Here is a 208,697-nt window from a genome sequence, read left to right as displayed (position 1 = left end):
GAATGCTGCACGAAGCACACAACATACCCCACAGCACACAAATTTGATTTTACCAAAATGGGCACCTCTGTCCTGAGAGAGGTGTTATGTAGGTGTAGTATTTGTACAGAACAGGCAAGGAAGTCTAAGGAGGAGAGTGCTGGGGACTTCTGCACAGCCCAACTCCTCCTCAGGGCAGTTAAGAGACCCAAGCTCCTCTGGGAGAAGTAAAGCTAGCCTTTCCTCGGGTCTGCCAGTACCCCATCTGCCCATAGCCATCCCACAGCTGTTGCCAGTAATGATGCAAGGGCCACAGACTGAACAGCATGTGGGTCCAGGTACCCTATTTTATCATTTATAAAGTGAGACAGTTGTCTTCCTTTTAAAAAAGGCCTGACTGAACAAACTCCATGCACTGAAAGGCAGAGCCTTTGATCAATTTTTCATTGAGTTTACAAGCTCTCCTGTAGTGAACAATACCAGACTTGCATGGAGCACAAAGAGGCACTGGTGAGTCTAGGGTTCCCAGGGAAGGATATAGGCATCACTTGTCAGCAGGGAGGAAAGAGCTCCAGCTTTGCCTCCTCTATCCTTGCTGTGTCCCAATGAAGACTGTCACATATGAGGACTCACCTGCTCCAACGGCCTTCAGAATGGCTTTCAAACTTGGGAACACTGGACATCAAACACATTGACAAACATGGACACATGCAGCTCTATAGCCTTCGGGGTGGCAGTGGGTCTGGCAGACTTCCAGAAACCCATATAACTCCTGAGCATAGCACCCAAAGTGGAAAGGCTAGGGATTTACAGAGACCAGGGAAAAGAATGTGTCAAAAGGAAAACTCCATTTAAAGTACTTTTTTATTGATTTCATTGAAAACAGAACAAGAAATGGTCTGAGCCAAAAGACTGCTCTTAAAACTGTCAAAAACATTTTAACAGAAAAAAATAAACATGACTGCATTATGAATGTTTTAGAAGAGTCACACAAAAAAAACCCCACTGTCGCTGCACTAATTACAGTATTTAGAAAGGTATATGCCAAAAAAAAGTACATGACCTGCCAGGCCATCACACAAAAGGTGACGGCAAGTTTATTCAACTACAAGACTAACATTTTAAAAAAGTTTTTCCTGCACTTTATTCTAAAATCATTTTGTTCTCTTTTTACAGTTGATAGTTTATTTTCCCATGGTGAGTAGAAACCACACCAGATTCAGCACCGTTGTCTGTGTTTTGTGTTTTTATTCTTTGTTTGTCCTAATGTTCGGTAATGGTAGAAAACAAACGAGTTTATCCATCATCATAGCATGTGGCTTAGAAATCAACAAAAGGTGCCTGCGTCAACGGAACTGGCTGGGGCCAGTGCAGGGTCTGCCTGCAACCACCAACCTGCTTCCTCGCAAAGAAACACCATTAAGAGGCTTGATATATAGGGTTAGATATACGATTTCTTTAAAAAGCAAACCCACATTTCATCAAAGTGAGTGGTGGGTCAGCCAACCTCTCCAAGGCTGTAAGGGAACTAGTGTCCTCTGGTGGCACCTGGGAGCTGGTGCCAGCAACACAGGCTGTGGGCAGCAGGTCTAACGGAGCAGCTTGTAGGTGACGGTGGCCTTGGTGAGTGCTTTATAGGAGCCTGACCAGACAGTATACAAACAAACCTGGCAGTGGAGCAAGGACCTCAGAGACTGGAAGGAGAAACGGGAAGCACTGCAGCGACAGAGCCACCACCAGTAACTCACAAGTTATGCAACATGGAGTCAGGTCTCTGAGGTGAAGGACCAGAGGAGTGCTCTGGTCTGAGCACTGGGCCAGCTGAAACGCCTCAGGCCCAGAACATTCCTGGTAGGTGTCCACACCTCCAGCTCCTCTTGGAAATCTTGTGCAGATTTTCCTCTCTACATTGTAGTCGCCAAAATGTGATTCTGAAGGTCCCAATGGCCCCACTGGCAATTCATAAGGGGTCAGCAGCAGCTGCAGAGCTGGTATCCGGAAGGCCATTCTCCTGAGCCTCCTGGGCTGCACTGGCTTGCCGCTGGGCCAGGGCTGCGCTGGAGTGTCGACACTTGGGAGAACCACACCGGCAACTGAAAAGCTTGCCCTTGACATCCCAAAAGCGTTCCCCATAGTCGAACCTAGGGAAGCAGAACTCAGCATTTCTGTGTGTTAGACACAAGTGGCAGGTGGACTATCCCAAGTGCCCCTGAGCCATCCCATCTAGGCCCAGAACCCTACATGTTGAAAGTCCATGCATGACTAGGAAGGCAGCAACCACACCCGCCCAGTCAGGGTCATGCTGTACATACCCAAGCTGCTCCCCAGCCTGGATCAGGCGGGTACTGAAGAAAGCGATCCTGGGAAAACGCAGGTCCTGGTGTGACATGAACACACGCACAGGCACAAGGTTGGGCTCGCAGTGATGGTTTATGAACCGGCTGACATTCCCATAGAACCGAGCATCAATGCAATATACCTCTCCATCCTGTGGGGTAAAAATGCGAAAGAGTCCATGATAGGCTTCAGCCAGTAATCAATCAAGAATATGTCTTTACCCTAGAAACCAGCACTGTAGACTTGAAAACCTGGACCTGAACAGTGGCTCTGCCAGGATTGAAGAACTTCCTTCTGTGGCTCAGTGACAACTTAGCTCAGCAAAGCAGACTGAAGGTAGCCACAGGCCATGCTACACTAAATCATGCTCCAGAGGTAGGAGCACCAACCTGGGACTCAAAGGAGTACAGGTTTCTATGTGTCCCTGTCCTACGACTCTGCCTAGATTCTGTGGTTGCTTCCCAGCAGACGGGGACTGTAGTATCAAGATTAGCTGAGAGGGTTATGCTAACTCTTGAGCCATTTAAACAGTTGTCTCACAGAGTTCCTGTGTGTGAGAAACTGCTGTGGTATGGTGACTATTTCATGGCAAAGCAGACCTTTGCTGAAAAGGGCAGGCCTAACATGCAGAAAAGACCTGAAAACTGTACCATGACTCTAAGGAGCTGCCCAGGATGAAAGGAGCATTTTGAGGCCTTAAGACATGTCTGGGCTGGCCACACTGCACATCCAGAGCTTGTTGTAGAGGCCATCCCAAGCTATGGTGCTTGGGTATGACAGTCACATAGCCACAGTATGTAAGAGGGAGAGTTAGAGAGGAAAGCCAGATATGCTGGAATAACTCTGTGAAGTATAAGGCCCAAACAAGAGCCTGCTACAGACATCTGGGCACACCCAGTAAACACACTCAGAGTTCAGGCAAAGGTCAAACACAAATCAATAATGGGAAAGTCTGGGTCTGAGATGGGTATCTGAAAACCTTCATTTTGTAACTTCAAGACCTGCAGAAGACAGAATGGTGGATATGGATGTGGATGAAGCTACAGAGAAGCCTAGCCTCTGAAGGAAACAGTTGAGAGCAGGCATCACACATGCTAAAGGTATTTCCACAGACAAAGAGTCCTTGGGCTTCCAGAGTGGGTCCAGTCTACACACTAAAACCTCTGGATGACCTGGCCCATACTGAAAGAAGACACTGAGCTGACTGAAAGCAACAGACAGTTGGACAGCGACCAGAACTGCACATGAATAGCAGAGCTCGAATCTGAAGCTGGACTTAAAAAAAAGTCAAAAAACAAGAAATCCTCTGTGTGTATGTGTGTGTGGCGGGGGGAGGAATAAAAAAGTTAACATTAAGAATACAAATGAGCTGGAAGGTGGTTGTGCACGCCTTTAATCCCAGCACTCAGGAGGCAGAGGCAGGTGGATCTCTGTGAGTTCAAGGCCAGCCTGGCCTACAGAGCTAGTTCCAGTCCAGGACAGGCACCAATGCTACAGAGAAACCTTGTCTGGGGGGTGGGGTGGAAGGCACTGGATGGTGGTGGCACATGCCTTTGACTCCAACACTCAGGAGGCAGAGGCAGGCAGATCTCTGAGTTCAAGCACAGCCTGGGCTACACAAAAAAACCCGCCCCCCAAAATAATACAAATGAGCCAGACATGGTGGCACACCTCTAATCCCAGGAAGCAGAGGGGGGCTGTTGAATTTGAGGCCAGCCTGGTCTAAATAGTGAATTCCAGGACAACCAGAGCTACATAGTAAGATCCTGTCTCTAAACAAACAAACAAATAAACAAGACTGAAAAGCCAGCTAAGTCTAACCTAAGACAAACCAGGGATGTATGCGACGCTACATACGGACAGGAACTGCTCATGTTCTATACAGCACAAAACCGCAGAATTTCAGATTGCAATCACTACAGAGAAGGGCAAAGTCTGGGCAAAGAAAAGGAAATAATGAAAGAATCAAGTGGGATTCTAATGAGGATCTACTGGCTATTTAACTCTCCTCTACAGAAAGGAACAAGACCCCAGACTGTAAACCACTGAACAGAAGAGCAACAGCAAAAGTAGCAAAGATGGAATCAGCCTCAATGTCCTCAAAATACTAAGAGAGACTCTATGTGCTGACGACTTCTGTACTATCCTGGCGAGTGAGGAAGTCAGGGTAGAGAAACTATGCCACTTTCTGCATAATCACAAAAGAAATAAGTACCTTCATTTTTTACAAACAATGGTCTTCTGTTGGGAACAGTACCATGACTCAAGAGTCCATCCCCCTTTAAAGGTCCTTATTTGAAATTCTCAGCCCACAGTGATAAAATCAGGAAGGCCAAGAGTTCTAGAAAGGTGACCGCGGCTGAGGCAAAGCCTGAGTGCAGTGAGTGCACTCACAAGAGAGACTCCCAAGAGCTCCTGCCTCACAGGGACGCAGTGAAGGCACTGGCTATGAACCAAGAGATGGCCTTCACCAGCACAGAGCTGTGAGGAACAGGGTAAGTGGGTGTCAGTGTTTGTGACAGCAGCCAGAGAAAAATCCAATATCCGGTAACAGAACACAGAACATGCAAAGAAGCACAGCTTTTCTGAGCAAGATTTTAATATAGTTTCTACTTTTAGAACACACAAGTCTCTTGCATAATGAAAAGTCTGATAAAATGCTTGGATAGCATGTATGAAATCCTGAGTCCAATCTTTCAGCACCCCAGTACAAACAAACAAACAAAAACCAGTCATTTTATTTTTGGGAGTTATGATGTTTAAGGTAAAAGGCACTGTCATCAAACCTTGCAGTTGTCCTCTAACAGCAATATGCATTATGAACACCACAGGTTTTGATTTTACTATGTGAGCCCAGACTGCCTTCAGCACAGGTGCTGAGATGGTACAGAAACATGTGTTGCCATGCCTGATAAAAACACAAATTCTTAAATTTCCAAATCTGCACTAAGTAAAACATTAACATAACTGCATATCAAACTGGTAATATAACTGAAGAGAAAGACAATTACAATACTTCAAGTCTTCAGTAGAATATATCCTAAGAACTAAACAACTGCAGAGGGCAGGATGTGCCCCCAGCATGTATGGGCCCTAACATTGGCAAAGCTATTCTGATACAAACTTTCAATAACCAAGATTCTATCTATAGGTAAGAATAAGGCAACTCTCAACCTGAGCAGAGAAGCAAACCACCTAATGGTCATGTATCACACTGGTGACTCCAGCTATGACTCCACAGTTGAACACAAATTTCAGCATCTTGGCTAGATGTGGTGGTACTTTTAATCCTAGCCCTTTGAAGGCAGAGAAGGATCTACGAGTTCTAGGCCAGACAAGATTACAGAGCGAGAACTTGTTTCAAAGGTCGGGGGGGGGGGGGCGCAAAAAAGAGACTGGAGATATTTGCCCAGTGGTTATGAGCACTAGATGCTCTTCTAAGGGACCTGGGTTGACTCCCAGTTCCCATGTAGCAGTTCACAACTGATAGCAACTCCACTCCCTAAGGATCTGGTACCCTCTTCTGATCTCTGAAGGTACCAGGCACACACACATACACACGGTGCACAGAAATACAATACACACAGGCAAAACACCCACACATATAAATATTTTTGAAAAAAAAAAGAAAAAAATGAACACCTTAGCAGATTTTCTTCTCTAAAATCTATTCTCATAAATAAACAGGAGTCTCATTAGAAAAAAGAGATTGTAAGTGTGAGGCTAGGTTAGACATAGGAAGGCTAATAGTGCCAGAAAACATCAAGACAGGTAAGAGGTCTGTAGGATTCAAAACAAGAGCAGTATACACATTAAAATATTAAAAAGAAGCTGTAACTGATCAAAACATTCCAAGTGTGTGTGTGTGTGTGTGTATGCAGAGAGAGAGAAACATGATTTATATCAATATTCAAAACAAAAGGGTGATGGTACACACCAGTAATCCCAGCACTTGGAAGGTAGAGGCAGGAAGATGGCAACAAGTTCAAGACCAACCTAATCTAGATAGTGCACTATCTCAAAACACACAAAAGGGGGGGAACGACAAATTTCCTTTACACCTGGCAAGTTTTCACCTCTGCCTCATTCTAAAAATCGACAAGCACCTGGTCAAGACAGAGTCTCTGCTTTCTCTCAAGGAAGAGCAAATGGCTAGAGATGAATGGGGGAAATATCTGTTTTCCCTTAAAAAAATAAATCTTGGTTGTAGAGATAGCTCTGTCAGTAAAGTGTCAGCCACACCGAGAATCTGAGTTTAGATCCCCAACAGACATGTAAAAGCAAGGTATGTGCCATTGTGCCAATAACCCCAATCTAGCTGCATCAAGAAATAAGGTAGAAAACAACAAGACACCTGATGCCAATATTTGGTTTCCCCACATATGCACATGCACACACACAACATCAAAAAAAAAAAAAATTCCTTTAACAGTCTAGAGAGATGGCTCAGCAGTCAAAAGCACTGCCTGCTTTTCCAGAGGTCCCGAGTTCAATTTCCAGCAAACACCTTGTGGCTCACAACCATCTGTGATAAGATCTGGCGTCCTCTTCTGGGCTGCAGGCATACATACAGACAGAACACTAAATACCAAACAAACAAACAAATTCCTTGAATGAATGTGAACAGCATGTCAGAAGTTGCCAGTGGTGCAGAGATGTCAGGTAAAAGGGGACTAGCCAAGATTCACAGATACCACAACTTTCATTAACACAGCTACAAGGAACAGCGTGCCAGCAGCTGAGTGTTACTGGGGCCTCATTAGACAAGTGTAGGAACATCTGGGGACAGACATGTCCAGATTGGCAGAACCGCTGCAGAGCAATAACTGGTGTTTTCAGTAGAAGAGACAGGAGGCTCTGGGAATGATGCTCTCTTTGGACGCAGCAGGTGTGAGCACAGTGCTGACTAGCTCGAAAGTACTTAGGCGAGCTGGGGAAATGTGGGAGAAAGCTGGCACCAACTAAGAGTCATCATCTATGTAGATAGGAGTAACGACAATGCCTCGGTTGTTCATGAACGTGACCCCACACAAAGACACACACCGGTGAAATGGAGTAAGATTTTTTTTTTTATATATTTAACATTGTATGGGGGGGAAAAAAACAAAGGAAATTAAGCATGGAAATGCTGACTCTGGTGGCAGCATGGGCTTCTACTTCTGGTCATCTTCACTTTTCTGCAGGTCAGAACATTCCCACAGCACACATCAAAAACAAGGCTGCCTTGAAACAAAATATCCCAAGAAATGGCAGCCAAACAAATGCTCTTTTTCCTTGTCTGCCCTTTCTTTTATCATCTAGATGAAAGACTTCTTTAAAATTAGGAAAAGGGCAGCAGAGAAAATTAAATCCAGGAATACCTGTATGAGGAAAGGCAATACCACAGGTGAGAAGATGTAGGTGGCAGGCAGGTGAGACAGGTGTGCAGAATTCCTACAACACAAACTAGGAGAGAATGAGGAATAGAGTGGGCCTGGGTGGGAGCGGGAGGATCTCCTTGCTCAGTAGCAAGAGAGCCTGGATATTTCATTGGAGCCTGATGTGGGATGTCCTTCTAAATATGTATTGCTTTTATTGGTTAATGAATAAAGCTGCTTTGGCCTATGGCAGAAATACACAAAAGGACATCCCATATAACAGGCCCACCAGAGGCCTCAGTAGTTCCTGGTTATCCCATTACCTGCGGCAAGAAATCATTTTTTTTCCACTAGGGTTTTGAAACACCTTGAAGAGCACAAACCATCCACAGAAGCCAAAAGGGAGGGTATTTCCCACAGGGGCCTGGTCAGTGTCTCAAGGAGCCAGGAAGGCTGGCTGGGAGCCTGTGGGCCTAGGAAGGACTCCAGAAGCCACTGTTCTCATCTAAAGATATTTCTGTCCAGAATTACAAGCCTAGATATGACTTCCATCTGGGAAAGCTTCTAACTTTGTACCAAACACTCCTAGGGAAGTTGTGGTCACCCCTCATTGTTGTTGCTCAAAGAATGAGCCTTAGTATACCCCAGAGAATGTTGCAACCAACAAGGGTACACTTACCAGCCCAGAACCCCAGAAGCTGTCCCCAAGCTGGAGAGCCTTGAATGTGCCACTGTTGGGTTTCTCAGAGGAGTTGTCCTGCACTACCCATGCCTGAATTATTTACTGCAAAATACTGAAGGATGAGGACATTGAAGCATGTTTGGTCACTGAACCCAGGTCAGAAACTCACCGAGGCCACCAGCTCAGGCTATAGGACCCAGAGATGAAGGGCTGCTCTTAGGCTTTCAACTCTGCCCTAGGTGCAAGCAATTGTCTATACCTAACTTTGACTCCAGCATACCAACTTCATGCCATTGCTATTAATGCCTGTCTTTTCCAGAACAAGGATAGTGTGGGACCACCATACCTTCTTTGAATGGGCCTCATCAAGATCATTTCTCCTGCTCAAACACACAGACCTCAGCATGAGGAACACATGCTGTGGAACACAATGCACTTGAAGGGTTATCAGGAATCATGTTCCCAGGGGTCTGAATGAAGCAAGAAGATACATGTGGATAGGTTCTGGTCTGGGGACAGTAAATGTGGTCATCAATATGGTGATCAGACATTGTGGGGTTTGATCTGAGCAGGTACAGCAAATAGAAGGTCTTAGTAAACATAACAGCTTTTATGTCCTCTGAATGGACAAAAAGAACCACTGACACAGCATTATTTAAGATACAGATATGTAATGTCGGAACTTGATAAGGATGACCACACACCAGAAGTGATAAGGAAAACAACAGAGGAAGTGATGAAAGAACAGGGGAAAGGCTGGTACTTTATCTGTTTCCAGGGGTTGAAAAAAAGCCCTGGACACTGGCCTCACCCTACAGCCAAGGAATGACAGGGATGACCCTCCTAAGAACTCCTGGACTAATACCCCTTGGTGGGGAAAGTAAATGTTTCCCCTCTAAAAGTATACCCAAGAAATAAGAGGCAAAAATTACACATCCTGGAAAGGGCGAAAGAAATTATCTTTATTCATATGGCACATAATTGTGTATGCAATAACTCCTAATAAATAACCTATAAAAGGTACAAAATTAAAAGGTGAATATGGCAAGGTCAACCAAAAACCCTAACCACTTCCAAGTACTACCCATAATCAGACGAGAAATGAAAAGCAGTACCATTTTAACAGCCATGCATAAGATTTATTACCTGAACAGTGAGGCTCTGCAGACAGAGGAATTACAGACCTAGTGGGTCTGGACACGTAGAGCTGCATTGCCACATTCCTGGGTAGACAAGATTCATGGAACTCCAGCCACGACTGCAGGGCTGCTGATCATGCAGATACCATGACTGACTCTCAGAACTAACACAATCATGAAGGGACAGTCTGAAGTCGGCTACCACTTGCACAAGTGACACTCTGCCACCAAGAGAGTGGCACTGGTGTAAAGGTCAGAAATCAAATAAGGAACAAAGAATGTTTCAGACACAGCAGCACATGAGTGAGGAGTAGGGTCCTGGCCAGCAGTGCCTGGCTGACTAAAATCCTCAGAGACACAATCCCATAGACCACTCACCAAGGTGGACTGAATGCAGGTACAGAGCCAAAGAAAGTTTCTACAGAAACACATGAAAGAAAAGTTTCATGATCTTAGGGGAGACAGAGATTCCTCAGGACAGAATGGACTGAACATTAGCAACACTGGTTGGAGAGATGACTTGGCAGTTAAATAACATTGGCTGTTCTTCAGTGGACCTAATATTGATTCCCAGTAACTATAGTGGTTACTACCATCTGTAACTCTAGTTTCAGGAGATCTGATTCCTTCTCTGGCCTCTGTGGGCACCAGGCACATACATGGTAAACAGACATACATGTAGACAAAATATATCATACACATAACAAAGTAAAACAAAAATTAGTTTTAAAAATACATCTGGTAGGAATTAGGGAGACAGTTCAGTGGGTAAAGAGCTTGTGCAAATACAAGGCACTATGTTCAGAACGTCAGGACACAGGTAAAAAACTGTGTGGGGCAGCGCACATCTGCAATCCTGGAAAAACATCTCAGGGGTATGCTAGCCAACTAGTCTAGGCAATCAGTGAGCTACATTTCAGTAAAAGATCCAGCCTTAAAAAATAAACATATATACAAACAGACATGGTTTGTATACCTTTAACTTCAGAACTCAAGGGGCACAGGGAAGTAGATCTCTGTGAGTCTGAGGCTAACCTCTACAGTCTACACAGCAAGCTCTAGGCTAGCCAGGGCTATAAAGTGAGATTGTATTAAAAACAGCAACAGTGACAGGCTTGGTGGCTCACACCTTTAATCCCAACACTCAGGAGGCAAAAGGCAAGTGGATCTCTGTGAGTTCCAGGACAGCTGTTACACAGAGAAAATCTTGGCTCAAAAAAGCCAAGACAACAACAATGACAACAACAATAATAGAAGGAGGAGGAAGAGGAAGAAGAGCAACAGAAAATCCACAGAAGCTATAAGGGTGTCTAAGAGACACAAAAGAAGTTACTCAATATTATCAACCATCATGAAAATGCAAATTAAGATCATAGTGCATAAATCAAGTATGGTGGTTCATGTGTGATATCCCAGCTTCTGGAAGGCTGAAGTAGGAAGAAGTTCAAGATCACCCTGGCCTACACAGAGAGAAGTAGGATGGATGGATGGATGCATGGATGGATGGACGGACGGACGGATGGACGGACGAACGGACAGATCAAAAGATGCCTAAAATAGTGTCTGGAGGCAATATGGTTATTATTACCTGTAATCTGAGCATAGGAAGGAGGCAGAAGGATCAGTCACTACATGTTTGAGGCAAGCCTTATCTATATTACATGTTCCAAGTCAGGACTACATAGTGAAACCTATATCCAAAAAAAATAAAAAATAAAAAAAAAATAAAAACATAAATATACTTACAACATGTATGTGCATATCAAAAATTTTTAAATAAAACAGTGTTGGGCCAATTAAATGACTCAGTGGGTGAAGATACTTGATGCCAAGTCTGATAGGCTGAGTTTGACTCCCAGACCCAGACCCACAAGATAAAAGAAGAAAGTTGAGTTATGAGTTATGCAAACTGTATGTATGGGTACACACACATACACACAAACCACACCAAAAAAAAATCCATTTTTTTATAAAGGGATTCCTTTGAAACCTCTTTGAAAAACTGGTAGTTTCTTATAAAATTATACGTGTTTACCATGTTTTATGTTGTATCAGATAATATGGTAAAGATCACAACTGCCCAAAGTGGCTGTCTACTCAATGCAGTGTTCATCAGATCCCAGCAGAAGAGTATGTAGAATTTGCCCAGCTGGTTTTGAAACTCTCCCCAAGGTAAGAGTCATGAATTACAGCAATTGAGACTCGGCAGGAGGAAGCCCAGGCACTGAGGACACTTACAAGTCACACTGCTAAGTGGTGGTGAAGAAACAAAAGTGTCAATATGGGAAACCAGTTCAGCACATTGACCTCAGTCTGTGCAGCTCTAAACTTGAAGACAAAACAATTTCTGGAATATTTGTGTTTTACAAAAACATAAATAGAGGCTACAAAAGAAGTTACTCAATATTATTAACCATCTTGAAAAGGCAAATTAAGACCATAGTGCATAAATCAAGCATATATATATATATATATATATATATATATATATATATATATATATCTTAAAGACTAGTAAATATAGTATTTAAAACAAACAAACAAAAACCTCTCATTGAAGAAGGAAGGGAAGGATGGAATGCACTCTAGGACCTGCATCCACACCAGCAACAAGGGAACTCTCACAATCAGTCCAGCGTGGCATGTATCATCTGAATGCCTGGAGCCCATGGAGGCCAGAAGAGGGTATCAGATCTGTTGGAACCAGACTTAACAGTTTTGAGTTGCCATATGGGTGCTAGGAATTGAACCAAGTGCTCTGGAATATTGGGCAGTCAGCTTTGCAGTCCCCACAGCTGTTTATAACATAAAACTGGCTTCACAAATGCTAACCTCTTAGGTAACTTAAAGAGTCAGAGTCTCTGGGAAAAATATTGCTGCCATGATTGACTGGCTACATTAGAGATGAGAAAACCATTATTTCTTTACCTATTCACAGACTGTGAGCTTTAGGATGTATTCACTTACTACTTACTATTTTTTAAAATTTATTTGTTTGTTTGTTTTGGGTTTTCAGGCCAGGGTTTCTCTGTGTAGCTTTGGAGCCTGCCCTGGAACTTGCTCTGTGGACCAGGCTGGCCTCGAACTCACAGATCTGCCTGCCTCTTCCTCCCAAGTGCTGGAATTAAAGGCATGGGCCACCACCACCTGGCTCAAATATTATTTTAAACATGGTCTCACCACATAACTCCAGCTGGCCTCAAACTCACAGAGCTCTGCCTGTCTCTGTCTCCAAGTGCTAGAATTAACAGTGTGCGCCACCATGCCCAGCTTTAGAAGTTTTAAATTAGCAATTCCTAAGTTCAGAAACAGTGATGGGTTGAGGTGGTCTTAACCACCTTTCCACTGTCCCCAGAAGCCACTGGAAAGCCTATTCCCAGAGCAGACCAAGCTTGGTCTTCTATTCTCTTCCAATATAGGAAGCTAATACCCTGAGATCAATGGAAATACAAAGGACACCTCCATCACCATCTGGACTCCAAGAGCTGCTCCCTATTGCTTGGTCTCAGAGGAGCAGCCTAGGAACTAGGGTGCACAATGAGGTATTCCAGGTAGGTGATTTGCTACAATAGCACAGAGATCTCCCAAATTAGAAGTCTATGCCTTGAACACCAAAATGAGCCAAGAACTATGTGATAAAATCTAACAGATCTGCAATGAGCATACACCCACTAGCAGCAGGGTGCTCATCAGAGTGACTCCAGGGCTGGCTACCTATGCCAGCCACTTTCCAGAATCTAACAGAACTAACTGTGCAAGTTTTACATTTTGCAATCATTTGCTCATAGGCTTTGGCTGTTCACAACACATTACCTTATTGTCAAGATCAAAGAGATAAGAGTCCTCTTCCCGAACATCAGCTTCAGAGTCCGAAATCAACTCCCCTACGTATCTGTAGTGAGAAAAAGACAAGACAAGACCTACCTCACCTCTGTGTCCTCAGACAAGGAACAGTGCCAAGGAAGTGAGGAACAGTGCCAAGGAAAGCAAGGATGCAGACACGGGACACTCTGAAAATGTTCTATGTGCTAAGATGGAATCTGGGTCTGGCCCCATGTGTCTGCAGTACAAAGTGAGGACCAAGGATGGTTTAGTAAATATACTAGTCCTGTGCAGGATTCTTGAAGCTAACACCTTTAGTAAACAACTGAGGTAGAAAATTTGAGCACAACTCTGGGGCTAGCAGCAAGAGGCTGACTACAGTCTGTGGGCCGCTTGAGCGACTGGTGCAATCAATAACTCCACTGTCTGACTTCTGTATGACAGTGAACTATATGTTCCCAGGGGCTTCTTAGAGCACAAACATGTATGAGGAAAACCAGAAAAGAAAAAACAAACAAGCAAACAAACAAACAAACAAACCCCACAAAATTATCAACAGAGCTGTGGGACTCTGTGCCCCACTTACTCGCAGACAAAGGTGCCCAGCGGGATATCCTGGAGGGAGCGCACACCCCAGCCCATATCCTGTGTCCGATAAAGCTGCAGTCTTGCCCTGGAAAACAGGTAGAGGGGAGGTGGACATGTACCTGATGGTCAGCAAACCAGCTTGTATCCATTCTGAAATGAGTGAGATGAGCAAATAGAGAAAAATGATGCAGGTTCCAAATAAAGAAATATCACAAATCTGCAGGTGACTGAAAGCAGTTCTAATCACCCGACAGATAGAGTACCAAACACACACACAGGAAGCTGAGAACCCAGGACTCGGACTGCCAAAACACAAAGTATAGCAGCCCTTGCTTTCCTCAACTCTACCTGGCCCAGTCTATGAGGTAGCAGTGAGGATTAAGGTATTTTCCCCATAAAAGTGCTTCCTTTAGAACCCAGATTTCTACTATTCTATTACATAAGGAGTATGTCAACAACAAGCAGTTAGGCAGACTCCTAGAGGCTGAGTGGGCTTGAGGTAGAGCATGCTTAAGGAATTTACCCACTCTTCAAGGTACCCTCTGATCATGCCCATCCTATTGGCCCATTTGAAAATATGGTGAATAAGGAATAGGAAGACAAGTGTGTGCACTTGTCTTTTGTGTCTTTGGTGAACTATGTACAGACCATAGCTACCAATGCTTAAAACTTGATTCTTGTTGTGACATAGGAAGTACAGGTAATGGTACAGGATAAGCAGTGGGGACCTAGTATCAGGAAGGAACCTAGCAGTCTAAGAAAAACCATTAAACACCACCTCTCAATGTTGGCTGGCTTTTCTCTAACACTGAACAGAAAAGGCTCAAGCACTAAAACCAAATGAAACAACTCTATTCATATCTAGCTTGGCTGGTTGTTCTCACACACATGCACGCACGCACGCACACCCAGACATTGACTCCACCCACAAATATACATGCTACTGGCCTAGTGTGACCTAATGCATCTACACCCCTCACCTGAGACCATTTTGCACCACACGATTGCGGCAGTTCCTCCAGCATGAGCAGGCATGATTACACTCGAAGATCAAGGGTGGTTCTGCCATGTTAAACTCAGGCAGGAGTCGGCCATCCTGTTAACAGATGGCCACAAGGGCCAGCAGATGTCAAGCAACGTTCTTTTAGAATGAACTTTAATAAGGTATTTTTTATAAAAGTACCAAATCTGGGCTTTAAATATACACAAACACAGTCATTTATGGGCTGACTTTAACAGCTGGAGGAATAACAGGATTAGGCTCCACATCTGTGGTTTAAGTAGAAATGTCACCAGATATAACACAGGTTGGAAGGACTCTTGGGAAAAATCACCCCTGGTCCCTGCCTGGCTATGCTGTTCTCCTAATATTCCTGCTGCCCTGCCTTGTCCCAAGTAGTTAACACCTTCTGGCTATTCCTAGAGAACCCAGCCACATATCCTCTTCTTTTCTTCAGCTCAATTATACCTACAGGGTGAACACTAGAACCGTGTGCATTTCTGGGACTTTAGGGAATCTTTTCCACAACTAGGACTATGATCAGAATGCTCCTAAGCTTAGTCCCAGCATGGACCATACTCTAAAGATATCTGATAACTGCCAGCCCTACTCCATACCCTAGGCACTGATCACAGTTCTTATTTGTGCTGTTTCATTCAGATGACAAGCACTCCAATCTCCCTGGCCTATCTACTTTCCTCTTCTAAATCAAGAAAATGCTGCAGCTGCCCTTTGCTGCCAGTTTTCTCTTCACTCAGGACATTCTAGCATCCATGACCTCTGAACTGAGGATTATGCACCTCCCCTCCCCATATACTCTGTCCTTGAGCTGTATCCTGGGCCTCAAAGTCCTAACTGTCTTATTGTCTCCTCCCACTAGCACTGCCATTTACTTACAAACCTGTGACCCTCACCTCAGGCCACTGTATCTAGTGAAACTCCATCTAGCCTAGCCCATGGCCTAGTCTTTCTACCAAGCATCTCCTTGAACCCTTGTGTATGGCTTACACAGCAGGGATTACCAAACAAACACAACAAAGAAGTTTCCTCCTATGGCTATGCCAGAACAGTCACTGTACCCACTGTCTGGATAGTTGCAAAGGACATGGACTCCAGCCTTAGGACTCTGGGAAGCTACACCTTAGTCCCACCATCTGCTTGGAATAGCCCCTCACTTTCAGCCTGACACCTCCTCCTACTTGTTTTCCCCAAGCAGCTCACCTCCACTGTCCTAAAGTCACTAGGACACCTTAGGATCAGGAACCATGTTCACAGACTCACTCTCACAGAACTCACCACATCAGCACATGTGCAGCAAACGTGCTTCCTCACCTTATCATACCAGCAGCGCATACTGAGCTGGCCACACATGCAGGTGCTAGAGGAGCAGTCATCGACGCAGATGCAGTACTGGAAACAGAGTGCACAGCATGTCACCACAGGCAACACTACTCCCCACTCCTTGTAATTTCCACTGAATACTCTGGAAAATCTCAATTGCCTTTCATTTGCCATAGGCTCTTTTAGGAGCAAGGTAGAAAGACTTGGGACATACTGAGAAAAACGCACCATGTTGATAGGGAGCAGGTGGGAGTTTAGGTAGGTGCAGCTGCAGAAAAGCTAAAAAACCTGTTGCCCTCAAAGACAGAGAAGATGAGACAGAATCTCACAACCAAGATAAAACTTATACAGTTCATCTTGTGAGAATTAGGGGACTCCTATAAGCACAATCATAAGGATTTCTTTTCAAATAGGTCTGATTTTAACCAAGAAAAAAGTCAGAGGTGGGAAAGTTGTTTGCTGGGCCATAGCTGCCAGACCTGAGGAGCATGCAGTGGTCTTTTCTTAGACCTGCATAGCCCCTCTTATTCATGACGCGAGGACCAGGCAATACCAAGGCCCCGAGCAACTCTGATCAAGAATCACTTAGGGCCTTCAGTAGGCCTTCAAGCTATGCTAAGAGAACCAGTGTCATGCCTAACACAGAACTTCAGATTTTTATAGTTCTTCCACCTCTTTCCTGGGGGCCAAGTGCAGAGAGAACAGGATCTCCTGGGAAGCTTCCACAGGCTTCTTCCAGAATGGTGCTAAGTCCTGGGACCCAGTTCTAGGGACCTGCAAGACCTTCTTCCCACCAACCTGCAAGTGAGTGATGTTCCTGTCAATGTTCATGGGGGACGTCACGCAGTTCTGGGAGACGTACTTATAGTTGGAGGGACATAACTCACTATCCACAGCATTGACACAGGGAATGGGAATGCGTTCATACCCTCGAGCAATGTCTCTGCACAGGAAAAGGGAGATGTTACTTGTGCTGTTTCAGCTTCTGCCTCATGGGAGACATAGCTGCCAACCAGTGCCCACATTAGGCTGGATCCTAGGGAAGAGCTTCAGAAATATCTGTTCCAGTCTCTTCCAGCCCACCGGTCAATGGTCTGCTAGCGTCACCTCAGTCTTAGAACCTTCTCACCTGCTCACCGTCTTCTCAACAGCAACAGGCTTGTCAGGGGCCGCGTCTCGAAGTGCTTTACTCATCTGCAGTGCACTCCACACCTGGGAATTGAGGCTTGCGCACTGCAAGGGAGTCTCTCCTTCCTTGTTTTTCAAAGTAACATCTGAATCCCGAGAAAGAAAGAGGCTAAAAGGGAAAATGGAAGTCAACAAAACATCCAGATCTGAATTTAGAAGAAACACAGCTACAACATGTTAAATGGCTAGATTTCCACTATGTAGCTCTCAACTTACAAGTTCAGTGACTCTGAACAAAGCCATGCCTCCCCAGGAGCATATCTGTCCCCCCCCCACCAAAACTTACAATGAGAAATCAGTTTTCTCATCTGAACATATGTGTAGGAGCTAAGAATGTTTATTTTTCTTAGACTTTGCTTTCAAATGTGCTGTTAAGGATGAATGGAACTGATAATGGAGAAAAAGTGTTGGGGTGTGCAGAAGGCCAGTACATCTGCCTGATGAAGGCTACATGGGTTGCCATATCCAGGCCAGAGACTTGCAAGTGCTACAAGGCCATGTCATCTCTCGTTTCCAGGTGATATAGGAGCGGCCTGCTCATCAGAGCAGTCATTGCCCTCCTTTTCCTCCTAAAGACACATAGCAGAGATGCTACACCATGCAGACCACTGCTAGATGAGAAAGAATTATGAGGAGCTTGCTTGCTTAAAATGGCCCTAAACAGCCTGAGGGGGAGTACCAACAGCACCCAGTCCCTGCTAGAACCTGGAAATCAAACTGACTCACACTGTTAGGCTTGAGACTTGGTCAAAATTCAACTAAGAATTTGGATGGAGTTTTTAGTTTGTTTCTATTTTCTATGATAATTATGAGCCCAAAGTGAACCATAGCTGGTCTGAGATGTCAAATGGCAAAGATACTTCTCCACCTACACTGCATTAGCTCTAGGTACAGTGTGGATAACAGCCATTTAGCAGCCACTTTAGGTAGCCAGAAAGCAAGAGCTATATTGGTGGTACAGGGCCATACTCACACAACACAGTCATAGCGATTCTCCCTGGCTGCGATGTGCAGGGGTGAGTCTCCATGGATATTCACAGCATGTAGGTCACACTTGGCAGCTAGAAGTATTTCAGCTATGTCCACACAGCCTGAGAATGCTGCCCAGTGCAGACAAATGTTCTCTTCCTTCAGAGACAAAATTGAGAGCACAGTGAAGATGGTTTCTGGCTCAGAACATAATGCCGGGGCTAGGCAAAGACAGCTTTTGTACTTGAGTACAGCTCGTTATTCCTGGCACAAGCTACACTGGAGAAGGGATCTGTAGTTCACCAAACAGACAAAAAAATTCCTATCCAAACTGCAGCATTTTTTTAAAAAACTTTTTTTGATTTTTAAAGTAATATATTATAGGGTTGGAAAGACGGTACAACAGTTAAGATCACTTGCTTCTTTTGGAGAGGCAGAGACCTGAGTCTGATTCCAAGTACCCATATTGAGTAGCTCACAACCATGTATAACTCCAGTTCCAGGGGATTCAACAAACACACACACACACACACACACACACACACACACACCAATTTTTTGGGGGGAAAGGGAAGAAAAACAATATAATCACATACAGACTATTCTGAAAACAGAATAAAAATATAGAATTATACCACCTTGAATAGGATGGTTATTAACATAAAAAGTAGTACACTTTTCCTCTACTTATTTTAAAAAGTGGTATTCAATTCTCAAAAGACCTATGTAAACTGTAACACTGAACAACACCTATGCAAGATTTGAAAATTACAAAACCAGGGGCCAGCAAGATGTAAGATCACTGAGCAAGTGAAAGCCCTTAATGACCTAAGCTTGATCCCCAGAACTCACATAAAGATGAAGAAGAAAACTAAGAAAATATTGACAGTTGATGACTATGGGAGGAGTCCCTTTCCTTAATGGCCCCTGGTAGATCAACCACACATCATAAGCCAATACAGTAGCACAGCTGGATTTGGCGGGTTATTTAAAATAAAATAATAGAGGATATTAAGATGGGAAGGGGTGAAGAGGTAAGAAGTGGATCTGGGGGAGTTGGGGTAAAGAGTAGGTAGTCAATATAATCAGATACCGTTTATGAAATTCTCAATTAATAAAATACTAAATATTTTTTAAAAGGCGGGAGCTGAAGAGATGACTGTGGCAAAGAACAGCTGTTGCTCTATCATGAGAACTTGAGTTTGATTCCTAGCACATGCATAACAAGCAAGGTATCTGCAAATAACTTTAATCCCAACTCTGAGGGCTCTAACATCTTCTGGATTCTGAGTACACACACACATGTGCGCAGACAGACAGACACACTCTTTTAAAACTCACAAAGTAATACTTACTATATTATCATCAGGACACAATAGCAATAAGCCCTGTTGACCTCTGCCCATCCTAGATGCTCACCATCCCTCTGAGGCTCACCTTAGCTGGGCCTGCAGCTATAACCTACATATGATAGAGCCTTTAGAGCTTCCAGTAAATCAACAGCCCACTTCATAATTTACTAACTCTTTAATTTATTGGATGGTCCTGGATTCTCCTCTAGAATGCAATACTAATGAGTATTCTTATTCTTTCCTTCCCCTCTTTTTCTCTCTCTTCTGCACTATTTCTCAAGGGTAACCCCTCAGAGGTAGAACTGTTGGCTACAGATATAAAAACATTGGCCTACAGTGGCTTCCCTTCCATGAGCAGGTCACTGTGGCTTCCTCCCCCTCGGGAATTCTCAGTAATTTTCACAACAGTCATAAACAAAAGTCTAGCTTAACCACCCCTTAGTTGCTGGAGAGCCCTTGCAGGGAAAGTCATCCCAGGCTCTACAGTATCAGATCTGACTTCTCTGGCAAGGGGAATGCCAAGCCACATCCCAGGCACCCATTCTGCAGGCCCTCAGGGGTCACACTCATTGGTAACACTCTGGTGCATTCCAACAATTGGACTATCTCCCTTCCAATGTCCACATGAAAATGTGCAGTCAGGGATTTTCAGTTCACTGAACATTGAAACATAAAAACACAACAGAAACAGAGTGTATTATCTACCATCCTCACCCACAAACTGCCCCCAAGCACAGGCGGTATTGTTCCATCTATTTCTAAAGGAAACACTAAAAGCAAACTCCTTTTAGTAAACATTAGTATTCTGTCAAAAAAAAAAAAAACCCACACACAACAAAAAACCTTAGCTATCTTGAGTTCTTTTCTGGTTGCCATTCTCAGTGGTTTTCAGCCCTCTGATTTTATTTGGTTACATCCCATACACATCTGAGAGCTCAAACAAAAGCCTTCCTCCCCAGGGCCATTTTTCCTTATCAGAAGGATCTGTGCCTTAGCCCGAACTGCACTGTTTTTAAATTCTAAGATTCTACTCTTAGGTGAATTCTTACTCTATAGAGCCACAATGCTGGCCTGAACTTCTGAGCAGCTTCACTTCCACAGAAGAATCGGCACTTATGACTGATCATACTCTCCCACCAGCAAGAAACGTGAAACAGAACGGTGTGAAATCATGGTCATCAATTCTACATGGGCAACAGAAGAGACACATAAAGAAGCTGGAGTTTCCTACTCAGTCAAACACTAAAGAAGCCAGAACAGAAGACGTTGCTACAAGAGTCTGTGGAGACTGGGCTTCCCAATAAGGGACACCAGCAGACCTGGGACAAAACACCCAAAGACCCTCAGTCTTTCAGCCAGGCAGGAAGCACCATCACTTACAGACCATAAGCAGAGAGCCAGGTAGAACCCACTTTAGCAAGGGCAGTTATAACCCTGCAGTAAGAACTGTTGTAGACTCACCAGACCAGACCAGAGAACATAACTGAATACAATCAGACAGACTTCACATTAAAAAAGAACTGAAGAGCACTGACAGGAAAGCAGCCATTAACAGCAAACTGATATCTGGCTTCAAGCTCTCGACACATAAACAGGCAGTAAAAATGACCACTGACAAGTCAGAACTGGTATGGATACTGAAACTTGCCATTAAGTACCTGGTATAATTGGGTCCCACACTCAGAAACTAAGTAGAGATGTAGCAGAAATTAAAAACAACCCCTCCCTCTCTCTTCCCACTAACACACAATAAAGAACACACAGAACTTTCAGAGCTGAATACCAAGTCTAATAAGGTGATTAAGCTAAGTCTAATAATGAAGAACAGTAAATTAGAGGACACAATAAAATCAGTTGAACCAAAAATTAGGTTTGTGGAGAACCAGTTTCCAGAAGCTGATAAGACCTTTCCAGGCCATCACAGGACAAGTTCCTACAGCCTAATTCATATGCAGCCAGAGTCCCTGAAACATAAGCAGAAAGTTCATCTGAAGAAAGGGCAACTACAAATTTCAAAAATTGACCAAAACCCTAAATCACAGATCTAAGAAATCCAATCAATCTATACAAACACAGAAATAAATAACACCAAGGCACATCACGAAGTCTTCAAAATAGCTTGAAGGAAAATAATGTACTATACACAAAGAAACAAGGAAAAACTACAACTTCCAAAACATCTTAATAAGGGCTCTACCAAGCAACATGTGCAGCATAAAATCCACTGACCAGAAAGAACTCTACACCTAGCAAAAGCATCTTCCAAAGATGGGGCAGGATAACGACTATTCTGCCATGAAGAATGAGGAGCTTGCCATGAGTGCCAGGAGGAAGGAGCAACAGGGGACAGATGTCCAGCAAGGGAGGGGCAGTCACCCAAAGTACGGTCTTCCCATAAGTGAACCCTGCTCAATCACAGCATGTGACCAAGACTCAAGATATACTCACAGATAATACAGAGAAAAATGGCCTCAAGTTTGAGGAGGAAGATGGAAAGAAAAAGGCTCTTTTGCCACATGTGCTGCAGTGGCTCACCTGTCTGTGAGGAGATCCTGACAGATGTTCTGTCAGCTCTATGAAAAAAGAACGACTTTCTCCACTTCAGACTGCCACGTTCACATGGTGGGGGTGGGGTGTAAAAAAGAGCCAGGTGGTGGTGGTGCACACCTCAATCCCAAAACTAAGAAAGCAGAGGTGGGCAGATCTGAGTTTGAGACCAGTGTGGTCTACACAGTGAGTTCCAGGACAGTCAGGGTATTGTTATACAGAGGAACCCTATCTCAAAAAACTAAAAAATTCATCCACATCTCATACCATATAAAAAAAAAAAACTGATTCAAAATACACCACAGTCTTAAATGCAAAGGTAAAAACTATATGCTGCTGTAAAACACAGGAGAAAATCATCTTTGGTTAAGCTGTGATTTTAGTTGTTGCTGTTTTTGTTTTTGTTTGTGTTGAGACAGGGTTTTATTTTAGTCCAGAAGAGCCTGGTTAAACTCATAACAATTCATCTGCTTCAGTATCTCAAGTGCTGGGAGTGAGAGGCATAAACCATCATGTCCAGCTAAGCAACCGGGTCTTAAACAGAATACAGGAAGCAGGATCCACAGCTACAGTAATGTGAGCAGACCAGTGTAGTCTACACAACAAGTTTCCGAACAGCCAAAACTACTCAGTGAGATCCTATCTTGAGAAGGGAGGAACAACAACAAAAACAAAATAAAGCAAAACAAAAAAACGACAAATGTGGTTTGTACTCTAGCAAATAAAGCTTGCCTAAAGATCAGAGGGCAGAGCAAGTCACTAATTAACAATAGATGGCTGAAGAAGTAAAGGCACTTGCAGAAGAAGTGTGATGGACTAAGTTTGGTCCCCAGAACTCACATAAAGATGAAGAAGGAAAAACAAACAAAAAAACAGAGTGACTCCTAAAAATTGTCCCCAGGCCTCTATATTGCTCTGTTATATGTGTACCTCATCCCTAAATATAATACTTAAATTTTTAAAAAAAGAAAATGCTAAAACTCAGGAATTTCAGCAGTACCCTAAAATAAATCCAGATGGCCCATGAAAAATGGCTGCATTATGGAAGGGTAGAAGGACTAATGTCTCCCGCTCATGTAACTGTACCAAACACCGCTTTTAAACACAACTCATATAAGTGATAAGATCTTTGCATGCTGTACTGGATCGTGCTAACATTTCTTTTTTAGTTTTTTGTTTTTACCCAACTTGAGTTTGCTTAGAATGGACTGGGATAGCCCTTAAGAGATTTTGTCCCCTCTCTGTAACAAGGCTTCATTATATAACTCTTGAGTAACTTGCAGATTTGGAAAAGCATCTGGAAGAACCATAAAAATAGCAGTTAAAAGAGTTTGAATGAGGGCACAGTGCATGAGTGGAAAAAGGCATTCTTGGAAGACATAAGGTTGTTAAATGAGAATATCATGGCCAGAAGTAGACTGTATTCCTAGGAGTTCCTGGTCAAGGAGAGGAGGCCCCTAAGGTCCCACAAGCTGCATACCACAAAGCCATCTATGCTGGGTAGTTCCTATTGTCAGCTTGACACACCTAGAGTCACCTAGGAAGAAGGAATCTCAGCTAAGGAATTGGTCAGATCAGATCTGCCTCTGGTCAAGACTGTGAAGCAACTGTCTTGATTAGATTGATGTTGGAAGTCCCACCCTAATATATTCACTGGTTTCCCAAAGTAAACTCTGGTGGGATCAGTTTTTCCTTGGGACCTTCAAAAAAGAAGTAGAAATCGCTTGCGTCTCCCTCTGAAAAAAAACTTTATATAGATGTGTACAACTGTTTCTTTGGTCTGTTATTTAGGTCTGTTGTTCAGCTATCCTCAGGAAAAGTCTAGAGGGATAACAAAACTATTTCTCTAACTCTGGACTCCTAGTCTAGTTTCTGGGGAAATGAACTGACTCCATAAACTAGGCATTCAGAGTATCTTAAATCAGTTCATTTGCATTTCTTTCTCTTTCAAAATAGCCACTACAGAGTCAACATAATCATGGCTGGGCTCCCCTTCCAGGTGAGTCAGGCACATGGACCAGCAGAAAAGTAGAGGACAGAGATTCACACAAGCCACATACCCCTCAGCTCCTACACAGTGGCCAGATTTGCAGGGACCCAATACAAGTTCCATTTGGGTCAGTGAATTATTGACTACAAAGGGCCAAAACAGCCATCATGGGCTAGAACTACATTTCTGAGACCAAAGGCCCATTAGACGGAGAAAGTTGCCCAGTGGCCTAGCCCCTCCAGCCTTCTAAGAGGCTGGGTCTTTAAGGTTTCTAAACCACCATGAAAAACTCACATTGTCCCGGATATTGATGTCAGAGCCTTTGGACAGCAGCAGCTTCACCAGGTCCACATGCTTGTACTCAGTGGCCCAGATCATAGGCGTCCAACCACCATCATCCTGAGCATAAGAGACAAGAGATACCATCAGACAGCAAACAGGAGAAAAACTTCATGCAGCTTGCTCAGGGAACTGTTTCCTGACAAGTCAAAGGTGGGACCTGGGTCCCACCAAAGGCACAGTCCCTTCACAATAGGGGAGGTAGGTTACTGGCTGACCTCTCTGTTCCAGCCAACACTGTTGTCCAGATTGAACATTCAGTTAGCCTGAACCAACCCAGGGAGGACCCAGAGCAAGGTGTGTGGGAAGAATGAAAACAATGTTTCACTCAAGCCTTTGGCCCTCCCTTTTGACCAAACAGCAGATGGACTGATGAGTATCAGGCACAGAGGGAAATGCCACTGCCTCTTTTCAAAGGCCAGGGTCAGAAAGACCAATCATGGCTATAAGGTCCATTAGGAATCTCATGAGTTGCCTTCCTACCACTATGGTTGAGATCAATGCATGTTAAATAGTTTCATTTCAATCAGAAAAGGTATTCTGTATGTTCTGTTGCCACTTAGCAATCTGGAGTTGCGAGACAGCCTCCTCCCCAACACCTCCAAAGCTTTTTCCTGTACATCCACACTTGCATGTCATTGTAGACACACATAGCCTCCACAAATGAAGATGATCTCTCTGTAGTTGACTACTGGCATCATCCGAAACAGTGGGGAAATAAGGATACTCATGCTGCATCAAAGGCCAGCCCAGGGTGACAAGGAATGGAATATCGCACAGTAACCCAACAGGATGAATAAAGATATAATGCTAGGGGCAGTTAAAATAAATCAGGCCATATTACTTTTAGATAATGAAAAAGCTGCTATTTTCTAGTCTATGTGGCAGGAGATCACACTAAAAGGCAAGAAGTGCCTGGGCTAAAAGGTTGGAGATAAGGGAGATGGAAATGCAGCCCAAACCAAAACTCAAAGGGCCTATCATGATGTGTGTGGACAGTCTCGACATTAGCTCTTCTTAGATCACTGCTGGACTGGCATGCATTTGTAGATAATCTACTGTGTGCTTGGCACAGATAAGGCACCAAAGGTCAGAGAACCCGTGACAGCAGGGGAGTCAGGTCAGTAAACACACACAGTGAACAATGGCAGTGCCAAGGAACAAATAAATCTAGGAGGGAAGCCTAGGTGCATAAAGGGAAGGCAGAAGCTATCCTGGACATGGGAGTTTGGGGGACACTAAAGAGATATGAGGAAGCCTGGCAGAATACCAAGGATAGAGCCATGAAGCCAAGTACATCAGAAAGGCCCGAGCAAGTGGAGAATGTGGGGGTAAGGCTTGTGCAAGCCATTTTTTTTTCCAAAGTCAACTTAACATAAATTAGGGTTATCTGGAAAAAGGGAACATCAATTCAGAAAAATGACTTCATCAGATTGGTTTTGCAGTCAAGACTGTGGGGGTATTTTCTTGTTTCATAACTGATGTGAAAGGGCCCAGTCTACTGTAGGCACTACCACCCTTGGAGCAAGTGGTCTTGTATAGGAAAGCAAACTGAGAAAGTTATGGGAAGCAGGCCAGTAAGCAGTGTTCCTCCATGGCCACCGTTTCAGTTCTTGCCTCCAAGTACTGACCCTGACTTCCAGAAGTGTGACCTATAAGAGGAGATAAAGTCTTTCCTCCCTAAGTTACTTTTGGTCATGGTGTTTATCACAGCACTGGAAACTAAGACAGGACTTGTGGGCCTTTAAGGAGCTGAACTAAGAGAAGGAGACGCCATGAAAAAGGTGGGACAACTACGCATGGGACGGATGGAAATGGCTTTACCTGGCAGTTGACATCCATCTGTCCATTTGACAGCAGATACTGAACCACATCATAATGGCCTTTCTTGGCAGCCAAGTGCAAACATGTAGAGCCCTCTGCATCCTGCAATAGAAATGCCATTCAATACAGAGAAACCACTTATGACTTAGTTCCTAGTACAAACCACAGGGAACCTATGCTCCTGGTCTAGGGGAGGAACTAACAAAAAACCCACCCAACTGAAGACAGGCCAAGAGGACCAGAGTCTTATCTCAAAGGCCCATGGTCCACAGGGAATACTAAGACTCAACCAAGTCCTTTGTTACAACTAAAGAGACCTTCAGATTGGAATAAATCCTGCTCTAATCACATATACCTACATAATCTGAATATCCTGATGAAAAACTTGTCCGTTTCTACCCACCCTGAACTAGACGGCCCCTAGCCTTCTAGTCAAAACCAGCATGATTTGCCAGCTCCTGTGAGGAACAGTTTTACCATGAATATGACACCTATCCAGGCCATAGCTGCTCCTTAAAGAACTTTGGAGAGCTAACTATGATCACAGAGCACATAGAAAACAGAATGGATTGATCAGTAAGATCCATCCACAATCAGAGAGTTCAAAACAAGGTGAAAAGAATACGCAATAGGTAAGCATGCCCTACAGATGCAATTCAGCTGTATTACTGCTTCTGTATCCTTCGGTGCTTAGCATATTTCATTAGCTTTTATTTCTGCTTCCTCCTGGGTTCTATACACATCATACTAAATAATAACAACAATAATAAATTAAAGACACTGACCAAGAAGTTCCAACAGCTGCATACAACCAAAACCCGAGTACATCCCAAGTCAAGCTCCTCGGCTCCTGTTTTCACTGGTCACAAGGATATAATGGCTATTGTGCTTAAAGACAAGTCTCCCTGCTCGCATCTTGGTACTGGCCTTATATTACTAACTTTCTCTCTACTTTCTATCTCAAAACCAAAACACTAGATTTTATCACATCATTAGATATTATTCTGATATTCTGATATTAATCAGAATGCCCATCTTCTGAAGGAGTCTGTATGTGTCACTCCATGTACTGATATTGGCAAACGACATTGGAAGACTGCTGCAGGCTTTTTTTGTTGTTGTTGTTGTTTTTGGTTTTTTGGTATTTTGAGACAAGGCTTCTCTGCAGCTTTGGTGCCTGTCCTGGAACTAGCTTTTGCAGATCAGGCTGTCCTCAAACTCACAGAGATCCGCCTGCCTCTGCCTCCCGAGCGCTGGGATTAAAAGTGTGCGCCACCGGCGCCCGGCTGTTGCAGGTTTTAAGAACAGTGATGGCATGCAGGGCAGAAAAAACTGGTAGCTGAATTACTTATTACACAGCAGGGAAGGCAGGCATGTGTGCATGCATGCATATGCATACCCATACACACATACACACACACTCACGCTTCATGATACCAAGAAGTGTGTATATGTGCTCCGGACAAGAGGCAGGCAGAGTATGAGGGGGGTTGGTTCTCACAGGGTGAAGACTGAAAAGATATTTTAGTCAAAGGAAACTCAGAACTAAGATATGGAAGTAGAAAATAGCAAGGCCTTCTAGCAGGGAAAGGCAGTAGTATACTGGTCAAAATAGTCAGTTGTAGAGCAGTCTCCAAGTACAACTGAAGTTTTTGTCACACCCATCATAGACACATTCACACAGCTTGCTTCCTTTTTCATTCATCTCCCCACCCCCACTCCCACCCCCTACTGAATTTAGTATCTAGTTTTCTGATGTATCTCAATACTTCTATAATCCAACAGTAGAGATCCACAAGTCCTCTACAACTCCTTTTTAGGTCAGTGTGGTACTTCTAGTTTTTCTTTGAGAATAGATAGCATTGAAACACGCATTTGTTGTCTTTTATTTTTTTCCAATTTATATATGTGTATGGACATGTGTCTTTATTGTGTGTGTGTGTGTGTGTGTGTGTGTGTGTGTGTGTTTTGGCTGCATGTAAGCCTACGTACCACACGCCATGGAGGTAGAAAGGTGCATGAGATTCCCCTGGGACTGGAATTACAGATTATTATAAATCAACAATGTAGATGCTGGAAATAGAACCCAGTTTTCTGGAAAAGTAGCCAGAGCTCTTAGATGTGAAACCATCTCTCCAGTACCTCATTGGTTGTGTTTAGCTGAGGTAAAACTAACCCTAGATTCTATATTCCTAGCCAAGGAACATACAGCTATTTCTTATCTTTTGCTATTTAAAGATGTGCTAAACAATACAATGTTTCCTTCACTGTCTGTGCCAGGGTCAGACACCTAAGAATTAACCAGGATTCCACTTTACTAGTATGATAAGCTACTACTCAGGAGATATTCAACTTACCCACTAACGCATGTGCCTTTAGCTCTGTACTTTGCCAGGTATTTTCAACATTACAATGCTATCTTAGTCAGAATTTAAAGGCTGAGTTATTCTTTTACATTTAAAACTGTTATTTCATCTTCAACGGGCTACTTACGTTCTTGTCAATTTTCTTTTCCTTTGTTTACTATGAAATCATAAAGATAATCTTCCCTTTTAGTTTCTGAAACTTCTACTTGTTCATCTTTTAAATATGGCCTCCAGGCTCACAATCTGCACAGCGAAGGTGTGTTTCACCCTGTCTCTCATACTATGTTCATCTTCATCCCAAGATGCCATGGGGGATGTGCACACGCACGAGGGCATTCATGCATGCACTTTCTGTCAGAGAGTTTCCTTCTGTAGCCAAAACAACTGACACAGGTGGTATAAATGTTCTACTTTTCTATGTTCTCTCTTGGTTTCACCTGGTTTTATGCACTTCCTGAATGGCACCTTCCTGATTCCGCCTTACTATTTCTTAGTACTTTCTTTAAAGAGTAAAAATTTATCGCTAGTGCTGGAAAGAGATGGCTTGATGGTTAAAATCACATATGCTCTAGAAGAGGACCTGAGTTTAGTTCTCAGTACCTATACCAGGTGGCTCATGACTCCCTGCAACTCCAACTCCTGGGAAATCTGATGCCCTCTTTGGTTGTTATCAGGTACCTGCACTCAAATGCATATACCTACACAAAGACACATCACATAATCAAAAATAAATCTTTAAAAATGTTCTACTAAATCAGCAAAATTATTAACTATATCCTAAATATTTACCCTTATACCCACAGTACTTCTCATCCCTCATCAAGAAAACTTTCTGCAACAAATGGAGACTACTAAACAAAACCCCAATACAGAGTTGTGGAGTCCAGTCCTCACTGATCCAACACAACCTAATGTTCAGGGCTTGTTGTGTGAAAATTCATTCAGCCAATAGCTTTTGAGACACCAGCCCTTAGGGCGTGATCTGAGGTGCTATGTGTGGACAATCCTCCTATCTGCATTGTGAGTATTGTGATTATGGCTTTTATTATCCTTCAAAGTATATCATTTTAGCTATTATGTTCAATTTTTTTGATCATTTTACATATACATTGTATGACCACATTTTTCTACACACGAATACTAAGATTTCCCAGCACCATTTGCTGAAAAGTTGCCTTAGACCAACTAACAACAGAAGAAATGGTTTATTTCTGAGATTTTTTTGTCATCTAATTCTCCTAGTCTGCGACTCCATCTTTATAACAGTACTACATCACTTTCCTTATTGTAGTTTTGTACTAACATCTGAAATAAGGAAGTCTAATTCCACAGAGACTGTTCTCTTTCAAATTTGTTCAATTATTCTTGGAAAATATGTATGAACTTTAGCCTGGATATTTCTGCATATCATTGGAATTTTGAAAAGGGTTACATGAATGCACAGACAGAAGATGACCTCCCATTTAAAAAAAAAAAAAGATAGGGTCTCATGTAGCCCAGGCTAGCTTCAAATTCACTATGTAACCAAAGATGACCATGAACTTCTGATTTTCCTGCCTTTTGCCTCCCAAGTGCTAGAATTAAGGTCTAACCCACCATACACAGTTTATGTGGTGCTGAGACAAGCACTCTACCAACTGAGCTATATACTAAACTCTGTCTCCTTTAACAATTGCTTGAGTTACCTGTAAGGATTTTTTTTTTCCTCTTTGGTTAAACATACTCCTGAATGTTTAACTCTTCTTGATATTACTATAAATGAAATTAACTCAACTTCCTTTAGGGAAAATTTAACTGCAAGAATATAGAAATATATGACAGACATGGTGATACACACTTATAACCCCAGTATTCAGAAGTCTGAAGCAGGAAGATCACAAGCTCTAAGTTCACAATATAAGACCCTCTCTCAAAAAAGAAAGGGAGGGAAGGAGGAAGAAAATTGCTATTTGTGTCAGTTTGGTACCCTAATATTAAATTAGTTCATTACTCTAACGACACTTTTCATGACCCTTTAAAACTTCTACCCATAAGATCACATCAAGTACGAACTGAGTCTTTTCAATCTGGGTATCTTCTATTTCTCTTCTTGTTTAACTGCTCTAAACAAATCAGGAAAGCACGATGAATGAAGGAAGTAAAAAAAATTTCAAGGCCAACTCCTTATTGGCTGATTTGTCTATTATTGGCACAACAGGTAAATCTAGTGCTTACAAGGGAATCTTTACTAATAGGCCAGGTCACCGTGTATTTATCGTTTGCATCAGAAACATTCCCAAAGGCTGTTTAAAAGTCTGATTCCCAACTTAAAACCTGTGGCATTTTCAGAAGGTGGGACCTGACTGCAGAAGCAGGTCACCATGGACAGACCTCTGCAGGTTAGACCTGCTACTGGACCTGGCTTACATCCTCTGCCTCTGATCTGTCAACACATTAAAAAGTTGCTACTGCAAGTACCTGCTGCTACTCTGTCATGCCTTCTGCACTATGAGAGACCTAAATCCCTCTGAAACCATGAGTCAAAATAAATCTTTACTCCCATAAGTTATTCTGTCAGGCATTTTATCACAGTGATAAGAAAAGCGACTAATACACCAAGTAAGTAAAGATACTATGTTAGACAGCAGGGAAAATGTATGACAGCAACAAGTTCCTGAAGGAGTTTCAAGGAGAAACTGTCTCTTGTTCATCTAAGAAACATCTACACATGAAATAGGAATATGAACCTGACTGGGTGGGTACCTTCGGGTCCACCTGTGCTCCGGCCTTGATGAGGTACTTCACTGCATCCAAGTGGTTGTTTTCTGCAGCCTCCATCAATGGGGTCCGCTGATCTTCTGAGCAAGTGTCAATATTGGCACCCGCCTAGTAAAACAGAGATTGTTTAGATGTGTTGAGGGCAATTTCTGAATCCTCCATCCCAATAAGTAAAAGAGCTATGAAGCTTTTGTATTTGTTATTAAGAAATTTAACAACAACTGAAACTCTTTTACTGACCAGCTATATCTGATTTTTCAAAACTGCACTTGAGACACAATAACTAAAGGTGTGGCTACTCAGTGGTAGAGTACCTGCCCCGCATGAACAAGGCCCTGGATTTGATCTCTACCGCCCACACAACACACCCAACATACTTGACACCCCACACACAGACAGATATAATTATTCTATCAAGCTCTATCTCAAGCAGAATATTCTTCCTAGACTTCATTTCTAAATTCATCTGACACACAGGCACAGCAGGATATAGAGATGTCTAAGAAAGGGAGAGAAAAGTGTGGGAGGGCAGATGACACCCATCTAATCAGCATGTTTCTCCAAGTGTTAAAATAGTTTCCAGAATAAACAAAACAAAAACTAGTTTCAAGTGATAAGAATTTTGGAATAATTTATAACTTTTTCAATAAAATAAAAGAGACAAATGAACTGACAAGTGCACACAGGTAAGGCCCCAGTTTGTTATCAGCTGTGGCCAAGAGGAACTGGTTACTGACAGCTGAGCCTTCTCCATAGGATTCTGTAACTTATAAAGTAAATATTTACAGCGATGACAGCAGTAAAAAAGCTCAAGTCCAAAGGTGCACTCCAAAAAGGAGGGCTGTCTTACAAGAGCAGGAACCAGAGATCAAGTGACCAGAGCAGCAGTGAGACGAAAACATGGAGGGAAAATACAGTTGGTTTCAAACACTAAACTTAAAGGTCAAGGTCTAGCTGCTTAAAATAAACAGAAAACAAACCAACAAACAAAAACACCAGAAGACAAAGGAAAGCCAAAACTCCGCAGCAGCCAATTTTAGTAAGTATATAACTTTTTTCTTTTTTTTAAAGGCCTTTGAGCCTGTCCTGGAACTCCCTCTGTAGACCAGGTTGGCCTCGAACTCACAGAGATCCACCTGCCTTCGCCTCCCAAGTGTTGGGATTTTAAAGGCGTGCACTACCACTGCCTGCCCGCAAATAACTTTAAAAAACACAGAGAATGAAGGTCATGCAGTGGCAGAAGTCCTGAGGAAAGGAACAAGCTGAACTATGAAGGCAGGATAAAGCTTCTATTTGTACAGAGCACATGCAGCTCTGCTCCCACACACACACACACACGTGCACGCATGCATGCACGCGTCCATTACAGCGGAAAAATAACAGATAGGTTCAAGAATACCTGTCTATCACTACTCTTACTTACAAAAGCCCATTCTTACTCAAGTCAAACAAAGAGCTAGGCCTCAAGCTGGACAGCACGACAGACAGAACCAAACCTGTAGGCAGCCCTGCAACACAACCTCTGGGGTGGGGGCCAAGGCTTTCTGGAGAACTCAGGTGCTGGTGACACCAGATCATGCCCATATATGCACATATATGATGAACATATATGCAGATGCCCTCAACAGATAGCCAGCAGCCCACCCCTCCCCCCAAAAAACCCTCTGATCATAGCCCAGAGGGAGGAAAAAAAAAACTCTCTGATATCATCAAGGCAGAGTGATGGGTGGGAGGAGGAAAAGTAAAGACCAGCAGGTGACTACTCAGATTTTCAAACAGAAAAGACAGAATTAAAAGAATACATTCTTCACTGATAAGCTCTACCACACCTCCATCATGAGGGACGCTGCTACAATCCTGGATGTGGTGTGATGAAGACACTGACATGACCTGCTTCCTAGGTTCCCAAGACTTCTCTAAGTGCAAAGGTGCAACCCTAAGAGGGACAGTGACAGAGGAGGAATGGCGCACAGGGAGAGGGGGTGCAGAATGTCTCTCATCTTCATCAAGCCAAGTCATATCTCTCTGCCAATCCACCAGTTACCCTTCAGAACAATAATGCTGCTTAAAAGAACAAAGTCTGGAAAACAGAACTCTGCCAGTAAACTGATACCCACAGGCTAATCCTTCTAAATAGAGCAGCCAGGCATAATGGTGCTTCTGTGATCAATGTTCTCTCAGTCTAGGAGCCAGACCACGGGTATCCACAGCACTATCAAAAGGTTGGGAAAACTCCAGATCAGAGGAGTACTTTCTGCAAAGCTAGAATGCTCTCCATTTATGTTGCCCAGACTACAGCCCCAAATACCTGAGGAATAAGCAGCATGCTGTCACTTTAAATCCAAACGACACACATAATGCTGCAGGAGACATAGACAATCAGCAAAACAAAAAACCGCATACACACAGGTAAAGAAAGGCATTATAGTAGCAAGCAAGTAAACATCAAAATTACTCTGAATAGGCCTCTGTGCTTATTGATGCTGGTTTCCTGGCCTAGGCTTCTAGGCATAAGCATTAACAATTCATTCTTGGCTATACATACAACGGGATCAGGTATATCAAGTTCCTGCCACTACAAGATTCTACTCCTTGGTTAACTTTAAGTCAAACTATAAGCAAATATAACATTTTCTTTAAGTTGCTTCTTAATTTTTAATTACAATATAATTAATTATACCTCCTCCCCTTCATTTCCCAACCCCCCCCCCCATTTCTCCTCCCTCTAACCCCTTCTATACCTCTGACTCACTTGTGTTAAGTAGCTTCTTGTTTAGGTACTCTAAGTCCCAAGCCCAGAGAATGATGCAGTCCTCCTTTAGGCTTGGTCTTTCCATGTCAATTAACCTTCAAGATAATCACAGGCATGCTCAGAGGCTAATCTAATTTAAATAACCCCTTATGGGTATACATGAAGGCTTGTCACCTAGGTGATTCCAGCTCTTCTTAAGTTGACAATCAACACTAGCAATGAACATACCACAGTATTGAGCCATATCCTCAGAGAGACCATGGCCAGAAATCAATCCACAAGGTCCTAACCTGATGGATAGGAACCCTAACAGGAAAACTGAGACAGAAGGGGATCTGTTTCTGGAGATAATATGGGAAGGAGAAAAAGTCATGACCCTGAAGGATTGAAAATGATTCTAACAGTAACAAGACGAGAATTCAGATCAAAGACAAGTCTTCAAAAATCCAGGAATAAGCAAAACATATAAAATGCCGAAAGTCAATAAATACATCAAGTTCAGAATGGTAGTAGAAAACAGATCCACTACCAGAGTCTTGATGCTCCAGGATCCATCACAAGGAGTGACCACAAGGCAAAATGCCAGTAAAGCACCTACTGCTATTAGTTGGGGAAGTTCTACAGTCTATGCATAGGAAATGGCTCGACCACAGCAAAAATGAGACAAAGTATATATAAACACACATGTACATTTATAAAAACAGGAACAAAAATACCTATGGACTTGGATACCATAAAGAGAAACAACAATTACATGTATAGTTTAGAAAGATAAGAGAAAAGGAAAAATAGAGAAAGCTTGTTCAAAGAAGTAACTACCGAAAAGGTTACAAACTTGGAGAAGATGAACCAGAACCAGGAAGTTATAAAGGATCCCAAAATATATTTCAACCAAAATAGATAGTCTTTAAGGCTTATATTAATTAAAAGCACAAGACAAAGTGAGAATCTTAAACACAGCCAGAGAAATCCTTAAGTTACACACAAAGAAATCCCAGTTATACCACAGCAGACTTGGAAACAGAAACCTTGGGGAAAGTCAAGTGGTATCTGCAGAGTGTAGAGAAAACAAAGACCGAACATCTGCTGCTGAAAATAAAGACCCCCGAAAACTATCGTCAAGAAATGAAGTAGGAACAGACCTTCAAGGCAGTCAATATGAGGACTCTGCCACCAGTCTAGTCATGTAAAAAAAAGTACAAGATGTCTAATATTAGGAAAAAAAAAGATAGCAATCATGAAAGCATGCAAATGGACTCACCCAGATATAATAGGATCAAATCCTTCCCATGAAGATTTCCCAAACTCACAAAGACACACAAGAGATAGAAAGAGAATGCAGAACAACGAACAAACTAGTTGACAGGATTGTGTCCTTAACAATAATGGCTTAAATGGAAAGAGAATAAATTCTCCAAATAAAAAAATACAGATAAAATGGATTTTTAAAAAAAAAAGGATCAGATGATTTGCTGACAGTAAGAAACTCATTTCAGAAACACACACATAGTTCAAGTGAATGGACAGAAAAAGATGTACTGCAAAAAGAGCAAGCTGATATACTTAGATAAGACAGATTTTAAGTAAAAGTAAAACCAACCAGGGGCTGGAAAGATGATTCAATGGTAAGGAACACTTGCTGCTCTTCTAAAGGACCTAGGTTTGATTCACAGAAAGTACATAGTGGCTCACAACTGTCTTTAACTCTAGTTCTGGAGGATCCAAGGCCCTCTTCTGGCTTCCAGTCACCAGGCATGCATGTGGTACACAGACATAAATCTAAGCAAAATACTCATTCACAACTAAAAAGAAAATTTTAAAGGTCACGCTATGACATAGTAGTCAATTTAATAAAAGAAAATAATAATTATAAATACATATTACTCAATATAAAATATACAAGAGGCTGGAGAGATGGCTCAGAGGTTAAGAATATTGACTGCCCTTTCAGAGGACCCAGGTTCAATTCCTAGCACCCCATGGCAGCTAACAACTGTCTGTAAACTCCAGTTTTAGGGAAACGAACACACTCTTCCAGCCTTCTTAGGCAGTGCACAGGCTTGTTATACACAGACTTACATGTAGGCAAACATTTATAGACATAAAATGAATTCTCACAAAAATAAATAAATAAATAAATAAATAAACAGACAAACAAACAAACAAACAAACCCGAAGACTCTTCCCTTTGCCAGTGTGTGGTGGTGCACGCCTCTAATCCCAGCACTTGGGAGGCAGAGGCAGGCAGATCTCTGTGATTTCAAGGACAGCCTGGACTACAGAGGGAGTTCCAGGACAGGCTCCAAGGCCTTAAAAAAAAAATACAAGAGAATCCAATTATATAATATGAACATCATATTTAAAGGGACAGGGAACACTCCAATACAATGCAATTGTGGGATTAATATCATTTTCATCTGATGATCTCACTCAGACCAAAACAAGAAAGAAACAGTGGAATTGAACTATATTACAGATCAAAGGAACAAGTCTGACATTTACACAACAATTCAAGTTAGAATTGTAGAATGAAAATTCTTCGCATCAGGATACAGAACATTCTGTAGGTCAGACCACACGTAAATGTAAATAAATATTTTAAAATTTGTTTTATTTCTAATTATTGGTATTATATGTATGTACACAGAGCTGGAGTTACAGGAGGCTGTGCCACCACACACCCACTCCCACCCCCTTGCAACATGGTTTCTGGGACTCCTGAAAGACTAATAAGTCTGTGGTCTTAACAGCTGAGCCATCTCCCCAGCACCCAAAAAATTTTAGCCTCCCCCTCACCAAAAGAAAATCAAACACAAAAACCTGAAACCATAGCATATATATTGTCTATGGCCACAATTAAATAAAAATGGAAATCAACAAAAAAAAGCACTTCAGGAATAGTATATATACAAAGAAATTCAACAGTATTCTCAGAAACAAGTAATGAGTCAATGAAGAAACAAGAGAGAAGTCTAAAATATTTTCTAGAACTGGGAGCTAAGGAAATGGCTTGGGAGGCAAATCTCTTGCCATGCACACAAGACAACAAGCGCTTGTATCCCCAGCACCCTTATAAATGTAGAGTTGGAAGGGCAGACTGACCTGACTTTAATCCTAGTACATGGGACACAGAACTGAGGGATCCCAGATGCAAGCTGGCTAGCTAGGTTAATCTTCAAGCTCTTGTCTTAAATAAAAGACCCTATCTCTATATATATGCACACATGACAACAAGCGCTTGTATCCCCAGCACCCTTGTAAATGTAGAGTTGGAAGGGCAGACTGACCTGACTTTAATCCTAGTACATGGGACACAGAACTGAGGGATCCCAGATGCAAGCTGGCTAGCTAGGTTAATCTTCAAGCTCTTGTCTTAAATAAAAGACCCTATCTCTATATATAAAGTGGAGATTGGTTAAGAAAGACATGTGATGCCAATCTCTGCCATACCACACACATACACACACACACATACACACACACACATACACACACACAAACACATTTCCTAGAACAAATGAAAATACAACATGGGATAAAGCAAAAGCAATACTAAGAAAGATATTTATGGCAATAAACCAAAGCAAAAAATAGAAGTCTTAAATAAATAAACTAATGATGGAATGCTAAGGAACTAGAACAAAATCCAAAATTAATAAACAAAGATCAGAAGAGAAACAAATAAAATGAATATGAAAAATGAAAAAACAAAGATTAAAAGACAAAGTTGAATTTTAGAAAAGGTAAACAAACCCGTAGTTAACCTAAAAAAATGAACACAACTCAAACAAAAGTAGACTAGATGTGTACCAGCTGACATTACAGGAGCACAAAGGATCATTATGGACTATCATAAACAATCAGATGACAGCAAGAAATGGGCAACTTTCCCGACACTTGAAACCAATCAAAATTGAATGATGAATAAATAAAATGCTTGAAAAGTCCAATAAATAACAAGGGACTGCAGTAAAGTTAAAAAAAAAAAAAAAAAGTCTTGCAACAAAGAAAAGTCCAGAGTGGGCAGTTTCACAATGAAATTTCACCAAATTTCCAAAGATTAATGCCAGTATTTCTAAAACTATGGGGGAGGGGTTCGCACTCTCCTAATACAATATAATATTGTTCTACAGTACTAACGCTAACATCAGCAGCAGCCACAGCCAAAGGCTACAGAAAACAGTTATCCTGGTAGATAGATACGAAAATTGTAGGCAAAATACTAGTAAGTTAGTTAAATAACACAGCAGAAATAAATCACTAGGATCCAAGTGATTTCATCCTAAGGATGCAAGGTTAATTCTATATAGGCAACCTCTATCAAACTTCCGTATTTACCTGTATAAACAATATAGGAAACAGAGTTAATAGGTGACCTATAACAGAGGGAAGTATCTGTAAAATATTCATTTAACAAGGGATTGGTTTCCAGAATTCACACAACTCAATAGCAAATAACTCATTTTTCAAAGAGAGTAACATATCAAACATTTCTCAAAAAAAGCTATAACAAGAACCAAAAGTATATGAAAAACTACAACACCACTAATCATGAAGGAAATACAAATTAAAAAAGATAAATAAGTAACAAATAGCCATGCAGATGCAGAAAAAGAAAAATGCTTAGATCAGCCAAATAGGCACTACAGAAGACAGCATGGAGGTTTTTCAACTTTTGGATCTAGAGCAACTAAGTGATCCAGAAAGGGTACTCCTGGGTGTATATTCAAAAGAAAGAAGTTTATGTCTGAGAGACCTCTGGACACCTAAGTCTATGACGGTCCTATTCACACGAACTATGACTGACATTGAACCAAACCCAGTGTCCACTAACAAATGGGCAAAAGACAAAGTGTGGTATGTGGACACAATGTAACAACTGCCATAAATAAGACTGTGATCCTGCATTTACACACAATTGTGCATTTACTGCACAATAGAACACGGCACATTCTCACTTGAATGTGGAAGACAGTGGTTACCAGCTGCTGAAAAAAAGTGTGGAGAGAAACAGAGGATGGTTAATGGTTACAAGAGTGTTCGGGAGGGAAAAAATAACTTTCAATGTTATTTAGATTTTTTACATTTATTTTCAATTGGGGAGATATATGTATACATCACAACATATGTGAAGGTCAGAGAATAATTTGTGTTCTCTTCTTCTATCATGCGAGTTCCAGAAGTCAAACTTGGGTTGTCAGGTTTGGTGGCAAGCACCTTTAACTATTCAGTCATCTCATAAAATTAAATTCTAGACATGGTTTAAAGAATGAGGGATATGTAATCAGTCACGGGGTAAGAAGAGGGAAAGATCCGAGTCTCACTAAGCCCCCATCATCTACAGCAGATCTTAGTAAATATTAAAGCCAAGGCTAAACTAAAACTAGAAAATGAGCTGAGACACAGCTACACAGTAGTGTGGAGCTCTACAGCAGTCTCAAGGTACCACTGCCATTTCAGCCTAGTGACACTTAGATAAACACTGACAGGATGAAGAAACTATTTAAAGCTATCCTTCCAAACCTGAACCAGCATGTGGCAGATGTCCACGTGGCCAGCCTCTGCAGCAGCATGCAATGGGGAACGCTTATTCTGATGCTCCATTTTGAAATTGGGATCAATTCCATCAACTGTAAACAAACACAATTTTACTAATTATATCAGAGGCAACTACAACACATTTTCATATACTTATGATGGTTATCAGGGCTGACACGGACAACATCAATGTAAAAAATGAGCGCTGAAGTCATGATGGAGTCACTATACCGTCTGCAGGCAGAAGTTAGGCCCCAGCTGTACTATTAAGATCAAGAGACCCTATACCAGCCCTACATGAAACCTGGCTGGCATGTTTCCCAGAGTGCTTTACCGTGTTCATTCTAATCCTTGAGTTCTGGTGTTTTCAGATACTCCTATCTCAGCCTCTAACAAGCTTATAAAAAACGTGCTAAAGGGAGAACAGCTCCAAAACAGACATGTCCCAGGAGCAGACAGAAGTGTGCCCCTAAGACTCAAATATTTGTTTCATTTTTACTTTTTGGAGACACAGGGTCTCACTATGCAGCCCAGGCTGGCCTTGAACTTGAAATCCTTCTGCCTTAGGCTCCCAAATTTTGAGCATTTTTCTAGACATTGAATCAAGATACCATGCAAAAATTAATGAAGCAAATTAATACTATATAAAATCCATGAAAAACAAAACTTTTTTTTAAAATTAAATGAATTCTCCCATCTTTTCCTTTCTCCTTGACAAATTTTGGCTTCTTTCATGATTTGCTGTCATTCAAAGAGCTGTTTATCCATGCTTTTCAACCAAAGATGAACTTCAGAGAGGTCAAGCCCAGAACCATGAGCTGAGGACTCAAGCTGAGACTGGGTCAGCTCTAACAAGCACATTCTCAGGCACTAAAGAGTTACCCAAGCTCAACAGCTGCAAAACATACAATGTCCTTACTTCCACTGGATCACTTTGTGCAGCAGTGCTACTCCTGTCAGCACAGAAGCATTGGCTTCCTCACTGCAACATGTCACAACAGGACCCAGCTGCTTTTCCTGCAATGTACATTTCTGCTTAATCTAATAATCACTCAACTGGTTATTTCTTAAACTAGATTTTTTTTTTCACTTTTTAAAAACTAGAAATGCATAGAGAACATTTCCAGGCCATGTTACATACCAGGGAGCACTTTCTTTCACTAATCAGAGGAATCAAACATTTATAAGCATTAGACAGTGAGATGGGGCTCATGAGAAAAGGGGTAACCAACAAGGCTTCCCTGTGTTCCTTTTGGGGTCTCAGGTAATAGCAACTCACCGAGCATGAGAAGCACCTTCTGCAGCTCACCCTGCCTGGCAGAGAAGTACAGCTGCTTGGGGTGGAAGCGAAGCTTCTTGGGTCTGTAAAAAGCAGAGGACAGAATCAGCAGCAGTCTTATTGTCAAAACAGGGCAAGAGGTACAATGTTGAGAGCATCTGTGAGCATGTTTAAAGCCTTGAGGCACTGCCCACCAAAAGAACAAACAAAACAACAACAAAAACCCCAACAACTGTCTTCTTATGTCATAAAAGTGCTGCACACTAAAACACCGCTGCTAACATGACATGTGCCCTACTCAGGGCACAGACAAGCTGCTATATCGTAGAAGGTCAGGGAGCTGCCAGAAGTCACCATGGACTAGTTATCATTTATACTCAAGAAAGCATATGAGGTGCAGCCTGTCCATGTCCAGGGTGACCTGTGCAGCTCAAGTGATGACAACTGTCATAGGGTGACACTAGTTATCCTCTAGCAGCAAGTAAGGGCCTTATGTCAACATGTTTGCTATGAAGCTTACATCAACTTCTACACAAGGATTAGGAGTAGAGGGGTTAGGAAAAGTCTGGGGCCTGGTCAAAGGACAGGGATTAAGGGTATCAGATAAACTAGGATAGAGAGAGTGAGAGGCTATTCAGAATGAAGAAGACCAACAGAGGGACTTATCTGTTAGGTATGAATGAGTGAACCATTTTCCTTCCAGGGCAGAATAAGACACCTTGATAAGCCTCTGTAAGGAGTGGAAGGCTGTCCCCAGAGAAAGAGGACACAAGCAGACCTGTGAGCCAATAAAGGTTGCAGTGTGGGGTCTAGCAAACAGCTTGAGGAGGTTACCTGATCTAGCCTCACTAAGCAGAGATTAGGTAGCAAGGTAGATGGTAGGAGCTCATGGAATGATAGTATCTGCTCTAGGAGCCTGCAGGCGGCTTACCCAAAGGAGCACATAAAACTGTCCTTGCTCAGGATAACAAGAATGTCATCTCTTGCTCTTGGCATGAATGGATAATAATTTGCAACAATACATCCCAGACAGTGGGAAGACATATGAGACTGGCACGTCGTGAAGTCATCCTTTGATAAACAGTGTTATTCAAAAAGCTGGAAAGTATTAGGAACCCATGGGGAAGAACGTGACCCTGAGCTGTCTCTGGAAAAAAACAAAAAACAAAAAACAACAACAACAAAAAAAAACAAAAAACAAAAACAGGCTGGCTCTTACTTTTCAGAGTCCAGAGCGATTAGAGCACTTTCCAAGGTCTCCTTTCCTGGACCCTGGGAAAGGCCAGAAGTTGGCCTCACGAACCCAGCTGGCCCTGCAGGATCGAAGCACTCTGGTGCCTGGGGGACTGTGCTCTGCGACTTGTCGTCCTCTGGGGCTCCAGCAATGCTTCATGAGAAGGAAATTATTGAAATGTTGTTTCATTATTTGGAAAACCTCTCTTTCTCACGGAAACCAATGAAAACATAAACAAAACCTGTTCCAACCTGCCCACTCAGGCTGCCTCTGAGGAGTCAATGCCAGTCCGTTCACTATCTGCAAGTCTCAAGTGAGCTGTCCGAAATGCAGACCCCCATCCCCCGCAATGAACAAGACACTCAGAAGTTGGCACAACACTCCTAGGATCTCCACCCACTCACTCAAACCTGATTTTAATAAACAAGCTTCAGGCTATATCCAGTCAATCTACTGCCTCCCCCAGTTTAGGGATGGGTGCCTACTGGAACTATGACTTGAGAATGTTTGAATTTACCAATTAATATGAAAGCACTAAGACCTTCCCACTGTACACACAAATAACCTGAGGCTTTTAAATGACTTCAAATGAAGCTTTAGGTTTTGTTTTTTGGTTTTTGTTTTTTTTTTTTTTACACTACTGCTATCATGTTTATAAAATTATCTTTTCCAATTTTTGCTGAGCAACTTGACGGCTCTGTCCCTATCTGGAAAGGATCTCTACACCATTACTTTCCTATCAGGGAATGGCTGGTTCGAAAGACCATGGTCATCTGTCTTATCACTCCAGAGCTCTCAAGATCTTCGGCTAATTTCTACTGGGTTCTTTTAGAAAAGAAATTATATACGTCTATGGGAATACATTGCTTTATCTTTTATTCAGCAAAGGCCTTCAACCTTGTGCCAAGCAGTGTGTCCAGTCTAACAATAGCTAATAGAATACTTCGGGGTGTGGGGACTACATTAAAGAATGAAAAACTACAAAAGGCTGCACCAGTCAAGGCAGTGTAAAAACTGATTCAACACAGATGATTTTATAAAGCCAAAATGAAACTGACTCATGTACAAATGATAGTAAATGAACACTAGCACTTCTTAGAGACGAGAAACCACAATAAATGCGAAGCTCACTGAGACTTCTGGATGCCAACAGAAACCAGTAACTGCAGAGGACATATCTTCTGGAATACTATCTGAAAAACTTGGCCACAGCTACTTTGCTTAGTACCTGCCCGTGGTCGTGTCAGCCCTGCCCTCAGAAGCCAAGCTCTTCTCCTGTCCTGAGGCCAGAGTCACTGTGGAAGTCGTGTCAGCTTTTGCTATGGTCACCTCTTTGGCCTTGGAAGTCTCTTCCCCACAATGGGGACAGTAGCTCGCATTGTTGACTCGAGAGGCACAGTCCTTATGGAAACGATGAGAGATACTGCTCTCAGGCTGACATTCCATGAAGTTACCCTGGAGAAAGAAAGGAGAAAATCATTTTTAAAAAACTCAGAGTAACATTCAGAAAACTAGATGACGTTCTATTGAACTACTCAGATTACACAAGCAAGAAAAAGCCCAGGTATGGCCTGGTGACCAACAGCAGAGAAACAAAAAGCCCACAAAATGAACAGAGGCCACCAAAGGTCACCTTATTGCCACCACTACTCACCTCCAATCCCAGAAACCCAGATAGCTGAGGTCTCACAACAATCAGGACACTCTAAACAAGCAAGAGAGCTGCATAAGGCCTAGAAGGCCCGCATGGGATGATGGGCAGAGAGAATCAAAAGTACCAAAAGTGATCGTTTCAATTAATACCAATTACAGCACCAATTAGAATAGCTGTTCTTACACAGACAATGCAATTCAGAAGTATTCTATTTTTCAGCAGAAGCATAAAAAGGGAAGTCTAAGAAAGAAACAAGGTATAGGATTCAAAGCTAAGCCCTCATACCAGAAGCTCCTGGCCTAGGCCACAGAGGGGCAGCAAAACATCTGAAGGAGCAGGTAAGTGAAGACACCCACAGAGGCATCATAAGAAGGAGCCTGTCTACAGGTCTGGTGGATGCAGATTTATCTCATGAATGGAGTCACCAAAGACAAGATCCTACTGGCAACTGATAGAACACAAAGAATGCAGCAAAGGGAGGAGGCATGCCCTCCTCTGTACTCAAGACAGAAATTCACAGAACAAAACAAGGGAGCGGGGGATACAAGGTCCTTTGTCTACATAAGAAAGCTCAATAACTGTGATGAAAGGCTTATGGAATAGGCCCTATATGGGATATGACTCTGAAATGAGTCTCTGCAGAGGACTCTTGAAGCCCGGCAGGCGGGCTGGGCTCTTACCGCAGTGCAGAAGTAGCCGCAGCCAGGACAGCACTGATGCTTCACCATGCGACCCCGATGGTCTTCACACAGCACTAAGAGTGGTGCTTTGTTGGATGGACGCATCAGCTCATACTTGACCACGCTGTTTGTACACCGGCCCAACTGCAAGCAGACAACACCAGGGGTCAGTGACAGAGCTGTGAGGGAACAGCTTTCCCACCCACTGAAAAATGGAAAGCATTAGATACATGGAAAGTTCTCAGGAGACATGTGATGAAAGGAGTCATGAACCTTCAGAGGCAAGCCTAGATTCATTAGTAGTCTGAAGTACCTGTCAGACAGCTGTTAAAACCAGCCAGCAAATAACCTCATTGAGAGGGTCAGATCATCAGAAAATCAACGGCTCAATTTAGGCATAAACTAGGGAAGACATCAGGATGAGAAGAGAGCTAGACAATGAACATACGATAGGTAAGAAGATCAAGGCCATCACAAGTAACCAGTGGGTCAAAGTACAATGAGCCCCAAGTGATCCAGCTGGAATGCCCTAGACATAAAATCAAAGCTGAGATGCAAGAAACAAAGCAATGTCTCCTGGATATGCCTGAAGAACACAAGTACAGAACTTACTAAGGAGGCAAAGATTCAAGGACAATTGTCAAGACTATAAACAGAAGCTTCCCTGTAAGATGCTACTGTGTGTCAACAAAAGAGATAATTCACAAACAAACAACAACTGTCCAGATATGCTGGTAATCAAAGAAACAGAACATGGCCTCCACCACTTCTGTGCTCTGTTGGTGCAATATAATTATGCAACTGGGCTGTAAATACAGGCCAGTAGCCATAGGATCTACAACAAGTAGCTAGGTCTGAGTTTTGCACAGTTTCTAAACAACAAGCAATCTAAAATACAAATCAAAAAGCTCTTAATGCATCTTTTCTTAAGACTCCATCTGAAAATGTGAGTAAGTGTGCCAAGGACTACCCCCAAAGGACACAGCAAGTGAAGCAATTGGCAGTAGAAACAAGAAACAGGACCTGACAGACCAGCAAGTGCTTTGCTGATGCCTACAAACTGTGGTAGAATCATCTAAGAGATTCTCTTTAAAGACAGATTGAACATTACCCCATACCTAAGGTGTAGTGATATTTCATTTGTATTTTAATAAGTGAAGCTTGCCTGAAACATCCCCCACTGGTCAGTCTTACAGACTAGGCAGTAAGGATGCACACCTTTGATACCAGCAGCCACACTAGTTTGCCATAGAAACTAGATGGTAGTGGTGCAATGCCTCTATTCCCAGCACTAGAGAGGAATATAAGACGAGAGGAGACAGCTCTCAGACACACTCATTCTTAGATTCCAGAAGGCAGGATCGCCATTCTGGACTGAGGTAGAGGTAAGAGCCAATAGCTAGCTGTTTTGGTTTTCTGACCTTCAGGTTGAACCCCAATTTCTGTCTCTGGGTTTTTATTAATCATGTTACACTAAGGTATAAAACTCAGCATGGGGAAAGCTAGGGCACGTATATCTTGAACCAACCACCCTGACACCACCCCCAACACCAAGTGATTCTCTAGGAATCTTGGTTAAGACGGGTGGACACAAGTCCTTTATCAATGCTGATTGGAGAGAAGGCATAATTTATTAAAAAAAAAAAGTGAGATAGTACAGACACAAATCTGTAAAAATGTACAAAAAGATGCTAAAAACAATTCATAATAAACTTTGGAATAAGAGGTTACATGCATTTAGTATCTGAATTGTTTTATAAAGAGTATGAATTATTTATACGATCATAAAATGATGAAGGAGATTTTGTTCAGTTGTTGCAATGGGAATGGAAACAGTTGGGGGCTTGTTAGGAAGATGCTGGTCAAATAGCACAAAACAAAGCAGATGATCTTTCAGAAAGAGAACTTCAAAGGAATAATAGAAATCAAACCTTTTTTTAGAGTTGAGAAAAAGAGAAATAGTTAATGAACATAACTACATCATTAATGAGGAAGAGAACAGGAAGAGCCAAAGCAAAAGAAAGGAGTGAGTGAACAGGCACTGACAATGGCAAAACAAAAATGACCCAAGCCATCCATCTGGAAGCAAGGAGAAGTACAGAAGCAGAAGAAAGCTGCAGTCCACTCCACAAGGGAAACCAGTTTGTGACAAGACAAGGCAGAGACCCAATCTCATCCTCTTGCATGTCTGTTGCTATTTAAAAAGAGAGAGAGAGAGAGTCCTATTAGCTTCAGAGTGCTTGCTATTTTCTGAAACATTCTATTAAGGAAAGCTTTAAGAATAGAGACTGAAGGGGGCTGGAGAGATGGCTCAATGGTTAAGAGCATTGCCTGCTCTTCCAAAGGTCCTGAGTTCAATTCCCAGCAACCACATGGTGGCTCACAACCATCTGTAATGAGGTCTGGTGCCCTCTTCTGACCTTCAGGCATACATGCAGAAAGAATATTGTATACATAATAAATAAATAAATAAATTTTAAAAAAAAAGAATAGAGACTGAAATAAAAATGGAGACTGGAGTAGCCAGGTGTGGTAGCCCTCACCTTGAATTCCAGCAGAGGCAGGCAGATCTCTGAGTTCAAAGCCAGCCTGGTCTACAAAGTAAGTTCCAAAGCAGCCAGAGCTGTTACACAGAGAACGCCTGTCTCAAAAAAACAAAACAAAACGGAGACTGAAGTACAATAAAACCCCCAATAAGCCCATATTTACTTTTTAAAATCCCTAACATTCTCACTTGAGCAATCCACTTTAACCTTTCCAGAAGAGTATTTATAGGTGAAGGTTTTACTCACTAAAAGCTCAAGGTATATCACTCATGAATATTCAGCACAATCTCAAGAAAATCCACATACCCAACAAGAATGGTAATAATTCCCCAAAACCCAAACTTTAAAGGGGGGAGGGGGTAAGAGAATGAAGGAGAAAGGTGGGGGGTATCATGGTGTGCCTGCAGAGGGCCAGAGAACAACTCTGCTGAGCTAGTTTTCTCCTTCCAGCATTTTTCTTAAACAATTTACTTTTATTTTATGTGCATTGATGTTTTGCCTGCATGTATGTCTGTGTAAGGGAGTCAGATCCCCTGGAACTGGAGTTACAGACAGTTATGAGATGCCATGTGGGTGTTGGGAATTAAACCTTGGTCCTTTAGAAGAGCAGTCAGTACTTTTAACCACTGAGCCATTTCTCCTGTCCCCTCCTTCCAATTTCTTAATGGATTCCAGGATTAACACTCAAGTCATTAGGCTTGGGCAACAAGTGCCTTTACCTACTGAGCCATCACACTGGCCCTCAATTTTTCTTAATATAGCAGTAAACCAATCAAATCAATATAAAAAGCATATTTTACTGCCAAAAAAATTTCAAAACAGAGTTTTAATGAGTGGTATTGTTCTTTATTGCTAGAAAACTCTTTAATGTCTCATTTAATACAAAGTTGTAGAGGCTCATAGCTATTTCCGTGGTTAAGATCAGGTAATTTTGGATTATTATTTTCTAATATTACATCAAACTATAAGTGTGTACTGCCATAACCAGTTCAACACAGCATTTTCCATTTAGTTGCACTTATTTTTAAGCTCAAGGACAATTTTATTCACTTAAAAGAAAAAAAAAACTTCCAGGTAAGCAAGTTATAAATCTCAGAAACTGTCTAGGTGGAAGCAAAAGGAGAAACAAAGTTATGCCATTTAAGTTGGCATGGAGGTGAAACACACGTCAGACAAGCAGCTACATGGAGGGAAGAGGCTTTACAGAAAGAGTAAGAAAGACCAACATATCAGAAAGAGCCTATTTCACTTCTAGTCAGCATCTGAAAGAGACAGAAAATATAAAAAAATTAAGTTATGCCTTTCTGATTCAGGCCTCAGAAAGGCAGGCCCAGTAAACCACTGGTATAATATAGACTCCTTGACTTGTTGGGCACTTAAAAGTCCTTACACCCTCAGATGCCCAGGAAAAGCAGGAATATTAAGGATCCAGAATTTTCTTTCACAGGGAAGGACATATAACTTGTTTTTTCCAGAAGATTAAGAATTAGAGATGACTGATAACCTGGTTATCCACATTATCTGTTGGGCCAAGCCAAATTAAGCTCCTACAACCAGGACATGAGGTGGGCTAGTAATCTAAATGACCCTTATATTATACTGAAAAGCAAGGGGCCTCCTCCAAGCTACCACAACCAGAACTGAAGATCTCTAATACGTTAAATGACTCCTACATTATCTGTATAGACAAGGGCTTTGCCAAGCTCTCACAACCAGGACCAGAGGTGGATCATAGCCCAGATGGCCTCTATGCTAGCTGTATGACTGAGACCAGGCCAGATCCTTCAGGCACTTAAGCTAATACAGATAGCATGGTATGTAGGCGGAGTTGAGTTCCAGCATAATTATGCTTCCTTGTGCACTGGGGCCTGTATTACATCAGGAAACTTTTCCCAAAATATACTGTGCTTAAATATGCTGGCAATAAACCATCTAGCATCAGACTCTAAAAGCCTGATCCAGTATGATGAAGTTACACTGAACCAAGTTTTCATTCTCACCTCTTCGTGATTCATTTCTCTGCCTGTCCTGACTTCACTATCAAACTTTCAGCACTGCTACACTGGTATCGTGTGCTTGCACCCTACATGGCTCCTTCACCTATACATAACTCTCTAACACTGAAATAAAAATTAGACCTCAGAGCAGTGGATTTGGTTTTCCAAATACTTACTATTAAGAGAGAGAATTCACAAAATTTCAGCATCTTTTGACACAAACCAAGTGTAAGGTTATTTGACTTTAATAATAATATAAAAATTAACTCCACCAAATATTAAAATATAAAAGTTCGTAACAATATTGTAAAAGAAAAACTTCAGAAGCTGAGGGAGAACCAATTTGGTATCTTAATTGTGCTAGACACAGAGTAAAACTCTCATTATCTGTGCTGCTTTGCCTGCTAAGAGGCATACAACTATGTAACAAAGTAGATGAGATTATTTCAGCCAATAAATGCACAATCCATGGAAGAATTACAGCAACATTTTAAAACTTCCAATGCATGATGAAGGTAAACTAACACTAGTGAAAAGTATCAATCCTGTGCTCAATTTGGTAAAGCATTCCCACAGCCTTGCAAAGAAACTGGGCAGAGTCAGACAGTGGTTGCGCACGCCTTTAATCCCAGCATTTGGGAAGCACAGGCAGGTAGATCTCTGAGTTTGAGGTCAGCCTGGTCTAGAGAATGAGTTCCTGGACAGCCAAGGCTACACAGAAATTCTGTCTCAAACCTCCTACCTAAAAGAAAAAAAGGCTATCTGGCCTTTGCAATTCTGTCAAGGATTCAAAGAGATCTGCTGAACTGCAACTTAAGTGTAAGAAACTAGACAGAATCCAAACACCCTGGAAAGCAGCTGTTTCTTGGATTTGGCAGTTCTACCAGAGATCACCTGAAATATGTGGGTATGGGAGCCAGGCCTAATTATTATATAACAAAAAAACTTATAACAAATATCATACAAAGAGAAACAAAGTTTCTAAGAACACAGAACAAACTAGGAAGGAGAAAATGAGAAGCAAATCATACCCAACACACAGGACAGAAGCCAAAGCAAAAAGCCCTGTTCTGAGGAGAGGGAGTTGTAGCTGTGCGTTCTGCCTTTGCAATGGAAACATATTCAGGAATGCCACACTACTCCAGAAAATAAGGGAGCACTCCTCTATAGCAAAAAATTCTAACCATTGATGGCAGGGGAAAAAACTAAAAATAGAAAACTGAACTTGAAACAAAGCAATGAGCACAGTCAGTAATCGATCAGGAGTCAAAACCTATAAGAAAAAACCTGATGCGGAAGGACAGGAAGTTGCCACAGAAACCCTATCATGCTTGCCTTGTGGTATGTTCTCTGTGCCAAGATTAAGTCATACAAATCTTAAACCTTAAATCTACCCACATCTTCAGATTTAGCTTCCAAACAATGAACACTAAGGAGAATGGCATAAACAACATAAGCAAGACATCAACTAAAATCAGTGTCTGGGATCCATTTACCTGTAGGTCAGTGGCACAAGGAACTAGAAGAAAGGTGGCAGAAAAAAATATTCAACTTCTAATACAGGAGCTGATGAGATGGCTAAGCAGATAAGAGCAATGCCAACACTGACTCCCAAGTGCTGGGATGGGCAGTAGTAGCACACACCTGTAATCCCAGCTCTCAGGAGGAAGAGGCAGGAGGATCTCTTTGAGTTCAAGGCCACCCTGATCTGAAAAACAAGTTCCAAAACAGTCAGAATTACTACACAGAGAAATCCTGTCTCGAAAAAACAAAACAAAACAAAACAAAAAAAAACCACACACACAGACACACAAAAAGAGCAATGGCTACTCTCCCAGAGGACCAAGGTTCAATTCTCAGCACCAACATTTCACAACCATCTGTAAATCCAATTCCAGGGGATCTGACATTGGCTTCTGCTGTCTGTGGGAAGTAAGAATCTACACGGGGTGGTACACATGCAAAAATACCCAAACACATAAAATAAATAAATAAAACTTTTAAAAATCTTTGATTACAAACATACCAAAAAACGCTGGAAACAATACGTGAATTCTGCTTAGTCCAATGAGAAAATAAACATGTAAAAAAGCCAGAAATCCTGGGACATACATATATGGACCTTAAACTTTGAGAAGATAAACTTTGAAACCAAGGCAAGATTTCACTGGAACTTCCCTAATACCCATGTCAAGAGAATAAGAGAACCAGTGGTTTTCAAACTGTGGTTCCTGGACCAGAGCAAAAATTAAAGCTTTTAAAAAAGCAAGACTCACAACACAGGCCAATTCCACTGAAGCAAAAGTTCTGACTGTATCACTAGGTACTAAGAGCAAGAATAGCTGGACAAGTCCTCAGTAGCATCAGCCCACAAACACCTGACCCAGCACCACACTAGGCCCTCCCATTAACTGCCTAAATCTAGTGTGGTGGGCAGGGTGGACTGCTGGAATTACCTCTATTTCTTCTTTTCCTGGGCCTGGACAGATGCCCTAGCCTTTCTGCCTTCACTTATGAAGCATAAGGCAACTGCAGGGGCAAGTGTGAAATCTCATGGCCACACCCTGCACACTACACATATGCTACTGCTGCTGTCAAACACTTCAATCTTAAAGCTAACGGTTGAAACTCAATTGTTAATTAGTAATAAAGGCTCCAAAGATCAAATGGCCCAGAAACCTTACTAGAATGCATTAGCGAAAAGATAGAAGAAGTAAAACACAAGCTACTAGCCGAAGCCTTCTCCCAGAGGACAGGTGGTCAAATGCAGTCAGAGCACTCCAAGGGTCTTGTCACAGCAAAAGTACCTCTCGTAACGCAACATCAACAAGCTTGCTGCTGCTGTCCCCGTCCCTACCCCTGCTTTGTTCACCAGCAGGCAAGTAGCATGATAGGCTGACGAAAAATAAAACTTGCCAAAAAATTGAGAAATTCTTAGAAAAAGCATTGTCTCTGCACATTGCCTCCTTGCTTTTTGCCAATCCAGAATAAATGCTGGTGAGGGATCATCAATCCTCCCAGGTTTATGTGAGACATGACAAGAAGTAATCAGAGCTGCTCAGGGGTGATGAGCATGTTAGGCTGAACCTGTCCCAGGCTCGGACACACAGGAGAAACCCTCACTTTATTCACTTCTCAGTAAATACAGCAAGGTGGTAAAAACCTTTGTTTTATGTTTCATGACAATATTCCACTTTCACCCAACCACAGTTTGAATGCTATCACCTTTTAAAAAGGACTTTTAGAAGGGGTGGGGTATATAAAAATGAGTATGTCCACGGAAATTGGAAGAGGGCAAATGGATCCCCTGAGGCTGGAGTTACAGGAGGTTGTGAGTCACTCGATGTGGATGCTGGGAACTGAACTTGGGTCCTCTGCAGGAGCAGCATGTTCTATTTACTACTAAGCCATCTCCATCCACAACATTCTTGTTTTGTTGTTGTTGTTTAGGGAAGAAAGAAAAAGCAAGTCTATCAGGTTTGGTTATCTTATTATTGATCTGTTCCATCACTTTGACAAGTATGTGTGGGTTCCCTGGAAATCTGACACTGCTGACTAGGGTTTAACAGGAAAGGCTGTGATTCTGAAGCATGACAATTCTTGTTGCCATTTTAAGGAAAAATGAACATGCTTACTTCATGATCCACGCTCTCAGTGGCCATGCACTGGTTGTTGGCCAGGGTGCTGATCTCGCGGCTCTTGGGAGTTTCCATGCGGCAGCTGCAAAGAGGCACTTCCTGGAGGCCATCCGTCTCCAGCACATCCGGACCATTGGCCAGCCCTAAGTCACACAGACACATCAGCTCAAGCAACCCTGACCTACAAAGGGTTGTCCAGAGAACAATCAATTACAGTCCTTACAAAGATCATTTATGAACTGAAATTAGACATCAGTACTGCTCAGGGGAAAGTGGTCACATACTATTTTGTAATATCCTACATGTAAAGTAAGGTGGCAGATTCTATCTTACCCACAAACTACCAAATCCCCCAAGACCACTTTTTAATTTATATTTATAGGGGCCATGCCATAGGCCAGGCTGCATGTTCATCAGGAATTCCTAAATCTGGTTTCCAAGCAAGGAAAGCATTGACTACATATTGAGATATTATTTTCCTTATTTGGTTCTAATTTATACCCATAAAAAGAAATTCCTTTAGAAGGTTTTACTGATTGTTTAATTGTTACCTAGAATGTTATTTACCAACAAAAGAATCCATATATTAGGCAGAAGAAGGAAAACAAAGAAAAATGGGGCCCATCAGATGGCTTTGGAGAGTTAAAAGTGCATGTTGCCATGTCTAAACACCCAAATTCAATCCCCAGAACCCACATGGCAGAAGAACTGAAAAGTAACAGTAGTCCTTTAACTCCACACATGCCTACACACATGACATGACAGACAGACAGATACAAATATAAACAGAGAACCAAATACCACAGTGAAAACAAAAGCCATGAGGTCCAGGCAAAGTCTCTGCACTGCAAAGCTGAGCCCACTCACTCTCAGAGAACATGCAAAAAGAATTCTGGGATCTGACTAGTATCTTCCAAAGGACACTGGAGCAGACCATGTCCTCTTTCTTGTGAAACAATAGAGATAAAGGTGAACTGAGTTTGAACAGTATTGCAACTCTGAAAATAATTAAGTAATATTCACATCTAAAAACAAACTAGGACTGACAAGGTAGTGCAGGCTTTTAATCGCAGTACTTGGGGGACAAAGACGGGAAGAGCTCTGAGTTCTAGACCAGCCTGAACTACATATCAAGTTCTAAGTCAGTCATGCTACACAGTAAGATCCTGTTTCAAATATTAATTAATTAAAATTAAAAAAAAAGACTGTGAATGCAACTCACATTGAAGACTAAACCCAAAGAACCCTGAGGACCCCAAGCAGTAAAGACCTTGTATATCTCATGAAAACTAATTTTGAGCTATTTCTTCTGAATGTCCGGATTACAGAAAAATGAAACGGTTAAGTTCAACAACTCAAAACCAGCCAAGTGATTTATCAAGGAACTTACCAACAGAAAAGAACAAATAACTATAACCACATTAATTATTTTTCTGGCCAACTTCCAGTTCACTCAACACAAGCCTTCCCTGAAATCCCTCAACAAGCCCTGAACTGCTTCTGGTTTGGAGCTGCCTGATGTACAAATTCTTCAAACTCTTCATATACAGACAGTGCTTCACTTGGTCTCTAGCAATACAATGCTGAACCCAGGGGTCCACCTTCACCCCAAGAAGGCATTCATTGTTCACCTCTGGCCTCTGGAAAACAAGATGTGGGTCCTAACTAATCTACTTCCCACAGAGAACTAATAAATGATGGAAATGTAGGTCAGTTGGCAGTGTTTACCAAGACCTAGGCTGGATCCTCAGCACTGAATATACGAGATGTGATTGCCTATGATCATAACACTCAGGTGTAAACGAAGACATTGGTTTCCTGGCCACATGGAACTGAATAATCACGTGGAAACTGTATTAATTACAACACTGGCCAATGAATGGTTCAGGAATACTCATAGCTAGCTCTAACAACCTTTTTTTTTAAAAAAAAAAAAGTTTTCAAGACAGGGTTTCTCTGTAGCTTTGGAACATGTCCTGCAACTAGCTCTTGTAGACCAAGCTGGCTTTGAACTCACAGAGGTCCACCTGCTTCTGCCTCTCGAGTGCTGGGATTAAAGGTAGGCACCTCCACCGTCTCGCTAGCTCTTAAATCTTAAATCAACCCATTTCTATTAATCTATGTATCACCATGAGGCTATGAACTACCAGTAAGGTTCCAGCGTCTTTTTCCTTGGGCTGCTAATTAAGAGTGTGCCTGACACCACCTTCTTTCCTTCTCTATCTGCTTGGGATTTCCCGCCTTGCTATATTCTGCCCTACCATAAGTCAAAGTACCTCCTTTATTAACCAATGGTAATAAAACACATTCATAGCATACAGAGGGGAAATCCCACATCACTCAGGAGATAGAGGTAGAAAGATCAGAAATTCAAGGCCAACCTGACAACATAATGAAGTTAAGGCCAAGCTAGGCCGAGACCTTGTCTCAAAGGCAGTTTAAGAAACAAAATAAACAAGGGATAGTTTTAGCCACAAACCTCTGTGGAAAAAAGAGCTAGTGACATGTAAGTTTAGCTATCTGATTTCCCTGTAGTAACTACACTTCATAAGATCAGAAAGTCTACAGCAAGACTCAAACCAGAATCACTGAAAGTATAAAATGGGCCTTTGAGGAGTTCCCATTCAGCAACTTGATTCATAGAGGAGCAGACAGAAAAACAGAAAGTGGTCAGGAACTGTCCTCCTGTCACACCAACCACCTGTGGCTGAGGTGAGACGAAAGAGTGCGCATTCCTGGACAGCACTGTCAGAACACGTACATGTACGTAGATGTGGGCGTGCTTCAATCTCCAAAAATGAAGAACTACAGAGACATCAAAAGAAATGGCTGACTTAACTTTCAGGCATTCACACTGTCAGAGCATGGTTCAAGAATGGAGTTGTTCCGGGCGGTGGTGTTGCACGCCTTTAATCCCAGCAGTCAAGAGGCAGAGACAGGCAGGTCTCTGTGAGTTTGAGGCCAGTCTAGTCTACAGAGTGAGTTTCAGAACAGCCAGGGCTACTCAGTGAAAAGCTGTCTTGGGGAAAAAAGGGGGAGTAGTGTGAGTGCTTATGAGAAAACCCCCAAGAAACCAACCAACACAATAGTCTTTTCAGTGAATTCGGCTTCTTCAAAGACACAGAATTTGTTCTTAGAATGTACATTAATGCCCCTTCCCAGGTGTAGTAGATAGGAGTGAGTTTGCTTCAGATTATTCATTACAACTGGCTATTTTTGTTTATATGCCTCTGTGGAACATGCAACTTGTTACAAGTGGCTTGTCCACCACCTCTGGCTTGCCCTTGTGATTGTACTCTTTACGCATGTGACTCCTCTTAACCATCAGAGTATAAACTGTCAGAATAAGGTTGGCTATTGCATGAGACCTTAGTCTGCCTTATTTATGGGCTCCATTTCCCCACATCCTACCAGCTCTTCTGACCTTGGACTCTCCTGATCACCCATTCGGCCAGTGTCCTCAGCTTGTCTTCACTCAAGCCCAAATCCTTAACCTACTAGTAATTACAGTGGGAAAAGACAATGGAAGCACAAACATTCACTCAGGTCCTCAGGTCAAATCTAGATCCTCCTATACTAAGACTGGATTGACCATCTGAACCAACTGACCAACTTCGGCAAACTTTAAGATCTTCACTCACACTTCCAGCACTCCAATAGCCTACCTTATCTTCAGGTATCTCAATTTCATACTTTAAAAATAAAGACAAGTAGGCAATGCTGTTTTTCTTCAAGGAACTGATTCTCTAAGTCAAAAGTATGTTTCTTGCATACAAACCAATCCCTGATTAATCAATCAGAGGTGATCAATCACAGGAACGTCAATATACAAAATGGCATAGAACCTAAGGAACAGCAAACTGCCCCCTCTCCCTCCTCTGTAACCTTGATACCACCTTTCTAGATATGTTTCCATTCTTAAGACTTTATAATTTCATTTACCACTTTTGGCCTTTATTTGTATGAGAGATAGATCAAGACATTTTACATAGAAGGGCCCCTAAACGCCATCACAATATCATGTTTATTCACCTACAACAGGCAGGGTTCTGTTATACAGTACTGGGGTTGATGTGATAAAGTACTACTTTGTGATTACAATTAAATTTCTAACCTCCCAAATCTAAAAGTTTAGAATACTTAAAATACGGTTCTATTTAGCTTAGAAGGGGGGTATATGTTAAGTACAATGAGGCTTTATGAGATTTGAAAAGGTTTGTGAAAAGAAAAAAAAAAAATCTCTTCTTTGGACAAATCTAAGATCCATATAAGAGGTAAAAGGTATGGTTTACTAAATTACATAAGTAAATCACAGCTTCCTAAGAATTTAAAATCTTAAAAAGCTTGGTATTTGTCCTTTAAAAACAATTCATTAAATCCCTAGAGTAAAATATAAGTCTATAATTTCAAAATATGAACAGAGCGTAAACAGCTCTGGGGTCTGACATTTCGCCTTAACATTCTATTTCATAAAAAAAATATAATTAGAGTTTTCACTGTTAAAAGGTTTCTAAGTGATTTAAAGAAAGGGGAGCAGAAAGTGAGAGCAAGTCACAACAATTCAGGCACAATGGCAGATACGACTGCACCTATGACTGAAGGCTGTACTCCACTGTAAACACAGCCGAGCAAGAGACCAGAAGACAGCTACAACCAACCAGAGATAAAATCGGAGACCATTTAAAGGCACATTGCATTACATTCAGAGGATTCCACACATATCAGGCTTACAACAGGGAAACTACTAGGAGCATAAACTAGGCATCAGGCAATGCTCTTAAGGGGCTCTCACTCAAACTTTCTGTCTTTCTCCCACGAGCCGATAGTGATCTGGCAAATGCATCTGGATCATGTCTTTTCAGTCGCCTTTAAACAATGCACTTTATCAGCTGGGCAGGCGGTGGTGGAGCTCACCTTTAATCCCAGCACTAGGGAGGCAGAGGCAAGAGAATCTCTGTGAGTTCAAGGCCAGCCTGGTCTACAAGAGCTAGTTCCAGGACAGGCTCCAAAGCTACAGTGAAACCCTGTCTTGAAAAACAAAACAAAACAGAGAAACCTTACCTCGAAAAAACAAAGAGAGAGAGAGAGAAACAAAACAATACACTTTATCAAATTGTCTATTATTATCCACCAGGGGGCATCAGGGTAACACAGAACCAGACCAGCAAGCAAGCAAGATGGTGTGTCATCATACTCCAACACCAACCTTCATTTTCTGTCTGGGAAGACAGAATTCCTCTGACGCGGAGATCCAGGGAATCCAGAGAAACTTCCATATACCCAGTGCTGTCTCCCAGAGCTGCCTGCTCCGTGCTTCCTGGAGATGACTTACAAGTCTCGGAACCTATACACAGAATGTATACATCATGAAAACTGCCCAACAGCCATATTTATCCAGGACATTCCAAGAAGACCGCAGAGATGGCTCCATAGGTAACAGTGCTTGCATCTAAGTCCAACAATCTGAGTTCAATCCATAGAACCCACACAGTGAAGAGAACCAACGCCCTCCCATAAGCTGTCCTCTGACCTGCATAACATACACACACAATAAAAAGACACAATAAAAATACTTCTGTTTTAAAACCCAAAATTAAAACACAACAACAAACACTCTAATCAAGAGGCCAGTTCCCAAGAAAGGCACTAATCCTGATGAACACCTGGGCCACTTCAGTTTCAACTATCATTTTATTTCTTGTACATTATTTTATTAATTCCCATGAATACCCAGTTTCACAAGAAAAGGCTTGATCTAGAAAAAACGAGAAAGCCAGGAATTATGGTTCATGTTTCTAATCCTAGCACTTTGGAGAACATGGCCACCATTAGGTACACAATGAATTTCAGGCTATCCTGGACTGAGATTCCCACCCATTCACTCAGGGAAAAAGAAAATCCATGAACATATTACTACATTCTTTTTTTAAGATAAAAAGAATAGATTTATTTAGTGATTTTAAGTTTACAGGGTTTTGCCTTCATGTATGTATGTGCCCCACAAGAAGATCTGGTACCCTCTCAGGTCAAAAGAGTATTGAGTTCCCTGGACCTGGAGTTACGGAAAGTTATGAGCACATATGTAGATACTGGGACTCAAACTCTGGACCTTTGGAAAATCATCCAATGCTTTTAACTGCCTAATGATCTTTCCAACTCCAATTAGTGCAATCTTATATCCAGATCTGCTAAGTAAAAACTGATAATAATCAAGAAAATAATAAAAATGTGATAAAGGAAGTAGATCTGGAAGTTCATGTCATTAATGCCAGCATTTGAAAGGCAGTGGCAGTTGGACCTCTGAGGGATACACAGCAAGATCTGTCTCAAAAGAAAGAAAAGTGATGGATTTCTGTAAATTGTTTTAAAGTTTAAAATAAAATGGAAAAATCTAAGAGTTTGAAAGACCCACTAACATGATGAAACAATTTAACGATGTAGAAACCTGTGCCTTTGATGATACCAGCCTTCCTGCTGTTTTAGCCCACACTGAAGATCCCCTGGGATTCAGCCAACATCCAACCTGTCAAACATGGTAGTCTATGAAGTACACCACTCAAGGGCAATAAAATCTAAACATTTATAAAGATGGAAGGATCCAAAGAGGACAAAGTCCAAAACTAGTTTAATAAATAAGTAGGGACAAAAATTTATGTAGGCCCTAATCTTTGAAGACAAGAGAGGGTAGCAGCAATAGGCCAGCCACCCTGTCCATACTTCCCAAGATAGCCTGAGAGACCTGCAAAATATTGAGTATTTCTAACTACAAATACATTTTAAGAAGAATCCTAAAAAGTATGAATACATTACATAATACTTAACAGTGGCAAAAGGCAGGTGACTATGGTTCAAAAAGAATCTTCTAAATATTAGTATGCAATATTATGTAAATGACAAGAAATAAATGAATCATTAATACAGAGGTATGATACAAACATATTTTAATCAAAACTGTATTCTGTGCCTTGATCTTAGATAAGAAAGTTCAAACAGAAATAGATTTTGCAAAATTTTAAACATTTTATATAAAACAATAAAATTCACATTATTCAGTAAATATTTAAGTATGCATTTTACACTTTGAAGCCAAAATGGCAAAATAGGACTCTCTACCCTCAAAGTATCTTTTAGTCTTGGATCCACAAACACTTGTGAAAGTCAACAGTGAAAACCGCATGGATTTTCTGTTCTCAAAGGGCCACCTGAGGTGAAATAAATGGCAATGTTCAAGAATGAATGGGCAGAGTAGGTACTCAGGAAGGACATAAGCCCTATATCAAAAATCTCTGTAGTCCTTCCCATGTCATGTGGCTGTCTCACAGGCACTAGCCCACAAACCTCCTTTTCTTCCAGAAGCTAGACTGACAATTGAACAAAACTGTCTGTGTAGCATGAAGATAATAAGCAAATAAGTAAATGAAGCAGGTTAGAAAACTCTAAAAAGGCACCTACACACCACTGTTAATAAAAACCTCAAGGCAGTACGTAACACTAAGAGATGGCTCAGTGGTTAAGAATACTTGCAACCTTTGAAGAAGGCCTGAGTTCTGTTCCCAGAACCGAAATAATGGCCCACAAGCATCTGTAACTCCAGTTCCTGGGAATCTGACCCCCTCTTCTGACTTCTTGGGTCACCAAGCATTTACATAAGAACATACACATATAGAGACACTCATACACATGAATAATAAGTACATCTTTAAAAAAGAAAAAGTAGCCACAGTTTATTTGATCCATTGTAACAGATCAACTGCATAGGTACAAAAGGGAGCTGACTCTTGCTCACATATTCAAATACTGCCTCAAAGTACATTAAGGATCTACGTGAAAGCTAAAAATTTTCAGAAAATGTGGAATAAACTCTGGTAGCCTGGTTTATTAAAAGATTTCTGTTTGCTTGGTTAGTCAGCTTTTGGTTTGTTTGTTTGTTTTTCAAGACAGGGTTTCTCTGTAGCTTTGAAGCCTGTCCTGGAACTAGCTCTGTAAACCAGGCGGGTCTTGAACTCAGAAACTCAGAGATCCACCTGTCTCTACCTCTCGAGTGTTGAAATTAAAGGCATCACCACCACCATCTGACTTATTTGTTTGTTTTGTTACTCTGTGTAGCCTTGGCTGTCCTAGAACTCACAGAGTCTGCCTTTGCCTCCCAAGTGCCAGGATTAAAGGTGTGCACCACAGCTCCTGGCTTACTCACAAATTTTTTAAAACAAAAAAAAGTAAGAATCATAAAAAAAATTCATAAATTTGACTTCAATGAAAACTTTTACTAGTTCTTCTTACCTAAATATACTGTTAGGAAAACAGAAAAACAAGCCATAGGCTAGGAACAAAACATGCAAAATTTCATCTGATTGAAATTCTCAGTGAGAAGATAAATGACCTAATATAAAAGAGAATGGAAAACACAAATACACACTTCACAAAAGAAAATACACACAAGCTAAGAAAGTTCCATCTCATTATTGACCTGGTAAAAACAAACTGAAGCTACTAAGGCACACCCTCTGGAGCCACGAAGTTATACAGACTCCAACAAGCAAAGGTAAGAACAGAGAGGACTTAAGCCCCAAGTACTGTGGTGGTGATGTACAAGGGGACCCAAGCTAAACAACGATTTGGTAGTTTTCCAAAGACTTGAGCACACTGTATGCAACTGAGTTAGGCCAGCCAGAAAGATGTGAAACACCCGTGTTTTATTCATATCTTTCTATCAACTTCCTTTCTGAGAGCCTAACACAGCAGAGACCAGCGTTCACCCACAAGAAAATGACTAGTAAGTGGCAGTATCCCACACAGTTGGTACACTTCTCAGAAGGCAAAAAACAAATTGCTGTGGACAGGTACAAGAGGAGGGTGCCCAAAACAATTATCTCAAAAGAGACAGAGCGGGGGGGGGGGGGGGGGGACCTATATTGAGCAACTCCATTCACAGAATTCTACAAAGTACTAGAATATCAGCAAAACAGAAAATCAAGGGCTTCCTGGGAAAGCGGGGGAGGTCACAGGCTAAGGGAAGGTTACCTAGCAGTGGGGTTAAGGACACATAGAGGGTGAAAACAATAGCGAACTGATCCTGGTGAGAGGTCTATAATTTGTATACATTCTACTCTATGCCAGGCACAACTCAATGAAGCTATACAATGAACTTGAGCACTCTGATCTGAAGGACATGTTCTTGATCTCACCTTAACAAACTACTATTAAGGACTATGGATGAGTAACAAACTGCTCAGGCAGCCAGGAATCATCAGACTTCCTTTTTCCATATGGTACAGGAAAAGTCCAGGCACTACTCCCGTGCAGGTGACAAACTATCCATGTCGACTTAGTGCTCGGTAATGAAGCCAGATCAACTAGGTTTATTAGAAAGAGACTACCTGAGGATCACTTAAGTTTCTCTAAAGTCATTTCAAACATTTTTTACAGGAGATCCTCTTTCCGAGTGAAATCCTTCACATAGACTAGCCCAGGTGACCTTTCTGCTGACACACCACACATAGCTTGCAAAGGCCCCAGCTCCACTGTGCTCACCAAGCATGCTGCTTGGCTTCTTTCTACTTCTCCGCCTCCTTTTCCGAGCAGGCTTGATCCAGGGACTGTCAGTCTTCCCTCTCCTCTTGAGAAATTTCTTCTTGATACTGGATTCAGAACTCTGGAGGACCAAAGGGCATGCACATCAAAGGCAAAGCAGGGGGAGCTCCTGAGAGCAAAAAGGACTATGAGTTGTTTGCCTCAAAAATCAAATAGTTGCTATATCTTGATTCTTCCTCTAAAAGATTCATTTCACTTTTGGATATGTTTCCGGGTTATGTTCTAAAGATACATATGCTGTTCCAAAACATCTCACTAAGCCCAGTCCTTTTAGAACTAACAAGATAAAACTAAAATACAATTTGTAAGTTTTACATGAATTTGGCACACTGTAAAAGAATCAACTGGAAATTTCTACTCAGGACTAAGCAAATAAGCTCAATAAGTAATCTACTTTTCATTATAGATATTCACTCATCTTGATCAAGAAGGAACAAACGAAGCTCAATGTGCCCTAGAATCCACACAGACACATGCTACATGGATAACAAGAAAGAAGTATAATCAATTTATAACAATACAAAGGTTTCACATCTGATCCCATGTTGCAAGTATAGAGAGGACATCTAACAATCACAAATCACAACAGACCTACAGCACAAATTCTAGTGCCAGGAGATGCTAGAAAAAGGTCACATGAAGACAGCACATGGGTTTCTCAAACCTACTTTCCAAAGACATATATAGACACACTGAGGATACTATGCTGATACCCAGGAAGAGTCACGTGGCACAGCATGCCAAGTAATTCCAATTATATGGAAGTATGTCCACCTGCCCAAACTGTGGGTTGGATGTGTGGTCTACGTCAGTCACCCCAGCAAATTTGTTGAGGAACATCTCCAACACACATGCTTATATTGTAAAGGTACCTACAAACAACCCCTCATTCCACCCTATGTTTCATATAGAAAAACTTTTGAAAAAATTTCAACAAGCACTGCAAAGTTTTATACTATCTCGATCATGCTATAGGACCCCAGGAAATAATGTTCCATCACCAAACCCAAGGATCCTGTATGTGTCTTCCTTGCCTTCACTACAGAAAGTGACACAGAGGACACTTTCTCCCTTTTCAATTTTTGGTCCAATACTTTATCTTACACAGATAACTTTTCCTTCAAGCTTACACGCTTCTTATCTCCTCTGCTCAATATTCACAGGTGGGTGGACTACTTCACAGATGGGTGGGCTATTCCATTCCAGGGATTCACCTATTTCAAACCTACCCAGCTCCTACAAATCTGCAGATTCTACGTGCCAGGTAAGAGACTCTACCACAACACAGCTCAAGTCCAACAGCTTCTCAGCAACCAACACAGTACAAATCACCACTGGTATGAATAACCAGAAATATAGAACCACACCCTTCCCTCAGAACCAAACACAGCCCTAGGAATGTCTGACCTGCTATTGGATCTCAACAACCAGATCATCACACTTGCTCTATCTGTGCCTGAGCTACAACACTAAGTGACCTCTTTCCTTCAGACAAGAACCCTGGATACCCTGTGACTTTAAGCATACACAGGAGGTGGTAACAGTAACCTCACCTGAAGATCTGAATCATATGAACATAAAATAAATGTCAGATTACCAGATCAGATTCATCTCCACCATCTTCATCCTCCCCTGTGTCAGGTGACTCCTGCTCTTCCTCCGAGTCTCCATCCATCTGATCATGCCATACGACAGGGAGAAAATCAAATAAAAAACAAAAGCCAATTAGATCTTTTAGTAGAATACAAATGAATGCAAAAAAAAAAAGTTTAAAAAAAAATTGGTAGCTATACGTGGAAGGATCCTCATTGTCTGTCCCATTATAAAGACAAGTTACCTGGCTGGCTCTGGCCAGGGAGTTTCCAGAGAACAAGATACCGTGAGTTTCTGTTCCCATTCTCTGTTAAGATACTACATAGCAAATGGACCCACTCTGATGACTCAAAATTCATCAACTCCATGCAAGACATGCCATAAATATGTAAAAAGTGGCAAAATGCACACAAACACACATGGACACACACATACGGAGATAGAGAGAGGGAAAGAGAGTATATTCTGAAGGGCTATATAAAATAATACACAATCAAACCTACCTCTAATCGTCCAAGAGTAGTCTAGTCCCTAAAGCCGTAAGTGCTATGTTACCTGGCCACTTCCAGCCACACTAAGCCCATGCCTAAACCTGTTTCCATGCTGGACACACTTCAGTGACTCTTTTCTAATTACAGACAAGTTTTGTAATCCTTTCTATATCAGAACACCAAAGATAACTTGTTTTTCATACTGTATTAATCCTTCCTATCTATACTGTCAGTATATGAGTACAGTGTCCACTTGCCCCAGACCCACTCACTGCAAGACAGGGTTGTGGTCTCTGGTATGCTGTAGTCTGACTCTCTGTAGGATGCACTCCAGAATAGTCCACTTCTTTCTGATGTTCCCAGCTCAACAAAACCTACAGGGTTCGGGCTGGAGAGATGGCTCAGCGGTTAAGAGCACTGACTGCTCTTCCAGAGGACCCGGGTTCAATTCCCAGCACCCACATGGCAGTTCACAACTGTCTGAAAATCCAGTTCCGGGGGATCTGACACCTTCAAACCAATGCACATAAAATAAAGTTAAGTAAACCATAAAAATATTAAAAAAAAAAACATATATATGTAAGTTTAAAAAAAAAAAACCTACAGGGTTCGCAATCAAGCTGCATTGCAAACAAGCCAAGGTCCTTTAACAAAAGGTAGATGAGGAGAGATGTGGCGCTCCTGAGTCAAATGGCACCCCTCTCCCATAATATATCTCATTAACACCCTATACACGTCTCTTGTTTACCTATTCTTTTTCTTTTTAAGATTTATTTATTTATTATATATACAATGTTCTATTTCCATATATGCCTGCAGGCCAGAAGAGGGTGCCAGATCTCATTACTTATGGCTACGAGCCACCATGTGGTTCTTGGGAATTGAACTCAGAACCTCTGGAAGGGCAGGTAGTGCTCTGAATCTCTGAGCCATTTCTCCAGCCCCTTGTTTACCCATCTCCTACATTCTCTCATACAATTCCAAGAACTGCTCTAAATCTCCATAACACTTGAGAATTTACAGCTGTGCAGAAAGTTTTGATTAGACTTTGATGGGACTATTCTGAGCTTAGAGATAAGCCTAGAGACAATGTATCTGTACTTGTCATTTGATAAACACATTACTGCTAAATGTGTTACCCTAGGTACTCTGGACATGCCAAAAATTACAGCCAAGCTTCTAAGTATTTTGTGGTTTATCTTTCAGATTACTGATCATTGAGAGATTCACAGATATCATCCTTAAGACAACCCAAGTATGGACAGACAGAATGGACACTGAGGTCTAGACCCCCTGCATTTTTTTTTTCTTTCAGCTTTTCAAGACAGGGTCTCTCCTTGTAACCCTGGCTGTTCTGGAACTCATTCTGTAGACCAAGTTGGTCTCAAACTCAGAAATCTACCTGCCTCTGTCTCCCAGTGCAGGAATTAAAGGTATACGTGACCACACCCAGCTTATTTTCTAGTTGATGTTTAAAAACCAAGAGTAGGCATATATGGATTTGCTGACGTTTATTACAACATCACACAAAAACAAGAGATCTCTATGTCTTCATCACATGGAAGTATAGTTCAAAGGCAGTAATAGTTTTTCTGGGGCTTTTCCAAGATTTTAAAGTGGACGTTCATATTCTCAGTACATTCTTCTCCCATGTCCTTTTAAATATTAAAGTTTTAATTACTTCTCATCTGTTCTAATCAGTTTAAATATTAAAGTTTCTTTCTGGCTTTTCTCCTACAGCATCACTCAAAACACTCAATGCTATTCTCCTTATGTTAATGCTAAAAGCAGCAATCTCACCCTCGTTTTATGACCGATAATAGAAATGCTTTTAATTTTCACCAAAAAGTGTAGCCTTCATTATAGACTCAGGGACTTTGTTGGTTTTATTTAAGTTTTCTTTAAATTCGCTAGGCAGTTGTTTTGCTCTTTTGTCTGTTTAATTTTAAACAAAACTGAGCAATGCAACTACCAAATAGAAAAGAGATTACACAGAAAAGATCACTTTAAAAGTGTCACTTGACAATTACATGTACGGCACATGTAAAGAAGAAAGCACAAGTTGAAATCCCAAGGAAAAGGGAGAATAAAGAGTACTAGTTGGTAAAGAGTAAGTTAGAAGTAAGGAACCAGAATGTGATGCAACTAAAACCTGTGTTCAGTAGCAGAGGAAGCTGTTCTCATTATAAGAACAACAGAAAACAACTCTGGTAAGCAGGTGCAGTTTTCTGGCTTAGAGGGTAAGACTCCAAACAATCATTGTGCCCAACTATCATAGTACCTTAATTAGCTTGTAATCCACACAGCTAGATGAGAACACCAATCTTTCCATAATTCAGTAAGGCCATAGTAGAACATGATATTGTGCTGACTAGGCAAACAAGAATCATTTCTGGATCAAAGAACTTCTACAAAATGAATTTCTAAAAAGACAGGTAACCTAATATCTGATAAATAAATGGCTGATACTTCATCATTTCTTCACAAAAGAAAGCATCTGTGGTGTTTTGAATAAGAATGGCCCCAATAGGCTATATATGTGAACGCTTACTAACCAGAGAATGGCACTATTTGAAAGGTTTATAAGGATTAGAAGGTGTGGCCTTGTTTGAGGAAGTATGTCACTAGGAGTGGGCTTTTAGGTTTCAAAAGCACACCCTAACCCCTGACTCCCTTCTTCGTGCTGCCTATGGATCCAAATGTAGAACTCTCAGCTATTTCTTCAGCACCATGTATACTAATATGCTGCCATATTCCTTACTATGATAATGAACTAACGATTTGAAACTGTAAGCAAGCCTGAATTAAATGCTTGCTTTTATGAGAGTTGCCATGGTCAGGGTGTCTCTTCACAACAATAAAAAACATTCACTGTTTTCATACAAATGAAAAACAAACATAAAGAACAGTTCAGTCTTCTAGAAATCAGGAAAAGGTACATTAAAACTATAATATACTAGCACTATGTACTCACTAAATAGGCAATGGCAAGAATGGCAAGCCAGCACAGCAAACAGAATAGGCAGAAGTAGCTGACAGAGATGGAAATGCCTACAACCCTCTTTAAAACTGTCTAGCAGTGTCTGTGGATTAACAGGCACAGTGATCTATTTCCAGTTTGCATCATGAAATCACCTGTGCATAGGATATTGGTGGGACTGTTACAACAAACAGCCTTATACAGAGTCCCATAAAGAGAGTAATGGACATCTAAATCAGAATAGAATCCAATAAAGGAACAATATATCATGGTGGTACTCAAGCTCAGTCTCAGGATTCATATATTCTCTAAAGGGAATTACTAAGAACCATGAAGCATTTCTGTTAATTTTCCTACGGACATTTATTCCAATAGTCTTGGGTTGAGAATGCAAGATTACAAGAACAGTTAATTAGGAACCAACACAGAAACAGCAACACGAGTGACTCTATCAGGACATGAGAGGCGGGCACATCTCAGCACAACATGATAGTACCAGTCTTAGAGATCTCTTAAAACAGTTTCAGAGATCCCTAGACTACCTGAATTCTACAAGAATGAAAATTAACAAAGCAGCCCGGCGGTGGTAGCACACACCTTTAATCCCAGCACTAAGGAAGCAGAGGCAGGTGGATCTCTGTGAGTTCGAAGTCAGCCTGGTCTACAAAAGTTAGCTCTAGGACAAGCTCCAAAGCTACAAAGAAACCCTGTCTTAAAAAAAGAAAGGAAGAAAGAAAAAAGAAAGAAAGAAAGAAAGAAAGAGAGAGAGAGAGAAAGAGAGAGAGAGAGAGAAAGAAAGAAAGAAAGAAAGAAAGAAAGAAAGAAAGAAAGAAAGAAAGAAAGAAAAAGAAAATTAACAAAGCTTCAAACACAGTGAGTGAAATAAGTTGTAAGACAATAAAAAAAAACAAATAAAAAGGACATGCACTGTGTGGCTTCTTCTATAAGAAAATTAAGCATAATTTTAGTGCTGGCACCCAAGTAGGCGGTATTCCTGTCTACTGAGTTACATGATGGGATCTTGAAATGCAACACTGGTTAGTCTCAAACTCTTCAGCTCAATAAACCCTCAGTCCCCAAGTATCCGGGCCTATAAATTCATGACATCACCACTGACGTAATATTAAAAACACCGGCTGGAAGCCAGGCATCGGTGATACACACCTTTAATGCCAACACTTGGGAGGCAGAGGCAGGCAGGAAGATTTCCCAGGACAGCCGGGACAATACAGAGAGAGAAACTCCATATTGAAAAACAAAGTAAAAGAAGTTATTTATGCATATGTACACTTTGTGGCTTTTCTTTGTTAATTTTGTAAATCCTATTAAGAGATTCCTAAGAATGAATCAATTTTTTTCTAATCATTATTATTTCAGCACATAGCTGTACTTTACTATTAGGAATTTTATGAAAGTGTTGCCCAAGATTGAACCACAGTGTTTTTTCTATATTTATTCCTCAAAAACTATTGCTGATTCAATGAGATTTATTCTAGTCATCTGATTCTTTTTCCACCAATCACATTTTCTTTTTGGTTTGCCTTTTGTTTCTTGGTTCTTTTGCTAGATGACAGTCATTTAATCTTTTTTTTTTCTTTCTTTCTTTTGTGTTCTATGTACTTCTAGCAGGCCTGGAACTCACTATATAAACTCAGCTGGCCTTGAACTCAGAGATCCACTTGCCTCTGCCTTCTGAATGCTGGGGTTAAAGGCATGAGCTTCCATGTACAGTTATTTTTTTTATAAATGTTAAATAAAATGAAAAAATTCACTATTGTATAACAATCCCAAAGTACTATCTAATGTCACCTGAAGAAGTGGAGTCCTACCTTGGCAGCACGGTCAGTCTCAGACATACTCTCTTTAGAAGTCCTACTGTCCTCAGTGGGAAATGCAGCAGCCTGCTCAGCTCCATGTTCCTCATCATCCTCCAGCTCATCTGAGTCTTCATCTTCTGAGTCCATCTCCAAGCTTTCCCCATTAACATGCAGGGCACTGTCACCCAAGGCTTTCTCACCCTGGAACACAGCAATTCACAGCTCTCGAAGTACTGTAGCCCAGCACATAAAGACTAAACTAACTCACTATGAGCTCATAAGATGAAAAATGTAAAGGTCTGCCAGCACTAGGGGCATAACAGAACCTAGTAGAATAACCCAGCAAGAAGGATTCCTGGAGTTAGGAGTCTTGAAAGAGTCACCTACACTATACAAGAGGAGCTCAAGAACTCTAGTCCTTCCATGACAAAAAAGGTCACCAAATTAGTAAGAACCTCAACAAAATGTTCTTTTGGCCAAAGAGACTTTGGAATCAGGAACACATTTCCAAAAATACATGGCAAACAACTCCCACACCACTCTTACCTTAGCGCCCACAGTGGAATGAGTTATGCTCTTAAACATCTCAATCATCGTCCTCTGTTTTAATACTTTGGTCTTTTTCTTAGGAACTAAGCTATAGGTTCCCATTCTTCGTTTTTTCTTCCGAGATACTGCAGCTGCTAAAACAAAAGGCAAGCAAGCTAAAAAAAAAAAAAGTCAAAAGGGGACAAGAAAGGAAAAGAAATACCATTCAAATGTTTTTAGAGGTAGAAGACAGGCTACAAAATTTATCACCAAAATATCAGCAAACCCTATTACTTTAGACACACTTCTTTAGGCATCAACACAAGAGTATAACAGGAATTGCTTACTTGGAACAAACAGAAAACTGAAACACTTCCAAGACCATGTTTCACTGAAAATAAACTGAGCGAACATCATTGCCCCACCTTGCAGGCAGGAAAACCACAAATCATCAGAAACAAGGCCTTCAGACTACCTACTAATAGGCTCCATGCCCTTGAATAAAGGAAGCTCTGCCCTGAGAAGTCCTCTCCTTTCCATCATATGCCTGAAAGGAGCATGTGTGCAGCAGGAATGACCCAAGGTATAGAAGTAAAACTACCCACCATAAAGTGGGCCCAACCAGTCTCCCAGGATATAGAAACCTCACTAATAGCTGACCTCTGTGTATATTCATTTTCTGGGACCTTTCCCCAACCATTCAAGCATTAAACAGAAAGAAGATCCCTAAACACTGTCTAGCTCACTTTTAAAGTCAGTTCTGGGAACTTGGAATAATGTTTTTTAAACAAAAGGGAGCAACAAGAAAATAGAGATGGGTTCTCACGAACTCCAGACCCTTCTGAGCAAAGGAAAAGAAATTCTCTGCGGGGTTTTTTGTTTTGTTTTTACTTTTTAATTTCAAATTCAAAGATCACCACTGTAGCACAGAATAAGCTATTGGAGGCCTGGGTAAAATCTCATCATGTTTTAATTCTACAACAAAGAAAAAGAAAGGAGACATGCACAAGCACGAAGCATCTAAAATGGTGAGTCATGTAACAACGTGGGCAGCACCATCTCCTTATCAATAAAGGCCAAATAAGCACCTTCTCAGTAGTATCTTTACAGTACTGTCTTTCCTTAACCCATCACAGTAATGATAGCTAATGTAACAGACCAGGGCCCTGCACTTGTGAACTAGATATATATGATCTATTAAGTACCTGGGCATTTATGAACCGAGAGCTGAGAGTGGGAAAGGGAGTGGGGAGCTGCTGCCACGTTCCAGGAAAGGCCTTCAGGTGGAGGTCTAGACCCAGGAAAGGGAAATCATATGAACACTGACAGCTTAGAAAGGATTTAAGGGATAGTTTCTGGTACACAAAGCATTGAAGCAAGAACTCCAGCATGGTGATTTGAATGAGATATCCCCCCATAAGTATCAGGCATTTGAATACTTGGTTCCCAGCAGTGGCAATTTGAGGATTAGGAAGTGTGATCTTGTTGGAAGAGGTTTCAAAAACCTCCCAGTCATCCCCAGTGCATCACCCTCAGGAAATGCTTTCTGCTTGTTTGTGGATCAGGATGTAAGTTCTCAACTACTCCAGTTTCATTCATGCCTGTCATCATGCTCTTTGCCATGATAGGAACCATAAGCCCAAAACAAATGCTGGCTTCTATTTGGTCATGGTACTGTGTCACAGCAATGGGAAAGGAACTAAGTCACCCAATAAAGAACACATGCTACTCACCAGCACCGTCAGGACAATTTAAGATATACCCGCACATATCAGCAAAAAAAGAACAAGTAGGGAAGGATAAGAGAAAGATTAGGGTATAAGGATGCAGTCCGTATGGTGGTAGTGGTGGGGTCAGGGCAGAGAGTGCAAGAAGGCTCAACAGGAAAGGTGCTTGCTCTGGATGCCTGACAACCTGAGGCTAATACCCAGAACTAGTAAAGGTAGAAGGTGAAAACCAACTCCAAAGCTTTCCTTTGGCCTTCATATAAATACTGTGGCATGCCATGCACGCTCCACATATCATATATCAAAGGGGGTTTAAAAATTATTTTTAAAGATAATTTATGCATTTGAAAACTACATCTGCATGTATATGTCATGCCCTCTGAAGAGGGCATCAGATCCCAATAGAGATGGTTGTGAGCCACCTTGTGGTTGCTGAAACTGAACTCAGGACCTCTGGAAGTCAGTCAGTGCTCTTAACCACTAAGCCATCTCTCCAGCAACCCCCTCCCTCCCCGCCCCCAACAGGGTTTCTCTTTGTAACAGCTATAGCTGTCCTGTAACTAGTTCTGTAGACCAAGCTGGCCTCAAACTCATAGAGATCCATCTGCCTCTGCTTTCCATTTGTTGTGATCAAAGGCATGTACCACCAACCCACAGCTCCCCATCCCTTTTTTAAGGAGGAAAAGAGAAAGAGGAGGCATGTAGGCAAGCAGGCAGGCAGGCAAGTTAATCCCAGCTTCCAGAAAGTAGACAGGGCTAACAGGAAATGTGGGGAGGAAAAGCAGTTAGGTGCACAAGAAAACACTCTCCCTAAGACCACCACAGCAAAGTCCTCAAGTGCTTTGCTCCGTCAAATGAGGTTAATGCCAGGGCTGGCCTTTTCCCTGAAAAGAGAACCCACAAGGTACTGTGTCAACTCCATCTTCCTTTTGTCTGACAAGCCCATGGATATTCCATGCCTCTATGGTCAGAACAAAACAACACAGAGCCCACATACCAAGATACACAGGCAAATGCAAAACTTCCCATCTATGAAGATCTAAAGGTGACAGGCCACATGGAACAAGGGAGGTTCTCCCTGAAGGTTCCACTGCAGCATAGAAACAACCCATAATGTCCAATTAAGGGCAAAAACTAATTCTTTGGAAAACGTTTTCAAACATTGGCTTAAAAAATATATAGTATAAAACGTGTAGTTACTACTGCTGTAAAAAGATACCATGACCAAGGCACCTTATAAAAGAAAGCATTTAATTGGGGGCTTGCTAACAATTTCTGAGAGTTAGTCCATGACCATTATGGTTGGAAGTGTGGTGGCAAGCAGGCATGGTGCTGGAGAAGGAGCTAAGAGCTTACATCCTGGTCAACAGAGAGACAGAGACTGAATGATTGACTGGGCCAGCACTCAGGAGACAGAGGCAGGTGGGGATTTCTGTGAGTTTGAGGCCAGCCTGGTATATAAGAGCTAGTTCAAGGACAGCTCCAAACCTAAACAGAAACCCTGTCTGGGAGGGGGGGGGGGGGGGAATGTCTATTCAAATCCCTGGCTCACAGGAACGAAAGGAATACGGAACAATTAAGGAAACCTATTGCTCATCCAGAGGACATGAGTTCAATTCCAAGTACCTACATCTTAATTCTAGTGCAAGGTCCTCTTCAAGTATCTGTGGGCACCCACCTACACATGGCATTGACACATATATAGACAAATAAAACGTAAAAAGAAACTTTTTTCCTATTTAAAAAAAAAAAAAGACAGCTAGAGAGACACCTCAGGGGCTAAGAGTAATGGCTGCTCTTCCACGGGGCTAAAGATAAGGCCCCGAGGTTACGGGAATCTGCTGCTCTTGCATAGGGCATATGTTTGATCCAAGAACCCACATAGTGGCTCAGTTTCAGGGGAACAAATGCCCTCTTCCAGTCTCCATGGGCACTGCACTAACATGGTAAGGACATACATGTTGGTGCCTGTTTCACTGCTGTTTAATTCTAATATGTCTACATATAATACAGACACCAATCTTCTGTCAGAAGATAAAAGTTTCCAAATAATTCTGTCCTTTTTTGTGGACTGGACTTTTATTCTCTTCAGAGTGTCTTTTGACATACAGAACTTTTTAATTGTCAAAATTCAATAAGTCCTTGAATTTCTTTTTCTTTTCTGACTGTTTATGCTTTCGGTGTTTTATTAGTCAGGGTTGCCTAGAAGAATAGGACTGACATAATAAAATATATATATGGAACTTACTGGACAACCTTACATGACGTGGTCCAGCTAGTAGAACAACGGCAGTGTACAAGCAAAGAATCCAGTACTTGTTCAGTCCACAAGACCAGATGCATTACCTGGTTTTCAGTATATGCGAGAATACCGAAGAAATATGCTCTAATGCCAATGAAGGAATGGACTTGCCAATGAGAGCAAGAGCAAGCAGGTAAAGAATAAAAGCTTCCTTCTTTAGAGTCCTTTATATAGACAGCCAGCAGCAGATGTGGCCATGATAAAGGTGGATTTTCCTACCTCAAAGACCCAGATTAGATGTGATATGATAACCACTAACATTCTGATTGATGTCACATTACGTGATTAAGAAATCGAGGAAAGAAAACAAATATCTGTACAACACATTCTTAACAAAAAACAACAGAAACACTGTTAATTATAATCCTCATTCTAAAACTGGTCATGTGGTCCTTGCTGGTATTGATGACCACCTTCTCCTACAACCCATTCTATATTTCCTCCAACCTCAGCAATCACCTCTTTTCCTAGAGGAGTGACCCACACCTTCATTCCTGAAGGCTCTGTGCTCATTGGTATCCTGCTTGGATTCAGTTACTATCGTTTCACATTGATTTTAATCACAGAAGATGGTAGCACCAAAAGATACCCTTAAAGGATCTCCTGCACTCCAGACCTAATCTTTCTTAACCTCCACTGTGGTAAATCAATCCAATTTTCCTTACAGTTATTCCTTTAAACTGTCAGCTTAAAGAAATTAGAAACCCAAAAACACTGTGGGAAGTCTGAGCTTCCAGTTCAACAGAAATTGGTGAAGCAGGAGCACTCACTCCATTCACTGTAGCCAAAACATCTAGGCCAGCAGAATTTAAGGTTGTGAAAACAGGAAGAAAATTTCCTAATGAGTCACTAGGAGTGATAGTGAGTAGAATTATTTCCTTTTCCACACCTTGATTCCTGAACCCCATGCAGTGCCGGCTATGGGAAAAACCGTACCATATACTGGATGCTGATTCAAAGATCTCTTTTGTGATTCATCTATAGGAGCCTGCCATAGGCTCCAAAAAGGATCCCTATCTGGTAGAACAGCCTATACAGCAGTCTGGACTGACTAAAGATCCTTCTCGTGTTCCAGGCCCCACACAAAGATAGCAGCTTTCGAAATCACTAGGTATATGAGCTGGAATGAGGCACCCCAAGTGGGAAATGTGCTGAATCCAGATTCCAAATAAGCCCACTAAACACTGTACTACTTTCTTGGTGGTGGGAGGGGTCAGGTACAATAACTTATTCTTCTGCCTTAGAAGAAATAGCACAGTATGCCCCAAATAGGACACAGCCCCTGTGGCTACAGGTGCATGCTTGGCACTAGGCAGCATTATAATAAGATTAGAATTCACAAGCATTTGTCCAACTCCTTCATGGAGTTTGCGTGTGCCTTCAGGACTTGCTTGGGCCTGATCATTTATATATCACTTCCATTTGATAAGGGATTGCAGCTGTGCACGTCCTACTTTATGACTTGGTGGATCAGATGATACCCAGCTCATGATGGGTTGCTCAGGTTGCATGGTAACTTGGTGGCTCATTGTCAAATATTCAGTGTTCACTAGTGCCCAATAGCAGGCCAAGAGCTGTCTTTCAAAGGGAGAATAGCTGTCTGCCAATGAAGGTAGAGCCTTGCTCCAAAATCCCAAAAACCTCTACTATGATTCACCGATAGACTCCAAACAGCATCCCTATCTGCCACTGGCACCTCAAGAACCATCAGGTCCTCATGATCATGTGGTTCCAGTGGTAGAGCAGCCTGCACAGCAGCCTGGACCTGCTGAAGGGCCTTCTCCTGTTCCAGGACCCACACAAAGCTAGCAGCTTTCCAAGTCATTTGGTATATGGGTCTGAGTAACACACCCAAGTGGGGAATGTGCTGTCTCCAGAATTCAAATGGGCCCACTAAACACTGTGCTTCTTTCTGGATGGTGGGAAGTAGCTGGGTGCAAGCATGCCCCACACCACTGGACTCCTAAGAATTTCAGTGAGGTAGAAGGCCTTTAAATTTTGGTTGAATTTATTTCCCATTGTTTGCTATGCATATGTGTTACCAAGGAGTTCAAAATGGTTGCTATCTCCTACTCACTTGATCCAATCAGCATAATATCATCAATATAGTGTACCAGTCAAATATTCTGTGGAAAACATATATGATTGAGATCCCTTCTAACTAAGTTATGACACAGCTGGGAAATTAATTTTCCTTGAGGTAAAATTGTAAAGTTATACTGCTGGCCTTGCTAACTGATAGCAAATTGCTTCTAGTGGTCCTTATGAACAAGTACTGAAAAAAAGTATGCATTTAGCATGTTCGAGGTCAGTAGCTGCATACCATGTACCATATAGGAATTAATCTGTTCAAATAAGGACACCACATCTGATACGGCAGCAGCAATTGGAGTCACTCACTACTTGACTGAGTTTTCAATAGTCAATTGTCATTCTTCACAGTCCATCTGTCTTCTGCACTGGCCAGATGGGAGAGTTAAAGGGAGACGTGCTGGGGACCACCACGCCTGCATCTTTCAAGTCCTTGACGGCACTCATTTCTGCACTTCCTCCAGCGATGCGGTGCTGCTTTTGATTCACTGTTTTCCTTGGCAGAGGCAACGCTAACGGCTTCCATTTAAACTTTCCAACCATCACAGCTCTCACTCCACAGTTCTGGGAACCATGGTGAGAATTCAGTCAACTCTAAAGTATATCTATCTCCATTACACAGTCTGGGACTGGGAAAATAACCACAGGATGAGTTTGGGGACCCAATAGACCTACTGTGAGTCAGACTTCAGCCAAAACTCCATCAATCACCTGAACCCTAAAAGCTCCTACTTTAACTGGAGAGCCACAATGTTTCTTGGGATCTCCCAAAATCAGCATCAATTCAGAACCCTGGGAAGTGCGATTGTTTCCTTTATCCCAGCGCAGTTACCCTTGTAAAGGGCCATAGGTCTCTCTGAGAAAGGACTGGGGAGAAGCTAACAGTAAAGTTTTTAGGTGTTTTATCAATGTCCTTCCTCGGGGGAACCTGGGCATCCCTTTTGTCAAGCGATTCTGAGTGTGCAAACTGGCTCAAGTCTGGAAATTGGTTCATGGACCAAGTTCTATCTTTTGCCATGAACCGATGTAGCCTTTCTTTCATTTGAGAATTTTTCCTCTTATATAGAACAAACAAAAATTCAGTAGGTTTCTTGTCTATTTCATGTCTGGAAACACCATGACTGATTAGCCAGTACCAAAGGTCCAGGCAAGTCATGTCGCCATAAAGCTCACTTCACCTGCCATAACCATTGTGGTCAGACATTGCTTTATCTGCACTGCCCATTACAATAACTATGGTCATTTTACCTTTGTCAATTCACTGCTGCCAACTGGCCGCTGCTATCTAATTAAACCCGCTGCATTTAATTCATACAACTGAGCAGAAGCATCTCTGACCCTAAGGTGAGACACAAGAAAAGGGGCAATAAAAAAATCTCTTCAAATGTGCTGGTTCCACGCTTGCCATTTTGTATCTCTCTTTTTTAAAAAATAATTAAAACACTGCTTGGCCATTAGCTCTAACTTCTTACTGAGTAACTCTTACATATTAGTTTAACCCATCTCAATTTCTCTGTATCACCACAAGGCAGTGTCTTACCGAAGAATCTAACCAGATTCTCTCTGCTTTCTTACTCCCAGAATTCAGTTCTGTCTTCTCTGCCTACCTAAGTTCTGCTAAGTTCAACTAGGCCAAGGCAGTTTCTTTATTCATTAACCAATGAAAGCAACACACAAACAGAAGGGACTCCTACATCATTTCCGCTTTTCTGTTTAAACAAAAAGGAAGGCTTTAACTTTAACATAGTAAAATTACATATAACAATTGAGCAGCCTGTGGATATATATCCAAAAGTGGTATTACTGGGTCTTGAGGAAGGTTGTTTTCCTAATTTTCTGAGAAATCGCCAGACTGACATCCAGCTTGTATTTCCACCAGCAATGCAGAAGTGTTCCCTTTTCCCTACAACTTCTCTAGTATAAGTTGTCATCAGTGTTTTTGTATCGTTGCCATTCTTACAGGTGAAATTCTTAAGATGAAATCTCAGAGTTTTTATGATTTGCATTTCTCTGATGACTAAGGATGTTTAACATTTCCTTAAGTGTCTTTCAACCACTTTAGATTCCTCTGGTGAGAGTTCTCTGTTTAGGTCTGTACTCGGTTTTTGTGTGTGTGTGTGTGTGTTTTTATTGGATTATGTGATCTTTTGGTGTCCAGTTTCTTGAGTTTTTTGTTTATTTTAGAGATCAGACCTCTGTCTGATGTGGGGTTAGTGAAGATCTTTTCCCATTCTGTGGGCTGTTGTTTTATCTTGTTGACGGTGTCCTTTGCTTTACAGAAGCTTTTCATTTTCAGAAGGTCCCATTTATTAGTTGTTTCTCTCAGTGTCTGTGTTGCTGGGGTTCTATTTAGGAAGTAGTTCCCTGTGCCAATGCGTTCAAGTGTACTTTCCACTTTTTCTTCTCTAAGATTCTGTGTGGCTGGCTTTATGTTGAGGGCCATTTTGTATCTTATAGGGTTAGTCAAGAGCATGTCTTCTGGGCCTTCCTGTTGTGGAGAATATGGCTTTACCCACTCTAGCATTGCAATTTCCCTGAGCCTTAAAATCCCCTCATCAACATTAAGCCAAGGGATATCAGGCATCGCCTACTCCTTTTCAGTAGGCCAGCTTCTGACAAACCCTTCAATTAATCATTCAAACAAACTTGGTGGTGGGAAAAATCAGGTGTGATAATTTATCCTTCACCTTAGATGGAATATCTCTGCGAGCCCCCACACTCCTGAACTCCTAAGAATTTCGCTGCAGTAGAAGAATGTATTTCCTAGTTTCTGTTGAGCGTATGTGTTACCAAAAAGTCCAAAGTGGTTGCTACCTCCTGTTCACTTGGTCCAATCAGTATAATGTCATCAACATAGAAAACCGGTGTGCTTCTGGCTGGCCATCCAGGGGAATGAGTCATTTGTGGGGCTCACTGTCAGTCTCTGCTGTTGGCAGAACTTGCTATAAGTCCAGCACCAGAGAGGCCAGATGTCCTCCTTGATTTATTGTACTCTATTTTATTTACTGAGGCAGGGTCTCTAGCTGAGACCAAAGCTAGTCAACGGAGCTAATATAACTTCATCTGGAAACCTTTTTATCCTCAAGAGTTAGGATTATAGGCAATTACCTACCTAGCTTTTTCGTGGGGCTGAGGATCTGAACACCCATGTTTATACTTGTATGGTGAGCACTTTACCCACTGAGCCATCTCCCTTGTTTGTTTCTCCCATTCACTGTCTGGACTGTGCTCCACTGAATGGGATACACAGGGTTCCCCCCCCTCCTCTGGCCAGCACAACATTTTTCACATCTGATACTGAAAAATAAAAGCATAAAATACAATCCTATGGACTTTTATCTTCCTGAGATGGAAATGGACTACCCTAGATACCTTGCCTGCAACTGCAGGCATACAATGCACTTTTAGCCAAAGGGAATCTAATCTGTTCTTCTTCTCTGCCTACAGGAAACTCTCTGGTTCAACAGGAGGAAAAAGAACAGAGCCTTCTGTGATAATCATCATAGTAATATTAAAGATTAATAACCAAAATCAGACAACTCTGATCCCCTGCAAACAAGGAGGCATCCAGAAAGATGAGGTCTGAAGAAGCAGAACAGGATGGAAGCTGTCCCAGCACTGAATCTGTACACATGCTTTTACAAAGCTGTTGCTTCCTTTCTGCCTTCTATGTCTCCTTAACTTCTAGCCTCTTCCTAGAAGTCTCACCCTCAAAGTTGAGCTTCTGTATTTCAGGGACCAATGATGGTAATAAGTCAAAATGACAATGCAGGGCATGCTTCTCTCTGGGAAATACACAGAAACAGAAATTCGGACTTCTCCATCCTGGGTATAAGCCCCGAAGTAGAAACAGAAAAACAGAAAATCCTTTCCTTGGACTAGGAAAGGATATGCAACTGAAGAATCAAAACAAGTCAGTCGACTGCTGAAGCATATTACATCTATATTCTGAGGCTACTTTAAAAGGTGCTGGCTAACATACTAATTAACCACCATCTTACAGGGAGAGAAGGAAAGCTAAAGCAAACAACACAAAACAGTAAATAAAGAACTGATGACCACATACAGCATCTTGTTTTGAAAAGCTCTAATCAAAAAATAATGAAAGCATTTTAACATAGGGGGAAACAGAAACACTGATTAAACATTCCTTCATTTCTTACAGACAGCAGAGTAACTCTAAACAACTATGAAAATTGTCGCATTTAATTCATTAAAACAAGTAACACTAAGATAAAGAGCCAAAAAGTAGTGTGAAGTAGAAAGATATAAATCAAGCTGCTTACTAACAACCATGCTCCAATTAAAAGACTGAGAGCTCCTTACACGCAACTAACACAAGCCATCAAATGGAAAGGGTAAGATGAACCTTGGGCATCCAGTGTCCATGACTGCCAAACCTAGGGTGATTCAAGCAGTGAAATAATGGTGATAATAACAGAATAAATTCTAAAGATTCATAAGAAGTTTGCAAATTGCTATGGCTTGATTCTTTCTGGTTTGTTTTTGAGACAAGGTCTCAGGTTGGTCTTGAACTTGCAATCTTGTTGTCTCAGCTTCCTGAGTGCTGAGATTAAAGGCCTTGCCCTACCAAATACCTAGCTTCCAGTTTCCATCTTGAAGATCTCCGAAAGTCATTTATTAAAGGCTTAGTCCCTAGTATGGCATTATTAATTAAGGTCTTCAAATAATGGAAGGCATGACTTCCAATGAGACAGTGAATCCTAGAACCCTTTCTCTTTCTTTTGCAGTTCCCACCCACAAGGTAATCATTTTGTTTTGTCACACCCTCCAACCACGTATCACTACAGATTCAAATTCAGCTAACTGCTATAACAACAGGGATCACTGAGTATCGACTGATACTCTTAAAACTGTGAGACAAAATAAGCTTTCTTTTTATCAGCTCGTTATCTCGGTTGTTTGTTACAAGGAAAGAAAGATGACTTATATGTAAACAAATACTTAAAAATAGATTGAGGCTCAGGAATGAGCTTAGTCAATAAAAATGCTTTACAGACAACCCTAAACATCTGAGTTTAGATCCACAGCACCCATGTAAAAAGATGAACACAGCAATATGTGTCTGTCTAGTACTGGGAAGACGAAAACAGATCCTCATGTCTTACTAGATGGTCAGCCTAACCAAATCAGTAAGCTCCAAGTTGAGGGAGAGACTTTAGATCAAAAATAAGGCAGACAGGGGACCACAGAAACCATGAGTTTGAAATCCGATGGCAGTAACGAGCTGGCACCACCATTCACATGTTGCTAGACACATTTGGGGGGAGAGGGAGCGCAAGACAAATAATTTCAAGCAAAAGCGAACTCCAAAAGATTGTAATTATTATTCTTTACTGTAAGGGAAAAACTCATGGAACAGGAACTGGAGGTTCAACCTCAAGGTGTGGAGCACGGGAACAACAGAGACAGAGGGCTGGGCAGACTAGCGGTTTAAAAAAAATGGGTGGTCCAGGCTTGCCTCGAACTCCAGATCCACCTGTTTCTGCCTCCTTCAGCCTGTGCCACCACAATGGGCTAGCCTCGAACTCGTGACCCTCCTGCCTTTGCCTCCCAAGAAATGGGATTAAAGGCTTAGACCACCACGATCTGCCTGTCCTGGAACTCACTTTGTAAACCAGGCTGACCTCGAACACACAGATCTGCCTTTCTCTGTTGCAGGTGGATCTGGAGTTCGAGGCCAGCTCGGGCCACACGTTTTTTTTAAACCACAAGCCCAGCCAGCTCTTTCTCTCTCTCTCTCTGTTGTTCCCAAGTGCCCCACCTTGAGGTTGGACCTCCCATTCCTGTTCCTTGAGTTTTTCCCTAACAATAAAGAATGATAATTAAAACCTTTTGGAATTATCTAGAGATTATCTGACTCCCATTTCCTGCCCCTTTTATGCATCCAGCTACATGCGCAGGCCCTGCCCCTTGCTGGCCATAGCAGCAGCAGAACTTCCACACATACCCCCATAAACAGGGATGTGCATAGAATGGGCATGGGCATAGAATAGCTGCTTACGCCCCTCTTTTGAGGAGAGGCAGTCCCAGCAGCCTGAACTGATCAAATTAGCTATCACTGGACGCACATCCCGGGCTGTAAATTGGCACGCCCTAACAGTTAAACCATCAATGATCTATCAGAGTGCACGAAGGGACCTGCCGTGCAGAACCACAGCCACAGAATCTCAATGACTCAGAGCAACAGTAGGATATCCAAGAGAAGTTTCATTGAGCAATCAGTATTAATGGACCAGAAGCCAGGAGGCTTGAACCAGACTGACAACTCATACGAATGAATATGTGCAGGCTGGGTTGACTGGACAAAAGGTAATACTGCATGACACACTGCAGCTCCCAATGGCACTAAGATAAATAAAGAGGTGTTGGAGAGGAGCTGGAGAAATGGCTCAGAGGCTAAGAGCATTGCCTGCTCTTCCAAAGGTACTGAGTTCAATTTTCAGCAACCACATGGTGGCTCACAACCATCTGTAATAGAGTCTGGTGCTCTCTTCTGGGCTGCAGGCATACAGATAGAATATTGTATACATAATAAAAAAATAAATATATAAAAAAAGAAAAGCTTTCAGATGTAACTGAGAGATAAAGAACTAAAAAGTTTTTTTAAAAAAAGGTGTTGGAGAGGCAGGGAAGATGGAGTAGCAAAGTGGATTTTTTGAGTTATTTTGTTTTTACTTGAATTTTTTTTTGGAGAAGGGAGAATGCTACAGGGGTGAGAGGCAATTAGGGAGGGACTGGGAAATGAGCAGAATTGGTGTACATGATGTGTGACTCCCATAGAATAAAAAAAATTATCTTGAAAACAATAAGGTAAAGGAATAGGGAGATGGCTCAGTGTTTAAAAAGGACTTGTTACTCCTACAGAGTATCCATTTTGGTTCCCAGCAACAAGAAGTCAGCTAACAATCATCTGAAACTCAAGTTCCTTGAGATCCAATGCCCTCTTCTGTCCTCCTTGAGCACTATATGCATATAGGCAAGCTACACATATAGGCAAAACACTCATACACATACAAATAGAATAATTACATAAAACAATTTTAAAGAAGCAGGCAGATCTCTGTGAGTTCAAAACCAGCCTGGTCTACAAGAGCTAGATAGGCTCTAAAGCTACAGAGAAACCCTGTCTCAAAAAACCAAAATAAATAAATAAAAAATAAAAGGTAGAGGACAATTAAAAAAGAAACTCAATGGCAACCTCTACCTTCCACAAATGAACACACACACAAACGGACACTACATATACACATATAAAAGGATAGTACCTACTCCATCAAAAAAAGTAACTAATAGACTAAAGGGAGAAACTAAAACAGAAAACTTCCAAATGGCGCAAACCTGAAGTACAGCCTCTGAGGACGATCTAGAGAAAGTGACTTTTTGTTTGGCCCAAACACAGCGAAAGGTCACCAAATCAGGCCTACAGCTTGACCTATGACTCAAACAAGATCTGGAGAAACACTGGGCAAAGTTATTAGGCAGTATCTATGAAACATCTAGATTGTGCTCTCCCACCCCAGGAAAGATAAAGAAGGCTGAGGATGTTATAGATTAAAACAAAAAAGCAAGACAAAGCAACCAAATGATTGTGGGATCCAGGGCTAGGATTTGTTTGATTTGTATTAATAAAAAAACTGGCAAAAGTTGGGCAATGCACTAAGAATAGATAATAATATCACAGTAAAATTAATTTACTGATTGTTTGCTATACAGTACTTACTCAAAAAGATGTTCTTACTTTTATAGACGGTATTTCATTATTTCCAGGAGAAACAAATAAGTATTCTAAGGTCTAAATCTGTAACTAGCAGTTTAAGGAAGTGTTTCAGAAGTTAAAAAATAAATAAATAAATATAAATATATACATACACATACACACATGGAAGGGCTAGCCTAACTACACCTTTGGATACAAAGAATAAAAAAATACACTGAACTCTTTTGTAAAATGCCTACAACTTTGCTGAAAATTTGAAATTGCTTTAAAGTAAAGAGTAGTTGTTGTTCATGGAGGTACAGATTGCTATCTCAACACTCAGGAAGCTGAGGTCATAGGAGAAAGACTTCGGGGTCAGCCTGAGTATATAGTGGGGAGAAAAGAGGAAAAGGACAGAAAGGGGGTTGAATGGAGAAGGTAGAAAAGATAAAAGGAGAGTAGAAGAGAAGGAAAAAAAGAAAATACTTTAAAAGTGAAAAAAGAGGGCTAGAAAAGATGACTCAGGAGGCCAGGCGATGGTGGTCCACACCTTTGATCCTAGCATCCGGAGACAAGAGGCAGCCACTGTGGTCTACAAGGCGAGTTCCAGGACAGTCAGGGCTACATAGAGAAATCTTGTCTTTAAAAAAAAAAAAAAAGACTCAGGGGTTTCTTTGTACTTGTTGCTCTTAGAAGATCCAAGTTCATTCCCGAGCACTTACACAGCTGCTAAAATCACCTGTAACTCAAGTTTCAAGGGCTCCAACACACTCTTCTGACTGCCATGGGCATCAGGCATACAAGTGGTGATGTACAGACATAAACGCAAGCAAAACTTATATACACAGGAAAAAAAACATGTGTGTGTGTATTATTTGGGGTTTTTTTAAGTCCACGAAGAAAGAAAAAAAGACCAGTGGCAAGGTGAGAATTTCTAAAATAAACCTTCTATGTCAACAACACTCAACACAACAAACCCTTTCTAAGTTAAAATTCACTACTGGTTCAAGATAGAAAGGATGGCTCATTTCCTAGAAGAGCACTATGTGCACATATGCTCTGCAGACTTAAAAAAAAAGAAAAAAGGCTGTGCTGAGTCTGAATCATGCAGAGACATAAACGGAACCTATGAGATCTCCTGTGTGGTCTCCTGTGCTAACCCACCTCCAATAATTTACTCTCAATACAGGGGTGGAAAGACAGCTTAGCAGTTAATCACATGTATAGTTCTTACAGAGGATATGAGTTTGATTCCCAGCATCCAGGTCAGGTAACTGCCTCTAATTCTGTTCCAGAGGATCCAATCCCTCTTCTGGTCTCCGTGGCCTCCCTTGTTCAATTGCACATACCCACACACAAACACACACATAATTTTAAAAAATGAATAAAGTCAAGTGTGGTGGAACATGCCATTAGTCAAGCTGGTCTACATAACTAGTTGTAGGACAGCCAGGGCTACAAAGAAAAACACTGTCTAAGAAAAAAATTAATAATAAAATAAAAATAAAGAGAACCTGACCCCCAATAATCGAATACTAGTTCACTCCTTTCACCAACAAGGAGCACAGTAAGCCCAGAAGAGCGAGGAGAGAATTTCACAGTTAAGTAGCTGGTTACAAAGATAAAGCTCTGTATCTTGGTCTAATACACCTTAGTGTATCCATCAGCAACTCACAAAATTCATAGTCTTCAATTCACATCTCAGAAGATTTCAGTAAGAAACACAAGGTTCACTTTGAGATTGAAAGCAAGTCAGGATAGCAAAAGAGAAGTCATAAAGATTGATGACAGAGAGCTCTTAGCCATGAGAGACTGTATTTACCTGTCTGGGATTTTGTGGTGGCCATGTAGCACTGGTTCTGAGGTAGCGACTGGTGGAGGGCTGGGAAGGTTGGTAAAAGCTGCTGTCGTCCACATTCAGAAATATTTCTGTTGATATCCTCTTTTGGTTCCTTATGGTCTCGAACTTCTCTGTGGTCTTTGCTGGCTGCATGCTTCAAAACAAAGACAAGTGATTACAATAACTTCAGTAGCAGATGGTGACTGAAATAAAATGCATTCAAAACTCAATTCTTTTTCTCATTAATTCTCATTTACTAAAAGACAGGCCATGGTGGAGGAAGGTAGAAAGTCCAAAATCCACATAGTACAACTGTTAGCAAAGAAGGACCTAGCTCTAGAACACATGAGCGGAACACTCAGTCCTACTATCCTCTGCAGGATGAAGAATCCGTTATGAGAGACAGCTTTTTTTTTTGGCTTTTCAAGACAGGGTTTCTCTGTAGCTTTGGAGCCTGTCCTGGAACTGGCTCTTTGTAGACCAGGCTTGCTTCAAACTCACAGAGAACCTCTGTCTCCCGAGGGCTGGGACTTAAGGTGTGCACCACCACCACCTGGCTGATTTTATAGTTTAAATATGTCTATAATAAACAGGTCATTTAATAATTCCCCTTTGCCATACAATGATTCTATCCCAGATACCAGCTGAGGAGAGAAGGAGTAGGTGGAGAACCACAACGTTTTCCTAAGGCATGAGTGATCTAAGATAATACAGTCTTTACTGCTAAGAAACAGTGACATGGAAGCACTTAGATAATAAGCTTACCAAAATCTGCCAGTCAGTGGTGGTGCACACCTTTAATCCCAACACTCAGGAGGCAGAGGCAGGCAAATCTCCCTGCATTCAAGACAGCCTGGTCTACACAATGAATTCCAGGATGTCCTGAGCTACACACAGAGGCCCTATCTCAAACAACAATAACAACAAAACAAAGAAGCCTGACAAACTTCAAGGTTAGCTTGGGCTAGGCAGTGTAGCTACAGCTGTAAAGGTAGGGGAGGGAGTCATGTTAGTACATTGTTGCTATACCTGCAGGGGAGACAGAAACTGGGTTACAGAAAAGCAAGGCTAGATCCCTCCTAGGCTGCCTTGTTTCTTAAAAGTGGTCTTAAAGGGGCAGGCCCATGATCCAACAATCTCCTGAAAGGGTTTTCAGTCTAGTTTCTTGCAATATCAGTAACAAACTCCCAATACTTAACACCCCTGCCTTTACTCCAAACTGCTTGGACACTAGAAAACCTCTGCTCTGTCTATGACCACACACTCACCAATGCTTTGGAGATAGTTTCATCTTTTAGTTTAAGCCACATACAATTCAGCTTGAACTTAATTTTATTGTGTAACAAGTAACAACCTAAAAATGAAAGACAGCCGGGCGGTGGTGGCACACGCCTTTAATCCCAGCACTCAGGAGGCAGAGGCAGGTGGATCTCTGTGAGTTCAAGGCCAGCCTGGTCTACAAGAGCTAGTTCCAGGACAGGCACTAAAAACTACAGAGAAACCCTGTCTTAAAAATAAATAAATAAGAAAGAAAGAAAGAGAGAGAGAGAAAGAGAGAGACAGACAGACAGATAGACAGACAGACAGACATTCCAAGACAAGGCTTTCTCCAGCATATATGGTTTCTGAGAACACAGGCTATTCACATATAAAAAAATTGAAGTAGGCCAGGTGTGGTAGCACAGAAATTAAATCCTAGTACTCTGCAAGGCAGAAAGAGGTGCATCTCTGTGAGTTTGAGTCCAGTCTGATCTACACAGTAAGTTCCAGGTCAGAGCTATGTAGAGACCCTGTCTCAAAAATATATATATAAAAAAGAAAGAAGAGGAAGAGGAAAAGGTGAAAGAGGTGGCCTCTTCCTCATACCATATACAAGAGAATACACACACACCCTGGTGTCCCTTGTATATGATATGAGGAAAGAAGTCTCCTCCTTCTCTCTCTCTCTCTCACTCTCTCTCTCTCTCTCTCTCTCTCTCTCTCTCTCTCTCTCTCTCTCTCTCTCACACACACACACACACACACACACACACATATTCTCCTCTACCTTTCAACATTAAATGCTCAGGATTCTACCAAGACAGAACCTGGGCAGGAACATGAGTTCTCAGTATGACAACTGATTGCAGTCAGAACTCAACATCAAATCCTATCAGTACCAAGAACCAATCCTCTATATAACAGAATGACAGAAGCATCTCCCCCTACACACCTAAATCGAATTAGCTAGAACATGTAGGAGTGGGTTGCAGAAACAGATCCAGACAAAAAGCAGACAACAAACACTCCTAAAGCATGTAGAATTCTGACAGGAAAGACACTGGAAAACTTTAAAAATCTAGGTCAAGGAAAGAGTTCTCACAAATGCCACAAATGCCAACAAGAACACAGTCCCAAACATAAAACTGATGAACTGAATTCAATCAAATGAGACATCAAACTTACGGTTCATCAAAATAAAAAAATAAAAAAAATCAGGCTGAGTATAGTGGCGAGCAACAGTAAGACTAGTAGTCAGAAGTCAAGGATTAAAGCTGCTGCACACTTTGGTAATTACACTCTTGAATACTTAACCCAGAAACAGAAAAAATTATATACTAATGAACATAAGCAGTCATCACAACTATAACTGAAAAGCCTAAGACTGAACAGACTAACTCAGGAGACAGAAGCAGAAGGTTCACTGCTTTGAGGGAAGCCAGGTCTACCAAGCAAGTTAAAGACAAACCCTGGACACGTAAGAAGGCCCAGGGAAAGCGAGACAGGAGACCGAGGACATGAACAGACAAGGATGTGCCTTGCTGTTGTGGGAAAAATATTAGAGCATGCCTCCTAACTGACAAAGGGCTTCTATTCAGAAATCCTAGAGCTGAGGATTTATCTCAGTGGTAGAGGGCTTGACCATTGGATTAAAAATCAGCACTAAGTGTGTAAAAGGAAGAAAGGGAAGCAAAAGCTAACAAAATACTTTATTATAAAAGGGCAAAACATGTGAAAGGCATTTGTCCATCAACAACAGAGTTGTAAATCATCACTGAGAAGAGCCTCATCACATGGTGAAGAAGTTCAAGTAAAATTATGACAAGCACATTAGACCACCAAAACACAACAGCAGCAATACAAATGCTGGTAAGGACACCAGAAACCAGGTACCTTCAACAATGAAGATGGCTCAGGAAACCATGAACTTGTCACCAAGCCTGATGACTTGAATTAAATCCCCAGGACCCACATTTGGAAGGATAGAGACAAGTCCTGCAAGTTGACATCTGACTTAGATCACATGTATGCTATGGTATGTGTGCACTGTGTACACAGATACTTGCACTCACTCATGTACAATAAATGAATTATTAACTAAATAAAATATATTTTTAAAACTTTTTAAATGTTACTAATAAGAAGATTGGAAACCTTCTCAATACTATTTTTGGGGGGCTGGAGAAATGGTTTAGAGGTTAAGAGGACCTATGTTCAACTCCCAGCAACCACATGGGGGTTCACAGCCATCTGTAATGAGATATGGTGCCGTCTTCTGGCATGTAGACACACATGCAGGTAGAACACTATACATAATAAATAAATAAATTTTTTTAAAAAAAATACTATTTTTGAAGCTTCTTGATAATCATAAACTTTTAATTTCTTGGTCTATTTTTCTGTTAGCATATTTTAATCCCTAATTATTTTTTAAGTCTCAGGGCTTTTCCTTTTAATATTAGCATACTTTAACTACATACAATAATAGGATTCATTATGATATTTTCATACATGTACAGAATGTATGCTGAGCACATTCATCGTTCATTACCCTCTCTTTTTGGGGTGCTTTTTGATTGTGGTTTTTTGTGGCAAGGTCTATGATTCACTAGCTGTCCTCCAATTCACATCCACCCACTAAGGCATCATTAGCGCTAGGATTAAATGTATACACCACGCCCAGCTACCCTATTTTCTTTGTAAAGATTTATAATTAATTATATGTAGGTGTGTTAGTCTGCATGTGAATATGTGGAAATCAATGCAAGTACCTGAAGCATCAGAGGTATCAGAGTCCATGGAGTTAAAGTAACAAATGGCTGGGAGCCCCTGATAAAGAGATGCTAGGGCCCTCTGGAAGAGCAGCTGTAGAAGGGAAAGGACCTTGTGCTCACAAATGCACTAGGAAAACCAGGAATGTCTCCTCAAAAAAAAAAAAAAAAAAAAAAAAAAAAGTATATAACTTGTTTTCTACCCAGAAGGCTGGAAATAGATGTGGTTAATCACTTATTGAGTTCAATGCTATCTGTAAAGCCAAGCTACCCCTGGCTACCCAGATTCTTAAGTTTATCTTAGACTCCTCCTCCCTAGTCCTTTATCTGGATCACTGTTTCTCATTCAGTAGGAACCATCTATATAAGAGTTGTCACAAGTACTTTACAAATGGAGCAGAGATGGTTAACAGCCAGGTGACCTCCGTGCTATCTGTATGGTCAGACAATAAAGACTCTTATGTTTATTAAGCTAGCCAAACAGGGAATTGGGGGTCCCCAGGTCAAATGACCAGTCCATGTTCCAATAAGTTAACCCACATAAATGCTTGGCTAGAGGACAAAACATCTGATAGCTATAGGACTGCAAAGTTGGCTGATGACAAGCAGCTCCACCTTATACCTAATGCAGCGACTACAGATCCACACATGGCACTTGGGCAATCAGAACCAGCACCACAAAGATTGTAGTAGCTCTCTATACCTACCTACCCATCCATCCATCCATCCATCCATCCATCCATCCCTATCGTGTGTGTGTGTGTGTGTGTGTGTGTGTGTGTGTGTGTGTGTTGTCTGTCTGTCTACTGTTGTGGGATATTTACACACTGTATTAAGATATATTGCCATTGTCAGGCAGTGTTGGTGCACGCCTTTAATCCCAGCTCTCAAGAGGCAGAGACAGGTGGATCTCTATGAGTTCGTGGCCAACCTGGTCTACAAGAGCTAGTTCCAGGACAGGCTCCAAAGCTAGAGAAATCCTGTCTCAAAAAAAAAAAAAAAAAAAAAAAAAATTGCCATGATTGGTTTAATAAGGAGCTAAATAGCCAACAGCTAGCAAAGATATAAATAAAACTTCTGGACAGAGAGAGGAAGTATTGTATTGGATAAGATGAAATATGATTTAGGCATAGTGGCACACATGCACAATTCCACAATATGGATGGTAGGAACAGGAATATCAGGAATATAAGTCTAAGTCCTGCCTAGGCTAAATGAGACCTTAGCTCAAACCAAATCATGAATACATAATATTTTAATAAAATTTAAAAAACATCTATTTTTCCAGTATGTGGTAGGCAGAGGGAGGTGTATCTCTGTAAGTTTTGGGACCAGCATGGTCTACAAGAGATCAAGTTCCAGGACAGCCAGGGATACACAGAAAAACCAACCTTATCTCAAAGAAAACAACAACAAAAAGAAAAAGAAACAAACAGATATTAAAATTTTAAAACATCAACATAAAGACCAGAATAAAAAGGGTTAAAGCAAAGAGCAGGAAATAGGTACCAGGCAAGGTATACCTATAGGACACAAAATTCACAGTACTGTGCTCACAGACAAGGGATTCTATGAAAGGGAAATCAATAACCACACATTATTACATGTTTCTGAAGCTGACATGGCAAACCCACAGACTGACAGTCTTGGGGGAAGGTTCAAGAATGAAATCCTAAAGGCTACAGAGAAAACAGGAGTCAGCACACGAAAGGCACTAGAAATCACAAGGGAGTATGATTGTGAATGTGGAATCCAAAGCTAAATCCACATCAAGTAACAGAACTGCAGACATTTTGGAATCATGCATCAAATACATGCAATGAAAAACATACTGAGACCAAGTTCAGCTGGCTGAGCATTATAGGGAAGTACTGATTTCTTTCAATGCTAAAGTATAGAACTCATCTTGCTCTCAGTAATCCTGCAGGTCACTTTCAGAATCTTCCAGAAATGGCAGAAGCAAAATAAGTTTAGTGACAGGCAACGATGACACATGCCTTTAATCCCATAATCACAGCACTCGGAAAGGCAGAGGAAGCAGGGTCTCTGTGAGGTTGAGGCTAGCCTAGTCTACAGAGTGAGTTCTGGAGCAGCAAGGAAGAGAAAAGGGGGGGCGGGTTCTCCTCAAAAAGCCTGACCCATCTTCAGAGCAAAAAGAAGCCTTCAGGAAAAACATTAAAAGCAGGGCTGATGTGGTATCATCTGAGTTGGTTGCACATATATCTAGAGTGACTACTGATGACCACTGCCACTAATTGGTTTTTCCCTTTTTTACATGAAAATCTATTTGTTTTCATTAATGCAAAGGAGGATAAGACAGAAAAGAAGACATAAAATTACCAGGCCCAGGATGGACTTCGGCATGGTCTTGCGTGCCCTGTGAACCCTGACATCAGTGCCCGAGGCTGTAGGCTTCCTGTCCTCTGTGTCTGCACTCCCTTCCCCAGGCACAGCAGGTGCTGTGGTTGGTGTCTGAGGAAGTGCACTTGGAGTCCTGCATTTACTGGCCCCTCCAGGAAGAGTTTTTGCCGCATGACCAGGAAGCGAGGAGGCTAGAGTGTTGGGAGTCCTCACGGGCTGCCCCTGCAGGGCTGGTTTATGTAAGAAATATCCATTGCTGCCAATGACAGAAGTCTGCATGAAGTCGTCAGCTGTGACATGGTTTTGCTTTCCCACTTCTAAGTCTCTTTCTGAAAGTCCATTTTCGGCCACCCGAGATGCTCTGTTGGTACCTTCCTGCGGGCTAGCTCTTGTGTTCTCCTGAGTATGTTTGGGTGCATTCGGATGGCTGGTGTCACTGCTCTTTTCACAAGAACCATTGGTTTCTCCATCTGTAACCATGGGAGTCTCTCCTGTCTGTTTCTCCGTGGAACCTTCATCAGCAGCCATAGGTGTATCTGTAAACAAAGAAAGAAATGTCACAGTAGCCAGCACCCATCCATCAATCCATAACAATCACCATCAATTACAATTTACTTGGATAAACATATTTGTCTACAAATATGCGACGAATTGTACCTAAGTAGGAAACTCTTGCCTAACATGTGCAAGGCCCTGGTTTCAAGACTCCACACACACACAAAAAAAAACCAAGAATCCATACCTGCCTATAAAAATTATTTATTTATGCCCATCAAAATCCCACAAAGACCTCAAAAGACTGGTACTCAACTTCATATGGAAAACCAAAAAACCCAGGATAGCCAAAACAATTCTATACAATAAAAGAACTTCTGGAGGCATCACAATCCCTGACTTCAAACTCTACTACAGAGCCACAATACTGAAAACAGCCTGGTATTGGCATAAGAACAGACAGAAGGACCAATGGAACTGAATAGAAGACCCGGATATCAATCCACACATCTTTGAACACCTGATATTTGATAAAGAAGCAAAAAATATCAAATGGAAAAAGGAAAGCATAGTTAACAAGTGGTACTGACATAACTGGATATTAAAATGTAGAAGAATGAAAATAGACCCATATCTATCACCATGCACAAATCTCAAGTCCAAATGAATCAAAGACCTCAACATAAAGCCAGACACACTGAACATTATAGAAGAGAAAGTGGGAAGTACACCTGAACGCATTGGCACAGGGAACCACTACCTAAATATAACCCCTGAGCACAGACACTGAGAGAAATAATTAATAAATAGAACCTTCTGAAACTGAGAAGCTTCTGTAAAGCAAAGGACACAGTCAATAATACAAAATGACAGCCTACAGAATGGGAAAAGACCTTCACTAACCCCATATCAGACAGGTCTAATCTCCAAAATATACAAAGAACTCAAGAAATGACACCAAAAGATCACATAATCCAATAAAAAAAATGGAGTACAGACCTAAACAGAGAACTCTCAACAGAGGAATCTAAAATGGCTGAAAGACACTTAAGGAAATGTTCAACATACTTATTCATCAGAGAAATGCAAATCAAAACAACTCTGAGATTTCATCTTATACCTGTAAGAATGGCCAAGACCAAAAACACTGATGACAACTTATGCTGGAGAGGTTATGGGGAAAAGGGAACACTTCTGCATTGCTGGTGGGAATGCAAGCTGGTACAACCCCTTTGGATGTCAGTGTGGAGATTTCTCAGAAAATTAGGAAACAACCTTCCTCAAGACCCAGTAATACTACTTTTGGATATATAACCAAAGGACGCTCAATCATGCCACAAGGACATGTGCTCAACTATGTTCATAGCAGCTTTGTTTGTCACAGCCAGAACCTGGAAACAACCTAAATGCTCCTCAACCGAAGAATAGGTAAGGAAAATGTGGTACATTTAACACAATGGAGTACTACACAGCAGAAAAAAATAGCGACAGCTTGAATTTTGCAGGAAAATAGATGGAGCTGAAAACATATTTTGAGTGAGGTAACCCAGACACAGGTAGACAATTATCACCTGTACTAACTCATAGAAGGTTTTGAAACATAAAGCAAAGAAAGCCATCCTACAAACCACAATCCCAGAGAACTTAGACAACAATAAGGACACTAAGAGAGATTTACATAGATCTAATCTACATGGGAAATAGAAAGTAGAAAAAGACAAGATCTCCTGAGTAAATTGGGAGCATGGGAACCTTGGGGGTAGGGTTAAAGGGGGGAGGGGAGAGGCAGGGAAGGGAGCAGAGAAAAATGTAGAGCTCAATAAATACCAATAAAAATAAAAGAAGCAGAAGATCAAAAAGAAAAGAAAAGAGAAAAGAAAAACCAAAGTGAAAAAAGGAAAAACCAAATAAAAAAATGTTCAACCTCTATAGGAGAGGTTGGTTTCCTATAGAAACCAATACTTAACCTTGAATAAATGAAATACTAATCTATTTCTTAAAATATTAACTTTTGGTAAAGTTTGAGGATTCAGCCTATTTTTAAAAAGCTTGTTGGAGATTTAAAGGAAGAAGGAAGTTCTGGGATTAAGAGCACTTAATCCAGTTTGTGGCAGACATGTCATCACCCTCATCTACAACCTATAAAGTCTTCTTGCTTTAGTTCAAAGGTGTGACTTCTCTGGCCTCAGTCTCTGGGACTGGCAAAATCACCCAGGAGTTGCTTTGTTCAAATAAACCTGTTGTTATACTTTTCCAATTCAGCTTGATATGGTCTTCTGAGTTGGCAAAGAAACTTACTGGGGGTGGGGGACAGAAGACCTAATAGGATTCTCTTTCCTCTTCTGGCCTCTGAATTCACCTGTACTTATGTTCACATGTTCATACTTAGATACACATTCATAACTGAAAAACAGTTTTTAAGGAGTTGCTTCAGAAGCAGTATCACAGAAGCCCAAAGAAAAGCTAGAGGGAAGAGGATCACATTAAGTATATTTTTGGTCTACATGTCTTCTCTAAGAAGTCCAGACTCGGGCTGGAGAGATGGCTCAGCAGTTAAGAGCATTGCCTGCTCTTCCAGAGGTCCTGAGTTCAATTCCCAGCAACCACATGGTGGCTCACAACCATCTGAAATGAGATCTGATGCCCTCTTCTGGCCTGCAGGCAGACACACAGACAGAATATGGTATAAATAATTAATTAATTAATTAATAAATAAATGTTAAAAAAAAAAAAAGAAGTCCAGACTCCTCGGCTATTCTATCATGACCAGGAAAGTAAGAATTTAAGAGTCTCCTACAAGAAGACCTACCAAAGGGCTGAAGCAGCCCTGGAGGTAGGAGACCACTCTAGTGGATGCAAAGCTCAACACCCTGCCCTCAGCTCTCCTTTTCTCTGTGCTTATCACCTAACACACAGGACTTACCACTTGTCATATTAGTTAGCTGCCTGCCCTTCCCAAGAATACACATTCTAAAACAGCAGAGACTGCCTTTCCTATTCCTCTCAGCACGTAAAGAAGGCCGGGGAGAAACCTATGCAATACGTACTTTTTGAATGAACAACCAGCCATTAGTAACTTTTTAAATCTATGCAAAAACTTTCCTTAATTTGGAGGTTATACAGCAAATTCTGGAGCCAATGTATACTTTGTCTAACACATTTTTTAATTCCAAGTCAACATAAATAGCACATTTATCCATTAATGCTTCTAAAGTTTGGCACATAACGAAACAGTTGAGTAACAGCAGCATCAGATAAGAGAAAGAAAAGCAAAGGCAGTACTGAAGAGACAGGATGCTGTCACCTTATCTGATCAAGACAAAAGCAAAGTCAGACCACTATTTTCAGAATTAAGTGACATGTTTGAACTGTAGCTCAGTGGCACAGTGCTTGTCCAGAATTGGCTGAACAATTGCCTGGGTTGATACCAAGAATTACCAAAACAAACAAAGAAAGAAAAACCCCACAAAAAGTCTATCATTTCTCTATACCTACATTAACTTAAAAATATAGGAAGAAAGCCAGGCATGGTAGTGTACATATTTAATCCCAGCACTCAGGAAGCTAAGGCCAGTCTGGTCTACATGAACAGTCCCAGGACAGCCAGACAGTGGTGGCACATGCCTTTAATCCCCTGGCACTTGGAAGGCAGAAATGAGCATATCTCTGTGAATTCAAGGCCAGCCTGGTGTACAAATGGGGTTCAAGGACAGTCAGAGCTGTAACACAGAGAAACCCTGTCTTGAAATAAAGCATAATAGAGATATCTTGTCTCAAAAGGACATATATTCATATGTGTCTCTGTGTGTGTGTGTGTGTGTGTGTGTGTGTGTGTGTAAAAACGAGATATTTACAAAAGGAAGAAAACTACAAAGTATATATTTTTTTATTTTATTTTAGGTTTTTTGAGACAGGGTTTCTCTGTAGCTTTGGAACTTGTCCTGGAACTAATTTTTTTCTTTTTTTTTTTTTTTAAGTCAAATTACTTAATGCCTACGTACAGAGAAAAACATTAAGAGAGAATGTTCTGGAACCAGGTAACAAAATGACAAAGCTGCAAAATCCCCTCAAATTTAGAAATTCAGTGATATTTTAATCAGAATTCCAATTAATATATTAAAGAAACCTGTGACTTAAGCTAAAATATAACAAAAAGAGTAAACTTTCAAAAATGAATAGCAAAGGCAAGGAAAACAAGCTTCCTACAGAGAAGAATCACATGACCCAGTCTAAGTGCACAGCATGGACAGTAGAGGCAGATCAATGAGGACAAAGGTACATTGTCCACAGGCCTGTTTGGGTGCAGCCTAAGGGTACACTGCAGTCCAACTTGCAAGCCTTAGCCAGCCTGTCACGTGTAGAAATTCTGCATGATTTGTACTCAAAGTCCATAGCTATCTCAAACATAACAAAAAAGAAAAGAGTGGGGAAAAGAGAAGAAAGGGGAAAGCAATATGAAAAAGTGATGTATCACATACAAAGAAAAATACAAACACGAATACATATTACAGATAGGTAAGGCAGTGAAACACCCTCAAACTGTTCAGGGAAAAATTACTAAATTAGGATTTTTATGCATGACATTCTTCAAATATGTCAGTCAGATGACAAGGGCTGAGAAGATTAATCATTGTGCTGGAGAATTTTAAATACCACCTTGATACAATCTAAAATCAGAGGGGAAGAGACTCTTATGAGTTTTGATTATAAGCCTAGCCTTTATCAGCTAAGCCACCTCTCCAGCCCAGGAAGACAGTCTTAAATAAAGAAGCATCTAGATCAGGGTGGTCTATAGACGTGTCTGTGTAGGACTGTCTTAATTTTTAACTGATATTAGGAAAACCCAGCCAAACCTAGGTAGCATCATTTCATGGGCTATGTTAGAAAAAGTCAGTTGAGAGCAAACAATCAGGCAGAATATATGTGTTCATTTCTCTCTGTTCTTAGTTGTAAAAGTGATGACAGCTTGAGTTCCTGCCCTGACTTCTGCAAAATGATAATCAATAACCTGGAATTGAAACCCTTTCCTTCCTTGTTTTTTGTTAGAATGTTTTATTAAGCAACAGAAATACCAGGACAGTCCACTCACAGAAAAGCACCATAAATAAGGCTGACACTACAAAGTAAATGAGGCTAAAACTTACTACTGTGTAAACAAGTTCAATGGCGATGCATGAAAAAAGCCTATCATGCAAACCAAAAACAGAAAAAAACTTATGTGTGTGTAAGAGATGGGGAAGGTGTTGGATCCCTTGGAGCTACAGTTGAAGATAGTTGTCAGCCACCTAACATGGGTGCTAGGAACCAAACTCCAGTTCTCTGGAAAAGCAACAAGTGCTCTAAACCACTGGGCCATCATCTCCCAAGCCCCATACCTAGATTTCTTGCAGAATAGCCTGCCTTCTGAAGTCACCCTCTCAACATTCCACACTAAACGCCCTGAAACCTCTATTATGTCTTCCAAGTTTCTACTTCACTTTCATCAGAATGTCATATAAATGGGAGACACATAGCCGAGCAGTGGTGGCGCACGCCTTTAATCCCAGCACAGGAGGCAGAAGCATTTGGACCTCTTGAGTTCAAGGCTAGCCTAGTCTACAGAGTGAGCTCCAGGACAGCCAGGGTTATACAGAGAAAACCTGTCTCAAAAAAAAAAAAACAAGAAAAAACAAACAAACAAACAAACAAACAAAAACCAAGAGTCCTTGAGGGCTGGAGAGATGGCTCAGAGGTGGCTCACAACTATTATAATAAGATCTGGTGCCCTCTTCTGGTGGGCAGGGATACATGCAGGCAGAACATTGTGTACATGATTAATAAATAAATCTTTTAAAAGGCCCTTGAGACCTGGGCTTTTGTTCTGTTTTGGTTTTTTCATTTCAAAAATATGCTTACACTATATCCATGCTGTTACATGGACCACACTATTAACCTACATGTGTATGACAGCTTGTTTACCCACATGTTATCATACAGGGCCTGGGTGGATGGTCCAGTGTCATAAATAAAGACGCTAATAATTGTTGGTGTGATTACTCACTTTTTATTTCCCAGCTATATTTTTAAAACAGGATACACAAGATATTTGATTTCCATACTTTGTTAATATTTTTTCTTCTCTGGCAGATCTTTTGCGTGTGTGTGTGTGTGTGTGTGTGTGTGTGTGTGTGTGTGTGTGTTAATACCTGTCTATTCAGGAATTAGAGATTAAAAAATTAGATTAAAAATTAGATTAAAAATTAGAGATTAAAAAACTGCAATCCTAGGTAAATTCCAAGAAAGTCAAAAGGCTGGGAGAGATAATAAGAGTGTATATATGTGGGGCGCCAGGCAGTGGTGGTGCCTGCCTTTAATCCCACCACTTGGGAGGCAGAGGCAGGTGAATCTCTGAGTTCGAGGCAGCGTGGTCTACAAGAGTTAGTTCCAGGACAGGCTCCAAAGCTACAGAGAAACCCTGTCTCAGAGGGGAAAAAAGTGTATGTGGGACTGGAGAGATAGCTCAGCAGTTAAAAACACTGGCTGCTCTTCCAGAGGGCCTGAGTTCAATTCCCAGCAACCACATGGTGACCCATAACCGCTGTAATGAGATCTGATGCCCTCTTCTGGGCTACATGTTATGAGGGGCTGCGGGCAGGCCTGCTTTTCATCCTGCCCGGCTCCTGCATGGCTAGCTTAGTCCCAGAAATAACAACACACAAATTGTATTTTTTTAAACACTGCCTGGCCCATTACCTCTAGAGAGTTAGTTACTGGCTAACTCTCACATCTTGATATTAACCCATTTCTAATAATCTGTAGCACCACGAGGTGGTGGCTTACCGGAAAAGATTCAGCATGTCTGACCTGGTGGCTGGCTCCATGGCGTCCGGCTCATAGCCCTCTTCCCAGCATTTTGTTCTGTTTACTCCGCCTACCTAATTTTCTGTCCTATCAAGGGGCCAAGGCAGTCTCTTTATTGACCAATGAAAATAACACAATAGACAGATAACCCTCCTCCATCAGCTACAGGCATATACGCAGGCAGAACGCTGTATACATAATTAAAAAATGAACAAACTAGAAAAAAAATGCAAGCAGCAAAGTCCCCTCCTGTTGGGTGAAATAGCCCTTACCTTCCCTTAGCAGCTCAGTTTGCATGCAACAATCCTGCTTGGTCTCTTGCTTGGCCAGAACTGCCTGCTGGAGAGGAAGAAAAAGACATTAGGCATTAATCAGAATATATCAGGGGCATCTTCAAATCAAATAGGGTATACTAACCCATGGATTAGCACAGTCAACTCCAAGAAGAGGGCTGGCATTCAGAAAACAGCCCACAGGACAACATGCCTCGACTGGCAGTAAGAAGCAGCGTTCTCGAGAATCTGTTTATATCCTGCTTACATAGTTAGAAATCTGAAATGCTGACTCTTATTACAGCAAGTTGCTTTGATATGCATGTTACCTCTTTTCATTTACTTTAAAAAAAAATTAACTCTGACCAAAAAAAAAAATTAACTCTTTTTACGTATTTCAAGTGTCTGACACTGACAAAGAAAGCACAGAAAGGGTGGGGTTAAGAGCATGTGCTGTTCTTCCAGAGGACTGGAGTTCAGCTCCCAGCATCCCAGGACGTGGCTTAAAGTCCAGCTCCAGTGGAATCCAATGCCCTCTTGTGGACATCAAGGATAATACACTCAAGTACACATGACCATACATAGCCACACACATATATGCATAATTTAAAAATAATACACCTGCTATATAGAGGCATAAATTTTAATCACAACACTCAAGAGGGCAGAGACAGGTAAACCTCTATGAATTTAAAGCCACCCTGGTCTATATAGCAAGTTCCAGGCCAGTCAGGGTTATACAGTGAAACCCCCTCAAAATAACAGTAATTTTTTAGAAATGTGTAAATTAGAAAATTCAATTAGACAATTAAATCACATATATATATATATATATATATATATGAGCTTAAGTATCCACCACATGGAGAAATATATTATAGTTTAAAGGCCTTAAAACACCAAAATCCCACACTCCTGGAGTTTCAGGCGACAAAAACTTTCAGCCTGTAGACCCTAAAGACATGGCCCTCACCATACATCTAATAACCTTTGGAGCTCCATTTGCTCCAAAAACAGCAAAAAGCTTTCTCGGAACAACCCCAGTGAACCTTCACTCACTGCAATTTCTACTTAACCTGAAGCTCCTAAAATCAGGACCATGCTCTTCTTTGTACCCAAAGTCAAATGTCCTATCCCTCTTCCCTAGAAGCAAACATCTGCCATCAAAAGTGCTTCCCAAATAATCCTCTTGAAAAAACTGCTCATCCTCACTAAACCCACCAAGGAAACACAGGTCATATCCACCAAAAGACAGGAGCATCATGTTCTCCTGATCCCAGGCTAGTCCACCCCCTCTTTCCAGAAGAACCCACAAATGGTTTTTAGTGTAGTCTAAGGACACTAGGACCAGGATTTTTAGGTGTTTGCATAGACAGTCGGGGAAAGGGTCCTGTTGGAACTCACTATTCCTGCACCTGACCTACAGGAAAACCATGGATGCTGATAAGCATCTCTGCAAATCACTTGGAGTGAAAGTCAATCAAGACCACTGAGTACATATCGAGTCCCAGACACGTGGATAATTTCAGTAGGTCCTGTTCCACACCATTAAGCTCATCTCGGAGTTCTGAGACCAGACCAACTAAATGTGGTTTTACATCTTCAAAGACTTATGAACTCCATGTGACACAAACCTTAATCCTAAGGCAAAATCATCTCCAATTATTTTAAAGAAAACATTTACAAACCCCTTGTGATAGTTAACATTGATTAACTTGACAGAATCGAAAAATCATCAGGAAACAAGGCTCTGGACATGTCTACAAGGGATTTTTCTAGGTGAGGTTAACAAAGGGAGTGTGATAGTTTCCTTTAATCGTCAATTTGACACAACCTAGAATCATGAGTGAAGAGAGACTAAAAGAATTGTCTACATTATTCATTACAACTGGCTATTGTTATTTGTTTATATGTCTCTATGCAAAAAAACATGGTTTTGCCACACGGGGCTTATCTTTGTGATTGACCATCTTACTCTTTTGATTCTTATGAATAAAGTAGGTTATTGCATTAGACTTTAGCCTGCTTCATTTTTAGGCTCTACTCTCCCAGGTCCTAATGACACAACCAAATATGGGTGTCACCATTCCTTAGGCAGGGGTCCTAAGTTGTGTAAGAGTAGAAAAACAGAGTTTAGCACAATCAAACATGCATACGTACATTCACGTCTCTCTGCTCTTGAATGTGGATGTGATATGAGTAGCTGCTTCCTTCATGCCTTCACTTTCCCACAATAATGGACCCAGAACTGTCAGTAAAATAAACCCTTTCTCTTCTAAGTTGCTTTTCTGCCAGCAAATTTTATGACAACAGAAAGGAAACTAGAATAGGTGGGAAGGTAAGACTCCATGAACTCAAATCCTGGGCTGAATACAAAGAAAAGAATCAATCACCAGCCTTCTTCTCTCTTCTTCTTGACTGACTGCAGCCATCTTAGCCTCTGCCCACACTACTTTCCTACTATGATGGGCTGTATCCTCAAACTGAGGGTAAAATGAAGCCTGCCTTCCTTGCGTTGTTTCTGTCAGGTATTTTGTCCTAACAGTACATAGAGTAACTAACACACTCCTACTCCTGCTGGAGTAGCAAAAAGAAGAAAAGGCAATACTTTGGCAAACACACCCATGCCCAGTTAGCACCCTTTGTTCCTTTACCCTTATTGTCCATCTGTCTGTCTCACCATCTGGTTCCATGCGACAGCAATGGTCTTGTACCTCTAACATGTCCAGAGTGACCAGCAGGAAGGAGAAGGAAGAGATGGCAAAGATTTCCCAAGAGGCGGCAGAGGTATTCTTCTACCCTTTACCTCAGTTTGGATATCTGCTCTCAACAAGACAGAGTTGATGGCATTCTAGGAATACCCCAGATACACAATCACTACCCTCTGAGTGGTCAAAGAAAGTTACTGTATGGATATGAAAGCATCTGCTGCCCTACAAGACTCACTGTTGAAGGTTTATTCTCTCATTTGTGACATTACTGAGACATAATAAAATCAGGAGAGCTTTAATCTTAATAGTAAAATTCAGAGGTGTGATCTAATGGGAGGAAAATAGGTAACTTGATGTATATATATGAAAGAATATCTGTCTCCAGTCTTTTCCTGTCTCTTTGCTTCCTGGCTGCCATGAGGTGAACAAACAAAGGCATGCAACGTCCAAGAAGGTAGTGCTGAGAATGACAAATGCATCACAAAACCACAGCAATGCCTGAAAAACTACTGCTGCTATAAAGTCCAGACATGTGGAGCATCAGAAGAGATGGATCATACCCCTCCAACACAATGATGATGGAAAGTTCACATGAATACTAAATAATGGGTAAAAAAGACGAAGGCAAAATTCTTCATACTAAATGTCAAACCAGTAAACACAATAAGAAGATGGGAGGTAAAAATTACCTCTATGCAACACCAGCAGTCACCATTTTACCAAAACCACCATACTGGTTCACATCTGGTGCATTAATGAATACTAAACCTATTAAATCAAAGTTTGGTTTTTAAAAAAATTAGTAACAAGGTATAAGCGAGGTATAGTGACCCACACTTGCTATTTCAATGTTAAAAAAAAAAAAGCAAAATTTATTTTGAGGGGGGCTGAAGAGATGGTTCAGTAGTTAAGGGCATTGCCTGCTCTTCCAAAGGTCTTAGTTCAATTCCTGGCAACCACATGGTGGCTCACAACCATCTGTAATGAGGTCTGGTGCCCTCTTCTGGTCTGCAGACAGAATATTGTATACATAATAAGTAAATAGATAAGTATTTTTAAAAAAAAATTATTTTGAGTTAAAGGAGAACCTGGGCTCATAGCAAAACCATGTCTCTTAAAAAAAAAAAAGAGGAAGAAAAGAAAACCAAAATGCATAATCTCATACTTTTTTTCAAACAGGATTTCTCTTTCTATCTCTCTGGAGCTCGCTCTGTAGACTAGGCTGACCTCAAATTCAGAGATCCACCTGCCTCTGCCTCCTAAGTGCTGGGATAAAAGGTGTGCAGCAACACCACCACCTGCGCAAAGCATTTTTTTTAACCTGTCGTTTTTTTCGAGACAGGGTTTCTTTGTAGCTTTGGAGCCTGTCCTGGAACTAGCTCTTGCAGACCAGGCTGGCCTCAAACTCACAGAGATCCACCTGCCTCTGCCTCCCAAATACTGGGATTAAAGGCGTGTGCCACCACCACCCGGCTTGCTCAAAGCATTTATAAGTGCAATGAAAACACCAAAACAAAAAACAAAAACAAAGGGCATCACCTCAACTATATGGAAAAATTCACAACCAATCTTGACAAAGTCAGTATCTCACTTGATGAACTTGATGAACACATCCCATACACTATTGCAGTTTCCTGCATGATGTTACCAATTACACAGAAGTACATGACAAATTCGAACTGAGGAGCCCAATGTTCATCAGAAGCTGGCGAGGTGGCTCAATCACTAAGAGCACTGGCTGCTCTTCTAAAAGAGTCAGGTTTAACTCCAGAGACCTGAGTTCAGTTCCTAGTGCTCACAATAGTCTGGAACTCTGGCCCAGGAGAATCTGACATTCTCTTTTCTGCACGCACTATACACACATAATATACAGACATACATGGAAGCAAAACATGCATTGCATAAAATAAGTAATTATGGTGCATGTGTTGCATATTTGAGTATAGGTACACATATGTCATGGCACACAGACAGAGGTCAGAGGATAATTTTCAGGATTCAATTTTCTTCCTCTACAGTAGGTTTCAGGGATTCAACTCGGGTCATTGGTTTCCTTCCCCCCCCCATTATTTTTCTTTTTGGTTTTTTGAGACAGGGTTTCTCAGTGCAGCCTTGGCTGTCCTGGAACTAGTTCTTATAGACCAGGCCTCAAACTCAGAGATCCGCCTACCTCTGCCTCCAGAATGCTGGAATTAAAGGCGTGTACCACCATTGCCCACTGAGTCATCAGTTTCATGGAACAAGCACCCTCACCAACTGAGTAATTGAACTGACCCAAACCTCTTTTTTTTTGGGGGGGGGGGGTCCAAAGATCTTCCTAACCCTAAAAAGCTGTTTTCCTTTCAACATATTATATGTTTCTGTGTATGTGATGCATGCCTTCAGAAATCAGAGAACAGCTTAAAGGAGTCAGTTCCCCTTCTAGCATGTGGATCCCAGGGACTGTTTTTAAATAAAGACAACATATACATATACATTTCAACTGAATGGACTTCCCTCGTGAATGACAGAAAAGTTACAAGTACCTATTCATCAAGTCTAACATAAAACACAATGTCATAATCAACTAACCTAAACTTCACAAGAGTCAAGATGATTAAAAAAATATTTTTCTATATTAATAAGTATATATCATTAAACTAAAATTTTTCATATATTATTAACTTCAAATTTATTAACGGCTTAACTACTACCTTTCCAGGAAGCTGACCAAGCATACCTGGCACTGAACTGCCTGCCATGCACACTGACATCACCTAACAAACATGACACCTTCCTGCACACAGGGAAAGCCAAGGTACACATGTCAGCCACCCAGCTAGGTAATCATTTATTTTACTAAAGGAAGAGAAATACTTCCTTTATTTATTTATTTATTTATTTATTTATAAGAGAAACTGAAATGCTGTCCTTTGCAAGATTCCTAAAATTCAACCAAAAAAAAAAAAAAAAAAAGAAGTAGATGGGCTTAGAATATAGTGTATTAAGTTCACTCAAAGAAAAAAGTCTGGGCTGGAGAGATGGCTCAGCAGTTAAGAGCACTGCCTGAGTTCAATTTCCAGCAACCACATGGTGGCTCACAACCATCTGTAATGAGGTCTGGTGCCCTCTTCTGGCATGCAGGCATATACACAGACAGAATATTGCATACAAAATAAATAAATAAATTGGCTACTATTCAAAAAAAGTCTATGAAAATACTAGTATTTAAATAATTTTTAGGGCTGGAGAATTGGCTCAGTGGTTAAGAGCACTCAACTGCTCTTCCAGAGTTCCAGCTGCAATTAAGCCTCCAAAGAACACTGCCCTAGCTGTTTTACCTTAATAAAACACAGTTTTAACACTCCAAGGTTGGCTGTCACAGAACTAACACACTTAAAAGGTGTCAACTAGTCCTGCTGTCCACAGTACACTATGACATTTTATGATCTGCCTCATCAACAGACCATAGGAGGCAAGAAGTCAACACCTGCTAAAACTCATCTAGAAGAGTAGTTCCTACGATAGTCTTTTTGATCAAAGATGAACAGCCTACCAAAAATATAAACCTCTCCCCATCCTGTGAAACTCTTATGTTTCTTATGCCTGTACACCCAACTCTCACCCAACACCAGACAGTCCTGAAATCTGGTTCTATCATGCCCTCGCCTTTTGTGTTGATTATGAATTAGTCAATCACATCATATCGTGATAGAGCAAGACACTGTCATCAACCTGTATTAGAACAAAAGCTCAATAAACTTCCCATTCCAGTGCACTTGTTCACCAGGTTTGGATTGTTGAGCACAATTTGCAAAAGGAAAATTACCTTGCAAACTTACTTTTGCTTTGTTGATGTGTCTCTTTGTGTGACAGCAGGAATATTCTAATATTCTGTTCCAGCATTCCTTCAAATGCAAACATGTTATTCTTCAATTCCTTAGTCTTTCACATCATAACCAGCCTATGAACTGAGTATTTTGTCAGCCAACTAATAAAGTAGTTCTTGTGGGGAGGTTATTAAATGTTTCCTGATTCTGCAATATCTCTGATGATACTAAAAAGCAAGGACGTGATCATAAGCTAGGCCAGCATAGCAGCCGCATCCTCTCTACAGGCCAGGTTGAGAAAGCCACAAACAGGCAGAAGAGGTAAAAAGATGACAAAATCTCATCCCAGAACCTTTCTGCACACCAGAGAGCTGTGCTCTAAAAGGTAACTAAAAACCTTGATTGATCCTGCTTTATGTAAGATACATGAATGGCATGGGTAGAAATATCTTCTTGCCATTCTCATTTGGCCTAGCAAGCACACAGTATACAACCCAAAAGAAGAATTTCTCATCTCAGTATCAAGGTTTTAAGTATTCTTACATGAGGATAAAAGTAATTCTACCAGGTGTGGTGGTGCATGCCTTTAATCACAGCACTCAGCAGACAAAAGCAAAAGGATCTCTTTGAGTTCCAAGCCACCCAGGGCTATGCAGTGAGACCTCTCTCAAACAAACAAAAATACAAAATACTTGAAGTTATTAAAACTTAAATGGCTTCAAGGTCTTCAGAGCAGTGGGAGTAGGGGAAGGTCAGCTCCCATTGGACAGCACAGTGGGAAGAGGGCAGGTAACGACAAGGATAGTCTCAAAGATATTATGCACTCAGTCTACCTATCAAGACTACTGAAACAAGATACATCCGGGAATCAGAATTTCCCCTAGGAATCTCAGTGACAGAAGGAAAAAGCTAAATTCCACTGTTAGTCAAAGGACAGGAACCTATCACCAGGAAAAGGAAAGATTTTAGACAGTGCCCTCCTTTGAAAGAAGGCTTGAACCAAGACAATGATGGATCAATAATGACCCATCTTGACCTGAACCAAATCTTGACTGCTTAATTATTCATATCCCTTGCCTTATTAAACTTTCACACTCATATTAGGACCCTGGGTGACTAGATCTCTATCACTCTGCTCAATGTGGCCATACTGAGTTTTCTTGGGGTTTTTTTGTTTGTTTTTGTTTTTCTGTTTATCACTATTAACTTGGCCGTTCTTTTTTTGGGGGGAGGGGGTTCGCGACAGGGTTTCTCTGTGGTTTTCGAGCCTGTCCTGGAACTAGCTCTTGTAGACCAGGTTGGCCTCGAACTCACAGAGATCTGCCTGCTTCTGCCTCTTGAGTGCTGGGATTAAAGGTGTGCATCACCATCGCCGCCCGGCTAACTTGGCTCTTCTAAGACAGATAGCCAAATCTAGCTAAGGGCTTCCAGGAGCACAGGTTCTAGCCCTAAATTCAATAACAGGTCCAAAACTAGCTCTGTCCAAAGGGTAATCCACAGAGATCAACCACAAAAATGTAACCCGGCACATGGGTTAAAAATTCTATTGTTTCGGGAACTGGAGAGATGGCTCGGTGGTTAAGAACACTGCCTGTTCCTCCACCGGTCCTGAGTTCAATTTGCAGCAACCACATGGTGGCTCACAACCATCTGTAATGATGGTGCTCTCTTCTGGCCTGCAGGCATACACGCAAACAGAATACTGTATATATAATTAATTAATTAACTAATTAATCTTTAAAAAATTTCTGTTATTTCACATGTTCAACTCTGGCATCTGCTGTTACTGACTAGGGCTTTCCAGAAAGTGGTAGAACTCAAAGACAAGCATGTACAAGATTACAGGCCTGCCGGCCAGGACCCTCTTAGCTTTGTCCTACCCCTTTGCATGTAACTTCCCACCTTCCTCTTAAAGCCACATCTGGTTACATAACTTAAAGATCATGAAAATGCGGAGAAGGCTAACTATAACTGCTGCACAGGTGTTATGTTTAAAAGAAGTCTAAGCCAGTTCAGCAGAAATTGGGAAATAGAATTCCTTATCAGTAGGGCAAGGCTGAAGATAAGAATATCTGAATAAATCTCCCATGAAAGATAGAGAAGGGAAAACTGAAGAAAATGTGTCTGCAAGGAATTGACACCCTTAGCACTTTAGCCTCCAAGTATTTCCATCCATTATTTGTACCGGGGAACAAGTCACCTTCCGAGTGTCTAGCCGCAGAGCAGAAAAATATTAAGGATGGGAAATTTCCTGCAATCTGTAAACTTGTTCTGGGGATTTTACAGTTGAGTATGATCAATGGGGAAGAGGGATGTAGTGAGGAGGAGACTCTTTTCCCTATACAGGGACATAGCCAGCTGAACTTTACATACAGGGAAAAGATCACCTTCTCTTCCAGAGAGCAGAGATTTTGGGTTCTAGTAAAAATAATAAAAATGTCACTGCGTTGGTTTGAATGAAAATGGCCTTATGGCTGGCTTATAGGGAGTGGCACTAGATGTGATGTTGTTGGAAGTGTGTCACTGGGATGGCTTTGAGGTTTTAAGTGCTTAAGCCAGGCTCAGGGACTCTCTCTTCCTAATGCTTGCCAAACCAGGTGTACAATTCTCAGCTACCTCTCTAGTACCATGTCTGCCTACATGCAACTATGTTTTCCACCATGTTGATAATGGACTAAAACTTTGAACTGTAAACCATCCCCAATTAAAAGCTTTCCTTTATAAGAGTTGCTGTGATCATGGTGTCTGTCTCTTCACAGCAATAAAACCCCAACTAAGATAATCGAATTCTGGCTTCTTTCTCTCTCAGTTTAGCGGGGCTCTCAAGAGTTAGAGTTAGCATCTTCTCAAGAATGGGAGCATCAAGGAAATATGCAGGATGCAAACAGTTAGCTCAGCAATCACAGAGACACAAAGCACTCCTCCCCTAATCTCCACACAACAGCTTCACCAGCTAATTATCAAAGGAGTGGAGGGTGGGGGGAAGAACACTTTCAATGTCTGAGATTTTTTTCTCCTTTGTCTTTTTGTTTTTTCCCTTGGCAGAAAAAAATCCATTCCTAAATTTGGAATATATAATTGATATCTAAAGTAGGCCCAGAAATTACATTTAAGAATTTCAAAATCCAAAACAGATTCCTTTCCCGTTTACTTAACCCTTCACTGGGCCTTTCTACTAAGAAAGAAAACTCCACCCAAGGTGCCTCTAACAAGGCTTCCTTCAACCACTGTACTTTCCCCAAAAGAAACAGGACTAAGATATATTCCTCTATGGGTATCCCCCCAGTGATCTCACTTTCACACTGATGCACCTCTTAAGTGCCTGAACCAACAGAATATGGTGCAATAACACTCAAGAACCCCTGAACCCTGACCACGGCACCATCACCACTCCTCTGCCATACTGGCTACCACAATGCTGCCTAGCCAGTATGGATGACAAGCCCTATTCACAAGAGGCTACAGACGTTCCAATCAACAACATCAACAGTGAGCATGACCACAAGTAAGCATAAACAAGACTTCAGATGAATTCAGCCCAGTGTCCAAGGCTTCCAAGCCCAGGATGTAGACTCATGAACAAGAAAAATGCCACACATATACCAAGTCCCTTGTCTGAACATTACTGCTATTTTCAACCACTAAATTGCATGACAGGATATTATTATGTGGCAATCTTCCTTCTGCCCTTCTCCTAACTACTACAGATCGCTCTCATTGGGGAAAGAGAAGCCATCTGTGTTGTAGCAGGAGTCTGGGACACAGAACTCATTTGACAACCCAAACTTACATGCACTACTCACTAATGTCCTGGGCTATAATGTCCAAAATGAGCAAATCAATTGTTTAAGCAAATGAACTGGTTTTAAAAACAAAATCTGAAAGGGATAGTCACTAAACAGAAACAAAGTCACATACACAGCCTGTGGCCCTTCTACTATAAACACGCTTTAAAGTAAGGAAACAAAACAAAACAAAAAAGCTACACAGTTATGGGAGCACAGGTCTGTAATTCCTAGCAACAGAAAGGATAAGATAGGAGGATCAGTAGTTTGAAGACAAGCTAGGCTACAGAGTAAGACCCTGCTCAAACAAAAGCCTGTAAAACTCTGCTATGACTAGAATGGGTTCTGACATGGCTGGTAAGCAATTAATTCAAAGGAATCCAGCAGAGAAACATGTACAGGTTAGTTGGACTTTCCCTTAGACTTGCATGTGAAGACATACTTCTAGCCACCAAAAAGTATGTAACTTTCTACTCTTTGGGTTCCTTGTTGTTATTATGTTTGTTTCCATCTTTTACTTGTATTGTATTGTATCGTATTGTATTTTAGAACTGAGAGATTGAATTTTGGGCCTGGTCTACTATTGAGCTATATAACCATAGCTATCTTTCTACATTAAAAAAATAAACAAACATCCTGTGGTGGTCTGAAAGAAAATGCCCCCCCAAAGGAAGTGGCACTATTAGGTGTGGCATTGTTGGAGTAGGTGTGGTCTTACAGGAGGAAGTGTTGTGGGCCCACATTTCATATACGATAATTTACAGACAGGCTCACTGGCCACTAGGCAGCTGTCATCCTGCCAAACAAACAAGACAGCCACCTAACAAAGACCAGGATGTATGGCTCCTTCTCCTTTGTTAAAAGGTAGATTACCTGGGGAGAGGTGTTGGTGACTACCTTGCAGGTGTATCCCTAGACCCGCGTCCCGAGAAAGAAAATATTAATGAGGATCCACCTTGGTTTACCTGGTTATTTTGGTAGAATAAATGCGGGTAGATCTTCAGGATGCATAAAGCCTGAGATGCTTTTCTGTGATGACTGTGTGAACTGTGTCTCATTTTCTAGCACCTCCATACTGGTCAAGTTAGGGAAAATAGTTTTCTACGTTGGGGCCTACGGGCTATGACAAAGTGTATTACTGTGGAGGCAGGCTTTGAGGTCTTGTGCATGCTCAAGCCAAGCCCAGTGAGGCAGACCACTTCCTGCTGCCTGTGAGTCATGATGTAAAAACTCACTTTCTCTAGCACCATGTCTGCCTGCATGCTGCCATGTCCTGCCATGATAATAATGGACTAAACCTGTGAACTGTTGCCATGGTCATGTCTCTTCATTGGAATAGAAACCCTAACTACAGCACAGCCTCACTAAGCTGTCGAGATTAGCCTTTGAATTTGTGATCCTCATGCTTCACCTTAGTGAACAGTGGGGTTATAGGCCTGTGCCACCAAGTACAATCCTTTTGAATCTGATTAGTACAATGATGACACTTTGGTTCATGGACAAATTTAAGTTTCTGGCCTTTAGAGAGCTAACATTTCATTTTCTTCCCAGTACAGTGCCTATATTATCACAGCATAGGGCATTATATGTGGCCATCACATCAGTCAGTTCCCATGAAGGTAGTCTGGTGCAGGAGAATTGTCTGTATTCATGTTTTAAATAAACGCTGATTGGCCAGGCAGGAAGTATAGGTGAATCAACCAGACAGGAAGTAGAGGTGGAGCAAAGAGAACAGGAGTATTCTGAGAAGCAGAAAGCTCCTCCGCCAGTTCAGCCCAGACCACCAAAGAAGCAACATGTGACCTGCCCCACTATGAAAGGTAATAAGCCATGTGGCTAACATAGATAAGAATAATGGGTTAATATAAGCTACAAGAGCTAATAAGAAGACTGAGCTAATGGGCCAATCAGTTTATAATCTAATGGAGTTCTCTGTGTGATTTTTTCTCTGGGACTAAACAAGTGGGGTATCAGGCAGGACAGAAACCCCAACAAGCAGGCCCCTTCATGTTACAGTAGTCCCCAACTCCACAGTGTGTGATGTGTGTTCATGCTCATCAGGAAACTGCTGCCAAGTGCTCGTACAGACTTTGCCGACACAGCTGTGACTAAGTAAGCCCATACACCATCTCCCCTTCCCTTAATTTAATAAAGAACAAATAAGGTGAAATCTCAAGGAATCCAGTGCAAAGGCACAAGAATGTATCAAGGGAGGCAGAGGAAATAGTTCATTCAGTAAAGTACTTGCTATGCAGGCTAAGAGCCTGAGTTCAATCCCCAGTTTTGAGTGGTAGTGAGTACTTACAATCCCAGCACCAAGGAGGCAGAACAGGCAGACATCTGGGGCCTTTCTTGCCAGCCAGTCTATTCGAAGAGAGGCATAATTCAGCCAATTCCAATACCAAGGGCAATCTTCCCTGACCCGGAAATTCTGGTTTTTCTTATGCCTTTCCATGTATACACATCATTACCACCCTCTACCTTTTGTTTTTCCTGAAAAATACCCTTGCCCACCCTGCCCTGTCTTTCTGCATCCATTCCCCTCCCCATCAGCCACCTATGATATTGGCTCCACTTCCGACAATCCCAAACCAGTCTGGGTTGGTATGACCTTACAAAGGCCTTAGCCAACAAAGGACACAGAGCACTGTGTCTTTGCCACTTGATCAAAACAGAGACCATACTTAAGGACACTCACTACTCTCTAACAGACACAAGCACATCACATACCCCTGCAGTATACAAGAACGTCTGCGTCTTCCCTGGATCCTCCCAATGTTCTCTTCCTGTGATTCACACAAGACACTTTTATGTGAAACACTTGTTCTTTTACAACTGTAAGACCCCCTTTCTAAAACAGAAAAAAAAATGTAGACTGGAATCAAACATAATTCCCAAAGGTCCCAAGAGTGGTGATATTTTGTGCTCTAATAAGGCTTGCCTGAGGATCAGAGGGCAAGGCAGTCCAGGCAGTGGTGGCACACACCTTCATTCCCAGCACTTGGGAGGTGAAAGCAGGAAAATCACTTTCAAGGTTAACACTGGGCTACTTGAGATTTGCCCACTCTAAAAGACAAAGAGCCCATATTTTTGATCCCAGCACTTGGGATCTCACACTTTTAATTCCAGCAATACGGTAGTAGTAACAGGAAAGTGACTTGGCTACGCAGAAGGCAGGAGGAGATAGGAGCTCACGCCTATTCAGTCTGGGGATTCAGTAGAGGTCTCTCTAGTGGCTGGCTCTTTTACTGATCTTTCAGCATTTACCCCATATCTGACTATGGATTTATATTATTAAGACCAATTAGAATTCTCATTACACCCAACAAATACTCAAAGGTCCCTGCAAATGGAATGGTAAAATAGGTCCTGCCCTGACAATACCCTAGCACCTGGAATAGCGCCACTGATATTTTGCATGATTTTCATTTATGCTATTTCTAATTTTTCCAGAGACCAATCAACCTTCTCATCAATTACTGCTGACTGGTTTTGCATTTCAATAGAATCCGCAATTTCCTGTGAATGTTTGCTCAACTATACTCCATTTATATTTTAGGGAAAGAGAACCATTTTCAAAGTTTCTAAATTCAAGAAGGAATAAAACAATGAGAACCAAGAAGCTCAATACTATGGTCCAAATAAAGGATACAGGGTAGCCAAGGCCAAGAGCAAGCCTTGTCCCCATCACTACAATACAACACCCATCAGGACAGCTATAATCACAAAGATGGACAATCAATGACAAGTATTGATGAGGATGTGGAGAAGCTAAAACTCTTATTCACTGTTGGCAAGAACAGAAATTGATGCCATCACTGCACAAAACTGTACAGCAGTTCCTCAAAACAATAAAACACAATTACCAGCCAGTCACTTGGATCCATCTTAGTGCCCTCTAGCACAAATTAATAAAAAGGGAGGAATTATGGAGGCCCAAAAATGTGAACCCATTTCCATCTTGTCTAATGGTCAGAGAGTTGGAACTTACCTCTATGCCTTCAAAGTTATTATCTGTTTCACCTCAAACAAAGGTCCCACCTAGATTTAAACCAATGTTGACAATAATATTCAGATATTGTATTTCAGGAATAGAGAAATAGTTATGTTTCTACTCCAAACAAAAAAAAAATCTAAGGATCCAGCTATGTTCCTACTCCCTTAAGGAGATAATTATGGATTCTACCCAGGAAGTGGTTTGCCTACAGAATGTTTTGGTGTAAAGTGTGAATGTTAACTTGTCTTGTTCGAACAACAAAGTGTTTACCTAAGAATGTAGTTTGCAACCTTCAATTGGTATGTTCATTTCCTTGTATCATGTTAATATAGTTTTTATCTTCCTCTTCCCTTTTGGGATCGGGATATTTTAAGCAACTGAAAATTAAATTGGGTGATTTCAGTATTCACTGGAATTCCCTCCCAGCACCAAAAGAAAGGAAAAAAATAAAAGACTATAGATTATAGAGGGCTAAATGGAAAAGTGTCCCGTGTCCATGCCACTATACCCAACATTACTTCAACGATCAAACAACTGACAGAAGTGAACAGATCTTTCATACTGTACTGAATCTTACTGATGTTTGGATTTTGTTTTTGTTTTTTAATTACATTTCTAAAGTTTATTTTGTAGATTAAGACTAGAAATCATAAAATAAGGCTGATAGTTAGTTCAGTCAATAAGTGCTTGTTATGCAAGCTTGTCTCCCAAAGCAATATACAATCATCTGGCACAAGGGCACAGGCTGATGATCCCAGCACTATGAAGGCACATGTAGTTGATCCACAGGCCAATCAGAGAACCTGTCTCAAAATACAAGGTAGAAAGCTTTTGAAGTTGTCCTCTGGCCATATAGCACACTCCTGTACATGAGGCAGACACACACACATACACACACAAAACCATAAAATAAATTTTAAAAAATTTTAAATATGAATCTATGCATCATTTATGTGGTCAGTACCCAAAGAGGACAGAAGAGAGCATTATATGATCTGAAGCAGAAGTTACAGATGGTTGTGAGCTGCCATATGGGTGAGAGGAAGCAAACCCAGGACCACTGGGAAAACAGCCAGTGCTCTGAACAGCTAAATCATTTTTCCAAACCCTATCACAATCCTCCTTAAAAATGCAGTGGTTTCTTCTGGTTTGCACTAGGATGCCAAAGAAAATGCTCTCCGCGCTTCCTGTCTGTCTGTGTGGCAGTCCAGGTTGATTTGGAGAGTACATGCGTAATAAATAAATGAATGAATGAATGAATAAAATAAAAGTAAAAATTAAAAAAATGCAGTGGTTTGCCAGGCAATGGTGATACATGCCTTTAATTCAAGCATTCATGGGGCAGAGGCAGGCAAAGATCTCTTTGAGTTCAAAGTCAGTCTGGTCTACAGCTCAAGTTCCAGAGCTATACAGAAAAATACTGTCTTGAAAACCTCCCACTCTACTCCCCACCCCACCCCCAGAAAAGAAAAAAAATGTAGTGACTTGCTGTACAAGATGGTATATGCCTAAAATCAGGATCTCAGGCAAGATTCAAGGACAGGCTCACCCGGGCTACATAGTAAGTTCCAATCAAGTCTGAGCAAGACTGTCTCAAAAGTTTAAAAACATTCCAGTGGCTTCTCAGTGCCACAAAATCAAGTTCACACTTCATGATGGGATTTTTGACTCTAGGTCAGTTTTGGCCCAATTTCCATATGCAAAGAAAGACTTTACTTTTTTCCAAGTTGTTAAAAATACAAAAGTATATGCATCAGTGACTATGTACATCAATCTTCACATTTAGTCCTTTTACAAAGAAATTGTAGACCATAACCTTAGTCCAACAATTTTCATTTGAAAAACAACCTGTCAAAAAATCCTTATGCCAACCATGCCGTCTTTCAAATAACTATGCCTTGCAGGCCTGAAGCTTTGTATGTGACTTCTTCCTGTCTTTCTCTTGATGATCCAAGTTGGACACTGATCTTTTCAGGATTCATGAGGCTCTTCCAGCTTAACCCATATTGCTTGATGATACTCTGTGTGTGTCTTAATAAACCTTCCAGCCAAGTCAGATATGATGAATCACACCTATGACCTTAGTACTCAGAAAACTGAGGAATAAGGAGATCCCCCATGAGCTCAAGGCCATTCTAGGCTACTTCTCACTCAATAGAGAAGGTCTAAGAAACAAAAATTTTAGCCTCCTCATCTTTGCAACTCTAGCATCTGCATATAAATCTGACACATAAACCGGGCGGTGGTGGTGCACACCTTTAATCCTAGCACTCTGAGGCAGAGGCAGGCGGATCTCTGTGACTTCGAGGCTAGCCAGGACAACTTCTACAAGGGCTAGTTCCAGGACAGCCAGGGCTACACAGAGAAACTGTCTCAAAAAAACAAAAACAAAAACAAAACTCTGACACGTAATAGATACTCCCCTAGCTACTCAAAGAATATATTCTTTTGTTTTGGTTTTGTTTTCTGAGTACTGGGATGTAACAAGAGGGCCTGCCTGTTGGGGTTTTCTGTCCTTTCCTGTCCAGTTCCCACAGCTGGTAAATACCAAAGAAAATCACACAGAGGTCTACATAAATCATAAACTGATTGGCTCATTAGCTCAGGCTTCTTATTAACTCTATAACTTATATTAGTCCATTATTCTAGTATATGTTAGCCACATGGCTAGGTACCTTTTTCAGCCAGACAGGTCACACTTTCCTTCTTTGATGTCAGGACAGGATTGGGAAGGAATGGGCTTGCTCCTTCCCAGAATTCTCCTGTTCTCATTGATCCACCTCTACTTCCTGTCTAGTTGTCCTGCCTATGCTTCCTGCCTGGCTACTGGCCAATCAGCATTTATTTAAAACATAATTGACAGGGGCTGGAGAGATGGCTCAGCGGTTAAGAGTATTGCTGGTTCTTCCAAAGGTCCTGAGTTCAATTCCCAGCAACCACATGGTGGCTCACAACCATCTGTAATGAGGCCTGGTGCCCTCTTCAGGCATGCACGCAGACAGAATATTGTATACATAATAAATCAATAAATATATATATATTTTAAAAAACACATAATTGACAGAATACAGAATTGCCCCACACCACTGGAATTATAATATATATGCACAGCCAAAACCAATACACTCTGCTATGATTAAGAATGGACAGCAAGGGGCTGGAAAAATAGCTCAGCGGTTAAGAGCATTGCCTGTTCTTTCAAAGGTCCTGAGTTCAATTCCAAGCAATCACATGGTGGTTCACAACCATCCGTAATGAGGTCTGGTGCCCTCTTCTGGCCTGCAGGCATACATGTAGAAAGAATATTGTATACATAATAAATAAATAAATATTTAAATTAAACAAAATGGACAGCAAAAGCCAGGTTGTGATGGCACATGCCTTTAATCTCAATGTTTGGAGGCAGAGTTCCAGGACAGCCAGAGCTACACAGAGAAATCCTGTCTTGAAAAACCTAAGGGGGAAAAGAAGGCAGCAAGCTTCTACATAAAGGCAAGTCAGTCAATCACAGAAAGAATAAACAAAAAAAATGACACATGAATTTTAGTATCAATCCAAAAGGACTTAAAAATATCCATAAAGAAAAAAATACCCATAAAGGTGGTAAATCATTACTTCTGTTTGATCTTGAGGGTCTTTCCACAAATAAGTTTTAGAGTGAGAAAATAACATTCGCTCCAGTGTGGGCAGCAATACCCAGTGGACTTCATATCTATTCAGATGCCATCTTACCAGTTTCAGAGTTCGGGGAATCCTAATCAATGTGTGTAATAAGTGCCAGAGACCATGTGAGTTTACTGCTTATACTGGACAGTAAAAAGAAACTGGAACAGGCAGTTGGAGATATCTGCCAACCGTAAGCCTGAGTTAGACTAGAGTAAAAAGAAACAGAAAGTAGAAGGAATGATGAGATTTTTCTATAGGTTTTAATTTTTATCATTTTAATATTCTTTGGTAGGTGCCAATGAAGACTTTAGTAATGACTAATTTCTTTTGGCCCGTAATTTTGTTTTGCTTCAAAGGCCACTGAGATGGCTCAGAGGAAAAAGACACTTGCTGACAGGTCTAACATGAATTTTATACCCAGAACCTACAAAGTGAATGGAAAGAACTGACTCCAGATCGTCACATACATGTCATGGCAGAAATGCATATGCATTATTAATAAATGTAAAAATAAATATAACACTGTTGGCCCCATGAAAAGACCGGCCCTTAAAAGACTAAGATTTACAAGGACTAATCTCAGGCCCCACCATTACCACAAAGAGGCAGTCTCCTTGATGTTGTTGATGCTCCCAGAAGCCTACACATCAAAGCCGCATGAGAAATGCTACCTACCCCTCTCTCACGGTATGTTCCTTACAGTCAGTTTAAAAAAAAAAAAAAAAAAAAAAAACAGAAAATTCTGCTCAGCATCTCCTGGTCTGGGCGGAATATGGCTTCATTCTAAGCAGTGCGGTCTGAAAAGAAATCCTCAAGTTTGAAGATGCTCCTAATAGTGATGGTAGGTTAGGTAAATGCTGTATAATACTGTTCTGCAGGCATGACATGGCTATTACTATTCTGCAATCAGAACAGCTATGATTATCCCCACAAGGCCAGTACAAAATGGAGTCAATGAGCATTACCTCCAAAAAGAGACGTGAAGTCATCAAATGCCTGAAATTATAATCACACTCTCTAATACAGCAGTTCCCAACCTGTGGGTTGCAACCCCTTTTAAAATTGAATCAGATATCCTGCAAATCAGATATTCACAAATTATAAAAGCAAAATTTTATTTATGAAGTAGCAATGAAATAATTATATGTTTGTAGATTACCACACACAAACTGTATTAAAGAGTTACAGCATTAGGAAGGTTGAGAACCACTACTCTAATACCTACTGCTCAACTACATGTAATCTTGCCACAATGTGATCTTAGGAAGTGTTCAGACTAGTTTTTTTCTTCTGCCTTAATATGTGTAGTGTATGTGTGTGCACACTAACATCCTTGTAGGGGTGTACACACCCATGAGTGTGTATGTTAGAGGCCAACAATGTCTTCCTCTATCATTTTCAATCTTTAGTTTTTTTTAATTTATTTTATCAAAAACAATATAATTTATTTTATGTGTATAGATGTTTAGTCTGCTTGTCTGTTTGCCTGGTGTCTCCACAGGCCAAAAAAGGTCATCAAGACCCATGGAACTAGAGATATAGACGGTTGTGAACCACTAGATAGGTGCTGACAACCAAATTCTGGGCCCTCTGCAAGAACAAGTTTGCTGGGCGGTGGCACCACACGCCTTTAATTCCAGCACTCGGGAGACAGAGACTGGCAAATCTCTGAGTTCCAGGCCAGCCTGGTATAAAGAGTGAGTTCTAGGACAGCTAGGGCTGTTACACAGAGAAAACCTGTCTCAAAAAATGAAAAATAAAAAAGGAAAACAAGTTCTTAACTGCTGAGCCATCTCTCCCAACACCTCCACCTTACTTTTTGAGATAGGGCCCCTCACTAAAACTGGATAGCAGCATTTAGACTAGACTAGCTAGCTAGCAAAGCGCTGGAACTCTTGTTTTCTTCCATGTCTCCAGCACTGAGATTACATACACACACTGTCAAGCTTAGCCTTCAAGTGGGTGCTGGGGATCTGAACTCTGGTTCTTGTGTCCAACTGAGCCATCTTCCAAGCCTAAGAGCCTCACTCTTCAACTGTGGATGATGACCAAAATGCAGGTGCTGCAAAAGTTTGCCAACAGTAAAAGGTTCCTACCACAACCAAAACAATTCAAAATCAAATGCTTAATAAATTAACGGGAGGTGTTACTGGCAGTGCTGGTTCATTCTGTATTACAACTTCACTGTGGCCTTAGTTCTGAGTATACAATATGCAAACTTCACACTGTACATGTAGTCATAGCACATAACACCAACACCAACAGACACTGACTGAAATACATCAGCCAGCTCATATTTGAGACTACAGAATGTGATGAACTTCAAGGTTTTCACTGTACACAGTTTTCTCCTCTTACAGAAACACAATGGTTAATTACGCAAAACAAAAGCATCGTATCTTTCCATTATCATTCTTTAGCATTAAAGTATCAAATTAGTTTATATTATTGTATTATATTATACTACACTAATATGTCTGGGAGTAGGACATAATTTTGAGACAAGGTCTCACTCTATAGCCAAGCTTAGCCTCCAACCCATAATACCCACCTGATGGAGGAGGGTTATCTGTCTATTGTTACTTTCATTAGTTAATAAAGAGACTGCCTTGGCCTTTTTGATAGGCCAGCCCTTAGGTGGGTGGAGTAGACAGAACAGAATTGTAGGAGAAAGAAAGCAGAGGCAGGCAGTCGCCATGACTCTCCTCTCCGAGACAGCCGCAGGGTAGAATCCTCCTGGTAAGCCACCACCTCATGGTGCTACACAGATTATTAGAAATGGGTTAAATCAATATGTAAGAGTTAGCCAATAAGAGGCTACAGATAATGGGCCAGGCAGTGTTTTAAAAAATACAGTTTCCGTGTAATTAATTAATTTCAAGTGTAAGCTAGCTGGAGTCCGGACAGCGGGAACGCAGCCCGCTGCTCCTTTGTACTACACCCACCTGATTGGAGATACACACATATGCAGGCGTGGGGGGGGGGGACAGAGAGAGAGAGAGAGAGAGAGAGAGAGAGAGAGAGAGAGAGAGAGATACATACAGAAAGGGGAAACACAACCCAACTGAAGTTTGGTACCCAGAGAAGCATGACAGCACCAAGGATGTTGCAGAGCAGTTGCACTGTCTCTGTTACTGGTGATAAGACATGCAACTGAAGGTAAGCAACTAAAAGTAGAATGTCCCAGAGGCAGTCCTGAAGAGGCTCTCCTTCCTCATGTGGTATGAAATGCAGCTGCACTGTTCCTGTTATGGGTGATAAAACAGACTAGGTTGAGCTTTCTGCCCAGAAGGAAAAGCCTCCATCAAATCTGCAGGGGAAATTTAAATAGGGCTGTGTTCCTCTATGTTTTATGATGTGGAATGCCTTCTTGATGAATGTGGCCCACCAGGGAAATATATTGAAATTCCCAAAAGTAGCACATAAAAAAAAATGACATTGTAGAGGGCTCGAGAGGTGGCTCAGAGGTTAAGAGCACTGACTGCTCTTCCAGAGGACCTCAGTTCAATTCCCAGTACCGATATGGCAGCTCACAACTCTCTGTAACTCAGGATCCAACACCCTCATACAAATATACATACAGGCAAAACATCAATAAAAACTAAAAATGAGGCCGGATGGTAGTGGCATACACCATTAATCCCAGCACTCGGAAGGCAGAGACAGGTGGCTCTCTGTGAGTTTGAGGCCAGCCTGGCCTACAATGCAAGGTTCAGGATAGCCAAAACTGTTACACAGAGAAACAGTCTCAGAAAAAAATTAATAATAATAAAAATAAAAATGAAACTGTTAGGAAATCACAACAACATTTGCACTGCCCTGATATGGTGAATACCGGTATGCAACTGAAGCTAGACTGTCCATCATGCCCCTGAAAGGGATGACTTACAATTAAATAAAGATATCCTTCATGTTAGTCTCAAAATATGCAGAAAGGGCGTGAGGGGCAGATGAGATGGAAGTACTGGCTTGCCATTTCTTACAGTGAGGTTGGTGATAAGGATGAATAAATACAATTTGATCTATGCTAAACATTCCCTCTTGAACTCCTAAAACTGAACAATTAAGAGAGAAAACAAGGTAGAAATAGAAGTGAAGAAACTCAAGCTGGGTAGTACATGCCTTGGATCCGAGCACTCAGGAGACAGAAGCAGGTGAAACTCTGTGAGTTCAAGACCAATCTAGTCTACATAGCGAGTTTTAGGGCACAGGGATACAGAGACCTGTCTAAAAAACAAAATGTAAAAACCTGCTAATGTAAGACTGCTGATTCACTAATTCATGGAAAAGTAAAGCTGGTTCCGTGGGGACCTCACTACTGATATTGGGCTTTTGCAACTTTGTGAGCCTCATGGTAGGATATGATCTTTACCAGTTGAGGAGGTCCTAGTGAATGATTTAGACTAGTATGTAATTACCTTTCATAAAGTGGTAAGGCAATCAAGAGGCAGTGAGAAAAAGCAGACAAAAGGACCTTCTGAAGTCACTAAAAACCAAATTTGACAAAGGTGTGTGGTAGGACTGGGGAGATAGCTCAAGGCTAGCTTGGTAAACAATGAGGACTTGAATTTGGATCCCTAGCATGAGCCAATCCATGTAAAAACCTGAGTTTAGCTGTATGTACCTATAATCCTAGTGTTGGGAAGTAGACAGTCTAGCCAAGTGGTGAGCTCTAGGTTCACTAAAAGACCCAGCCTCAAAAACATTCTTTTTCATTAGGTGGACAGTGATAAAGGAAGATAGTAATGTTGACTTATTGCTTCCACACTTATATATGCATGGGTACAGACACGTTCATACAAGAGTTGTAGCAATGGTTTAGCACTGTCTGCTCTTCCAGGATACCCAAATTCACTCCCAAAATCCATGTCAGCAGCTCACAACTGCCTGGAACTCGAGTTCCAGAATATGCAACATCCTCTTTTGGTATTACACATGAGGTGCATGCATGCATATGCATGCATACACACACACACACACGGAGAGACAGACATAATTTTTTATCTTTATTTAAAAGGATTTGTGCAAAACAGAGCTTTCAATTCTTCTAAACATTTATGTTTACATATGCATAGATTACTGCTGCTCTAGGCCTCAGTCAAGAAAGCTTGTTTTTTCAGTGGGTAGCATTACTGTGGAGATTCCTACCTGGTCAAACTGCTCAAGAGTAAGTGACTATTTGCTGGAACAGAGTGAACCACTGCTCAGCCCTAAAAGGGATAAAATAATCATACATCTACATCACCCTCTCCAAAGCTCAGGAAACATCATGGAAGAGAAAACAGATAGAATATAAGAGCTAGAGGGGACTGAGCTTATAGAACACTTTCCTCTCGGCAAGACCGGGCCATTGTTGTTTTGACATCAGAGCAGCTCTGATTACCCAGCCAAATGAACATTTCCTTGTGAGGAGGTAGCATTCCATCGGATCCCCACTCCAAATTACAACCACTTTCTCCCTCATGCCTCCCACAGGTCCTCCTACTGAACCTGTAAACTTTGAAGAGATGGTGCTGGGCGGGAAGTGGTGGTGCAGGCCTTTGTTCAATCCCAATACTGTGAGTTCAAGGCCAGTCTGGTCTACAGAGCAAGTGCCAGGCCAATATACTGAGACCCACCCACAGAAATACATGGATGGATGGATGGATGGATGAAGGAACGGATGGATGGATGGATGAATAAACAGTGGTACATATGCATGAACATGAAATTCAGTCCCTGCTTTCCTAAAAAAGCTCCAACTTGAATCAGTCTGCCTGGAAGAAGGCCACCATCTTGTGGTTAAAAGAGTAAGTGCAGGCTACACAAAGAAGACAACAAAATTATCTATGCTTAACCAAAACGTTAATAAATTCCTCAATTATCCCAAGTTTCTTATTCTTGCTCATACTGGAAGGGTTTTAATCTTTCAAGAATAGTGCTCTGTATCAGAATTAATATGGTATGAAAACACATCTGTAGATGAATCTCATTTATATTCTAATATTGATTTTTAAAAAGATAGACCACGAGAGATACCACTTAGGCTTTATCATGTTAAAGCTGCAATGGTACACAAAGGCACTCAGAGGCAGAGGCTGCCGGGTCTACAGACCAAGCTCCAAGACAACCAGGGCTACACAGACAAACCCTTCTCAAAAAAAAACCAAACGAAAGAATGAAAGAAGGAAGGAAAGAAGGCAGGCAGGCAGGCAGGCAGACAAAAAGCTGTCACTTCCTTTGAAAATAACACTGGCTCTCCTGAAACTGGAGTTACATATGTTGTGATCCACTGTGTAGGTGTTAGGAACTGAACATGAATGTTTTCAGCAGCAACATTCAAAATAGCCAATAAAGAGTGATCAACCAAAAAAATCCATCAACAAATGAATGGACACAACTGATTCAACAATGGATCGTTGCTCAGCCATAAAAGAGACAAGACTGTCATACACACCATACAGTACCATAAATGAACCTACCTTAAAAAAGAGAACTCACCAGGTGTGGTAGCATGTCTTGGAGGCAGAGGCAGGAGGATTTCTGTGAGTTCAAGACCAACATGATCTACAAGGCAAAAACAAGACCAGAGCTCAATAAAATAAACTACTCATAGAAGACTATAGTTATATGAAGTTATATGATACCAGTTAAATGAAATTAGACAGAAACTACTAAAGAAATGAAGTTTATTTGAAGAATAACAAAAACTAATAGGGCTTATGATAGGTTAGTCCTAGGATGTAGTAAGTAAAATATGAGCAAAGGATTAACAGTAGATGGGTAAGTAGGACAAGCGAGAAAAAAAGAGCAGGGAAGTTAAGGTAAGAAAGAGAAAGAGAAAAAGAAGTGGGAGGGAGATTCTCTTCTAGTCTATAAAACCTACACATGAAACACCAGAGTCAACAGCATTCCCTTTTTCTTTGGTCCCCCTTTACGTAGCTGCCTGTGTGTCTCCCCACTAATGCTACTGCTTCTCCAAAACAGAAAATAAAGATATATACTGTAGGGGGCTAGAGAGATGGCTCAGTGGTTAAGAGCGCTGCTTGCTCTTCCAAAGGTCCTGAGTTCAATTCCCAGCAACCACATGGTAGCTCACCATCTGTAATGAGACCTGGTGCCCTCTTCTGGCCTGCAGGCATACATGCAGAATACTAAGAATACTGTATACATAATAAATAAATCTTTAAAAATATATATATACTGCAAAGATTTCATAAATTTACAAAAGGAGTTAGTTCTCTAAGTAATTCAACATTGCTGTCATTTTTAAAGATAATCTATGGGGTTAGAAAGATGGCTCAGTGGTTGAGAGCATGAGTTCTCCCAGAAGACCCAAGTTCAGTTCCCAGTACCCACATGGTGGCTCACAACCCTCCATTACTTTAGTGCCAGGGGATCTAACACCCTGTAAGTAATCTACAGATACACGTACGTACATACATACATAAAAGCAAAACACTCATATAAATAAAATAAATCTTTTTGTTTTCTTTTAAAACAGGCAAAGGTGGTGCACACCTTTAATCCCAGCACTTGGTAGGCAAAGACAGGCAGATCTCTGTGAGTTCAAGGTCAGCCTGGTCTACGGAGCAAGTTCCTGGACAGGCTTCAAAGCTACAGAGAAACCCTGTCTCAAAACACAAACAAAAAAAGTGATCTATCCCTAAAGGCAAGAATAATTTGTATAACAAGGGCTACATAGAAAGGAAGGGAGGGAGAGAGGGAGAGAGGGAGGGAGGGAGGGAGGGAGGGAGGGAGGGAGGGAGGGAGGGAGGGAGGGAGGGAAAACGAAAAAAGGAAAGAAGCTGGGTGGTGGTGGCGCACACCTTTAATTCCAGCACTTGGGAGGCAGAGGCAGGTGGATCTCCATGAGTTCGAGGCCAGTCTGGCCTACAAGAGCTAGTTCCAGGACAGGCACCAAAAACTACAGAGAAACCCTGTCTCAAAAATCTCAAAAAAAAAAAAAAAAGAAAGAAAGAAAGAAAAGAAAAGAAAAGAAAAGGAAAAAAAAGGAAGGAAGGAAGAAAGGAAGGAAAATGTCTGCCTATACTATAGCTCATCTATTATACTTCTCCATAAACTCAGACATGACCTCTAAGCCACACCTTTGCATCTGCCAACAGTATCCTTTCAAACCATGGAGAGCCAGCTTCCTTGGAGTCAGGGAGAACAACACCAGATGCATAGGGTACAGCTTCAGCATGCACAAGGAAATCATTTTCCCAAAAAAATGTATGTTCTTGACTCAGAAAAAATATATAATTCCTTACTGCTTGTATGACTAACATTAAGCACCATTAAAATTTATAACACCGATTTTTTTTTAATCCTAGCACCAACACATTCGCACGCCCAATTGGATTGTTCCTCTCACAACAACCAACCCAAAATAGTCATTTTTTTAGTACACAGCATCCCCAAGTCATCACCATGGCTGGGGACACTTGAGTGATGGCAATGAAAAGGCTTACCAGCATTTCTTTTCTGGGGCAGGCACAAAGGAATCATTCCTATTGTTCCTGCTTCCTCATTACTGTGCTAGGAGCTGCATTTCCTCAGATCTGGGAGAACAACCCTCCCCCACCCTTTTGTTCCAAAAACATGCTCAAAAAACAGGTTACCAACCAATTTGTCTAATCTGTCGTTTGCAATAAATCAATAAATAGGCTAAAACACAGCCCCTACTGGCTCTCTTTTCAAAGTGTCCAGAACTTGCCTGCACATCTTATTTTTCTATGAAATCACTTTTAAAAGCTAGATGTGCTCTGCTGCCTTAGGTTTCTGCATCTTTTTTTTTTTACATAGTCCTGTCAGTACAAGGAAAATGGAGTATCCTCATCAACTGGCCAGGCAAGGCCACAAATAAAATGTAAACAAGTGGACTAAATGAACACCATGGCTGCTGTCCTTACAGTTCCTGTGAGCAGAGCAACAAGATTTCCCCATCTACCCACCCAGCCTAGATCTCTAGTCCTTGGAGCCCAGGTCCCTGACAGTGATTCACCTGGGTCACTAGCACTGAGATTGTCCTTGGGACAGGGAAAAGAAGACAAAGAAAGTCACAGTTAGCAACAGGATCTGAGTACTCTCTATAGATGTCTGACTACAAAAACAAGTACTGATTTATCATCAACAAAGGTGAAAAGCCATAGCCAGGCAGTGGTGGCACACAGAAACAGAGTCAGCTGGGTTGAGTTTGAGGTCAGATTGGTCTACAGAGTAAACTTCCAGGGCAGTCAGGGCTACATAGAGAAACCCTATCTTAAAAACAAAAACAAAGAGAGAAGTTATAAAGAAACATAAACAATTAGCTTCAAGTGTTCCTCAAAGCCCTCTGTTAGGGAACCTCTCACTCCACTTTTAAGAAAGTGCACATATCAAGTGGCCAGGCACAAAAATAGAGCTATGTGGGTAGGGAAAGGCCAAGAGGGACAAAAAGTTGTCCCTCACAATCACAGCAAACATCCCTGATTTACTTACTGGCTCTAACTACAGCCAAGAACCAAGGGAGAAAGGTTGGTGTCATGTGCCAACTATCAACCTCTTCCAAGCGTAGCGGCTAACTGCAGAGAAACTACAGAGTTCAACCAGGTCTTCCTCAAAGCTCCACTCTCACCAGGCATACTCAGACTCTATCCTCTTCTTTCCTGAAATGGAGGCTACCCAAAAAGCCACTCCGGGGAACCTTAGGTCTCCTCAGGTTAACCAGGATTTAAAGTTTCTCAAAAAGTCTACTATATGGGGAGGGAGTGGGAACTGGATTTGGCATGTAAAATGAGAATAGGTAAGTTTTTCCATTTAAAAAAAAAAAATTAATTAATTAATTTAAAAAGTCTATTTTTTAAAATTATTTACTTTTATTTTATGTATGTTGGTGTTTTACCTGCATGTATGCCTGTGTAAGGGGGTTCAATCCCCTGGAACTGGAGCTACAGAGAGTTATGAGCTGCCATGTGGGTGCTGGGACTTGAACCTGAGTCCTCTAGAAGAGCAGCTGGTGCTCTTAACCGCTGAGCCATCTCTCCAGCCCCCCCAAAAAAAGTCTATTATATGTATTATTTCACCATAAAAATAGAGAAAGATCTCACCACAGAATCCACCAGTGAATTCAGCTCAACCCACAAAACAATCTCATCTCAGGGTCACTCCAGATAGTATTTTTTAAAAAAACAATAAAAATAAAAACAGGAGCCTAGAGTAATTCCCACTCTGACACAGGAACTTGCCTTCAAAGAGGCAACTCCAAGTCAAAGAAGCCAAGACAGCAACAGATAAGATAGAAGAACATCCAGGCTAGAACCACCTGGTTCCCCTCCATCAGACAAAGTTCCAGGAGTCATTGCAGCCTCCATATACTCAAGTTTCTCCCACTGAACTCACTAGTCCAAGCCCAGAATTCACCAGAGGGAGACCCTGTTACAGGCATCAAACAGCTCATAATACTATCCTAAGCTCTTTGTTTTAAAGTAAGAAATATTTTTAAAACCGCTAAGCTTTATACAACCTGAGATACTTTATTTCCTATTTTTAAGGATACATGAAAATAATTATCACCAACCCTTCTATATTAATACAAACTTACAACCTACACACATGCAGTTATAGACTATCTCAGAGCAGCTACATGGCTGGTCTAATATAGAAGGGCTGCCAGCTGTACCTACTCCAACTTAATCCAGACCACTGACCTGAGCCAGGATGAAAGGGTTAAGGATGAAACATTTTTTTAAAAAAAAGGAAAGAAAGCACCTTGAGTGACTCATCTTCAATACAAGAGCACATGTTCAACTGCAAAAATCATAATGTAACCGATTCACTTAAAATTAACCAAACAAGATCATACACACCTACCTGCTACCCACACAGAAAACGGAGAACAACCTATCCATTGCCTTACTGTAGCTTTCTCTAGTAAAATAGACAAAAAATTTAAAAAGTAACTGAAGGAAAATAAATTCATGTGACCAATAAAATTTAATGAGCAGGGGTCAGACAAATGGCTCAGAAGTTAAGAATACTTGCTTTTGCAGAAAATCTAGGTTCAATTCCCAGCACCCATATGGCAGCTAACAACTGTCTATAACTCTAGTAGTTATCTGACACTCTCTTCTGGCCTCTTCAGGCAACAAGCATGCACACAGTACACAAACATATATACAAGCAAAACACTCATACACGTAAAAAAGTAAATCTAATAAAAAATAATGAATGAGCAACTAAAAAGCAAGGAAGACACCATTTATTTATATACTAAAATATTTTAATTATGAAAGTACAAAATAATGTAAAAACAGACATGTCTGCTTGGCACTGGTGCCAATCTTTAATGCCAGCACAAAGAGGCAGAGGCAGGACGGTCTCTGTGAATTTAAAGTCAGCCTGACCTACATAGACTATCAGGACAGCTATATACAGGATACTATTCAGTAGATACTTCCTGGGGAAACCTAAGTTAAGCTAGTACTCATGCTGTAGGCTGCTGAGTATAGATCTGCTAAAGGCACTAGTCTGTTAGGAAAAAAAATAGTTTCTACTGAAGCTCAAAATGCACAATCCCTGGGACCACGCAGTATCTTTAGATATCTATAATATCTATGTTAATTGCATAAAACCATGGGTTTGACATTTTCAGGATAAACATAAGGTCCTTAGATGGTAATTACCCACCACCTCATTACCCTACCCTTACTTATTCTGTCCTTCCTTCCTATCCCTTAATAGCCTCCTTTTCTACTGTTATGAATTTTTCCCCATCCTGAGAGAACCACACAATATTTGTTGGATGTTTCTATTTTTGTTTTTTATATAGTGCTAGGACTGAACCTGTGTATGCTAGGTAAACTACCACAGACCACAGGTTAGAAGACGGGTCTGCAGGCTGGAGAGAAGGCTCAGAGGTTAAGAGCACTGGGTGGGTGCTCTTACAAAGGTTCTGAGTTCAATTCCCAGCAACCACATGGTAGTTCACAACCTGGTGTCCTCTTCTGGCATGCAGGAAGAACACTGTATATATAATAAATAAATAAAACCTTAAAAAAAAAAAAGACGAGCCTGCCATCAAAACATTGATTATTCTAAAGACTAAATCCCACAGTCTGAAAAGATGGAGCCAAGTCTTCCTACAGCTAAGCTGTCTCTGGGGCAGAGCTACAAAGCCGGCAGTGCTGGAAAGTCTCAGCTCTTAATTTATGACAGCTGGTTCTTTCGGTTCTTTGTCACATACCCTATGTTGAACTAAATCATGAGATGTAGAACTTTCCACCAGCATTCCCCAAAATCCTTTTTATGAAATATAAGATCCTAATATTTGTTTATTTATGTGTATATGCCTGTGTCTGAATATTTATAGATTACCACATGTGTGCAGGTATCTGTGGAGGCCAGAAGGTGTCAGATTTCCTAAAACTGAAGCTCACAATTATAGGTAATTGTGAGCTGTCTGATGTAGGTGTCAGGAACCATACCCAGATCCTCTTCAACAACAGTAGGAATTCTAATGTGCTCAGACATCTCTCCAGCACCCTCAAAATTTATAAAGGTCTAATATTTACTCTGTCCTTTTTTTTTTTTCTTTTCTGTTTTTGGTTTTTCGAGACAGGGTTTCTGTGGAAAGTCCTGGCTGGCCTGAAACTCGCCCTGTATATCAGGCTAGCCTGGAACTCACAGAGATCTATCTACCTGCTTTAGCCTCCCAAGTGCTAGGATTGGACCACCTGGCTTGTTTTTTATCCACTTATTTTCTTTTTTGTTGTTTTGTTTTGTTTTCTCAAGACAAGGTTTCTCTGTAGCTTAAGTGCCTGTCCTGGAACTAACTCTTGTAGACCAGGCTGGCCTCAAACTCACAGAGATCCGCCTGCCTCTGCCTCCTGAGAGCTGGGATTAAAGGAGTGCACCACCACTGCCCGGCTTCCAATTATTTTCTTAATGAAACTTCAGGTTTTATTTTTTTAATTGTTTGAGGCAGGGTCTCTCTATGTAGTCCTGGATAGACTGAACGTACTTTGTAGACCAAGCTGGCCTCAAACTTAAGAGGTCTGCCTGCCTCTGCCTCCTGAGATAATTCATACATTTTCTTTATTCATTTGCTAATAAAAACCTAAAGTAATTAACTCCATGATTTAGCTACCATGAATAGTACTAAAATAAACATGGATACACAGGTATGTATTCCTTAGGATGTATTACTTATCCATTTATGAATTTATTTACTCACCTTAGTGTACACATACTATAGCTAGATCGTACAGTAGATCTATTTTCAATTTATTTATTAATTTAATAAAGGATTAGTATCTAGATTATATAAAGAACTGGAAAAAAAAACAGGCATGGTAGGTCATACCTTCAATCTTAGGAAGTTAAGGCAGGGAGACTGCAAGATTGAGAATTATCTGGGCTCCAAGGGGGAATTCAAGGCAAACATAAGCAATTTAGTGAGAACTTATTTCAAAATAAAGCTGAAAGAGACGAGGATATAGCCCAGTGGCACAGTGCATGTCCAGTAAGCACAAGGCTCTGGGTTCAATCTCAAAAAGAACCAAGAACATAATCAGTAAGTGGGCAAATTAATTGGATACTTTTTAAATGAATAAAAATGGTCAGTAAATTCATGAAAAATGTTGAACATCTCTAGTCATCAGGGAAATGCAAACAAAACTACTGAGGACTACATGGCTAGCAGATAAAGTCAATTGCCACCAAGTCCGATGACCAAAGTTCAATTCTTGAAATCCACAAGGTATAAAGAACCAAACCCTGTAAGGTGTCCTCTGCAAGATGTCCAAATCTGAAATGTGGCATGGATAAATACACAACATTCAATAAAATTAAATTTAAAATTTTATTAAGGGGCAGGAGAGATGGCTCAGTGGTCAAGAACACTGGCTGCTCTTCAAGAGGACTGGGTTCAATTTTCAGCACCCACGTGGCAGCTCACAACCATCTGTAACTCCAGTTCCAGGTGATTTGATGCCTTCTTCTGGACTCATGGGCACCATGCATACAAGCAGAAAACATACATACAAGAAGGCAAAGCACTATAGTACTCTAAATGTAACTGGCCCCCATAATCTCATAAGGAGTGGCACAATTAGGTGTGGCTTTGTTGGAGTGGATACGGCCTTGATGAAAAAAAGTATGTCACTGTGTCACTGTAGGTAGGAGCAGACTTTGGAGATTCCCATACTCAGTATCTCAGTTTTCTTCTTTCTTGCAAGATGTAGAACTCAGTTATTTCTCCAACACATCTAGGCTGGAGATACGGCTCAGCACCCACGTGAAGTTTACAACTTTTTATAAGTTTTTACCTCATGAAAATGAAACTGAGTCCTTACTTCATGCTATCTTTTTATTTATTTTTATTTTTATGTGCATTGGTGTTTTGCCTACATGTCTGTATGAAGGTTTTAGATCCTGGGCTTATAGACAATTGTGAGCTGCCATGCGGGTGCTGGGAATTGAACCCATGTCCTCTAAAAAAGCAGTCAGTGCTCTTAACCACTGAGCCATCTCTCCAATCCCCATACTATTTATTTTAAAAAAGAAAACACAAGGGGGCTGGAGAGATGGCTCAGCGGTTAAGAGCATTGCCTGCCCTTCCAAAGGTCTTGAGTTCAAGTCCCAGCAACCACATGGTGGCTTACAACCATCTGTAATGAGGTCTGGTGCCCTCTTCTGGTCTGCAGACAGAATATTGTATACATAATAAGTAAATAAATAAATATTTTAAAAAAAAAAGAAAACACAAGCCGGGCAGTGGTGGCGCATGCCTTTAATCCCAGCACTCGGGAGGCAGAGGCAGGCGGATCTTTGTGAGTTCGAGGCCAGCCTGGTCTACAAGAGCTAGTTCCAGGACAGGCTCCAAAGCCACAGAGAAACCCTGTCTCGAAAAACCAAAAAAAAAGGGCTGGAGAGATGGCTCAGAGGTTAAGAGCATTGCTCTTCCAAAGGTCCTGAGCTCAATTCCCAGCAACCACATGGTGGCTCACAACCATCTGTAATGGGATCTGGTGCCCTCTTCTGGCCTGCAGGCATACACACAGAATATTGTATACATAATAAATAAATAAATAATTTTTTAAAAAAAAAGAAAACACAAATGAAAAAGAGTAAAGTTTAAGGGCTAGAGACACAGTTCAGCAGTTACTCCAGAAGACCTGGGTTCATTTGCCAATACCCACAAGATGATTAACAACATCTAGAACTCCAGTTTCCGAGATCCAACACCCTCTTCTGGCCTCCTCAGGCAATAAACTTATACATGCAGTATAACCATTCATGTACATAAAATAAAATACATCTTTTTTAAAGTAAACTTTGAGGTTTTTTTGAAGGGAGATTATTTATTGCTTATCTGTTTTCTAAGACAGATTTGTCTGTGCAGCTCTGGCTGTCCTGGAACGAGCTCTGTAGATCAGGCTGGCCTCAGAATTCAAAGATCCACCTGCCTCTGCCTCCCTACTGTTGGGGGATTAGGCACATGCCATAACTGCCCAGCTTCTTTTGTTTCTAAACAATATTTATTTATTATGTATACAATGTTCTGCCTGCATGTATGCCTGCACACCAGAAGAGGGCACCAGATCTCATTACAGATGGTTGTGAGCCACCATGTGGTTACTGGGAATTGAACTCAAGATCTCTGGAAGAGCAGCCAGTGCTCTTAATCTCTGAGCCATCTCTCCATCCCGCTTCTTTTGTTTCTTAAAACAAGGTCTTATCATAAACTCAGGCTACTCTGGGGTCCCTATACAGACCAGGTTCAAGTTCAGAGATCTATCTGCCTCTGCCTCCCAAGGGTGCTGGAGTTAAGCGCATGGCCACCACAATGGACAAGTCAACTCTAAAGAAACATGAGGAGCAAAACTTGAAGAGCTAGAGAGATGCCTCAGAGGTTAAGGGCATTAGCTACTCTTCCAGAGTTCCTGAGTTCCATCCCCAGCAATCACATGGTAGGTCACAACAATCTATGAGATCTGGTGTTCTCTTCTCGTATGCATACATGCAGGCAGAACACAAACAAGTAAATACTTCAGAAGGACATACTACTACGTTCAGGATCAACCCCACAGCCCGACTGAGTACTATCATATGGGCATAAGGTCCTACTCTAAATACTACCCTGATAAGGTCACGCGCATAGTCTTTTTTTTTTTCTTTTTCTTTTTTTGTTTTTTCAAGACAAGATTTCTATGTAGATTTGGTGCTTGCCCTGGAACTAGCTCTTGTAGACCAGGCTGGCCTCGAACTCACAGAGATCCACCTGCCTCTGCCTCCTGAGTGCTGGGATTAAAGGCAGGCGCCGCCACAACTTGGCTTCATTTTTTTTTCTTACAAACACCCAGGTAGATCTACACCAACCTAAACATTTTCACCTAGATGTCTGCCAGGCTATCTCCTACCAGATATAACCACATTAAGTACACAGTTAAGGCTCATCAAGTTTCTTTTGCTACTTTACATAGTACTTGCAGAAAAAAAACCCAATGCAAAGTATTACAAGCAACAGTAGTAGCTATTTTAAGTGACAAGGATTATTTTTTTTTCCTTTTGTTTGTTTGCTTGCTTGCTTTTCTGTGTATTCCTAGAACTCATTCTGTAGACTAGGTCAGCCTAAAACTCAGAGATCAGATTGCCTCTGCCTCCCCTGTGCTGGGATTAAAGGCATGCACTACCAAATCCAGCTAGGATTATTTCTCATTTAGAGATTCTGATATTCTAGAAAAATATATGGCCTGAAACCATTGTTGAAATGAAAGTACACAAAGCTGCCCATTCCACTCAGGTGAATAACTTCCACATCTCCGAGCTTTTGGAATTAACTGATGATACCTAATTAGTTAATTAAAATAACAAAAGCAAAGACTGGTGTGATGAAGCAAGTAGCATGTGGGAGGTGGAGACAGGAGGACCAAGAATTCAAGGCTAACCTACACAAATTCATGAGTTCAATACCTTGTCTCAAAAAGCAAAACAACAAAAATGAATATAAAATGGCAAATTTCAAAGTAAGTATCATCATCCTAACTCAACTTTTTTAATTTCCTTCCAGGTTTTCTGCTTATGTGCACGGTTTGCATGGTCACAAGCTAAATAAAAAACTCCCCATACACACTCCATTATATTCACACATTCTCATGATTGTCACACTGTGGCAATAGAATATTTAATTAGGTTTATAGATCATAAAGTATTAAAGTATTTTAAGCTGGGCTAGGCAATACAAGCTTACAGGCAATACAAGCCAGATATTCAAGAAACTAAGAGAGAATGAGTTAAAAGTTCAAGAACTGACAGGTCTACAGGATGAGTTCAAGGACAACCTGGACAAAGCAGTGGCCAGCCTCTGTCTTAAAGTGAAAGGGTGCAGAGTAGTTTCAACGGTACAGCATTTGCCTAGCATGCCCAGAGTCCAGAGTTGGATTCCCCAAAACTGCAAAAGCAGGGAAGCAAAGAAGAAAGGAAGGATGGAGATAGCAAAGAGTTACACACAGGTGATGATATCTGGTCATCTGAACAATGAGGAAATCTATTGCTATCCCTGAGTTTTGGTTCTTTTATTTTTATTGTTGTTTTTATTTTATATTTACATGCCTGCATGTATGGATGTGTACCACATGGATATCTGGTGACTTGGAGGTCAGAAAGGGTATCAGATCCCCTGTAACTGTAAGTACAGACAGTTGTGAACAGCTCTATATGGGTGCTAGGAATCACCGATGCAAAACTTCTTAAATGTTGGGCCATCTCTCCAGCCCTTGTCTGTTTTGAAAAGATAGATGAGAAAAGATCTCATCCATCTGGCCCAAAAGTTGCTTCTTGCCCAAAAGTTTCAATATATCCGAGTCTCCCACTTGTGATACCCGGCCACCAGAGCACAGAATTATAGATCTGTAAGTAAGGAATCAGTCTCTAACACCCAACTCTGTTCCCCAAAGTGCCATGTATGAACTATAAGATTTAGAACCCCAGTTTGGAAGCACCCTACTACCTAGCAGAGCCCAACCACCCTGTGTGCTCAGTTCGCGTGCACTAGCACGTCATCGTTTTTTTTTTTTACTAATATGTTAGGCAAGTGTTCTACAGCCAGCTACATTCCTAGCGCTCCACTTTATTTCCCAGTCACAGTATTCAACCCCACATCTGACTTGAAGTCTCAGTGTGCACTCTGATTGCTTTGTCTGACCAGTTTTGTAGAACTCTCTATCTGGCCCATCCTACCATGACCTAACTAATATTTTCATAAAAACAATAGGCTAAAGTGGGGAGGTAAAGGGACATACATTTAATTCCAACACTTGGGAGGCAGACAGGTGGATCTCGGTGAGTTCCACAACAACCTGGTCTACAAAGAAAGACCGACCCTGTTCAAAAAACTGATTGGTTGGATGGATAGATGGATGGATGGATGGATGGACGGACGGACGGACGGACGGACAGGCAGGCAGGCAGATAAACGAACTCTGATCTCACTTCAGGACCTCCAAAGACAGAACTGGGGAATTCACTAAATCTCTTTGTTCCTCTTCCCACTATGACCACACTGAATAAATCTTTTTCTTCTTTCCATTTGTTTGTTTTTCGAGGCAGGGTTTCTCTGTACAGTCCTGCCTGTCCTGGAACTAATTAGGTAGCTCAGACTGGCCTTGAACTCAGAGATCCAACTGCCTCAGCCTCCCAAGTGCTGGAATTAAAGGGTGTGTCATTACCTCCCAGGTCTGCTCATTTTTATTTTGGCTCATCTGACTCCCTTTAAATGGCTTATTAAAAGTGAGTGACCAGACCTGACTTGGGCACAGATTGTGACATTTTTCAAAATAAGAAGTTAAAGTTAGCCGGACGGTGGTCGTACACACCTTTAATCCCAGTACTGGGGAGGCAGAGGCAAGAGAATCAATGTGATTTTGAGGTCAGCCTGGTCTACAAGAGCTAGCTCTAGGACAGGCTCCAAAGCTACAGAAAAACTGTCTCGAAAAACCAAAAAAAAAAGGGGGGGGTGAAAAGACCAAGAAGATACAAAGACAACTAACTTTCTCTTTGTCTTTTTAGCAACTCAAAATTAGATTATGAGACCTACTACAAAATAAGAATAGCAGTCAACTTTTAGCACACAGGCTCCAGTCAACAAGCAGATGCCAAATACCTAAGCATAAAAGATTCACAGAACCCAAGAAACAACCAGTTTTACCAAGCTTGGTTTCCCTGAACAATGAGAATACCACGAAGAAAAAGGAAGTTAGTGGACGGTGGTGGTACACGCCTTGGATCCTAACACTCAGGAGCAGAAGCAGGTGGATATCTGCGAGACAGAGGGGGCGGGGGGAGAGGGGGAGAGAGAGAGAGAGAGAGAGAGAGAGAGAGAGAGAGAGAAAACTAGAGAGGGCAAGGTCCACAAACACTAATGGAGTTAGAAACTCAGGAAAGTAAAAATTAATTTAAAAAAAAAAAAGGACTGCATTAGGCAGGAGATGGTGGTATGCACCATTAATCCATAATGGGATTACTGGGGAGGTACAAACAGGCAGAACTCTAAGTCAGAGGCCAGTCTGATCTACAGTGACACCTTGCCTCAAAAAAAGCAAAACAAACAAACAGGAGCAGACCATTGAAGCCCAGAGTAGAACCTCCTAGGAATTCAAGGTTAGCCTGGTCTACAGAGCAAGTTCAGGACGTCCATTACTACACAGAAAAAAAATACTGTCTTGAAAAAGCAAAAAATAAAAAGTCAAACTTGGAGAAAGGGGTAGAGGGACCCACTGGAAGAGAAATCTATTCATCTACCAAGAGCAATGAACAACTATATTCTTGCGGGAGGGGGGCCTTTTGGAGACAGCCTCACTATGTACCCCTGTATAGCCTGGAACTTGCTGTGTAGACTGGATTAGGCCTGAATTTGTGGTTGTCCTGCATCTGCCTCCCAAGTGCTGAGAACACAAGGGGATATGATACCGCTCAGGCAACTGAAGTAATAAATCTGAATTCTAACAGGACATTCATTAACTGAAATAAAATGCTCACAGATGAAAAATGTCTGAGAACTGCTTTAAAATAATTGCCAATGGTATGGGCCATGATGAAAATTCAAGTAAAGCAAGACTAGGCATAAGAAGGCAACTGTTGAAGCCGGGCAGGGGTGGCACATGCCTTTAATCCCAGCACTCGAGAGGCAGAGGCAGGTGGATCTCTTGAGTTCGAGACCAGCCTGGTCTACAAGCACCAGTTCCAGGACAGGCTCCAAAGCTACTAAGAAACCCTGTCTTGAAAAGAAAAAAAAAGGGGACGTTGATGGTGGAATGCAGCAAGTAATGACGCTCTACTTGATGCTTCTGTTTCTGTAAAATAGTTGTCTCCCAGTATGGTTTAAGCAAACCTGGAGTTGCCTATGTACCCCAGCCTGGCCTTAATTTATGATCCTGGGATTACAGATGTCCAACCACACTCAACTATTTTAAACTTTATCTATTTGAATAGATTTGAGAAACCTTCCATAATGAAAATCCAAAAATACCTGTGTCTCTGTTTATATCTGTGTCTCTCTATATAACTCTGGCTGGCCTGAAACTCACAAGTTTCTGCCTGTCTCTGCCTCCCGAGTGCTGGGGTAAAGGCGTATGCCACCACTATCCAGCAATAAATCAATCTATAAAAAATAATAATAAATGCTTAGGCTAGAGATGGAGCTCAGTTAGGTAGAATGCTTGCATACCATATACCAGTCCCTGGGTCTGATGCCCAGTACCACATAAAACCTGTCCTAGTGGAGTACATCTATGATATGATCCAAGTACTCAGAAGTTCAAGGTCATACTTAGATATACATGGACTTTCCGACCATCCTGGGTTACATGAGACCCTGTGTTATGAGTGACTGTCTTCTGAGCCAAACAATCACCATCCTGGGGCATTCAGCTATGCCCCTTGAAAAGATCATCACAACTGCATTTGTAGATGGTTTACACCCCCAAAAACTGGGTAGAGAGGTATACCATATTCTCACACAACTCTGCCTTAATCGCATGAGCCTTGGGGGAGGGGTGAGACTACATACATGTGGGAGAAGACTAAAGCAGAGGTATCCATCTAAGCAACTATTCAAATCCTTTATCCCTGCTGGGTAGAGGTTCTCCTGTTATGGCCTTTAGAGGAAAGAGCACCCATACCCCTGTAAGTAATCCCTCACCTATGATCTGCAAGGAAACTCAACAAACTTATTGGCTCCCGGAGTGAACTATGGCATAATGTCTCAGTTTGTCGCTGGGACCTTAGGAAAAAGGATGGATGTTGTTTGTCTCCTCCTGTGTTGGGAGTACAAAGGTTCTTGCTCCCAAAGAACTCAGGAACCAGGAATGTTAAGCAACACACAGGGAACTCTCCTAAAAGGAGGAACTGCCTGTTTTCCACCCAGAAGGCTGAGAATGAACACTGTTAACAACTTAGTGTCCTTTTTGCTATCTATGGAGGCAGACCTCAACCAAAACCCCCAGAATGTTTATTTATCCCAGTCTCTTTCTCCATAGACCTTTATTTTTAGCTTTGTTTCTTGGTCACTAGAATCCATCCTCTATGCTATCTCAGTCAGAGACCACTAGATTCTAGTCCCTTTAGCTACAGAACCAACCCTCTTAAGGTAACATGCACTTTGTAAAGGAGTTTCTAAGTAGTGACACCTTAAGCTTTAGTGTACATCTGCAATTGGAATGACTGTTGCCGGAAACTTTTTCCCAAATTGTAGTCTTTTAAGTATGCTAACAATGAATTGTCTAGCATCAGACTCCCCAAGTCTGATCCAAGTTGATGAAGTCAATCTGAACTGAATTTTTACTTTCACCTCTTCATAGTTTGTTTCTATGCCCTCTTCTGGCACGCAGGCACACATGCAGTCAGAACACTGTATACAGGGCTGGAGAATTGGCTCAGTAGTTAAGGGCATTGCCTGCTCTTCCAAAGATCCTGAGTTCAATTCCCAGCAACCACATGGTGGCTCACAACCATCTGTAATGAGAACTTGTGCCCTCTTCTGGCCTGCAGACATACACACAGACAGAATATTGTATACATAATAAATAAATAAATATATTTAAAAAGAAAATGAAAAAAGAACACTGTATACATAATAAATAAATAAATCTTAAAAAAAGAGAATACAAACCAGCAAATCACATTCTAGAGTCATAGGAGACTAGAAGCTGAACCCTATAGAAAACTCCAGGAACAAGCTGGCAAGATGGCTCAGTATGTACAGATAGTTGCCAAGACTAACAGCGTGAGTTAAATACCCATAGACCCACAAGCTTTTCTCTGACCTCTATACATGCGCACCAGAGCACAATTAAAAACTATTACATTTTTTAAAAACTTCCAAAAACACACCACACTTGAGGACAGGCAAGCACAAAAAAAGGGTAGGAGTGAGCTATTTCATGAGAAAGAAGAAAAAGACTAGACTATATGTGCTCAGTAGTGGGTCTTTACACTACTCTTTAACCTCTTTATACAGATGGTTCCCAAACTTACACTGGTTCAACTTGAAATTTCTCAACTTTGACCTGGGCATGGGAGGTAATTTCCAGTACTTTTAGAGGCATGAATACAACAAATACCAGGTCAGCCTAGACTACAAAGCAATATCCTGTGTCACAAAAAGTAATTTTACAACTTTACAATGGTGAAATAGGCATTCAATAAGAACCATACTTCAAAATTTTATTTTTTCCAATAGTAGCCACAGATAGGTCAATTTTCTCATAATACTGTTCAACCAAAGCAAGGCCAGGACCCATATTCTACAATATACTGTAGCTTACAATAGGATGTTCACTAAGACAGGTGTATTAAAATGAATTTTCAATTTGCAATGTTTTCAACTTAAAATGGAGCCAGACAGTGGTGGCATAACACTCAGGAGGAATTCAAGGTCAGCCTGACCTACAGAGCAAGTTCCAGGAAAGCCAAGGCTACACAGAGAAACCCTGTCTCAAAAACTGAAATGAAATAAATGAATGAATGACAAAAGAGGCCAGGTTTGGTAGTATACAACATTTAATCCCAGCCCCTTGAATCTTAAGTGTTCACATACATGTCATCGCATGAATGGAGTTCAGACAACAACTTAGTTATTTCTAGCATGTGTAGTAGTCAGTGCTTTTAACCATTGAGGCATCTCTCTAGACCCACATTAGCTGTTCCTAAAAGGATCAGGTAACAAAATAAGAAAATAGAATCCTTAAAGTTGGTCGATTTCCTGATCTACTGAGATGTGAACAAGTGGCATCACACCCTCCAACCACCATGCCTTCCCCAGAATGAAGCATTGTACCCCTATGAGCACTATGCCAAAAGCAAACCCAGGACGACACATTGAAACCCTGCTTTCAAAAAAGATGAGCCATGGTAAATCTGATACACATGCTAGAACAGAACTAAGTTGTCTTCTGAACTCCAGTCACGTCATGGCACGTATATCAGTCACATCCTCCCGCCATCCCCACCCCGCACATAGGCATACACAATTACTGCCACCACAATAAAAGTAAACACTAGGCAAACACACTCACTAAACTTCTCCCAAGGCTCTTGCTTTTTTATTTCTTTATTTATTCATTTAATTATATGTATGGGTGTTTTGCCTGTTTGTTATGTCTGTGTACCGTGTGTATGCCTGCTGCCCATGGAGGACAGAAGATGGTATCAGATTCCCTGGGACTGGAGTTATAGAAAGTTGTGAACCACCATTAAGTGTTGGAAAGTAAACCTCTGGAGGAATAGCTAGTGCTCTTAACCACTGAGCCATCCCTCTCTCTCTTTTCACTTTTTATTTTGAGATTTCACGGATAAGCAATGACTGGCTTAAAGCTCACTCAGAAGCCAGAGCAGCCTTAAACTTACAATCCTTCAGCCGGTCTGTGGTGGTGGTGGCAGGGAATGCCTTCGATCCAGCACTCAGGAGGCAAAGGCAGGTTTGAGTTTGAGGCAAGCTTGATCTACATAGTCAGTTCCAGAACAATCAGAGCTATACAGAAAAATCCTGTTTTGAAAAACCAATACATACACACACACACACACACACACACACACACACACACACACTACAGGGCCAATGAGGTAGCTCAGCAGGAAAAGGTACTCACCACCAGGACTAATAACCCAAATTTGAAATTAATTTTGCAAATTGTCCCCTGATCTCTCTCATACACATACACACTCACAAGCATACAAGAACATATACATACACAAATAAATATAAAAAAATAATTTTAAGAGTATTCATCATATCATTATTAGTAAAGATAAAAATAAGTTATAATCAGTTTAAAGTTTCTGCATTTGGGCTTTTACATCCAGTTATGTAGTAACTGAAAGGGGAGAAGCACATCTGTGTTAAAGCAAAAATAAATTTTTTGGGGGGGGGGTTGTTTCAAGACAGGGTTTCTCTGTAGTTTTAGAGCCTGTCCTGGAACTAGCTCTTGTAGACCAGGCTGGCCTCAAACTCACAGAGATCCACCTGCCTCTGCCTCCTGAGTGCTAGGATTAAAGGCATGCGCCACCACCGCCCGGCTTCTCTCAATCTTTTTAAGTTACAGAATAAATTAAACCAGGTGACTGTGTAGAGAAACCCTGTCTCAAAAAACATGTTTGCCTAGTGTGTCTGAGGTCTGGGGTTCTACTCCCAGTCCTGCTCCTCTCTAACAATAAAAAAAGCTCAGTGATAGTCATTTCAGGGGAAGTGAGAGAAGGGAAGGGAGAGGGATTGCTATGTAAAATAAAAGATTGTTTTAAAAAATAAAATATAATTGGAGAGATGACTCAGAGGCTAAGAGCAAGGAATGCTCTTCTAGAGGACATGGGTTCAATTCCCAGCACCAGCATGGCAGCTCACAACTGTCTATAACTCCAGGATCCAACACACACAGACATACATTCAGGCAAAATAACAATGTACACAAAATAAAAAATTTTAAAAAAATTTAAATTGTTTCAGGAACTAAAACTGGAGCCAAGAATAATGACAAACATCTTTGATCCTTGTACTTGGAAATTATACTCAACTACATAATGAATTCAAGGCTGGTAAGGGCTACATTGTCTCAAAAAAAAATAAGTAAAGAATTAAAAAAAAAATTTAAGCCAGGCATGGTGAAACATGTCTTTAATCCCAGTACTCAGGAGGCAGAAGCAGGCAAATCTCTAAGTTTGAGGCTAGCCTGGTCTACAATGGGAGTTCCAGAACAGCTAGAAACCCTGTCTCAAGGGGGGGAAATAAACACTAAAAATCAAATGGAGTCTGAATCTACAGTTGAATGGTAGAAAAAACTGCGTGGTATCAGGAGAGCCTGTAATCCTAGGTTTGGGCTGCAGAGCACTGGGGATGGGCATGTGGGGAGTTCCAACTGGACGTCTTTCTCAACAGCAACACTAGAATGCTGCTGACTTTCAGAAGGCTGAACAACAGCCCAGTGGTGAAGTTCCTGCCTGGCATTCATGACAAGTTGTTGAGACAAAAGCCTTGTGAACCACACTGATCCTGAACACACATTTAAATCCTAGGTAGAGGGGCTGGAGAGAGCTCAGAGGTTAAAAGCACTGGTTGTTCTTCCAGAGGTCCTGAGTTCAATTCCCAGCATCTACATGGTGGCTCACAATCATCTGTAATGAAACCTAGTGCTCTCTTCTGGCATGCAGGGATATATGCAGGCAGAACACTGTATACATAATAAATAAGCAAATAAATCTACAAGAGCTAGTTCCAGAACAGGCTGGAAAGCTACAGAGAAACCCTGTCTCGAAAAACAAAAACAAAAAATAAATAAATAAATACCTAGGTAGAATCCCTGGCAGCATACCATGTCCACACACACACACAGCCTTTATAATTCACTTCCAAGCAGGAATTCCATGTTTACCCAAACTTTTCTTAAGTGTAAAGTATAGTAAAGTACATCTACATTTTTAAACAAAGAAAAGATTCACACCACTGACCCTTTTTTTTCTTGAGACTGAGTTCCCTGAAACCTACACTTGTCTTGAACTTGCTACATTGCTGAGGATGACCTAAAACTTCCATCTTCCTGTCTCTACCTACCTAGTGCTGAGATTGCAGGCCTGCACTACCACACCCAGTGTAACCTAGCCTAGCACTCTATCAATTCATCTACATCCTCAGCCACATCGTCATTTACTCAAGTAGCTACTAGAAAATACATTCTACCCCAAGGAAGAGAGAGCTCTCGAGAGCAAGGAAGGCCAAACTCCAAAGACAATGCTGGACAGCAGTTTCAGAAAATGTCCATTCTAACTAGCAGGTAACCAGAGTGTGAAAGAATTAAATTTCTCATCTTTGTTACTGGAAGCACACAGATAATCCCTAAAGCTGGTGAGAAAAAACAACAGCAGCAGCAGCATATATTCAGAAACATGAAGTAAACACTAAAGAATTAAAAGTTGCTGCTGCTCTGAGGAAGACTAAAGAGTTTCCAATAAAGTCTCTTAGCCCTGACTCTTTAAACTATATATATATGTGTGTATATATATATATATATTACACATATATATATACTATTATAAATAAAAATAAAAAATGTTTTGAAGATTGGTGTGGTTTTTTGGTGGTGGTAGTTTTTTTGTTTTGTTTTGTTTTTCAAGACAGGGTCTTTCTGTGTAGCACTGGCTGTCCTCGAACTCCCTCTATAGACCAAGGCTAGTCTTGAACTCAGAAATGTGCCTACCTCCCCAGTGCCAGGATTAAAGGTGTGCCCCACCACACCTGGCTGTTTTGATTTTTTGAGACAAAGCCTAACACTGTACCCAAGGCTAACCTAATTTATGATCTTTCTGCCCAGACTCCACATGCCAAAAATCACAGGCATGAACATCCATACCCTATTAAAATGTAAGATTAGGGAAGAGGGGAAGAGAAACAAACCTAAGCATGGTAATACACACCTGTGACCCAAGAAGGATCAGAAGTTCAAGGCCAACATTAGGGGCATAGAAAGTCAGAGGTCAGCCAGAAATACATGATAAAGAGACCCTGTCTCAAACAAAAAAAGGGGGGGGGTAAAGATAAAGGTGGGCATGATGGCTTATATACTAACACTCAGGCAAAAAGTAGATATTGGGACTGGACTGAAGAGATGATTCTACAGTTAGAGCACTTGTTGCTGTTTGAGAAGACCAGGAGGGTACAACTCCCATCATCTACCTGATGGCTCACACCACCCTAACTCCAATTCTAGGGGCTCCACTGCCTCCACTGGCACCAGACATGCAAACATAAGCGCAAGTAAAAGATCCATACACAAAAAAATTATACATAAAGGCAAACATTCATACACATAAAATTCAATAATTTTATTAAGAAGATACATGTTAGTCACTCCACTAAGTACAGATTTTGTTTTGGAGGGCGCTTCAGCTGCAATGTAACATTTTTGCTAAGATAAAAGCGGACGTATCACACTCTGATCCTGTGACCAGGACATACATTCAAACCCAAGAAGTGGAGGAACCCACATCAATCTACAAAATGGAGAATAGGGGATATATTAATAAACCTCTCCGCTACCTCAGTAATACACAAACACACTTAGAGAAGTGTCAGCTCTGACGGGTTAATCATCTCACATTTAGTGAACCCTAACTAGTAAATATTTCAAGATTCGGTGAGGATAAGCTCAGGCCTACCCAGTTCCACAGGACCAACAGTACTCTACTACAGACAAGGGTCCCTCATCCTGTCATGTACCTCCATGATAAACACTTAAAATCACAAGTCCAAAAACAGGTGTTAACACATGTGTATGGAGCATGGCCTCTGTAGTCACACATCTGTATCTTCGAGTATAGCACAAACCTCTGTAATGCTGGAGCTATGTGCCTGTTGCCTCACCTGCAAAAAAGATACCAGAGAAGCTACTTGATAAAGCTACTGTCATGTTTATATGCTACATTATGTACCTAAGTCCTACAGTAAGGCTGGGATCAGGTACAGGCTCAACAAACACACATCCTACGTAAGCTGCCTGCGAAATCAAAGATACTGGAGACCACTGACACTTCCATCTTTGAGGGGAGGGAGTCTCTATGCAGCCCAAGCTGGCTTTGAACATGCAATCCTCCTTCCTCGGTCTCCCAAGCGGTGCTAGGATAACAACCACGCACTACCACAGTCCGCTTTCTCCATCAATTCGTAACACCAATTATGTTCCTGACATTGAAAGACGGCCAGGCTGCGGGGCTGGAGAGATGGCTCAGCAGTTAGGAGAACTGGTCCTGAGTTCAATTCCCAGCAACCACATACTGGCTCCCAACAATCTATAATGGAATCTAATGCCCAGTTCTGTCATGCTGGCATACATGCAAAAAGAGCACTCATTTACACAAATAAAGAAATAAATATTTTAAAAGAAAGGAAGAAAAATGGCCAGGCCTATAATTGACCAGGCAAAGCTACTTGCCCCTACCAAATCTTATTTTCCTCATCTGCTAAATAGGAAATAACAGTACCCGCTGCACAGGTACTGAATGAGGTAACTTCTCTGAAAAGCTTAAACAATGCCTGGAACAACACATCAAGTGCTCGATAAATGACGAGAATCACGATTTATTGCCGTCTTTACAAGCCTGGAAATGACTTAGGATTATCTCTTTGACACCTGTGTTCCTGGTGCCCAAGTCAGTTCTTGAACATTGTTGAAGTACTCAACAAATTCTCCTCGCATCAGATATGAAAACTCGCCGTTCACTTCTAGGACTACCCCTCAAAAAGGCAAGAGAAAAGAAAAGAAATTCAACGGCCACACACTCTGTGGGGTAGAACATACTGCTGAGCCTATGCACCACACATGTGTCAGCTTCTCACTACATTTTTACTTTCTGAGGTCTGCAAGTCCCAAAAGCTAACTGTTCCCGCAGCTGATTTCGGAAGAAAACTGCTAGCTTACACTCTGTTCCAAAATCCGCCCCGTACTTCGGCCCTGCGAGCACAACACTAGTGCATTCTGCGGACCCCGACTCCTCGCCGGCCTTTCTCAGCTCGGGAAAGACAGCGGTCCCTCTCGCCGGGGCACTGCGTTTACGCCGCAAAACAACCAGGAAGCAAACTATCCCGCAGAAAGCAGAGGCAAGGCCAGCACGCGAACAAAAGAACGCTAACTCGCCGTCCCCAGCCGCTTTAATGCCATCGGTGAAGAAATAAACTTGGGTCCGCAGGCATTCCTCTGTCGAGCGTGCTCGCCCGTGGTCACCCCGCTGCAGCGGCTTTGTGCGCGGGAGACGAGCAGGACCGGCCAACTTTTCCTTAAAGATGGTGCCACGCTCTCACGGCGAGTGAAAGGTCACGGCGCGGGGCAGCAGGCGCAGGCCGGCCTCATCTCCGCCGCGCGCAAGTTGGCCCGCTCGACTTTGCCTTTTGTCTCCGCCACCCCCGCTCCGACCCGCCCGCAGTCAGGCTCGCGGCCGCGGGATGCGGGGCCGCGGCCTCTTACCGCCCGCCGCGCTGCTGCCGCCGCCACCGCTGCTCGGGCCCGCCGCGCACAAAGCGCGCCGGCGGAGCGCGGGCCGGACGCTGGGGCCTCGGCGCCGCCTGGCCCGAGACGGCGGGGGCGCGCGGCCCCACCCAGCTAGCAGCACGCTCGGGTTCCTGCCCTCTCGCCGCGGCTGTTGCCATCATGACCACGGCCCGCACCCCAGCGCCGAACGCCGACCCCGCGCCTCACCTCAGCATCCGCGGCGGCCATGGCCCGGGCCCGCAGCGTGGCCCCGCCCCTCCCGCGCGCCATCGCCCCGCCCGCGCCTCGCGGCCTAGGGCCGGGGCGGGGCTGGACGAACACTCTTGCGCCTGCGTGAGTATCCGCGGCTGCGCACCCGGAGCCGGCCGTGCGGCGCCTGCGTCTGGCAGAGTAGCCAGGTGGCGCCTGCGCGCTGAAATTCAACCTGGGCTCTTGGTGCTGGGACTGCTTCATCAGAAGGTTTCCGTTTCCCGTTTCCTTGTGTTCGCTCCGTTTCATATACCTGCGGTCCAAAATTATTACTTGGGAAGTTCCAGAAAGAACCTAGTCCTAGTTTTCAAGTTAGGCGCCAGTCTTGAGTTAGCAGAAAAAAATCCGCGTTTCTGTTTGGTTCTGCAAAAGTGTCGATCACCCTTTTGTCCCGCGTATCTACGCCACGCGCGACTGGTTTGTTGATTGTCACTAGCCAGGTTGGTTTCCATACTGACTTTTAACTTGTGTCCCGACAATCCTTATCCTATTTAATAGTGGTGCCGGGCGGTGAAGGCACACGCCTTTAATCCCAGCACGCAGGAGGCGGAGGCAGGGGCAGGCGGATCTCTGATTTCAAGGCCATCCTGGTCTACAAGACCTAGTTCCAGGACAGGCTCTAAAGCTACAAAGAATCCCTTTCTCGGAAAAAAAAAAAAAAATAGTGGCTCCTACGTGCAAGGATAGTGATGTGACCTTTCCAAAATGCTAGAGAAGCGTAAAGTGCTTCCTTTAAGTGAAAAGACAGATTTCAGTACGTCTTAACGCTAAGGAAGCCAAGGGAAGAACAACACTAAGAACACACTTTCCCGTGAAATTGTAAAAAAAAAAAAGCTGTGCTAGTTCTGCTATCGAACTTCACACTGCAAAAATTACAGCCACATGACATAAATGCTAAAAATGGAAAAGGAATTAAATCTGTGGATAGAGAATATGAGGGGTGGGTGTGGTGTGCGTGCATGCTTTAATCTTAGCACTATGGAGGCAGAGGCTGGCAGATCTGAGTTCGAGGCCAGCCTAGTCTACAAAGTTAGTTTCAGGAAAACCAGAGCTGTTACACAGAAAAACCCTGTCCAAAAAAAAAGCCAAAATATATGTATTTATATATGAAATACACGTATAATGTGTTCCAGTAATGAGCACACATTATGCTTATGTCAGAAAAAGAACTGAGGCTATATGAAGACTTCTGAAAGGGGGTACCTAAAAAAAGGGAAAGCACAAAGCCATTTTATTGAAAGTGAGAGATAGCTATACTGATTCAGAGATGGGTCTGGACTAAGGGAGGAAGTAAATACTCTATGCATATTATTATATTTTAATATTACATGTATTAATATATATTAATATATATTATATTAATACATGTATATATATATATATATGTAGAGAGAGAGAGAGAAAGAGAGAGAGAATGTATTTGTAATGGAGAGGTTGCTTCTACATTTGAAGCTGCTGTCACATGTCGAGCAGACTTGAAAAACAGGTATTAAGGTGAAAGGCCGGAGAACTGAAGTCATCTGAGTAAGATGAAGAAGAAATTGAAGCAGGGCAAAAATGGATAAATAAGTAAAAGTTGCTGAAATGGGGGGGCTGGAGAGATGGCTCAGTGGATTAAAAGCACTGACTGCTCTTCCAGAGGATCTGGGTTCAATTCCCAGCACCCACATGGCAGCTCGCAACTGTCTGTAGTTCCAGTTCCAGGGGACCCGACACACATGGCAAAACACCAATGCACATAAAATAAAAAAGAAAGAAAGAATAAAAAATTTTAAAAAAGAAGACTTCTTTAAAAAAATTTGCTGAAATGTTTCAAACTATAAAGATATTAAGACTACATTATGGCAAATGTTCCTAAAATGGAACACAGTAGTACCCGTCCCCAGCACAGTCAAACACGGTGGGTAGCATACATTCTAATCCCAGCACTAGAACCCTGATCTACATAGAAAGATCCTGAAAGGAAGACAAATGGTACAAGACTTCACATGCTAGGCAAGCATTCGATTATTGAACTACAACCCCAATGCTTTTAATTTTTTTCTTTCTGTGAGACAGGATCTGAGTGAGTTGCCCAGACTGGCCTTGAGTCTAATCAGTCCTTGAACCTGCTCTCCTCTCTCAGCCTTTCTTGTACCTAGCATTACAGGCCTCACCATTAGAAGCTGATTTTAAATTTGTATTTATTTGGGGGTTTTGTTTTGTATTTATTTGATTGATTGATTTTTTTTTAAGATTTATTTATTTAGCACGTATGCCTGCAAGCCAGAAAAAAGCACCAGACCTCATTACAGATGGTTGTGAGTCACCATGTAGTTGATGGGAATTGAACTCAGGACTCTCAACCACTGAGTCCTTATTTGGTTTTTCAGGGTTTCTCTCTGTCCTGGAACTTTCTCTGTAAACCAGGCTGACCTCAAACTCACAGAGGATTTTTCTTTAATTATTTTATTCTTTTTTAAGATTCATTTTTATGCGTGTTTGTGTTTTACTTACATTTATGTTTGGGTGAGAGTGCCAGGTGCCCTGGAACTAGAGTTACGGACAGTTGAGTGCTGGGAATTGAACCCAGACCCTCTGGGAGCAGAGAGCAGCAGCCAGTGCTCTTAACCAGTGAGCCATCTCTCCAGCCTCCAATGTGTAGCTCAAACTGGTCTCAAACTCCTGCCTCTGCCCCCTTCAGCAAATCCTACTGGCAAACACCACACAACTGACTTGTTTTATTCTTAAAGCAGAGTTTTACTACATAGCATGGTTGGCCTCAAACTTTCAGTGTTCCTCCTGCCTCTGCTTCCTGAAGAGTGGGATTACAGGTATGCCCCACCACACCCAGCCTCGATAAATTTTCTCATAAAAAAAAGTTCACCTGTACAGTAATGAAAAGATTCTCTGCTACAACACTTTGTGGACTTAAAAGGTAAAGACAGAGGGTGCCAATTCCTTTTTTTTTTCTTTTGAGACAAAGTTTTTCTGTGGCTTTGGAGCCTGCCCTGGAACTAGATCTTGTAGACCAGGCTGGTCTCGAATTCACAGAGATCCGCCTGCCTCTGCCTCCCGAGTGCTGGGATTAAAGGTGTGCACCACCACTACCTGGCGAGGATACCAATTAAAATGTTTTGTTGTTGTTGTTGTTGTTTTTATTTCAAAAGTTTCCCCTCTGGGGTATGGGGTGGGTATACTGCAATTGAGAATCTGTAGTCGGCCAGGAACTTGGGAGGCACTTTAATCCCAGCATTTGGGAGGCAGAGGCAGGTGGATCTGTGCATTCAAGGCCAGCCTGGTCTACAAGAACTAGTTCCAGGACACCTAGGATGGTTACAGAGAAACCCTATCTCAATAAAATAAAAAAATTTAAAAGAAAAAGAATCTGTAGTCATTTACATCACCTGTTACCAACGTCAAATCTTACACATTGTGGCTCAGCAACTGATTGTCCTGCCATGTTGCCAATCAGCAGGTAGCCTGTGTTGTAAGGCCTACACCATTCATCTCTCTTCACCTCTTCACACTCACTGTATCATCTCAAATCACCATGGAAAGGGGTGAGCACAAAACAGGGAAATTATTTGAAGTGAGATGACATTCCTGTAATTTTGTTACAATAGTCTCATTGACCTACTGTGTTATTAGTGTTACTAAACTCTTTTTTTTTTGCTGTTTATAAACTTTATCATATATATGAATAAAAATAAAATCTATACAGAATACTATGTTATGTGCAGTTTGAGGCACCCACAGGGGGTCTTAGAACACGCTCTTTGTATATAAGGATATGCTACTGTATCTTCTTGTTCTGAATTAAGTCTCTGGTAGGCTGGTCAGAGGAGGGAGCATGCCTTGTGTGAAGAATGCAGAGCTTTGAGTCTACTCGTCGGCTTTTGTTTTTCAAGAAAGGGTTTTTCTGTGTAGCCTTGACTGTCCCAGAATTCACCTGTAGAACAGGGCCTCATAAACTCACAGAGCTCTGCCTTCTTCTGCCTCCCGAATGCTGGGATTAAAAGCGTACGCCGCTTCTTCTTCTTCTGGAAAACACCAGAAGATAGATGACGCCGGTGCAGCGGGAGGGCCCGGAGGACCCGGGGGCCTAGGATTAGGAGGCTGTGGCGGCTTCCGCTGAGGATTCGGTAGCGGTCTCAGGGACCGCGGCCGTGGTCGTGGTCGAGGCCGAGGCCGCGGGGCTCGCGGAGGTAAAGCTGAAGACAAAGAGTGGATTCCCTTCACCAAGCTGGGCCGCCTGGTTAAGGACATGAAAATCAAGTCCCTAGAGGAGATCTACCTGTTCTCCCTGCCCATTAATGAGTCCGAGATCATTGACTTTTTCCTGGGAGCATCCTTAAAGGATGAGGTTCTGAAGATCATGCCCATGCAGAAGCAGACTAGGGCAGGCCAGCGGACCAGGTTCAAGGCTTTCGTCGCTATTGGGGACTACAATGGTCATGTAGGTCTCGGTGTTAAGTGCTCCAAGGAGGTAGCCACTGCCATCCGAGGGGCCATCATCTTGGCCAAGCTTTCCATTGTCCCTGTGCGGAGAGGCTACTGGGGGAACAAGATTGGCAAGCCCCACACTGTGCCTTGCAAAGTGACAGGCTGCTGTGGTTCTGTGCTGATGCATCTCATTCCTGCCCCCAGAGGCACTGGCATAGTCTCCGCTCCTGTGCCCAAGAAGCTACTGATGATGGCTGGCATTGATGACTGCTACACATCAGCCAGGGGCTGCACTGCCACCCTAGGCAACTTTGCCAAGGCCACCTTTGATGCCATCTCTAAGACCTACAGCTACCTGACCCCTGACCTCTGGAAAGAGACTGTGTTCACCAAGTCTCCTTATCAGGAATTCACTGACCATCTTGTGAAAACCCACACCAGAGTCTCTGTTCAGAGGACCCAGGCTCCAGCTGTGGCCACCACATAAGGGTTTTTATACAAGAAAAATAAAAGTGAATCACGTCTGTTAAAAAAAAAAAAAAAGCGTGCGCCACCATCACCAGCAAAGGCTGAGTCTTAACCTCCAATCACAGACACATTTTTATTTTCCTAAAAAGCAGACACACTGAGTTGTATCCTGGGAGATGCCTCAGTAAGGGGTCTAGGGAGGAGTTGCTCAGCTGATGAGGTGCGCCTGGCAAAAGATGGCGCTTTATTTTGAGGAAAGAACTGGATGGAAAGTATCTCCAGTTAGGAGGGAGGAATGTCCTAGGCGGGAGAAGGGAGTCTAGTTAGTGGCATGTCCCTGCTTTGTGGGAATGTTATGCTTCAAAAAGGCTTGAGAGGCTACACAGAGGAGACTGCCATGTTGGGAGGATGATCCAACTGGAGGGAAGTAATTTCCTGAGTTGGAGGTCTGCTCCCACAAGAGGGGGCTAATCCCAACATGGAGGAATGGCCCAGCTGCCAAACCCACCCCCATCAATGAGGACACAAATGGATGCTCTGGTTAGAAGGGTATGTCTGGCTGGGACCTGTGCACCAATAAGAAAAGTCACATTGATTGTGGGTGTTCCCCTGAGGAGAGATGCTCACCCGTTAGCATGGTGTGTCCTGCCAGGCACAGCTTCCTGTGTACAGGCAAGGCCTTTCCTGCAGCCCAAGTAACCTCCTAGACTGAAAACCTAGTGCCACATGAGTTATCCTGGGCCACCTGATCTCTATAAACAATTGTCTTTCCCATCTCTGAGACATCAAAAAAGAAGCACAAATGAGATCTCCTTGACAAAAATTAAGTAAGTCTAAGTTTTTGACAACCAGACCCAGGAAAATGGCTCTGCTAAGATGGCCAGCCACTGGGTTCATACACATACGGAGGAGGAAATGGACTGAGTACCAAGGATTCTTTAGGAGAGCTGAACTGTTAAGCTATTTATGATGGACTGGCGAACTGAGCCCTTCTGAAGGTCATGGGAAACACGCATGCACAGCCCTCTGTAACCATGGCCCAAACAGAGCCAACTTCCCCCAACCAGCCTCTCCAGCTCACCTTTTCCCCAGACCTTTTGTTTCAGATATCTGCATAGCTTGTTTCTTTCCTAGCCTTTGTGCCTTAAATATCACTGCCTAAGGAAAGCCTTCCCTGTCTCCTCACTTCTCATCTGTCATTCTGGATGTATTTTTCTCTACAGCCCCCCACATGCTCTTTCTTATTTTAGGTTTTTTTTTTCTTTAGACAGAGTCTCATCACATAGTCCAAGTTGGCCTCAAACTCACAGAATTTTTTCTCCCTCTGCCTCCAAGTGCTGTAATTAAAGGTGTGCGCCACCCTGCTAGGCTCCCTCTACTCTTATATGATATATCCTACATGACCACTGTTCTGTGTGTAGTAGCGCTCACAATACCCTCTGGCATACACAGAATACAAAAAAAAAAAAAAAAAAATTAAGTGAAGAGGTTGAACCATAGGGAGTAAACCTTTTCCCAGACAAAGAAGATGTGGCTGACCTGCTAGTAATCTACGGGCCCTTCCACACCCATTTTGCCGTCAGCCCTAGCACAGTACAACTTAACAACCACCGACTAAAGCAGGTGAGGTGTGTGCACACTCGCATCAGTTCTGAGAGACAAATCTGCTTCCCATTCCCCTTTTCAAAGTGAGTGAATCAAAGAAAGGGAGCTGCATGTATATAGCCAACCTGAGACAAGGTGGGATTCAGTCTTAAGCTTCCCTTTCAACCGTAGGCTGCACTGCTTCCAGCGGTGCTTAGAAACCTGTGGCCTACTTCCTGCCTTTCTCTAAGACCCACCTGTCCCACGGCATCAAATGTTAGCCAGGCATGTGACTATCCAGTGAAAGACCATGCTGGAAGGAGGAGATAATGAAGTGTTCCAAAAGATACCACCCAGTTCTAGCCTTTGGACAGTGGGGTGCAGACCGAGCTGGTTAGGTGACGTGAAATCAGACAGCCTCCCAGGGCTCAGGTGTAAAGCACATTTTGGGAATATTGGCGTGCACTGCCAGTATTCTGCTCTTTTGTACACCTTGTTTCTTAAAAGTCTGTCAACTTATTGCTTACACAGGCAAGGTGGCCACCACACCTAGCAAAGCAGCTCTCCCCCACCGGAAAATTGGAACTTAGCCAACTCCACTTCCAGTGCAAACACTGCATGTAAAGAACAATAGGCCAGGGCCTGACACCAGAGATGTCATAGACTGTAGAGACTGTAGAGTGCCTCTGAAATGCTGCTCCATAGGACCCCGTCTTTCAATTTGGCTCTAGGGACCTAATTCATAGTTTCAAGGTCTTTTGTGTGCAACAATGATCAGAGCTGACCGTGACCTCATGCCCAAGAGTACAGGGTTCCTCTGCAAGTAGGTTCCTGCAAGTCCTTTTTCCCCATGAATATTTTTGGTGGCCAGGCATCCAAACATGCCACCTAGAACAACGGTTTGGAATGCAAGTCAGAGTATGTCCCAAAGAACACCAGGAACATCCTTAATCAGACAAAGGAAAAATTAAAAATAAAAATCTAAAAAAGAAAGAGGGAAGTGGCCAGCACACATTCATCCAGGTCACATTCTCTGGGACTATAGAGGAGCCCAGAGGATTAAGGTAGCCAAGGGAGAAGCTCTCAGGTGGCCTCCTGCAAGGTGTGGTGTGTCTTTCGTAGGTGGGGTCAAAGGAGGAGCTTATTATGGGATTGTGTTCTTCAGGGGTGGAGTCTGCACAGTGGGGGCCACTTTGAGAGTAGGTTTTGGTCGCAAAAGCTCTACAAATAAAGCGCTTTATTTATAGTCTCTCCAGGCCCCATATCCCTGCCGCCCTACCCCAACCTCAAGAGGACTGATTAATTCCAGAGGAGCCAGGAAGAGGCTGGTTCACAAGGGGTCATTCCGACGGCTGCAGGTCCTGAGTAGCTGGGCCAAGTAGAGAGCAAAGGCACGAGGCCCTGGGCATCCCATCCCAGGGCAAAGGCCAGGCCCACCGGAGAGGTGGCATAGGGTTGGCTCACCAGGGTCAGCTCCCTGGGATCAGGCCAGAGTCTGTACTGGCACAGCTCTGCTCATAGGACGGTGGAGCCTCTGTGGGGAGAAAGCAGGATTGACAAGGGGGTCAAGGCACCCTCACTTCCTCCCCCTCGTCCCTGTCATTTCCACTCACCATAGGGGTAGCCCCATGAACTGTACTCTGGGGGGAGGATCAAGGCGCTGGTGGTGGGTACTGGGCCCCCGGAGCCTTCTGCAAAGTAGGGGACAGTGGCACCTATAGAGACGCACAAGGGAGGGTGCAGAGAATGTCTAGCAGGGCTTCCAGCCTGAACACAGGGATCGATGGTGGTGACAGACATGGAACCCAACGCAGTTGACAGTGGCTGCTGCTGAGAATGGCTCTTGGTGGAGAGGGAAACTGGGTCTGAGAACTGGGGGCCACTAGCCACTGCCTCAGCCTCTTCCTGGGGTGGCGCAGAGGGCACCACTGGGGATAAGGCTCCTGGAGATGACCCTGTGCCCGGACAGGGACTCAGTGGGGTTTGGTTCACAGCAATATTGCCAACAAAGAGTGGGAGAGTCACGGTGGCTTCAGGTGCCTTCATAGAGACCTGGAAAGAAGGCGGGTATTGAGGAGTCAGGCCACGGTCACCTAACCTTAGGCCACCCAGCCCTGGGCAACACCAAACCTGCAGGTAGTAGTCGATGTGGATAAGGCTGCAGCCAGGCAGGGCTGACTGGGGCAGGGCAGGCACTAGGATCTGTTCTTGCCACTGAGCGCGCCTCCAGGCCTTGACACCTGTACCTTCCACCTCTGCAATGGTTCGCACATCATAGATCCAGCGCTTGGCCTTATAGGATACCTTCTAAGGAAAGACCAGACTGTGGGCTTAGGCAGGCCAGCAACCCACCCCTTCTGTCCTATGAGAAATGGTCAGGAGTCAGGGGCCTCTGACCTGTAGCAAGCTGGCCACCACAGGGCTAGTGTCCTTGCCTGACTGGTTCTCAATGTCAGCCTGCAGCCGAAGCACCTGTCCCACCACGTAGCCACGCAGGTCAGTACTAGCTGTGAGAACCACACTGCCCGTCTTCACCAGCTTATAGGAGAACTTCTTGGTAGTGGAGGCCACGTTGGGTTGCTTAAAGGGAAAATGGGGCAGAGTTTACGAAGTGAGCACAGAGTGCATTCCTGTGGCATGTGGACAGAGCCTCAGCCTGCAGAGCCTGGTTGCCTGGCCCGAGCAGTTTGAAGGTAACCAAAGAAGTCTCCGTTCCATCCTCACCTCGATATCTGGGATGCTATTCAGGTTCAAGGGGCTCAGGATGTAGAATACGAGGCCACATTTGTGATCCTTGGAAAAACGTGGAGTGTCGATGGAGGCCCTCACCTGGTGCACAATCTTCCCAAAGGGTCCCTCAAAAGATGTGGGTGCTGTGGCTATGGAGAGAACAGGGATTGGCTGGTACCCAGCACCTCCCACCTGTAGGTCCCACCATTTCAAGGCTGCTGCCTCCACAAGCTTGCCACTCACCAGGAAGCAGGAACTGAAAGGGGAAGCTGTGCTCTCCAGCCGGCAGACTTCCTACAGAGACAAGGAGGTGGGAGCAAACAAGAGAGCCCTAGTGGCCACAGTGCCAGGCCAGAAGTAGGCACCACAGCCCACCAGTCCACACTACCTGTCTCCAGCACTAAGCAGCATGACCACACCAGGAGCTAAAGGCTACATATAAGGGCTTGGTTTCAGTGAGAGTGTGTGGCTGGAAATGTGGTTGGTAGACTGTTTGCCTAGCTTCCTCAAAGCTCTGGTTCAATTCCAAGGACTATATAAACCAGATAGGGTAGCACACTCCTGGGAGACAGAAGCAGGAGAATCAGAAATTTAAGGGTATCCTCAGATAAATAACATAGCAAGTTCAAGTCCAGCTTGGGCTACATGAAACCCTGTCACAAAAACGAATAAAAACAAACTTTAAAAATAAAATTAAAGGGCTGGAGAGAGGGCTCATCAGTTAAGAGCATTGCCTGCTCTTCCAAAGGTTCTAAATTCAATTCCCATCAACCACATGGTAGCTCACAACCATCTGTAATGAGGTCTGGTGCCCTCTTCTGGCCTGCAGGCATACACAGACAGAATATTGTATACATAATAAATAAAAAAATATTTTAAAAAATCTTTTAAAAAAATAAATAAGGGGCTGGAGAGATGGCTCAGCGGTTAAGAGCATTGCCTGCTCTTCCAAAGGTCCTGAGTTCAATTCCCAGCAACCACATGGTGGCTCACAACCATCTGTAATGAGGTCTGGTGCCCTCTTCTGGCCTGCAGGCATACATGTAAACAGAATATTGTATACATAATAAATAAATAAATATTAATAAATAAATAAATAAATTAAATTAAAAGCAGGAAGGTGGTTGAGGGTAGGGATGACAGCCATACCAAGGGTCAGAGCCTACCCAACCCAGTACCAAAGGGTAGGATAGAGTGAGAATCTAAGAGACAGTTGTTGGGAGGGGAAAGGATAAAGTGACCCCACTCCAGCCCATGGCTGCCCCTGTGATCATGGCTGGCTCCCACACTCACCCTTGTCAGCCAGTGACAGGGAGCTGTTGAAGTAGCTCTCCTCCACCACCCATGCCCCATCGTTGGCCTTGTTGGAGACCCCACAGGAACCCACGCAGGTCACCCGGATAGCTGTAAGGAGAAGGGTGACATAAACGAAGCCAGTTGATGGCCTAGGCTCCTCCCAGTCCCCAGCACAGGAATTCCTGTAGGGCTGGAAGTATCCATAGGTCAAGTAGCCCCACCCGCACAGGTACCTGGAAAGGCCCAGGTGCAAGCAGCCTATCCTCTTCCCAAGAATATCTCCTGGCCATCCCTAATTGTAGCGTTCTCTCCAGTAACCAGGCTGGCAAAGAAACTGATAGGCAGTATTTTATCTGTCCTACTGACACAGTGGGAGGCCAATAATCTCCTAGATAACCCCGGGCTACCCCCAAATTGTTTACTTCAGCCAGACCTATAAAAACCCAGGAGCCCTTTTTTATGATGCAAATCAGTTAGGCCAATGCCCGCTCAGTCTCAAGAAAGTTAATGCCAGCCTTCTCCCTGCAGGAATGCAGTCAAACCTGTCTGAGCCAGTCAGCAATCTAGAACTGGAAGGCGAGCCCTGACTTACTTCCTGAGTAGCAGTGCCCAGGAGGCTGACTTTCTACACCTTGGGGTAGCTGGTCCTCCCCCACCAGTGGAAGTACCCAGAACAGGAACTACTAAGACAGAGTTCAAATTCCTCCTCCATCTAATAGACATGTCCTGGGCCCACTGTGATCAGGTAGCCATAGGTGAATGAGTTGGCATAGCTGAAACTGGTCACAAGGGTCCAGGCACACAAGGCGTAACACCCTTCTCCCTGTAGGGTTGGGTCAAGGTTTCAGCCCTTTTCCCAGACAGGGTCACTGGAGGGTAGGATTATTCAGACTCTTTTATCTTTGTGACAAAGCCACCAAGCAGGAGGAACAAAGATATCCAAGTACCTAGAAGTTGACCACACCTGCCTCCTGTCTCCCTACATCACTGTCCAAGCATCCTGCTGGTTAGCCACTGAGAACTTTGCTTCCTCCTTCGAACCTCTGGCTCATCCTCAACCCATGAGTGCACTCCCTCAACTGATGGCGGCCAACTCCTGTTCCCACTCTTTTTTATTTTTTTATTCTTTTTTTTTGTTTGTTTGTTTTTCAAAACAGGGTTTCTTTGTATGATCCTGGAACTAGCTCTGTAGGCCAGGCTGGCCTCAAACTCACAGACAGCTGCTGTGATATTTTGTGTTCTGACAAATAAAGCTTGCCTGGAGATCAGAGGGCAGAGCTAGTCACTAGTTAACCATAGAAGCAGGGCAGTGGTGGCACATGCTTTTAATCCCAGCACTTGGGAGGTGGAGACAGGAAGTGATAAGGTGGGTGTAAACGGAATCTCAGCCCCTTTTGCGAAGCAGGACCTAAACAGGTAGGAAGCAACTGGCAGCTGCTTCCGGTTCTCTGCTCTTCCAGGTTTTTACCCCAATATCTGACTCCTGGTTTTTATTAACTAAGATTAACACTTCAGAGATCTACCTGTCTCTGCCTCGCAAGTGCTAGTATTAAAGGTATGCACCACCTCTGCCAGGCTCTGGCCCCACTCCTTTTTTTTTTTTTTTAAAGATTTTTGTATTATGTATACAGTGTTCTGCCTGTATGCATCCCTGCATGCCAGAAGAGGGCACCAGATCTCATTATGGATGGTTGTGAGCCACCATGTGGTGGCTGGGAACTAAACTCAGGACCTCCCTAAGGTGCTCCTAACCACTGAGCCATCTCTAGAGCCCCCCCTTCCCACTCTTGAGGTGATCCTGCATTCCTGCTGTACCATTCTCTGCTCCTTGGAAGTGACCATGATTGTCCCTCACCCTCTATGTCAGCCCAGCCTTATCACTCTAACCTCCAACCACCAACCACCGCACCCTGGAAACTGAACACCAGTGGCATCTATAGACCAGCAAACAGTTGAGATGACAAGGGTAAGAGGAGGCTCAAAAGTCTGCTGGAGGACACAAGATGCTTCACAATGGGTACATTTCCCTAAGGGTGATTGGCTCCACATCAGATACAGAAAGAAGTACGGAGGTCTCAGCTTAGTCCAGACGCTACCATAGTGCTATCAGGATGCCCACAGTGAACGGCACAGAGCTATTCAAATTCTTCGTCCTCAGTGTATGAACAATAACAAATTGGTTGCTTTAGCTGTTCAATTTAGGGGTAGTTTTGCTTTTGTAGGTCTTTTTCTGGTTTGTTGAGACAGGGTTCCTCTGTATAACAGGCTGGCCTCACAGAAATCCGCCTGCCTCTGCTGGAATGAAAGGCGTGCGCCATGTGTTTTGTTATTTGGATGGCCGTTTTGTAGCAGTAGATAACTTGAACCGATACCCCAGTCATACGAAAAATCAGGGAAAACCCAGGTGACTTACATGTTTACTCATCAGAATGACAACTGTTAAGTAATTTGACCCATGCTGGGGCGGGGATGCAGAAGTAAACACTCCTTCTACTATTTACCAAAGGCTGACAAACTTCTTTCGTTTGCAACTATACTTGCCAGGGCACCCATCAACTCTCAAGTCCTACACTAGCTCATCAAGAGTCTCTCATAGCACCGCTTATAACAGCAACCAAGCACCCGACTGGACTTCCTACACTTCAGGCAAAGGACCACCAGGTTCCAGAAAAGCAAGCAGCATCTGGGAGTGGGGGGCGGGGGGATCAGACTCTGATCTTCCCAAGGTCAGGCATCTTCCCACACACACACACACAACAGGGCTCTTGAGAGGACAGTGTGAACCGGCTCCTGTGCGTTCACTCTCTCATTAGAAATAATTGAAGGTTTAATCGCAGCACTCGGGAGGCAGAGGCAAGCGGATCTCTCTGTGAGTTCGAGGCCAGCCTGGTCTATAAGAGCTAGTTCCAGGACAGGCTCCAAAGCTACAGAGAAACCCATGGGGGGGGGGGGGAGGCTTGTAAACAATATGCCTGCTGCTTCCCCAACAAAACACCTGAGGTTACTCCTTTGTCTCGGTAGGGTCACAATCAAGGTGAAAAAACTCCCCAGAAAATTCTTCAAAGATTCCAGGTTCACAAGCCAAGGACAGTGCCAGCAGCCAGGTATGTACCTTCTCAAATCATTGAGCAGGGAAAACCACATACTGCAGTTCTGCTTGAGAAACAAGGGAGGTCTGAACATACAGGAGGGGGGCGGTCCCTGCTGCAGGGGCTGGAACCAGCCTCTTTCTTTGACAGTCTCCATATGCCTGGGATGGTAAGACTAAGCAGGTTGGGGGCAAGCACCTGATAAAGACCCTGAGTTCCTTTATTTCCTGGCTTTTAGTGTTCCTGCTGCTTTCTTGTCCTATCTGTCCACTCTCAGGCAAAGGTATCTTCTCTGGGAGGTAACCATGGTCCTCTCACCAGCTCCTCCTACCCTGCAGCACAGCCAGGAAACCAGGGCAAGTGTGTTCTAGCAAGTCCTCCACTACAGAGCATCAGGTGACAGCCTGCAGAACAGTATATACTTCAAGGTGTCATCCAAACATAAAAAGCACTTCCTAATAATGTTCAGAACTATAACAAAAGGCAGGCACCAAACTGAATAGGGACTACCAAATTGGGGTGTTCACCATTGGAAACAGGAAGCTGATCTATCTTGTTTTTTCTTTCCTTTTAAAGAAAAAAAAAAAACAACAGGGTTTCTTTGTGTAACCTTGGTTGTCCTGGGACTAGCTCTGTAGATCAAGCTGGCCTCTGCCTCCTGAGTGCTGGGCTTAAAGGTGTGGTGTATGCCACCACCGCCCAGCGTAAGCTTTGTTTTTTTAAAGAAAATCATGGTGTGTGTTAATGTTCCTCAGAGACTTCTGGAACTTTCTACCTACCTGTCCAGTAACTTCCTTTCAGGCACCATAACTAAGGCAGAGGCAGAGGTAGGCGGATGTCTGAGTTCGAGGTCAGCCTGGTCTACAGAGTGAATTCCAGGACAGTCTTCAAAGCTACAGAGAAACCCTGTCCCCCCCAAAAAAAACCAAATACAAAAAAAAAATCCATCTTCTAGGCCCAGTCCGTGATCGTGGGCACCATCGGCTAGAGCTCTTGTGGCCTCCGTAAGGTCAGCTGTCCATCTACTCGCTCCTTACCCGATACAAGGAGGCCATGAGTAGCTCATTCCGACTGTTGTAGTTGGCAGTAGCCTGTTCACCCCAAGCTCAGCCAGGAGAGAAAGACAGAAAAGAAAACCTGAGTGGCTAGTTCTCAATCGAACCTCTCTTCTCTCTGTTGTTGTCTTCCCCAAGGCCACAAAGTGTGGCCTGCACCACACCCCGGCAGTCAACCTGGAGTTTTCTTTACAACTTCTCATACCTTTCTTGGGTCCAGGAGGGGCTAACCTATCACAACTGTAGCCTTTACAAAAGCAACATCTGCTCAGACCACAAACTCTAAATAGGGATACAGCAAAGGAAAGCAATGTGACCATGACCAGGAGCCTCAACAAGACCAGGGCCTGACAGACACTACAACCCAGCTCCCCTCTAGACCTAGATAATAACACCAGGTCCAGGTCCAACTGGTTTCAACTGGGCCTAGGATGGCTAAGGAGAATAGTTATCCATCCTCAGCAGACACCAGGAGTGTCTGGGCAACTGTGGTTTTAATCGAGCAGTCAGGTAGTTCTCAGGGGAGGCAAAAACAAAAGAATACCAAACAGGGACATTCATACAGTTTTTGCGCTCAGTGCCAGCAGCTAAGCAGAAGAGGCTACAACAGTGCCCACCTGACCCTAAGAACTCAGTCATATAATCGCACACAGATCCCTTTTTGTGGATCCAGCACAGAGGAGGCTGCACCTGAGAGCACTGTTAATGGCAAAAGAGTAATCTGATTCCCAGCCCTAGAGTCTCAGACATATGTATCAGCAGAGGGCTCACTCAGCTCAGCTCAGTTTCAAAGCCTTAGGACAGGAGCAAGGGGATTGCCAGGCCGAACAAGCCCCCTTGCCAGCAACCACAAGCTTTAAGGAAGTCTTAAGCCTTAAACTGAAAGCAAAAAAGGTACCCTGTGAATCCTGCTGGGGACCTGCACACTTGGGCCAGGACTGTCTTTGAAGAGGAAGGTCCTTCATAGGAGCCCGGAGGCGAGGAAAATAGAAGACCCAGCGCACACAAGGTTGCAGGTGGGGGCCCAGCAGGTGCAGAGTGCAGCGGACCTTGGACACCTGAACAAGGGAAGACTGGAGGCCTGCATACTTCTACCTTCAGGGTCGCCTGGGCATGTGAACAAGCGTTTAGGCCCTCACACAGACTCTGGCCTCCCCTAGGCTGAGAGCACAGGATGGGACAGATGCGGAAGGACTGGGCCACCCAGCTGCCTGCCCCGCCCTGGCCTCCCGGCACAGCCGGACTCTGGCGCCCGCGGTTCCGTCGTAACCCAGGGTTCCCTGGATACTGAGAACCCAGTCTCCGAGCCCACTGACCACGAGGTTTTGGAGAGCCCCGCCCCCACCGCAGGTAAGAACGCATCTACCCACTCCCCCGGGGCGACCCCGCGCCCACCTCGGAAGGGCAGTGGCGCTCCCAGGCGCACGCGCACGACCCCAGCCAGCGGTTCCCCAGGACTGTAGACGACGCGGCCCTGCCTCAGGCAAATCTCGAAGAGCTGTACCCTCCCCATACCGCGGTGTCCCGCGCCGCGGTCCGACGCCTGCTTGGGCAGAGGCTTCGAGGCCCGCCCCGCCCTCCTCCCCCCCCCCCCCCCGACAGAGGACACGCCCAGGCCGCAGGACCCGCCTGGGCCAGAGAACTAGCCGGTGTCCCAAGACCCACCCTCTACCCAAGGACCCGCCCCTTTCCCAAGGCCCGCCTTCCCCAGGGCTGGTCCCTGACTTGAGGACACGCCCATGACCGAGGACACGCCCCCACAGACACGCCCCTTTCTTCTAGCCTTTTCACCCTAGAACACTAACACCTGCCCACAACAGCGCAGTCCTAACTCTACCTTCCCAGACCCCGGGCTTGGCTACCGAGTGTGCTGCCCGGTACGCTTTAGGGATCCTTGAGACGTCTGCTGCACAGGGGTGAGTCCTGCTCACCTGCCGAGGAGAGCAGGCACCCATTTTCAACGATAGGTGGTCACGAGGGGTGCTCGGTGCTCAGTCTGTAAGGGTTCCCAGCTATGCCTCACGGCCATCGCGCTTTGTGCACTGCATCCCGCACCGCACTTCCTGGCACGGTGTGAGTAGAGGCCAAGAAACAGGTGCTGAGCAGTGCAGGCAGGCATGGTGCAGGCTGCGCTCAGAGCAGACTCCTGCCGGGTTTGGGGTGTAAGGCGAGTGAGGCTGCTGAGACATAGGTTTTTTTGTTTTTATTTTTTGTTGTTGTTTTTTTTTTTTTTTTTTTGATTTACTGAATCACATTCTTAAAAAGGGTCGGTGTTAGTTGTGAACTGGAGAAAGGTTCTTAAATTCGTATGTTCACAGTTTACTCTTCTCTCTTCCTATGGAGCGAAAGCCAATTTAAGGAATCCTGTTTTTTTAGTTTGGTACTGAATCAAATAAATTATATGAGATATGGCTCAGTGGTACAGCACTTGCCTAGCTCAAGCAAAGCTCTGGTCTTCGTCCCTGCCCTCCAAAATCACACATGCTTTGTATTGGATAATGGTTCCCCATTGTAGACTGATATGAGTGTATAGAGACTTTTTTTTCATTTAAGACAGGGTTTCTCTGTGTAACAGTCCTAGATGTTCTGAAATTCTCTTTGTAGCCCAGGCTAGACAAAGTTCACCTGCCTCTGCCTCCCAAGTGCTGGCATTAAAGGCGTGCGCCACCACTGCCCAGCTCCCGAGGCTTTTTTAACGTAGGGCTATTATTATAAGACCATTTTCAACTTATGGCATTTTCTACTTCTCATTTTGTGATGGTTTAATCATAATGTAACCCCTTCAGAAATCGAAGAAAATACTACCAAGGAGAGCAAATCAATAATGGCAGGGTCACCTTGTACTCATCTGGGACAGACAGTTACTAGAACAGTTGACAAAGAGAATGGCATCTTCCACCAGGGAAGATACCTAGATTCAAATCATTTTGTGAGTAGGAGTCATGACCTGCAAAAGCCAGGTGCCCTAGACACCCTATGAATCTAGGAGAGTTAAAGGGCTAAAACAACAACCTGTGTGCTAGATGTGGGGACTGACACAGAATCTAAGCTGATTCTCTTCCACAAAAGGAAGGGAGAGCTGGGTGTGACATCTGGCAGGTTTCAAACCCAGAACTAAAGGCTTGCTTAGCATATCCAAGCTGACCAGGTTCTCCCAGCATTCCTCAGCCACTACCTGTTCCTCTTGGCTGGCATATCCTGCCCACTACTGTAATCTCAGCCCCCCTAATCCATCTTTGGAAGCCCACCTTCCCAAGGAGGGTCCAGAAAGCCGCCAAACCTTGACCCTTCCCCAGGAAAGGTCAAGACCACTCCCACAGGCTATTTTTTTCCTCTATTTTTTATTGATAATTATTGAGCTCTACTTTTTTTCTCTGCTCCACTCCCTGCCTCTCCCCCTCCCCCTTCAATCCTCCCCCAAGGTCCCCATGCTCCCAATTTACTCAGAAGATCTTCTCTTTTTATACTTTCTACTTCCCATGTAGATTATATCTATGTAAGTCTCTCTTAGTGTCCTCATTGTTGTCTAACTTCTCTGGGATCCACAGACTTTAAACTGCTTCCCAGAAAATAAACATGGGCTGCTCTTCCCTCTTCCTCTTTGGTGGTCCTGTAGGCTTTCCGTTCCTCCCTCCAGGCCACTGGAGAGCGCAGATGGCCAATTAAACCTGAATATCTTTTAACTTGGTCTGATTTAGTCTGATTGGGATTAGTTTCCTTGGCGGAGAGGCTCATTTTTAGGAATATTCCTAACATAAGCAAAGAGAAGACATTGTATTGGAGACTGCCAAGTGTGGATGTTACTCTCAGCCTCCTAAGTAGCTACAACCTTTATTCTGATCCCAGTCAATCCACATCCATCTGGGATCCAGTTCAGCGCAACTGCCTTCAGTCTCTATTTCCATCAGGAGCCTTTCAAATGTAGGTGTTTCCTTATACAACTTCTGTATCACTGGACCATTTGCTTTTGTTTTGTTTTGTTTTTTGTTTGTTTTGTTGTTGATGTTTTGAGACAGGGTTTCTCTGTGTTGTTTTGGAGCCTGGAACTCACGCTGTAGACCAGGCTGGCCTCGAAATCACAGAGATCTGCCTGCCTCTGCCTTCCAAGTGCTGGGATTGCTGCCCCCACCTGGCTCTGGTTGCCATTTGCAACTCCCAGCTTTAATGCTCATGAACTCAAACATTGACCCAGCACTTCCCTTGCTCCCTCTGCTGGAACCTGGCTAGCCCTCTCATTTCTGGTGATTCTATCCCTAACTCCCCATCGTTCTATGAGGTTTCACTCTGGGAGAGGCACTCTTCCTGACTTCAGGTGAGAGGCTCCCTCTGATCCCCCAGACATTTGTGCTATAGTACCCATGGTTCCTAAAAGGCAGTACCACTACAGGACCACAGCAAAAGTACCCGGACTTGTCAGCAGTGAGGGAGAATATGATCTATATTGTGTTTTCCACATAGAAAAAGAATGGTCAGAGTAGGCAAGGCAAGGTGCAGCAAGTTTAAGACTCCATGCTGTGATTTTTAATCTTAGTTGTCAACTTGGCTAGATCTGGAATCAACGAAAAGGCAAACTGCCAGGCATTCCTGTAAGGGATTTTCTTGATCAGGTTTGAAGTGGAAGGATTCACCCTACATGTGACATCTTCTGATGGTCGCCCAGATGAAAGGACACAGAAGGAAACTTTCTTGCCTGCTTGCCTTCACACTTGCTGGAAGTTCATTTATCTGCCATTGCTGCAATACATCATTGACACATTAGAACTCTCCAGACTATCAGTGCAGACGGAGACCAGCAGCCCAGCAGCTCTCCAGGAATCTTCCAGGCCTTCAGTCTCAGATTGGGGCTGCTGAGACAGCCAGCTTTTTGAACAATTACTGGATTCTTTGCCTCTCCAGTGTGAGACAATCACTGTGAGACTATCCAGATTATATCATATAAAACAATCTAAATACACACATATATCCATCTTGGGGGAGGACAATCTCACTATAGTCCTATCTGGCCTAGAATTTCCAAAGTAGAACTGTCTCTGCCTGCTAAATGCTGGGATTGAAGGCATGTGCACTCTATTTTTTAAATAATTTGTTTTGAGACAGGGCTTCTCTGTGTAGCCTGCCTGGCTGTCCTGGAACTCTGTGGAGTTTCTTTCTTTTCCTCTTTTCCTTTCTTTCTTTCTTTCTTTTTTTTTTTTTTTTTTTTTTTGAGACAGGATTTCTCTGTGTAATAGCCTTGGCTGTCCTGGAACTCACTTTGTAGACCAGGCTGGCCTCTGCCTCCCTAGTTCTGGGATTAAAGGTGCCTGTGCCATCAAGACCAGCTTCAAGAATTTCAAAATTGGCCGGCAGGTATGATGGCCCTGCCTTTAATCCCAGCACTTGGGAGGCAGAGGTGAGTGAATCTACAGATCAGGCTGACCTTGAACTCAGAGCTCTTGCTTGTCTCTGCCTCCCAAATGCTGAGATTAATGGCATGCTCCACTACACGTTTTAAAAGATTTATTTTAAATTGTGTGTATGTATGTGTTTCTGTGTGTGGGTATGTGCATGTGTGAGGTGCTCATGGAAGCCAGAAAGTATTGGGTACCCTGGAACTGGAATTATAGACTATTGTGAGCTGCCATGTAGGAGTTAGGACCCGAACCCAGGACCTCTGAAAATCAGCAAGTGTTCTTTTTTTTTAAAAAAATATTTATTTATTTATTTATTATGTATACAATATTCTGTCTGTGTGTATGCCTGAAGGCCAGAAGAGGGCACCAGACCCCATTACAGATGGTTGTGAGCCACCATGTGGTTGCTGGAAATTGAACTCAGGACCTTTGGAAGAGCAGGCAATGCTCTTAACCTCTGAGCCATCTCTCCAGCTCCTCAGCAAGTGTTCTTAACCACTGAATCATCTCTCCACCCACACAGCCCTTTTTAAATTTAAGATTTTATTTTTAACTATGTATGTTTGCATGGATGTTTACCTTTATGTGGGTGCCCACAGAGGCCAAAAGAGGGTGTTCAATTTCCTGTACCTAGTTGTAAGCCTCCTCGCATGGATGCTAGGAACCAAATTTGGGTCCTCTGTAAAAGCAGTGAGTTTTCTGAACCACTGAGCCATCTTTCTAGAGCAGTTTTGCTTTTTGAGTCAGGGTCTTGCTCTGTAGCCTAGGCTGATCTAAAATCAATACCTTTGTCGCAGCCTCCTCAGACCAAAAAAAAAAAAAAATGTGGGCTCGGATCCTTTTGTCCCTTTGTTTGTTTTTTTTTGTTTGTTTTTTAAATTTTAATATTTATTTACTTATTATGTATACACTATTCTGTATGTGTGTATGCCTGAAGGCCAGAAGAGGGCACCAGACCCCGTTACAGATGGTTGTGAGCCACCATGTGGTTGCTGGGTATTGAACTCAGGACCTTTGGAAGAGCAATGCTCTTAACCTCTGAGCCATCTCTCCAGCCTGTGTCCCTTTGTTTTGAATTGGGTAAGTTCCAGGTTAAGCTTGATAAATCCTAAGCTTCTAGATAAAAATATCTAATTATCCTGTGGAGAGGTCTTGAGAATGATCAGACACTCATGGGCCAAATCAAGCCTCAGATATACCCTGATGATTGCAGTGTATGGAATTTCTCTGTTTCAGTATCTGTTATCATATGACCAGCTATGCTAATCTATTATGTATCTAGAAAATTAGGCTAGTCTCAGACAGGAGGCTCTTATATACTGGATAGTATCTGTTAAGGATAATCAAGATATTTATGACCTCCTATAAATCTGCCACTTTTTCTGGGACTAGTCAGCTGTCTCCTTTGTGATCTTTTTGTTGTCGGGTAGCCAATAGAGAAGACTGCTCAGACGTGGGTTTAAGCCAATAGAAACTCTTATTACCTGCTGGTGACTTCACTGGGTGTTTGGAATCCCAGTGTAGCTAAGTCTTTCTCGGGGCGAGCTTTAAAGTACAAAAACCATATTCTGGTTGATATATTTCAGTTAACAGGAAGAGTTAGCCAGAATCAGGACTGCAGAAATCAAAAAATAAGGTTAGCACATTTAGAGACTTTCCCAGAACTATGGACTTTATGGATTAGGGCTTTGTTTTCATCTTGGCAGGCTGTTTGCTGAGTTTTGCAGCCTGAATGGTGTTCCCATCATGGAGTCAGTTGTGCTAAGGTCTGGTGCCCTGTTGTCTTCATTGCTTGCTTGGGGTTCTACATGGCACACGCCAGGCTCATGACAGTGCAAATGAGTGTCACAAGATGAAAAGTGCTATTACTAAGGCTGGGTTTACAAACATCCCAAATTTTCTAATCCCATTTTTTTTGTTTGTTTGTTTGTTTTGGTATAGGTTCTCACTATGTAGTTCTGGCCATCCTGAACTAGTCTGACCTTGAACTGAGAGATCTGCCTGCCATTGTCTCCAGAGTTCTGGGATTAAAGTTATGCTCTACCATAGCTGGCCTGAATCACATTAATTTCATCAAAGTCGTCATAGGATCAGTATGATGCACGACACACACAGTGGGGAGTTATGATTGAGTATGATTGAGATACTTATCACCCAACAGTAGAACCAATCAGCTGGGTCCAAATAAGGGGTGCTTATTTTTTTTTTTTTTTGAACTTAACGACTTTATTTGACACAAAATACAATATGGCCGTGGGGACAGCAAACACCGAAGACAAAAGAAGAAAAAACTATGGTTCTATCTAATTTATAATTAACAGGAAGGTGAGTCGCTACACGAGTAACACATGGGTAAGCTTTAGGGAGCATCTTTTCTAGTGCCCATACTTTTGGAATTCCCACTCTCTGTTGTCCAGTGGACACACCTGCCTCGTTTTGAGCCATCGAGAGATGCAGTGGAAATGAAAAGCATGATTACAGACTCCCCACGCAACAGTACACTCTTCAGAAGTAGCAGACGCCTGGTTGGCCTGACATTCAATGCAAAGATCCATAATGTGGTTCCTGCAGATGGCACAGTTATCAACTACAATATCCCAGGCCCAGAGGGCTACCGCATTCCACTTTTTCACTTCAAAGCGCTTCTTGCCCGCGCCGCTGTTGGTGCCGCTGGGGGTATCCACATCCATCGCTGCCGCCATTTTGAAAACACACTCGGGGTGCTTATTTTTTAATTAGGTTTTTATTTTTTGAGATAGTGCTAATAAGTTTCTCTGTACCCTGATAAGAGGTTTCTCAGCCGATGCAATAAGCCAGATTAAGTCGAACTGGAAAAGTATAACAGGTTTATTTGAGCAAACCAACTCCAGGTGGGTTCTCCAATCCCAGAGGTTGAGGCCAGAGAAGCCACGTGCTCTAACTAAAGTGGGGAGATTATATAATTTATAGACAAGGGGTGATGATGGGTCTGCCACAAGCCAGGTTTGTGCCCAAGTGTGGTCAAAAGCTAGGTGCTTTAGCTGGGAACTTAAGTTGCTGGGAACTTCACGGGAAAAGCTGCCATAGATGCCAAAAGTCAGAACTGGGCATTTTGGTGCCTTCCCTTTCTCAGAGATTTTTCTGAGTGGGTGGGGTTTGGAAAGACAGAAATGGGTCTGTCAGAATCACTCAGGGGCAAGCTGGAGGTTCCAACCAAACAAGGGCCTCTCTACATACCCCCAGCTGGCCTGGAACCCACTAAGTAGATAAGGCTGGCCTCAAACTCATGGAGACCCCCCCACTGTAACATGACGGGCCTGCTTGTTGGGGTATCTGTCCCACCCGGTACCCCACAGCTGGCATGCCCCAATCACACACAGGACTCTATAAGATTATAAAACTGATTGGCTCGGGGCTGGTGAGATGGCTCAGTGGTTAAGAGTACTGACTGCTCCTCCAGAGGACCCAGGTTCAATTCCCAGCACCCACATGGCAGCTTGCAGCTGTCTGTAGCTCCAGTTCAAGAGAATCTGACATCATTATACCAGTGCACATGAAATAAAGTTAAATAAAGTTTTAAAAAAAAAAAAAACTGATTGGCTCATTAGGTCAGGCTACTTATTAGTTCTTATAACACATATTACCCCATTATCCTTATCTATGTTAGCCACATAGCTCAGTACCTTTTCTAGCTGTCAGCTCACATGTTGCTTCTTCGGTGATCTGGGCAGGAATGGCAGAGGGAGCTTTCTGCTTCCCAGAATATTCCTGTTCTCATCGCCCGCCTCTACTTCCTGTCTGGTTGACCCACCTATACTTCCTGCCTGGCCAATCAGCGTTTTATTAAATTACATGATTGACAGAATACAGATAATTCTCCCACAACACAATAACTCACAAATACCAATATATTATTATCCTATCACCAATCAATCCCCCTTTCTCTCTCTCTCTCTCTTTTTTTTTTTTTGATAAACAACCCTGAGCTTATAAAATACCTCCCCCATTCCCTCATCCCTATATCAATTATAACCAACCCCTAAATGATGTCCCTAAACCTGAGGGCGAATTCTACTGGGAGAGGGGACATCGTCCTTCCAGCTGTCATGGGGGCAACGTTTCTCTTAGGGGGTCCTGTGAAAATAATTGATGGTAAAATTCTCATATAAACATTTGGTGCGAGAAAGTTGTAAATAGTCTCTGACTAGTTTGAGGAGGTCTGGCCAGATAATAATATATTGGTATTTGTGAGTTATTGTTTTTAGAAAATTGTATTGGTGTTAATTTTTGTACATTGATATATTGAATATTATATGCTTCTACCTCTATTTGTATTGATATGTATACATATATTTACATTCCTGCCTCTGATTAAGATATTTATGTAATGATATACATTGTTTACATTTAGAGGTCATTGTCCTCACTCATTGCACAGTTGTTCATTCTCTTAGTCTTCAAATTAGATAGATAGAAATCAATAGTCATATATGTTTATTAAATTTATATTTAGGCTAATCAGGTTATTTAGGTGCATAGAGATCATACTTAGTATAGATAATATAATCTTCAACCTCTTCGAAGAGCTGTGGAAAATGGCCTTTAATCTAACTCATAGTTCTATAGTAGTGAGACACAATCACTCCTGGCATCACTGCTCTACTCCCGAGAGAACGTTGAGCATCAAAGACACTCCACCTGGAGCTTGTCTTCTTCCTGGCAGAACTGGCCTTTGGGCAAAGAGAAAGCCCATACCTTAACCACTGACAGAATTACAGAATATCCTAAATGGATAAAAGCAGGATTGTCTTATCTTGCCAAGACAGGGTGAGAGAGTCCTAAAAGGTTTCTTGCCTTTGAAAAATGGCATGTCAGTTACAGCAGGCTATAGCCAAAGTTGGTTGACTCAACATTGCATACGAGACTTTGGGTGATTGCCCAGGTATTCAGTTGTCTCTTCCATTCGTTGCACATTTCAGAAGTTTTCCACTTGTACTTCTTGGCTGCTTGAGTAAAATTATTTTCCTTCTCAGATCTTTGATAGAGTTGAAGTTTAGATAGTTGTGGGCTGGAGAGATGGCTCAGAGGTTAAGAGCATTGCCTGCTCTTCCAAAGGTCCTGAGTTCAATTCCCAGCAACCACATGGTGGCTCACAATCATCTGTTATGGGGTCTGGTGCCCTCTTTGGCCTGCAGGCATACACACAGAATATTGTATACATAATAAATAAATATTTAAAAAAAGATTAGATAGTTGTAGTTACCATCTACATTATTTAGACTCCCTGAAATAGAATGTTTAGTAAAACTTTTGTTATATGTTTCTTGCTTAATATTGTTTGTTGTTTGTAACTTTATATTTATTATTTGCTTCTATTGTATATAGTTGTATTTGGTTTGGTTCTGTCTTATTTTAGAAAAAAGGGGGAGATGATAGGGGAGTTCAGCCAATCACATTGTTTGTGGGGCGTGTCGCCCTTAGGCTAAAGTTTACCTATAAACCTGGCGAGTACATTCCCACTAGCTCTCTCTCACCTGGCTCCTGCGTCCAGACAGATCGTTTGGATTCTGGTGTAAGCTGGTGTAAGTCTTCCTTCTGCTTATTAAAGCTGTATATTTTGTATTAAGATAGTCTGGGGCCTTTCCATTACCGATCGCCCTGCGGCATCATCCCACTGCCTTTGCTTCCTGAGTACTAGTATTAAAGGTATGCACCACCACACCTGACATGTTATTTTTTGGAGCAGGGTCTCTGTAGCCCAGGCCAGCCTTGAACTCCTTATATAGCTGAGGATGTCCTTAAACTTCTGATCCTCCTGCCTTCACCTCCAGAGTGCTGGGATTATAGACTTTTACTTGTCCCTTCTGGGAATTAAATCCAGGCTAAGCTACCACTCAGTCAACGTCCCTGAGTTGTTCATTATGAAGCAAATTGGAAGAGAAATTGGAGCTTATAAGTGAGACATTGCCAAAGCAGAATTCTGAAGTGTAGTGTTGGGCTAGGAAGATGGCTCAGTTGGTAAGTGCTTGCTGCACATGTAGAAGAACCTAATTGTGTCCCCAGTATTCATGGCAAAAAAACAGGTGTGAGGTGTAATGGTTTAAGTAAAATGCTGCAGATCCCCAAGTGGCTGCAGTGGGCAGCAGGTCCTGAGACCACAGCAGGCCATGAAGGCAGCCAGTCCCAGGCAGGGAGCACCCAGATGGCCCACACAGGCCATGAGTGCCAGCTGGTCCTAGGCAGGGAGCTGTATGGTGGGTGAGAGACCAAGATGGATAGGCATGACATGGGACCATACCACTGGTCTCCAAAGGCAGCAGGTCCCGGGCAGGGAGTCACGCGAGGGGTGAGAAACAGAGACAGATAGGCACACCATGCAGAGGGAGGTTGGATATTTATTTAGTGGGTTATGGAAGGGAAAGGGGAGAAGGGGAAAGAGCAGAGAGAGGCAGAGAGAGAAAGAGAGACAGGGAGTGAGGGAGGAAGAGAGAAGAGGGGGAGAGAAAAAAAACACAGCAGCAGCTACCTTTTTCTGAGAGAGATGGAGGGGGAGAGAGCTCAGGCCTGAAGCAGAAGGAAAATCTGCCTGCCTCAGAGGTAGGGGATAAGAGGGCAGGGTTTGTCTCTTTTTTAAAATTTATTTATTTTTTTTAATTTATATTTATTGAGCTCTACATTTTTCTCTGCTCCCCTCCCCTCTTCAATCCTTCCCCAAGGTCCCCATGCTCCCAATTTACTCAGGAGATCTTGTCTTTTTCTATTTTCTACTTCCCATGTAGATTAGATCTATGTAAGTCTCTCTTAGTGTCCTCATTGTTGTCTAAGTTCTCTAGGATTGTGGTTTGTAGGGTCGTTTTCTTTCCTTTGTTTAAAAACCTCCTATGAGTGAGGACATGTGATAATTGTCTTTCTGTGTCTGGGTTACCTCACTCAAAATAATGTTTTCTAACTCCATTTATTTTCCTGCAAAATTCAAGCTGTCGTTATTTTTTCTGCTGTGTAGTCCTCCATTGTGTAAATGTACCACATTTTTCTTATCCATTCTTCCATCGAGGTGCATTTAGGTTGTTTCCAGGTTCTGGCTATGACAAACAAAACTGCTTTGAACATAGTTGAGCACATGTCCTTGTGGCACGATTGAGCATCCTTCGGATATATACCCAAAAGTGGTATTACTGGGTCTTGAGGAAGGTTGTTTCCTACTTTTCTGAGAAATCGCCACACTGACATCCAGCTTGCATTCCCACCAACAATGCGGAAGTGTTCCCTTTTCCCCACAACCTCTCCAGCATAAGCTGTCATCAGTGTTTTTGATCTTGGCCATTCTTACAGATGTAAGATGAAATCTCAGAGTTGTTTTGATTTGCATTTCTCTGATGACTAAGGATGTTGAACATTTCTTTTTCTTTTCTTTTTTTTTTATATTTATTTATTTATCATGTATACAATATTCTGTCTGTGTATATGTCTTCAGGCCAGAAGAGGGCACTAGACCTCATTAAAGATGGTTGTGAGCCACCATGTGGTTGCCGGGAATTGAACTCAGGACCTTTGGACGAGCAGGCAATGCTCTTAAACCACTGAGCCATCTCTCCAGCCCCCTTTTTCTTTTCTTTTCTTTTTTTTTTTTTTTTTTTTTTGGTTTTTTGAGACAGAGTTTCTCTGTAGTTTTTGGTGGTTGTCCTGGAACTAGCTCTTGTAGACCAGGCTGGCCTCGAACTCACAGAGATCCGCCTGCCTCTACCTTCCGAGTGCTGGGATTAAAGACATGCGCCACCACCAGCCATTTTAGATTCCTCTTTTGATGTTGAGAGTTCTCTGTTTAGGTCTGTACTCTTTTTTTTTTTTTTTTTTTTTTTTTTTTACTGGATTATGTGATCTTTTGGTGTCCAGTTTCTTGAGTTCTTTGTATATTTTAAAGATCAGACCTCTGTCTGATGTGGGGTTAGTGAAGATTTTTTCCCATTCTGTGGGCTATCGTTTTGTCTTGTTGACCGTGTCCTTTGCTTTACAGAAGCTTTTCATTTTCAGGAGGTCCCTTTTATTAATTGTTTCTCTCAGTGTCTGTGCTGTTGGAGTTATATTTAGGAAGTGGTTCCCCGTGCCAATGTGTTCAAGTGTACTTCCCACTTTCTTTTCTATGAGGTTCAGTGAGGCTGGCTTTATGTTGAGGTCTTTGATACATTTGGACTTGAGTTTTGTGCATGGCGATAGATATGGGTCTATTTTCATTTTCTACATGTTGATATCCAGTTATGCAGGGCTTGTCTCTTAAAGGGACAGGACACACCATTACATGAGGACTGGAGGGCTCCATGATTAAGAGCACACTGGTTTGTCTTCCAAAGTTTGAGTCTCAGCACCTGCATATCAGCTCACAAACTTCTCTAATTCTAGTCACAGTCCTAGGAGATTCAATGCTCCTTTCTGCCCCAAAGGGCACCAGGTATGCATGATCACACATGTGATGCACAGATATAACCATGTGGACATAATGCCCATGTATTTAAAAGAAAGAAAGGAAGGAAGGAAGCAAGCAAGCAGGTGTGGTAAACATGTCCATAATGCCAGCTCTAGGAAGGCAGAGGGAGGAGTGTTATGATTTGTCACTTAAGAGACAAGCCTTGCCTACTCCTGGCGGCCCCTTCCCTACTCTGACAATCTTGGTTTCTCTCACCTTTGGCCGTGTGTGCGCTTCCCCTCTCCTGCTCCCTTCTTTGTCTCTCTCTTCCTCTTTCTCTCTCTCTCCCCCCTCTCACCTCCTTTCTCCTCTTTTTGCCTTCCCCTCTATAGCTCCCTGAATAAATATTTAACCTCATTTCTACGTGTGCGTCTATCCATGTTTCTGTCTCCTTCCCACCCGCCATGTATCTCCCTGCCTGGGAGCAGCCACCGCTGGTTGCTGGGAATTGAACTCAGGACCTTTGGAAGAGCAGGCAATGCTCTTAACCTCTGAGCCATCTCTCCAGCCCCCTTCAAGATTCCTTTTTCCCCTTTATTATTTAATTATTCACGTTAAGTGTCAGTTTACTTAAGCAAGAGTGTGTCTTATACAAATACAAAGGTGTTGAGGGCCAGCCTTAACAAAATCACCCCTTGCCGGGGTAGGGGCATGGGAATTGAAGAAATACAAGTAAAGAATATGAAGACACACATAAAATAACAGGATAGAAACCATAGAAAGTATTGGGAGGGCATTCCAGTGACTGAAATCCTGAAAATCGCCCACATTTGTTTTTCCACAACCTTTTTTTTTTCTAGCAGCTTTTTTTTCAATTCTTTATTTTATTTTATTGATATTTATTGAGCTCTACATTTTTCTCTGCTCCCCTCCTTGCCTCTCCCCTCTTCCCCTATTCAACCCTCCCCCAAGGTCCCCATGCTCCCAATTTATTCAGGAGATCTTGGTTTTTTCTACTTTCTACTTTCCATGTAGATTAGATCTATATGTAAGTCTCTCTTAGTGTCCTCATTGTTGTCTAAATTCTCTGGGATTGTTTTACACAACTTTAATACCCAATGTAAAAGGGGGAGAAGGTAACAAAAGACTTTATTAACATGATACAAAGGATAACTCACGTAGTCAATTGCTTTATCACTCTGAGACATCAAATCATTAGCATTCTAGGTAGTCTAGGTAGCAAAAGTGTTCTAGATTACTGGATCTAGATCTGCCCCTCCCCAGATGACCTCATTGTTACAAAAGAAGGAGCAGAAGTACATTTGCATATCCTGACCATCTGTCAGGATGGCATGGACTTAATTTCAAAAGAACCAAGCAATCACATCCTGAGTTGGGATGTTCAGCTATGCTTGTCAATCTCCAAACTCTCTGACTGGCATACAAAGTGGAAATGGACTGCATTTTTCGGCCTCCACCTGAATGCAACAGCCCACAATGTCAGTGTGTGTGTGGTATATGCCCATGAATACGAGGGCCCACAGAGGGCAGAGGTGTCAGATTCCCCTAGAACTGGGAACACAGGCAGTTGTAAACCACTCATATGGGTGCTGGTAATCTAACTCAGGTGTTCTCAACCACCGAGCTATATCTCCAGCCCCAGAAGCCAAGATTTTTTGTTTTGTTTTGTTTTTTGTTTTTCAAGACCGGGTTTCTCTGTGTGACAGTCCTGCTATCCTGGAACTCACTTTGTTAGACTAAATTGTCCTTGAACTCACTGAGATCTGCCTGCCTCTGCTACTCAAGTACTGGGATCAAAGGTGTGCGCCACTAAGACTGGCTTCAAGAATTTCAAAATCATCTAGAGAGATGACTCAGTAATTAAGAGCACTGACAGTCTCTGCCCTCTCTCTCTCCTCTTCCAATAAACCTCCTATGTGAGCCCTGTTGTAAGACATGACTTCTCTTTGTGGTATTTTAAAATAAACAATAACATTGGTTCCCTGACCGGGAAGGCTCTCCTGGCACTTCCTCCTTCCTGCTGGCAATCTAAGGAGTACAGGGACCCTGAAACCCAGTTTACATATGACTGTCTCACTGCTTCAACTAACAGACAACTAGGCCCCTCCATCAAACACCGGCATGATCGGTGAACCTCCTCTTCTCCACCTCTGGCCATTTCCCACAAGCGAGGACTTGCCTCTTAAGTGTGGTTTTTCGCCTTTTGGCCTCATTAAGCCCTTGTACCAGGCAACCATGACTCTTGGGATTGGAACCCTTGGCCCCTGCTCTGTGATGAATCACTGAACAGCCTGTGTCTTCTGGAAATCAGCCTTCTCTAAATTCCTGGGACACTAGGAATTACAGACCCGTGGGTCTCACTTATGTGCCTCACTCATGGGAACATTGCCATCATCTCTCCCTCCAACTTTTGCACTCAGTGTCCTATTTAAGGGCTTCTAAATTCATCTGTCTTTGCAGTCAGATCTTGCCCAAATACCCCTTAGATATTGCTTTCTGATCTCTTCCACCTGCAACAAATCTTCTTTCTCATTCACTGGCAGCTTCACCTTCCATTCAATCAATTGGGTCTCTGGCGGGACTACCCACCTCTGACCATTCCCCTGGAGGTGAGGCTTCATTTCTTGAGCACAGTCTTCTCCTCACCTTCTGGCTTTTCAAGAAATTCTAGTACCAGGTGACTGTGTCTTTCTAGGGCCCAGAGCCCGTGGGTTGTGTTCTTGCATGACAAAGTACTGAACAGCTTGTGCCCACTCAATCAGATCCTCCCTTGGGATGCCAATGTAGTATTCAGGTCTTTGGATCTTTCTCTTGCTCATTGTGTCCATTCAGTCTTCCTCTGCCCTATCCTTTGGAACTGTGTCATACACCTTCTTGCTTCCATTGTGATGTCTTTTGGAATCCCACTAACCACTCATTCAAATAAAATCAGGCCTCAGTATTCTTCGGACCAGACAGTCAGGGAACTAAGAAAGAATTTTCCATCTTTTCTTTTTCTTCATTGCTCCAAAACCTGCTGGTGTCTGTCTACACTCCCTCTGTAAATGTTCTCTCTAGGTTTGGTGCAACATGGAAGTCAGAGATGGAGACAGTCCTCAGGACTGCGACCCTCTTTCCCTAGGCTTCAGAAGACACCAAGATCAACTGTCTTGTCCCCAATTCCAGAAGAATGGGCTTCACCTAGCAGCTGCCCTTTATTCTACAGGATTGGGAACACCATATGGAAGTGGATGCTTTCCTTCCTGACCCCTCTCCTCATTTTCCTGTCTTTAACAACTATGCCCTGCCTCATCAATTTCTTCTCTATGTATCTTCAATGATACAGTCAAAACTCTCTGATTAAACAACTAACCAGCTATTATTACAGGACCACCAACTGCTAGCCACAGAGCTGGAGGCAGAAGACTGCCAAACATGTCAGGTGGTGAGAACCAACAGCACCCCAGAGGTATCCATGTCCCCCCAGATTCAGAAAAGAGATGCACACAAGTTTCTTATGTAACTCTTTACTATTCCTTTATTTAAAAGGTACTAACGCTACAATGACTACCCCGTAGCCAACCACCTGTGCCTTCTGGTGAATCAGAAAGAGTGCTGCTGCGGTGATGCGAAGGAACAGGAGCTTTAAGTTCTTGTGAGCTCCATGGAGTCCACTCGGATCCACTTCAAACAGCATTTGTAATGTCTAAGCAGTACCTGACAGTTCCACAGAGCTTGGACAATGAAGTGAAACAGCCCCAGGACTTGGTCAGCACCCCAGTTTTCTCAGGTCCTCCAGAGATGATTGACATCACCCAGGCCAGCAGGAAGTAGTCTTCACATTTCTAGCTCACCTGCTACCCCTTTCTAACTCACCTTTTTATGATAAGTAAAAAGGAGAAATGTTAGTATGCAGGCATCTGCACTGGCCTGCCCTCAGGGTCCTGACAGGATTTGTCCTCAGCTGCAGCCACTAACAGTACCTCCTGTGCACATTTGCTACATTCCCCTTTAAAAGGTGGGCACTGCCCACCTCTCATCTTTCTGTTTTCCACCATTCATCCTCAGGGACTGGTCTCTGCCTCCTTCCCTCTCCTCTTTCAACAAACCTCCAATGGGAGCCCTTTTGTATGGCATGACTCTCTCCCACCATTTTTAAAATTATAATCGACCAGGCTGGCCCGGAACTCAGAGATCTGCCTGCCTCTGCCTCTTGGGTGCTGGGATTAAAGGGCTTTTATCTTTCTCCTGTATAACTTTACTTCTTACTCCACGACTTGCTGTGTAGCTGGGTGGCTGAACCCTGGAGTCTTCCTCCTCTAACTCCTTGGTCCTTTCTTTCCAGATATCTCTTATTTATTCTCTCTCTGCCTGCCAGCTCTCCTTATCCTTTTTCTTGTCTTGATATTGGCCATTCATCTCTTTATTAAACCAATCAGGTGTTTCAGACAGGCAAAGTAACACAGTTTCAGAGGTAAACAAATGCAACAAAGGAATGCAACACAGGGGCTAGAAGGATGGCTCAGGGGTTAAGAGCACTGGGCTGCTCTTCCAGAGGTCCTGAGTTTAATTTCCAGCAACCACATGGTGGCTCACAACCATTTATAATGAGATCTGGTGCCCTCTTCTGGCCTGTCGTCACACATGCAGACAAAACACTGTATATATAATAAATAAATCTTAAAAAAAGAACACATCACTGCATCATTAAACAAATGTTCCATTACATAAATAAATGTAACACATCTTTTTTTAAGTAATTTTATTAAATTATAAAAGTTTCCATTTACGCCCCTCTTCCCAACACCCTCCCACTCCCCCCCCTCCCTCTCCTCCTCCCTCTTTGTCCCTAAGGTCAGTCAGGGTTTCAAGCCCTGTGGGAAGTTCAAGTTCGTCCCCCCTCCAATGTAACACATCTTTAACTAATATTCTACAACACAATGTAGCCCTCGCTGTTTTGGAAATATGTAGACAAAGCTGGCCCTGAACTCAGAGATCTGCCTCTGTCTCTCAAGTATTGGGATTTAAAGACATGAGATAACAAGTCCAGCTACAAAAATTATTTATTTTTTTACATTTTTATTTACTTGTTTATCTTTCTACTTGAGAAATGATTTCTCTATGTAGTACTGGTTATACTGCAAACTCAACATGTAGATGAGGTTGGCTTTGAACTCACCGAGATCAATCTATTTCTACCTGGATTAAAAGCATGTACCAGCTCATCTGGCTTATTTATTTATTTAAAAATCATTTATTGGGGGCTGGAGGGATGGCTCAGCGGTTAAAGAGCATTGCCTGCTCTTCCAAAGGTCCTGAGTTCAATTCCCAGCAACCACATGGTGGCTCACAACAATCTGTAATGAGGCCTGGTGCCCTCTTCAGGCATGCACGTAGACAGAATGTTGTATGCATAATAAAGAAATATTAAATAAATAAATAGATAAAACACTATTTAAAAAAATAAAAATAAAAATCATTTATTTTTATTTTATGTGCATTGATGTTTCACCTGATACATGTCCGTGTGAAGGGGTCAGATTCCCTGGAACTGGAGTGACAGACAGTTATGAGCTGCCATGTGGGTGCTGGGAATTGAATTCCCTACTGGCTTATGTATTATTGGGAGAATCATATGCATGCCACAGCACACTTTTGGATTTTTGGTTGTGAACCTAGCCTTTAATGGCTAAGCCATCTCTCCAGCCCCACACCTTTGGAAATAATAGGACAACTTTTGGAGTCTGGGAGTCAGTTCTTTCCTTTTACCATCTGAGTCTCAGGGATTGAACTCAGGTCATAAGGTTTGGCAGCAAGCACCTTTATCCATTAAGCCTTCTCAGCCATCCTTCCACTTTTACATAAGTTCTGAGGATTTAATTCAGGTCACCAGGCTTGATGGTAAGTGCCTTTATAAATCTACTGAGCCATCTTGTCAGTCTCAATTCCAGGGGTGAATAAACATGATACGTCTCTTCCACTGTACAAAATTCTGAGCCATCTTCTTGCTAGCCATGACCCTAGTTCTGTCCCTTTGTTCAGCAAAATCTCAGAAGGGCTGTTTCTCATTGTCTCCAATTCTCTCTCTGTAACATGAGGGGCCGGCTTGTTGGGGTTTCTGTCCCGCCCAGTACCCCACAGCTGGCAAGTCCCAGAGAAAATCAATCACACAGAGATCTCTATAAGATTATAAACTGATTGGCCCATTAGGTCAGGATACTTATTAGCTCTTATAACTTATGTTACCCCATTATCCTTATCTACGTTAGCACATGGCTCAGTACCTTTTCCAACAGGGCAGCTTACATCTTTTCCCTCTCCAGTGGTCTGCAGAGGGAGCTTCCTGCTTGCTAGAATACTCCCAGTCTCTTTGCTCCACCCCTACTTCCTGTCTGGCTTTCCCGCCTATACTGCCTGCCTGGCCAATCAGCGTTTTATTAAAATATGATTGACAGAATACAGACAATTCTCCCACACCATTTCCCTCTTTTTTTTTTTTTTTTTAAAAACAAAGGAAAATACCCATAGTCCATTTGTTGGGAATGTGGGCGTAGTATTCCAGGCTACTTCCTGCTGGTTGGGGGCGCTGATAATCTTATGGGGATCTAAAGAAAATTTAGAGTTATAATCAAGTCCTGACTGGAGTATCCTGTGAGTCTTGATCATCTCAGGCAGCAGTCTTGAATCTGTTCTGGATGTAGAACTCTGTCATCTGGGCCATCTGTTCCTATCGGAGATTTCTCAGGTGGTCTTCCTTTCTCGAACCTGATTTTTCTTAACTCAGAATGAATCCACAGCCTCTCATTTTCTGTGGAAACAAAAGCAAAATCTCTTCTCCAAAGTAACATACCTTTTGACTTCAGTTTTGAAGCCAAGGATTTTTTCAAAATACCTATCTTGGGTTAGTTCAGCAGCAGCTGTTGCTCCTTCCTCAGCAAACAAACAATTCAAAGAGAGCATAATAGCATACAGTATCAAGATTCTCTGTGTATTTTTCATCTTTATGCGGCTTTATTTTAACATCTATTTCTTTTATTTTTACTTTTACATTTTGAGACAGGTTCTCTGTATATCTTTGTCCTGGAAAACTCTGTAGACCAGGCTGTCCTTGAACTCACAGAGATCTGCCTGTCTCTGCCTTCCCAGTGCTGGGATTAAAGGCATGTGCTACCACACCTTGAACTCACAGAGATCTGTCTCTGCCTCCCAGGCATTGGGATTAAAGGCGTGTACTACCACACCTTGAGGTCACAGAGGTCAATCTACCTCTGCCCCTTGAAGTCACAGAGGTCAATATGCCTCTGCTTCCCAGGCATTGGGATTAAAGCTGTGTACCATCACACCCAACTAGTCTCTTTCTTTCCTTTTAACTTTAAGAACTTTAACTTTTAACCTGCATATATTTTTAAAACACTGTAAACCATTTAGAGGTTTTCTTCCTCTTTGAATCTCTCTTTACTGTATATCTCTCTTTTTCTGACCACATGAGCCGTTAATTTACAAAGCAATACGGAAAGCCGTGGCTTTGACAGCTAGATCCAGCCCATTCCTTAGCTTTTCAGCCTCATGGCAGAGCTACCAGCCCGAGCTGTGTTCACTGCCACAACTCTATGGCGTTTCAAGGTCCTTGCCAGCAAGCAAGCTGCAGCATTCTGCTCACAGACCACACTCAGTCAGACTGCCTGCCTGAAAGAGTCAGAGTTTACTCTGGCAGGACAACCGGCATTTTAAAACAGCGCAGCTTTTTTCCTGCTATGGCTGAAAACCGAAAAGCATGCATTCAGCTTTTGATCAACACCATTTAAGTGTTTCATGGCAGGACCTCTTAAAAGAGCTGCAGGGTTTTGCAGCTAAAGCTGAGTCAGGAAGCCTCTCTTAGATGAGAGCATTTGCTTGCCGCTAGCAAGCAGAGCAGAATTGAAAAATTGCTGCTACCAAGAAAACATGCTTTACTCTATTCTTTCCCAAGCTTTCTCAAGCTTTCTGTGGATTCAGTTATCTACGTTGGTGCCATATGTAACATGGGGTTTCTGTCCCACCCAGTACCCCACAACCGGCAAGTCCCAGAGAAAATCAATCACACAGAGATCTCTATAAGATTATAAACTGATTGACCCATTAGGTCAGGCTACTTATTAGCTCTTATAACTTATGTTACCTCATTATCCTTATCTACGTTAGCACATGGCTCAGTACCTTTTCCAGTGGGGCAGCTTACATCTTTCCTCTCCGGTGGTCTGGGCAGAACTGCAGAGGGAGCTTCCTGCTTGCTAGAATACTCCCAGTCTCTTTGCTCCACCCCTACTTCCTGTCTGGCTTTCCCGCCTATACTGCCTGCCTGGCCAATCAGCGTTTTATTAAAATATGATTGACAGAATACAGACAATTCTCCCACACCATCTCTCCCTTTTTAAAACTGTGCTGTGTAGCCCAGGCAGGCCTTAATTCCCTATAAAGCTAAGAATGACCTTGAACTCGTGATTCTCTGCCCTCTACCTCCCAAATTCTGGGGTTACAGGCTTGTTAACTTTATTTAAGATGGTGTCTCAGACAGGCAGTGGTGGTGCATACCTTTAATACCTGCACTTGGAGGCAGAGGCAGGCAGAACTCTGTGAGTTTGAGGCCAGCCTGGTCTACAAGAGCTAGTTCCAGGACAGGCTCCAAAGCTACAGTGAAACCCTGTCTCAAAATCCCCCTCCCCCACAAAAAAAGTGTCTCACTGTATAACTCAGATTTGCTTGGAAAGTACTATGGATCCCATGCTTACCTGGGAATAATTTACTACAGTCTAGGATGGATTTGAGTCTTTCTGCTTCTGCTACAATCATGTTTGGGATTTCAGGCATGTGCCACAATGCCCAACCTTCTATTCCTCAGCACACTGGTACTTGTTCCTCAACCAAAACTATACATTTCAAGGTACGCTAAATCCATTGTTTCACTGTCTGTTGTTACCTTACTGGGCCTATCATAAATGCCTGCCACAAGCACACTGCCAGTTTCTGGCTTCTAAGTCACCAACTTCTCTGGGTTTCCTTCCTAGCTGACATCTTGGTTCTCCTTGCTGAGTTGTGCTCTTTCTAGTTATTTTCTCCTTGATATAAGCATGTTCAGGGTTCAGCCTTTTCCTCATCTCTGAGGTATTTCTTCCCTAGTTATCTTACGTAGTTGTGGTATGGGACTGGAGAGGTTGCTCGGGAGTCAAAAGCACTTGCTGCTCCTGCAGAGTACCCGGGTTCAGTTCCCAGCAGTTCATAACCATCTGCAACTCCATTTGCAGGGGCTCCAACAGTCTTCTCAGGAACTGTATGATAGTGTACGTAAATGCATACAAATATTCATGCACATAAAATAACTTTTAAAAAGAGATTGGGTGCCAGGAGGCAGAAAGTAAATATGCTTGCTGCAAAGCCTGATGATCTGAGTTCAATCCCTGAAACTAACATGGCAACAAGAACCCACTTCCATAAGTTACCTTCTGACTGCCACACGTATGTACACCATAATATAAAAACATTTTCAAAAGAAATTGAGTCTGCTAGCATACACCTAAAACCTCCTAGCACTTAGGAGGTTTGAGGCAGGAAAGCTATTTTGAAGTCAGTCTGGTGACTCTGCCTCAAAAAAAGAGAGAGAGAGAGAGACAGAGACAGACAGACAGACAGATTGGTGAGATGTCTCAGTGGTTAGACATGCTTGCTGCCAAACCTGATAACATAGAACTCACATAAATGAACCAGCGCCCAATGTTATCCTCTGACACATGCACTCAGAAAAATTAATGCAGAACTTAGAAAAATCATGTTCAAATTTAATTCCCAACATAACAGTACCCAAAGATAATGAGGTCATCAGGGTTCCTCCCTCATGGATGGGATTAGAATATTTTGTTTTGTTTTCTTGAAGACATGATTTTTCTATGTATCCTTGACTGTCCAGGAACTATGTAGACCAGGCTGGTCTTAAACTCACCGAGATTGCTCACCAGACACTGTTTCCCCAGTGCTGGGATTGAAGGCATGTGCTACCATGCCCAGCTTCCTATGATGCTTTCAATAATGAAGATTATTTCTAGGTTGGGTAGAAAGACTCACTAAAACAGATTTCAGGTGATCAGGTACTTTAATGCTGGCCACAGAGCTGCAGCGTTGGCTCAGTCGTTAAGAGCATTTGCAAGGGACCTGGATTTAGTTCCTAGCACCCACATGGAGGCTCACAACCATTAACTCTAGTTCCATGGCATCAAACACCTTCTGCACACACATGGTACACATACATAAATGCAGGCAAAGCACTCTTACGCAGATAATCTAGATGCTAGGGCGATGGTGGCAAATGCCTTTAATCCCAGCAGTTGAGAGGCAGTGGCGGGTGAGTCTCAGTGAGTTCGAGGCCTGCCTGGTCTACAAAGCAAGTTCCAAGATAGCCAGGACTGTTACATAGAGAAATCCAGTCTCAAAAAACAAAACAACAAACAACAACGACAACAAAAAACTAAACAAAAACAATGAAAGCTACTTGAGTGACGGAATCTAGAATATGATGGAAATCCTCCTGGATCTTAAGAATAGGGGAAAACTATAATTTTGTTTGTTTTTGGTTTTTTGACACAGGATTTTCCCGTGAAACAGTCCTGGCTGTCCTGGAACTCACTTTGTAGACCAGGCTGGCCCTGAACCAACAGAGATCCACCTGCCTCTGCCTCCCGAATGCCGCCACCATTGTCCTGCTGTAATATTTACATCTATTATGTCTTCCCTAAAAGGGATAGAGTGCCTGAGCTCAGGGGGTAGGGATTTCTGACTCTAGTAGATTAGTAAAGCAACTAAATAGGGTATAAAGCCATAATTTAGGAGCTAATCTCATTGTTAGCTACCTTGGGGCTGCCTCATACTCATTATCAGCTCAAGGAAGGGTGAAGCACGGCTGATCCCCTCTACAAGAGCAACCTCTTTGACTCATCAGGTGTATCCTGGGGTCTCCTTTCAAGCCATGCGGATGTGTCGAATTACTATTTTGGAGGAACTTATAGTAAGAGTACTGGCTTTATTACCAGGGAAACACACGCTGCTCCATCTTAAGAATCCCGCCCCTTTTCTCTTAACTTCGGGACACCATCACAAGTCTGAAGAGGTTGGTGGGACAGGTGCGTTTTGAGCAAAGCGTCTGGGAGTCCTGTGAAGTTCCAAGGGCTGAGAGACGTTCTAGGTTCACTCGGGACGCTTGGTAACTATTTCCTAAACAGAACAATGAGAGCCAGCAACGTCTGCAGATCCTTAGATGCCTGGAGTCACCTTGAAGCAAGAGGAGCCTAGCCTTAGGTTTGAGCTTTAGGCCTTACCGGCTGTGTCACGATTCGAGACTATGAGGTCTCGCTTTCCGAGAGACAGATATCCAACCAGCCTCCGGCTCCTCACCGAAGGTCTTATCCTTCTTTGGAGACCTAAGGCGCGTCGGATCCGGGAGGCACGGCGTAGGTATTCGCCGCTGCCTCGCAGGTTGGTTCTGGAGACCTGAGCCACTCACACAGTATCGTGCCAGGTCGTAAAAACCCCATAAGGACAGACGTTCCACGTCGCCCTGCCGTACACAGCTCCGAGAAGAGAACGCAGGCGGCTAAGAGTCACGAAGAAACCGCAACAAAATCACACTCTCCTGACGCCCCAGCCGCCGCAGCGCGCACAAAGCTTCCCGCGAAATTGACGTTGCGCCGGCCGCCGCGCAGGCGCCGCCCCCGATCGCCCCTCCCCCCGCACTTGGTTTTTTTTTTCACTGCGCCTGCGCCCTTTCCCCATTCCTATTGGTCGGCTGGCCACGGCGCGCCACGGCCGGCGGAGGGCGCGTCCCGCAATTGGTCGGTCGCCGCCGGTGGGGGGTGTGTCCCGGTCACGCCCCGCCCTCGGCTCCGCTCGCTGGTGTGCGCGCGGCGGTGGCGGCGGCGCGTGGCAGGTCCGGCGGGCGCGAGGCGGCGGCGGTGGCCCGAACCCGGCCCAGCCTCGTCCGCCCGCGGCCCGCCCGGCCTGACCCCGGCCCCGGCCTGACCCGGAGTGCCGCGGCCTCGCTCCGGCCCGGCCCGGTCGGGAGCCTCCGGAGGGAGCGGCTCCGCCTGCCGAGAGCGCAGGCCCGGCCATGACCGACTTTAAATTGGGCATCGTGCGGCTCGGCCGGGTGGCCGGGAAGGTGAGCGGTGTGGAGCGGCGGCGAGGCCTGCGCGGGCTGGGGCACCTGGGCGAGCAGCTGCGCGGGCCTGCTTGGTTCGGGCGCCGCCTTCCGCGCGGGGACCTTCCCCGCGGCCGTGGGCGCGCCCCTCGGCCTCAGGACTCGTGTGGGACTGGCTTGCACGGAACAGTTCCCGGCGTTCGTCCTGTGTCGCCCCGGGCGGGCACCTCCGGCGGCTCCGGCGGCCAGGCTGCACCTGCGGCCGCACGGTTTAAACGCGGCGGCCTCCCGCCGTAAACGCCCTCGGCCCGTAGCTGTGAGGCGAGCGGAGTCGCCGGTCCGCAGTAGATCTCGGCGGCGGCGCGTTTTAACGTTGCCCAAGGGGTGGCCACGTTCGGTCACTCGAGTCGCAGGCTTCCCTAGAGCACAAACGAGGCGCCAGGGCTCTAATGTTGGTGGGCTGGAAGGCTCTTCGGTGCTCCTCGCCCGGGCCACCACCCACCACATGTTGTAGCTGGGCCCCGAGTCTTGGTGCCGTTCAGGAACTGTGGACCTTAATTCTGTTCCTCCCACCCCTGGCTGCAGCTGCTTGTGGGAGAGAGGACCAGACAGAAAGTAGGGGCAGGTAACTGAGATCCTAGAAAGGTCTTCCAGGAAAGTAAGACCAACCTGTGATCCTTTTCATTTTTGCAAGAGCTCAGAAAAGGGCTACTAGAACTTTCTAACTAGGGAGGAATGGGAGCCTAGACGCCTTTCGACTCGGTAATTAATTGCAGCAGCCTTGGCCCTTAAAGCTTTTACTAGGAACATTTGAGACCAGAGGAACAAGCGCTATCCAGTGAGCACGTGCAAAACCTACCCAACCTACTGAATAAGCAGTACTTAAAAACCTGAATTTTCTGTCGCAATCTCATTCCCTTCTACTTCAGTAAACTTGTAGTGACCGAGTTTCTGGGTGCATTAAAACCTCAGTACCGCTTGCCAGTCAGCGCCTATCCGGTGTGGATGGACCCTGAAGCCTAATGACTCTGGAAAATGTGATCACTTTTTTTTTTGTTGGTTTGTTTTTTGTTTTTGTTTTCTTTTTCGAAACGGTTTCTCTGTGTAGCCCAGGCTGGTCTGGAACTCAAAGATAATCCTGCCTCTGCCTCCTGAGTCCGTGGAATTAAAGGTGTGGAGGTGTGGGCCACTACCACCCTGCCTTGTTTTACTTTTAACATACTAAATTTGACTAATTTGAATTTTTACTTCATAGTTTTTTGTTTTGTTTTGCTTTTGTTTCTTTGTTTTTTGAGACAGGGTCTCACTATGTGGTCTTGGCAGTCCTGGAACTCACAGAGTTCTGTCTGCCACTACCTTAGAGTGTTGAGATTAAAGGTATGTACCGCTATGCCTAGCTTCGACAGTGCTATAGGCTGTGCTAAGGCACCATTTAAGATTCGGTTATTTTCTATCTCATTGAAAAATATTGCAGATCCCTGCTATTGCTAGTTATGGTGTTACTGTTTCTTAGATCGATCTCACATGTAACCTTTGAAACATGGTTTATTTCAGACCAAATACACACTGATAGATGAGCAAGACATACCACTGGTGGAGAGCTACTCCTTTGAGGTAAGGATTATTTTTGTTTGATGCTCAGGAAACATGAAGATGAGTTTCCTTCCTGGTTTTGGGAGAACAAGAGAATAACCACTAATACTTATGAGCACTCAGCTCCAAATCAGGTTGTCACAACCTGGATGTACAGTCGATACTGCCCAGTAGAGCCCACGTGACCTCTTTTGCCCTGCCCTGATTACTAATCTTTTGTTTAGGCTTGTTTGGTTGGTTTTTGGTTTTACTTTTTCTTTTTCTTTTTTTTTTTTTTTTTTTGAGACAGTTTTTGTGTGTAGGTTTGAAGGCTGTCCTGGAACTCGCTCTGTAGACCAGGCTAGCCTCAAACTCACAGAGATCCGCCTGCCTTTACCTCTGAACTGAAGTTAAATAGATATCTTAAACCAAATAAGCAGACCTGTTTTGAATGTTGCTCTCCTCCAGTCTCTGCACCTTGATTGGGGAGACCATCCTGCCCTCAGTGTATTCTTGATAAAGGATTACAAGCTCTGCTGCCCTCTCCAGTAACTTTTACATCAATCATTTCAGTCTGTCTCAGCACCCACACTTTCATAGCTGCTACTTATCCAGGAATTATTTGTGTCCTTCTGTTTTTGGACGGGATCTTGTTAGGCACCCTCAAGCCAGCTATGAATACTCATTCTCCCTGTCTTCACTTCCTGAATGCTGTGATTACAGATACGGATTATCACAGCCAACTTTCTGGACTTTTTGTTTTTTTCCTCTCAAGTATTTTTTTCTTGGGCTTTACTTATTTTTATTTTATATGTATTAATGTTTACCTGAATGTCTGTACTAGTCACAGACAGTTGTGAAGCCACCATGTGGGTGCTGGGCGTTAAGTCCAGGTCCTCTGAAAGAGCAGCCAGTACTCTTAACTGCTGAGACATCTCTCGTACCACCCCCACCCACCCCACTCCGTTTCTGGACTTTTTTAAGGATGGGAAACTTTATTGCTTGGTGTCTACAATATTTTCCAAGTTGTTCATGAGGGTTTTTTGCCTGAGTGGAACAGGAAGAAGCCCCTGTGCTTTTCGAGTCCTTGAAGCAGGATGTCACCTGTACTTACGGCATTTTTCTAAGCTGCACTAGAAATGTTGCTGAGAGTTGGAGGCTTTCCAACAGACCTACTCTGCTTTGTGCTCCTCAGGCTCGAATGGAAGTAGATGCCGATGGAAATGGTGCTAAGATATTTGCATATGCCTTCGACAAAAACCGAGGAAGGGGCTCAGGCAGGCTTCTGCATGAGCTGCTGTGGTGGGTATTTTCCAGCTGCTAAGTCTCCCTACCTAACCCCATGTGAGCTGAGATACATACAGTATGCTTGAAGGCTAGGGAGTCAGATTTAGGCTTATCTTCCCTAAGTCTGCGAGTTTATTTTAGTGGCCTTTACTACTAACACAGAGGAATGTATATCTTACTTTAAACAGCTGGTGGGATTCTGAGGAGATAAAGCCTTGTGGAGGAAGGGGTTCTACTTCTGGTGATTCAGACTGCATCCTTAGAAAATGGACTATTGAACCTGGGTGTGTAAGGTGGGGTTTGAAATGTTGAGACCTTCCAGATGGAAGTTGTCTCTAGATTATTTTGGTAGTCTGGGGGTTCTATCCATTACCCTCTGAGCAAAGACCTTAAATTCAAGGGCAAAACCATCAGTCTGGTCCTGTTTGTGTTGGCCACACTGATGTTGCTTGGCTTCCTCTTGGTATCCCCCTTCGATAGGGAAGGGCCCAATTCAGACCTCATGATTGATATTTCTGTGTGGTTGGACATTCATGCTCAAATAGAAGTGCTTGAGGGTCTTTCCCCCAAGAAAAAAAAATTGTCTTTCCCTAGGGAACGACATAGGGGAGGTGTGGCTCCCGGGTTTCAGGTGGTACATCTCAATGCTGTGACTGTGGACAATCGTCTGGACAACCTGCAGTTAGTTCCATGGGGCTGGCGACCTAAAGCTGAAGAGACCTCCAGCAAGCAAAGGTGGGTCTTTCCTGGCCAACACCTGATTCCTAAAGGGCCATCCCATGTTTCTGTGTTCCTTTTTGCACTTTTACTGTGAGTGTTTTGGGACCTTGATATCCTACCTGCCACCATCCATGGGGGGGCAATTTGTCTTTTCTTCATGGAAGAAGGAAATATTTTTTCCTTTCTTTTTAATTTTTTGGTGTGTGTGGGGGGGTTAGAAACGGTCTCCCTGACTGTTTAGCAACTCAGTATGTACTATGTACAATATGTAGACCAGGCACAGAGATTTCTCCTGCCTCTGTTTCCCCTGTGCTTGGCTAGAAGAATTTTTATGATTAATTTTTGGGATTGATTTTTGTTGGTAATTGGCTCTAAGAACATTTTAGCTAATGTGATGGAATGAGACCATACCCCCCCAAGACCACACAGCTAGGTTTCTATCATGTTCCTTTGCTGAATAGCTTTCCCTGAGCAGTGGTTTAAAGGAAGTAGTAGGACAGAACGTAGGGACTGGGCCTCTTGGTTTTCCAGTTCCCTATGGTCCTGAAAACAGCATAGTACAAGCTTTCTGTTCTGAAAGTCCTGTTCTTGCTGGCCCTGGGACTTATCACGGTGAACTTCATGAAGCTTTGGAGAAGAGCTGAGGAACCAACAGGAAATGGTTGAGGGGGAGGGGTTTGAAAATGCCCATAGTCCCAAGCCACACAGGTATCATTGACCTATCATAGACTCATTCTGAGGGCTCTGTGAGTTTCTGTACATGTCCTTAAGTCTAAGCAGCCTTCCTTGCACTGACCACCCCAACAGATGCTAGTAGCATTGGTGAGGTTGATGTTATTAGATGGTAGGTGGATCTTTTAGCGGTTGTTTTCAGGTGATGCTAGAGCTCCATGTAGTGCAGGTAGGAACTGTGGGAGGACCCAGCTTTTATACTTGATGTTTAGTGTTGGTCTCCAGGTCCTTAGAAGACAGTTGCCTTAGAAGACTCTGCTCTTGCAGAGTGTGAAGGCAGCCCTGGGAGGGTCTCAAATTTCAAATCTTCTTGGTTTCCTGCTTCCTACTCTGATGTCAGAGGTTTGAGTCTTCAGTTCTGTCTTACCACTCCCTCCCTACTCTCTTTTTATTTTTTAATTTTCTTTTTTGTGTAGTTGAGAATGACCTTGAACTACCATCCTCCTAAGAAGTAGACATCCTATTCAGTAGGGTCCCCACATGATGGTCTTATTATCCTGTGGTTGAGTGCTGTCTTTTTTTTTTTTTAAGATTTATTTATTATGTGTACAGTATTCTCAGTATTCTGTCTGCATGTATGCCTGCAGGCCAGAAGAGGGCACCAGATCTCTTTACAGATGGTTGTGAGCCACCATGTGGTTGCTGGGAATTGAACTCAGGACCTTTGGAAGAGCAGGCAGTGCTCTTAACCGCTGAGCCACCTCTCCAGCCCTTGAGTGCTGTCTTTAACCTTCTGAATATACCTTATGATCATGCAATGCAACTACAGTTAAAAACTCTATTTGGAAAGGGGCAGTTACAGTCCTGGGGATAGAGAGCTGATGTTTGTGGTCAGATGGCTTGTTAACCCTTTCCTCAGCCAGTTTTTACTAAGCTTGGTTGAAGCTGTGCCCTTCAGGTAGGTAGTAGCTCTTGCTGGCAGAGGCAGACCCAGATTGGACTAGGATCCATGAAGCATATCTGGTATTTGTGTGTAAGTGGGTGTAGAGGGAGAGAATGAATATATTTGTTTCAGGAGGGGGTGCTTGAGCCTGTGGGCACATGCGGTCAGAGAAGGATGTCCAGTGTCCTGGTTTGTTTATGAGAGCAGGTTGTTTATAAAGTTCAGTTAAACAGCCCCTGTGCAGAGAAACCAGCCATGTATCTCCAAAGCCCCACACAGTCTGTTATACTCACTTATGGGCATCCAACAGTCATATTAGGGCTATCTTGGTTAAGTTTCTGTTAACATGATAAAATACCATGACCAAAAGCAACTTTAAAGAAAGGGTTTATTTTAGTCTTCATGTCTCAGTCCATCATTGAGGGAATTAAAGGGCAGAAATTCAATCAGGAATCTGAAAGCAGAGACCACTTTGAGAGCATTATTTATTAACTTTCTCTCCATTGCTAGTTCACCTTTCTCACACAGTCTAGGCTGACTTGCCCAAAATTGATACTGCCCATAGTGGTTTAGGCCCTCCTATATCAATTATCATTTAAGAAAATGCCCCTATGTATAGTCTACATGCAAGTCTGATGGAGGTAATTTCTCAGTTGAAGCTTCATCTTTCCAAGTGATTGGTTTCTATCAAACTGACAAAAAACTAACTGGCATAATTGATTCTTTTCAACTTGACATACTATACGTATGTATGTGTATTTGGTTTTTCGAGGCGGGGTTTCTCAATAGCTGTCGAAGCAGTCCTAGAACTCACTCTGTAGACCAGACTGGCCTCGAACTCACAGAGATCTGCCTGCCTCTTCCTCCTGAGTGCTGGGTTTAAAGGCATATGCCAACACAGCCTGGCCTCCTTTCGTTTCTTGTCTCCAGAATCTGATGTTAATATCCTGATATAAAACCAAAAGTCAACAATATAAATAACTAACTCATTGTTGAACATCCGCAACTCACTCATAATCTCTGGGCTCCACAGGGTTTAGGCAGCTCTGTGCCACTTCTAGCTCTGCCATCTACAGCATGCCACCGCTTACCTTGTAGTCAGTCTTATGGTAGGTCTGCTCCACATATTCAGCTGTCGTTGGTGCTTATCCCACAGTCCTGGCATTTCCAGTTTACTGGGATTTTCAGCTGAGGCTGCTCACTTAACCGATGGCCTCTCCTGGATCTCAGCTGTTTTCCTTGAACTCTTCAGTCCTGATCCTCCATGCTGCCAAAACCATTTTAGTGTGAGAGACTCTTACACATGACCAAGTTTGACTCTCTGCTTGAGATGTAGCATTGGCCCCTTCTAGGTCACAACACTGTGCTAGCCGACAGGATATACTTTCTACAGGATTTCATCTCAGTGATGTGGGTCTTTTGTTAATCACAGCTGATTCTTCAGCCCCAGCTAGATCCTTAATTCAAATACATCACTTGAACATTTCCGAAGCTAGGCTTCCATCCTCTACATTCTTTCAACACTGTTTTGTTTGTTTTGATTTCTTAAGACAAGGTTTCTCTGTGAAACAGTCCTGGCTGTCCTGGAACTTGCTTTGTAGATCAGGCTGCATCGAACTCAGATCTGCCTGCCTCTGCCTCCCAAGTGCTGGAATTAAAGGTGTGTGCCACCAGTGTTTGGCCTCTTTCAACGCTCTTGTCTTCTAAATGTCCACAGAACAACCCATTAAGCTTGGAACACTGGCTTTTCTAGCCCAAAGTTCCAAATACCTCCACAATCCTCCCTAAAACAACCTAATTAAATCTGTCACAGCAAAATCCTATTCTCTGGCATTAATTTCTGTATTAGTTATTTTTCTGTGACTGATAAGACACCATGACTAAAAGCAACTTAAGAAAGAGTTTACTTGGGATAGAGTTCCAGATGGATAAGAATCTGTTATGACCAGGAAGCATAGAACAAGCAGCAAGCATGACAGCCAGAGCAGGAAGCTGATAGTTTACATCCTCAACCACAAAAAATAAAGCAAAGAGCACAGAGTATAAGTAACCCAAGGCTTTAAACTCAACCTGCCTCTAGTGACATACTTCCTTCAAGTCTGTATCTCCTAAACCTCTCCAAAGTGCTGCCAACTGGGCACCAAGTGTTCAAATACCTGCATCTCTTAGAGGGGGGCATTTCTCCTTTAGACCACTGTAGTGAGGGGCTGCGGAGCTGCGGGCAGGCCTGCTTTTCATCCCGCCCGGCTCCTGCGTGATTAGCTTAGCCCCAGAAATAACAACACACAAATTGTATTCATTTAACCACTGCCTGGCCCATTATCTCTAGAGAGTTAGTTACTGACTAACTCTCACATCTTGATTAACCCATTTTTAATAATCTGTATAGCACCACGAGGTGTGGCTTACCGGGAAAGATTCAGCATGTCTGACCTGGTGGCTGGCTCCATGGCGTCTGCCTCATTGCCCTCTTCCCAGCATTATATTCTGTTTACTCCGCCTACCTAATTTTCTGTCCTATCAAAGGGCCAAGGCAGTCTCTTTATTGACCAATGAAAATAACACAATAGACAGATAACCCTCCTCCATCAGACCACCACATGGGCCTTCTTCATGTAGCACAAGTCTCAGATCGTAGTTCCTGTTGCAATAGTCAGTTACTTCTGGCTCACTTATTCAGGAGGGATTTTCAGAAAGGAAGGATTGCTATGACCTAAAAGGGGAAGTAGTAGGCTAATGGTAGTTGGTGCTTCCTAGGTTAAAGGGCAGGATGGTGGTCTTCTTGGAGGCACCAAGTAGCGAAGCTTGCCAAACTCCATGGTTTTGTGTGCCTGTCAGCCCTAGCATTGGGAGAGTGATAGACTAGGCTTGTGTATTACTGACAGGTCTGCCTGCCTGCCTGCCTGCCTGCCTGCCTTCGACAAGATTTCACTGTATAGCTCTGATTGCCATCACACCTGGCTAGGATTAAAATTTTTGGATTTTTTTTTTTTTTTTTTTTTTGGAGATAGGATTTCTCTGTTTTTCTTTGACCGTCTTGGAACTCACTCTGTAGACCAGGCTGGCCTCGAACTCACAGAGATCCGCCTGCCTCTTCCTGAGTGCTGAGATTAAAGGTTTGTGCCACATTAAACGTTTTTAATGTGGAGTGGTTAGTACATGCAGTAGTGATGGACAAGCCAAACTCAAGTTGCCAGAACTGGGCAGAACCTACTTATTTTGGGTAGCTATCTTCTCTCCTTGTGCTGACCTGGTCTGACAAAGTGGACTGAGGCCTTTACTTTCTTTCAGGGAGCAAAGCTTATACTGGCTTGCAATCCAGCAGCTTCCCACAGACCCTATAGAAGAACAATTCCCTGTCCTGAATGTGACCCGGTACTATAATGCCAATGGAGATGTGGTGGAAGAGGAAGAGAATTCCTGTACATACTATGAGTGTCACTATCCTCCTTGTACAGTGATTGAGAAGCAGGTATGGTGTGCTACGCTGAGTCTTGGCCACTTCTGCCCAGCAGTATGGGTGTAACGAGGCAGTTGTTTTCCTGGAGACGCCTGGTAGCCCTGGGTTTCTACTAGGGTGACTCTTCCTTTGCTGCTGTTCCTGTCTAGACAGGCCATATTCTCTTCAGCTACAGTGCCTGTATAGTCAGTCTCTCTCTCAGTGTGTGTGTGTGACTTTTGAGGTGGGATTTTTTTTTTTACTTATTTTATTTGTGTTTTAGCCTGTATGTATATCTGTGTGAAGGTACTGGGTCCTGGAGTTACAGACAGTTGTAAGCTGCCATATGGGTGCTGGGAATTGAACCCAGGTCCTCTAGAAGAGCAATCAGTGCTCTTAATCACTGAGCCATCCCTCCAGACCTGAGGTGGGATTCTTAATCTATAAGCCATCCTGGCCTGGAACTCCCTATATATGTAGATCAGACTGGGTCACTGGACATCCTAGTGCTGGGATTGCAAGAGTGACACACCATGCCTGGCTTTTTACGGGGAAGAGGGATGGGCTTTGAGTCCAGGACCTTGCATGTGGACCGTGTGCTGAACTTCATTTCCCACATAGGGTTTTATTATTGTGTTCTTTCAGATGCTGAGATACAGTTTCCATGCATTTTGTTGTGATATTGAAGCCACAGTGTTTTGTGTTTCAGCTTCGGGAGTTCAATATCTGTGGGCGTTGCCAGGTGGCTCGATATTGTGGCTCTCAGTGCCAGCAGAAGGACTGGCCTGCCCACAAGAAGCACTGTCGGGAGAGGAAGCGTCCCTTTCAGCATGAGCTTGAGCCAGAGCGATGACGGGCTGAAGAGCTGCCACTGCTGCAGGTTCAAGGTTTCCAGCTCGTCATGAGCACAGTGGAAGATAGACTGGCAGTTGAACCTGGAGGTGCCAAAGAAGCCAGCAATGGATCCAGAGCAGCTGCCATAAGACCACAGCAACATGAAGCCTGTGGGGACAGTGCTCCTCCAGTGTTCACCCCCAGCAGAGACAACGGGGAGGCTCCCTAGGACCTTTCTCATTATTTATATGTTAATATGTTTGTAAACTCATGTACAGTTTTTTTGGCGGGGAGGTGAGGGGAGGGTTAGAAACCTCAAATAGAATCATTTGTTGTATTCCTCAAATGGTAAACAGTTGACATTCGGCTAGAAACTGTCATGTAGTCAAGCTTCTGGGGGTGGGGATCCCACCGAGAGGCATGCACAGAGTCATGTCTAAACAGGCAGAGTAAAGGGGTAGAATCATCTTTGTGACCAGTCTTTGCTCAAACCCCTGTTGTCCAGCTTTTTTTTTTTTTTTCTTCCCTTGAGACAGTGTCTCTTCATTTAGTCCTGGCTTTCTTGGAACTTAGTATGTATCCAGGCTGGCTTTGAACTCAAAGAGACCCACCTGCCTCTGCCTCATGAGTGCTGTGATTAAAGGCGTGTATGAACACGCCTGACTCAACTTTATTTTTAAGAGGAACTGATTTAATGGAAATGAAGGTTGGCCTCTGAGCCGCATAGAATGCTAGCTAGTAGCACAAGGGAGGCTCTGACTGCTGTGTCTGGTGGTAGGTGCGAGTGTTCTAGTAGGTAGTTACTGCTTTGGTTACTAAAGGGTGCTTGTTTTAGTTAGGATTTCTTTTGCTGTGATAAAAACACCATGACCTGGAAAGGAGGGATTCTATCAGCTTGCAGTTCCACATCACTGTTCACTGAAGCTTATTTTGCTCCTCACAACTTGCTCAGTCTGATTTTATAAAGCACCCAAGATCATCAGCCCAGTGGTGGCTCTATCCATAGTGAACTGGGGCCTCCCAAATCAATCGTCAAGAAAATTCAGTACAGGCTTGTCCACAGGCCAATCTGGTGAGGCATTTTCATAATTGCCTTCTAAAATGACTCTAGTTTGTGTCGAGTTGACATAAAACTAACCAGCATAGTCCTGTATATTCCTACATTTGTAAATGTTCATCTTTAGGCACAAAGAACCTTGGAGCCAGTTCCAATTGCAGGTTGGTACTGGGGTGAGTGAGGGCTAGGCAGCCAAAGTGGAGCCAGTGCCTCATTCTCTGCAGTTTTGGTCCCCAGGTTAGCTAGTCCTGTGTTCTTTGGGAGAACCACAGGTATCTGAGGGCTATTTGGTAACTTGCAAAAATGAACCCATCTGTGTTGCTGAAGTCTTATCTCAGGGTATAACCCCTCCTGCTTTGAGCTGCTACTTGACTGCTGGCCTGGTTGGTCTGCAGGTTCCTGCTATATTCTTCCCTATTGCATTTCTATCACATTCCTTGACTCTCAGTGTGCTCAATGCTATCTCTGGCAGAGCACAGCCCTTTGGTCTCGTGTTTATGAATGGCACTCCTATGACTGTTTCTGCTTTTACGTTACACAGTGGCCTGGAGGGGAGGCACCATACCTTGAGTGTGTTTTAAGCTTGGAGAAGTGCCTATATCAGACCTATTCCAAGGAGCATTCCCGTTTCTGCTCTGAAGGCCATGGTAGTTATTAGCTGGCATAGTTGGGATCCCTGCTCAGATCCTAGGTTGAACATCAATTTGTATGTCATTGGGGAGGGGAGATGTGCTTATGTATATTGTAAAATACTGCTACCAACATCAGCTGACTTGAGCCCTCATGTCTTCACTTGGATAAACTAAGTGGCTAGGACTGTTGTAAAAGGTTCCCATGTGGGTTAAATTTCTTGGGATGAGCCATCAAAGCTACAAACTGATAATTGCCTCTATCTTTAAGAATGGCTGGATTGGGACTTTATCCTGTCCCTGTCCCCTGACCAACAGTGGCTGCTTTACACTGTGAACATTGCATCAGGAATTTCTACCTAGAGAACACTCAGGATTGCACAGCTGACCTAGAGGCATTGCTGGTAAAGGTGATGGTATGCGTTAGGCTTGCCTCTGGGTTCTTCCAATCAACTCTTCCACACCTGCTAGCACAGGTGCTGCTGTGCAGTGAAGGGGTATATCGGGCCACTTTTGTTGGTGGTGTCTTCCCATGTCTGTTGCCATCCCTGCCTTCTTTCAGATTATCCCTACCTCTTGTTCTTTGTAGCTGCTTATCTAGACTGTTCTGTGAATGTTCTGGTGGTTCAGTTATGGAACCCTTTCACCCTTCTGTAATGTATTGGGCTATTTGACCTTGGAATAATATAGTGCTGGAGGGATTGAGGTCTGTTCAAAATGTCCTAGGTAGGTTCCTCTGCTTCAGCTGCTAACTAATCTGCAAGCTGGGTAAATAGCCATATCCCTGCTTCCGTTCCCAGACTGGATACTCAGGTGTCCTGTGAATTTGCTTCCTGGAGCTGCTGTAACTAAGTGCCAAAATCTGGTTGGACTAAAACTAGAGATTGTCTCTTGGGTCTGTCTCATGGTTTAATCAAGGTTCTTACTGCCATGACCACTGCAAGTACTGGGGAAAGGTGCTGCAAGTCTACATCTGATAGCATTCTGGGCTCATCTATGCGTTGTTTCAGACTTCAGAGGGTACACATTAAGTCTGTGCATGTTTCTAAATTTCTCTACATGAAGACTATATTGGGAGCATCATTTTTTTCGCTATAAAGGACATTTCCAAAGGTTATGAGTTACTGGGGTTTAACTTCAACACGCATATTTTTGGGACGTAATTGGAATCACAAGGTGTAAAAAACTCATTTCCCCAAGCCAACTGTTATTTACAATACAGGAATTTTCTTGAGGGCTTCTGCATCTACTTGAGATCAGGTTTTTAATTCCTCTTTCCCTAAGTCATTGCTTTTTGCTCCCCGCCCGTAGCAGGACTCTGTATCTATTTCCTGCGGTCCTCCGGTAGGTAGGGGGCGCAGCATTTCCGCTGTCTCTTCTAGACCGGAAATTTCTTCCCAGGGTCAGACGTGACTGAAGAAAGTGGAGAGCCTGTGTCGCGCATGCATCTTTTGGTTTTGACTCGATGGCGGGCAGCTGGTCGGGCGTCCTGCAGACTCTGCAGGCAGTGGACACTGAATTTACTGCGGACTCGGTGGAGTGGTGCCCAGTAGAGGGTTGCCAGCACCTGATGGCCTGCGGAACCTACCAGCTGCGAACGCCCGAGGACCAGGTGCACGGCTGGGAGGGTCAGGCCGGGGCAGGAGAGGGACTACTGGCCACCATAAAAGGCCTAAATCTGTGAAAACTAATGGGAAAGTAAAGTGGGACCTTTCAGGACCATGCCAATCTCCGGAAGGTTTTTTTCTGAGCTTGCGAAACCAAGTGGGATTGTAGCCATGTAACTGCAGGCAGGTCCGGGCGGTCCTGGCTGTACTGGCTCCGGGAGAGCTCCTCTGTTCATTGAACACTTGGAGGAAAAGAGATTCTTTTCTCAGAAACTGAGAGTTTCCACTTCAGTCAGAAACTAGTCTCTGTCCTGGCCCTCCTTTTTGTTCTAGTTTTTTTTTTTTTTTTCTTTTCCATCCTTTGTGATCTCGGTATCTGTTAAGGTAATCAGGAAATATGTGTATTTGTAGCCTGCCCTGGATGTCAGCGAGCCTCAAGTTCGTTTAGGTCGTCTTTACCTGTACAGTTTCAATGAGGACAACACGGCTAACCCTCTGGTGGAGGTGCATAGAAGGGATTCTCCTGCCATCCTGGACATGAAATGGTAGGATTTGGGTAACTCCACCTGGTCTGAAAGCCTGGATGATGCCCTAGGGCCCTTCAAGGAAATAGGGAATTGAACTCTGGGTTTCATAATTTTCTGTCCTTAGGAGGTAGAAAGCCCAGCTTGACATTTCTCTGGTCAGTTTCCCAACCCCAGAGTCAGGATTAGTCTGGGATGCAATGTGAGGTCCAGGTTTATAACCTGGAAAGCCTTTGGTGACAGAACAGTTGACTCTAACCTGATTTGGGAAAGGAAATATAACACATCACTGGAGTTCATGGTGTTCCTCCAAGCCGTGATTGTATTCCTGCGTTCTCCCATCAGGTGCCATATCCCAGTGTCTGGCCACATACTTTTAGGCTTGGCAGATGCCAGTGGATCTGTAGAGCTGCTCCGCCTGATAGAACATGAGGTCAGTGATGGGTCATGCATTAATGGGAAAGGGACCTTAGTGGAGAGTGTTGATGAGGGGTCTGTACTGATGGAGCCATTTTCCTAGGCTGATCTCGTCTGTGATAGACTTTGTTATAAATGTTTTAAGAAATTATAGAGTCTATTTTAAGTTATACAGGGTTCTGGTGAGATAAGAGCACCAGGAGTATCCCAAAAGAAGGTTGTCCACTGGTCTGGGTTTCTGTAGGAACTGCACAGCAAGCATGTCTGGGGTTTATACCAAGGCTAAGAATACCAGTAAATCTCTTGTGTGAAAAGGGTCTCCTTCCCTCCCAGTCTCCCTCCCTCCCCTTCTCCCTCTCTCCTTCCCTCCCTTTCCCTCTCCCTCTCTTTCCCTCTCCCTCTTTAAAAAAGAAAGGGGGCCTTTCTTTTCTTTTAAAAGATTTTGTTTCTATTTTTAATTGTGTGACTGGGGTTTATGAGTGTGAGTGTCATGCCCACAGAGGCCAGAAGAAGGTGTCAGGTCCCCTGGAGCTGGAGTTTCCACGGCTTCAGGTGCTACCCTGTGCTTGATAAGTGTAAGAGCTCACTCTTAGATGAAATGTTAATTATGGGCTGAGGGTGGAGCCTAGTAGCAGACTGCTTGCCTAGCATGCATGAGGCCTCGAGTTCCACCTCTAGCACTATTAAAGCATAAATAACAAAAGCCCAGGTAAGGCAGAGCCTGCCTCTACTACCAGTATTTGGAGAGTTGCCGTGAAAAGACTGCTTGAGCTTGAAAGTTCAAGATGAATATGAGCAGCATAGGGAACCCTGTCTCAAAAAACAAACAGTAACTGATGCACGTTGCTCATATAGGGAATGGAGGTTTGCCTAGACAAGGGTGCCCCTTTTCTTTCCAGTAGAAGAACAGTTATACCCTACAACCAATGTCCAGCCTTACCCTGGAGGAGAGAGGTCTGTCCTTGTCCCTAGATTGGTCAACTGGGAAACCTGGAAGGTAAGGGTCAGCTTTGGTGGGGGTCTGAGTTTCCTGAGGAACAATGCCTATTTCTATTCCAGGAAGAATTAAAGCTACCTTCTGCTAGTTTGGTTCCTAAAACCTGAATTTTACTATCAGTCCTATCCTTTATTCCTTTCCTTTTTTAAAGATTTATTTATTTATTTTGTTACAGTGTTCTGTCTGCATGTGTGTGTGCCTACAGGCCAGAAGAGGGCACCAGATTTCATTACAGACGGTTGTGAGCTGGCTGTGGTTGCTGGGAATTAAACTCAGGACCTCTGGAAGAACAATCAGTGCTCTTAACCTCTGAGCCAACTCTCCAGCCTCAGTCCTATCCTTAAAAACAGAAAATCATAGCATTTTGGATAAGTAGTGATGATGCCATCATCAAGAGAAGCCAGCCAGTGTTTTAGTGACAAACTATGTGATCGTTTCATCCTTTGCCAGATACCCAAGAGGCTATCTTGGAGGTATGGTTATACACTGCCCGAGGTTATCCTGTGGCATATATGGGAACTAGAAGAGAATGTTTGTGATGGTTCTTTCTTATAATACCAGCACTCAGGAGACTGAGGCAGGTGGATTTCAAGTGTAAGACCCACCTGAGCTACTTGGAACCTGGCTCTAAAACAAACAAATGAAAACCAGAAAAGGATGGTGAGTAGAGTTTAATAGACTCTCCTTTGGCTGCTTCCTTCTAGAGCCAAAGACCAGCCCTTGAAGATCATTAGCAGTGATTCTAAGGGGCAGCTGCATCTCCTGATGGTTAATGAGGGAGCGGCTGAACTGCAGCTCATGGCTTCATGGCCGGCCCATCACTTTGAGGCCTGGATTGCTGCTTTCGATTACTGGCACACAGAACTCGTGTATTCAGGTGAGTTGGACCTCGGTATAGTCATCTCTGATGAAGACTTGTTAAAGACAGGGAGAGGAGAAGATGGGGCTAGGCCAAAGCTGTGATTCAGAACATGTGAGGCCTTAGGACTGTCTGTGGACGGTACATCCTCTGATGAGCAGCTATGGCTGGTCCCACATCCCACTTCTCAGGACTTTTTGTAGAGCAGGCCTGGGTTAGAGGAAATAGGTGCCTGCCAAGCTGTCTGTCTGCTCATGGTGCTTTCACTGTGAAATCTGCTCTCATCGCCTTTTTGTTTGCTTTGTGTAGACTTTCTCACAGATTTTAGGTTTGTCCTTTTCTAGATATAGCTTCCCTTCCAAAAGGAAAGAAAGCATGAGGGAAATAGGTAGATTTCCTGTTTTTGAATGGCTTATCACTTTGGTGCTATTTATATGAGAATGAGAAATTAACAAAATTGGGTGACTTCTCTCCCCAGTAGAGTAGCTAAGTCATGTGAGCCGGGAAGGGCTGGTCTTAGAAAAGACAGAATAAAATTTAAAATACTTGAGCTTCCCAGGGCCATGTATGTCTAGTTCCAACTTCCTTTTTTGGTCATTTTTGTTTGGATGTTTGTTTTGTTTTTGTGTTTTTTGAGACAAAGAATGTCTCTATGTAGATTTGACTGTCCTGGAGCCCATGTAGCATAGCCTGGAATTCATAGAGGTCTATTTGCCTCTGCTTTTGGAGTGTTGGGATTAAAGGTATACACCATGCTTTCGGTTCTGTTTCTAGTGAGGAGCCTGCACCAACACTATCTTCACCAGCCCGGTTCATGTCTAATCTCTCATGGACCCCAGCACTTACTGTGATAATTATTATATATATAATGCTGATTTTTATTTTTCAGGGGTAGGTTCCAATCTGTGTCATTTGCTATTATACCCTTGAACGAATTTTCTAAGAACCATGAAGAGTCCATTTTTGAAGGGTTCCCCCCACCTATTTTTTTAAGATCTTTTTTTAAAAAATTTATTTATTTGTTTATTTATTATGTATACGATATTCTGTCTATGTATATGTGTACAGGCTAGAAGAGGGCACCAGACCTCATTACAGATGGTTGTGAGCCACCATGTGGTTGCCAGGAATTGAACTCAGGACCTTTGGAAGAGCAGGCAATGCTCTTAACTACTGAGCCATCTCTCCAGCCCTTTTTTTAAGTTCTTTAATTCTAGGATTAGTTTTATCTCTTTATTCACTCAGCAGGTACTTACTGAGTTTGCCGTGGAGACTCACTCTGTAATCTCAGTACTTGGGAGGCTGAGAAGGGAGTATTGCTGTTATTCTGATGATAGACTGAGCTACATGTCCAGCCATACTGTCTCAAAACAAAACCAGACCAAACACAATGACCTTTATTTCCTCCAACCAAAAATAGTTGAAACAAAAACCAAACAAACAACCCTCCTCCAAGCTAAAAAACCAAAACCAAACAGACACACAAACAGAAACACAAGCAGTTTATGTAATAGGGACACCGTAGCAAGCAGCCTATTTCCTCCAAGCTTACATTGAAGGGGAAAGTAGAATCTAGTCTAATGTGTAAGAGCAGGGAATGGCATGGAGGTCAGAGGTATGGTAATGTTCTGGAAAAAGAAGGAAGAAGAGTGTGCCCGAGAGCTGTATGCGGTGAGGAGTGGCCCCACAGCAGGTGTGCCTGGTGTGAGGGAAGACCAGCCAGCACAGCCAGCATGAAGATAGAAGGGCTTGCCACCACCGGCAATAAGGGCAGGGCTCGGGCTTTGCACGCTAAGAGGAACTGGAGTGAAGTAGAGTAACTGCAGAGAAGTGACATTTTCTGATTTACAGTCGAAATTTAAGAGGATCTCTGGTTTTTGGTAAATTACAAAACAGGAGGGCAGAGCCTGGGGTCTGTTAACCAGAGGAGGAGAAAAGTGGCTTTTACTGGGGTCCATGTAGAAGACACAGTGTTAAGTGTACTGCTGTTTTTGCAGAGGACTCAGGTTCAGTTCTCAGCATCTACGTGGCAGCTCACAACTGTCTGTAACTCCAGTTCTAGGGAATCCTATGCCCTTTTCTGACCTCTAGAGTGGTAAACAGTGCTTTGATCTTCTACCCAGTTTCCCTCAATTGGAAGATAGAGTACCTAGTGATTGTTTTTGATGCTCTCCCAGATTTCCTAACCATGGCACCACACAGGAAAGGTACCTAAGATCTTTCTTGCAGACTCCTTATCATTATCACTGTTGATAGACTTCTCTGTCATTCCACAGGGGGAGATGACTGCCTTCTGAGAGGCTGGGACACTAGGATTCTTGGCACACCTGTCTTCACTAGCAAAAGGTAGCTGTTCAGAGCTCGGGCACGGCCCCTCCATGCTCCTGTCTTAGGGCATTTCATCCTCTCCCTTGCTTGTTCCGCTTTGCCTACAGACACTCCATGGGCGTGTGCAGCATCCAGACCAACCCCCATCAGGAACATATACTGGCTACTGGAAGGTGAGTCCATGGTGTGGGTCTGCTGCTTGTGCATTTCTCAGCTCTTCTCCACAAGGATTCAAAATTGCGTACGAAGCTCTCAACCAAACCACAGTTCAGGTATCTGGGTCCAGAAAGTGGGGCTTACCTATGTCCTTAAAGATAAATGAGACAGGCTGTTTGTGCAGGACTTTAACCCCAGCACCAAGGAGGCAGAGGCAGGGTGGATCTCTATGAGTTTCAGGCCAGCCTGATCTGTATCGTGAGTTCCAGGTCAGCCAAAGCTTTATAGTGAGACCCTGTCTCAAAAAAAGTGAGTGGGCCAGGACTTGGGAGGTGTTTGCTGACACCACAAGGTCTTAGGGAAGATATGAGCATGGACTTTCCTGTATGTAAATGTCTGGTGGATGGTTCTAGTTATGATGAGCATGTTCTGCTTTGGGACACTCGGAACATAAAGCAGCCGTTGGCAGATGTGCCAGTGCAAGGAGGCGTATGGAGGCTCAAGTGGCACCCAGTCTACCACCACCTACTCCTGGCGGCTTGCATGTACAATGGCTTCAAGATTCTCAACTGCCAGAAGGCCATTGGTAAGTGGGAACATAGAGCTGGCCTCAGGGTAGGGAGTCAGTTGATTTTTCTCCATAGACCACACCCAGAACTTGCCACAGCCCTGCCCTGTGCAGCACTGGACTTCAATTTCAAGAACCCACTTTCATCCTGATTTCCTCATGCCCAGATCAGTTGTTTAAGTCTTCCTGCATTTTGCAGTTCTGACTGCACTGGGGCCCTGTCCAGAAACATTACCCCTTGTCACATGACCATCCCTACCCTGCTTTCTCTTGAACAGCGTAGACTGTGGTCTCCCCATGGCTCACACGTGTTGCCTTCCTCTTGTTCCCTTTCTCACAGAACCTGGTATTAGTTAAGCCTAACTCTACCTGTGGCTGTAGGTAAAGAGCCTGTCTTCTAGGGTGTGCTGTAGGACGTTCTTGGATTTGCTTGGTGAACCACACTGTGAACTAACATTATCAGAACCATTTCTCATTGCCCTTTCTCTTTCCAAGCCCTGATTTGCCAGGCTGTCTGGGGGAAATTACCAGAAAGAAACTTCTTCTGCAGACCTACTCAGGACTGCAAGTTCCTAGCCACTGGGCTACAGCCAGAGGCATTTGCCATTCATTCCTCATCCTTGCTGTGGTCCTCTTAGTCTCTGTACTCCACGTGTGTTCTCCATTTTTTTATCTTTTAAAAATATTTTGTGTATATGTGTGAGTGCCTGCATGTATGTATGAGTACTGTGTGCATGCCTGGTGCCTGAGGAAGCCGGAAGAGGATTTAGGAATCTCCGGGACTGGAGTTACCAGTAGTTATTACTTGCCATGTGAGTGCTGTGAATCGAACCCAGGCCTTTTCCAAGAGCAGCAAGTTCTCTCAACTGTTGAGCCATCTCTCTTGCTCTGTGCTCCCCATTTATTTTCTGTCCTCTTCCATCTTACTTCTGTGTCCTTTGTGAGTGAGTTACACCGCCTTCTAGAAAGCCTTTGCCAAACCCTCCAGTTGGGAAGCATGCCCCTTGTTTGTGGGTCTCGTTTAGACCTGGCTGATCTCAGAGGCACAGTGCACATTGCAAAATGCACATCTGGTTTCTTTTCTGCCCACCTGTGCACATCTTCATTCTTCTTCTGCAGACAGTGAATGTGTGTGCTGATAGAATGGCTGCTCTTGGTGGAAGCTGAGGGAGACATAAATGGAGGCTGGTTAGCTTTGAATAATGCTGATTTTCCTCTCTGTCTCTTGCTGCAGAGGAGAAGCAGGACGTAACTGTCTCAATAGCCCATGAAATGCCAAACTCACTAGTATATGGGGCTGACTGGTCCTGGCTTCTTTGCCATTCTACGAAGCCCACATCCACCTGCTCCTTTGATCAGAATGAGATGGGAACCAGAGCTGCAGACCGCCCCAGTCTGAAGGTTGCCGAGGAGCCACCAGTGCCTTTCCATGAACAAGTAGTGGACCACTACATGGATGGCCCTGCTAATGCTCCCAGTAGAGCTGAATTGGAGGCTTCTCTCCTTTCAATAACAGAGGACATGAAAAGCAGCAGCCAGCTACACTCCTCTTCCAAGATCTGTGATCTCAGCCTCTTCTCTGGTGGAGGGAGTTTTGACAATAGCCTCCTGGCCACCTGCTCCTTTTACAACCATGTTCTCCACCTCTGGAAGTGGAAGACAAAGCAAGCTTGAGACTGCACTCTTTGCATCTATACTGGATGTGACTTGGGGAGTGCTGGCCTTTGAAAATGGACTTTGTGATTGTTTTGGCAGTGAATGGTGTTTTTCAGCTCTACAACTAAGTATCTTGGTGTGTTTTGATATTCAGCCCTTCATTAAGTCCTTATTTATATTAAATAACTTCAAATTTTTAAAATTTTTAAAAAAATTGTAATCATATGTGTGTTTATGTTTGTGTGTGGATGCTGAAAGAAGCCAGAAGAGGGAGCTAACATTACAGGTGATTGTGAGCCACTACATGGGAACCAAACTTGGGTCCTCTGCAAGAATATATGCTCTTACCCAATAAGATCCTAAACCTTTCAGTTAAAAAAAAAAATTCCATCTGCATGGTAGTGGTGGCACATGCCTTTAATCCCAGCACTCGGGAGACAGAGGCAGGTGGATCTCTGTGAGTTCCAAGCCAGGCTAGTATACAAAATGAGTTCCCGGACAGCCTATTACACAGAGAAACTCTGTCTCAAGAAAACAGAAAAACAGTTGAGCAGTGATGGTGCATGCCTTTTAATACC

General features: G+C 42.8%; 6 protein-coding genes and 1 non-coding gene across 13 annotated transcripts; 4 read left to right on the top strand and 3 right to left on the bottom strand.

Moving 5' to 3' along the window:
- Positions 1-825: 825 nt before the first annotated feature.
- Positions 826-147,295, bottom strand: Ehmt1 (euchromatic histone lysine methyltransferase 1). Of its 5 annotated transcripts, none has more exons than XM_085681218.2 (27): positions 147,236-147,295; positions 99,575-99,638; positions 91,947-92,503; positions 85,558-85,729; positions 69,914-70,071; positions 69,380-69,568; positions 64,084-64,161; positions 62,427-62,547; positions 58,102-58,239; positions 52,893-53,038; positions 44,715-44,858; positions 43,609-43,835; positions 42,366-42,533; positions 41,147-41,229; positions 39,853-39,959; positions 31,563-31,685; positions 26,455-26,556; positions 24,586-24,690; positions 18,407-18,561; positions 17,375-17,542; positions 17,044-17,188; positions 16,237-16,314; positions 14,885-15,000; positions 13,903-13,989; positions 13,308-13,386; positions 2,292-2,467; positions 826-2,120 (listed from the first exon to the last, which is right to left on the bottom strand). In XM_085681218.2, the coding sequence occupies exons 1-27, from the start codon at positions 147,254-147,256 to the stop codon at positions 1,940-1,942; spliced, it is 3,888 nt and encodes a 1,295-aa protein (XP_085537344.2). In that variant the 5' UTR covers positions 147,257-147,295; the 3' UTR covers positions 826-1,939. The 5 variants fall into 5 exon arrangements, with proteins under 5 accessions (XP_085537344.2, XP_085537343.2, XP_085537345.2 ...); XM_085681217.2 differs by having other exon boundaries at positions 99,575-99,641; positions 147,236-147,291; XM_085681219.2 differs by having other exon boundaries at positions 69,914-70,050; positions 99,575-99,641; positions 147,236-147,291.
- Positions 115,012-115,108, top strand: LOC125395141 (small nucleolar RNA SNORA31). The gene has a single exon (XR_007230467.1). It is a non-coding gene; the product is annotated as a small nucleolar RNA SNORA31 (small nucleolar RNA).
- Positions 147,296-151,506: 4,211 nt separating the features above from the next.
- On the top strand, positions 151,507-152,240 carry LOC125394859 (small ribosomal subunit protein uS5). Its single transcript, XM_085681224.2, has one exon. The coding sequence runs from the start codon at positions 151,524-151,526 to the stop codon at positions 152,187-152,189; it is 666 nt and encodes a 221-aa protein (XP_085537350.1). The 5' UTR covers positions 151,507-151,523; the 3' UTR covers positions 152,190-152,240.
- Positions 152,241-154,976: 2,736 nt separating this feature from the next.
- Arrdc1 (arrestin domain containing 1) lies at positions 154,977-163,491 on the bottom strand. 3 transcript variants are annotated; one of them, XM_048426061.3, is made up of 8 exons: positions 163,320-163,491; positions 157,778-157,888; positions 156,728-156,778; positions 156,479-156,633; positions 156,152-156,334; positions 155,885-156,061; positions 155,368-155,806; positions 154,977-155,288 (listed from the first exon to the last, which is right to left on the bottom strand). In XM_048426061.3, the coding sequence occupies exons 1-8, from the start codon at positions 163,435-163,437 to the stop codon at positions 155,224-155,226; spliced, it is 1,299 nt and encodes a 432-aa protein (XP_048282018.1). In that variant the 5' UTR covers positions 163,438-163,491; the 3' UTR covers positions 154,977-155,223. The 3 variants fall into 3 exon arrangements, with proteins under 3 accessions (XP_048282018.1, XP_048282019.1, XP_085537351.1); XM_048426062.3 differs by having other exon boundaries at positions 155,885-156,058; XM_085681225.2 differs by having other exon boundaries at positions 155,368-156,061.
- A 6,018-nt stretch (positions 163,492-169,509) lies between these two features.
- LOC125394918 (E3 ubiquitin-protein ligase RBX1) lies at positions 169,510-170,025 on the bottom strand. Its single transcript, XM_048426063.3, has one exon. The coding sequence runs from the start codon at positions 170,014-170,016 to the stop codon at positions 169,690-169,692; it is 327 nt and encodes a 108-aa protein (XP_048282020.1). The 5' UTR covers positions 170,017-170,025; the 3' UTR covers positions 169,510-169,689.
- Positions 170,026-187,621: 17,596 nt separating this feature from the next.
- On the top strand, positions 187,622-197,789 carry Zmynd19 (zinc finger MYND-type containing 19). The gene is made up of 6 exons (XM_085681226.2): positions 187,622-187,875; positions 189,409-189,468; positions 190,622-190,728; positions 191,308-191,448; positions 196,340-196,520; positions 197,197-197,789. Exons 1-6 carry the CDS (start codon positions 187,825-187,827, stop codon positions 197,338-197,340), a joined length of 684 nt encoding a protein of 227 aa, XP_085537352.1. The 5' UTR covers positions 187,622-187,824; the 3' UTR covers positions 197,341-197,789.
- A 350-nt stretch (positions 197,790-198,139) lies between these two features.
- Dph7 (diphthamide biosynthesis 7) lies at positions 198,140-208,339 on the top strand. Its single transcript, XM_048425676.3, has 9 exons — positions 198,140-200,619; positions 201,026-201,159; positions 201,484-201,571; positions 202,458-202,552; positions 203,257-203,429; positions 205,688-205,757; positions 205,847-205,912; positions 206,309-206,481; positions 207,698-208,339. Exons 1-9 carry the CDS (start codon positions 200,473-200,475, stop codon positions 208,135-208,137), a joined length of 1,386 nt encoding a protein of 461 aa, XP_048281633.1. The 5' UTR covers positions 198,140-200,472; the 3' UTR covers positions 208,138-208,339.
- Positions 208,340-208,697: the final 358 nt, after the last annotated feature.

This window comes from Myodes glareolus, chromosome 21 (assembly GCF_982192425.1).
Source record: "Myodes glareolus chromosome 21, mMyoGla1.1, whole genome shotgun sequence".
Classification (NCBI taxonomy): Eukaryota; Metazoa; Chordata; class Mammalia; order Rodentia; family Cricetidae; genus Myodes; species Myodes glareolus.
Note: the sequence above shows the minus strand (reverse complement) of the source record. Positions and strands in the feature narration are given on the sequence as shown.

Bases quoted from the DNA above. Each gene is read 5' to 3' on its own strand.
- Ehmt1 (XM_085681217.2), bottom strand. From the start codon at position 147,256: ATGGCCGCCGCGGATGCTGAG. The intron at 17,189-17,374 runs GTGAGAAGGTTC...TTTCCTGTGCAG, and splicing joins GTTGAGAAGACGGTGAGCAG to AGACATTGCTCGAGGGTATG. The intron at 15,001-16,236 runs GTGAGGAAGCAC...ATCTGTTAACAG, and splicing joins TGCGCTGCTGGTATGATAAG to GATGGCCGACTCCTGCCTGA.
- LOC125394859 (XM_085681224.2), top strand. From the start codon at position 151,524: ATGAAAATCAAGTCCCTAGAGGAGATCTACCTGTTCTCCCTGCCCATT.
- Arrdc1 (XM_085681225.2), bottom strand. From the start codon at position 163,437: ATGGGGAGGGTACAGCTCTTCGAGATTTGCCTGAGGCAGGGCCGCGTC. The intron at 156,779-157,777 runs GTGAGTGTGGGA...TTGTCTCTGTAG, and splicing joins CCTGTCACTGGCTGACAAGG to GAAGTCTGCCGGCTGGAGAG. The intron at 156,062-156,151 runs GTCAGAGGCCCC...GTCTTTCCTTAG, and splicing joins TGGTGGCCAGCTTGCTACAG to AAGGTATCCTATAAGGCCAA.
- LOC125394918 (XM_048426063.3), bottom strand. From the start codon at position 170,016: ATGGCGGCAGCGATGGATGTGGATACCCCCAGCGGCACCAACAGCGGC.
- Zmynd19 (XM_085681226.2), top strand. From the start codon at position 187,825: ATGACCGACTTTAAATTGGGCATCGTGCGGCTCGGCCGGGTGGCCGGG. The intron at 189,469-190,621 runs GTAAGGATTATT...TGTGCTCCTCAG, and splicing joins TGGAGAGCTACTCCTTTGAG to GCTCGAATGGAAGTAGATGC. The intron at 191,449-196,339 runs GTGGGTCTTTCC...ACTTTCTTTCAG, and splicing joins GAGACCTCCAGCAAGCAAAG to GGAGCAAAGCTTATACTGGC.
- Dph7 (XM_048425676.3), top strand. From the start codon at position 200,473: ATGGCGGGCAGCTGGTCGGGCGTCCTGCAGACTCTGCAGGCAGTGGAC. The intron at 200,620-201,025 runs GTGCACGGCTGG...GTGTATTTGTAG, and splicing joins TGCGAACGCCCGAGGACCAG to CCTGCCCTGGATGTCAGCGA. The intron at 201,160-201,483 runs GTAGGATTTGGG...TTCTCCCATCAG, and splicing joins GCCATCCTGGACATGAAATG to GTGCCATATCCCAGTGTCTG.